Source organism: Rhipicephalus sanguineus, chromosome 2 (assembly GCF_013339695.2).
Source record: "Rhipicephalus sanguineus isolate Rsan-2018 chromosome 2, BIME_Rsan_1.4, whole genome shotgun sequence".
Classification (NCBI taxonomy): Eukaryota; Metazoa; Arthropoda; class Arachnida; order Ixodida; family Ixodidae; genus Rhipicephalus; species Rhipicephalus sanguineus.
This window is the reverse complement of record NC_051177.1, coordinates 68,315,857-68,604,214: the sequence shown is the minus strand read 5'-3', so window position 1 is coordinate 68,604,214 and position 288,358 is coordinate 68,315,857. Positions and strand designations below refer to the sequence as shown.

At 47.2% G+C, this 288,358-nt stretch overlaps 4 protein-coding genes across 5 annotated transcripts; 2 read left to right on the top strand and 2 right to left on the bottom strand.

Annotated features, from left to right (window-relative positions):
• Positions 1 to 73,302: 73,302 nt before the first annotated feature.
• On the bottom strand, positions 73,303 to 181,916 carry LOC119383124 (ankyrin repeat and sterile alpha motif domain-containing protein 1B). Its single transcript, XM_037651131.2, has 17 exons — positions 181,673 to 181,916; positions 144,716 to 145,007; positions 143,519 to 143,840; positions 127,036 to 127,137; positions 122,963 to 123,173; positions 117,718 to 117,985; positions 114,371 to 114,658; positions 104,557 to 104,820; positions 100,209 to 100,464; positions 86,552 to 86,688; positions 85,849 to 86,056; positions 85,140 to 85,258; positions 84,371 to 84,733; positions 82,553 to 82,750; positions 81,468 to 81,626; positions 81,224 to 81,361; positions 73,303 to 77,240 (listed from the first exon to the last, which is right to left on the bottom strand). The coding sequence occupies exons 1-17, from the start codon at positions 181,774 to 181,776 to the stop codon at positions 77,076 to 77,078; spliced, it is 3,594 nt and encodes a 1,197-aa protein (XP_037507059.1). The 5' UTR covers positions 181,777 to 181,916; the 3' UTR covers positions 73,303 to 77,075.
• LOC119383128 (uncharacterized) lies at positions 152,435 to 154,525 on the top strand. Its single transcript, XM_049412424.1, is given in 2 exon segments — positions 152,435 to 154,399; positions 154,401 to 154,525. Coding segments are annotated over 2 exon segments (2,034 nt in total). The 5' UTR covers positions 152,435 to 152,485; the 3' UTR covers positions 154,521 to 154,525.
• A 168-nt stretch (positions 181,917 to 182,084) lies between the features above and the next one.
• Positions 182,085 to 205,941, top strand: LOC119383125 (transmembrane 7 superfamily member 3). Its single transcript, XM_037651132.2, has 10 exons — positions 182,085 to 182,285; positions 183,657 to 184,004; positions 194,919 to 195,196; positions 197,704 to 197,890; positions 200,841 to 200,927; positions 201,011 to 201,091; positions 202,446 to 202,598; positions 202,682 to 202,779; positions 203,449 to 203,611; positions 204,702 to 205,941. Exons 1-10 carry the CDS (start codon positions 182,225 to 182,227, stop codon positions 204,935 to 204,937), a joined length of 1,692 nt encoding a protein of 563 aa, XP_037507060.1. The 5' UTR covers positions 182,085 to 182,224; the 3' UTR covers positions 204,938 to 205,941.
• Positions 205,861 to 275,864, bottom strand: LOC119383127 (paired box protein Pax-6). Of its 2 annotated transcripts, none has more exons than XM_037651134.2 (9): positions 275,569 to 275,864; positions 250,220 to 250,489; positions 248,612 to 248,792; positions 243,213 to 243,576; positions 222,003 to 222,152; positions 220,461 to 220,543; positions 214,488 to 214,669; positions 213,109 to 213,311; positions 205,861 to 207,511 (listed from the first exon to the last, which is right to left on the bottom strand). In XM_037651134.2, the coding sequence occupies exons 2-9, from the start codon at positions 250,396 to 250,398 to the stop codon at positions 207,417 to 207,419; spliced, it is 1,437 nt and encodes a 478-aa protein (XP_037507062.1). In that variant the 5' UTR covers positions 250,399 to 250,489; positions 275,569 to 275,864; the 3' UTR covers positions 205,861 to 207,416. The 2 variants fall into 2 exon arrangements, with proteins under 2 accessions (XP_037507062.1, XP_037507063.1); XM_037651135.2 differs by having other exon boundaries at positions 214,488 to 214,642.
• Positions 275,865 to 288,358: the final 12,494 nt, after the last annotated feature.

Sequence of the window (288,358 nt, the reverse complement as noted above, 5' to 3'; positions counted from 1 at the left end):
TTGAGCCAAAGGCACGCCGCGCTATCGCACAACGGCAGCAACAACAATGGGAAACACGGTCTCGAGGAGCTTTCTTCAAACAGATCGCTCGCCGCCGCCGCTACCACCACGAATCCCGCCGACGCCGTTGCGAGCGAGGTCGCATGGTATCACCCCGCAATCGCAGTCGTCATCACCGACACGAGTCTCCCTCACCCCCACACGCTCTCCTCGCCACAGCGTCGTCTGTACACGTCCGCGGAGGCGGGGGTGTAGCAATTCCTCGCTTCGCCGGACGCCAAGTTTCCTGCCATCGCGATACTGGCAACTAGAAAGAAAAAAAAACAAAAAACAAAATGCCGAAAGGAAGAAGGAACGAAAGGAACGAAGGCGGCCGGACGGAATAAAAGAAAGTTTCATCTTCGGTCCTCTAGACTTCGTCTCTGCAAACGCGTCGCCCTAATCCGATAATGGACTAGGGGACCCACTGGCAGCGTGCACGCTCGCAGGGCAGGCAAGCATCCGTAAGGCTCGTTTTCTCGGCGGCAATGCCTTTGGCCCTTGCCGTGCCGCCCGAAGGAAAGAGAGCGCCGCAACTGTATGGTATATGCCATGCCGCCAACGCGGTGGCCGTATGGTATGAAGTAACCCACTGCTACTATGTTTTCTTCGTCGCCAAGTGGGTGCTGCGCGAGTATTTGCGGCCCCCACAGACCGCCTTCTGAGGGACTTACACCGCGCATGCTTTCAATTCTTTTCGAGACGTGCCGCCGCCGCGGGAACAAAAATAGGTATGAGCCGGTGATATGTGTGCACTGGCCGTTGGGCCAAAGCACTCCATATACAAACATCGCCTCCGGGAACCAAGCCCCCCCCCCCCCTCTTTCTTTCAAATCTCTCTCCACATACACGACTTTACAGGGGTCGCCGCAATCCTCCACGCATCGGCGCCAGAGTCCATGCATAACAAGTCGATTTAACCCCATGCACATTCTTTTTCGTGTTCCTATTCTTCGCCACGGTAACGTCGCCTATGTGTACTTTCACTCGTCGAAGCTCGAGGGATAAAGGAGACGAAGGGTGCCTCGGAAGAAGACGCGCTCTCGGCACTCATGTCTCGTGTACGAGAATATTGTACGTGCACGCACGCATTTTACCAGAGCGCATTCTTCAGAAGTGCGCGCACTGCGAGCTTACGCGTGTAAAGCGCGTGCACGTTGTGTGCGCCTGTAGATAGATGAAAGCGGGTAAGGGGGGAGGGTTTAAAGTGCGTGAGCTATATACAACGTAGTCTTATATGGAGCGACGGCTTCCACGCTCTAAGTTGTTTTCCTTTGCGCGCGAGCATTGGCGCGTACACGTGCACGACATATGTAAAAGCTACGAGACTCAGCTTTTTTTTTATCCCTACGTCGCATCAGCGCAAGAATGCACGTAAGCCGTTGGTCGAAACGAGCATATTTTCGCGTGAAGGGCGGAATTTCGCAGCGACGACTCCCCATGGGGATTTATGTGCGGAGTCACTTTGTCGGGCGAGTGCGGCACGCATTTGTTGGCATACTTTTGTGTGGTTCCCGCAGAAGGTTTGTGCATATGTGCATACGGACGGAATCGTCATTTTACGTAGGAAGTCTACGGGCGTTCCAGTCAACAATGGACCACAGCTTCTCCCGCACCGACGAGTTAATCGTATACACACACGCGGAATGGGTTTGGGTACTCTCCGGTTTTGTATGCTTATAATGAGAGCCCAGTTTACCTTTCGTGCATGTACCTTGGTATTCTTGTTGTTCGTTTCCTTTGAGCGCCAGTGGTGATTTAAGTTTCTCGGTGGATGGCGAGGTTTTAATGCTGAGTGCGACACCTTAAAACGCCGTATTTGCTCTTTTCTTACTTCCTAAACGACTTTTCCTTGTGTCATCTCTAAAATGACAATACTTGGGTGGAATTCATCTGCGATAGAGGTATAAGTATGATAATGGAATTCTTTATAAATGAAAATGGAGTTATTGTACGCGCAAGGGGCGTCTGTTACGTACAAACCAGGCAATTTGTGCACTTTATTAGCAGCAGATGTTATTAAAGCAATGACAGCGCCGCTGCAATTTCTTAAGGCTACCGCACTTACTGACCGTCTGTGGCGTCAAACACGACATTGTTATTAAGTCGGCGGCAACAACGGCGAGCTTTCTCTGCTCTTAAACGTTTCTTCCACTGCCCCCTTTCCTAGTGCAGGGCAGACTACCGGGGTCAGCCAAGGTTCACCTCTCTGCCTTTCTTTTATCCTTCCTCACTCTAAGAAAAGAAACAAAGGAGTACTCTGAATCCTTTTTGGGAGTCTTGACATGCCACGTATCTATTTGACTCTCTTTAAAGAGGCCCGTGAACTCTCTTTGGAGGTCATTGTACTCACTTCGGAGAGTCGTCAGAGCCAAAAGAGAGTCACCGTGCCTCTTTAAAGACTGTCATATACGTGGCAAGTCAGCACTCCCGAAAAGGATTCAAAGTACCTTATTTTATTATTTTTTTCGTAGACTTGTTCTCCTCCTTCGCATGCCAGTCGCTATGACGTACCTTTCACAATGGTAAAAAGGATCAATGAAAGCAAAAATAAAGCGATATTGTTTCTTAGCTTACGCAATTCACATTCAATATACTAAAATATTTAGGTTCGTTATCTCTGTATGCAGAGCTTGTCAAGTGCAAATATTTAAGAGATTGAGGCCCTTTAAAATGCACGTTCATTTTTTTTTCCTTTTTCACTCTTCATTGCTCCATTTAGACATGAAGAGAGCATGAAAGAAAAAAAAACAAGATTGGTCACTCAAATGTTTTTCTATAATTATTAATTTTTGCATGAGAGGCATTAATAGCAAGGACAATGCTTGCTTTGCTCTTGGCAGTGCCAGTCGTGGTCGTTTGCAAAAGCCGAAACGTTGTCCATGTCACATTCTACAAGTCTGGCTGATATAATCTAATTTCTTGTATCAGAGGCTGCTTAACACGAAACTTTTGCATGTTCCGATATCACTAAGGTGATGACAGGTAAAAAAACTCATGACCTCTTAATTAGCGGCGAAATGACCTAGCCATTCGGTCTAAGTTAGTCCGCAAACGAACAGTCATCATCGTCACCATTACGTAAAGGGGCAGAAGCATCTACCAGCGACCTGTCTTAGGTCAGCTCGTTACGTCTCAGCTTGCAAACTTGCTGGTAATTTCATTCCACAACCAAATTTTATTCTAATCTCGACAGCGCTTCCCGTCTCTTGGCAGCCACTGTTTAATACGCCACCGCTTATCTACCCTGATTTACTCAGCTCCATTATTGCCTACATATTGTAAACTATACCAAATTGGCTACGCACGATTGTCCTCTACTTTACACCGCTGTCTTATCATCCCTTAACGTTACGCCTAACGTTTTACGATCCACCACTCGTTGCGTGGCTCTTTACTTAGTGATTTTCTGTATCGACCTCCAAGTTTCTGCCCCATGCGTCATAGCACCGGTAGAACGCAATGATTGTACACTATTTTTATCAAGAACAGCGGCATGGATAAGGTATACTATAATGTTCCAGAAAATTTGGCGGGACTCCAAGAAAGTAGGAACATTATTGCCCATGCAGAGTTTCATAACGCCCCCCCTCCCTTCCTCTTTTTTTCCCCCTCCTCCATTCACCGAGTGCCACTATACAGTTATCGATCCGCACAATTGTTGAGGACCCTTACACACGCGGGTGGCCGATATCACCAACCACCTCGCTTCATACACGATTCGCGCACACGTCAAAACGCGCACGCTTCCGCGGACGCATCATCTCCTCGGGCGACGTCGAGTGGCGGCTAGACATAAACGCACGCCGCCACCACCACCTCTTTTCCTGCTCCTTTGGCGGCGGTCGTCGTCCATCCGTGCACAGGACGCAAAACAAAGCTCGGGGCGAAAGAGAGGCGTCAACGTGGCGGCGGCACGCTTGTTCCCCTCTTTGAGAGGCAACTCGTCCGCGGCAACGCTTCCGTAAGCTTCGCGGCACGCACTCGTGAGCAGGCGCACTCGTGCGAATCCGGCTGAGGCGAGCGTGCCACGCGTCTCCTCTCTGTCTCTTTCCTTTCCTTTTCTTGTTCCTTCCATTCGTGTCTTGCAAACCCTGTGTGTACGTTTTCTTTATTACCGTCTCTCCTTTCTATATATCGTCTCGTCCTGGTCCTTTTTTCCATCTCTTCTTCGCTCGCTTCGTCGATGCTTCATCCGCGCAATCGCCTTCAGGCTTCCTCCCTGTCTTCCCTCCCCTACTGCTAAACCTCCTCCACTGAATTTCCTTCCTCGCACACGTCACGAGGCAGCGAAACGGCGGTCGCGTGGCGGCGGCGGCGAATTCGGTATGAAAGCTGAGCGAAAAAAAGTTGTCCGCCCGGATCGCGCCGTCGTTGACGCGTTCGCCTCTTGCAAGCCAGCCAGCCAACCACTCGGAAGTTGAAAAGAGGAAGCCGAAAGGGGGCGGCGGCGACGAATAACGGGGAAATAAAACGAAATCAAATGAGAGATGGAGAAAGATGGAATGGAAACCCGGCCAAAAGCTGATGGAATAAGAGGCGAGACCGCCGCGGGAGCGGGGGCTCGTTGTCGAGATGAGTGACACCGGAAGAAGGAAGAATCTCCTCGAAGAGCCTGCATGAAGAAGAATAGGAAAGAGAAATAAGAGAGAGAGAAAGAGAGTAAAAGAGAGAGAAGTGGGCATGCGAGACAACGAGTGTTCGAAACTGGGTTTTGGCATAACAGGGACAGAAAGAAAGAGACTGTTGTATGAGCGAGGAGCTCAGGGTGTCACTGTAGTTCGCTTTGAACTTCTTTTTTATTGCAGTTATCCTCAATCTATAGGTTGCAAGGAGAGCTGCGTTTTTCGGCGCGACAATCGCGACATGCAACGGCGACTGTGTCACTCCACCGCTGCCGTTGTCACCGTCTCGCTGCCGCGAACGGCGCTGATCATCGTCGCCGCTCGCGAAGGAACTAACAGCAACAACGCGTGCAAACGGCAAACCTTGTGTAAACAAGCACAACAAGAACTGCTGCCTTTGCCGGCGCCGTTCACATTGTCGAGTGGAGCCGGGGAAGTTGTCGAGCTGACGCCGAGAGCACCCGGGTAAGAAAGAGCTTCATAGGCGTGTTTTCTGAAGTACATGCCGCTGTGTGTGTGTGTGTGTGTGTGTGTGTGTGTGTGTGTGTGTGTGTGTGTGTGTGTGTGTGTGTGTGTGTGTGTGTGTGTGTGTGTGTGCGTGTGCGTGTGTGTGTGTGTGTGTGCGCGTGTGTGTGTGTGTGTGTGTGCGCGTGTGTGTGTGTGTGTGCGTGTGTGTGGTGGTGTGTGTGTGTGTGTGTGTGTGTGTGTGTGTGTGTGTGTGTACTGTACGACGCCGTCGCCATTGAAAGGGGAAGAACATAGAGAGAGAGAAGGGAGAGAAAGGCGCAGCTTCCGGCTCTGAACTATAGCATCTCTCGCGCACAAGCACACACCTAAGTCGAGAGTCGCTAAAGGAGCCAAGCGACGACCCCTGAAAAAAAGCGCTTGGATTCTCAGAGCTCGGAAGAAGCCGGGAAACAAAAGTATAAAAAGAGGAGAACCAGAAACAAAAGCAATAGGTCGACGGAGGGTTGGAGCGGCGCAAACAAAACTGAGCGCCGCGCCGCTCCACACTCGGCGTCGTGTTTGCCCGACAGCTCGACAAGGAGCCGCCGTGCCACACTTCGCTTTGCAGCAGCCAGTCGTCCCGGCGCTGTTCTAAGCCTTAGCCGCCTCATCCACTCCCCGCTTGCCTCCCCGTTCGTTCGGCCCACCTCTCTGCGCAAACACGGTAGAAGGCACCCAGGGAGCAAGCAAAACGTGCGCGGGCGAGGAGCCTTTGTTTCTCGCGAGGCAGCGGAAACAGCAGAAGCGGGCGGCGGCGGGAGCAGAACTAGAAGAAGAGGAAGAAGCTAAGCAGCAGCAGCCTGAGCCCGCCCTCGCCGAGATCCGGAGAGCACCGAAACTCGGATGGCGGTGGAAAAGAAAGAAAGATAGCACCACGTACGAGCGCTAGGCGAAAAGAAAAGACACATATATAATAATAATAAATCTGAAAACAGCTCCAACAGCATACCCTCCCACACACTGCCGCTGCAAGCAGCCAGAGCTCGTCGCGATTGAGAAAGAGAGTGAGAGAATTTCCTGCGAACGGAGCGAGATGGCGAGAAAGCCGGCCAACCCTTGTGCGATGCCGGGTTCAGCGAGGAAGGAGGAGAGAGCAGCGCGGGGAGGCGGCCAAGCGATGCGGAAGAGGCTGGCTGGCGGAGCGGCGCGGAGCAGCGCCCCGTCCTCGTCGCCGGGGCAACAGCGGGCGGCACCGCCATTGGCGGCCGCTCTGCCGGCTTCCGCGCGGCTGCCTCGCACCTTTGCCCGGCGCGGAAATTAGATTCTCTCGGCGCCCGGATCTGCAAAAAAATAAAGGAGAAGAGAAAAAAAAAAAAAGAAAGCGACGGGAACGAGCTGGCTGCCGGTCTCGCGCGCCGGGTGGATAGAGGGAACGGAAGAGCACCCAAGAAGGGAGCGGCGCTCCCGGCCAAGCCACGCTCGCTTCGGCTGTTGCCTCCCGTTTTCGGCCTGCCGCCGCTGCGGCTGCGGCTGTAGGCGCACGAGGCTCCCCACGAAGGAGACGAGAAGAACATTCCTCTTTGCTTGCGCGTGCTAGCTTCGCCACCGGAGGAGAATTAATTGCCAAAATCGGGAGCGCACCCCCCCCCCCTCCCACCCCTTTTCCACCAACCGCAACTGAGGCCGCCGCGTGTGCGGCGCCCCTTCGCGCGAGCCCTTATCAATTTAGCGGCGGCGTTTCTCGCGCCACGAGCCGGCCCCTAATTGCGCCTCCTTTAATAACCGCCGCGAGAAGATTTTTCTCCGCGCCTCTTCTTCTTGTTGGATCGCGAAAAAAACCACCGTTGCTTGAAGCCTGCTGCGGGGAGCCGTAACAGCTCGTTCGTCAACTGTGAGGACCACGCGCACGCCTAAGGGCATAGAGGCCCGAGAGAGCTCTGGGCACGCTCATCAAGCCAGTTAAGGATATAGCTGGCCCGCGAAAGATTGCGGGCGACTTCCAGTTCACGGGAGGACAGACAGTGAGTGGGGGGCGAATTTTGGTGCAGCTCGTGGCGCTTATCTTTGCGCTAACACATTGGGAGGAGCGAACAGTGGAAACGGAGATACACTTTCTTTACTTGCATTAGCTGACCCAATTGGCCTAGTTTAAAGCAGTGGTAGTAAACGTGCCCCATTCTACGAGATGTTCTAAGCGAGAATACGGCTGAAATCTGTTTTTTTTTTTTTTTTGCGTTCTGTAGAAGTCATGGCAACGCTGTCTTAGCTTGTCAAAAAGGTTGTGTGAACGCAAAAGCAAGTCCCGCAGTGTGCATTCGGTCGGAGCACAGGCGCTTCATAAAGAAGAAAGAGAGAAATACGAAAGCGAATATGAGAAGTCAGCCTGAATCAAGTTTTTGACTTGCTACAGAGCCTCACAGAAGGGTTATGGGACTGAAAAAAAGAACAAGAAGAGGAGGCGAGAGTGTTGATGATTAGAACGAGAATCGTAATGAGAGAAAGTAACAACTTACGCTCTCTAAAGTCTCCAATCTGGACAACTTTCTATCTAAAATCGAATAAAAGCCTTTAGTACACCACGCCTATCACAAGAGTCCCATAGAAATTTCAATGGAACTGTTTTAAAAGTTCATTGATAAAATTGGGCAGGTGCTCTGCCAGTGAGTATATTTCCATAACATATCGCAGGAAGGCACTCGAAACGTTTGCTGTATTATTGGATATATCGAAATCCTGGCAGTTCGCTATGCCTGCAAGTAGTTCACGTTGCAACGAAATCACGCCACACACTGTCGTAAGCATCTGCAGCGACCAAATTGCTTCCTTTTATGGCGTGCGGTAGCTGTACAATCGATTGTATTGGTCACGCTCGTCAAAAACCTGCGATAATTGTGGCCCGGCTGCCCAGTATTTTCACGGTATTGTATGGAAACAAGAACATTAGTGCGTGATCCAGAACTCCAATATGGGAAGCGCTTCTTGTTAAAAATGCCTTACGGCCCCGCTTCGCTCGCACGATTTATTTTAATATATACCCTTTTATATTTTCTATTTGGTATGCATGTAGTCACAATTCGCGAAAAGTCCCACGACATGATTTCGGCGTTATAAGAGCCGATCGAAACCAGAAAGCCTCGCCAGCAATTTATTAAAGGCCTGGTTCTGTAAAGCGTGCTTTGCCACACAAACAGTCTGCACAAGGTGAAGCTTGTGGTACAAAAGAAATGAGCAATACGTGAGGAGGAGGAAATGAAAAGGAAAGCACGAAAACAATTTTGAAGAAACTTACTGATATATCCACAGCATAGTATTCTTTTTATCCCTTTACCCTTTTCCGTTCCGGTAGGGTAACAAACTAGACGCACGTCTAGCTGACCAGCCTGCCTGTCCGTTTCTTCGTATCTATCTATCTATCTATCTATCTATCTATCTATCTATCTATCTATCTATCTATCTATCTATCTATCTATCTATCTATCTATCTATCTATCTATCTATCTATCTATCTATCTATCTATCTATCTATCTATCTATCTATCTGTCTGTCTGTCTGTCTGTCTGTCTGTCTGTCTGTCTATCTATCTATCTATCTATCTATCTATCTATCTATCTATCTATCTATCTATCTATCTATCTATCTATCTATCTATCTATCTATCTATCTATCTATCTATCTATCTATCTATCTATCTATCTATCTATCTATCTATCTATCTATCTATCTATCTATCTATCTGTCTGTCTGTCTGTCTGTCTGTCTGTCTGTCTGTCTATCTTAACAGTGAAGTGAGTATTACTTTAGCATAGTACCAAGGAAACGTTGTTCTCATCCGTCATTCGAAGAGTTGGCTCAGCATGAAGAGCTGATAGTACAGAGAGTTGAGCGAACAAGGTGGTGAATTTTACGCAGTTAAAACAAATTATAAAACTGTATGTTACAGTTCCTCCACATGTGTCTTGAAGCGTGCATTTTTTTATAGGTAAACCGTCAGCGTCGACAAGCTTTAGCAGAAGTTATCACCGAGTGATGAAGTCTAGCTTTCGAAGTTAATTCATTACCAGTCAACGTGAACGTTAGGACGAGTTGGTTGATCCTGTTAAGTACTTGTTTTTCAGCGTTGACCTAGAACCGGCATTTCTCGCGCGATATTGAATGTGGGCGCTATAAAATACACAACATTATTCGTTACTGCCGCAGTTCATCGTGCGCTAAAGATATGAACGATGTACCCTTATGCTCTCTTATTATTATTATTATTGTTATTATTATTATTATTATTATTATTATTATTATTATTATTATTATATTATTATTATTATTATTATTATTATTATTATTATTATTATTATTATTATTATTATTATTATTATTATTATTATTATTATTATTATTATTGTTGTTGTTGTTGTTGTTGTTGTTGTTGTTGTTATTATTATTATTATTACAGAAAGAACAGAGCATTCATTATAGCATAAACGGCAGCATAACTCAAGTGCTCGGGTGCTTGGTCAATGTCTCGCACGAAATAAAAAAATTAAATATAACAATGCATCATAGACCTAGTATTCCCAGTTTATGTGAGTTAACTATTTCTTACAGAGGTACTTGCTTACGCGCAATGGTTGGGCGTTGCTATACGTAATATTTGAACATAAAGATATGCGCCGATCAGCTCTAGCATGTGTGCTTACAAAGGCTCTGTCGCATGAAAAGTATAGCAATCCCGGACAGTTGGCGCATTTCGTTGTTCACCTTATTTCAGCTAAGCTTAGTTCCTGGATCCGCATAGTTCTCCAAGTCGCTGCATCGTGCTTCGTAACTCAATGGGAGCCCTCGGTGGTGTAGTGCATGGTCAAGTTTTACCCCGTAGTCCCCAACTCCCAGTGATGAGTGTTCAATCGGTGTTCAATCGACGCCACCTCCTCAAGCGTCTCGTGGGAATATACCGCTGAATTATCTTGCGCGTTCACAACACGCAGGTCACCGACACCGACGCCGTCGCCGTAACTATGAAGGTCAACGATGCGCTTAAACACCCTGGAAGAATATTTAACAATGTATTGCAGTGCTGAAATTCTCTTACTCCTTTCTTACCAATGCTTCCGGTTTCGTTTTTATGTACAATGCTTATTATCGCTATTGGCAAATGTATAGTCATGATTGTAATCGTCGCCACGCAAAAAGTTGCATGGCAATGTGTCAACGCTGCTACGTAACTCGGCAGCTGTTTCGAGAAACAAGTGCTTCTCTAAGCGTCAACCCATCAGGCACTTATCACACGTGAAAAATAAAGTATACTGAAAAAATTCGGCAGATCCCACGCCTTGTGGGAATCGGTTTCATGCGAAGCAGTCAGAGAGTAGTTCTCTATGCTGCTGCATTTTTTGGCTTTGAGCCAAGCGTTACGAGGTGGATCGACGTGTTTTTGTAAGCGTAGTAGTTGTGTGCCCATCGTGGCCTTACCAGGCACGTCGTCTACACTGGCATTAAAGGGGTCATGAACCACTTTTCCAAGTAATGATCTAATGGCCTCAGTATCGGAGTGTACTGCCTCCCGAATCGATTGCCGCAAAAATTTCTCGAATCCGTCAAGAATCAGCGGAGTTACGGGGGTTTGGCGCACGCTCCCAGCGCTTTCTCTCTTTTCTCGTGCCGACGAGCGCACTGGAAGCTAGACAGGGAGGGATGGCATGGGGGAAAGAAGTTACGCCAGCGCGCGTCATGAAACGCGATCGCTCTCCCGCTGTGATTCGCTTGCGCGAGTGCGGCTACCGTGTACTGAGGAGGGCGCCGGCAAGTGACGGCACCCCGCGGCAAGAAGCGCATCTGATCCGAACGCCGCTCTCGATTTACGTCGGCTATCGGCCAATAAGCGTGCTATGTCTCTGCGACGTACAGCGGACAGACGCCCCGCCCACCGACGAGAGTGAGAACCGGCCTCTGTTTGAAAAGAGGGTGCCTGGGGAAACGGCAACTTCGCGCTCCGCTTGTGGCCATTACGCGGCGCGCACGACTGTAATATTTGGCAGAGCAGTTCATAGCCGTGTCAGCTTTCCGCAGGATGTGTTTTTTCAATCAGCCCAAGGGGTGCTTCATGACCCCTTTAAAGGGTATACCTTATGGTCTGACGTAACGTCAGCACTCACTTTAGAGCACAGACGTATTATGTCAATGAAGTGCACTTTACGGCGCGATGATGTGAATATCATATGTAACTTTCGTTAGCGTATTCAGCCGGGGTCGAGAAACGCTTGAACACAGCTTGCTGAATTATTGGAATAAAAATGTAATCTTCATTAGACTTGTATGAAAGTGGAGCCAACACCGGAACCACAATTGACGTCAACCCGGCATGACGCCTGTATCATATAGGAGTACATACGTCGTGTTTATTGCTTTGTTACAACATTAGATAGCCAGCACTGCAACCACAATTGACGCTGCGCCGACATTACGCCTGCATTCGGTCTTTTTCCAAAGCAGTTTCAAAACGTGGCGTTGCTCTGTGGTAGAACACGTGACTGCCACACAGAATGCTTGGGTTCGATTCCTGTTGGGATCTCGATTTTTATTCTTTGCATTCGTCGGGTCAAGGCTGCAGATGTCGGTTTTCTTTTACGCTCTCGCATATAAATTAACGGTGTCTGTTCTCGGCGTTCCTGGAAAGAAATGAACTGTCAGTCTGCTGTGGCGCATACCCGCTTTCCCGCCACACGTGTTTGGAGGAAAGGGTTTGACGACGCACGCGACAAGATTTTCATGTTATTCAGGTCATGACTAGGCAGTCATATTCATGAAACCCTCTTACCCTCCCATGCCAATATTGGTCTACACCAAGCTAAGAAGGCGATCACAAGAGCACCCAGACATAGATAGATAGATAGATAGATAGATAGATAGATAGATAGATAGATAGATAGATAGATAGATAGATAGATAGATAGATAGATAGATAGATAGATAGATAGATAGATAGATAGATAGATAGATAGATAGATAGATAGATAGATAGATAGATAGATAGATAGATAGATAGATAGATAGATAGATAGATAGATAGATAGATAGATAGATAGATAGAACCGCTAAAAGGGTCTTGGGTTCGCTAAGAAATGCTTCGCATTTAAAAATTAACCTAACTGTTTGCAGAGAATGAGGAAACGCATACACGAAAGCCATTATTTATGCTGTAGCACACACACAAAAAAAGAGGAGACACAGATGTTGACAGGAAAGACGGGACGCGCTTCGCATACGGTGAGCATTGGACCTTAGCTGAAATCTTCGTTCACTTGTTGTGAACGATGCACATTCCCTTCAGTGTGCATGGTGCTCCAGCTAACGCAAGCAGCGCAGAAACTGCGATGCTTGCAGGAACACGATTCATACGGAGGGGGTACGTCCGTCTTGACCACAAGTGAACAATGTTCTCAGCCAAGTCATCACCAACAATAGCCCATCAGTCTGAGCTTCCGAAATGTGTGAAAGTCATCGCGGCATTAAAAAAAAAGCCAGATATATTTACCAAATCTGCGTTTAGTCGTACAGTTGAGCGGTTTCTCTAAGCCTCGTGTTGCGTAAACACATACACGCTCTGTCAGTTTTATAGTCCGGTCTGCCGACTGCTGCATCCCTGGGGATGGAACTAAGCACCCTTGATACATGCACCCTCAAAATTCAGCATTCAGCTATTTGGTGCTATAAGTTCTATTCCACAATCGCTTGAAGCACCGCCTCCTGCCGAAGCAGCTCACTCGAAAGCTGTCACGAATAACGAGAAAAAATGAAAAAGTACACGCGCGTTCGCGGACTTTGTTCAATATTACGCCCGGGGCAAAGCGTTTGTCGCGCATACCACAATTAAACTCTCCAAGTCAAACACTCCCGCACGGGTTTCGCTTTTCTGCCTATACGAACGAAGTGCACCACCGAGATTGCGCGGTCCTCCAGCAGAGAACTCGCAAAGCGCTCTCATCTCATGCGGAGAAGAGGAAGGTCTGTTTGACGTCCAAACTTCGACGCGAATTCACCTCTCGCCGCAGGGCAGCCTACCGAGCTTGCTGCAACCAGTGACGAGATATACTGTGCACACCTGATCATGCCGATGGCGAAAGAGGCAAAGGCGGGGATTGGACGAGTACCAAAGTTTTCTAATCTCGTATATACCCTTTCCATTTGTTCGCTGCCCTTCCTCTCTCTCACACTCTGCACGGTCACGTACGCACGCGTAGAGCGTGGCCGGAACCGCAGCTGATTCCAAATCATGTTCGCCAACTTTCTCTTTAAGCGTCGCGCAGAAAGCCCGCGAGGTAGGCCTTTTGTCGAGCGGCTTCTTCTTATTTTCTTATTTCCTACGTAGTTATCACGTTTATTTCGTCGTAGGCAGTCTATATACCTTTCATCGTCGCCGTAGCCGCGGGCGGCAAAGTCGTCGAGCCTCGTTACGCTGCAGGAGAGCTTCGCGCTGTCGGCGGCGTCGCTTGTGTGGTCGCGTAATTGGACGGGACCCGCTGAGATGGCATAGCTCCGGCTACCGCGTTTTCCGCCGTGTAACGAGCATGACCAATGGTGTGGAGCGTGCAGTGGGTTATTACGTTTCGGAAGGCCTTCATGGATTTTACAGGGCCTCGCTGATGCATGATCGCTCGACATTACCTCGCCAGTCGCTGGACCTGATTTAGATGATACTGCGAAGCTTCTAGCGCGAAAGTGTGCGTCATATTATATTTAAAATACTATTTACGTCATTTTATACCAGAAGCTTGTTCTTGGACTTGCTTCTCGCTTCATAGCGCAATCTTTTCGAGAGAGAGAGCTCAACAATATAATAAACCAACATATTACGTTACGGCAGAACTTCTAGCTAGCTTATATAATGACAGATAAGGAAGTTCAAAAGCCAATGACGACTTTGTTCACACGAGCCACAAAAGCTCGCCTTTCAAGCTATGCTTAATTCAATAGACACACAGTGTTTAATGACGGAAGGTGCTGTCCCCAGCCGGGATCAAATGTATCAGTTAAGTACACCTGAGTAGAAAGGTGCCCTTCTTTGTTTCTATTATAAATCAATGGCATTTTCCCAATGCTGGCGCGCTATGGCGTATGCAGACATACCTGAGCTCCCCCTCCCCCCCCCTCCATACTCTGCCCACCACGCCTTAAAATAGTTGTCATACACACATCAACGCAGCCAGCAATGAATAGTAGGATGCTTAATAAATAAATGATAAAGGAACAAGACTATGAAAAATGTGATAGGTTTGAACTGCACTAGAGTGCTTACTTGGGCCGATTGGTACACGTCCAAAGGAAACGAGTAGCAACGCGAACAACGGTACAAGACAAAGACAGACGAGGCGCTATGTGCTGCCACAATGTGCCGCATCTTAACAATACAAGCGTCATTTCCAAGCAGTGATAAACTGAAAGGGCTGGAGCATCCCTGCTGCATCAACCCGTATCGAACTATACAGTGCAAGTGGTATCCGTTCATAACTCTATATGTGATTAGCTTAAATGATACGCTTAAACTGAACAAATGCCGACTGAAACCAACTCCGTGTGCGGCAACGCCAGCCTCACCTATATCACTGGCGCGGTTTCTGTAAGGATCAGTGTTGTGAGAGGTTGTATAATAGGGATTTTAAGGCGACCTATCCTTCGCGGCGTCGACGGCTCGCGCTGGTGCATCTGCTGCTCGCAACACACCGACACGTGCGGTACTCCTTACAGAACCGCAGGCAGACGGGCGATCATTGCAGCATCAGCAGGAACCAGCCGGGCGGCCGCAGGCACTATGCCTCGTTCCAGCACACACGCAATGCGCGCGCGGCGAGCGCACTGCGTCGTGGCGTTGCGGACCAGCGCGAGAGCAGCAGCGCGACGTTACAGCAGCGCACTACGCGTGCCCGGTCGCATTTCGCGGCCCACTGAACGTATACTACGCTGTTTGCGAGCAAAGCCGTCGGAGAGGGAGCCCTCTTGATACGGGATAGCGCGCGCCTAGGAGCTGCTGCTCGTGCCGCAATTGCGGGATTAGGCCCTATAGGTAAGGCTCTGGCCCGCTCGCATGCACTGAGCTCTCTACACGCCCACTCTCACACGGGCACCGCACGCACGGACAGACACACAGACAGGCACGCTAATCCGACGGGCCGTCGAGAGCGGCGCACGGACACACGCAAGCGAGAGGAGGCGGGTGGCGCACGTATACATATATATCCATATAGTCCCGCGTGTTCTCTCTGTACTCGAACGCAGGCCGCCCCACCCTCTCATACCTCGTGCCTGCGCTCCCCGTACACTCCCCAGCCCCGTGTAGCTACGGCCCTGACCCTTCACTCCTAGAGAGGATTGAGGAGGCGCATCGCTCACTGGGGCAAACAAATCTCGGCCGGATTAGGGCTCAGTGGGCGGGTCGCCGATCCAGCACTGTTCCCGTGCTTTCGCTTCTGCCGTGGCTGATGCGTGCAAGGCCTGCTTTAGGCTATTCCCCTCCGCCCCGGCGTGGTATAATACTTGCACCGATACGCGGCGACTGTGCTCGGTGTATGCGTGGAAAGCGGCAGGTTGCGTCACGGTATACCTCGCAGGCACGCAATAATGCCGGGGAGAGAGCGGACTAGGACGATGTCCTGCTCGGTTGTTCGTGAGATGTTGAGCGACACTCGAGAAAATGTATACATACACTAGGCCTCCGTGGCCCTTTTCTCCCCTTCTCTCCTCTTATTCGAATACAATAGCGAGGACCTCTCGAGTACCTGAGCTTCGGCGGTGGAGCGCGTGGTTGAACGTATTATATATGTGTGCTATAGGCGCTCGAGTGTGTATACAGTACGTCGATCTGCCAGATGTGTGTGGGCTTGGCTTTTGTAAAAAGCGACGCATGGATGGTTTTTTTCTCCGTCGAAAGCCTGGAGGGCGAAGATGGAACGCGGAACGTAACTTGTTTGTGGCTGAGACGAGGGTCTAAGGGACGCGTTCAGTGTGTTAAAGGTTAACACGGTGCTTTCTTGCCTGTGGGTATCCTCGGAAATTCGTTGCAATCAAGTGTATTGAAAAAAAAAAAAAAGAGAATGACAAAACATGCACTTCCCATGACAGTATCAAACCGAATGTCTGCGTCAAATGTTTGGCTGAATTTTGAATCACGTAGTTGTGATGAAGGTATTTCGTGAAACAGGAAACTAAAAGCACAAGGCGTTATGTGTCGCGTCTATCACATCGCTTCAGGTGACTTAACGAAGAATTTGACTTAAAGGGACACTAAAGAGCAAAACGATTTTTCTCGCATTAGTAAAGTAGTCTTCCACGATACCAAAAACACCACGCTTGCTGCGAGAAGACGCTCAATAAGCGAGAAAACGCGCAAAAAGAAAATACAGGTGGCGACGCCACCTTGGAATTCCCGCACCATTTGCCGTGACGTCACATATTTTTGACGGCGCCTGCTTGGGCCTACGTCGTTCCTAATCGGTTAAATTGAAGTACATTGTCCTCTGAGGGGGCCAGAGACTTGACATAACGAGTTTGTGGACATTTCGTCGGGCCAGTGGCGCCAAAATACGTTAAATGCTTTTTGATATCTTTTACGTCACGAATTACAAAGCTCGGCGCGAAATTTAAAAATGAAACTTTGAACTTGGTTTTCTCCGCTAATAAACCTATGGTGGTGAAAATAAACTGTACAAGAGTTCTCCGAGCGCACTTTATCAATCTAAACCAATTCATTGTTTCTCTTTACTGTCCCTTTAACAATGAGTGGTTCAAGGCGGGCGAGCGAGCGAGCGAGTGAGCGAGCGAGTGAGTGAATGCATGAATGAATGAATGAATGAGTGAGTGAGTGAGTGAGTGAGTGAGTGAGTGAGTGAGTGAGTGAGTGAGTGAGTGAGTGAGTGAGTGAGTGAGTGAGTGAGTGAGTGAGTGAGTGAGTGAGTGAGTGAGTGAGTGAGTGAGTGAGTGAGTGAGTGAGTGAGTGAGTGAGTGAGTGAGTGAGTGAGTGAGTGAGTGAGTGAGTGAGTGAGTGAGTGAGTGAGTGAGTGAGTGAGTGAGTGAGTGAGTGAGTGAGTGTGGGAATGGTTACAGTTTGCTGTCTTCATAATCTGTGGTTTACGAGATCATTTTCTATCGAGATGTCAAATAGGAGACGCTACAAATAAACCTACAAATGTGGCGGTGTGGCTCGCAGTATTCAAGAGATCGAGCGCCCCATGCACATGACTGTCTACTTGGACTGCAGATGAGTCGCATCTCTGACCTGTAATAGGCCACTTCGTATCATGCTCAAGTGAAGACTGACGCCGCGCAAGTTTTCCACGACACAATCCAGCGCCATATAGTCATGAATGCCTTTCACCATACTGCCAAGAATTACCATGACCGGCTATCAAGAAGCATCAGACTCATGAGAAAACCACTGACTCGTTTGCTCACTTCATTTAAGAGCCAGTCAACAAGCCCTGAAATAAGCCGATAAGCGTTATTTTGCACCGTTGGCAATCAATGGAAATGCATTTCAACGACCAAGAATTACCATGACCGGCCACCAAGAAGCATCACAATGCATCTAAAACCAGTGCTCTTCTTCGTTTTCTCTCTTGTCCATAGCGTATACGTAGAAGAGTTGCCATCGCGACTTTTGGGACCCCTCGAACTTTTTGCAGTAGCGCTTCTCAGCTTCGTGGGTGAATGTGCGCCAGCACGCAAAACAACAACTAATACTATACGAAGAAGGATAGCAGAAAAAGATGAGATGAACAAGGTATCCGGAAAGAACGTTTGCAAAAGACAACAGAACCACAGCGTGCTTCCAAGGGTGAAGATGTGTGCATTACCAAGAACATGCGCGCATAAATTCGTTTCTGCCTCGGTAATGTCGGGCGCGTGATTGCTTATTCGCGTCACCCTATTCGCACTGCGTGCATACGTAAGTTTATAACGTGTGCTTACACAAGTTACAACTTCTCTCCGCACGCTGTCGTATTTACAGTTTTGCGTTCTCTGATGCCATGCATTTACGTACAGGTTCATTGTGACCATGGCTGTACACGCAGGAGTAATTTTATTTAGCGCTCCTGGAATTATTATATTCAGCGCAGTCGTACCAGGCGAATATTAAGCGCAACTCTGTGGCAAACTTTTCCTGTGTGGGTGTCTCTTCCTCGTTTGGAAGCCCGTCCAATACGAGAGAAGCACAGTTTTCTGATGAGAGTCGAGAATCAAAAGTTCGTCCGCGTACCTTTTATGTTTTGTTTATGTTTGAACGCGTGCGCATGTTGTCGCGTGGCGGCGAATATGATTTCACGCTTGGCCCGACCTCGCAGCTTTATGTGAGTCGGTCGAAGCTTCGCGTCATCCCCGAAGCCGCAAGATTCGCTCGTATAATTCGTGACAGAACCGAAACGGCGTGCGATGGAGTTCGCGCGCCCATGCACAAACCCACGCGGCGCAAGTTGTTTGCCCTTTGGATGTTGCGCACCGGTGAATGTATGCAAACACGCGCGGCGTGCCGCCCCACTAAAACGAAGACGCGTCAGATGCCGAGAGATGGCGCACGTGCCGGCTGGCCGCGCGCGCTGCTCGTTGCATTTTACGCGCCAACGCCGTCTTCTTTTTTTTTTGTCTTATTATCATCCTCGTCATTTGCCGCGTGTCGTCGTTGAATATGCAACGACCTCGTTTCCATATACGGTTTAATTTTTATTATTTGTTTATCCTTTTCGGCAGGATCCTTTCCGAGTCCCACGCGTGCTCTGCTGTATTACGCCGCAGGACTCAGCCGACGCGGCGCACGTGTAAAAGTGTGGAAGCGGCAAAGCGTGGGCGAAGCGCAAGCAATGCGGTGAAGCTCTGCGTACGACCCGAGAAAACTGGTGTCACAAGAAAGTTCGTAATTTCACGCCGCACGGGGCGCCGAGCATGTTTTCCCGCGCGTATCCTAGTCTGATTACGCAAAGAGTTGGAGAACGCGGAAGAATGCATCTGATCATGATGGAGTTGTACGTTCCACAGTAGTCTCTCACACATCGTCATGTTCTTGCGGATGCTCGCTTTCTGGTTTGCTTGTTTTCCGTGCACAAAGTACATAACATCATCTATGAAACCCAACTCGGCAATATTTGCGTGCTGCATTCGAGAGACGAAATGAGCGAGGAAGCGAGACACCTAGTTACAGAGTTGGCGCGAAGTTTCCGCACCGTGTGCCGATTGCGGCGAGTGACGGAATAATTTGATCTGGAGGCGGCACGGCTTCGTGACAGTGCTTGACGTTATGACATGTTTATGGTATGTATCAGTCCTATCAGCGAATGAGGCAGTTTCTCCAGTTATTAACACCTAGGACGGCTTCGCGTAGTTCGAAGGGCGTGATAAGAGCAGGTAGATCACGGATAGAGCGCGAACGTGCACTGACTCCGGTGCCCTACTGGAGGTTCCTGTATTATTAGAATAGGCTAGCATAGCTAACATGTCACTGAGTAGTTTAATTAAGTCCACCAGAACCTACATTCTGGGTCATGTATACGTCATTGCAATTGGTTACATACTTAATTGGTTATATTCTTATGTGACATTTCCATGTCTTTTTTTATCATTAAAATAAAGAATAAATGAAGGAGTCGCTGTCGCCATTACTTGGCGATGACTACCACTTCCCACTTAGTTGTTATGATAATTTTTTTTATTAGAAAAAAATATAGATATATATAAATTACATAAATAGAGCCCTGCATTTGGTGAGTTCAAAAGTTCTCGTTTTAACACAGCGCACATAAAAAAAGCACAGTGCACTCTTTCGATGTAGTTCGCTCAGTACTCATCACAAATACTAGTGCCTTCAAAAAAAAAAAAAAAAGGTTTAAGCACTTATGTTGCTTTGTGATTTATCCATGACGACTATGGGCCTAGTATTTTCGCTAATGAAAACCTTCCATCTGAGTCGAGCAAGCGGAATATAATGACTATGTCTGTGTATGCTGTGCTTGGGACAGTCGAGCACCAGTTGATTCACATCCTCGTTTTCATGGCCGCACGAACGCGTTGACAATGGCGCACGCTGATTTCGGAATAAAAAAAGTGTTTTATGTAAGCAGTTCCGCACCGTAGGCGATGCATGAATGTGTCGCCCTACTTTATATTGGCTTTTTTTTTTCAGCTTTAGCTCTGAAAATGGCGTTTATAACCATGAACGAAAAATACGGTTTAAAGAATTTCCAGCCTATACGTCCTATAAAAATGATTCGCAATAGCGCGCGCGTTAAATGTACAATTAGGCCTAACCATTTAGCATTTTCAATTGTCCGTGACTGCAGTACATTGGCAAGACGGGCCATCTTCGCATGTGTGCAGTCTCTGCCGCGCCTTCACCGGTGGTGATTAGGGCAGAGCGTATACGTATACATACGAATGCGCCCCCGAGTGCGTGGCTACCGATTCATCTCCCGCGTCTCTCATTGCGTACGCGCATAAGCACGCGCGCCCGTGATGCAGGGTCGAGCGGTAGAGTCTCCCAGGAGGAGGCCACATGTACGGCCGTCATCGGCACAGTTCTCCGAGCAGTGGTGGCTGTGGGCCCTGTTTGTCTCGCGCACACGCGCGCTCAGCGTGAAGTCGGTGTTTAGCGGTGCCCCCCCCCCCCTAAGGGGGCGTGCGCTCCCCCCGACCCCCCTTTTTTTTCCCCTCGATGGAGTCGCCAAGGCGGCAGCCGCCGCATCCGCCCTGACGGCCGTGCGCAAGCGCTCCTTCTTGCCGACGCGCCAGCGATGACGAAGAAGACGCCGCTCCCGTCTGTGCGACTGCAGAGACAGCAACTTCTTTGTGTTTTAAAATTCTTATTACTCGCTCCTTCATCTCTCTCTATCTATCTTCGTATATGAGTCCTTGTCCGCTGTGTCTCTGACCGCTCCCTGCTTGTCTCTTTTTTTTTTCTTGGTAAACCAAAAGTTCACGAACAAACAAAGGCGCATGGCGGAGATGAAGAGCACTCTGTGCCCGTGGAAGTGCGGAAGAAAAATTTGTTCAGCCTGGAGTGGAAGTACTGCAGATGTCACTTTCGCGGTTATTTGACGCTTTCAATATACCAAGCGGTAAAAGGTTTCGCTTTTGGATTTATTAAAGGGAAGCTGGAGTGGTCTTATAATTCGGTGAAACTTCGCGGGTAACAAGGACAGACATTATTGTCGACGATGTCGTAATTATTTTCGCGATTATTGCAGTAGGAGCTTTAGAATACGCGAAAGAAAAGTCTTCTTGCTCCGTTCACGCGAGCGCGCCAAAAATGTGGGCGTGGAAACGAACCAACCGGAACTACGTCATATTCGTTGCGCTGGCAGTGCCGGGCTGCACTCCGATCCGAACTAACTGCAGGAGCACTACACAGAGGACTCAAGTAAGTATAGAGACGCTGAAAGTTATTCAGTTGGATTATAATATCTACCACAATTAGAAACAGCCGAGCGCAATGAGTACAAGCATTTCTCCTATCTTAAACCATGGCCTCCGTGACCAGCTCCGGCCGCGCGCCTCCGACGGAGCTAATCGCGGAGGCCGTGCTTTAACAGTGCTGCTGTTGCAAACGAGGTGGCATATCAAAGATCACGTCACCGCGTTCGCTCAACACCTGCTGAAGGCCTGCGCGGCCTCAGACGCTGTTTCTTGCGAAAAAAAAGGCTATTTGCGTTCACATTCGAACACTCACATGTCAGTTTTAGAATCTAGCAGGGACCAAATTATGATTACACACTCCAAAGTCATTTTGTTTTAAAGTGCATGAGCTTCCCTGTTAAGGCGAAAGCCTTATGTGCCTCATCAAAAGGGAATGTGACCGCCAGCGTATCCGTCGTCCTCGTTAACACGAATGGCACCAAAAATCCTCCTCCTCCTCATCAACATCTTGATTGTTCCTCTGGGAGGACTCGAAGGCGAAAGCCACCCGGAGCGGTCATCATCATCGAAGAAGAAGAGAATGGCAATGATGACGACAGCACCTGATGGCCATCATTTGACGTCATCTTAGGCGACTGCGTAAGGGACCCTGTGAGTTTTTCACGGGCGCATTATAAGAAGGCGGGGCGTCACCTCTTACGAGAAGAGCACTGACGCGCATACGATTGTTTATCTATATTTCCGTTGACCGTATTGAACCGACAAATAAATGTTACGAAGCTATCGCTCGACTCATGACATGCCCGCATTTATTTAGCTTGCTCAGACACAATCGCCGATTTGTGAACTAACGTTGTCTATCTTTAGAACGCATGCGGCGTCGTGAACAGCAATATCACGGAAGGTGCGCGAGTATACCGTAGCTTTTAAGCTGAAACTAACGATAACTCTCGTATCAACAGCCTGTGCGTCTCTTACGTGTGGATCCAAACATTGCAAAAGTAGATGGAGGCTTGGAGAGATAAAAAATCCTTGAACAAGAGGTGTCGCTGGAGCCAGTGTTTGGACAAGTGGTCTTGTCCTCTTCAATGTTGCAACTTCAAGGTTGCAAGTGCGTGTACACGCGCGCTAAGGTAGGCAGTTGTTGGCTTGACGACGACAAGCCCACTTGTACTTTAAAAGGGTGCAAACTTGAGCTTGTTTGCTTGGCTTCATAGCAGGGAACAGCGCAGATACACGAGACAAGAGAGATGGACAGGACTTGGCGCAGTCCTGTCAACCTCTCTTGTGTCGTGTATCTGCGCTGTTCTCTGCTATGAAGCCAACTTGTACAAATGTTGACTCCAGCGACACCACGTGCTCAAGGATTTTTCACCGCTTACGTTTAGAACAGAATTCGACCACCGACGACTGTACTCGCCGATGTCTCTGTGCTTATTTTACTACTCGCGTTCGATTGGCCCAAGTTCGCCCAGTAACAAAGCTTGATACTTAACGACTTCATATTTAACGAATGCTCAGGGTACTCTACTCTTCAACGTCTCCACAATGTCGCAAAGTAAGCTCGCAATTCTTCAGTCTCTGTAATAGCATCCCATGGCAATAAGAGCCCCATCTACAATGGCGTTTAAATGATGGCATACTATTTGAACAATTTTTGGACGAACCAAGGTAAGTAGTACGTCTTTTTAAATTTTGCGTCAACGTACAGCCATAACCGCGAACATTGACTTCATAAGTCTCTAATATATGGGACGGCAAATTCGTTATATATCTACAGCCTGCCTAACGTACCTAGTACAGGTGTGGGAAATGAGATGCCTGCATGCGAAAAAGGGGTGACGCTCATTAAGGATGATTAAAAATGCTCATTAGATTACCGAATGCGTCGTGATTTCAGTGCTGAGTCGACTGCGTCTATAGGACGCTCGACAGTGGCCACGTGCATGACTGCATTTAGAATGCTCGAGCTCGGCTCCTGTATTCTCGGCTCTAATCTGCATACATTGGCGGCTCGGTCGGGACAACGTCGTTTCCTCGGCAACGTCACTCCCGCCTTCCCCCCCCCCCCCCCCCCCCCGCACCACCACCACCACACACACATATTTCGGTCCTTCCTGTTGCGGCACCCCTCTCTGCAAGAACAGCTCGAAAAGATGAGCCACAACACGATTATGATGGACGACGCGGCGCTTTAATTGTTCCGGCTTTGGAGCGAGCAGCAACAGACGGTGTCGCCGTCGGCATGCTCCTCATGCATGGGAGTGTCGCCGCCGCCTGTCCCGCCGAAAATGAGGTCCTCGCGGTTTGTAATGCTAAGCAGCCGGGCACTCTCTTAATAAAGTGGCCGCGGCCGGACCCCTAATGGATGCATCTTCCCCGGCCGGTGCATATATATATATACATATACACACACGAAGCCGCAGCGAATGCCTGTAGTTGTCAGAGTTGGATGGGAAGGAGAAACAAAGATAAATTGAATAAACGAAAGTGAGAGGCACGTGAAAAGCACCACCTCGAGAATGCCTCAGTCTCGTTGTAATCTCGCTGATTAGCGTCTCGCGGAGTCGTAAGCGTCGGAGAGGAACTAATGTGTCGACAGAAAAGAACGGCCAACTTGACGTCTTTTCTACGGGCCTATATACATGTACGCAGCGAACGACTGCGACCCCCCCCCCCCCGCATTTGCCGTCTTCTTGCACTGGCCATCCTCACCTTCGCTCATCGATCGTTCATGCGAATTGGACGACGTACGCACACACGTCACCTGAGAGTGTCGTGGGAACGAAAGCCTCGTCCGCGTCACGGCTGTCTCATGCCGAGTGATGAGGCAGTTGCATTAGCGAGTCCGAGATAAAAAAAAAAGAAGAAGAAAAGACGTGATTTCTACACATGCGCGATTACCTGCTCGGGGTTCTGCCGGTTAAATTGCGCGTGCTCGGAGGCCCGTCGCCCTATTCGTTAACGACATTCTTCGGCACCGCACAGAATTCAATGAAGAAATGTGCGCCGCTTGTGTTTTTTCTCCTGAGGTTTGGGGATCTTCTTAATTGGGAGGCTGTATTTTCCCACTCTTGACTATAAAGGTCTTGACGTTGGGCAATAAGAAATCTCGTATGAACAGCTTTTGTTTCCGAGATTATGTATACACCGCAATTCCTGTACACATCATACGCCGCTGTTTCGCGGAAAGGGAGCACATGAATAACTATTTGCGTACTCACACTTGCTATAACGCAGGCGCAGTGCCATTTCTCACGCGAATGTTGTGGGCGGCTACACACGAACACTTGAAACGATGGAGCATAACTGTGTTTCGTTTCACTCGTATACGCTTGGTATGAAGACATGAACTGAAAGCAAACCAATCAAATTAATGCCTAAACTCCCTACGTGTTTCGCCGCTGAGCTAAAATGAAAGATGTCCCAGCTCATTAGCATGAGGTGGTTGAATGGAAGGCCAGAAAGGGAGAAAGATAAAAAGAAAAAAATTATTAACCCTTACTTCACAAGTCTAGCCTCCTCATCTGTCACTACAAGTTGGCGACAGTTCTTTCACATAACCTCTATTATTCCATGGTAAAACAGCCTCTTACCAAAGGAACCAAACCATGCGCGTTCGTTCGGAAGATATACGTAGGGCCTCATTCTCGAGATATATGATGGCAATCGTTGACTCAAATCGAGTAACGTGTAAAGGTGTGAGTACGCTGGCGATGATTCTGTGAGTACTTTGGCGTCTGGTTGCTGTAGCTATCCGGGTCACCGGAACTTGGGTCACTAATCTGCCGGCTTGAAATTTAACGAATATAAATGTCTATTGTTGTGTCAATGCGCGAGCTCTCGGCTTTTGCAGACCTACCGAAAACAAGGGACAGAGAATCTACGAGGCGAGTAAGTGGCTATCGGATTTGAGAATGATACGATAAGCAGTATAATCAGCTCGCACTGCTTTATTTTCTGACGGCCGATGCCAGCTTCCTGCTGTTTAGACATCACCATTCAGAGCTACCACTAGAAAGAAAGAAGGTTACTTCTAAAGCCTCGGTTTTCTTTGTTAAACACGATATTAATGAGAACTAACACTACACTAGAAAGAAAGAAAGAAAGAAAGAAAGAAAGAAAGAAAGAAAGAAAGAAAGAAAGAAAGAAAGAAAGAAAGAAAGAAAGAAAGAAAGAAAGAAAGAAAGAAAGAAAGAAAGAAAGAAAGAAAGAAAGAAAGAAAGAAAGAAAGAAAGAAAGAAAGAATACTCCTATGCCAGCACACATCTTTCCAATGCTGCTTAAAGGTAGGCTAGACAGAGGACACGACCACGACGACACAGGCACGTGTCTCCCCCCCCCCCCCCCCAACACACACCTATACAGCTATATATACGACTGACGCGTGCGCACATTATCTATGCCTTCTCTCTATATATTTTTGGAGCTGTCCGCATAGACGGAAAGTGAGATGTGTCAACTGAAGGGAGACGACTACAAGGAGCAGGCTGTAAGACACACAGTTTCGAGTGCATATCGCCGAATGCAAAACTATAGCACAGACCTATCTCCTACGAGCGGCGCTGTCTGAACGCGCGCCAGCGGAGGCGCCACCGTCAAAAAGCCGCGCCGCGTGGCGCACGTCGGGACGGAAGGTCGCCGTGGCGGCGTCTGGGACCCCCATTCCCCTCTCACAATCCAGCCTCTATGTACCCCCCTGGTGATTTTTAAGTCCTCGACGACGTCGTCTTCGTCCTAAGACTCGGAGCCCCGGAGACTCACGCAGTCTCCTGCCAGCGCCCAATGATGGAGAGGGCGGCGGCTCTCGCGTTTAGGACTCCTAAACGGCCGCGCCCCGCGAACGTCTGCCGCCACCACCGCTGCCGTCGGTGGTACTGGCTGCCTTCCGTGCCCTGGCTTCTCGCTTCTTTTTCTCGTATAATCCCTCGGCGGCGAGCGCAGCCCGAAAGAACAACGAACTACAAGGGACTAGGTTCCTTCGCAGCGCAGTACAAGTTCGTACAGGGTAATCCTGGGCGAGCAGCGACTGCGGCACGCGGTGGCGTCGGCCGGTCTCGCGATCGTCGCGAGCAAACAAAACCACGGGAGGGGGCACAGCGGGTCGCCGGCCCCCGCAGTGGCGCCCGTTGTTGATGTCTTCGCTCCCTGCACGCATATGCATGCAGGTTTTGCGTTATGTACACAAGGGTTATACCAGGCGGGTGCGGCTATACACGGCGGCAGAGTATAGTTGAGATTTGAGCTTTATTCCTGGAATGGGGGGGGGGGGGTATCTGTCATCGCCCCCTCATCATGAGATAAAAAGGGAGGCGCTGTCTTTCTGTTGCCACCGGAGTGGCGTGATTACTGACTTAGCCGGGTCGCGTGGCCGCTTCGTACGTTTTGAAAGAGATGGAGCGGCGGATCTGGGTCTGTTTACATGCGCAAGGAATGACGGAACATTTGCCTCGACTTGAAAGCGGTGTACTGAAACGAGACACGGGGAATAGTGAAATATGTATTCGTTGCTACGTTTGCTTCCAATTTCGACTGCAGACGCCTTATGTAAACTGGGCTTCTCCGGATATGGCACCGAAGCAGCGCTAGGGCATGCAACATCGTACGGAGGCACGTGCGCACACTATTCCAGACAGCCCAAGTGCTCTGTCCAGCGCTGCTGTTACGTAAACGACAAGACGAAAGTATGTGTGGCCATCGACTCTGTTACGGCGTTACGCAATGTTCTGCCTTTCTGAGATTGTGCTTATTCGCTGCACATGTCTGAATGTCACCGGCGGTGATCTTGCAGAGGCCTGCCGGAAGCGGCTCTATTGCGATGGCTTTCCACAGACAATTGCCACCTTACGTTTCGACTCAGTGGCTTATCCCCTTTAAAATAGGCCAGCAAAAGTACCCGCCAATCAATTGGTTTCACTACTCATTGAATGTCTACTAATGTGTCAAAATTTATCGCAGCCGCTCTACCTCGTCTTGACAACAGACCGATGACGACAGTGAACATTTCAAAATGTCGTCGTGAGAAGTCATCGCGGATGAAGGCGACGAAGGCATTGCTAAGATTCTCGAATACGACAGACTTGCACCGGCGGTTATAGACTAATGACGATATTGTGAATGTGAGGAGTGTGACTCTGTGTGTGTGTGTGTGTGTGTGTGTGTGCGTGTGCGTGTGCGTGTGTGTGTGTGTGTGTGTGTGTGTGTGTGTGTGTGTGTGTGTGTGTGTGTGTGTGTGTGTGTGTGTGTGTGTGTGTGTGTGTGTGTGTGTGTGTGTGTGTGTGTGTGCTCCCTCTCTCCCTCTTTCTCGCTACCTCTAACTTTCAAACCCCCCTATCCCTTTTCCCAGTGTATAGGATAACATACCAGTTTTTCTAGACTGGCTTCGTCTTCTCTCTTCCTTGGACCTCACTCTCCAAGTGCTTGTGACAAGCTCCTCTTCATTGATCAGGTTCCCTGTTTTGTTTTGTTTTTTAAGTATTACTCTAAATGTATTTTGTTGATCTCGACCACTGACCAGTTACAGCAAAATAGTGTGATAACGAGAATGCATGGTAACGCAGCCTTTCTACAAACGTGGTCACTGCGCCTCGCTGAAAACCTATAGCTATACACTCCTGAGAAATGTGTAGCATTTCAGCTGAAGAGAGGCGCTGCATGACGCTCAACTCGGTGGAATGGAAGAACTTCGCGTCGTTGTTTGAGAAAACGAGGGACTTCTTGTCGACTTGTCCCTTCACAGCGTATGAATCGGTTGGAAGATCGACGAACCCAGCCTTGAAAGCCACGTACACAAGAAGAGAAGTTTTGACGACCACACACGCTGGGACTAGCAACAGTTTAATGAAATAACAGCCACTCGAAAGAAAACCAAGACGCATGTGCGCTATACATGATAATATAGAGGTGAGAGCGGTGGGCATGTAACAAACAAAACACAACGGAAACGCCCATGCGCATCTACGTTTATCACGTGTGGCGCATGTGCGTCTTGGTTTTCTTTCGAGTGGCTGTTATTTACCTAAACTGTTGCAAGTCCCAGCGTGTGTGGTCGTCAAAACTCTCTTCTCGTGTACGTGGCTTTCAAGGCTGGGTTCGTCGATTTTCCAAGCTACGTACCAACAGGCCCAACACCATACTCTTCTGCGATATCAGTCAGACTTTAAAGATGCACGCTTACAGTGGAACTTTCAAAACGGCGCAGACACGCGTGAAGTATTGCAATAATCAATCTCTCATGAAGAGCATAATTGTGCGACTTTCGTTTGCTTCCGCTGTATGTCACAAGCAGTCTTGAGTGCGTTCAGCATTACTGGCAATTTCGAAAGTGTTCCAGCGATTTCCTTCTGATATAATCGACACGATTGCTGAGGCGTATGTTGGACCCGCGTCATGTTACCGCATATAAGCACAGGCTGCTTTCCAAAACGATACCGAGCTGTGTAGAGGAAACAGTCGAGTTCATATAGGTTTGCAATAGCGTCATGTACAACACCTGCCGGACGCTAACAGCAAGTTTTAAGCTTATCTGTCATCTGTTCTCATATCTTGTACACGCTAATAGATAAATGCCAGCTTTGTTCTGAGAAAGACGTTGTAGATTTCAAACGCTGATAATATTATTCGCATCGCAGGCTTTATATTTCGCGGATCATCAAGCGGGAGAATCCGAAAGACAGTATACAGCTAAGTTCTTGGAAGAAGTGATCACCGTAAACAAGACTATAGCCTCTCTTTCCCAGGAATGCTTTCGACTGAGCACGTGTAGGTTCAGTTTGCAAATCTCATGTCATGTGTAGCACGGGACCGTAAGCGATATTCACGCCAAATTTAACACACGATCAATATTATACATCTGGTAACGTTTCGGCAAACAGCCTCAGCCACACTTAAGTGCAAGGTCCCGGAAAATGATTCGGTAGCGAAACAACAACAAAAAAAAAAGACATCTGTTAAACTGAGGGATGTCGGACGCAGCAGGAAACCCCTTTCTGTACAGTTTTGATTCAGACACAGCTCTATGCAAAAGCAACTCGCACTAACGTCGCCACCATCGCACTCGCTTCAATCAATCTAAGGATATTGCGGTTTTCGGAAAAACTGCATGACTGCTTTCCAGGTGTAACTTGTGTAATAGACACGTAAACGAGACAGTGGGAGTATGCATACTAAGCGAAACGTATACGGTGTGTTTCTCCGTCACGGTTAAGCGCGTCGAAAACGCACGGGACGGAGATTCGCTGTGTCGTTCGTCGGGCCGTAATAGACACAATGTACACAATCGACGACACAATCGCGTCCGCATGGCTGGACTGCAACGATTCGGTAGCAATACATCGGTACACTAAGCACACCATACTATATACGCTATCCTAATTATCATTCTCTCGTCTCGCTTCAGGTGATCACCTGAGAACGTTAAAGGATGGGGGAGTTCAAGCCAAGCGTGTTATCTTATAACGCAGATGTTGTTGCGAGCTCCCTCGATGGCGTGGGATTGTCGCGACACCTGTGGACGCGAACGCCGTCGGTCTTTCGTGTATCTGTATTAACGTGCGGGCGATTTGAACGTGTGCAGCGTTGACTAAGCTATTATAGTTTCAGTCTCCGAAAACTAAACGTTCCATCTAAATTAAGACAAGGAGCGCCGACCGACGTTCCCGCTGGAAAGAGGGAGAGGAGGATGTGACGGGCGTTCCCCTTACAGTTGTCGAAAGGCAAAGATGTTCGTTGCAGTGTACGGCAGTGGACGCGTGGTATAGAACAAGCAAAACGCAAAACATACGAAGCACGGCGAAACCAGTCCGATGGGAAGGCGGAGGCGAAAGAGAGATTGAAAATTGCGCGACCCGTATTTAGATGAGCTGCTGGCCGGTTGGTTGGGTGACTCAGAAAACGGTCACCGCGGAGCCGGTTGTCAAGCGCCGATGATTGAGCTGTACACGCTCAAAGCTGGCGCGAGCGAGCGGGCTTGCGTTTTTGTGCGTACTCGTGTATAACTCGTCGCGAGCTCAGGCTAAATTGCCGTGTGACATGTTTTCATTTCTTCGTCATTTTTTTACTTCGAGCGCCGTGGTCAAACTGTTCGAAAGAATTTTGATCCCGCCAGGCAAAAGCGAGCTCTCATTTGTACAGCATATCTGGGCAAGCTCGCGCAGGTTGTTCGTTGATGAGTTATGTTAGGAATTTTCTTTCGATACGTTTCCATCTGTCCCTCCTGCCTTCGCAGTTGCATTCAAGCTTAAAATATTGACGTTTTCGTCTGAACAGCCACGTTCTCAATTTTCTAGTGCCATGGGATATTTTTTTTCACTAACAATGACAACTTCTTCTTTCAGTGTTACCACAATAATATTTCATATCTACTCAAGAACGATTCAATTTTTTTTGACAGGTCGAAATGCTTCACCTGCTGTCGTCTAATGCAGACTTAGATGTTGAGCGCTAGCACAATTAAACAACTATCTCATCAAACGGCGGAAGCTCCAGCACAACACTGTAAGACTGTGGACTGCATATAGCGAGTTGTTATGGACACCTATTAAACCTTATCAAGACCAAAGTTCAAGTTAAGAATTGTAGTGGGATCTTTGAATATTATAATGAGCTAACGTGAGCCTAATTTGTTTTTACACATTTTACAAGCGTTAACACACAAGCAAACGCTTTCGCAAACAAAGAAACAAATAAATGTGGAATCTAACAGCTCTTCCATCCATCCATCCATCCATCCATCCATCCATCCATCCATCCATCCATCCATCCATCCATCCATCCATCCATCCATCCATCCATCCATCCATCCATCCATCCCTCCATCCATCCATCCATCCATCCATCCATCCATCCATCCATCCATCCATCCATCCATCCATCCATCCATCCATCCAGCCAGCCATCTAACAGCTAATTTCATGAAACAAAAATCGAGGTTACGTGTTGGCAAAATATAAAAAGTCCTGCGCCAGTGCGTCAAGGCTTCACAAACAATCGATTACGAAAAGACACACTTCTCTTCCTTTTTGTATTTGTTTTTGTATTTTCTTTTTGGAATTCCTGATGCACCAGTCATTTAACCAGACACCGTTTAGTTGACACCGATATAATACGCACACACTCTGAAACAGTTTCACAAGCGCAGAGCAAGATATATTGCGCCATTGTAGTGAAGAAACACAGAGACAGCACCCGTTTCTGGGCCAGCTGTTTTATATTCTGACTTCTTCTTCGTCTACCTCCTCTTCCCGTTGGCTGCCCACGCGGTCGAACCCTAGTGTCATTCTTATACATATATATATATATATATATTGGACTGAGTGTTGGGCGAGTTGGTACTCCATTACTACGACAAACTGCGCAAAATAAACAGGGACAAGTGAGACACACGCACAAGCGCAGACTAGCAACTGGAAGTTTATTGAAGGAAGCACACAAATATAAGTAACAAGAAAAACCACGTGAACGATTAGAGGTTGGCCGTTAGATAGTCTATCTCTAGTTTGTGTAACGTAAGCGAAGGCCTTGAAACGCACATGCTGCCATGCTTGTGGATGTAGAATGCCTCAGCCACTTCTCGCGCTGTCCTATCTTTATGCCTTGACAACACCTTTGTTTCCTGCAACAACGGGTGACATTTGCAAACTTTGCAATGCAAGCACAGATTTGATAAAGGCCGAGCTTTCAGCGAAGCCCTGTCATCCATTAGACGATTGTTCACACACCTCCCGGTTTGCGGAAAATGCTATATCGGGCAAACCGGGAGGTGTGTGAACAATCGTCTAATGGATGACAGGGCTTCGCTGAAAGCTCTGCCTTTATCAAATCTGTGCTTGCATTGCAAAGTTTGCAAATGTCACCCGTTGTTGCAGGAAACAAAGGTGTTGTCAAGGCATAAAGATAGGACAGCGCGAGAAGTGGCTGAGGCATTCTACATCCACAAGCATGGCAGCATGTGCGTTTCAAGGCCTTCGCTTACGTTACACAAACTAGAGATAGACTATCTAACGGCCAACCTCTAATCGTTCACGTGGTTTTTCTTGTTACTTATATTTGTGTGCTTCCTTCAATAAACTTCCAGTTGCTAGTCTGCGCTTGTGCGTGTGTCTCACTTGTCCCTGTTTATTTTGCGCAGTTTTTCGTAGTATATATATATATATATATATATATATATATATATATATGCGCCCCAGTGACGTAGCCAGGGAGTAGCACACCGGGCCTGTGCCCCCCCCCCCCCCCCCGGAAATTGACTTTTGCCAGAGCGCGTTCCGAGGGACCAAACTAAAGTTTATTCATCCATCCATTCATAGCATACCGAGCACAAAACGACACTCGACCCCACTTCAGATCAAGGAGGTGCCCGCTACCTCCCCCCCGAAAAATATTTCTGCCTATGCCCCTGCTGCGCCACAATGTTTTGCTTGCGTCTCATAACCAGAAATGTGATACACGGTGAGTGTAATCCTCGGGTACTACCGTACTTACACGATTGTAGGCCGACCCATTTTATCTAAGTTTGAAATTCGAAGTTGGGGTTACTTAATCGAAACAGAAACTAGTAGCGCCAGTTATGGCGGGACAAACTAGAAATCAATGACGCTGTGGTATGGTTACGACACTGTGTTCGCGCTCCGGCTCTACCTCTAACCTATACCGTATTTTCTCGTATATACCCTACACACTCAGCAACGATTCACGGAATTTTTTCTCAAAAATGATCCCGCCTATTGCCGTGAAACTAGCTTTTCTGCATAGCTGCGAAGCACTGCTGTGAAGCCACTTTGCGCACTGGAATTCGCGTTTTTTGTTTCGACTTTACAAAACACGTTGCGGGCCCTATAGATGGTAATATCTTCCTACGTAAAATATTCCAACGCTACTTTTTACGAGGACAGGACAGAAAAGTGCCTGACAGGACGTGCGCTGACTACAACTCTGGAGTCAGTCAACGTGTAGTCACTAGACAGTCCAGCGACCACGTAAATGAATTTCCTTTACAATATGCACTCACGCGTTTTTTTGTTTTTGTTTTGCCGTGCTATTGGATGGGTCGACCTACATTCGAGTCGACTTACAATCGTGTAAATACGGAATATTACCGTTATCTTTTATTTTGTTTTCTGTATATGCCTTTATCTATTCGTATCTACTCTTTATGTCGTCACCTTCAGTCACTAAGTAGCAATTTGGAGTCCCTGTAAACTGCTGGGGGAGGTTTTACCAAAGGCGTAATTGAGACCGATGAATTGTATTCTCCGTTAGTGACGTTCTTAATGGAATTCAAGTGAATCTTGTATACTCACCAAATCGTCCTATAAACAATACAAGTACTTGTGGGACTTATAGCTGAAAGCTGCATACCAATCTTCCCAGATTTCCCAAAATACGGCTTGGCAAATCGTCCCGATTACCATTATATTCTTTTTATTCCGGGTATGGCCTACAGATAAGGTTTCTGTTTGTCTGTTATTTTTAATAAAAAATCACCGCCCAAGCACTCCGTACAGATGGCTAAGCAGCGAAGCCAGAACGTTGGGCTGATCGCTACGGTTTAATCACTGGGTTAATCACGACGGTTAAAGTCTTTCTCAGTTATTGGTTACGTCTGTCCACAAATCTTAGTTGGTGTCTGCCGCCCGCGTGTTTCCTTCTTCATGTTTAGTGGACCAGTGGCGAATAGTGAGGCTTGCCTAATCTCTGTGCCACACACACGCTAGGAGTTACTGCGTCGAATTTTGGTTTCGCTTAGTCATATACGGCCTCGCTGCATAATAATAATAATAATAATAATAATAATAATAATAATAATAATAATAATAATAATAATAATAATAATAATAATAATATAATAATAATAATAATAATAATAATAATAATAATATAATAATAATAATAATAATAATAATAATAATAATAAAAATCACACCATCTTCCGCTAAAGGGGACCATGAGGCGATGCGAAGCAGTGTTTCGGCATGTAGAGCCCGCGTTTCAGAGGTGGAGTGGTGAGGGGGAAAGGGGGAGGGGAAAGGAGGAGAGATGGGAGGGGAAGAGTGGAGAGCGGAAGTGGAGAGGGGATGGGAAAGGAAAATGAGAGGGGGAAAGGGAAGGGGAGAGGTGATGTGGAGAGGGAAAGGGTAGAGAGGGAGTGGAGAGGGGAAGTGGAGAAGGTTTGCGCATGCGCAGTAAGGGTGGTCACGCCGCACACCACCACCACCACCGGATTGAACTCCGCTATAAGATGCTTCACATCTAATAACGCATTTCCTTTGCACGTACCTGCACTTCATTTGTACGTACGTACCTGCGTTTTCAACCAGCAAATAGCAGAGTTCTCCTTCGCGCTCGACCAAGCGCACATTCACAGACATCAAAATCCTTGCAGACTGCCATGGCTTGTCTGACAACCACGCGAGCCCTTATAAATGCGATGTTTGCTGCTTTACCAGGGATATACTAAACTTTGCGAGAAATTGGGGAATTGCTCTGTGTGACATTACGTCTCAGCGCGATATTAGCCGTGTGTATGATCACGTGTGTGTTTATGAAATTTGGGGAGAGTATACTAGGTGCTCTACTGTAGGAGAGCTAACGGTAGGCTGTACACCCCCCCCCCCCCAAAAAAAAAGTTTTAGGAGCCCTTCCTCTTTGGGAACGATGGGGAAAAGTGAATCTTGGAGCTGATACTCGACTGCTGACCCGAAGGTCAGGGGATCGAATCCTGGCCGCGGCGGCCGCACTTTCTATGGAGGCGAAAATGCTTGAGGCCCGTGCACTTAGATTTAGGTGCACGTTAAAGAACTCCAGGTGGTCGAAATTTCCGGAGCCCTCCACTACGGCGTCTTTCATAATCATATCGTGGTTTTGGGACGTTACAAACCCATACAATTATTAATTATTATTCCTCCGTGCCGGGAACTGGACATTCACACACGTGCCTATAGCGGTGCAACACTTCACTTGTGAGAAGCAACAACGACGGTCAAGCGTTCATATACAGGCAAGAGTGAAATGTGGCAACGCGAAATGACAAGTCACATGAATAAAAGCACAGATTGGCATATCATAAACGGCCTATCACCGACAAGTCCACGACCGAGACAGCATCGGTTATTGGAAAACGGCGCATACAAACCCCTATGTGACATGCGCACCTTCAGGGACCGCATTTCTGTACGCTCGCCGGCGGCGGGGTTTTCGCGTACGACGCCGCCACCGATGTGTGTGAGTTACAAAAGCTTCGCTTAAGATATGAAGTCTTAGGAACGTTAGCATTCTGATTCACGTGTAGGTGAGAGCTGGAACATTAATATTAGTGAATTTTTCGTGACCGGTGTACACCTTCACCTCGTTAACATCAATAAATTTGCATCAGTTAAATGTGGCCATGTACCTGTGGAACGTGACAGTTACCTTTACAACAGCATAAACGAACGTCGACTTGAAGCGTAAAATCCGAGTGAGAAACCATACTGTTCATGTCGGGAACGCGCAGCGCCGCGAGGCGCCGAGAAAGAGAAGGGGCCTAAACGCGCGCGTGCACGTTGGCCGCAGACCGAGCAGCGCCAGTTGGCCTCGTAGCAACAGCAATAGCAGCGGCGAACGCATCGCCAACGCCTCCAGCCGCGCCGTGTACCGCGATCTCGACCGCGCGCGGTCACCCCTTGGGGCTCGCCTCGTCGTCGATCGACGCCCGCCACCGTTGCTGCTCTGCGGCGTCCTTCCTGGCCGTCCAAATTAGCCGTCAGCTCCAGTCGGCCTCGAGCACCCCCCCTCCCTTCCCCATCAGGGACGCTGTTGCAGCGCTGGTGGTGATGAGGAAAGCGCGGGGCTCCGAGAGGGGAGGCAGCAAGGCCAGCTCCATTTGCACGCGACAGCGGGCCTCAGTTTTCCGTGCCGCTGACTCGCCAGATTAGTCCCAGAGCCGCCGCGCGGCAGCGGGGCCCGGCAACGACGACGGCGACGACAGCCGACACGCGCGCACGCGTGCTATATAAGAGAAAGCGCTACGAGCCCTCGACGCGGCACGCAAACCGGGCTCCGCTTTTCCTTGTTGCCGTTGCTTCTGCTGCAGGAGGCAGGCAGGCAGCAGCAGCTAACATCAGCTAAGCAAGCAGCAGCAGGGACAGAATAGGAGCCTCAACGCAGCCGAAAGCACGCGCGCAGCGGAGCGTGAGTGCACAGGCGCGCAGACCCAAACGTTGCCGAAGCCTTCGGAAGCATTTCCTTCGCCCTCCCTCTCATTCTCACTCTCTCTCTCTTTCGTAACCCTGTTCCACAGTGGCAACAGTGTCACGCGCAAGCCTGCTCCGAAGAGCAGAAACAAGTTGGGCGCAATTAAAGAAGGAAACAAGGCCCGCCTGTTCCAGCCAGCAGCTAAACCAACCCGCTGTATACTTCCACATCCCGCCTTTTGCAGCAGTACAGAGCGAGTGGATTTGGCCATCCCACCGCCACCGCGCGTTATTGCTTTCGCATGACTTTTTGCGCTCTTTCTTGTTTTCGCGGCTCGAAAGTGAGGAGAATGACGGAGAGGGCACCTTTCACGAAGGCAGCCACGTCCGGGGCGAAAGGGTTGACAGCGAATGGGGCATGTGCAATGACATTACGACGGTGGCAGCAGCGGATGAGCGGAATGATGCGCCCGGGAACGTGAAGCAAGAATCACAGAGTATATCCCACTCCGACTGCCCCCACCACACACCGTACTACTGTTGGAGCCAAACTTTCGAAAATTTGTCGCCACTAATGCTTTGTCGGGAAAGGGAACGACAGGTCGCTGTCAGAGGATGTCGCCAAATCGAAATGGCTTCTGCAGCGTTTTTCATCGGCCAGTCCGCATGGAGTGTCCGTTTCTTTCATAGGAAAAGAACGGCAGCAGCTACCAAAAAGAAGAAGCGAGCTTTCCCGCAGTAAGTATAATCATGCAGTGAAACACCCTTACGAAGAGAAGATAAGGGGGGGGGGGAGGTGAGAGATGGGAGAGGGAGAGGTGGTTCGCAGGTGGCGCACACATGTCCCGTTAGGGGAGTTGTTTGGGGTGGGAAGAAAAACAAGAATGAGACTAATATAGAGCGCGTTGTTTAGAGGCGAAGGGAGCGGGCAAAGTTAATTTTTCGGAAACGGCGGCAGTTATAGGCACGGCATTCAGAGCTAAGCGATCGCTGGTGCGGATGACGAAACAGATTCGCCATCTCGCGGGCTCATTTTGCTTGTTCCCCGAATCCCATAAGCGCATCGAACAGTTCGCTTCATTTGCTGTCATCATTAAAGCTTTTCCCTTTCAAAATTAATTTCAAACTTCTGATAGTGTACCTTATTTTTCTCGGATTGAAACACATATGGTGCTTAGAAGCTTTGCAATAAGCCAAGACGAAAGCAAGAACAACCGAGTGTACTATCCCAATAAACTTGTGACGACACTTCGAGAGTCTTTGGTGAGTATATAAATAAGGCTGTCATAGGTCATAGGTGTCATCATCAACACTAATGTTCATTTCGGCTGTGCGCTCGTTTTATTTCGTGCACTTGAACAAGCATGTATTATGAATTTATCATATAACGACACTTACCGACAATAATCGCTATAGCGATATAGAACACTTACCGGCAATAATCGCTATAGCGATATTGAACTAATACAATTGCGACGGTAATGGGTTGGTAGCAACTTTATTGATAGTCCTGCTGAACTTTCACCGACCGGGCCTCAGGTCTCCCACGTGGGGACGTCGAGGTCTTGCCTCTCCACCGCATCAGAAAACATTTTAAAGCTTCAAAAGTTTTGCGCCGCGCAACAGTAACAAATCATACAAAACTGTATTTGAACGGGTCATGACCCCCCCCCCCCCCTAGATCTCGTTGATAAAACACAACCTACGGATAACAGACACTGCTACGAACACCTCGGCCAAATCTCGCAATCATGGCCGAGAAAGAGAGTTTAGAAGCGGAGCACAAAGCTGCCATTTTCTCAGGCGCCCTTTTTCCATACACAGGCCTGTGTTCACTCTCTTCGGAGCTGCCGGCGCCTGCTGTTTGACGTCGAACAGCAGGTAGCACACTATTGGCCACTAACCGATATAAATCAAGAGCGGCGTTTGAATCAATTGTGCTTCTTGCTACAGGGAGCCGCCGCGTGCCGGCGCCGCGCTCCATAGTCGGCTAACGTTACACAGTGAGCCACACTCGCGCACAGAAATCACAACGGGAGAAAGCGATCGCGTTTTGTTACGCGTGCTCAAGGTCATGACGGGCGCTATCATAACTTCTTTTTCTCCCGTGTTATCCCTCCCCCTCTGTAGCGTCCATCGCGCTCGTCGGGACGAGAGAAGAGTTGGAGAAAGCTTTTAAGGTGTGCGAGAAATCACTGTAACTCCAGTTATATTGAAGGATTCGATATATTTATTTGCGGCAATCGATTCGTGACGCAATGAACTCCGATGCTGACGTCATTCGATAATTGCTTGCAGAAGTGTTTCATGACTGCTTGATGGAGGTGCGCTCATATTCCGAGATGTTCAGCCGGGTTAGCTTAAGTATACAAACTCATTGTATGAAAACGGCAAATGAAATTAATGTCCTCTTAACAGTGAAATTATTTCTAGTCGTTCGCTAATTTCTCGCACGTCAGCGCAACATGAACAGAATACATGAATGTAAATATTGAGAGCCTACGAGTAGTATGCTTGTGATTTCTAAGAACATAATCCAAGGCTTAAGAGCACACAAAAATAACAAAACGATTATTTTCAAATTCATGCTTGGTTTCTTTCTGAAAGATGAGCTTTCGAGGGTTGTGACACCGAAGTTTTCTGCGAGCTAGAAATTGACACATTTATATATTGATTGGGGGGTTTAGAGTACTTAGCTAAACAAAAAAACACAAAATATTAAGGCGCTGTTTTTGCATTAATATTTTATCGGCTGAGTTATAATTGAAGGCGTGAGCCATGTATAAAAACATCTGGAATATGTTGTCTTTGTCCAGGGAAACACGAGAAATGACACAATCACATCAGAGTTACTGCTTAGTTATAAATTAATGATTGGGCAATCTGTTATAAATGGTGTCAGACAACTAAGAGGCGTATGTGCAATATAGTAGGTACAAGGGTAAGGCGAAAAAATCTAAGAAAATATAAGAAACATCGAATCGCTTGTTAGCGAAATGACTATGAAAAATTACCGAAATTTCGATTCTCACTCGAACCGGATATTTTTATTATTTATTTTATTTGCATCTTTCTCAATTTTTTGCTCACAGACAACGTTCATTTTTCGCTCACAACTAAAGACGCTGACGCCTGAATTTTCGCGAAACGAGCTCCTTAACGCTGTCGCGTTAAAAGGAGCCAGTGGCGCCACCTACGCTTGGATTGTTGACAGCTGCTCCCTTCTTCGTCCGTATAACTTTGACCAGCCGTGAGTATCTGGCGCGGTGTCCTTGGATCGGCTGCACAGAGCGCGCGCGAAAGGGAGCCGCGGTGACAAACGGGCAATTGCCGCTCTCTCTCTCTCTTACGTATCGATCCTTCGGCAAATGCCTTACGCGTGGCTTCTTGGAGAACGCGTTTGAGACCCTCCTAGTGATCCCACGAGAGCACAAAGAAGGAGCTGCGTGCGCTCCGTCTGTTACCTCGCACTGTGGAAGACCGGCGAGAGAGGGAGAAACGTAGAATATTGCTTCCGCCCCGGTCACCAACGGAGCACACGTTGCGCCGCGGGGTCCCAAGTGCCGTTGCGAGATGGCCCCCGTGAACCTTCGACCGAAGTCGCGTTTGGTGTTGCAAACTGGGTTGCCAAATATAAAACATGAGAAGCAGCCAAACAATCTCGAAAATTAGCCAGAAACCTATGCAAGAGCGCCGCCCCGGAAAGGCGTTGGTCCCGGGTTCGAACCCCTGACCAGGGCGAATTTTTCGGCAGCTAAGAGGCTGTTTTTTTTTTCTGAAGGAAAGAAGATTACATTGAAGGGCTCGTTTTCTTTTTTTTTTTGTTTTACACAATATTAATGAGAACAAACAGACAGTAATGCCAAGAAATTGCCTTGGTATTACGGTCTGTTAGTTCTCATTAATTTTTTTTCTGAGAAATACGTATGGATTTCCTTGTGGATTCGTGCCACAAACGGATGGTTGTCTATTTTCCCTTTCTTAACCCTTCTGCCACCTTGCGAGATTCCGCAGAACTCAATTGCATTATGCGAGGCTGTATACGACTAACAATACTGTATTTTCTGGCAAACTATCTCAAGGCAAGTGAAAAAACAAAACAGCGTGAAAGAATTCCACACGGACAGAACGTGAATGAACACCACAATCGGTTCTCTTATGCGATGCGCTGGCTCTGTTATTCCTTGTGTTATCTTAATATTCTTTTTTTATTTACTCTTAATGTATATGCTGCACCCAACAATATCGCCGTCGTCGTCGTCGTCCTCGCCCTTACCATCATCATCATCATGCTTATTTTCTCAGAATTAACTATAGAGCAAGGACTCCTCGTGTAATGCTCATCGCGTTCCTCGTCGCGTAATGTGTACACCGTACAGTGTTTACTGAGGATTAAGTGATCTCCAACAGTGTTTGATTAAATGTCATCAAATTACTTCGCAACAAGGCTTGACATGTGAAGCTCCACTTCATGACATTTCGCACGTATCCCCGTAATAATGACTGAGATGAGAAACAATTTGTAGACTGCTTTGCCATCCAGGCTCATCATAGCTTTGCGAATGCCGAAGAAACGAGCAAGTATATTTGCCAGAACAAGGACCTCTAAATTAACTACGATGCGGGAGCAGACGCCAGCTTTCGCAAACTAGACAATACATGGGGAATGTGTAATGTTGAAGATGACGGCTTAGAACATGGACACCATCCGCGTCAATCACTAAACTTTGTCGTCATTGTCGCTGGTCTGCTAGTTATGGCCTCCTTTAACGCAACAATATAACAAATATTTAATTTCTGTAGATCATTAAAAAAACGTCACAGCTTCGCCGCAACGGCGAAGCAATGAATACGATAGCAACAAATTGGAAGGTAACGCGAAGAACGGCAAGCAGCTCAAAACCTCCAGCGCGCTGCTAAAGCACAAAGGACGCATGAAAAGAACACACACAAATCGAGCGCGAACTAACAGCTGTCACGTACAGCTCGACACTTCAGGCGCGCTCCTCAAACACAAAGAAGGGCACATGAAACGAACGCATATGTATACACAGGACGACCGCGAAGTAACAACTGTCACAATTGTTACAGCTTTGTGTTTGAGCAGCGTGCTCCTTTCTCAAACGCGGCCGCTGCAGCGAGCGAAGTGACCTTTGTGCGCTCTGTAACTTCAACTTTGAGGTGAAAGCATAAGACGGACAAACCACCACCATCACGAGATAAGCGCACGCACGGGCGACCACGCCCTGTAGGGAAAAGTGCAATAGAGGTAGCAGGCGCGCGCGCATCGCAACGAGCGGGGTGACGACCTTTAAAGCACACCCTTCGCGCACTTCGCGCCATCTCAGTGGTGATCAAGAGAACATGCTGAAGCGCTTCCGAGCTCGGCGTACAGCCAGCGGTAAATGGTGTATATAAATAGCTCGCCGTTACTATGCTGAATGACGTACTCCCCGAGGCCTTAGTCGTCTAACGCTGCGGAGCAAAGGGTAGGCCGTTGTAATCCGCACCTCGAAAAAACTTTTCTGAATGAGTTTTCTTTTTGGCATATATATATATATATATATATATATATATATATAATGGATATATATATATATATATATATATATATATATATATATATATATATATATATATATATATATATATATATATATCCAACGACACCCGTCGTTTAAAAACACGAAGCTTGCCTTCGACACCGCGTATACGTGTGAGCATAATTGTTTCATGGAAAAGAAAAGCAAACGCTTTTAATGCCATGGCTGCACAAGAGGCTTTTTATTGACGTTAGAGTAGCTCAAATTGTTGTTTGAAGCATCTCCCAGCAATCTCTCTCCCATTCTGGAATATTATAAGAAGAGACATAGCCGCTACCCTCCACCAGCAAGGGCGTTCAAGAAAGCAGACAAACGCATCCTATTCGGACTCCCGACCAATAGATAGCATGCACGTGACGTCATGGACGCAGCTTCTGAATGTACTGATAGGTGGTTTTGATGACAAACAAGTTGCGTCAATGAGAAAACGACGTGGCAGGAGCGTCTCTGTGCATGTATAACGAAAGAACCTGCATGTGATGTTTTTATAGCATTCATGTGACATCGCAAACGTCGCGTATCCACATGCTGGTGCTCCAATATGGTGGTTTCAGTGACGTCAATGCAAGCCATTTATATGATGCTATGTCCTGCGATTACAAAACATCTCGACCCTACGGTCACAAGACAGTGCCAGCACTGTAGGGAAGTGGCGGACACCTACCATATAGCGTGGGCCTGTCAAAACAGCAGAGCACTTATTTCTCACTCTAACCTTGTGCGAGAGGACTGGGAGGCGGCCCTGTTCGGCTGCTCAGACTTTCAGGCCTAGCAGGCCTTGGTACAGAGAGCCAGGGTGGCGGCTTCAACCAGTGGGGTCCCGGAATAGGAACTCCTCCCAGCATGTAGGGACCTCTAAAGAAGTCCCACACCTCTTTTGTTAATAAATGCTTTTCACCACCACCACCAAACCGCTACCCCCCATAAAAAAGCAAGAAATGCGCCCCTCACTGCATGGAACACATAACTCGTGAAGCCCGTAGCAGACGTTTACAAAGGGCTTGACACTGATTGACAAAGCTGCAACAGAGGTAAGCAAGTTAAGAAGGTAACTGACGACGTGGTAAAGCATTATCTCTCGCCGACCTTGATACATCGATCGACATCGACCACGTATGTAAGGCAAACTCGCAACACCACTGATGCGGTCTAACTGCGCTTCCACTCGGTTGGGTGTACAAGAAAAGAAGATATATTGCGAAGCAACGCGACATTCAGGACAAGGGAATTGGCCAGGAAGACAAGGAAGACAAATCACACCCATCGAAAACTAAGGCGCGCCGAAGAAAAATAATAGCCTGCAGAAGAGCATTTCGTGAACGGTATCAGTAATCGAACGGCGAAACACGATAAAAAAGGATAGAAATGACAACAAACTCGGGAGATGGCATATCGACGCCACCGATTGACTAAAGACAGTGTGGACGGTTGGCAAGCGTCAGTGCACTCCTCCCAGTTGGCCCAGGCGTGTCAGTCAGTGGAACCAAAAAGATGACAAGATTGGACCCGTAAAGCTACACACACACACACACACACACATATATATATATATATATATATATATATATATATATATATATATATATATATATATATACATACACAGTAAATGTGACCCTTAGAACAAACTATACATCGAGGAAAACGAACGTCTAGTTCAGGACACTTTCTTCTTATTCATTAGCAAGATGAGAGCTCGTTCTATTATTATCGCAAGAACGAAACATTTCGTGGCTACCTCTCTAAACCATTAATTGTTGTGACCTGCCACATGTTTATATCGAAAATAAGTTCAAACCTGTCACCTTGATTGAAATATTAGGCCTGTATATATGTGCTCAAAGGTACAGGATATTTTCCCGAAAACAAGTCATGACGAGGCACGAACAAACAGCCCGAATTAACGCTGGGCAACTGCAATGTACATAACATAACATAACATAACATAACATAACATAACATAACATAACATAACATAACATAACATAACATAACATAACATAACATAACATAACATAACATAACATAACATAACATAACATAGCATAAGTTTGAATCACTGTTGCAGCTCTGTGAGAGTCATCACACGCTGAAAACGGGTAAATAGGAGGGGTGAACGCCGCAGTATTCTTGGAAAACGGAGGTGAGCGGGTCGCAACCTAATAAATCGCACCAGCTCTTCCAAAGACAAGCTTCCAAAAAAAGAAGAGAAAAAGAAAAGTGAGAGGAACAAAGGAAAAGTGAAGAAACCGAGCGAGTGCCGCACACAAAAGCATGAACATCAAACACGCCGTATGGCCACGATCCACGGTGTCTGCGATGCAGATGTCGTGCCTGTGCACACAGAAACGACCACGCGGGGGCGCCGTAGACAGCTCACATTTACTCACATGCAAACCAAGAATCAACGAACCCGCGCTGCAGCTTTGAAGGTATATTACGTGCGTTTGTCTCTGCACTTTATATAGCTTGCTCAAGAGCCCGCTGCATACACGACATCCGTGTCGGCGACCATATTTGCATACTTCCGAAGAGCGGCCAGAGAGTCGGCATTAATTATTCGTCAGGAAGCTAATTAGCTGGGTGCACCTCTTCCCCCCCCCCCTCCCTTCCTCCTTACCATCTCCAATCGGAACGCATGTGCCGCACTGGAGCGGAAACTCGCCACGAACACCCAACCAGGGCGGCCGAGTTATGCCCCTGCTCAAACTCGATTCCGTGCCCAAACTTAGCACGCGGCGTTTCACCGCGCTTGCGGACATGGAGCAAACATTGCTTTGCAAGCCAGCGCTGCGCGTGCACGGAGAAGGGTCCACGCGTTTTCACCGGCTCCTTGCGTGCATTCCGCCGGGTGCCGCGCGTGTATAACTGGATCCAATTATCCCCGCTCTCCGCACACATGCCTCGCGAAAGTGGCGCCGTCCGTCGGGGGATTACGCGCGCAATCCCACGCACTCGTGACGCGGGATAACACACTGTTTTGTGTAGCGCGTTCACACATGCGTGGCCTTCGGCACGCACGCAATACTGCATGCAACGTGCGCTGCTGACACGCGCGCTTGACATTCGTGTCGTCAGAACTATAGCGCACTATAGTCGGGATGCTTTCGTTTGTCATGCGTGCAATGGCGTGACGAAACAGTCTGTACTTACAATCGTAGTTAGCAAACCCTTCCCTCCATCGGCCGAGCCTCGTGCTAATGCATGCCCACTCTGCCCGGTCCATGCTGGAACCCGATTAATTTTTGAAGAGAAATTTCAGAGATTGTTTACGAGACACTGAAGTAGCGACTGAGGAAGAGACGTAACATTAGAAGATTTAAACGACACCATTGATAATGAATTTAAAAGCTATTATGCTACGCATCGTGCGAAATAGTTTGCATGGTAGCAGCTGAGCAAGCCTACAACGACAGCAATGCCCACCTGTGCACAGGCAACTGCAGGGAACCACAGAGGTGTCGCCATGAGTGTCATCTGATGCTCGAGCTGAAAACGCAGGATCTCTTCTGTCGTGGTGGTGGTGGTGGTGATGTTGCAGCAGGTGGGGTTAGCCTGGCCTGCATGGCCGGCAATTGTTCCGCCTGAGCATCTCCTTAATTGTAGGGGTATGTCACTAAGTGTTGAACAGCCCAGTGTTTCGCAGGAAGACCAAGAAAATTCGTTGCACGCTTCTCATCGTTGCCGCTGGCCCTTCAGGAAAAATGACGTCTTCAAATGTCCGGTGCCTACCTTTTTGCAAGGTGCGGACCATCGCTGCTCTTTCCACATCAAACTGCGGGCAAAGCCAAATAAAGTGTTCAATGTCCCCGATGTCACCGCAGAAGCCACAAAACGGGGAAGCGTATCGCCCAGTATTGAATGACCAAGCCGGGGTGTATGCGGAGCCGGTTCTTATGCGGTACAACAGCGTCGCTTGTTCACGAGAAAGTCCGTGGATTACACATGCTTGGTGTGGAAACTTGTGGATCGCCTTGAAATGATTGCGTATCGCATCTTTGTTGTTCTGGTAATTTTTAGGAGTTCTTACTTTTGGAACAGATGTCCGCGCTTCGCATGCAAGGGCATCAGCCTTTTCATTGCCTTCAATGTCAACGTGGGATGGGATCCACTGAAACTTAATATTAAAGCTCTTGCCAGTAAGGTGTTTAATTAGCGCCAGAGATTGCCTGGTAAACTTTTCTTGAGGTAGGCCACGATGCAGTCTTTGTAGCGCCGACTTGGAGTCCGTCAGCACTACAACATCTCGAGCAGAAAAGGATCGCAATTTTCGCAAAGCCGCGGTGATTGCAGCGCTTTCTACCGTTGTGGACGAAACCACACGAACCAGGCGGTCCGACCATGACACGCCAAGGCAGGGTATGCAGAAAGCCGCTGCGCAGCTATCCGTTGGTGTGCACACGGATCTGTCGGTGTATACACTTGTAGGTGGCCGTGGTACATGGTACTCAAGTGGTCCAGCGCAAGAAACATTGCTTCCGCGGCTGGAATTGTTGCTGGCCGACATGCCTTGTGAGTCTGCTCCGGTATCCAAATTATGAAGTGACATTAATACACCTGATGGTACTGTATACGTGTACATGTACAGTCGAATCCGCATATATCAAACTCGCAAAAATATGGAAATTAGTTCGATATATCGGATAGGTCGATGTACAACTTTTAATGAAAGTATTACATTTGCAATGCGAATTTCAGCCCACAAGTTGGCTTCACGGCACCACTTTATGATAATGTAATTAAGACCCCTTCACGGCAATACGCTTTTTTTTTTTTGCATTTTTCAGTGATTTGTAGTTGGGGGTGCGGGGATGTATGCAGAGGCGAGCTATACGCGGCAAAATACGGTACCGATGACAATAGCGCCTCAATATCTTCATGCGCAACTGTGAATTGGTTTAGATTGATAAAGTGTGCTCGGAGAACTCTTGTGCAGTTTATTTCATCACCATATATGTTTATTATTAGAGAAGAAAACCAAGTTCAAAGTTTCATTTTTAAATGTCGCGCCAAACTTTGTAATTCGTGACGTAAAAGATTTCAAAGATCATTTAACGTATTTTGGCGCCACTGGCTCTACGAAAGTTCCACAAACTCGTTATGTCAAGTCTCTGACCCCCTAGGAGGACAATGTACTTCGATTTAACCGATTAGGAACTACGTAGGCACAAGCAGGCGCCGTCAAAAGTATGTGACGTCACGGCAAATGGTACGGGAATTCCAAGGTGGCGTCGCCACCTGTATTTTATTTTTACGCGGTTTCTCGCTTATTAAGCGTCTTCTCGTAGCAAGCATGGTGTTTTCGGTATCGTGGAAGACTACTTAACTAATGCGAGAAAGATCGTTTTGCTCTTTAGTGTCCCTTTAATGTCGGCCTTGTTTTTCAATATCTATACTTAGCGGGCTTCATGGGATGCAGTGCATATTGGCGACGCAAGACCCCAACTTCGACTGTGTTGATTGTCGCCAGCTTTACAGAGAATAGCAGGTTCTTCCGTTCTACCGCATCTATATCGCGTTAACAAACGAGCGGAGAAGCGGACGGCGACCCCGCAAGACGCGCCGGCGGCACCGACGAGAAATCATGGGGGTGGAAAGCACGTGATGCCAAGCGGTAGTTTCTACGCGCTCCGCGCAGCATCCTCCTAAGCACACCACTTGGTCTCGTGAATGCATGCGGGAAGGTCTCCTTCAGTGAGGAAAAGCCAAACGTTTGTGAAGAAAAGTCAGTTGGGGCGCTTCCCGCTGCCCGATGTACGATATATAAAGTGTTCCGGCTGTTTCTTGTCCGACGTAGCCGTAGATATTCCTATGCATTGACGTTAAAGCATTGTCGTGATCGAAAATAGTTCAAAATAAAGGACAGTTCGATTTACCCGGTTTCGATATAGTTGGGATTGTATCATTGCGTAAAACATGCTGTGGAGCGTATACAATGGGCATCCTGCGGTGCACTTGATCGAATCGAATCAGCCGCAATTTCTGAAAGTTCGAAATAGAAAGTCGCGGGATATAATTTCGATGGCAGGTCGTGGATCGAATACCCGCCGCGGCGGCCGCATTTTCGATGGAGGCGAAAATGCTCGAGGCCCGTGCACTTAGATTTAGATGCACCTTAAAGAACCCCGTGTGGTCGAAATTTCCGGAGCCCTCGGCGTCTCTCATAATCATATCGTGGTTTTGGGACGTTAAACCCCAACAATTATATTATATGTACTTCTTAGCGTGTGTGCAAGACGTCTACAGTTATATGGAATGCTGCCAACTCGCCCAAATCAGTATCCTACAGTGAACAAAGCGTGGCTGGGCGTGCTATACAGCTCACATCACCCCGCGCTATTGCGCATATATGGATGTCGCGCCGCCTGCGTATGCGTACATCGCTGTGCCGCATGTGGGAAACAAAGTCGACTGAGCAAAGTGCAGGAGGAACGCCTCACTTTCCGACGTTGACAGGACGACAAGAGGCGGCGGCGGTTCCCTCGCGGTGTCGATGTCTCCGCACGCCTGGCTGTCCGCCCAGACACGTGCCAGAACCCGCCCGCAGGCCGCGGGATCGAGGCAGCGGGGGAGCACACGCGCATTTCCTGGCTTTCGTGCAAGCTCGGGACAATATAACGAATATTGCCACGTACAACACGCCATGATTGCAACGCTATAATTCTGCGCGTAAGGTGTCATGTAGAGTAAGAATGCAACGGCTTTTTTAGGGGCGAAGCCCCTTAGGACCTAGCTTTGTCGCTGACTCTCACTGTCCGCTGTCACGGTATATTATGTGTGTATGTTACTATTACGATTACGATTATAAACTCTCAGATAAAAGTCATATGCATCACTCAAAACATTCCTGAAATGTCTTAATAAAAACGAAATCGAATAATAAATAAAGGCACTAAAATCCCGAAATCCCGAAATCAACAAATCTGCTGGCTATCAAAATTATGAAGGATGTGCACAGTGGGATGTGGAAGGTGTCGTTCCTGGTAGTTTGTCTTCAACGAGAAACCCTGAAGAAATGCTTTCGTAAGAACCTTAGTCGGAGACAACTTTGGAAGTCAGCGGCATTTCCTCCTCAAAGGCGAAACATGTTGAGATTACGATTACAAAACAAAGTAAAAGCACAAACCCTTTATACTAGTCGGCGACTTCAACGTAGACATTATGGACAGCGATCGGATTATGCAGTATACGATGTCTCGATACGCTCGACGATGCATTTCATATGACTGGAAACAACCAACAACCACCCGAAGAACATGCATAGACCTTGTCTTTGCCAACTTTAGATTAGATCAACTCGAAGAACCATTGGCTCTCCATTGCACAGACCACAAAGCAGTAATAATGAAGGGAAAACGGAATCCAGAACTCAAGACGATATACGAATTACAACAAGAGGATTAAAATAGAAGAGCAAGAGGAACCAAATAAATCGATTTGTATATATGTACTACACTTTGTGTCACTTAATTTACATTCGCAGTGGCAACGCGCGGGTGACGTACGGTGACATACCGGTACGATAGTCAGTGCTTCGCCACTCGTCATGATTCACATTAGTGAAGATGCGGTGATTTTTTTATTGCGATAGCAATTATATGGACACTCTCGGCTGATTTTTGCCGTCGCCGTCATGCCCCGGATATGTATCTATATATATATATATATATATATATATATATATATATATATATATATATATATATATATATATATATATATATATATATATATATATATATATATATATATATAAAGGTACAAAGAAAAATAAAGCAGAAGAAAATTCTGAAGTACCCGACCGCGGATTCGAACCAGCAACCCTCCCCAGCGCGCTGCGTTAGACAACTAACCGTACGCCATGTATGCGCCGGCAAAATAATGGCGAGCTATTTCTATACGCCATGTACCGCTGGTGGTAAGCAAATCTCGGTAGAGCGTGAGCGTGTTTTCTATCACGCAACGCTCCTATTTTTTTTTCTTCAATTTGGAAACTGCCCTTGAGACCAAGGAGGTTAAACAAAAAATTTTTAAAACCTCCTTGCTTGAGACACGCACGACAAAGTGGCCTTTTTCTGTACCCAAAGAACACCGGGCACACCTTGCATCAGACGCCCCCGTGTGGCTGGAGACGCAGGGGGTCACTCCACGCGCCACAGCTTAAAAGAAAAAGAAATATCTAAGAGCGTCTGATTCTTCATTTTCGATACTAGCAACGCTTTGCTCAAGCACATAGACGTAACAATTGTGACAGTTGTTAGTTCACGCTTGCCCTGTGCATGCCTTTGCGTTCTTTTAGGGCGTGCTTTTTTGTGCTTCAGCGGCACGCTGCAAGTATCGAGCTGTTTTGGGTTCTTCGTGTGACATTTCAATTTCTTGCTATCGCATTCATTGCTTCGCCCTTGCGGAGAAACTGTGACTTTTTTCTTTTCAACACGTTATCACGGTCATCAAGCTATCGCTAGGCGCGCAAAATGGGCTTACAGATCAGGGCCCGTGTTCACAAAAAATAACTTGCGCTAAATTTGTAAATTCAAATTCTAGCTAATACTGACGCTGGGCGTATAACAGAAAGCGAACAACCAATGGCTGCAGACAGCAGTTATACGAAAGAAGAGTTGCGTGAATTCAGGCCCCAAGGTTTCGTCGCTCGTATGACAGAATGAGGGAGGCAGCTATCTTTGACCGGGGGCCGGCTGTGTGTCAGGTGGAAAGAATGACCACGATATACATCAGATTATTTTACTTTAGCACCAACATTTAGAGCAAGTATGCGTAATGTCGACCCCAGTTATTATCTTTCTGCGCGGTCAGCACAGGTGCTACAGGTTTGCTGACGTCACAGTTGTTGGCGAGCGAACACTGGCGACCAGCGTGCAATAAGGACAGGTCGGACGCTGTCGTGATCGTTCGCTCCACTTGACCCGCAGCACCACGGCTAAAGATGGCTGCCTCCTACAAGCAAAGAAAATTCTTGTCTATATCATCCTGTTTACCCTTATCGCATGGCTGCCGCCAGCATTTTCTCGCCATCAGCTGTGCCGTACAGCCGAACCCGCAGTATCTCTGGCTGGCCGCACCGACAGATGACAACAGCTAGCTAGGGAGGGGTCAAAAATAATAATAATAATAATAATAATAATAATAATAATAATAATAATAATAATAATAATAATAATAATAATCGTTGGGGTTTAACGTCCCAAAAACACGATGTGATTACGAGGGACGCCGTAGTGGAGGACTCCGGAAAATTCCACGGGCTGAGGTTCTTTAACGTGCATCTAAAAGAAAGTACACGGTCATCAAGCATTTTCGCCTCCATCGAAAATGCGGCCGCCGCGGACGAGATTCGAACCCGCGACTTTCGGGTCAGCAGTCGAGCACCATAACCACTAGACCACCGTGGCGGGTAGTCAGGAGTCAAGACGACGTATATGTGCTTGCCCTAAACTCTGGTGCGAGAGTTAAGGAATCCGCACTGCTACATCCAAAAATTCTTGAGTGTGGTTTGATTCAAAAGGTTCAACGTTCCCACCCTCTCCTTCCCTCCCTCCCTCCCTCCCTCACCACGAAAAGTAATATATCACTGTGTCGAGTGACATCGCACTGTACAGTGCTCGGGTATTGAAACGCGACAGCCGGACCGCGTGGCTGTTGCTGGTGAGGGTGACGGTGAGGGCGAGAGCGTTCGCGATGCATAGTGACTGCATTCGGTAAACAGCCGTGCAGTTTGTGGTTACTGGTGGCGCGGGCGGAGCGCTGCTTGCGATGGCTTCAAGAAACTGCGCCCATGTACCACGCCGCGCGAATCGACTGGAACTGGCGCGCGTGCGCTACGAAGGATTGCAGAGAACCACCGACTGAACGACTGTCTACCGCAGTCACCATCTGTCACGAACTCTCTCACGCTCACTGTCATCCTCACCGCCAGCAGCTACGCACTTCGGGTATCGCGTTTCAGGCGCCGAGCACCATTCAAAAGAGTTGCTGCAATACACGAAGGCGCCACCACTATGCAGAAGCAGGCTTCTAATCTATTTTTTTTCCATCGGCCATATTCATATCCGCACAACGGCGGCGTATAGCATACCTGTGGCTACAAGGACCGCGCAAAAACGCGCGTTTTCTAATAGATCATCGTAATGACAACACCGGACATTTACCGCTAGGTTCCTCCCAGATTTCGGCGAGGGTCTTACACGAGAAAGCACGGTATACGTTGATCAGCTCGGAAAGCCTCGGTGAAGGTTCTGCCGCCTTTGTTGTGTACACGCGGCACCAGTCGGTGCTCGGGCACGGCGGCACCGTGCATGTTCGCAGTTCCATTATAGCATGGAAGCACGTGCACTTTAGTGCGGGCACCGCGCAGTCAGGGATCAGTGCCGTGTAGGCCATCTTTTATGCCAAAAATGATAGGTGGGAGGGCCGGCTCAGTGCGTTCGGGATTGTGAGGCAACGGCGACTGCTAAGAAGCCCAGCCATCAGCTGCCAAACATGAGCTGGATCGCTGGAGATACTCTACGCAGTATCGTCTATGTACGTATATAGCCGCAAGTGGAATGGAAGTAGGCCGATAGTAACCGTGCCCACTGTCGCTTCCCACAAAGGCGAGGCTCTACTCCATCAAGATGCACAGGTCCGAATCATCTCATAAGAAAGGTGCCTTTATAGAACTCGGCTAGTATACTTGGTTGGCAGCCATATGAAGTTGCCAACCAGACGTTCTTCCGGTAAAGCTGCCTCTCTCTATTTTCTCTTGTTTACCAGTAACAAACGAGTTTTCGAGGTTGCCTGGCCAAAACACTTGAACGGCATCAGCACAGTAATGGTCGGTGACAGCCTGCACTTTTACACCATCTCCTTACCATCGTGAGCGCTGTGCTGTGGTAGTTACGTGCACACTTGGCGAAGAATACGATTGTCTGCGTGGTTCACCCACTGCAATATACGATTACGGCCCGTATTTAACATATCCTTCCAAATATCGTCACCAACACGTCATTGTTGTTCAGTTTGAAATGCGAGACACACTACTAAAAAGGAGCTCAAGCGGCTGTGGCACGTAACGAAGCGTTAGGCAGACCACGTTTTTGAGATTCCGTAATATTTAGCTACACTTAACAATGCAGACACCATATTTTCACGTACAAAGACTTGGATTTCGAGAAATAATAGCGTAATGATCGGACAGTTCTGTCACAGTTCAAGGAAACGTTGTCAGCTTACAAATGATTAGCAGGCCGTTACGGTTATCAGCCGATGTAAACTCTACATATATACTGCGATACAAATGGGTCTTATAAAACCTACCCTGTCCCGTGATGACCGATGACTTCGATACATATTGTCATATGATACGCGTATTGCGCTTGCACGGAAGTGTATATAAAGTTGTGCCTGAAGTTGGTAGCATTGTAGATAGCCGTGAGAGTAATTAGCGTCAGAATATAAACGAGTGTAGTGCAGCATAAGTTTCATTCTTCTTTGTTTTATCTCATAATGTTTAGGACGCATATCTTAGGAGACTAGACCAAAGTGTGTAAAATTATACTTTTGGTCGGGCTGTGCGTCTCATAATTTCGCGGCTTTCAATAGGAGGTCAAACGACTCCGGTTCTTTCGTCGTCTTTTCCAGCACTATATATATCTTACACAGTTGACTACAAACCTGCTGCATACCTGCCGCTATGACACACACACACACACACACACACACATATATATATATATATATATATATATATATATATATATATATATATATATATATATATATTTGGCCATCTAGAAGGGCAAAAGGAAGTTTGATGCTACAGACAATTTCAAAGTTATACTGTAGACATGGTCCTTACGCATAATACTTTAATGCGCGCATCTCAAACTGCTGGCGCTCTATGCCTGCAAGAATTAATATCTGGTGTTTAACGTCCCCAAACTACGGTATGATTATGAGAGATGCCGTAGTGGAGGGATCCGGAAATTTCGACCACCCGGGGTTCTTTAACGTGCACCTAAATCTAAGTACACGGGCCTCAAACATTTTCGCCTCCATCGAAAATGCAGCCGCCGCGGCCGGGATTCGATCCCGCGACCTTCGGGTCAGCAGTCGAGCGCCATAACCACTAGACCACCGTGGCGGGGCCTACACCTGCCAAGTCAACTTGTAGCAACATCGGTGAACTGCGCATGTGCGCAAAGGTTTCAGCGCCAATAACCGCAAGTCAGCTGCTGCAAACCCGACTGGATACGCCCTTTGTGGAGGACACATAAACTAGCGCGTTCTCTCGTAGTCTTTCCCTTTAGCAGTGCCGGCAGTTTATACGAGAGAACTCTGGTTATATAGACCCGCGCAGTTCACAATTCCACAGATGGCGGTCGCCCCTTGTAAAGCTAGACGGGGTATATCTCCCATATACACGGACGCGTCGCCTCCTCGGTCCCCACTGAAGCGGCTGTCCCCGAGACACACACCAAGCCAAGCCAGGTCAAGCCAAGGCAAGCTGCAGGCCAGCCCTGCAAGGAGCGCAGCGATGCTTGGCATTTCGGGGATTCCGCGAAAGGTCTGCCCGGTCGAGTTTTCCGGGAGCCCGAGCACGACGGCAGCCAACGACCCTGTTCGCCGCGTCTAACGTCACCGACGTGCACAGTCAAAGAAAGAGGCTCGCGGCCTCGACCGACCGGTCGGGGGGTTTGAACCGCGAGACGCGGGGAGAAAGCGCGAATGCTCCGCGCGTGTAGGACAGCGGAGGAAGGGAGCCCAGAAATAGCCCCTCCACACGGACAGAATAAAACCGTGCGTGGCCTCCCTTGTCGAGAGGGCAGCGAGGCCTTTCCTCGGTGGGCTTGTGTGAGTATGTGTGTGTATACATATACTACTGGAGACGTGTCGAGAGACGGGTCGCGTTACCTATAGGCTCCTGTTCCCCCTTGTATCTGCGTCCTCGCAGGAGAGCCCTCGTAACTGTGTATATACATACATACGCATGCGGGTGCATACACAGCCACGCACGCGGCTTAGCGTTGGTCTGCTTTTTATATATTTCTTTTTCGTCTAAAGGGAAGGGTGTCTCACTGTATATACATGATATACAAACGCTGCCGGCGTCCCCAGCGATGAGGATCTGTCTGGCTTACGTCAGACGAGTCTAAGGAGGTTGGTGGGGCACGGTAATGCGTGTTCTATTTTTAAGGCTGATCGAAACTAGCGCGTTTATTTGGGTCCTTTTTTTTTATTATTTTCTGCCCTTCTCAACGAGCTATATATATATATATATATATATATATATATATCTATATGCGGGCACCATGACTTGCTGCGTGCGTCTCGTTTTGCGTACGTTGTCTTGTGAGTGATATACAGTCTTATGTAAACGTGATCCGCCACCGCTCGTCTTGAATGTTGAAACTGCAATGTGTGACCCGATGACAATATTTATAAGGTTGGATGCACGAGTTTAGTTGCTGAAGTTTCCTTTCTTGCTGCTACAGCTACAGCCTTTATAAAATCCCGTGCCTAAGTCACAATAACGGGAGCTGGGGCCTATTTAGAATTACCCCCTTCACACACACACACACACACACACACACACACACACACACACACACACACACACACACACACACACACACACACACACACACACACACACACACACACACACACACACACACACACACACACACACACACACACACACACACACACACACACACACACACACACACACACACACACACACACACACATATATATATATATATATATATATATATATATATATATACAGGGCTGGGCAAAGATACTTTGAAATTGTATCGCGATACGATACAAGATACTCAGGCAAGAAGTATTTGAGATACAGATACAAGCTACTGCAACACTGATTGTATCCGATACGATACATTCCAATTGTATCTTAAGATACTTCGATACGTTCTCAAATTTGTTAATATATATGTATATCTATACAATGCAGCATTAAACGCCTATGCACATAATTGTTCGCTTGAAAATTTATTAACTGCGACCAATTGTGCTTCATTTGAATGAAATCTCTCTTAGTATATCAAAAGCTTTGTAATTCTTGCTGAAGGTATAACAGTTTCATTCTGAAACAACTTATTCGCGTTATTTTAGCTGCTTAACATGAGAGCTCTTTATACATTTCGCTGATATCGGTTCTTGCTTGTAGCTTTCGTAACTGATGGGAGCTAGTCACTGCTCTGCTTGCTGACCAGCAAGCGGGTTGCCAAGTAACCATATGAACTTCTATAAGAAGCTTCAGCACGATGGTGCAAATACCGCTGTGGAGTTCTACCTTGCCTGTAAACATATTACGGTTTTCGCAATAACGGATCACCGGACAGGTGTACGTCACCAAGAACATGTGCAACCCAGAAACGTTTCAGACGCATTGTACAGGTGCGCAAAGCGCTGCAGGACACCGCCGCTATTCGCATGATTGACACTTATAGATCCGATTACCTGGCGATTGGCAACAGTAAAAGGATTGAGGGAAGCCTAACCAACGAAAACAAATATATCTAAGTAAAATAGAAGAGTGGTTCCGTATCAAACACAGCGAATAAGTAGAGAAACACGATACAGGAGACACCCCTAAGAGCTAATAATAATTGTTGCGTTTTACGTCGAAAAAACACGATATGATTATGAAAGACGCTGTATGGAGGGCTCCGGAAATGTTGACTACCTGGGGTTCTAAGACCTACATATAAGCACACGGGCCTCTACCATTTTCCCTCCATCGGAATACGGCTACCGTGACCTTCGGGCCAGCAGTCAAGCGCCATAAGCACTGGACCACCGCGGTGGGTAACCCCTAATAGCTACGATAATTGAATTCAGTGCCTATGGAAAATGGCGTAAAACGACTCTTTTGGACGCTCATGAGAAAAACGGAGCATTTGGCATAACAGTGTTTCTCGAATATCTTTGCCAACGTATTTAAGATGGCCCCTAATAATTTACGTTATTATATTGCAAACTCAAATTTGCTAATTTAGTTAGCAATAAGCAGAATTATCGTTACTGTATACTCCAGGCGCACCCAGATTATTATATATTTGTTCTCGGCATCACATTTACATAACCGTAAATTCAAGTGGAATATAAGTATATAAACTTATATTCCACTTGAAGAACAGCGGCAGAAATGACGCAGACGGTTAAAACTAGGAATAAAGCAGAGAGCTTACATTGGCAGCACGTTAAAGGCATATTGCAGTAAGCAGACCGGCAGAAAAAAAAAACAGTATGGAGACATAGGTAATGTACGGGATAGAAAAAAAGGACAGCTAAGAAATAACTTCTGCTAACACTGAAATTATGATTTTAAAAACTCTTTGAATAAAAGAAAAACAGACGTAAGCCAAGATGGCGTCTGTTAGGTGAATGCTTGTTCTGTTAAATCCAGCATCGGTACCGTTGGTGCTATGGCTGTTGCAACTGTTGTACACAATCACTGCAGTTCTCGCAAGCCATCAGAAGTCTGTTGCTTGAGAACACTAGCAGCACCACCATGACTTCACCGTGGACAAGATTTTTGGTTGCATAGGACCGCGCATACAAGTTGCATAAAGCAACGAATGCGCTGCTCTAGTTTCAGCCACGGGACTGACTCACCGCCTGTGATGTCAAGCGCAGAACTACCGTTACGATCGACTGCAACAGTGACTTTTCTCTCCTTCTCTCTCTAAGTTTTATTCCCCCCCCTTCCCCAGTGCAGGGTAGCCTACAGGGTTCAGCCCTGGTTAACCTCCCTGCCTTTCTTTCAACCTTTCTCTCTCTCTCTTTCTACATTCACGAGATCCTCCAAATCACCTAAGTGTGAAAGCCACGAGAGGGAAAGCAACCCGCCATTTTTGCGTTATTCAGACTTCGTAACGAAGGATCACACAAGAGGAACTTCGATAATGACTTTACAGCGGCATAAGCATGTGTGCGAAAGACGCCGGACGCATTGTAGTACGCGGCACACGAGAGTGGCTAAGTGCCAAGTGTCATGGCACTGACAAACTAAAAACAAAACGATTGAACAAAAGTTCGGCTGGGCGCAGACGTTCGCGCGCTTGTCTGTCGAGACGACGCCAGCACCACCTCGTAACTCTGCTCAACCAATATATAGAGACGCTCAGAGCTGATCGCCTATCCTCGCTGGAAAACTCTTGCGGAAAGATAAAATAATGTCACTGCCTTTAGTTTTATTCCGGTGACTTAGTGGCAGCAGCATCAGCTTGAGAAGCTCGAGCTCAGCCAACGTTTATTGCGTCGCACGGTGGTGGTGCGATCGCAGTATCTTGTATCTTAAGATACACGATACATTCTTCAATGTATCGGAAATACAGATACAGATACTTGTTTTGCAAGACGTATCGCGATACAGATACAAGATACCCAAAAAGTATCTAAGATAGTATCGAAGATACATGTATCTTCGATACTGCCCAGCACTGTATATATATATATATATGTATATATATATATATATATATATATATATATATATATATATATATATATATATATATATATATATATTGTGATGAGGTTTATTGGAGTAATGAAGTTGCAACGAGGTCGCAACGAAAAAGGACCGTACGGCAACGCAGTGCAAGGCTGACGGAGGCGGTACAGGCTCTCGTGCAATCCGAGCGCGGGTCGTCTTTTCGTCCTCTTTCACAGGCGCATCCTCGTTCGTGCATCTGCTCCACTACAATACCCCCGGGGTGAAGCGTAGCCATCCTGGCGACTCATGGAGTACGTAGAATGAGGGGGTCGTAGTAGGGCTTGAGACGGTCGATGTGTACAGTCTCGCGCCCTCGACAGCGCAAATCTGGCGACTGTGTGAGGGGCTCGACGATGTAGTTCACTGGCGAGGTGGCATCAATGACACGGTACGGACCATGGTACCGCGCCAGAAGTTTAGAGGAAAGGCCAGGGACGTGGGGGGGTACCCAAAGCCAAACAAGGGAGCCAGCAGGAAACGTAGGAGCTGGGTGACGAACGTCGTCATGATGCGTCTTTTGTCGACCTTGAGCTTCCGCTGTAAGGGAACGAGCCAACTGACGGCAGTCTTCGGCGTATCTGGCGACTTCAGAAACTGGAGTGCACTCAGAGGCATCAGGGCGGTACGGGAGTATGGTGTCCAGTAGGTGGGAAGGTTCGCGGCCGTACAAGAGAAAGAACGGGGAAAAGCCGGTAGTCGCTTGCGTCGCGGTGTTGTAAGCGAACGTAACAAAAGGTAGTACAGTGTCCCAGTTGGTGTGGTCGGAGGAGATATACATCCTCAACATGTCGCCGAGTGTGCGGTTGAACCGCTCGGTGAGACCATTTGTCTGTGGATGGTAGGCGGTGGATTTCCGGTGAATGACGTTGCATTCAGCGAGGAGGGCTTGGATGACCTCTGACAAGAACACGCGACCCCTGTCACTGAGTAGTTCCCGCGGAGCACCATGGCGTAGAATGAAGCTGCGGAGAATGAAAAGTGCAACTTCGCGGGCGGTCGCTGCCGGGAGAGCTGCAGTCTCAGCGTAGCGCGTGAGATGATCGACGCCGACAATAATCCACCGGTTTCCAGAGCCACTATACGGGAGGGGGCCGTAGAGGTCGATACCCACGCGGTCAAATGGGCGAGCCGGGCACGGGAGCGGCTGCAACGTGCCAGTAAGGTGTCGCGGAGGTGTCTTGCTTTGTTGGCATGTAGGGCAAGACTGAACGTATTTCTGCACAAAGCGATACATTCCTCGCCAGTAATATCGCTGACGCAGCCTTTCGTAGGTTTTCAAGACGCCGCCGTGAGCACTTTGGGGATCTGCATGGAAATTCGAGCAGATGTCAGAGCGCATATGACTAGGGACAGCAAGGAGCCACTTCCGACCACCTGGCATGTAGTTGCGGCGGTACAGAATGTTGTCTCGCACGGAAAAGTGGACTGCTTGACGGCGTAGCGCTCTCGTCGAAGGGACAGCAGACGGATCGGCAAGGTAGTCGAGCAACAAGGCAAGGTATGCGTCTTTACGCTGCTCCGAAAGCATGTCAGTGGTGTCGAGTGGTGACCAGGTGTTAGAGAGGGGTGACAGAGAAGCCACATCTGGTGTTATTGGCGAGCGGGAGAGTGCATCAGCATCCGCATGCTTGCGAACGGAACGATATACGACACGAATATCGTATTCCTGCAATCGAAGTGCCCAACGGCCCAGGCGTCCCGACGGGTCTTTCAAGGTGGAAAGCCAACAGAGAGCGTGGTGGTCTGTAACCACGTCGAAAGGACGGCCGTAAAGGTACGGGCGAAACTTCGTCAATGCCCAGATTATCGCCAAGCACTCCTTCTCTGTCACGGAGTAGTTCAATTCAGCCTTCTTGAGAGCACGACTTGCATAAGCGACAACGTATTCACCTTTGGTGCCTTTCCGTTGTGCCAAAACTGCACCAAGACCGACGCCACTTGCATCGGTGTGAATTTCTGTGGGAGCAGTGGGGTCATGGTGACGAAGGATAGGTGGTGAGGTCAACAGGCGGCGCAACTGGCGAAATGCGTCATCACATGCAGGTGACCATGCAGAGATACCTTTGCTGTTGGCAAGCAGACTCGTCAAAGGTGCGATGATGGACGCGAAGTTGCGCACGAAGCGGCGAAAATAGGAGCAGAGGACGACAAAACTTCTGAGGGCTTTCATCGATGTGGGCTTTGGGAATTCGGCGACAGCTCGAAGCTTATCGGGATCCGGAAGAACGCCGTCTTTTGAGATGACATGTCCCAAGATGGTTAGTTTCCGTGCTGCGAAGTGGCACTTCTTGGTGTTAAGTTGTAGGCCCGCAGAAGTTAGACACGTGAGAATTTCGTGCAGACGAGCAAGGTGTGTCGGGAAATCTGCTGAAAAGACTACTATGTCGTCCAGGTAACACAAGCAAGTCTTCCACTTGTGGCCTCGAAGGATGGTATCGATCATGCGCTCAAATGTTGCAGGCGCGTTGCAGAGCCCAAATGGCATGACATTGAACTCATATAGGCCATCGGGCGTTACAAAGGCTGTTTTAGGGCGATCACACTCAGCCATGGGCACCTGCCAATACCCAGAACGAAGATCCAAGGATGTAAAGTACTCGGCGCCTTGTAAACAGTCAAGAGCATCGTCTATTCGCGGTAGCGGGTAGACGTCTTTTTTCGTAATCTTGTTTAAGCGGCGATAGTCAACGCAAAATCGAATGGTGCCATCTTTTTTCTTGACCAATACCACAGGTGATGACCAAGGACTTTGAGAAGGCTGTATCACTCCACGTTGAAGCATGTCATCCACTTGCTCCGTAATGACGCGGCGCTCTTCGGCGGAAACGCGGTAAGGCCGCTGTCGCAGGGGCGAGTGGGAGCCGGTGTCGATAGTATGACTGATAGTCGTGGTGCGGCCTAACGAAGGTTGTTGACAGTCGAAAGAAGAGATAAACTTGTTAAGGAGATCAACAAGTTGGCGGCGATGAGAGGGGGAGAGGTTTGCGTCAATGGCGTTGTCGAACGCTGACGAACTTGATGGCTGAGATGCGGGAGTGATTGTGGCGATGTGACAACATGTGGTGTCATCGGGAAGATCAAGATCATCGATGTGGTCGACAGGTTGTACGGATCCTAAACTTTCACCATGGAGTAAGGCAATGGGGTAGTTGCAGTGGTTTGTAATCAGCATTACGGTTGACCCAGACGCAATTGTGAGAATGGCAAATGGGAGAACGATGCCCTTGCGTTCAGTAAACAATGGAGATGGCGTAAACACGACAGTGGCGTCAGGTTGAGCAGTGCACGAAAGGGTAACAGGGACTGAAGCTTCCGGAGGCAAGGTGGTGTCGGCATCAACGATTAGTTTGCAGGGAAGGAGAGAACGGTCGGGAGATGAAAATTCACATGTTGACACAAGGGACACTTCCGCACGTGAACAATCGATGATAGCGTCATGACGTGAAAGGAAATCCCAACCCAGGATGACGTCATGAGAGCAAGATGGCAGGACAAAAAATTCGACGATGTACATAATGTCTTGGATGACGACGCGCGCCGTACACACAGCTGAGGGATGAATGCGTTGCGCGCTAGCCGTGGACAGCACCATGCCAGAGAGAGATGTTGTCACTTTCTTGAGCCTCCGACAAAAGTTCGCGTTCATCACAGAAACGGCGGCCCCGGTATCTACAAGTGCTAGTGCGGCGACTCCCTCAACTTCGACATCAATAACGTTTTGCGGCGAAAATGGAGGCCTTGAGAATTGCGCACAAGTTGCAGTTCTTGCCTCCGGAACTGCACTGATTAGTTTCCCTCATCAGAAGGTGGGCGACGACGCATAGGCGATGGCGACCGGCGACGAGGAGAAGGGAAACGAGCACTTGCTGAGCGGCGATCCGAGTCGGAGTGCCTCTGCTCGGATGCAGATGTGGTGGCATGTTGCGGCGCGTAGGTAGGAGTGCCGAAGGAGGCGTACGCAGGTGTGGGACGGCGGCGGCAGACGCGCGCAATATGGCCAGCGATACCACACGCGAAGCAGATAGGGCGGTTGTCATGAGTGCGCCACGCATCTGATGGACGGAAGAAGTGTGGTGGGGGCCTGTAAACTGGAGGTGAGGCGGGATTGGGTGGTGCCGATAAGGAGCTTGGATGCGGTGGGGGCCGCGCGACCACAGCTGCGTAGCTGAGAGGTTGAGATGGAGCAGGCGGTGCGTAGTCGGAACTCGAGAGGCGGGACGGCATGGAAGTGCGCGGGTAAGGGGCCGGAACTGCAGGGAGGGCGCCACAAATTTCGGTGCGTATGGCCTGCTGCAGTGTCGGAGGCAGGCTTGCGGTGGATGAGTCGCTATGAGGTAGCAGGGAGAGCTGTCGGGCCACTTCCTCTCTGATGAAGTCCTTGATCTGGTTGGTAAGTGTGCCCTGGCAAACGTTGCCGTTTGCGACTGCGACGGCCGAGATCGAATCTGGTGATGGGAGACTTTGCCGGGCGATGGAACGCTGACGACGCAATTCGTCAAAACTCTGGCACAGGCTGACGAGGACTTCCACAGTGGTCGGGCTTTTCGCCAGCAACATCTGGAATGCGCCATCTTCGATACCCTTGAGGATGTGCCTGATCTTCTCGTCTTCCGGCATAGATGGGTTAACCCGCCTGCATAGGTCTAGCACATCCTCAATGTAACTGGGAAATGTCTCTCCAGGCTGCTGCGCTCGGTGGCGTAGACGCTGGTCAGCGCGGAGCTTGCGGACCTCTGGTCGGCCAAATGCTTCAGTTACGAGGGTCTTGAAGGCTGACCAGTTGGCGATGGCGGATTCGCGGTTGGTAAACCAAAGTTTAGCGACGTCAGCCAAGTAAAAGATAACGTAGCCAAGCTTAGAGGCGTCGTCCCACTTGTTGCTGGCACTTACGCGTTCGTATAAGGAGAGCCAGTCTTCGACGTCGTGCTCACCACTTCCGCTGAAGATGGGCGGGTCTCGTTGACGGGTAGAGCCGGGGCAGGGGGACGGGGCAGCCGGTGGTGCTGGCTGGGCAGTGACTGCGTCAGTCATGTTGTCCGGTGGTCTTTCGGCCAACTTGCGAGAGCGGAGCTCCAGGTCTGTTTGGGGATCTCAGCAACCTCCACCAAATGTGATGAGGTTTATTGGAGTAATGAAGTTGCAACGAGGTCGCAACGAAAAAGGACCGTATGGCAACGCAGTGCAAGGCTGACGGAGGCGGTACAGGCTCTCGTGCAATCCGAGCGCGGGTCGTCTTTTCGTCCTCTTTCACAGGCGCATCCTCGTTCGTGCATCTGCTCCACTACAATATATATATATATATATATATATATATATATATATATATATATATATATATATATATATATATATATATATATATATATATATATATATATATATATATATATAACAAAAATGTCCCAATAATGCATCGGCATTATTCCGACAATGGGGGGTTGCTGTGCATGTTTAATTAAACGCCGTACAAATGAGTTATAGCTTCAGAGAAAGTTTTGCATTTTATCATTAACAGAGGATGTCCTGTGGTGTGATGTGATGGCAGAGGCTGTACTTGTATCCAAAGATACCAGCGACCTTCATCGGGACGTCAAAAAAGTGTCGAACTACAAAATGTGCTCCCATCTCAAATTAAATGCATGCTTACAATCCTAAAAGTGCTATGAATAATGCGATGTGTGCCTCCATAGGTGTGCGTAGGGTTCCCCTTTAGGGGGGGGGGAGGCAAAGTCTCACCCCCCCAGCCCTACTCTCCTGTTGATTGTGTTGGAAAGAACAAAAATGCTTCGCAGAGGATGCAAAAATGAAAATTAAGCAATGACGCCGTTCCCTTAACGGCCTGCCTTTGGTCCCCGGCGTTCCCGGAACTATCAGTGTTCCTCGGCCGCCATTGTCGTCAAAAACCTGCTTGGCCATAACGTACCTTGCACTTTATACGATCACAAGACATGTCTGACTGAGTGAATGCATGGGGCAGACTTGGTGCCCCCCTCAGATGATTAGGGGGGGGGGGGGCTGCTTCGTGCTCACGCCTATGGATGCCTCCCTACACATTTTGTAATTGCTCAAATTGTCTTCTTCACAACCATACTCCGCGTTTGACAGTGGCCTATGGCTCTTCGCTGTCTAACCGTACATGCCATTCCCAGATCTTGTATGCAATGTTGGGTGAATTGATAATAAATTGGGTGAATTCGCGGGTATATTGAGTGTACACTCGCATATAGCGCATACGTGGAGCCATCTTGTTATCATAAATTGTAGTTCTTACTTACCTTGTTTCTCCGAGTTCCCGTCTCCTTATACCTTGCCGCGAATTACGCGCTCGATCTTCTTCGGCTGCTTTCATCGCAATTCATTGATTAGAACAGTCTATCTTGATCTCTCTCTAAAGTGATTACCCTCCTACTCACCTCTGCCGTTCATTCCCTATCTAGACGCCATATACGCAGCAAAAAAAGCAAATTAGAAGCAAATAGGGATCAAGTAACGTCTAATTGGGAACAAGAGGAGCGACCACCCATGATGAGCGACCAGGACTCGCTAACGAAGCAAGGCCGCCACCCATGCACGCCCGTCTTTCGCACCCAAACCAACGGAAGAAGTCTTCAAGACACCCTTCTCGCCTTCTGCACTCCCCAGCATTCAGCCCGCTTAATTGGGCAGCAACTCGAGAGGGAGCACGCGTGAATGGGATTACGGCGTTCGCGTGCCTCGGGCCAGTGCCCACGCGCCCTCTCTTTTCACTCGCAAGCGTGCACGGCGGCATCGGCACCGCGCCAGACGTCAACCATCCCGCCACGCTGCAGCACGCTCGCTTGACCACCGCGCAACTCCCTTTAGTGCCGGCCACCTTGCTCTTCCGCGGAAGAAACGCACAAAACCAAGGAAATCTGGACGCACGCGAGCGTGCGCGCAGGCGGCACCTGGCCAGGGGCCAGACTGGCAACGTAACACAGGGTCAGCCAACCAGGAGAGCGCGGAAAAGGCAAAGCGGCGCTCCGCTAAATGACCCGTGTCCAAATGGCGATGAAGCTGTCAAGCGTCCGCCATCTTCCTCGCTGACCCCCGCCTGCCTCTGACCCGTATACACTGCTTGCGCGCTCCTACACCCGAGGAAACCTGGTCTCTCTTTTTTTTTTCTTTCCTTTTTTTCCCGCTTCCTCGGCTGCCTTGCACAACCTTTCCTATCTTCCCTATTCTGAGCGCTCTACAACGCTATACAGCAACCGCTAGGCAGCCAGCCTTCGGTTTTCTTACGCATAGTTTTCCGAAACTTCTTTTGCTTCTTCCCTGCGCTTTGCCATTACGCCACCCAGGCTGGCGTCGGCGGTAGCAGCATGCAGCCAGCGCCGCGCTGGAGAGCAGCGCAGCGGGCGCCATGGCGGCGGCGGCGGCGGCTGCCCTGCCCGTTACATCTCTTCCCTCGAGAGTGACGGCTCTGATTGGTCGGCGGCCCCAAATCGCCTGGGGAGCCTCTCGGGTCGTTCCGCCCACGATGCGAACATCCGCAGCGTGCTCGAGCGTGCGCGAGTGCGTGTGTGTGCGCGCGCGCAGGACGAAACCCGCCTTTTCCCGCGCGCTTCTCCTTCGCCCGCCGCTTCCTTTCTTTCCCGAAAGCGGACGGGATCCGGAGAGGCGTGGTACGGCCTCGGGCCGTGCGTTTCCGCAGCCGCCATCGCCGTACGCCGACGCAGGCTGGAACTATACTGTGTAGTCTGCTTCGACGAAAGCTGCGTAGGTGTATGGGCCGCCGCCAGGCCTCCCGTGCGTCTGAAAACCTTCGAAGCGACGGTTGTGAAGAAAAGGCACAACGAAATTGGGGAGTGGGGAAAAGGGGGTGATTGCACAGTTGCCGGGGAAACGCAGAGACGCCGATGCTCTGAAGACGTCCGCGCCTGGCCGCCTTACCGGAACGTTTAGATGCGTGCAGTGCTGTCCTAAGCTAGTAAATCGGGGAAAGTGCCCATACAACACGGTTGCAAGAAATTGCACTAGATAGCAATATCCTTCCTGTACTGACTTTTCCCAATCATTTCCTCGTTATTCCTCAGCAGTGCGTCATGTTCCTCTGGGATCCTTGATGTGTGAATAAATGAATATACTGCTTACGATACCTTACCAGGAAAGGCAAACATTCGATATCATACGCCGCGATTAAAATAAACTAGTGTACGCAATACACGACAGGCACTTCGCAGGTCTAGAAAACATTGCATAGGTGAAGTCTGTACGCTGATAAAAATAGGTAAAAGTCTATCCAGGACTTCTAGGAGACAAGGAAGAGGAGCAGTTGACGGCATAAGACGGGTAGCTAGCCAGCGTCAACCTGCACGTACGTAAGTGCGTGTAAAGGCAGGGAGGCATGGATAGAGGAGTTTCAAGAGTGGCTCCTACGAAGCAGAACTATTATGCATCGACACAGTGGCAACTCAAACACACGGTAGCAACGACGATCGTCAGTTTAGTCAGTGCTGCACGGAACTATTGAAGCGCGTCGCCACGCTTACGATCGTTCGCGACACTACAAGCGTATACACCTCTCAGTGCAGCTCTTCAGCGTTGAACCGGGCATCTTGACCTGTCATGAAATGACAAAGCGAGAAAAAGGGCCGCAAACAACGTTCCACATGTTGGCACGGCCTCGGGTTCGTTTATAACGGGACTCTGCTTTCGCTCTCTCTCTCCAGGTGCAGTGAGTATAGTGCACCTCTTTCAAAGCGCGCGGCTCCTTTTTAGAAGCCATTTTATTTCCTACCGGTGAGTCATCGTGGCATTCAATGTAAAGGAGCTTTTCGTTGCCGAGCCAACGAAGGATTGTGTAGGCTATATAAAGTTCACTTTCGCTTGGCACGCGTCTTTCTTTTCGTGGAGTTGTTCGCTTCGCCGCGAGGCTTCTGTATCTGCCGAAGCACGCCATTAAAAAGAACGGGTTGTTTTCTGGGGAGTGTTTATCGACACCTTCAATGTCCCATTGCGAAGCTTCAAAGGCTGCTTTCACCTGAATTGATTAAAAAAAAAAGGGAAGCCTAACAAAAGCAGAGAAGGTAACTGGACTTTGTAAGCTCTACCTTATTACATTAAATAAAAGAAAATAGAAAAATAAAGAGGAGACAAGATTTAAGATCAATCATGTGCACTATACTATAGACAGTTAAGGTGCAGCGCCCCCACAGACACGCGCTAAAGCCTGTCCCCTTCAGTTGTAGTGCTGTTGAGCTCGTGTGGCTTTGGGTTCTCAAAAGGCGAGCTGAACGAGCTTGTGTACCGCAGGCAAATAATGCAGTCATGAGCTGGTTCGCTGCGGGTAAAGCTGACTGATTTTTTATGCTTGCTGGATAGCGTGACAACACTGAGAAGGCAGCAAAACGCCATGCCCCAACAAGCCTTCCGTAATGAACAGCACTCGGCGGGGCTTACTGAAATTACCGCATATGCTAAGCGCTCACCGATAGTTCCCTACCTTTCATAAGTGTCCCTAGAGAATACATGCACAGCATTTTCATGAGTAGGCTGTATTATTAGCCTTCTTAAGCTGACTCTTCACTGTTCCCCTTTTCCTTTCCCTCATGCCTTCGGTCATGCTCCTTTTCACCGACAAGCGTTATACAGTGACACAAACACACACACACAAACACACACACGCACACACATACACTTCTTTACCTCAAGTTTTCATTGCACATGTTGTTCTGTGCGACCGAGACGTTGACGACTCCCGTTGACGACTGCCTTCTCTGCACTGCACAGAACTCGCCCTTCCGTATCCACAACACTGTCTTCACAGCATTGCACAATGCAATGTGGTGAAGACAAAGTTGTAGCGGAAGAGTGTGTTGCGGAATTGTTTGCCCGCAACGCAAACGCACACACACACACGCACGCACACACCATGTTTATGAACAGATGAATCAAATAGCAGTAGCAAGGCATCGGTTATGCTCGAGCTAAACAGATGACGCATAGCTGCTCGAAAGATGGTGCACAGAGTCTATTCGCGCTAATTAGCGCAGAGGACAGCGTACGAATGCGAACATCTGCAGTAAAGGTATACAGCGCGCAAAAATGAAAGTTGTTAAACTGATTCGGAACCTTCGCCCGAGATAGCATAGGAACATTTTTGACAATTCAAAGTAATATGTCTACATTAGGCATCAGTGAGGTGAACGCTAATCGTCTACGCAGTGTTGAAACGGATAATTGAGGGCTTTAAATCCCAAGCCGCCATATTGCTACAGAACAGTTGTCAATATTAGTTGACACCCACACACACACAAACACAGAAGGACACAAAGAAAACAGGGATGGAGCAGGGTCCCTTACGCATTCACCTAAGATGACTGGAAGGCGAAAGCCATCATTGTTTTCTTCTCCGCCCGCCGAAAGCTTTCCGCACCTAACGTGGTTTTGGACTGCCTCCGTGATCGGCCCACGTTTGACCAAGTGATGATGTCATGTGATGAAATCATCATGTGCAGTGATGATGACGTCATGATGACGTCACAAATGTTTGCGATCTGTGACGTCATAATGACGTTATCACGTGATTTTTGGCATCACTCGTGTTGACGCCGCCGACGCGGACGCCGGTCAATTTTCGCGTTTTATGAGGCATCTTAAGGCTTTAGCCTTAATGATTAAAGACAGGAAGTCACTACTAAACAGGAACAAGCTTATAAAATGAAAAAGAGGAGGACGACGAAGTGACAGTCCCACGTGGCCTGTTCATGCTGTGCAGAACTACGTCGTGCATGTAAACGTGATTAAGATGCACGCCGTAAAGGTCTACTTCGGATTTATATTAAGGCAAAAACCTTACATGGCTAATGAGTAGAAAACTTCGGTGGCGTGAACACCCATGACACCAAAGGACAGGTGGGCGATCCCGGAGGAACACCAAGTGAGGTGACGAAAGCTCAAGAGGGGGAGGAGGAGATTGCAGAAAGGCCTTTTACGCTTTGCAGCATTTTGTTCTTGTTCGTGGTGTTGTTCTGCGTGGGTACATGCAGGCTATCCTTGAAAAATCGCAATCAATTCCCGCACGTTATCCTTGTAGTGGCGCGAGCTCCGAGTCCCACCCTCGTTTTTCTTCCAAGCACTTCCGGTTTTCCGGATATTCAGAAAAAGTCTTGCACATTATCACCGTCTCACAGTATTTCGAGAAGTCTACGAGTATAGGCAATAATTTTCATTGCGTCTCAAAGGCTTGACTGCGGCGGACTGCTTGCTGGTCAGGAACAAACGACCACGCTATATCAACCGCCCTGCGACATCAGCTGCGACGCAAACAAGCACGCATGTCCCTGTACTAAACACGCCGACAGGCGATAGGTGCTTTAAATATTGCGTATGCTTGCTGTAAATGTGGGTGCGAGAGTAGATTAATCTGTTTTAAACTACGCGCCATTGAGTTGCCCTCCTAGGATGACAATGAGATCACTCTTACCGTGAGAACAGACTTGGTAAGCCGTTTACAGATGCAAAGTCCGGGCAGCAGCTTGTGCACAAGCTCACCGAAACGCCGCAGACCGAGGGCGACAGGGGCTACGCGGGTATAGGTGAATATCTGAAGGACTATACGTTCCACTCCGAATACGGTACAGAAGGGCGCCGTCAGTTATAAGTGCACTATACGGTTACGGGGCAACTGTTATCACGCGCGCGGCGGCCGAACATTATGGTGACGCAGCATTTTTTTATGGCACCCGTAGCCTGCCTGCGTCACTTCGGTGCATGTACCATACGGTTCGACCGCTGCCCGTGTATGATGTTTTCCGTCCCTGTAGTGCGGTTAAAGCGAAGGAATGCCTCATTGCGGTCAATTCCTTTCCATTTTTTACTGCCAGAGTGACCCTTCGAGAAAATTCGTGACGCCACACTTCGTACCGGCGCTGTAAATTCGACGCAAAAATTGAAAAGAAACGTCAAGGTCCAGCCCTCACATTACAAATCCGAATAAATATTCGTGATCAATAGCAATCTGTGATAGTCTTCGTTTTTGTTTTCCTTAAACGAATGTGTCAAAGTTTCTTACAACCTTTTTTTTTTTTTTACCAACAGTAAGCTCACATCAGAAATAATCTCGCTTAAAGGGCCCCTCACCAGGCCACATAGCAAATTTTAGTTAGACGCTGGAAGTTGTTGTGTGCCGAATGAAGAGCAGTATGCCGCAAGAATTTTTCAAATCGGTTCATTACGAGCTGAGAAAAACAATAATTTGTAGCGGCGCGAAACCATGATGCGAGGAGGCGAGTTTCAAACCCTTGCCACTCGCCCCGTGTAGCCTTAGCAAGCCAAATCCCTTCGCTGCCCTCTTCACTTGACAAATGCGCATGAACACGTCATGCGCATGCATGGTCACGTGCGCATGACGTACCCGAGCCAGCCTGAGCACGCGAGCGGCGTTGCACGGCCGCTACCATTTTACAGCGAAAGCTGTTATGAGATCATTTCACCGGCAGTTTTTGGTGCCGTAGTTGTCCGCCGCCGCCGCCGCCGCCGCCGCCGGTGTCCGTAACCAGTATCGCTCGAAATAAGAAAAAAAACTAAATAAGAAAAAAATTCCACGATGGAACGAGGTTCGAACCTGGGCCCTCTGCGTGGGAGCCCAGTATTCAACCTCTGAGCCATGCCGGTGCTTGAAACTGCTTTGTAAAAAGGTCCTATACAGGCTTCATGTCGGGAAGGAACCACATTAGCATATGCAATATAGCGTGGTAAAAGAGTAGAATAAGCACCAAGCGTCGCACAACGCGAATTCTGTAACCAGGCGTCACACAATGCGAATTGCGCAACGAGTAGGTTGTTGAATGCTTCCAACCCATTACAAAGAGCTCTTCCATAATTCTTCATCGTCATCACGCACAGCATCAACAAAGTGCGCATAATGCCTTACATGCGTTTAGCAGGTACCACGGCTGTCTAGAATGACGAAAAATGGCACAGTGCCTACTGCCCTACTTCTCAAAAATTACAATGATTTATAGCGTAGTGGGTTCCTCACAAGTGCACTTCTGTTGGTTGCCAAGGAAGCCCATAAGGCTCCCATGATCCATTTCCTCAGGGTCTCAATAAAGTCAATTCTCTCTCTCTCTCTCTCTCGTTCTACGTTTCTCTGGTTAAAGTGTGTTATAAAGCGTGGTGGGACAGTTAAATAACGACCGGGCGTCACACAATATGCATTACGTAACTAGTGGGTCGTTTAAAGCTTCCAACCCATTACAAAGGGCGCAACCATAATTATTCATCGTCATCAACCGCCGCATCAACAAACTGCACATAATCGCTTACATATGGTACTTCGCTTCTCCGCAGAACAACGAAAGTGTCGTGCTGGGTGCTTCCCAACTTCCCAAAAATTACGCTTTGTTGCGTAGTGCGTACGTTGCTAATGTACCTGTATTAGTAGCCACAGGAGAGCTTATAACAGGCTCTAGAAATGCCGCTCTTCCAGCTTTCGCTGTGACTGTGCTGCGCTTTCCGCGCAGGCCTGGAGTTTTTTTTTTTTTTTATGTAGCGGCCGTGGGCGTTTTGTCGGCGTTCTCTGTGGTGTACTGCCTGTTTCTGCGGGACGGGCATGAAAGTTGAGACATTTGTACGGGCACGAGAGTGGCGGTATCATGAGCCGGTGCAGCATTAACGTTTACTTGGACGCGGTAGAATAAATGAGCATAATGAGTGCTCGAACGCGCCAGACAGGCACGTAGGCAAGGGGGGGGGGGGGCCCGGGCCCCCCCCGAAATTCGTCCATCCTTTTATATTCCCGGGCAACTTTTTTTTCTTTTTGCCATGAAAAGACTTTCTTTCGAATAATTAGGCCTTGGGCCCCCCCCCCGAAAAAAAATCCTGGCTACGTGCCTGGCGCCAGAACATTACTTTCGTTTCCAGGGCTGGCGTCTGCTCGATGCGCTAACCTCGGGGACACGAACGCATGGGAAAGGGAGGCACATTAGCCCCGCATCTCGCTTCAATTCACGAAAAAAAAAAAAATGAAAAAGACGCACACATTTCCTTTGTGTGTCTCATTATTTCTCTCAAATTTTATTAATCTATTCAAGCAACAAACTGCACAAACTAGACTGTCGTGTCAAATAATTATCGCAGTGTCACGTGCTACTGTTGGCGACGTCAGAGCACATTCGTCTACGTAGAAGAGCGACGTCACAGCACTACCATCTACGTAGGGCCATTTTCTCATGTATACGTGATCCCCTCGTTCTCTAAAGCACGCGCCCGCAAGAGGAAGGGCAAGCAGCGTTCACCTTGAAATTTGACCCATTTCCGCGGCGCGTAGCGTTGCAAATTTTGGCAGACGTGATCGTGAACGCCCAGCGTACGCACTGCGCTCGTTAGCTCAGAATTGTCAAACATGGTGAGGGGCCCTTTAAAGTATGAGCTGCGAATTTAAGGCTTCTTACAGCACTTGTTAATATCATCCATTATACTAAATTTAACACTTTCTTTTATTGCGCATACGAGACGGAAGAAGCACACACACACTCGCCGCTCAGCTGTTCAACTTCACAATTCACGTGTCACTTTATTCGTACAGTATACAAGTCTTAAAAAAAAAAAAATGACGCTATACATCACAATGCGCCAGTCCCATTGCAGCGCGCGCAAGTAGAGTTTCTTAATATGTATAATATATATATACTTTATATGTGTATGTATGTATATAGAATATGTATAAGTAGAATATCGTACACGTCGAGTAGCGACCACGTCGCCTTGTCTTTGAAACATCGAGGGGGACAAAAAAAAATCTTAACGCCGCGGGCGCCAACGGCTGACTAGGGGTGGCCGCAGATATTCTGTGAACGCCATGTATAAACATTTGTTTCACTGTGAAAATGGCGCACGGGGCTCCAATTCGGCATGTCTCCCCTAACACCGGCCCAAACCCAGCCCACGAAGAACTATACAAAGCCCGCAAAGCGGGAGAAAGGGGGTGTGTTCCTTTCTTAAGAGAACAACCTTACGTCGTTTGTTCGTCACCGGTATATAAAACCGGCGCGGCCTATTTAGTATAATCCCAAATTCAGACTAAATTATCTCAAACATCCTTCGAAACTTTAAACACTGCGGCTATAGCTTTGCACAATGAAAACAACGGAAATCTCATTTCTTCGTCGATCGATAAAAGCTGTACACCTAAAAATGACCTAAACCAGCCACGATTACACGGACTTCACTACAGGTATGCTTCCGACAAACTTTCATCCATCGTTGGCGCTGTCGGACAGGCGAGATAGCTATGCAATGACGTACCATTAATGACGTCACCGGTTCTCGACGCGTTTTTACGTGGATTACTCGTAACAGACCAGAGAGACGATGCTGCCCAGTGCGCACATAACTCGGGTGACCTTTGTGCCCGATTTGCGTAATAAACTCTAACTGATTAATCGATGGTTGAGCTAATGCGCAGGCCCGCTGATAACTTAGTGGCTGACCAGAACTACGGTTCCATACTTCCCACATCCGCTCGCCTGACATGTATATTCGTTCAACGCATTACAAAGTTCATTACATTAACGTTCAATGCATTACAAAGTTTCATCTAAACCAGCCTCGACTGCTTCGCAGGCCGGCTTTCAGTGTTACGCTAGCTGTCACGCACCATGAAGTTCAAAAAGCCGTTGCGAGAGCAACGATCACTCGCAGTATATAGAAACTCGCTTTATCGTTTACATAATCTTCCCGTCTTTTGACAGCTAAGAAATTCGGTAAAATGTATTGTATACAAACTTCTACTGCGCGACACAAATGACTTATAGCTCGAACGTAACGCGCCTCTGTGTTAAGACAACGCGGTCGTCGTGGAGGCCTTGACGTGTTATTCAGGCATAAAAAGAGGGTACACTTCAGCGGATATGAAAGAACACCGATGGCATCGTAAAGCTAGCTGCAACTTGGCACTGTTCTCGCGAGCACCAGTCCTTTCCCAATACACCTTTATACGAAGTGCGCGCAAGTCAGGCTTGGCTGTGTAAACACCAGCACGTTTTGGGGACAACAGAAAAGAAAAAAAAAACAAAGACCAGGCTTTAACGTGATTAGTACAGCGCTAAACCGTCAGTACACACCGTTACAGTAGCCCCCATGCATGAATGCCGTGGATGGAGCACCAACAGCGTGCTGTGCGCAAATAAACAGTAAACGATGATCGCGTGGCACCAGGCGGCGTTGAAGGCGCCTCTACAAAGCGACCGGTTAGCGCGGCACACCTCCGCTAGGGGACAGCTGGGCGCCATATTTGAGCTCGGGCGCCTCCAACAACGACACAGCACTAACGTCTGAAAACAAACAAAAAGAAAAAAAAAACGGCAAAGAGACACCAGTGACCATTGACGCTTCGCATACACAACCTGCTTTAAAAATACATCACAGATTCGCTGAAGCACGAAATAGAGCGTCACCGCTTCAAGCTCTCACCTAATCACTACATAAATATAAGCGCTTTCACGTATAAACATCTGGCCCGACACTGCTCAGCGGAGACTTCGTTTGTATTTAGCAAAACTGCGAGCTGGATTTGGGCCGACCGACATCGAGCGGCAGCATATGCTACCATTTTTTACTTGGCAAAACGGCCTCGGAAAACGCCAATATTTTTCTGTCTGCGCCATAATGTGCAAAGCTAGATTTCATTTTTCCCGCGCATGTGAACGCTTGTGATGGTCCGAGAAAGCACTCCCGCGTACAGGGGAGAAGCGAAATACCGGAATAAACGTCCGCAAGAATGCGCAGCTGTTTTCAACAAATATACAACCAATTGTTCCAATTATCTTTACATTGCGTGAAATGCTCGCACAAGATTAACGTCAGGGAAACGGTAAAAACGTACCGCGAGTCATTGTATGAAGAAACCGTTTCTTCCCGTTGGCAATCTGCCGCACATACTGGCGCCTATAGGCAAATCGGAGCAGCGTTGACCGGGAATTAAGACGAACTAGGCGCTTCTTGCTCAATAAGTGCGACTGCGAAATCAAGGGTTGAGTCAAGTAGTTTTCTGTCGACTCCCACTCATCCCGAGGAGCGCATGCCAAGAATGCATTTGTATTGTCGCTCCGGCGTTCGCCGTATTTCCTGATGGACCGCATCGCTTACCCTAGGTACAACGGAGAGTGCTCTACACAGACCGCAAGAGCTATAGCATATACTAAAGCAGTATACAGTTGACAGGTCCCTTGGAATGAGCCGCTGCCGTTCCAGCAGCTGTTTTCTAGAAAGTCCAAGTCATCGCCACCAACAGTCCAGACAGTGTTTCTGCGGATCTGCGCGCGTTCCAGTTACATTTAAGAAAAAAAGAAGAAGACGGTAGATGATTTCTCTTCCACCAACGAAGTTCAGCAAGTTTTCATGTCGCCGGAATTCGTCGTAGCCATGGCATATAGCCCGATGCCACGACTCCCGGCAAAGCTGCCACGCAATTTTCCCCATTTGCTTTCTCTCTCTTTTTTTTTTTTTTTTTTTTTTTGTCGAGCCGCTCGGTCCTACACTTCGTATCGAAAGCAGAACGTAGTCCACAAACCGGCGGTGCCACTGCCAAGATCGCGTGACGGCGGCAGCCTGCACACTGAAGGCGTTCGCAGATAGAGAACCGGTGTTCCACACCTATATGCCAACCACGCAGGACTGGTTCCGGTGACACAGCAGGCCGAATAAGAAGACCCAACGGTACGCAAACATGGCGTCATCTCTCGTCATTGTCAGCGCCTAGGAACAAAAAACCGATCACTAAATCTTTACACAGACAACCGACACTCCGCTTCTGCGTAGTCTGTCCGTCGCGACAACTGTAACAAAAACTCGAAATCCATCACCGGTGTGAGCATCTCCTCCAGCAGCGTTGAGGAAGGGCTCTCCACTGCCCACTAAGTCGACGTCACTGACTCTTCGAAGCACAACACGGCGTCAGTCCATCCATCCACCTAAGGAATGACCTCGTGACTGATAAGGGGCGGGGCTCCTTTGATGCATCCACTAGAGAGACGGCGTGTGAATGCGAGGCTCACACTAATCCGCGGTTTTCGTTTCTTTTACAAGCGAGCCGGCTGCTGCGATCACACAGAAGAGGGGTCTCGTCTTCATCCCTTGGTCGGTGGTAAACGCCCTGTCGGGCGTCCGAAAGTGCGGCGGTGTGGGAACAAGACGACGCGGCCGCGAACCTCGACGAACGTGTCGATATAAGGTGCAACGATGGCGTTACGATGACGTGTGACTGCAGCGTCTGGGGTGAGGTTCTGTTCCAGCTCAGAACCTCGTTGACAATTGTCATGTCCGGTGGGAGTTGGTCTGCGGTAACCGCTGGCACGACAACGTGTCCTGGTGGCCGCCGCCCGACGCTGCTGTGCCGTTGCCACTCTGACCGCGCAGGACGAGCTGGTAGGCCACCTCGAACGCCTGGCCCAGCGTCAGGATGATCTCCGTGGCCAGCTCCTGCGAGGGAGAGAATAAGAAAAGGAGGGGGGGGGGCGGTGAAACGTCAATGCGAGGGAGATAAACGCGTCATCATCGGGACAGTTTAAATGGTCATGAACTTGGTGAGATAACACATCGTGCGGATGGCAGACACTATTACGGACAGCTCAGCCAAATCTTGCAGTAGTGCGCGTTTAGAAGTTTAGAAGCGGAGCACGAAGTTGCCATTTTCTCAGATGCCTTTTTTCATACAGAGGCTTGTATTGACTCTCTTCGGAGCTGCCGGCGCCTGCTGTTTGACGTCACACAACCGATAGCATGCTATTGGTCCATAGCCAATATAAATCGAGAGCCATGTTTGGATCAGATGGGCTCCTTGCCACGGGGTGCCGCAATGCTCCACAGTCTGCTAACATTGCACAGTAGCCACACCCGCGCATATAGGAATCGCAACGGGAGAGAGCAATCGCATTTTATCACGCGCGTTCAAGATCATGATGCGCGCTGACGTGACCTCTTTCCCCCGTGCCATTCATCCCTCTGTAGCTTCCAACGCGCTCGTCGGGACGCGAGAAGAGTGAAAGCGCTTAAGGCAATTGACGCACCCCTGTGACTTCGCTCGGTTTTGACGGATTCGAGAAATTTTTGCGACAGTCATTCCATGAATAAACTCCGTTACTAAGGTCCAGGACCGTAGCCAAGGGCGGGGGGGGGGGGGGCGTGGCTAGGGGCCCGCTCCCCCCCCCCCGCCGATATTTGATGGTGGGGGGGGGGGGTGTTTCAACGAAAATAAATAATCAAAATGGGTGATTTTCTCAAATAGGCAAGGCCTTCAACCACGACTCGTCTCCGGTGATAACATTGTCGAGAAAATTTGGATCGTCACGAACACAATCAAAAAGTTATCGACAAATGATACGACGCCTTTGTTTTTGTTTATCGCTTAACACTTTTGGCACCAATTTTGCACAAACTTTTTTCAATCCAAAGTTTTCGGTCAAAATTTCGTGCGCAAAAGCTTTTGGCAAGTTTAACTGCTCTGCTATCATCCGCACACTATCTGCGGTCAGAGCTCAAAGGATTTCGAATTTTCACTAAGCTCTCATCACTTTTTGAAGGGCGTCCTGGCCGTTGCTCATCTTCAACTTTCTCTCTTCCCTCCCGAAACAATTTGTGCCACTCAAAAACGGTTGATCGATCTATGTCATCACTCCCACAGGCAGTCTTGATCATATAATGGGTTTCACGCGCAGTTTTACCCAGTTTGAAGCAAAACTTCACCGCGTAACGCTGCTGCAACAAACGATTCGTTGTGGAGATGACAAGGCACCCTGAAAGGGGTTCACCTTAAACTCCGTGGAGGCTTGGAGACGACTGGCGAGTGGCGCGCTGGTAGCAGCTAAGTCCTCACCCTCACCCCCCCCCCCCCCCCCCACCCAAAGAACGCGGCAACATCCCCCTCATTTAGCACGTTGTGGCGGGAAAAAAAAACAACAGTCCTGCTGCTTTCCGGACAAACCCATGCCTTGTAGACATGACGTCAGTCGCTGTCTTTATTTGAAAAAAAAAATTGTATATATATATATATGCTTTCCCGCACACAGTAGAGAGAACACGCTAGGATATCACTTGCGAACATTGTCCTCGTGGAAAAAAATGCTCGCGGCTGACGTTTGGTGCTAGACTTCCACATGCGACGCACGCGCTTAGATTTGTCGCCTATGCCAGTGGCCGTTCAACACAGGACCCTCCGTGGCAGCTGCGCAGGTAAGGTGTCGCAATAGTGCCTTTAGGCACTACTGTGTGGCGCGGTTAAGCTCGAGGACGCGGGTTCGACTCCCGAACACGGCGGACTCATATCAAAGGGGGGCGAAATGCGAGAATACCCGCAATAATAATAATTGTTGGGGTTTCGCGTCCCAAAACCACGGTATGTTAAGAGAGAGGCCTTAGTGGAGGGCTCCGGAACTTTCCACCACCTAAGGACAAGGACCTCGTGCACTTAGATGTAGATGCACGTTAAAGAACACCGTGTAGTCCAAATTATTCCGGAGTCCCACACTACAACGTGCCTCGTGATCATATCGCTGTTTTCGCGCATGAAAGTTCAGAAATTACTGCTACATCTTTCAATGCCCTCGAGGGGATGGGGTTATCTCGTCCAATTCTTCATAGCTTATCGGAAACACAAAATGCAATGACAAATTTGAAACCTGAGCTTTCATTCTTTTTTTTCTCGCCGCTTAACGTTCACGCCCACCAATTTTTTTTCTCAATCAATGCGCTATTAAATGTCTATCCACACGAATATTTGAAGGCAGAAAAAAAAAAAAAGAAAACTATCCATTCACGCCCTTGGCTCTCCCGATATAGATGGAATTTCTAATCTTAGGAAGCGATCTCGGAGTGCAGCCCTTCCAACGACGCCAATGACCGCCATCCAGAGTCGCATCGCTGAGGCCGGCTCCTTTCGTACCAAACGAGCTGGCAAACGACCGGAACATTTGCTCCCCCACACGCATGCAAGAAAAAAAAGAGAGAGAGAAAGCTATAAAAAAACAGCGTCTCCGGCAAAAAAAAAAAAAAAAAGTCATGCCAAAGAAAAAAATATCGCAATGGTGCGGGATATAAATCAGTTTTTATAGTTGCCCCAACTTCCTCCAGAGGGCGCCACCGGTCCCATTCGCGACACGAAATTGCCACCGATTCGCGACGGAAGTTTCGATTCGAAGTTTTCGGAGCGCTTTCGGAGCTGCCGAGGCGCATCGAATGGCCGTTGGATAATAATCTAGCGTTCCTTCTACCTTCAGATATTTACTGTATAGTGTCTTTGTATATTGCCGGTTCATGATGATGATAACTTTCTATTTACGACACACGGCAAACCTCGACCATAACAGTTCTGTAAAATTAATTACAACATGTTCTTAAATAAAAGCTACTTTCGCTTCCTACTGCACCCTGACGTCACGACACGCTAGGAGCTTTCTCATCACGAGCTCGCGCAAGATATCGTGACGTTTGCGCGGCCGCTCCGCTCCGCGGTTTCGCTGGTGACGCACAAGCGGCCATTTCGTAAGTTTTTGGTACCTGACGTCATCACAACCAGCCATACTGGAGCGTGAAGTCACCAGAATTGACACTGTAGCCTGAGGTCACGCTAGCTTCGATGTCCGTAGGTGCGCCATGCGAAAACTGACTTTCATGTCAACGTAAAATATCTTAGCATTTCCTGAGCTTCACACTAGCTCAGAGCTGCCTCTGCATACAGGGGATCTGTATGGCTCAGTAATGTCAGCTTAAAAAATTTGCTGTCATTACCCCATTAAAGTACAGAACGAAGTTACATGCAGAAAACAGCAGTAACTAGTCCTAAGTTAGGACAATAAACACAACAATCATGTCTAAATTCAAAGAGTACTGCTCTGACATAACAAACAAGTCACTGTTGTCAAGGGCAGAGCTTTCTCTGAAGCAATGGAAATCGATTGAACATGATCTATAGAGGCACTGCCAGAGCTCTACAAGTGTTGCGGAATTATAGGTGATGTTATTGGTACCCACAAGAGTTACCCTTGTCCCACAATATTTATCACTACACTCTGTATTATATTTCAGACGCACTGCACAAGAATCTGCAATAGCTGTAATAGATGCGTGCTCAAACAAGTTTCGTTCCACGTATTACGCAGAACGTTTGTTTCGTATCTGCACTGGCTTCCTACAGAATGACTACAACAGGTATTACGGCTGTCAACCTAACGTTGCAGCAAATCATGTTTTCAATTCGAATATTGTACAAGAAATAAACGGGGCTTTCAGAAGCAGTCCTTAGGTCAGCACTTAAAAAAAAAATTCCGAGCTGAAAGTGGGAATTATAGTGATGCAAAGAGAGACCTACGTATCATGCAAAAGGATGATCAGAATGAAACAAAGCATATAACATGCTTAGTTCCAATGCTGCGGGGGCATAAAATCATGTCAGCATGTCAAACACTCACCATTGTCTGAGCACAGAAGACGTGACAGTAGTGATGGTTCGTTTGGTGCTCTTTTGTGATGTAGGCGAAGTGAGTCAGGTCCTCGGCATCTTGGCAGGCACAGTGGATATTCCGAATCTCATGTTCACACACAGGGCGCTACCAAACAAACAAAAAGAACAATACACAAGTCAATCTTCGCTCACGACGTTCAAGTACCTATATTTAGTGGCACTTCCCGGCACAGGAACGAATCCCCTCTCACCTTGGTGACAGCGTCGACAAACTTGACTCCACGGTGTGACACTGACAACAGCACACAGGGCACTTTGCCCATCTTGCGTGTCGATGTCTTGAGCTTGTGGATTGATTGCCGCGTCGATTCTGTCCCCTGCAGTTCCTTCACAAGCGTCGAGCCGAGGTACTGCAAAGTCATTGCAAGCCAGCAATGATACCTCAGTGATTTACTATTTCAATAGCAACTAGTTAATGAGCACAGCCCATTAAAAGCTTAAATAATAATGTTAGATGCTTCCTTAGGTGTGGCGGGTTTTGCACACGTAAAGTGAAGTAGTGACAGATTTCCATTAGTAATACAACAGCCATGTTCCTTATGAAAATTTGGCTATCTTGTTATTTTTGTAATAACTATGAAGATTTCGAAATAACACTGAGTTCACTATTAACTCCTCATATTTCAAGTTAAGAAGCATGATTTAGTCATGTGGCTTAGGGGTAGATAAAATTAAAGACCATTCTGCTACATATCACTGAAGAAATGAACTACAAACTCGAAACATGCAGTTAACATGTGCATTTGCAAATTCATGCAGCCCGCCAAAAATTACAAATTGAAGTTGCCCCTTCACAAGGTTTCAAGATTAAAGCATGATTACATGAACAAAAATTAGAATTACTAAATGCAAAAACTGAGTACAAAAGAAAACTATGGGCCTGATCCAATAATGAGCCTGTTACACAAATTTATGGTGCTAGAATTTATTACTGTAATCAATGATCCTTTTTCTAAAATGGGTACTTGCGTAAGTGAAAAAACATACTGTCACATGCACAGGCAGCATTCTTGAATGCCGAGTTTCACAAGATTTTACGTGAGTGGCACATCAACATCTCCGTGTGACAGCGTTTCAGACACGGTGCCAGGACGGCATGCATGGCACAGTGTGAAAAGAACCATCACATGAAGATGTTGCCACATCTAGTGACGAGTCATTCGAAAGTTTGTAAATGTGACTGTAACCCAGAATGCAAGCCAGACGCAATTCCCCTTTTCCATTTTTCATCTCAAGAGTACCGCAAGTTAACGTAATAATGAAAGAAGCCTCCTACATGCGCAGTGTATTCACAGGAGCCTTTGATGAGCATTTCTGGGTCGTGCCTCCACTGGGCAGCTGCCGTGCTGGCGGTACTATGCGAAGCAGGAGATCGACCGGGATCGCTCATCAGCTGCGTTGGCGGCCGAATGCGAAGACTAGTTGGTGCCAGCCTGTCGTCATCTTCAACTCCAAGCTCCCGAAGGCCCATGTTCTGCACATAGATTATCAATGTAGCAGTCAGAGTCTTAGTATTTGATGTCGAATGGAACTAGCACTTTCATGAGCACCAAAATAAAGATACGTGATACTACACTGCGACAATCTTCTCCTGGAAACAGTGAAATATTGGCATGACACAGGCACTGCTGTTTAGTGACAAAATGTTGAAATGAGAATTTTGAAATGAATTTTGTTTAATAGTAATAAACCTTTTTCAGCAAGTTAAACGAAAGAAAAGTTTTGAATATTCTGCCTGTATGCAGTGCCAAAGGCCACAAGAGAAAACTTGCTTAGAGGTGCCGGGCCCACAAATTATAAGCAGTTAGATCATAGACAATAAGTTAAACACTGAGTTGAACGGGCCATTTATGCAGCTTCTTCATGAACTGCATGCATTTAACAATAATCTGTGTAGCACACCAAGGCATTATCGAAGGAAAAAACAAAACATAAAATAGACAGAGCTCAAGGTTAAATGGGACATTGCACCCTGAAAACATTTTTTAAAAATTCTTTATTGATTTAAATGAAACTCACTGGCTTTATGTATATTTGTGTGCTAATTTCAAATATGTAATTATTTTCCTAGTACAATATATAGTTTTTAAAATATCATTAATTTCATGTGCCATTTTGGGAGCCACAGCTTACCTAAACTGAGAGTTACAAAATAAATAGGCACCTCAGAATAACCTGGAATGAGTAGAGAATGCAAGAAAACAAGAATGAATGTTCTACGCCCATTTAGGCCAAAGTTGTAGTGTGCTGAATATTTGTGACTGAAATCCCAGCTTGACGCAGACTCGCTTGCGAATGTTCAACATACCAGAAGTTCTGTTCAAATGGGTTTAGAACATCCAATTTTATTTTCTCGCATTCAGCACTGATTTCAGGTCATTCTGATGTGCTTATTTAATTTGTAGCTCTCTCAGTTTAGGGAAACTATGGCTCCCGAAAAGCGTGTTAAATGTGTGATATTTTAAAAACTACATATAATTATACTAGAAAAATAATTGCATATTTGAAATTTGCACACAAATATACATAAATTCAGCAAGTTTCATCTGAATCGATGAAGAATTAAAAAAAAATTCAGGACCTATTTCCCCCCTTTACCTATGACACAACGAGGTTAGACAATTTTCATGTTAGCAATTTGTAATGTTCGTCAGACTGCTACATGTCCACAGTAATTTTAAGAAGCTCAATAATGATTCAGAACCATGACAAAGATACAAATCTAGGTTCGAGCATTGTATCTATATCGCTGTACTTGTGCATTGTCTTAGACTGTTTGATTCATTTCTATTTCAGTAATAAATTACCAGCTTGAATGCACCAAAACATAACTAATCTTAATTGGTTCTAGTTGTGTCTTGGGCCATTCCAAATGGTCATTGTTGAAGCGCACTGTTGAAGCGCATGTACAATGTACTCAGCCTGACCACAAAAGCCTTTTTTTAAGATTGCGGTGCCATGCTGAGTTGCAGTTCTCTTTTGACTCACTAAAATGAAAAAAACGTGGCAATAACTAGACAAAGCTGTCTGAGGAACGTGTTTTAGCATAAGGAAATTTCATACTTAAAGAAAGAAATAAACTGAAACAACTCACCAATTTAGAAAGACCAAGGTCCAGCTCATCAAGGTCAGCATAGCTGTTGTTTGCCCGTTCACCTAAGGATGCGAGTATTCGTTTCTGGTGTCCCAGTTTGCTAATTTCTAACACAGTGTTCAGTTCGAGTTCCCAAATTTGGCGGCAGCGGTCGAGAGAGCCAAGCCCATTGTCCCGGAAACGTTGTGCGTAGCAGCCAAGACCAATGGAGTCTAGCCAGGCGTCCAAGCCCGGATCAGATCCAGGCTCTAGCCGAGGAACTGGTGGAAGCTTCTGTGCCGCCGACTCTACCATAAGCTTCCGGTGCTCGGCATTGGACACACCCATGTCGAGAAGGTCTTGGTCTTCGACAAGCCCACCTCCCTGAAGGCATATAAAAAAATTGAAAAGCTTTCTTCTCTACTTTAAACCGCCTTGAAGAATACAAAACTCACTGGAGATATACAGTAAAACCCTGTAACAAAGGCACTTAAAACTTTAGTTGTAAGTCAGCTCTTGTGTACTGCTCTAATATTTATGCCAGTAATACTTATTCACTCTCTCTATTTAGATATGCATAACTAGAGTCAGTTGTGTTGCAATTACATAACTGTAGTTACAATTGACACCGTTTCGACAAAGGTTGCTTACATTAAGAAAGGTGCGCTTTCATTAAAATTTGTACATTCATTTCACTAGCAAAATGCAGTAAGCAGTCACAGATTAAGCATTACTGACACTACAGCCTTGTTGAATATGGTGCTCTTCCACTGAATAAAAGGCTTCTCACCAGAAACCGAACATCATCATATCCGTTCACCAGAAGCAAGTTGGCATACTCTGGAAGCCCGAGGTCTTGGAGCCAGTGTTCAATGCTTTCAGGGCATGATGATGTAGATCCGTTTGTTTCTAAATGTGAGAGATGAAAAACATGTTTGTGGAATTTGGCCACTTAGGATTTATAGCGTAACCGCTCGTACAGACATGTTCAAAAGTACGCGGATCATACCTTTCACCTCTCCCCCGCCCCTCCCACCCTCCAATTGTTTGACAACTATGACTTCACAAAGATAATTTCGAATAGGGTGAAAGAAACGCTTGACTTCGATGAAACCAGAGAGCTAGCTGCAGGGGCGTAGCCAGAAATTTTTTTGGGGGTGGGTTCAACCATACTTTATGTATGTTCGTGCATGCGTTTGTATGTGTGCCTGTATATTACGCAAGCAAAACTGAAAAATTTCGGGGGGGTTTGAACCCCCCAACCCCCCCTGGCTAGCTGGATTTCTGGAAGGGGTGCTCTACAATAGAACACAGCCATGTGGTCGATCAGGTAATCGACTGGTGACTTGGAACTGATGAATTTACTGCAATGTATTCAAAGCAGGGTCTGCACTGTAGCGTTCAGTTTCAGCTTACAAGCCAAGGCAACTTTTTTTTCTCTACACATTTTAGATCCCAGGTCCATATTGTTGCATTAGAATATCATTACAAGCACTTGCCTGATTTCTTCTTGTGCTGCCTTGTAAGCGTGCGGGCAAACTCCTCTTCAATGTCTCTGGCAAAAATGGACTCCCTCGCGATGCCACTCCCAAATGATGCCATGATGTCTGCAATCTCTGCCCATTCGGCATTCTCGTCAAAGGGGCTTGCTGTGTGCTCTTGTTGCCTCGGCGTCTCTTCCGCTGCCTCACCATCTTTCTGCGGCGTCTGAAACAAGATTAAATGACTTGAAGCGATAGCAGTTTGAACAAAATACAATGTTTTAGGATTGGAGCAATCAAAATGAAAGATGGTGGAAATTCGTAACATTGCCGTTAATTATAAGCAGAATAAGTTCATGCAAGACTACCTCCAGTTACCGCAGCATGACTGACTGTGCCTTCATATGGCATGGAAAGTCACTCTAAACAATGTTTATTACGTATGTAATTTATATCGTATGAGCCAAGCATCAGTGCCATTTTCGACGAAAGCCCTGAACATTGAGATTATTCTATCAATTTAGACTACTTCGGGCAGCATGTGAAGCTTCTCAACGATATGATTATGAAGCTCGCTGTAGTGAGGAATCTCTGGATTAACCTTGATGACCTCGTGTTCACTCCTTAACGTGAATTTTAATCTAAATTAAGTACATAAAGTATATCAAAGCCTATCTACTGCACTACATCTGTGGAAGGCTTAGCAGCACCGCCAACTTACAGGAGTGATGTCTAATGGAGGTCCCCGCTTGCGTGGTGGCGGCGCCGGCTTGGGGCCTGGCCGAGGTCGTCCAGGCTCGGTCGCCGCCGGGGCTGTTGGCTGGGGTTCGTCCGTCTTGCTGGAACCCCGGCACAAGCCTGCATATATACAAAGCAAGAAAGGGTCAAGCTTACCTTGATTTCACCCAAATAAATGTTTTGTGCACGAAGAAGCACTATCTAGCCTTAAAAAGAAACAGCTCTGGCCACTTGCACTGTGGTTTAGAAGGAAAGAGATATTAATGCCACCACTGAGGTGTCACCCAATTCACACAGGATGCATGTACACAGGTCAGCATGAAAATTAATATATTGCTGCTACAATAGACAAAAGTCTATTCATTCTGCAATTTATAAAATATGAAAGTAATGTGAACGGTCCTCCGGACCACTTGACTTTCTGGCTTCCCGTAGAAACCTGCCTCAAGGACTTTTTATGCCAACCAAAAATGAAACGACTTGCGACTTAATCAAACGCTATGGCACTACTTACTGGCTGTGACATGCAGGTATTATATTCTGTTCAGGTCAGAAACTAGTCGGAGGCTCGATTTGCCTCCATGGGCGCAGGTGCGCAAGGGTTGTGCCTAATTCCGAACCGCGCACACTACATTTGCCTTACAGGAAAAGAAACCGACAGAAAAGGCGTAACGAGTTACCAGTCATGTCAGCTGGCGCCGGCATCTGGCTGCGCTCGAACACAGTTCACACACGAGTGAAGCGCGAGCCTAAACTCGAATCCTCAATTACAAAACGCGAAGACAAGCACGCTTCACAGGCCGCGCACGGCACGCGCGTTCCTCACGATTTGGCCGCGCTGCTGCTGCCCAGCCTAATGCACCAAACAGGGCCGCATTTAGCCTCGCGCACGGCGCGCTGTCCTCGGGGCACTGCACTGCTGCGACCATATTAGCACAAAGACAAACAACATGAGCGGGGACGGAGCGGCATCGCCCCAGCGGGCGCCGCAGCTCACGACGACGGGCGAAACACGAGAACACAATCACCCCTGCCGATTGTCACCGCCCTGAAACTACTTCGGGCTACAGCTCCGACACGAAGGTACACGCACGCACAATCACGCATCCACACACACACACACAACACAACGCGCGCCCGTTGGGGGGAAGGTCAAGAGATGCTCCTCGTTGCAGGGCCTCCGACCAAAAAAGAAGAACGGCCTCCCTGTGAACTTGCCATCAAGCGGGGCGACGGTCACTTGCTGCGGACACTAGCGGCCCTCGCTTAGTGGCCCCGGAGGCCAACGCTAATTACGGGACTCGTTAGCCGGCCCGTGCGAGACACCGGAGGCCCCGCAAATGAACCGGGACGATTCGGCGACACCGCCGGGCGGGCTCCTTCGATGATGCGGGCCGTTAGGCCTCCGGTCGGCCGAAAGCGTGCTCTGCGAGCGTAGTATAAATCGGGGGCGAGGAGGGGCGGTCACCACGCATCGGCGGTGGCGGTCTCCGTACCCCAGCGCTGGAACACCATGCCGACGTCGTCGAAGGTGAACAGGTACACGGGCGGTTCCTCCGTGGCGGCCGGTCGCTGTCCCAGGCAGGCACTCCCGCGCAGAAGAAATGGATGCAGCCGCAACAAACTCCGCGGCGCGCCGAAGGAATGGGCGCGTCGACGGCGCGGAAAGCGGCCGTTTGCGGCGGTGACACGACGCTCCCTCGGAAGCGGCGGTGAACTGCGGCGGCGGCGGCCGAGCGACAAGCAGCAGCAGCAGCCAAGTCAGCTGCAGCAGCAGTGGATGACGCTACTTCCCGTGAGAAGCCAGCAGCGGCTCTTTCACGCACACATACACAACACACGCACGCAGTACGCCTGGCAGGACGGTTGCCAAGGTCGCCGTGACGGCCGTCCGAGGAGGCCTGTGTCGTCAGCGAGCGAGCGGCCAAGCAGGCTGCTTTTCTTGCTCCCTCCTCGCTTCTTGTGAACGGCTCCCTTCCCCGTAACCCTCCTCGCAGGAGCAGCAGCTGCTGCACCAGCTAGCAGCAACGGCGGCGGCGGAGAACGCACCGGAAGCGGCCCCCACCAGGCTGCTGCCGCCGCCGTGGAAGCCAGCAGCAGCAGCAGCAGCAGCAGCAGCAGCAGAGTGACATCGTCGCGAAGGCAACCCGCTGTAGGCGCGGATAGAGGGCCAATGGTGCATCGCGGAGAAGCTAGGTTTTATCGGAGAGCGTTCTAGCACGTTTACTTACAGGGAAGAAAAAAGAAAAGCAAGACAGCACGAGCAATGTTGGTACCTCTCACTACTGTACGCAAATATGCATCGATACCACAGCCCACTCTTCCACTGTAATATGTACCAACCATCCACAGCTCCCAATTATAGTGCTACAGCAGACTAACTACGAGGGGCGTTCAATAAAGATTTCCCCTGACCCACTTCCTGTGGACGGAGAGCAACGAAACTTTGCAGATTTATTAGTCCTTCTCTACATAGGTGCCACCCAGGGACACACACTTCCCCCATCTTTTTATGCAACTGTAAACACCTCGCTTGTAGAAGTCGACAGGTTGCTGCAAAATCTATGTTGTAACTTCAGAAATCAGAGTCATCATCTGGAAAATGCTTGCTCTTCAAATATGACTTCAATGTTGGAACGAGGTGGAAGTCCGACGGTGCGAGGTCGGGTGAATAAGGGGAATGCGGTAGAATTTCAAAGCCGCAGGAGCGTGCTTCCGTCTGGGCAACATGTGAGTTGTGAACTGGGGTATTGTCTCGCAGAAGGCGGACGCCTTTGGTGAGCATGCCACGTCGCTTGTTTTTGATGGTCTCTCGCAATTTCCGCAGCAGTGAAGCATAGTATGCCCCAGTAATTGTGGCAGCCTTTGCTAGGAAATCCATCAAGACTACTCCGTGCTGGTACCAAAAGACTGTGAGCATGACCTTGCGCGCCGAGGGCTGGGTGCGTGCCTTCTTTGGAGGCGGTGAGTCCAAGTGCTTCAATTGCATCGACTGGACTTTAGTCTCCGGATCATAGTGATGGACCCAGCATTCATCCTGTGTAATCAGTCTGTTGAAAAATTCCAGCTGGTTTCCATGGCACATGGTCAAAAGAGCCTGGGAGCAATCGACTCGTTCCTGCTTTTGGAAAGGTGTGAGCAGCCGGCGAACCCAGCGATCGGATACCTTACGCATATGAAGATGGTTCTGAATGATTTTTTCCATGGACCCCACACTAATCTTGACATGTTGGGCTAGGTCTCAAACGCTAACGCGGCTATTTTCCAAAATGGCGGCCTCCACTTGCTGGATAGTGTGTTCATCGACAGCGTAGTGGGGTCGCCCTGCAATCGGAGCCGCTTCCACGGAAATCAGACCGTATTTGAATTGGCGATGCCAGTTATTCACTGCACGATATGATAGGGAATCCTCCCCATAAACCTCTTTTATCTCATCGAACGTCTCCCTTGGAGTGCGGCCTTTCAAGTACGGGAACTTGACGGCTGCTCTGTATTCCACTGCATCCATTATCACACCTCACACCACTTCAGCACCTCTAAAAGAAAGACCGTTATTAGTTTAGAGTTGCAAATTGGCACGTGACCTACAGTGACTTATGTCATTACACATGCGCAGTTTCAGCATCCTGCAATAAATGGAAGTCAGCCAGGGGAAATCTTTATTGAACGCCCCTCGTATTTCTCTACCGCAACCTCTAAAACATGTAGTACCACTCATCGGGTCATATATGACCATCACCGGTCTTCATGCCGGTGAGCCAACAGTTGGTCGAGAAAAAAAAAAAAAAAAACTGAAGGCTTCCGGTAATGGGTCTTTCATATTACGCGTATATACGCCGACAAAATTCTCTGAGAAAAACAAAACTGCATTTACTTGTGACTCACACGCACAAAGTGAAGTCGACGAGTGCACAGTAAAGTATTGCAGTGTGAAGTTTTACAGTGCGGTGCAGTAGCTCCTCTCAGGGGCGACGTCCGTATGTTTCAACGCCCCGTTCCACAACACCCTAATATACACGTTCCCATTCACTTTTGTTGCAAGCGCCCACTGTTCTCGGCGAAAGTAGACCTGAGGCATTTTCACTTCCTAGACTCGCCGTAGGTGTGAAGAATAATTATTTGGTATGACAAATAGTTATTTGCCATTTAACTCTCACCCCCTCTCTCCTAGTGACGCCACTGACTCATGTCAGTGGAGTCACTAGGAAGAGAGTTCATGTCACATTTATGGGAGGAGAAATCACCTTCAGCTGCTGCACATAAATGCAAACATTTCGACAGAAAACCGTACGGCTGGGTGGAACACTTGAACATCAATTTGTGATTCACCATCACGTGACAGTCAACGACCCTATTTTTTTCGTCGCCCATGCTTGTTCGATCAGATTTAACCCGCCTGCGCCGTATTGTTGAAATCACATGGCCCGTGTACTTTTGTTTGTGAACACGTAAAAATCTGTATACATCAAACGTGGCAGGAGGACAGTGTAACGACGCTGAGTCACTGCCGTATAAACTACCGACCCAAAACTCGTCTAGAAAGTGCGCACTGATTTTCTTGGTTGCCATCCTCCTTTTAAAATTCCTCCTCAGCAAGTATAGTCTCCCAATATGTTTGTACTCTAACATCAAGTAGAAACACGACGTGCTCGTGTTACAAACAGCGTCACGAAAAAAATAAAAATAAAGAGAGTAAGGACGTTCACCGGCCCCAAACCAGTTGCTTCGCTTTCAAACTTGCGCATCAGCTATACCGTTGCGAATCGGGGACTGCTTGCATAAATTTACGCGAGTGAACTCCACGAAAAAAAAAAAAAAAAGCGACGCTATCAGCTCCTTTCCAACTTTCGGCTTTACAAAACTAAGCCCTTCACATTAGCCGCGTCGTAGGTTTTCTCAAAACGAGAACACGTTGCTAATCCGTGCGCCGGCGCAATCGTTAAAACTAAACGGCACTGAGTGGCGCCCTGAAGCAGCTGCAGTGCAACTTCGTCGTTGGCCTATAATGGAAAGTAATAAAGAACAACACGAGGCGATGCACTGCCGCGATCTAGCGCAAAGCAAAAAACGGGGTCGGCCTCTTGCGCGGCGTCCGCGTTTCCACGCTCCCCACAACCAACGCCAAACGTTACAAGAGGCACGCTCCAAAGTAACATCGTCGGCCGCTTCCCCTCCAGCGTTTGTTTTGGAGCCGTGCCCTTCTGACGTGAGAGCGCACGTTCCCCCCCACTTTCACTTCATCTTCTGTTGGCGCTGCAGGCGAACGCTGCCTAATCCGCAAAGGAGCGTGTCGCAACGGCGCACGCCCCGCCTTAGTTTACGTAACGTCCGCTTACAAGGCCGCTGGGAAACACGAGCGCCGCCGAAACAATGGTCAATTCGATCGTTGAACCATTACCCAGAGAATTTTCCATATACATGAATCGCAGAAGGCGATTCAGCCACTAAGTAGTGTCCGACGCACACGGAAGCCTCACGTATACCAGGCAGCGTGCGAACTAGCCGCACAGTTATAAACGTATCGTACATTAATTTTCCTCTAAACATCATCCGGCTTCAAGCGACTTTATGACTTATAACGAAAAAAAAAAAAGAACAGCGCAAAATTCTGACAGGACACATGACGAAGAAGGAACGACAACGTCTTGTGTCCTGTCAAAATTTCGCGCTGTTTTTTTTTTTCCCTGTTATAAACATGAACGAACCAGCGCAAGCCTCAAACCTATAGCATGACTTTACGACTTTGGAAGTCTATCATTCTCAATGAAGTATAAACAGGGAACAAGTTGAGGCGAAGATGGAGGCTGCAGAGATGAAAAAAAAAACGCCAGGCCTGCGCTGAAACCGCAGCACAGTCACAGCGAAAGCTGGAAGAGCGGCGTTTCTAGAGCCCGTTAAGCTCTCTTGGGGCTACAATACAAGTACACTAGAAAGGTACCCACTACGCCACAAATCAAAATTTTTGTGAAGTTGGGAAGCACCCACTAAGCCATTATTCGTCATTCTATGGAGAAGCGAGGCACCAGCTACACGTCTGTAAGGCATTATGTGCACTTTGTTGACGTGACGACTGATGACGATGAAGAATTATGGCTCAGCCCTTTGTAATGGGTTGGAATCTTTAAACGGCCCACCAGTTATGTAATTTGCATTGGGTGACGCCCGGTCGCTATTTCCCTCTCCCGTCTTGCTGTATACGTTGACGTGGAAGAGAGACGGGGGGGGGGGGGGGCGAAGAACTTTATTGAGACCCCGAGGTAATGGATCATGCGCTTATGGGCTTCCTTGGCAACCAATGCAAGTGCACTTGCGAGTAACCCACTACGCTATAAATCATTGTAATCTTACTGAGACACCGAGGAAGTGGATCATGCGCTTATGGGCTTCCTTGGCAACCAATGCAAGTGCACTTGCGAGGAACCCACTACGCTATAAATAATTGTAATTTTTTAGAAGTAGGGCAGCAAGCACTGTGCCATTTTTCGTCATTCTACAGAGAGCGTTGGTACCTGCTAAACGCATGTAAGGCATTATGCGCACTTTGTTGATTCTGCGCCTGATGACGATGAAGAATTATGGCAGAGCCCTTTTGTAATGGGTTGGAAGCATTCAACAACCTACTCGTTGCGCGATTCGCAATTGTTTGACGCCTGGTTACAGAATTCGCGTTGTGCGACGCTTGGTGCTTATTTTAATCTTCTACCACGCTATATTGCATATGCTAATGTGGTTCCTTCCCGACATGAAGCCTGTATAGGACCTTTTTGCAAAGCAGTTTCAAGCACCGGCATGGCTCAGAGGTTGAATACTGGGCTCCCACGCAGAGGGCCCAGGTTCGAACCTCGTTCCATCCTGGAATTTTTTCTTATTTAGTTTTTTTTCTTATTTCGAGCGATACTGGTTACGGACACCGGCGGCGGCGGCGGCGGCGGACAACTACGGCGCCAAAAACGGCCGGAGAAATGATCTCATAACAGCTTTCGCTGTAAAATATTTGAACAGGGATCTCTTCACCTGAAAGAAATATACCCTTATATATGCAACAATTCATAAGGTTAATCCGTATCACTGACTTGTTAACCTTAAGTCAGGTGAAAAGCGAGGGCATCAAAGACAAGCGTGCGGCTGGCCACCCTACAGAGGGTTTAACATTCGAACTAAACAATGGCGGCTGCAAGAGACGCCGTAGTGGCGGATTCGGTATCGCTTTGACCACGTGGGTTTCTTTAACACGCACCTAAAACAAGGGAGCCGCGCATATCTTCGCATTTCACCTCCATCTACATACGCTCGCATCCTTCGCGGATTCCAACCAGCGACCTAGCGCCCCAAGACGATGAAGAACGCGACAGAGCCAGCTGAGGTATATGTAATGCTTACCGATATATGCATGCTGTTATTGCACAGCTGTGTTTATGAAAACTGCGATTGCTTCGGAAATTTAGGACGGTAGCTCGTAATAAACAACGCCCAAATAACGTCTAAGATATACAATTACGAAGATAAGACAAATCCATACATACACGTTCCCATGAAAGCAGCACGATTCCACAGCCCCAGCTGCCCCTAGTAAATTTTGTTAGAAACGATACTCATGTTGCATCTGTCGAGCGCTCTGAACGCGTGTCTTGATTCGCAAGATGACGTGTCGCATGCTCATATACATCTGTATACAATTTACGCAACGCGCCCTTTGAAAGCCGATGGAAAACAAGGGCACCTCTGAAAACAATGGAGAAATCAATCGTCGACCTTCTCTCCTGCCGATCAACATACAGAACGTCTGGGACGAACTATAAGACGTGCCAGACACTGCGCAGCGCCACGACATCGTTGCAAAATCGCTGGAAACATGCGTCATTGGGGATGCAGAGGAGAGGTTGTGTACAGATGATTTCTACAAAACACAAGTACGATGTCGAAACACATAAGCAAGGAAACTTAGTTCATCACTATTCTCGCTGCGGGTGCGTTCCGGTGCACGTCAAGTTACGTGTCGTCTCCAGAAGCCGGGAACAGATTACACGTGAGATTATACAGGCTGACACGATTGAAAAAACTTGGTGATCAGCGTGTAAGCACCCCTTCAATCGTTCTTCTTCGCAAAGAAAAGGAATTTCTGCGTAAGATGTAATTCTCCGTTCCTTGTGATAGGTCAGTACTATAAATTGTGCGTTTCTGGGAAAATAAACCGGTTGGAAGACAGCGCTCGCTCGTCTCTGTGTTCGTCCGTTGTTTTTGCGCTGTTTTCTTTTGTTTTTTTACGATCATGAACAACCAACTATAGCCCAAATTACCGTCCTTGAGAACTTACCAAGGAAAACCTTAGATCTGCAACATATGATACCACGATAACGACAAGTGCGATGTAAAAAAAAAAGAAGATGATTACGCACTCTAATCTAAGGGGACGTCTTCCCAATTAATCATCTAAGGGGGCGCCAGGTCTGCCCTACATCTCTACTGGGCCGGGCCCATATATATATATATATATATATATATATATATATATATATATATATATATATAAGCCTGAAATTACGGCGAAATGGCCCTAAACACGCTTCCTCAACGAGGCTGTGTATGCTCACAGACGTGGACAGTTGCGTTCGCTGTTTTCAGCTGTACGACAAGGAAAAGTGAAACCGGAGATGATATAACTGCGTAGAAAGTCAGCGCGAACATACGCAGGTGCGCGTGAAAGGACAACGAAACAAAAATTGCACGACGAGACGCGTACGGAATACTAATCACCATTTATATAGGAGGAAAATGAACGAGTGAAATTCGTCGCGTGAAAGATCGCCTCTTGCCATGAGGCACAGTTTAATTTAAAGCTTCGCTCGAGTACTGTGGCTTGTGAGGCCGAAGCTATACATTAAGTAGGTTCGAATTTGGTTGGGATGAAGCGCCTATCTATTCAATGTGCAAGAGAACAATAGAGTGCCCAACGCCGGTCCTATTTTTTGAAAAGTGAGAATTCCCTATTGAGTGCGATGATTAAAAAAAAAAGCATAGTTGAACTAGATTATCAAATTAAATACTAAACGCGTCCACATTTCCATAAATCCTTAAGATTTAGAAACAAAACGAAATCTTTCTAATATTCTTTATTCTCTCGCACCATATCCGAATGGCGTAGTTTGCCTCTGATATCTCTACATAGCAGTGGCTTAATTGCTCAGATATAATAATTTCTGAAATTCTGCGCAGTGCCTCAATATACTCACTCCAATTATCATACGCTGTACCGTGCATTACTCATTACATTGTGGCTCAGCTTTACGTGCCGTGTTATTTTGTTTGTTCTCGCACAATTACATTGTTTTCATTGTTTATTTCATTCTGTTCTTACGCGACGACCCTCCTGCATGGGCCCTTGACAGGCCTGTAGTGTTTTTGTAAATAAATAAATAAATAAATAAATAAATAAATAAATAAATAAATAAATAAATAAATAAGCACGTATCAAATAGTCGATCCGTATTGGATTCGAGGATTCACCACTCAAGGTTGTCGACAAGTCGCTTCGCTTATGTATGCAAGGAATAACAACGCTTATCGCATGTCTACGAGGATAAGGCCACAAGCGGGTGGTCGACTAGCCGTTACAATGTTTTTCTTTAGCGACAGATAGTTGAGAAATTTGGTACGGATTTATGATAAAAGAATTAAGGCGTAGGAGAAAAGATAAGTTTTCTCGATCTTTCGTGTCCGTGTTTGCATGCCGACCTTTTCTTATCTCAAGCGTTTTTTTTGCTGCAGGGGAGAGAGCCGCGGTTAATTGCTACGGAGAGGAAGCAAGACAAACGCCTTCAGTACGTAGCGAAGCTTTTTTAACGACACTGCCCATTTGACGCATGGTATAGCATCGAATACCTGAACTGTTGAGTCTTCTAACCACCCTAAGCATTATGAACGAATTAACCCCGAAACAATTGAGCTTCACTGAGTCCCTAACCATCCATCGTACACACACTGCAAAAAAGTGGTGGTATTTAACACTGAGGTAGTAAGTGCTTGTCACAACATTCACTATCTGTGTAGTAACTGCTGGTAGTAATTTCCAAGTATACACCAGTTAGTCATCGCTTACTACTACATATGATTACCCCTGTAAATACACACCACAATGAGATCTCCAGATACATAATGTGTACATTTACGGCACGTACGATCCATAAGGGAGAACACACATACACGCACACGCGGAATATCAAGGATTCTATAGGCGACATATACTCTAACAACTTTATAAGGCTATAGTACATAGTCCTATTTTGGGGTAGCACACGTTGTACTGGTGAGCAGCCATGAACTTATATATAACCGATGTTTTGGACCCAGGCTGTTTACTGTTACACTTGCGCATGCGTGTACCATGGCAAAGCCCAAAACTGCTGTTCCAACGTTATCAAGAAAATTATAGTTCGCCTAAATTATCCATAAGACACTTACAATTACAGCATAACATACTACAGCCAGTAGAGGTAGTAACGTCTGCGAACACGTCACGTACGCAAGTAGCAAGTTTTACTAACCCTAGCACGCTGAGTAGTAATGACAACGTTTACTACTTCATATCTGCATAGCAGTAAAACGTCAGCGACACGTAAAGTTGGCATGGGCGTGTAGTAAATGCTGCAGTTACCAACTTTTTACTATTTATTTTTTCTCCTCGAGAGTGCACGGTACACGTTGTCCACTGACTCGACGCACCCTTCGGGCACATGGCCGAGTCCAATGAACTCGCGTATATATATATATATATATATATCTACAGTTATCTCGGTACGCTTTTTCACACGCCTTGAGATGTCGCATGCTGCGCGGCGGGCGCTGTGTATTGCCCACACAAGGTGACCCTGACAACAGGCGCATCATAGCAGTTTATCATCAGCGAGCCTAGCGACACCTGCTCCCGTACCATCACACGTGTATACATCCCCAAACATTTCAGAGGCCCATGCGAATAACCCACACCCTTACAATTGTTCTTTAATTATATCGCGCGAGCCTTGATCCTTGGACGTGGTATATATAACGCGATTTCCTACATTACGCGCAAGCGCACAGAGCTTACTCGTGCGCTAGCGCCGTCTGCTACCAGGGGCGTAGCCAAGGGGGGGGTTGGGGGGCTCGACCCCCCCCTCCCCGAAATTTTTCAGTTTTGCTTGCGTATATAGGCACGGACACACACAAACGCACGCACGAACACACATAAAGTATGGTTGAACCCCTCCCCGAAAAAAATTTCTGGCTACGCCCCTGTCTGCTATACGCTTTTTTTTCTTAGAGATTCATACACAATATCAGCCTTATCTGTGCGATCATGTGTTCAGAAAGCCGGCGTGACGCTGATTGTCATATCGCTGACCTCATTGTTTTTCACCAATATTAAAAACTGCCGTATGCAGGGGTCGACGCTAGCACGATATTGAAAAAAAAAAATTGCAATGGTGTGCGTAGTTAACGCGCCACGAAAGGTAATACTTGCAATGCCGCCTATACCACTGCAATGCTTTTTTTTTTTCCTCTACAGCGGCAAAGCAAATATGCCGTATACCGCGTACAGTTTTCAATGAGGATTATATAGTGTTCGCGGAGTCGTTCAGTCTGTAAATATTCACGCGACAGAATTTCCAGTGCTATAGATCTACGGTTATCGATTATTACTATTGATCAACACATTTCCGACTGGCACTTACACGGCCACTTATACATAGCTTCTAAGCATATAAAGTCCAAGACACGAACGCTCGAACGATTTTGGCTCGATCGACACGCCTATACAGCCGAACTGTTACAATTTTTATTCGAAGTCACTAGGCAAGCCATGGTATCACGGAAGAGCTTCTACAGGTAATTTGCACGTATCAAAAGTACGTGCAAATTAGCGTATGCAGATGATGCAGGCACATAGGCAAGGGGGGGGGGGGCAGACCCCCCCCCCCCCTCTCGAAATTCGTCCAGCCTTATATATTCCCGGGCGACTTTTTTTCCCCCTTTCGTCATGGAAAGACTTTCAAACAACTAGGCCTTGCCCCCCCCCCACCCCGAAAAAAAAGTCCTGGCTACGTGCCTGAGAGGATGTGTCATTGCTCGCCAAGCTCGCTTAATGATTCACCAAATTGATCCGGTAACATGTTCCAAATCCTTGTTTGTCCAATTTATTTCATCGACAGTGACATACATCACTTTCCAATCATCTTCATGTTTTTTTTTTCCTTGTATAACATTGCATTGTTTACTTACTGTTCTTTTGTTTGTGGTGAACAGGATTTTCACCGCCACCTTTATGAAGTAATGTTCTACCTTGAGGCTGCAGGTAATGTCTGGGAGTTTGGGGCTAGTCGGTTTCCCTATGAGTAACATTTTCCCTTTCTTTCCTCAACAATGCTGCGCTGATTTGCAGGCATAAATCATCATTATTGTATTATTAAACCACTGCGTTTCTGCAGTCTAGGGGCAGAACTATCGAATCAAAATGACAGTTAAGCGGGGAAAGGTACTGTAACACTCTTCACCCCCGCTCCTACTGCCTAAAATATCGTTCGTTTCAGCGTCGAGCCACACGGCTGGTTACGCTCCCATAATGCGCACTTCCCGCGTCATATCTCACTCGAGAACGCCTTTTATCGCGACCCAGATACGAAGGGTGGAAGCCACCGAGAAAAGGCAAAAGCTTAAGCTTCGGTTTCAGCGTACTACATATACACGATGGAAAGCGACACTTGCGACCGGCAGTGTATTAGGAGAAAATGAGAAATATTTACGCAGAACTATAGGAAGTGTAACCAGAATCAAGTAGCTTGCCCTATATTTAAAAACTGTAATAAAAGCACGAAAGAGGAATATTTTTTTTTCTGGGGTGCTCGTTTATTAGACACGGCCAAGGAAAGGATAGGGAGAGATTATTTGTTGTCTTAACGTGTAGTGCGATATTTACGAAGTGAAGGCGGTTAATGTAGACGAAAAATCACCCTACCCGTCATTTCGAATTACGCGTATATCAATATACAAGCATTTTAATGGAAGCGAGTCATCGCAGTGTATCCGTCACATACGCTGAAAATATGCGGTTCCCGTTAGTGTTCCTATAATTAGGCACACAATTTAGGCAGCACAACAACGCCCCGACAATACGTAAAATACTAACGCGTACGTATAACACGGCATCGACAGCCGGAATAGCGAATTGTTTATCGCCAAACAGAGACCAAAGACAAAAACACACAGAACACACCCATCGCGTCGTATATATACGTGCCTTCTTTGCATCAACTGGCTCTTTGAAGGATGAGTCACCAACCAAGCCCAGATCGCCATGCTCTCATTGAAATCGATACCCCGGCTGCAAGTATATAAAGCGATCTGTCGCCGCCTGCTAAATGCATTCAAACATTACTTCCGGTTATAACACACACACACACACACACACACACACCACACACACACACACACACACACACACACACAAGGCCTCGCACAAACACGACACAAAAACAGCCAACAACCACGTCGCGCCTAATATCCGGGATAAACCACTAAACGCGCAAGGCCACGACCCCTTGCAATCACACACAAGAAACGCCGCTGCAACTGGCACATTGGCAACGAGATCAAAGCCACGTGCTCACCGGCAAACGGGTTCTCCTCGACGATCTCTTCGACGATACCCGACGCGGGCGGCGGCGGCTGCTGCGACGACGACGTCGAGGAAGACGACACGACGAGGGTGGCTGTCGTCGACGACGGAGCGTCCCCTCCGTTCAGCTCGAGCAACAACTCGTCCTCGTCGGTCAGGGTGTCGACGTCGCGCGAGCTGCGCCGGCTACCGCTGCCGTCGCTGCCGCTTCCGAGCCGCCGGCGACGCTGCTGCTGCACCACGTACTCCTGCGTCGGACGGCGACGCGAGCGTTAACGCTTAACGTCGACGCTGACCACCGGCTGCTGCTACTCGAGCGAAGCCAGCGAGACCCTTATCCGCAAGAACAGAACAAACACTTGGCGAAGGCCACACCGCGGCTTCGACAGGCGCTCGACAGGTGCCGCAGGTGTGGACGGGACGAGCGGCGCGATATGCGCGTCGTGCGACGGAGCGCCAACAAGAAAAAGCCGAGATAGCAGGCAGCGCGAATAACCGATGTGCGAAGGCTAGTCGGGCGGGTTCCACGACGACGCCAGCGCCGGCAGCCGGGTTTATCGTGGAGTCAAGCGGCCGCCGTCGTAAGCGTAGCAATAAAAGCGTTAGCTGTTGCTGCCGTCGCCGCAGAGTATAAGTACAAGTGTGACGACGAGGAAAAAAAAAATAAAGAGTGGGGAGAGAAGGAGAGAAAATAATAATCGTAAAACCGGGCGAGGCCGGCCGCGGCGTCGCTCGGTTGCTAAGCTACGCGAAGCGTGCAAGATACGATGAGTATGTAAGTATGCGACACGGATCGGCGCACACGCACGCGCTCGCACTCCGGGTGGGACAGAAGAGGAGGCAGCAGAGAGACGCCCAGAAGCAGCAAGCGTCAGCGGCAACAGATAGATAGGGTGTGCCTCGCCCCTTTCTACAAATGACGACTGTACTATAGGCTACTATACTCTATGACGAATGCGCCGCGTCGGTAAGGATCGCAGCTCCCACGTGCAATCGGAGAAGGGCTGGAGGGGTGTTTTGCGGTCTCTACGTGGGGTCAGGACAGCCAGGAGGCGGGGAGGGGGGGGTCGAGGTGCCAAAACCTGCGAACCGAGTCCATTTCCGCGATAAAACGGCAGCGGGGGACCGCACAGCGCGTTTTAATCAACCGTCCCGCGAAGGGAAGGGACAGAACGAGAGCAGGAAATGAAAAGGACAGAAAGAGAGAAAGGAGGAGCAGGGGGTAGATGCTGCTTCTGCTAAGGAATAGGGAGAGGGAGAGACGCGCTGCATGTGGCACCGGGCCAAACGCGAAGGGATCCCATCAAAGAGTATAGCGCGAGCAAAGAAGGCGATGTTTAAACGACATCACAACACTCCGGCCCGCGGAGCTGACACATATGCCTCTCCTCGTCCCTGTGGGACACAGGGGTGGTTACACTATGCACACGGCATTGGGGGGCGCATCGTTTAATCGAGACGGCGAAGCCGTCACCGCAAACAGGGCGCCGCATGCTTACTCTTAACCAAAAACGAGGGAGACGAACGCACACAGTGCAAACGGTTTCGGACCCCGGAGAGAGACACCCCAGGGAGAGTGGGGGGAGGCACGGATCGATTGGTGCGAGGCAGAGACGGACACGCTGCAGCCGTCGCGACGACGTCGCGAGACGGCGCGACTCATCTCGTGGCGTGGGGGAAAAACCAGCGCCCCGACGGACGATGTGTACGGTTACGCGATCGGTCGGAGACGCTTCCCGTCGTCGTCATCTCCTCCGCTTCTGCTGCGCGGATCGAGCGAAAACAGCTTGACCGCGTCGTGCCGCGGCAGCACGCTTCCCTGAGCGCTTTTATCATTTCTTGCTTCTTGATCTGCTTATAGATAACGAACGTGTGTACGAGCTCTGCCTATCGCCCACTTCCCGTGTTTTCGTTATTTCCGTTACACGAAACAGAAGCGCCGACAACTACACTTCTTCCAGAGGTGTCAGTTACCAGGAGGTGGGGGGAAGTGGCGTAAGGGCGGTGTTGGCCTTACCCCCTCCCCATGCTTGTCCAGATGGGGCAAATTCCCCTTCTCTTCCCCTCAACCCTTCCCTGCCCTCCCCGGTCACCTCCTTTCCAGTGCAGGCGGCTTACCTTGGCAGCCCCAATCACCAGCTGCATTTCATAGGCATACTGCTTGAATGAATCTTGCATGAACAAGCTTCCGAAGTATGATCTCTACAACTAAGGATATTCCATTCAGTGTACTGTTATTTCGGCTTCCCATCCCATTCTTACTACGGATAGTTAATGGGAAGACAACTACGTAAGCAACAGAGGCATGCATATTACATCCGTCGACCCTATGATTGCGCTTGCGCACGGGATGAACTTTTCTTCCTAGGCGATGCTAACATTTTACGTCACCAGCACATACATACTACTTGTGAGAGATGTAGGAGAAACACCCGCCGCGGTAGTCTTGCGGTTATGGTGCTCTACTGCTGACCCCAAGGTTGTGGGATCGAATACCGGTTGCGGCGCCCGCATTTCGATGGAGGCGAAATGCGAGAGAGGGCCGTGTACCTATAGGTTTAGGCGCATGTTGAAGAAACCCCGGTGGTCAAAATTTCCGGTACCCTCCACTACGCCGCCCCTCACAATGATATCGGGGTTTTGCGACGTAAAATCCCAACATTTAGCATCATTAATGCTGGAGAAACAACGCGAGGACCGTGGCTCTGCTTCGGTAGATCCAAACTTCCACAGCACCGACCAACGTACCGTACACCAACGTTACCCCGGTAACGAGGTAGTCGCGCCCATACACGTGGCTGCCCATTGGCTCCCTCCGCATGGTTGCAGGCCTTTCGCAAACCGACTGCGTCGATGCGTGCGAGTGGACGCGCCGAACGAGTCCTGCGCCAGCAAGTTTCGTGCGCAGCAGCGGTCCACCACCACCACCGCCACGCCGGATGCAGGGCGAGTCACGCGCGGCGGCCGGCCGTCCGCCGATCCGTACCCGGAAATGACCGACTCGCAAACAAACCGCGCGGCGGCACACGGGCTGTAGAGGCATAGGCGAAAACGAGTGACGACACGCCACAACGAAGTCGAACGCATAGCGGAAATTAAACGAGCGCACTGGCGTTTCCAGTCCTCGGAATCGCCTTCGGGCCTCCCTTAATGCGAGGCGAAAAAGAGAGGTACTCCACGTCAGAAGAACGCTTCTACGTTTTCTAAGGTGTGAACAGAACTACAGCGCAGCATCGCACCCTTTTATACCCAAGGCACGTACACGGGTGTTCTTGCGTTCTGCCCTTAAGGAACGCCGCGGCCGGGAGTCGAACCAGCGACCTAGGGCTTAGTCAAGCTCTATATAGCCAGCTTTTTGCTCTAGAATTCATTTCCAAACTGTGCTTAGGAGTAAATTAAATGCCTCGGTTGTTTATGGAGTGTAACGCCCCGAAAGCGACTCAGGCTACGACAGACGCCGCAGTGAGTGGCTCCAGATAACTTGGACCACCTGGCGTTCATTGGCGTGCACTGAAATATCGCACTAGACATGGTCTCCAGCATTTCGCCTCCGTTAAAAATGCGACAGCCGCGGCCACGATCGAGCCCGCTTCTTTCAGGTCAGCAGTCGAGCACCGTAAGCACCGGGCCATAGCGGCGGCTAGTATAAACTAAATAACGATTGATTGATTGATTGATTGATTGATTGATTGATTGATTGATTGATTGATTGATTGATTGATTGATTGATTGATTGATTGATTGATTGATTGATTGACCAAGTGCTCAGCAGCCCAACACCACAGCACTGAGCTATAGCTAATAGGAAAACAGGACATAAGGCGATGGCGACGACGCATGAGGTGCATCGTGTCATGGTTGCACACACTTTACAGCGGGTGAGTGGAAACGAGAGTAGGTAAACTCCTCTTTGGGAGTAGAGAGGCATTTAGCGCGCATTCACCCGAGAGCAAAAGCACAGGGCACATGATCGCCCCACTTAGAACCTGAATACCTTCTTAATTCAGCAGAGGTGCATACTGAGACTGACGGCGGCACTGTAAAGTTCGCGACGATGACACTGTAACTGCAATCCTCAATTTTAAGTCAAGGTGGGTAAGAAAATCGCCTTTAACGCGCAACTTCTTTGATCGCGGAATGTAGGCACTTTCGTTCTGAGCATACATACATACATACACGACATGCCCTATACGCAGAACAGCCTGGCAACAACAGATACGCGGTAAACACTCGAAGCTGATGGAAGCGAGCGTGCCGAGCGTCCCACGCATAAAGCTCCCCGCGCACCCCTTATCAGCTCCCCTTCCCTCTCTCGTAATCTATACAGTATATACACGCACCCTGCTGAGGGGCCTCATCTTGCTGTGGATGCCGGACTCGGCCGTGCCCGGCGAGGGCGGCGGGAACTCGGGCGTGGGCGGCTGGTCGTAGTGGCTCGGGCTGAGCGGGATCTGAACCGTGGCCCGCTTGGAGCCCGCCGAGGACGAGTGCAGCGCCAGGCTGGCGGGCCTCTCGTCCGGCGGGGCGCCCGTGTTGTCGCTCGCCGACCGGGTGTGCTGCGGCGCCCGCCCACCGGACTGCTGCTGCAGGCACTCGCTGGCCGCCTGCGTTTTGTGCGAACTATACGCTTAGGGGCACCCATAACCGTTATAATGTTGTACATCGCGGTAAACTTTTATAGGGAACATACAAATATATTGCCCGTGCAAAACTATACGCTTAGGGTACGCATAACCGGTATACTGTTGTACAGTGCAGTACACTGTTAAAGAGAGCACGCGAATGTAGCAAAATGCACGTACAGTTACTTGCCTCGGGTGTATAACGTACATACAATGGTGCGGCTTTGCAGCCGGTACGTGACTTGTGCAGTTGATGGTACTGCCGCCATTATAGTCAAGTTCATTTCAAGAGTTGCGCTGGAGTTACATGGGGAAAGATTATTACAGCAGATGGTCCCAGAGTTTTGAAAAAAACTGAATTACACGAAGGTAACAAGCTGTTGTAAGAATATACGGACATGTGAACAATATTAAAAATAGTTAGGTACACGATATCCACACCAGGATGGCAACGTACGCGTGTTTTCTCTGAATGACCACGCTTCAAAACGAGATCATTCTTGTGTTGCTTCTCATTTTCTAAGTACGTATATTATATATACATACGATCTCACAAACACGGCGCCGCAAAGAGAAGCCGACACACGATCAAGTACTAACATTTCTGGGTACGATAAGAGCCTTATATACACGGTGGTGGTAAGCTCTTGTAGAGCTCATGTTTGCGCGCAAATGTATAGCTAAAGTAACGCAGTGACGAGCCTTATAATTTCAAGACAGTTTCCGACTGAAATAATTTCCCACACAACGCCTTCGAACATACGCCCTAAAGTGCGCGATGGCTTCTCTGACGCCATGCGTATAGACGAAATTAACAATGACAAAGAGGAAGAACGAACTGATCATGGTGGCGGTGATGACTCCGCGATGACGTCACGGATAAAATTAACAACTGCAGAGACAGACATGACAGGTGGCTATTCCGAATCGAGAGGAAATGATGGTGCGCACTCATGAGTTCGCCGGGCACACACCCATGACACTAAGTTTTGAGATATATACGCTTCTCTGAGGACGACACCCTGACCGTCTCTCTCGCTTTAAAACAGCGTATGGGGTATCTGGCGAAGAGGCGGCAAGTTCAGCGCGGTACAGTACACCAAGCTCGTTGCTTCTTCGCCGCCCTGTATACGCTATTTTAAAGCGCCACGCACCTTTCCAAAAAGCATCAGGCGTGGCACGATCCCCCGCCATCAGCGACGCTTCATGGCGCGCTCAAAGTGCTCCCCGGCGGCCGATGATCGACTGCGTATATAGGCCTCTCTGGGCGGCATATCTATCTATCTAGACACGTCCGCTGAAGAGCGAGCGGCATTCCAGCCGCCGATATGGTCGTTCGCGAGTCAGCGATTTCACCGAGGCTTATCCACGGTCATGGCCTTTCTCCTGCGCTTGATCGTTCGTTATTTCATTTTTTATTTCTCTCTGGTTCGACCATTGGAAGATGAAACGAACGTCAAGAAACAGATGCGGGGGGTGCTTATTGGCAAGCACAACAGGGGTGCGGTCGATATATATAAAAGTCGCTTCTGCGGAGCGCGTTTTAAAATACGGATAAAAACGAAACGATCACGCTGCTGACTTAAAATTTGAGGCGCCTGCGGCGCCCATTGGGCGTGATTATATAGCGCTGCACGCGCACCTACGCTGGCGGCGTTGAAAATGAACAGAGAAGGCGTGTATAGACTGCAATCTCTCATTGCCCTTTCCTTCCTCCCTTCTCCAATTGCTGGTATATTGTGCTGCGTTTTTCGTGCAATCAACAAAACAAAATACTCCTTCACACGCGGCTCTGATGCGGCACAATCGGAGAGTAATCTATATACGAGGCGGCAGCGGTATTATAAGGTCATCATCAGACCCAGAACTGTCAGAAGACAAAGAAACGACAGCACTTAAAAGAGATCAATTTGAAAGCCTACAGATATAAAGGTAGACGTGCGATTAGAAAATCCTGAAACATGGGGAGGAAAAACGAAGGTGCGCTGCTAACGATTGCGTTGCGTCTGTATATGGAGTCGGCTGTCGAATATACATATATTCGACAGCCGACTCATATATACGGAACCACGTCATAAGTCGCCCGCTGTAATGTCTTCGTTCTCCGCGAAAGCAGTTATTAACGAGCTCAACTTGAAGGCCGATACGAAGAGTGAACAACATTTACGTAAGTCAGGAACTATACAGTATCCGATCATTTCCTTTTCAAGGTCACATCTTTATAACATCCACAAATCAATAGCGAAAAGTCTTAGATAATAGCGACACCTTAAATAAGGAGCAGTCAGTTACATTATAAACGAGGCGACAGCACGCTTACTGAAGAAAAGCTATGGCATATCATATATATATATGCTCTTGCTGTATACTCAGCGTTAATTTTCTCGAGGCGTTTCAATTAAATGCACGCAATAAGCCGCATGCACCAAGCGAATGCCCTGTTATTTCGAAATGCGAGCAAAGCTATACCTTCCCTTTCTTGTGTCACAGCAAAATAGTTGCGTGCTTATGTGCGCGACGATGCGCACGCTCATTGCCTTCTGCATCGCCTTTCGCAGCGAAGTAAATACGCGCCTAACCATCCTGTGACCGCAAGATTTTGCGGATTACATTGCCTCCGTGATCGGCCCACCTTCCGTCGCACCAGGTTTCGAGGTCGGCCCTGTTTACTATTACACGGTCCCCGCGATCAGCAAGCTTTGGTCAGCAAGAAAGCAACCCAATATATAGATACGCCAATCCACGAAAAAAAGAAAAAGAAAAGACAGAGAAAGGCGTCCTCATTCTGCCTTTTTTTTTTCACGTGTTCTTAGTTTTTTAGTTAATTCCGCCTTCTCTCTGGATTAACTAGTTCAGTTGAAAACTACTCTCGCAAGGAAAGCTGCGCACGAATTGTGCAAACTGTTTGGTTGTTGTTTTATCTCTCCCGCTTTAATAACTTTTCCTCACGAAAGCCCATGCGCATGCCTTGTGCTTATTTACTTATTTATTTATTGCACGTAAAGCCAGACGATTTATGGAAGATCTAAATCGCGAGAAAGCGATTGTCCTGTGCTCAGTTCTTTACCTATAGTCCCTATCGGTTTTGCACCATATTGCTTACAATGTATCCGTCCCAACTCGCCAAGCCTCTTAAACTTCGAAGGCGCGTATTTGTTGCAGCGAGATTAAGTAGTCACAGGTCACTCCGATGTAGGTGCACCGTAGTTCCTTAGATAGCGAAACTGACCACCGCGACATTTTGCAGCATATATGGCTATGCCTAAAACGATTTGTTATGTGGCCTGCGTGCACTAAGAGATCGATCTAGAAACTAACCACAACTACTACGAAAGGAAGCCTTTCACTCTAGAAGCACTTATAATGGCTTGTATCCCAGAAAAAAGGAAATGCTTATTTATAACCTGCACTACTTTATGTAGGACTGACAGTTAATAGGGAGTTTTCGAATAGGATCCCCAAATGTTTTGGGGCCCCAAAGAAATAGCGTCGAGGACACTGCGCATGCGCGAGACCCTAACAGCGTTTGGGTTTTGCGTTGGGGACGCTATTTCACGAATTTAGCGGGAGCCCCAAAGCCTGCCCCAAAAGCTTTGGGTCAAACAAACATGACGGCACCCACTGAAGCGACGGCTCTTGGCCAAGACTAGAGTGACCTAGAATAGGGGGAGTGTCCAACGCGCCGCAGACCCTATTCGAAAACTCCTAGCTCCTGCTTGACCTAAAGCAGGGCTGGGCACAGATACTCAGAAGAGTATTCCGGAATACAGATATCGAAATACATGAACTGGAAGCCTAAAATACAGATACTGAGATACATTTGCCTTCAACATAACGGGATATTTCGGAGATACTTTTGCAATAAGACGAAAAAAGTATTCCGGAATACAGTTACAGCGATACAGATACTGGAATACTTTTTTTATTTCAAGGATGCTCATACTACGCAAAGACACTTATATAGTACAGCATAATGTTGTAATTAAAGTTACAGCGCATCGAAACGTTCAGTTCATTTACTTATTTATTACAGTACCCTCAGCGCCATTAAGACATTGAAGGGGAGGGGGGTGGACAAAGTACATAATTAGAAATAATGACATAATTACAAGTATCCATTGCAATAAAAATGCACTATTTCACAGCAACAGTAACAAGGATTGGACACCGAAGTCGACATACTTGGCGAACAAACTAAGCTATGCTAGACATAGCACACTTGAAGCCAATCCCTCGAATCACTAATGAACACCAGTGAATTGCGAAAAAGCACACATTTATTTTGAAGATCTGCTTCGCTGAGAAGGTTGCGGTGTAGGCTTCTCAAATGGGCTGTCTTCTAACAGCGTCGGTTCAGCCTCAGCACAAGACTCACGAAAGAAGAAAAGTCTGTCTACCGCTGAAGGCGAGCACAAATTCGTGTTATAGTGAATAAATAACGCCATTCCCCCATTGAAAACACGCCTCAACTCATTTCCGATACAAAAAAACAATGTAACGAAATACCCGTGTCCTGCATAGTATCGCGATACAGGCGACACATCGTAAATGTATTTCAGTACTGAGATACAAATACATTTTTCAAATGTATCTCGATACAGAAATACAGATACTCTGAAATACTATCGCGATACTCTTGTATCGCGATACTGCCCAGCCCTGACCCAAAGTGAGCACAAACAAAGGGCTTTGGGGCCCCGATTCGAAAAATCCCCAATATATAATGCTCGACGACTTTCTTGTGAAAACTTTCTTTCAGAAAGCGTACGGAAGTAGGAAGATGTGACGCACCGGATGTTGGTGATTCAAAAGAGGCAGACAGGAAGGCCGAGATACTCCGCATAATTTATTCTTGAAGTGTGACTTAACCTCGTCTATACGAATTTTTCTTACATTATTTATTGCTGCGGCACAAAAGACAACATATCTGACCACATACACATAATTTCCACGGCACCTTCGCTATTATACAGTGAACCCACAAAGCCGATCAGACGCCGTTCCCAGTAAGACATAATGGGACCGATTCGCGGACACGTCGTCGTCAGCCACTCGTTTGAGTCACGCGGAGATGCAATCCGAGCCCTACTCAAGTGTATATACAATGAGTGGACGGCGGCTCTTCTTCGATATCAAGCGGTTACACTTGGCTGAGCTGTCACGATCAAGTGTGCCTGCCATCGGAGTATAGATGCAAGCTTGACGTGTCTTCTCTTGCTCTTGCATTGTCAAGTCTGATAGGAAGTGCACACCAGGGTGTCTCAGCTAATTTGTGTCAAGTATTTTTTTTTGAAATTTCGCGCACTTTAAAGGGACCGACAACCAACTTTTGCTGTACCCGTTTTCTTGAGTGCAACGGGAAGCTTACCTGTCAGAGCTTCTAATCACGGGGTGGTAACGCGGAGAACGCCGTAAAACATTTGTAATCAGAGTTTTTCGATCTGCAGCGATTATGCAGTCTTAATATCACATGCTGCAAACAGTGAGAGGTGAGCGCGATAGCGATTATACGCCAGCAGTGGCGACAAGTTATGCCCTAAGTATAAAAAGGCAATGTTCCGTTTACAAAGCCTGCGGTGCCGCGACTACTGCTTTCTAGCCTATTAAATTATTTACAATAGTTATAGCGTTTTTCTGGGGCTTCTTGTAGAAGTACTTTGGCCGTACACAGGTCGCTTTATCACATTTTAGTCAAGCCAAGCCAAGCTAAGCCTTCGAAAACGAAACAAGTTGTAGGATACACCAGCAGTGTTGTTCATGAAGTGGTAGCAATCCTCCACAGAACAGTAAGTCGATGGCATTTTGCGAACAGCAGCGCAAACTCGCGTGCTACTCTTCAAAAGTCCGATACGACGAGAGCAGACGAGAGTCGAGCTACGCGGGAAACGCCGCCGGACGCCTCGCGCATGCGCCGCAGCCTCCGTTTCACTGGAAGCCACGAAAGCAGCGCCGCATCTCATGCTTTACTTCTTTTACCTTAGAAACAAACGGGATTCGACAATAACATACATATTCAAAATTTCAGCCCTCGTTCTGGTGCGTGTAAAAGCATTGGACTACGCACAACAAAGTGCTTAAGACTGCATACGTCTAGTTCATGGCGCTCGCGCTAGGCTCCGCGACATACCGGTTTTTGTTACTTTTAAACGCGATTTAAAAATATAAATCCTACTCAGATCGCGAAAAGTATTCTGGAATCTGTCACTATAATTCACGGTCTTTTCATTTCCACCAGGATCTAATCACCCGTTCTGGCCAGTTGTCGGTCCCTTTAAAGAAATGCTGTAAAGAAATTAAACAGGGCAGTTATCTTAGCAGAGATGAAATAATCTGATATTTTTTAACAAGCGCTAGAACTTTTGCGTTGAAGATGTTCTGCTATAGCTACTATTTTAAAAGTTAAGTCAGCAATATTTGTTAAATACCAGCGGAGCATGGCGGTTTAGTATATTAGCAGAGATGAAATAATCCGACGTTTCTGAACAAGCACTGCGACTTTTGTGTTGAAGATCTTTCGCTAGAGTTGCTTATTTTAAAAGTTAATTAGTAATCTTTGTTAATTTCCCAGCTTAGCGGATTGGAAAATATCTTACGAGCTGCATATGACTCAGAACAGCACTGAGCCACTTGGACATGCGTAGCGCGTATATATGTTTATTCTTTATTTTTAATACTTGTTTCAAGTTAGCTGAAACACCGTGTATACAGTAGAATCTCGCATGATACGTTCCCTTTTCGTACGATTTCGCGGTGCCAGCGTTTGTGATATCGTTATCAAGCGAAACTGCACGGTGTTTTAGTGAATTCGGATTGTACGTTTTTCCCGATTCTTGCCGCGTTTCTCTTTTTATTTCACAAACGTAAGAACGGGGTTCTAGTGTAGCTGGTATACGGCATATCTCATTTAAAAGCTGACTTCCCAAGCTAGAGTAAAAAAAGAAAGGGACAGGTTGGTTGTATCTACGCTGTTCGATATGTTATGAGTAAACAGCGACTTCGTTACATTCTGCCCTCTTTTTGTATAACTACGAGCGTCGCAATTTTCCATTATTTACCTGTGTAAACTCGCAGGGAACTGCACATTACATGTATAAGAATACAGTTAAAACTCCATCTAATGAAACCCGATTTTACTAATTTCCCGATCTAACCGAAGGAATTTCCATTCTCCAGCAGGTACACATACATAGGGTGCAATGATGTCGTTATCTCGAATTAACGAAGCTTTCATGGCAGTGAACTCGATTTAACGAAGTTTTTCCGGAAATGAATGGGCAAAAGTGCAGTAATTTCTTTCCCATTTTCACACAGACGGCTTTTCTTCGGACGTGCGCTGTAACGCTATCGCGTTATAGCATCTGGCCACGTAACCTATCCACGACACTAGTTTTATCTTTTGAAGAGGCTGCACGCCGCAGTCGGTAACGCTCTACATATCAAATGGCGCTGAGCAATAGTGGTTCATTGTCCCTGCAAAATACTCCCGCAAGAACACGGCGGGTGCTTACGTTATCTTAAGGTTTATGCGACAGACGGCACCCGTCTCCTTGGAACATTAGGGAGCCTACGAGTGCACGAGGCACGGAGGCGCGCACATGTAGGCTCCCTATGGAACTTTCTTCCTCTGCCTGCTCGCACATTAAATACAATCGTTCTCCCGGTCTTTAAATATCGGCAGCTTGTCGTAACCTCACGTGACCTTCTACGTCACCTGTATCGCCGAGACATGGGAGGAATCCATGCTCGGGATGCCCTCGCGAACTCTTTACACGCCTTGGTGGGCATTAGTGGCAAATAAAATGCCGCAGTAGCTTTCGGGCGACGCTACGTCGCAATTATAGATTTCAAAGGACTGAAAACTCCCTCCCTCGATTTTAGCGCCCCCATCACTTCGTTAAACCGAGTTTCAACTTATAATGCAATCAGTGTTTATTTTTATGCATAACTATAGTGTCTCATTCTTTGTAAAACCAGTCTATTTGTTTTGTTATTTAGATGGCTATGCTGAATCTGGGGTGACGTTTTGTATTTACTATACGCCGATCTGTATCGTTATGACGGTCTGGCATGTATATGTGTTCCAATGTCTCCGAGATGACGGCATAGTGAGCATTGTATAGTGACTTGTTTTGGGAATGTTCTTCTTGTAGTATCGACCGTACTGAGATGCAAGACGTCTTGGCAGACTTTTTTTTCTCTCTCTCTTTTTTTTAACAGACCCTTTTGTCTACATCTTTAAAAGACAGCAAAATTAACATTTCATTTCATAGCTTCGGTATCTCGTGTCCAAGTTCAGCTCTGAGGACGTCGTTCTATTCTATTTTTAAAGGGACACATAAAACGAAGAAAACGATCAACACATGGCGCGGTAAGACGCTTGGCGGAGAAGCACCACGCCCAGCTCGTCACATTATTCAAGTTCACGCGCGAAAACTTGCACTTAGAAAAATGAAATGAAAGACTACAAAACACAGTACAGTTAAGAGAGCAAATCATTAAAAGTAATTCGTAGAACTTAACTACAGTTGAACCGGTACATGCCTTTTCACAATAAGTATCTCACCAACCATATATACACTCTATGCAACAAGCTGGTAGCAGCAGGGCGGACGCTACGAGGCGTAAGCAAGCCACATGCTTGCGTAGCAAAACATAGCTGTGCTTGTAATTGCGTTATAATTGGCAAGGTAACGACAACTGCGTTTGTTTGGCACGTGCTATGTTACAGCGATACCTGACACTACTAATCACAATTCGCGTGTACTTCATATGTCTTTAATTATTGTATCGGTAATCGCCTGTAACTGTGGTGGCGAACCAACATGGCAGCACCCACGCAGGCGTGACTGCCAGCTTCGATGCGTACTCGCGCTTGCTACTTGCCCGCTGTCCTGGCAGCAATGAATGAACGGTGGAATCGGCTATCACTTTGTATCATCTCACGCTGAGGACAAAGTATCGGGTACGTTCTGTCCTTATTATTGAGATTAGCTGTTTGTTCAGCCACGCCTGCTTAGCCTTGACTCCCAGAATTTGAGAATGAATCATGGAAACAGAGCAAATTAATCACTAATACATAGATGCCGAAACGTCTGGACGCAAATATAACGCAAACACAAGCCTCTGTTTAGAACCTACGGGCCACACAGCGTACGGCGACAACATAAATAAATTCGAGGCGGAAGGAACCAGCTTTGACGGGTGCCGCCATGTTGTTTTTTCGCGCACTGCTGTTGCTGCCGAACGTTTACAGAGTTGGTTGCTGCCGTGTGCTCATTTCATTCTCCCAACGCGTGAGCGCAGACGCTAATGGGATGCCAAGCAGATGACGCGGCGCGGATGAATACATAGTGAAGAATTTTCGATTTTCGTATTGGCTAAGCAGCCCCGTAGCCTCCACAGTGCGGCAACCAGCTTGTGAGATGGACTACAGCAACACAGCAGCTCATTAGCTTCGTCGTCATGCGACGCGCACGTGACAGTAAAGTGGGCAGTCTAGAGGCGTCACCGAGTATATACAGAAAGCACGCACCTGGTCGTAGAGGCTGCTGAGTTCGCAGAGCCTGGACGAGGCGTCGCTATGATTGTCGAGCTGAGGCTGCTGCTGTTGCGCTTGCTGTTGTTGCTGATGTTGTTGCTGCTGCTGCTGCTGCTGCACCGCAGAGGCGTTGGGCCTCATGTCCACGTACTCGGCGGAGGAGCGTGAGTCTCCGGACGAGAGCCTTCTCCTCCTCTGCGGACCACCGGTGGTGGCCAGGCACAGCTGCTCGTACACACCCGGAGAGCAGGCCACCGAGCGACGAGGGGGTTTCGCTGGAGGCTGCGAGACGGAAGGTGCGCGCCATACTTATTGGTTTATCTGATACTACCCATCCCATTCATGGAGTCATTACAGGCAGGGTAATGTACTATCGTGAGCAATATGAGCTGGAACAGAGAAGTTGTGTTTATTCAACGGATTGTAATGTACTGATATGAATGTGACTGGTGGAATGGCAAGATATACCTTTCCGCTTGAGAATTTTGTGTCATGAACACTTCTGCGCATACTACGTTTAGCCGCTATGACCTTTAAAGGGTAATTTCAGTGTTCCAGCTTATGTTGCGCACGACTATACATATTATTCACACAGAAACCATAACATTATATGTAACATACAAATTCACTGACACTATAAGTAGCCAATAACACAAATACAACATAACAAAGCAGAGTCCTCAACCAACGAAAATCAACAAATAAATGCTCGTACCGAAATTTAGCAAATACATGCCATGCGTGCTGTAGCAGATATGGTTCGGTGTTTGCCCCAAAAATGTTTCCAAATAATGGAAGCTTGGCTGTAGTCATGGCAAAAGTGGACGGGAAAATCTGCCTTTATCAGAAAGTATATATAGACTCGTAGATGATTCGCATGCCTGTTGCACTCCGTGTGACCATCATCGCATGGGAATGTACTCTATCGTCCCACCGTTCAGGTATTTAGCTATGCCAGGCCAAACCGTGTGCAAGACAAGTACACACAGATATACAAAGTGCATTTCACTGTGGTCTGCTACCGCCAACAAAAGACGGAGCTCCTTCGACAATTTTAGGCCGCAACGAAACGTCGGAGTAACTCCGAAGCTGGGTTTCTTTCTTTTTGTAGTGTGCTGAAAATTCGACAAACACGCATCCGCGTTTTCCACAACGTTAACGGGAGAAAAAAAAGGAAAACTCGAGGCCAAGTGAATGCTTGTAGCGGGGGGTGTTGGCCTGAGTCAAGCTGTGACCGCTCCGCCGGATTCGGCAAACGTGTGCGCGAGGAAAAGGGCGTCCACCGCCGCGACGCCAATCAAAGCACGAACGGCGGGGCGAGAGCGATGCACACAATACATACAAATACGCGAGACAAAAGGCGCGAAATCGTATCGGCACACGGAGAATGGCCCTCGCAGCAAAAGACCGTGACAGGCGCCCGACACGCGGCGAAGGTGATCCGTCTTCGCTACACAACGCGTCCCGGGAAGGAAGCCGGGTCGGAACACGAGAAGGACAGCGCAGATTCGAGAGATCGAACACAAAAACATTAACACACAACACGGCGCCTGTGTTTTGTGTTAATGTTTTTGTACTTGTCTCTTGAATTTGCGCTGTTCTTCTCATACCATGTGTAACCGACTATACCTCGCCAGTACCTGTTAAGTACATACGGTTTGTAGTTAAGAGCTGTCGTGAGTAGCTGTCGATGAATGTGTGCACATTAAAAGACTACTTTCTTGCAGTAAGCGCACTAACAAAGCCTTTACTAGGCAGCCGAGACCCTATAGCTATGAAATGAACGAGAGAAGAGAATCCGTCGATTCCTTTCGATTTAAACTGTGATTCAATTAGAAACTCCAACCCCTGTGCCTTCCTCGGTTTCAGTGTACTGTAGGGTCGCGTCTGTCAAAGACGTGCCCTCGACCGATTTTAAGTTCTCCTCGATTATTACACGTGTTCGGTCTCGTATGGAGGGCCACTAAAACAAATTCCACGTTCGTCGAGAAGGCAGCAATAGCGGCGCGTGAAAAAATCGCGTCGAGGAGATGCCAGGAAGAATGACAGGAAGCCATACATCTCTTCAGCAGCAGGAGGAGGAGGAGTCACCGCGACGGCGTGACGTCGACTTCCGGGCGGAAGCGCGGCGCCGGCGACGGCATCTCGCGGGTATCCGGTGTCCAGAAAGTCGCTCAGCCACAAAAGTAGCCCACTTATCTTCAAACCGGAGCGAGCGGGGCGCTGAGAGTTAAGCAGTTGTCAGCGGCGGCGGCGGCTCGCGGAGACACGAACGGTGAGGCGATATCGGGTGTCCGTTTACTAAACACTTATACGAGGCCTCTACGCGGAAGTGCCTTCTGTCTGCGCACACATTGCTGAAATTGCGTGTGCTGTAGACATATTTCATACAGCCGCTGTCAATCGTGTGGCACCTTAAAGATGTGCAAGGGCTCACTCGACCTGGCCATTGACAGAGGCTGCGTGAATTATGTTCAGACTGGCAATCAAGAAGTGACTCTATAGGCGACAGATGTTCATCCCGGCTACAGGGCTACCTGTATATACGCCACTACATCGAAATTCCTCTCAAAATCCCCACTGAAACATTCCGTATGCCGTTCCAATAAGTCCGCGTGACTTTCGTATTATTTTAAGCAGTATATGCTGATTCCATATAAATTCTATTCAATTTTCATAACAGCATCTTACGGACAGCATACAGAAGTATTGGAATGTACACGGGCGTTAACTATGGTGCTGCTATTGTACGAGTGAATAAGGTAGGCTTCACACAAGGTACACGCTCACTTTAAAAATTAATTAACGTTGCATTGTTCATTTTGTATTGATTATATTTATATACGACACTTTGCATGTCCTACTTTACATCACCAGGAAAATAAAAACGCATTTCGTTTCATGCTGACTAACAAACGGCTTCCCAAACCCCCTTTAATTACCATTGAATTCTTCGCGTTAACAATGAAAGAAAATTAAGCCATAAAAAACTCATGTTGCGGTCTATGTATGTGCTAAATTAAGCCTGATTGGAATGGCATTGGATGAAATCAATGTTGATATTAAAACAGCAGGTAGCCTGCATCAGTCAACGCTTACCATCGCCCATCCAACACTAGCGTAAATTAGGCATCATTTAGCCCTATTCAGATGTTATTAGCCGGTGCTGGTTATATGCGAGTACATATGGTAGCACATAAAGTCACCGCTGTTCGCCGTTCACAAATCATGGGTGGGTACGATAAGATACGCTTTCGCATGTAATATTTCGTTCGCAGCACGCCCTCTGGGATATTTCAAACACGCACGTACGCGGCCCGCCAGAGAAGACCAGAACGTACCAGCGGCTTGGTGCCCTGCTGGTGGTGCAGCGCCGACATGGGCAGGTACCCCGACGAGGACGTGGTGTTGGCGTTCCAGCCGGCAGTGGTGGTGGTGCTGCTGCTGTCCTCGTCGAAGGAGCGCGCCGAGGTGAAGAAGGCCGGCGGCGGGACTTGCGCCAGCTCGGCGGGACTCAGGCTGAGGACGAGACCGCCGCCGCCGTTGCCGGTCGACCGGTGGTGGTGGTGATCGTCCAGGGGACGCAGGGACGAGGCACGCGCCACGTCGCTGCAAAGGGAGGGAACGATATTCTTATGACAGGGAAAGAATGGGGAGGAGAAATTTGCACAGTGCGGGATGGGAGATGGGAATAAGGAGAGACGAAGGAAATAGGGAGGCACGAGGGCGCGTTTACAATGTGGAGGGACGAGATAAAGGAAAGGCAAAGACGCCCCTTTGGTTTGCTACCATATGCAAGAGGAAGGTGGCTAAGAGATAAAAGGAAGGAAACAAAGGAGGAAACGCAAAGAGTGCCGCTTCGTACGAAAGCGCAAGTTGATTCCACAGTAAGTCACTAAGGTATAGAGCTCGGTTTCTGAGCCTGATCTGGTGTATTCTCGGCTTGGGGCTGAGCATCGCATAGGGAATGCATGCACGTTGGTCACCTCACGTCGAATGTGAATTTGTATTTCATATATAACTAAACAAGTGAGAGAGAGATAGATAGAGAGGGTGGGGGGCGCATAAAAGAGTGCGAATTCCGCCATGCTGATATTTTGGGCCAATATACAGACCGTATATAGTAGCCATGTGAGCGAACCAGAGCTTACAAGATGGTCACTGACAAAGTGCAGTTAGGACTTTGATAGTGTTCAGAACAGAACACGCGGTTTAAGAGAAAATGAAATGGAGGACGAAGGAGATAGACAAACAACAAGAAAGTTAAAAAAAAAACATTGAGCCGGCCGCGCGAACGAACGTCAATATTCCGGCGATTAAATCTGAATCCGTTTGTGCAGAAGTGTGTTTAAGAACTAGCTGCAGCAGCCCTTTCTTTGTGCCCTCCTCGGATGACCGGAATGGTGAGTAGCAAAAGTAATGTAGTCAAGCAACAACACAGGCAAGCGTAGCCGTAAACGATCGTCCCTGTAACACTACGTCTACTCGCCACTGCAGTCGCCATGGTCAGTTTGGTCAGTCATTCCAATACGCAAAGCTTGAGACTTCATCGAGTGTAGTTATAAACCAGAACTTACGAAACGGGGTTACCTTCTGTAGTTTGAAGCCTGTGGGTAGAGGGCGCAGTCTGTTGTGTTGAAAATCTGGCATGCGACTACCGTTGTACTCAAACTACATGTGACGGCCTCTCGGGCCAGCACGCGAAGTTTCCTGGCTGCACGCGCTCTTGACGACGCGATCGATTCGTGCGTGCCACTTTCACCTGCTGACCGGGCAGCGTCATCGACGTGCTCGTTACCCATGGTGACGCGGTAGTGGAGTAAATTTTATTGATTACTTTATTTATTTACACGATTACTGCCGGACCGTGAAGCGCCCTTGCAGGAAGGGCGTAAGTAGAGGGAGGGACATTAATAATAAGGAAATAAGGCACGAAAGGCAAGAAGGCTACACAAAGCACTTTCTTTTTTTTTGAATTCAGCGTGCACCATTGTCAACACGTTCGTGCGGCCACCACGACTAGGATGTGCACCATCTGTAGCTCGATTGTCCCAAGCACATCACACATACAGGAACTCCACTTGCTGGACTCAGAGCTAACGTTTTCATTAGCGAAAATACTACAAGGCCATGTCCATCACGGATAAATCACAGAACAGTGAAAGTGCTTCAGCGTTTTTTTTATGACGCTAATATTTGTGATGGGTATTCAGCGAACTACATCAAAAGTGTGCACCGCGCTTGTATGTGTGCTATGTTAAAAAGAGAACTTTTGAGCTCATATTATCTTAACAACCAAGTGTAAAGGGGCATCCGTCGCCAAGAAATGGCGACAGCAACTCCTTCATTTATTTTTTATTTCAATAAAGAATCGTGAAATAAACATCGAAAACTACATATAGGAGCAAGACTGAACGAAACGCGACACGTTACGTAAGCGTAGATGTCAGAATATCGAGTAATGCTATGTATAATGCTACGATAAATAAACAACGTCGTACGTAGAGTCAGCGTGAAAAGTTTACGGACCATGAGAGACAAGAAAAAGCTGAATATCCCCGCTGCTTTGGCAGGCAGCCTTGAATTTATATTTCCGGTCACTTGTACAACGCCTTAACAACACGTATACAGTGCAGCTCGACCGAATACAGTCACAAATCGCTGACAATTATAAGTTTTCTCAGAGCTAGTGGTCTCTAAACTTTTGACGCCGACTGTACTGTACGTATACAGAGGTGTGGTACAGCGTCTTCAAAAAATCTGGGATATTATCTGAGCAGCTATAGAGGCCTGACGTTTCTTATCGGCCACTGCGTGCAGAAATTCTCGGATTCGAGCTCTGGTTCGTGCGGTCAGTGCAGAAATAAAGATGGCAGTGTTGCGTTCGAGTGGCCGGGTACGACCACTTTTGAGCAATTTCTTGGCAGACGAGACGAAGTGAAAGGCGAAGAGGAGCAGGTTCCCCGGATGTGTTCGGGCGGAACATTTTGAAACCAACTGCAGTGGCTCTAGCCGAAGACAGCTGTTCCGGCCAGGCATTTGGCAGTGGCTTAGATAGGTATGTATAAACACGGGCACGAACAGCGTACTCGGTGTACACACAGATGGAGCTGATAAATCTGTTCAAGATCAGGAAATGACAGCTCAGACGTTTTACAGGTCAATCTTGCTAAGAAACGTTATTTTGCGTGTCTCTACGGCAGCTCACCGAGGTCTGCACGAGGCATGGTATTCTGTCCAGTATGGGCGACGACGAACGTCTTCCGTGGCAAAAACGAAGCTCCATGAGTCGTCACTGGCGACGAGAATGCCACACTGGATTAAAAGAAGCTTAAATTTGCCGCCATACTCGTTTTATATGATTCACCGCAGCCAGTGGTCGACACATGTGACAAGGGCGGCGCGCGACAACGTCCGAGCCAGTGACGAACGGCGAGCAAGAATAACTATGTCGAAATAATCCAGTGTTCACAACATACGGTCCCTCTGTATATATACTTCGTACCGCGAAACGAGCCAGCGTGGCTCGAGCATCGGAACTCGAAGCTGCCGCTGTTCCTTGCCCGCGCTGTCATTAACTCGTGCTGCGCCGCAGTCCAACTTCATTGTCAGACCTTGCGCTTCCTTGAGACCGAAACAGAGGCTCGCCAGCTTCCAGCCGGCGAAGCAGAAAGTGACGCGAGAACGTTCCGGCCCGATTACGTACACGACTCGCGAGTCGTACTCTGTGCATCTCTATACGGTTCCATTATAGAATATCTCAAGCGCGACTAATAGGGGCTTTCACCTCGTAAGTTGCCTAATGGGAAAGGTACAAAGTGCATAAGAGAGAAACAAAGCCCGCGCGTTCTCCTTGGAAGTTCTCACCGTATACGCTTACAGCATCACAGTTTGCGGGTTTTCTAAGACGGCGAGCGGCAGGAAACGAAAAGAGGAGAAGAAGCCATTAAGGGAAACGAAGTCCATAAAGAGGCCGCGGGCTGGGAACTGCGTAGCCGGCGGCCATTTGGAGATGGAAGAACACTCGCACGGGCGCACGGGCGTACGGGCACGCGCACGAACAGCCGGCCTCACGAAAAAGTGGTATAAGCAAGAACGTCTCAAGCAGTTATAAAGTCCTCACAGTGCACGCCTCGCACGCATTCCGTACGCTGTCGAAAGAGCTCGAGGCGGACGCTACACACCTTTGACTTGCACACCTCTGCACAATACAGAACGTGTTGCTGGTTGCTTGGTTTGCAAGCGCCCACTTCAACAGTAACTGCGTTTACATTAACGTCCTGTCCAACGTGCGAGCTTGTCGAACGTGCAACTCCTGCATCGTTTGCCTTTGACTGGATTCAGTGAAGCATTTCATTAAATAGAGAGAACTCTGGCTGCTGCATGAAGCGGAGGCTCCACAGACCAATGCATGCTCGAAGCTATCCGTGCATACGCCTGACGTTGCCCGTTTCCTTTCAACCCTGTAGCCTACACTGTGCCCAAAGGTTCCAAACATAGGCGTGCGCACAGTGCGAACAGAACCTTGTGCGTTCCTATGGTTCCGAATGCACTACCACCAGAGTTGTTTCACGCAAGCACTCGGCTGGTTGGTGCACCGCGGTAAACGTATACATTCACGGGACACCCTCGGGTTTTCCACACCGACACACGTGCTGCCTCCAGCTTAACCTCTAGGAAGGATCAGCAAGCGCAGCATCGCTCCTTCGAGACGACGGAGTCCAACACGGCCCTCGACAAAACGACCCGGGACGTGAATGTCATCGAGGTGTGACCACTCCGTCACGCTCTGCAGGTCACGCATAACGGAAGCGTTTCTCGGCCCTCCTTCCTTGTCCAACCCTGCCCACAGCATTTCTTCCAGCCGCCCTATGGCGTAGCGTGCAATCATCGAGCCAGCTAGAAGGAAGGTAAGGAACCGAAATAAGGAAAGGTTCGCGCCGGGGCGTTCACAACCGGAGGCAATTCGTGATAATTACACTCACGGCGGCGGGAGGCAGTGGTGGTGGCGGAATAAGCAAGACGCGCAACAATGGGAAGTAAACACATATCAACAACAATGCGGGCGCTGCACATGCAAGCCAGGAGGCACTCAACGCGGTCACGTTCCGTAGCCTACGCTTCTTTTGTCTTCCAGAAGCGGAACACCGTCCTTAAGACATTCAGTGACAAGCACAGAGTCCCCCGACGTCTCATTCTTAACAAGGACGCTATAGATCAGCGCTAAATCAGTTCAGACTACAGTAAACCGCGTCTTTTAAAGCACTGTTCTCGTTCATCTGGCGGGAAAATATTGGTCGTTGAAGGAGAAGGTCAGGGAGATGTTTTATCTTCGCAAACCTAGCGCCGTTACCTAAGCGGGTATACGTAAGTGTGACGTCACGAATCTACCTCCATGTATCGGGACAATGGAAGTGCTTTAAGTGCGTCGAGTGTTTTGTTTCCTTCGGAATGCAATGTCGTTCTCGTTTATTGAGAAATCACCGACTACAGAAACGACGGATCTTTACCGGCGACCGCGTCGGGAAAAGGCCTGTTCCAAGCACACACCACGAGTACGCAAGCATGAGTAAGAGAGTCGCTCACCCTAGCGAGGGCCTCTTTGCGTGTCTGGAGGCCGCTGCGGCGGCGTGCATGTCGAGCAGCATGTCCTGCGAACCGCCCAGGCCCGCCGAGTTACGCCGCGGGAGGCCCGAAGACTGCACGGGCCGCGGCGCGGGACTCGCAAACGCCGGTGGCGGGCTGATGGAGCGCGGGCTGGCGTCCGCCGAACCGCCGCTGTCCGCCTCGGCGCGTTCTGCAAGCGTAGGCACAAGCGTGATTTGTATGCAATTACTACAAATAACACCCATATATACTTTCCTTCCTTGATTGTGTGTTAGTTCTCATTAATGTTGCGCATACACGTGAGAGATAAGGTCAGAATGAGGTAAAGGTTCCTTATATATACAGTATACGCTTCCCGAAGAACTGCTGTGAGCATGATCCGCTCGGCCACGTGTCACCGTGACAACAAAGACGTGCTTTCGCTGTAAATATGTGCATATTTCTTCCCTCATGAGTACTGCAACACATGGGCTTTTTCTTTCTTTCTTTTTTTTTCTCCGGTGCTTCACTAAGCCGCCTAAGGTAGCACGGACAGTTCGTGCCACAAGAAGAGAGGCAACCCGACGATACAAAGACTGAATGCCCAACGAGACGGAATGTCCAGCCCAGGCTGTTGTCCAGCGAGACGATGCATTCACTATTCGACATTCAGTACGAAAGCGGGCAACAGGTTAACGAAGACTTTTGACAGAAGCTCTATGCGGGCGTATTGTGCAACAGCACCACTTAACGAACATATACAGCAACGCTAGCCGAGATTAACTATTACTTATAGCCAATAATGTACCAAACATTACAGCCATCATTAACTAACACTAGCCGTCATTAGCCATCATACAGCGAACATTAGTCGACATTAACCCTTGCTGGCGGCACGTGAGCCAATGCGTTAGCCCAGGTGCTCGTAGTACTCGATTAAATCCGGTAGGCCAGAACAACTGTCACCATTCACTGGTCTTTCAAAATAGAGTGGAGGGCAGCAGGGAAGAGGTACGCTAATGCATGTGTGCTTTCGCACCTCGAATAATTCCTTGTTGTGGCAACCGTAGGATCCACAAATTAACTCACTAGTGGGAGCTTTATTGTCATGTACTTGCCTGTTGAGTACTGCATATGAGCAGGACTGGCCCGCTTACTAATACGTTACAGGCGGAGGGACGTACAATATTCCAAGGCAAGCATAGCCCTATAGAATGATTACGCATTCACAGCGATACGTCGTTACTACCAAGGTATTCCATAAACGAATGCATATCTTAGCGTGGTCCAGCTGTTATCGGTCTTTAGCGCATCTTTTAGCGTGCTTTAGCTGTTATCGTGGGATCGGTCTTGAACTTGAGATCTGTAACGTACTGTATACGACCTGTTTAGGTCAAAAGCAGTATGCTACAACGTGCTCGACCTTGATGCCTTTTATCGCATTGCCTTTGCATAGGGAGTCTAGGCCATACGCGAACAAAGAAACAAGACGGGTCAGAAAGTGATACAGCCGTCGTAAACTCAGTCTACTTACGCTTATGGGTGCCTCTACGACTTACACGCAGGATACGTGAACATTTGCAGCTTCATATCATGTATGACGGTGCCCGCGCGCTTCCCTTTTTTTATCTCTCCTTTCAGCGGTTGTAAAAAATTTTCGTATTTATGTGTTATATCGTCGCTACTTGGAACCCGTGGCCCTTCATCGCACGAGACCACAGGACTGTAATGTTTGGCTGCCAGGAATCAACCTCCACCGAGCCTGTACTGATGTATATTACCGAAACTAGCCTGCATTTGTACGTGCATTTGAGTCGATGGGCAAACTTCCGAAAAAAAAAAGAAAAAGAAAAGAATTCTACGCCTTCTGCGTCATTTCTCCTAATGTAATATTTATTATTAATTAATTTATTTTTTCGGCCTCGATTTGCAAGCAGTTGCACTAGCACCATCGTCGTCAGCGTCGGTGACCAGTTCGCCCCAAAAAACCACGCTTGCCCGGTTCGTGCCAGTGCGAACCGTCTCTCTGGTGTCCGAAAAAAAAAAAAATTTCCTTGAGCAGCTTGCGACGCATATACGCAACCTCCCCGTGTGGCCACAACAATAGCCGCTCGTATACGTGCGCGCCCGCACACAGGCTCAGCTTTGAGGCAACATTTGCATCTTTAATTACCGGGCCACGGTTTCGTGAGGCGGGCCGGCGAGGCACCCGGAACAGCGATAGGAAAGGAGGAACGCAAAGACGACAAGGCTAAAGAAAACGAGGTGATCCGGCCCTGCGTAAGTGCGTGCTCGTGTATTTAGAAAAATATGTACACCCAACAGCAAAAGTTTGCGTGACGAGAAAGGATCGAGAAAGCTAAATTCTCGCTTCGTCTGCGAACATATAACCTCCAAATGAGTGCTTCGCTCAGCCTGCAGTTGGTATTGAAACCTATGAAGTCACCAGCTATATATTAGAAGCATTACGCACTAAAAGAGAAGAAATTCGCATTCGTTGTGAAGGCAACGTTGTGAAGGCAACGTTGTGAAGGCTAGACTTCAGTTGAAGTCTAGCGGTCGTCCTGTGTGCATCTTTCTCGGTCCTTGTTTTGTTCCGTTATATTATGTATTGAAGGCAACGTCCCGTAAACGTTTGCTGTTGGGAGTACATTGAGGAAGAGAAGGCACAGGAACTTTGACTGCTAACCGCACAGTAAGTGTCCAGAGTGAACTTCCGACACTTGCGGGGGGGGGGGGGGGGGGGGGCAGCGTTGGAGTAAACATACGGGATTGAGAGAAACACGGAGAATATAGGAGGGGTGTGAAATAAATCTAGGCTTCGACGACACCCGCCTGGTCGGGAAGAATCATTGAATAAAAGGAGAATACTGTGAACAAGGCTCCTGTTCTAGATGCCGAAGCATCAATACATTCTTTTTCTCTAGGGGTCGGGGTCCTCACCTTTTAGAAAAGGGGTGCCTATACAGCGACATATAAGGCAGTTTTAGAATAGGGTACACAGAGATAGCGTTCGCTGCATACGCACGCTAATTCCGTCACTTAACGTGGGTACCCAAGAGGCACAGTGTATGACGCATGGGCAGTGGCGACGAACGCTAGCGGAAATTTTGCGTACCCAATTCTGAAACGCTCGCTATTAACCTGTAGTTTGCGCGCTAAGCGACTTCCACGAGATCGTCAATCACCCGGCAAGATACACGGCACCATGAGGTCACACATGGAGCAGCCGGCTGGCGAGGTGCGACTGCTCAAAGACGTCACACTGTGTTTTATATAAGTCCACTGAGTGGACAGTTCATTTCAGCGCGCGTTCATTGGACAAAGCTCGATAGCCGGCGGACCAGAGCCAATCGTCATTGCCGGCTCTTGAGCTCCGTGCGCCCAGTCATCGCAGGATCACGTGCTGAAATGAACAGTTCGATTGGTGGACTCTTACACGGAATAGATAATTCCTCACAGTGAGTGAATGCCCTTTCAAAAGAGTTATGAATAGTAGTATTTTAATAGCGGCACGAGCAACGAGTTCCTCTTTCTCTTCCAAGTATATATTTATATATATCGAGCGCTTACTTCTGGTTTTCCGAATATTATGTAAATGTATTTCAAAACACAAAAATTGATACGAAGTCGATCGTTCTGGTTCAAATTAAGAGATCTAACGGATACATATGATATCAGAGAATAAATTTACTTAAAATAAGGGCAAATTGACTGCCAGGAAAATTAATGCAAGTTAATTGAATGAGTTCATTGAAAGAGCAGACGCTTATGTTTTGAGCGGCTAGGATCATTGCAGCACCTGGCGGAGCAGTTCGCAACCACGCGCTTCTTTCTACGTGGCCTCTGTGATCCGCTCCTTCAGCAGCGCGACGAGACACAAAGTTAACCCAAGGAATACATTCAGGATTCACGACTTCCGACGTGCGAGTGCAGCTATATACCACACGCCTAAGTCAAGGATTAGGGTTGCCTCCAACTTTTGGTGATAAAGTGCATGTATGCAGCCGTGCCTGATACCAGTGTCGCCATGCGCCTGAACACAAAGAAAGACGCTGGTTCGGGCAGCTCACCTCGGATCATGTCCCGTGCCTGTTTGGCGATTCCCGTGTTGAGCTCTTCGAGAACGTCCGTCGCCCTCCGGTTCTGGGCATCGCGGAGGTCCACGTCTACGCCTGCGCAAACAAGCAAAGACTCAATTATTGTGACTCGCACCGCATGCAGTCTCGCAGCGAAACCACGCACACACGGGTGCTGATAAAAAGGGCTACGTAGATTTTTTTTTTTTTTTTTTGCATACGAGAACGAATGTCTTCTTTGCATGGCTATAAGGAGTATCAGTACTACACAAAGCCAAAAGAAAATAATAATAAACGAAGAAAGTGCGAGGCGAAAGCGAACTGATAAAGTGGTTACTTGGGCGTGTTGGTACGGCATGTTGGAGGGAAACAGCGCAAAAGACGAAGAACCAGGCAGAGGAAGACACGTACAACAACTGACCTCGACTTTAACTTTTTTTTTCTTATAGAGAAATACGAGTAGCGTGATGTTAACGACGCGGCAATAAAATCGACAACGCACGTAAAGCGACGAATAAGCAATAACGAGGGCAATCTCAGAGCTGCAAATTATTTATTTATTTATTTATTTATTTATTTATTTATTTATTTATTTATTTATTTATTTATTTATTTATTTATTTATTTATTTATTTATTTATTTATTTATTTATTTATTTATACATACATACTGCCACCCATCATGGGCAAGAGTGGCGATATCGCATGCCAACTGCAGACAGAAAATCGGTCATAGGCGTGGGTTGTGCGAAAACGACCCACAAGCATGACGACAGGGAGGCCACGAACGCAGTTAAGCAGTAAGACACGCCTTCTGGGAGTTTTTCACGCACAACCACGATTTCGACACACCTCCATTTTAATATCCATTGGATGAAGCTTTCCAAGTCGCGAAAATAAACGCACAGTGGGATTCGAGGACAGTGCCGGACGTGGAGGGCAAGCTGCAATGTTCTTTAAAGCAAGCACGAACGCTTTCGCAGTCCGCGCCACATTATAATACACGACTAAGAAGAGAGCAGAGTGGGTCAGGGAACAAAACGAGTGTTACGGACATCTTAGTCGAAATCAAGAAGAAATTGACATGGGCAGGGCATGTAGCGCGTAGGCAAGATAACCGCTGGTCATTAAGAGTAACTGACTGGATTCCAAGAGAAGGCAAACGCGCGAGGGGGAGACAGGAAGTTAGGTGGGCAGATGAGATTAAGAAGTTTGTAGGTATAACGTGGCAGCAGAAAGCACAGGACCGGGTTGATTGGCGGAACATGGGAGAGGCTTTTGGCCTGTAGTAGGCGCAGTCAGGCTGATGATGATGACGATACGGCTTTCCGCGGTCGAGAATGGAACCCGCAATCTCGTGTACTGAACCGGAAAGCCGTTACCATTTAGCCACCGTGGTATGTGCCTCATCGTTTGAAAACCATGCTTTACGGGTTGTCTGGTTCCAGTAGCAAGGGTGACGGCAGATAAAGACCGCGAATACCACGAAGACCGCGGGAATTTGAAACTTTTCGCAAATACCCACCCGTGTTCCGTAATCCTTTGTGATCGACTGCATGCGGCATAGCATTAATTCGTCCCTTTCGCGTACGTTGCCTCCCTCGTGCCATCATTAAAAGTTCATTCGCACGTTATTAGGGTATGTTTTCGCAATGTATAAGAGGTCTGTATACTCGCTAGTGTAATACACGCTGTCAACGATCTCCCCTGTGTGAACGCCGTTAACAAATTACGGAGCAGTAGGCGTAGTAGCCCACGCGGGTGCATGACTCTGCATGAGCGGGCGTCCGACCCACGACGTGAGACGGAATACAAAATGAGAGCCACGGGAACAGCGCCAACCGTCGGCGCAGCGAATGAAGACCTTTGCCCGGCCACGTGGCTGCTTTTGTAACAAGAGCCTCCGCAAAAAGAGTTACGGCTAAAGCGTTGCTAGCTAATTATCAGCCCACATATTGAGGTTAAAAACCTTGTTGGCACTTGCGAAAACAAGTCTTTTCTTTTTTACGCAGAATTGTGGGCGAGTTGGTATATGTCATAGTGAGGCTTATAGCGCACGAAAAATACGAACAAAGGCGTGACACACACAGGCGCTAACTTACAACAATGTTTATTTCGAAAACAGGGAACCACATTTATGGGCAACATCGTTTTTACAACCATCAGCACTATGCGCAGTTTGCAATCCTCAACTATCTTTACGTAGACAGGCTCACAGGAGAGGGCAATCGATGACTTATAAACACAGTTATCCGCCAGCCTATCAATCAATTCGGACACGATTATTTCGCCAGTTTATTGACCTCTACTGGTACTAATAATTAAGCAATCTTGAAAATTTGGCATGTACGTGGTAGAGGCATCGTCACCTGCACTGCCACTTGGATTGCTTTAATACCTGCAGTGGGCATCGAGGATCTCATCCATTTTTCTTTCCCGTCGTAGCGGTGTTCCTTTGAACGCTCGTTCGTTTAGGCACCGTCCACTTTGAGCCACATAATTCTTGCCACATGTTAATGGAAGCCTGTAGACGACTTCTCTTCTTTGACTCTTCTCTTTTTATGCCAGGGTATCTTAGCGTGTATCAAAATTATTGCCGCTCTTAGCTCTTGTTGGCTTACTATTGACAATTGTCGGTTATTGCTTACATGTCTACAGAAACTCGAGCGTTCGTGTTGCTTAGTTCTCTATAGTTTTCATGTCTGCACGCTTTCCATTCTTTCTTGAGAGTGTTCATACTTATGTCCGTTTAAAGCTATCCCAGCAATACCGCTTTATTATCTTTTTTTTTTCCACCCTCCTTATCACGCTTGAACACTGCCCAGCACAGCTACGCGGCCGCTAGGTCTCGGTCACAAGAACGAGCTCGCCCACGGATACATGCATGGATCCATAGGCACGCGGGTATGCCACTATAACTATCAGGGCATTCGCAGCTTTCTAGCGAGCGAGAGAAAAAAAAAAGAAAGAGGGCAGATCTACACCAACAATGAAAGATCGCAACAGATTTCCGTTATCTTCTTAAGACTCCACAGAGCCGGAGCACCGTTCAACACTGACAAAGATAAACACAACGTGACAGCCTTTGTTTCTTACCATAAAGACTACACATTCGCACAAAAATTGACGCGACACTTATATGGCATGCTAAGTAGTTAGTAATTAGTTTGACAAGCTATTCGCAACTAGAAGCCTGCTCCGGTTTATCAAAGCTGATCTGCGTAAAGCTTTGACAGCGAAGATGTTTTAAGGTGTCGGTAACTTGTGAAAACGAACACGTGAAAAAGTCATAGAGAAAGAAAGAGATAGAAAATAGAGAAAAAGAAAGCGAAAGAAAGAAAGAGGAAGCGATATATATAGAAAGAGAGAGAGAGAGAACGATAGAAAGAGCGAGAGAAGAAAGAAATAGAAAAATAAAGAAAAACAAGGAAGGCCACCCAGCTGCGATCTTCCTTCAGGCTTGGCAGCACGACTGTGAAAGTGCCACAACTTTTTTCGTGCTTAAATCGCAATTTCGAGGTGTACAACGCGCTCGCGAGCAGAAAAAAAATCACAGCATATCCACGGAGTGAATGATGAGTGGGCGAAGCTGCGGAGATTCATCGGTAAACCGTGAATCTTCCGTGAATTCTGCCCAGTACATCATCACCGACGTGAGATCGGGCGCGTTTATACTAAAGGTTCGATGAGTTATGACGACTTGCAGCTCACTTTATTTTACATGTACGCTGTAAATTTTCAATGTTTAGAAAACCATTGCTTTTAGAAAACATCTGGCGTCTTTCGTTAAGCAGCTGGCGTCTTTTCGTTTTGCTTTAGAAACATCTGGCGTTCTTTCGTTTTGCTTTTAAAAAACATCTGGCGTCTTTCGTTGGTTTATTTCATCAATCAACGGCGTTTTGCACAAAATTTTTATTCTTTAATCACGCACAGGAGAAATCTCACCAGGCACTACCTTGGAGGTAAACAATGGCTGCTAATGGGAATGAGAGACAGAAGAAGTCGGCACCACCTTGGGGGTCAAGATCTGGTACTAGCGTTACGACTGGTTACGCACTACGACTACGACAACTACGAGGGACGAACGGGTGCCGCTTTAAGGAGCTTCGCCCCTAAAAAAGTACATTAAGCTTTGTGGGTTGACCACAGACGCAGATATACTTACAAACACGACAAGTACGGCAGCATAACTGGAGCTCCTGGCGCCAATTTTCAAACCGACCGGCCGGTATCGCTGCGCTACCTGTCAGGGGCGGCTCGAAGTGAGCCGCGTTTTCGAGCGCGCACATGCGCTATCGACCTCTCTTTAGCTGTGGTTGAGTGTGCACGGGGCCACGGAGAGCGTGATTCAAATTCAAGGGCGTCAACCCTTTTAGAGGCGTAGGTTCCGCATTTGCGCAGAAGAGGCCGGGGGAGAGGGGGGGGGGTGTTCAAGCCAGACTAACTGTGCACTGAGTGGACTTCGCAAAATAAATCTGCAATTGTGATCCAAATTTGGAAGTTTGCATATTACGCGCGGTTCAGTACAGTACTACACTGCACGTCTGGAACAAAATTACACTGTCCATTAGGGCTGGTAAGGTGTGCATCCCAGGGGCTCGGGAAGGTTCTCAAATTCTTAAACATCCTCCAATCAATTACAATTAGTCCTATGAATTACAATTCGTCATTCGCATTCGAAACTTCAAGCACTGTATTCGCGAGCCTTTCTCTTCAATGAATGAAAGCGCGGCATTGGTGCATCGCTATAATGCGTTGACGCCAATTTTATACATTATACATTATACTACTTTTCGTTACAAAGAAACAGGGTTCACATACAACTCGGCCTCAGTCACTCGGACTCGCACAACTGAGAGAAGAAAGTCAAAAGAGAGAGGAGGAGGGACTAAAACGGAAGGGCAGGAAGAGAAGGTACGCATGTATACTTCCACTGAAGTCACACTTGCACCACCAGCACGATAACGAGAGACGCTACGCGGCGAAGTCGCGAGTGCTGCCGTTCTCTCCTGTATAACTAACGAGGCTTGCGCATCTGGAACTCGGCCAGAGGCCGGTGAGGGCTCTCGAGGTTAATGACCTATACTAGCAGGCATTCGTGTGCCAACTATACCTGAGACCTAACCTCTCTGCAAAGAAAACTCGTCCGAAGAGCACCACGCTTTCAGCACGCAACCAACAGCCCAGGGGCGAAGCTGGGGGGTGGGGGTGGGGGGTTCAACCCCCCCCCCCCCCCCGAAAATGTTCAATTTCGCTTGCGTGTATATAAACGCACACATACGAAGGCACGCACCAACATACATAAAGTATGATTGAACCCCCCGCCCCCGAACAGTATTTCTGGCTACGCCCCTGCTTGCAGCCGCACCTCAGCCTAACCTCCACCTACTTTGCCTGTAACGTTACAGTGACAGAGTGAACAGTGTACAGCGATGACGACAGCAGCGCAGTTGCTTAGCGCTGTACCACAAACCTTCAAAGTGTTGTGTGAGAGTCACCCGCCGCGACAGTGCAACGGCAAACAACTGCATGGTTACGAACTTAAGATGCAATTTTACAGGGGACGACGCATGCAGGACACCGCGCATGCTATTCGAATGCACGCGTTGTAATGGGACACCTGCAGCTCTGGGGCATTGCACTCAACTGCGGTGTGATTCAAGTTATATAATAGTGCGAATTCTTGAGGCAGAGCAAAACGCCAAGAACACAGCTCTGAGTTTCAACACATGTATCAAAGGAAAGGTGTATATTGCGCAACGAAAATAAACAGCGAAGGAATAACAATAGCAGCGTACGTGACTTCCCTATCCGCGTGTCCACGCTCAACCCGCGAAACGAGAGTTCTCGTGCAGAGCTGTGCTGCCCTACTTGCGCTTTTCTTTCCTTTGCTCGTATTCGGCAAAATGTACACATCATTCGCTTTTAACAGAATTTCCCAATTGAAAGTCGGCACTTGTTTGACTCTCATCCCGCCAAAAAACCATGCTGCTAAAACTTTGAGAAATACAGAACCAACTATCTAAATTAACGACGTTATTAAGTGTACTACCGATCTCGCAAATCGCGAAGGCGTTCGTATTGCATACGCTCACATTCAGCTCAGTGGGTTCCTCGCAGCATTCCCAGCGCAATTAGTAAAATTCCAGCGACGTTGATGGAACACGCTCCCAAAAGCGCATGCGCAGGTGTGGGGCATTCATGAAATTGCGCGGATACTCCACATTCCCATCACGCGCCAACCAAGTCGTGAAATAGCCGCAAGTTAGTTTTTAGGCTTCAAACTTCAAAAGCTTTAGAAGCTAAAATTGGCGAGTGGGATGAAGTGAGACAGACAGAGAGAAGGCAAAGGAAGTAATAATAAACTGTTGGGTTGAACGTCCCAGAACCAGAACATGATTACGAGGGACAACGCAGTGGAGGGCACCGGAAATTCGACCACCTGTGGTTCTTTAAAGTGCACCTAAACCTAAGTACGCGGGCCGCAAGCCTTTTCGCCTCCACTGAAAATGCGGCCGCCCTGGCTGGGATCCGATCCCGCGACCTTCAGGTCAGTAGTCGAGCACCACAACCTCTAGACCACCGTGGCGGGTAGGAAAGGCAGGGAAATTGACTAGATTGCATCTGGTTTGCTATACCTTACACTGAAGGAGGTGAAAGCCGAGAGGAAAAGAAAGAAGGAATCAAAGAGCGCACGCACACTTATCAGCATTCATCGCGCAATCACGCGCGGTCACATAGATTGCAGGCGTCATTAAAAAGTGCAGCAGTGCTCTTACGGCCCATAGAGCAGATGAAGGTAAATAAGAGCCGTGGTCCCATACTTTTATTTGAACAGAAAACTGAACTAGCGGCATGACTCCAAGCATGGTCTGAAGGAGCACTTGGTGCGTATTTTCGTTCAGTAGTGCTACTTAAAGAGACACTAAAGAAAAACAATACAATTTATGTCAGAGTCAAACGTCAATGCTTGAAAACGTCTAAAACATCAATATTATACGCAGCAGCGCTTCAGCGAGCGATAAATTAAGGTAAACGAAGGGTATTGCGAAATGACTGGCTCCCGAACGGTAAGAGAGGGACGCTTCTTTAATCTACAATCATGGCGAACGGTACGCCGCTCAGTCCTGTCCCGAGCTCCCGCACACTTCAACATTTTCCTCTTCCCTCGGGTGCCGCACATTCTTGCTGCTCCGTTCCGGCTTATTTTCCAACATCATCCGGAGCGGGCCAGGGTGAATCAGAGGCTTCGAGCGCGCAGAGCGTTTGTACCGGGCGATTCACAACAGAACCATTGGCGAGACGAACGGAGCAAGTGCGCACTACATTGTCTCTCCCTGGCAGTAACTCAAGAACTCTGCCCAATTTCCATGATGTCGCCGGTGCAGTGTCTTCTTGCAAGAGCACTACATCACCAACTCGGAGTTTTGTTGTCGGGCATGTCGGGCGATTGTGTGCTGACCGCAGCAATAGCAGGTACGCTCGTTTTCATCTCTTCCAAAGTTCCGCTGTTACACGCTGGCGATGACGAGCCTTTCGTTGCAGATCAACCGAGGTATGAGGCTCTGATGTGCAGATCTGTTGCGGTAATGATATGCTGCGTTTACCCATCCAGAAATGCGATGGTGTTAAGGGCTGTAGCTCGTTAGGCTCACTGTCGAGATAGGTCAGCGGTCTGCTGTTGATCACTGCTTCAATCTCGCACAGTATCGTTGTGAGGGCTTCCACGTTAAGACTGGAGTGTCCAAGCGATTTCTTGAGAGCTCCCTTTGTTGTACGAATGAGACGCTCCCACCATCCGCCCCACCACGGAGCTCGTTCTGCGATAAACCTCCATTGTATCCTGAGCTCCGCGGCGTACTCTCGAAGAGCAGGTAGCGCAGATCCAAACGACTTAGCACAACTTCGGAACGTCTGGGCGTTGTCAGAGTACACTATTGAGGGTACTCCGCGGCGTGCGACGAAACGACGGAAAGCGAGCAAAGTCGTGGCGGTGCTCATGTCCGACGTGAGCTCAAGGTGAACAGCACGTGTAACGGCACACGAAAACAAAAGTATGTAAGCCTTTGTTGAACTGCTTGTTGACTTTGCGTACAGCGGCCCACAGTAGTCAAGTCCAACGACCGCGAAGGGGCTGGTTTCCGTAATTCTCTCGCGTGGAAGTGGGGCCATTGGGGCAGTCTCCACTGTCGTTTTCCATCGTTTGCATATTCTACAGTGAAAAATGATTTCCTTCACTGTTTGGCGCCCTCTTAATAACCAGAAGCGTTCTCGAAGCTCCGTGAGAGTTGCTTCAGCACCACCGTGGATCGCACGCAAATGTGCTGCTGAAACCATGATTGTAGATTAAAGAAGCGTCCCTCTCTTACCGTTCGGGAGCCAGTCGTTTCGCAATATTGTTGATCCGTTCCGGCTTATTTTTCAACAAAGGGAACGATTTGGGCCACCAGTGGGACATCGCGGAAAACAAACCCGACAGCGTAGTAATCAATCACACGTACTCAAACTACCCAGGACAGAGAAGAACATTTAAGTGGATTACAATACGGAATGAAATGCAACTAGTGCATTTGAGTCTGATTCATGTAAAAAAAGCACTCCTTGACGTTACCCTTCAGGAAGACGCAAGTTCCGTTTAAGGGCTGCACTCCGCTAAAGTACTTTGCTACATTAAAGATGCTGCATTGCGCCTCAGCACCGGCTGTCGGGCAGTAAAGCAAGTAAAGTGCGGGCATCGCTATGTAAGAAGGCCGTTCTTGGAGGTGGGCGGTTTTAATTGTGCTAACGGTATACGCGGACCACTAAAACGTCGTTTTCTTTCAAGCTAAGTATTTCCTTGGAATGAAACAAGCACTACGAGGTTTGTGATTCGCTATTTGTGATACGCCTTTAGTGTCCCTTCAACGACATGCTTGACTTCTGTATTTTTCAAACCTAAAGAATGATGACACATCGACGATGAACTCAGCTATTAAGGAACGCGTGCAATAACTCGAACCTCCGCCCCATTGCCCTCCTACAAAACTTTCGCAATCCACCCAGTTTGTTACGCTCTGAATATCCTCCCACTTGGATGCGAATCATGCGGCGCGCCTTCGGCCTCCTCCGCGCGAGGACGCCGCGATCGTTGATGTTTACGCCGCTACGCGTCGTCAGCTGCCGGCCGACCACGCGCGCTCGCCTTCACGGTCTCGGGCACGTCGGCGTTTTGTGTCGTCGGCGCCAACGCGCGCGCGTACGCACACTACACCCTGCGCAAAAACACACCGGCGATGCGGGGTGGGTGCGAGGCGCGCTGCCCGTGAAAGGATGTACGTACACAACAGCGGCGATGATTCAAGGGCGCCGACGCCGCCGGCGCTGGCGTAACTGCGTCACGCGTCACGCGTCGCCTACGCAACCGCCGATTCGCTCCTGCTGCATGGGAGTCGAGCCGGAACGACGAGCGCCACTGCCGTACTCGTGGCTTCGCCGACGGGACCGCACGCCGCGTCCGGTAGTTAAACGCAGTGACACGGCGAGTCGACACCTCGCCCGCTGCGCGCGACTGCGGAAGGAGGCACGTGTGACGTAACGACTCACCTATGGCTATAGATGACAGGTGGAGAGGCGCGCGTGCCGTCCTATAGTCACTCACACTAGAGTTACTGTATATGCTACCTTTAGGTAGCAGAGTTGCGCATCTGTCTTCCAACGCCGCCAGCAACCATGCATTGCGGAGAAGTTGCCGCTTGGGCCAATTTTTTTATTTCTCGACGCCGCCGCTGCAGCGAACTGAATTAACACTAACCATCGACAGCCAATGTTTATCGCCGGTCTTCGACACGCCAGGCAGGTTAATCGGCGTCATGGTAGACATGTCGCTTGCAAAAACGAATTGCGACTTTGCCGCATGGCTGTGGTTGCTAGCCGGACCTATGCGCAACTCTGCTACCTAAAGGTAGCATATACAGTGACTCTAACTCACACCTTGTCGCTGCGCCGCGAAGCGGCGCTATATAGAGCTATTACGTGCGGCGAATATTTAAAAGCGTCAATCGATGAATGCGAACATTTACACTTGAGCCAAGTGTCAATTTGTTTTGTGTGCCGTCTTGGACGACCGTAATGTGAAACAGCGCGCTTAACCAGACGACGCTAAAGTGCACGAATGCGCGCTAGAGCCTTTTTTTTTTTTCGGCTAAATGGAAGCTCACAGTGAGTTATTTCCTGCGTTCATGCGCGGTGTATTCGATTGAGCCGACAGTGTTATTGAGCCGCTAGGAGATTTTGTCACACATTTCGAAGCCACAGCGCGACAGAGCGCGCATCTGTCGTCGAGTCGCACCTGTTGTTAGAGGAGCGTTGTTGATACGTTGAGGGGGGCAGCGCAGTGTGCACTGATTTCAGCTTGCGCACAGACCCCACTCGTGCCCCCTTGGCGCGCGGAAACTTTGTATACGCGTGTCTTCCATACGAGTTACGATGAGACGCTGAGGACAGATTTACTGTAGCAGGCACGAATGCGTGATTTAAGTCCGGCAAAGATTACAATGGAGCAGCTTATTCGCTTGCGTATTGAAATATCTGGTCTGAATAACGTTTCCTTCATGTGCTTCTTAAGTTCAGATTACACTTTGTGCTGAGCTTCGTGCGAGTAGCTCTGCATATAAAAAAAAAACTGTACCCAATGCGTTTGCCTAATCATTGTACAACTCTTCGGTATGCATCTTACAACCTTCAAAAATCGATTCAAGCTGCACACGTCTCAGGCGCAGCTCCGTCTACAAATCTACCGCACGCCTAATTTTTCGCGGGAAGCCAGCCACTCCACAGTGTTGCTACCATCATAGGCGCACGCAAAAAAAAGAAAAAAAAAGAAATGCGGGAAGTTTGCACTAAGTCGCGCGAAGCTTGTCACAGCGAAGCAGGTCGGCCCTCAAGTCTTCTGGCTAACGTCGGTTATTTTCTCTCTCTGTCTTTAGTTTTTTTTCTCTCTCTTTGTTTGATTGTCTCTCTTTCTCTCTTTCTTTCTCTTCCTGTTTTTCTTCCCTTTCTGTATGGCGACTTCTCTCCTTCTCTCTATTTTTATTCTACATGTTTCTTTGATTCTCTGTCTTTCTCTTTCTGTCTTTCTCTCTTTCTTTTCTATTTACGTCTTTATTTGCCTTCTTCCTCTTTAGTGGACCAGCGGATTTGCCCAATTTCTGTGGCACATACCCGTTCATGATGATGATATTTTTGTGGCCATCCGCTTTACATCGAGCTTTAACGGACTCGCTGTTAAAAAAAAAGGAGGGGGGGGGGGTGCTGTCGCACCAAGTCAGCCCCATATCTTTACTCAATCGGACGTGTCCCGTCATTGTTTAATCGGTAGGGTTACGGCCACCCAGGCTAGTGACGATAATGGCGGCTAAGTACCTCTGATGTTGCTTTCCAAGAACGTTTTACTTCGCCCCTTTACGCCACAAAAAGCGCAGACCAAAGGTAGGCCGTAGCAGTGGCGTAGAGGGGGGGGGGGGCACACTGGGCCCGTGCCCCCCCCCCGAAATTTCTTTTGCTATTGCATACTGATCCCATGACACTTGACCACATCTGCCTGCCTGGCCCCCATTACAAATCAAGGAGGTGCCCCCCCCCCCCCCCGAAAAAAATTTCTGCCTACGCCCCTGGGCCGTAGTGGGAAGCCCGTCATTACTTTTTTTTCTTTTATTTTTGCATCCATTGCGATGCTTGGAGACATGGGCGTCGGCAGGGGGGTGCAAAAGGGGCACTTGCCCCCCTCAAGCCACCCAAGCACTTGCCCCCACCCAAGCTACACCAGTACTCTCCCCCTCCCCGAGCCGCCATGCAACACTGCTTTGCGCCGCCCAAGACAAAATCCTGCCGACGCTCCTGCTTGGAGAGGCGCTGAGGTGAAACTTAATTCTCCGTAATAGAGAACCCTGCGTACCCGTATGGCCTGCTATTAACGTGCAGCGCGTGCGGTGCGCACACACCTCTCCTTGTGTAAGAAGGAATTGCATTGTTTCAGCGTAGCAGGCTAGCTATATGTCCACAGCCTACACCGACTGAGCGACAGTCTTGTAATTGCGGAGTAATGCAAAGAGTAACTAATCTTACGGTGACGATGGAACCTCACGCATACGTGCAGTCCTTTTTTTTTTTTATCACTGGCTCATCATACTGGGTTTCTCTCCATTATCAAGCTGAAACGAATGGTCTCATTTGCTGACGAGCGCTGATGTCCGCCTCACTCTCTCTTGCATTGTCGCGTCGTTTACGTGAATAACCGGTAAGCATTTCACTTCGCGGAGACACGCATACATGGCCACACTCGATCGAGAACATTAGGCCTACCGCGTTCAGGTTCTTAAGTTTCATTTTATCCAGTATGTTCAAGATATTACGATGTACCGTGAGGTTAGTTAACCGGATAGCCCATTAACAGGCTACAATTAAATAGACGCAATCGCCTGTAAAACAAGAGAAGACGCAGAAGCGGTCTTCTCCTATCATCAACTCTCCCTGTGACAAAGCCAGCTTTCAGGTCATCTACTAAGTACAGACACGTCCGAGACAACGTCCAAGCTATCGTATTTTTACTACTTTGTTCCAGACGCGCTCATACAACAAGAGGTGAACAGGCAAGCCTACCAAAGAGCGCTGTTAAAAGTAACGGCCATCGCCTGCAAAATCAATGTAGACATAAAAGTGAGCTTTCTCCTCGCACAGAGTCTTAATGCGAGAAAACCAGCGTTACGGCTGTCAGCTAAATACGCGCAGACGTGTCTAAAACCGGGTCAGAGTTCGTTCGCACTTAAGTTCGAGTCTTTCTAAGCTGCCGGGCAAAACTGCATTTTCATTCCGCGCCATAAGTTAAGGCTGGAGATGACGGCGTGGAAGCGGCCTGATGAAATGAATACATCGTAGACGGCGTACCGGAAAAGGAGACAGTTAAAGCAGTTTCACGTTCCTAAGTGTTGTCGCGCTAATACCCCTCGAATCCACACGAATACGCCGCTTCCTCGTCTTGTCAATTATACCATTTTACTCTACTCCAGTCAGATTCACTGCAAATGGCGACGCGCTCTGCGAAGGCTTCCCTCGTACAATGCATGGTTCCGGCGAGTAATTTTATAGTTGTATGGCGGGTACTCGACCTCGACCAGTCGCTATTTCGGTTACTGAACAACTTAACATTGAAAACAGTCGTCGGTATTACACCGTGACGTGCTAGTTTTGTTTGAGCGCAATAACCCCGCAAGATTTGGTAATCAGGCTCCACGGAACTGACAAAGATGTCTGCTGATCACGAGCAACGACGATGACTTGCTCTATATTAGCTGCTTTTTTTGTTTGTTTGTTTCTGTACCAAACGCGCCTTTGTATCCCGACTTCCTTTAGCTTTCGGTGTTCTCCGGACACCTCAGTATGTGCATCGAAGGAGGCGGGAAGCGGAGATGCCGCGAACGAACGCTAGTGCAAGCCACAACACACTTATATTACGAGACACATGCGCGTGCATACTTAAAGTCAGCGAGACCACATAGTCACGGCTCGTGGGCGTAATATACAAGAAAATAAGCGAAGAAGCAATAACGAGATCAGAGCTCACGCGACACGCATTAAGCGCCTATCATTAAGCGCCGTAACTCCCAACGAATGGTTGTTGCCCCGCTGACAATGAGCGCGATCCTCTCCTCAATAGCCCATTGTCTTATCACGCACAAAGGAACAATGGAGCGCATTCTTACCCAGCCGCTTCACCTATTAGCACCCACGGCTGCAGGAGAAAATGCCTCAGTTTCAAGTCCCTCACAAGCACCAAATTCGGCAGAGGAAGCATTCGCGTGACGTCACGTGCTCCATATTGTGTTGTCCACGGCTTCCACTGCGCAGCGCGAGCGAATCGACATAGCGTGCAGCGTCTTCTTCTCCTTTTTCTTTATTATTTTTTTTTGCAAAGATCGACTTATGATAATTCCGCGACCTCGGTGACGTCATTGCGTTTACAAGCCCCATACTAGGGCAACGACAAATAGAAAACGATTTCCTCATCAGCGAGCGCGATTCTCCGCATTGCGCGTTCGCCCGTTTCCATCTATTAGTGGCATCGCTAATGAACAAAATTAAGACGAAGTGCTTAGATGACCTTATGAAAGGCAACGAGAATCAACAGGGTGGGGAGCTTGTTCTTGCCGTCTACCCTTCTCCCGCCCACTTGTGCTGCCCTCTGCCGGCTACCTTTGGCCAAAACATAAAGGAAGTGGAATGCTTTGCCCTGTCCCCGCAACAGTGCCCATTTCCGATCTAGCCGGCATCAAGCCCTCGTTACGTGACTTCAAACGAACAAAGCCCCCGCACCTGGTGGAACTCCCCTCTATTAGTAACCTTTGATGCGCTTGCAACAAATTGATTAATTAATTAATGCAGGCCGAGTCCGTGCAGACATACTTATTTTACTTCCCCACTCGCGTTTAGAATAAGCATCCCGACCTCAGTAATCACATGTCACCGCCGCCTGTACGGGGACTGCGGGTATGGTTACGTCACAGCTGATGACGAGCGAACACTGGTGGCACGCATGCGATAAGGACAGGCTGGACGCCATCGCGGTCTTTCGTTCCACCCGACCTGCAACCCCCTGCCAAAGATGGCTGCCCCCTGCAAGCTAAAGGCTCATTCACACCGGCGACTAGCAACGGTCGCGCGACCGTTTGCGACTGGAGGTCAAAAAGCGACTCAAGGCGACCGATGTTCACACCTGCGTGCGACCTATATGCGTCGCCATATAAAATTCACGTCTGCTCGTATACAGCTTGCATTGCCGTTGCCCCGTAAAAAAGGCTGATGCTCTGTTCCTGCGCATCTGATTGGTTCAGAGGTTTGCGACTGAAAAATCGAGCAGCGAGCGACTGAGCCAAAGCAGTCGCTTTGCGACCAAAACGGCCATTTGCGACCGTTTGCGACCGGTCGTTTTGCGACTGACTTAGACGCGCGACCGTTGCTAGTCGCCGGTGTGAACGAGCCTTAAGTAACCTTTGGCAATCTGCCTGGAGGGAAAGCCAACCTTTTCCAACATGAAAAAAGAAAAAAAAAAAAACAAGGCTGATCACTCTGTCATAGGAATCGGTAGAATACGAAAGTAAAATGTGTCTTCACAGACTTAGTTGAGCGTTTGTTGTGCATTATTTCGCCCCGAGGGCGAAGGAATGAATTCTATAGCAACAAGCTGTAATGTCACCCGAAGAACGGCAAGCAGCTCGAAACTTGCAACGCGCTGCTCAAGCAGAAAGTACGCACGAAACGAACATACACAGGATGAGCGCGAACTAACAACTGTCACAGCTCGACAGTTAAAGTGCGCTGGTCATATACAAAGGAGGACGCACGAAACGAACGCACCAGTATACACAGCATGAGCGCGAACTGTCATAGTTGTAACTTATTTGTTTGTGAGCAGCGCGCTCCTTTTGCAAAAGCGGCCGCTGCAGTGAGCGAAGTGACCTTCGTGCTCTCTGTAACTTCAACGCAAACTTGCGGTGAGAGCGCTAGACGTACAAGATAAGCGCCCGTGCACGAGCGACCACGCTCTGTAGAGGCGAACGCTCATCTCAACGAGTGGGGCGACTATACCTTTAAAGCGCGCTCTTCGAGCCCTTCGCGCCATCTCGCTAGTGATAACGAAAACACGCTGATGTACCCCGATCTCTGAGTGCCGCCACTGGCAAATGGTGTATGTAAATAGCACGCCGTTAGTATGATGAACGTGCCGTCTGTGGCGGAGTCGTTTCGTGCTGCGCGTTGGGGATCGAGGGGTCGTAAGTTCGACTCCCCGTGATGGAACTTTTTCTTCTAGCTTTTTCTTTGCCATATGTTAGTCTTTATATTTTACAACGTCATATCCGTGACGGAAATGCGTCAGTGGAGCCGTGGTGGACCCCGGCATAAAACACTTTCGTGTTAAAAAAAAAGATGAGGAGCTCATCCGTTATCGGGAAAATAGGGACAAGCGAACCTTGGCGGGTGCGTCTAACCTGTTTTTTTTCTTCTACCGTTCTTTCTTCCTATCGCATTTCACAATGCTCCCTCCTAGCTTTTTCCTTCCTCCATGCCTGGAATTGCACTTTCACCCAAAGTGCTCAGCAGCGCAACACTTCGGTTGCTATGCCGGCAACAACGATGGTCATTAGTGAAGTATAGTGAAGTGCAACAATGAAGCGTGGCAAGGTGAAGTTGCATGCGACGTCAATAAAAGATCAGATTGCCACATAGAAACGGCTGATCGCCGAGAAGCCCACAATTGAGAGAGCATCAATAAAACGGCGCATATGTGACCGGCGCAGCTTCGAGGGCCACATTTGTATACATCCGCATTTCTGCACGCTCGCTGGCGCCGGGTTTTTCGCGAACTATGCCACCGCCGCCACCTAAACCTGTAACTCACAGACGCTTCGCTTAGAAAAAAAAAAGAAAGAAAGCTTATCAAACGCACCGTAGTCGAGCAGTAGCCGGACGACGTCCAGCTTGCCGAAGGTGGCCGCCTCGTGCAACGCTGTGCCGTTGTCGGTGCGGCAGTTGACGGGGAATCCCCGGTCCAGCAGGAGGCGCACTACCTGCCGGTGACCATTGCGCGCCGCCAGGTGGAGAGGCGAGTGGTGCGCCGTGGCGAGCCGCTGAAGCGAGTGCGCCTGCGCGCTCGCCAGCAGCTCCACGCTGTCCAGCCGACCGTACTGGGCAGCAAGGTCCAGCGGGCTCTCGCCGCGCACGTTGCGAAGCCCGGGCTCGGCACCGCGCGCCAGCAGAAGGGCCACTACCTGCAAGCACGCCAAATGAATAGACGACAGTCACCAGGTGTATACGAGGGGAATTCCCCCCCGAAAGAGGTCGATTTCGTTTGGTCAGTGGGGGTTTCCGCTTGTCGATATTAAGCAGCCGGTACTCCTCTCCTCTACGTGGCCTCCTTATTCGTTTCGATCGAGATAGCGCAACAACACAGCACATTTCTCTAATCAGCTCAAGGCGGATCGATTTGAAGTCCTTCAGCTACTACTATCTCAGCATTTTGAAAGGGTTGCAGCGCAAGCACGGCAGTGCTGAAGGAAAGGCGTAAAAGCGAGGAACGGAGAGCAAAGAGGAACGACACGAGCGTGTCGTTCCTCCTTGCTTTCCGTTCCTCGCTTTTACGCCTTTCATTCAGCACTATATATATACCTGCTTTCGCTGCAACCCTTTCAAAGTACACTTCAACCAACTAGCCCAAATAGCCGTTCGTCTTCATTGCACTATCTCAGCCCAGCTACTATTTTGTTTGGACAGTCAAGTTTTTGTCAGAACCGTAATGAGACTATAGATGTCCTTCAAGCGGAACTTTCCGCTTCGATCATGGGCGTCGGTAGGATTTTGTCTCAAAGGGGACAAACCCCAGTTGGCTGGTGCGGGATGGGGGTGGGAGTGCTGGGGGAAACTGCCTCTTTTACAGTTCCCTTCCGACGCCCTTGCTTCGAACACATTTCCCAGCGCGAGAAGAAAAACTCAAACATGGAATTTTGAAGAAATGACGAGAATCTTATTTTCTGCTCCCTCTTGACGTTTTTCTCCTCGCACTGAAAGATGTGCTATAGATCAGTCCACTTAGCTATTTGTTTAGCCATTGTTTAGCCTTAAAACGGTGCCACACATATATATTTACCGCCGCATGTCCGTACTGGGCGGCGAAGTGTAGCGCCGTCTCGTGCTCTTGGTTGACGTGGTTGGGGTCTGCCACCGAGGGGCCCCTCTCGAGCAGCAGCCGCACCACGTCCATGTTTCCCGTCCAGGCGGCCAGATGCAACGGAGTGCAGCCGCGACCGTCCACCGCGTTCGCCGACGCCTCGTGGTCCAGCAGGAGGGCGACGATCTCGCGGTGCCCGTTGAGCGCAGAGTGGTGCAGCGACGTGTAGCCACTCGGGTCGTGCGCGTTGGTCCCGGGGCCACGCCGAAGGCTGCGCGACAAAAAAAGGAACCGGGGCGTCAGCCGAGCGTGCGTTACTTCGCCACGAACCAATCGTAACACCAGGAATGACCGACGCCAGTGACCAATCGCGTTTCCCTGAAGTACGGGTGAGTGACCCGGCACCAGGCCAAAAACTCATCTCCGGGCTGAGCCATTTCTTCCCTTATACTACGGGAAGGGCACACAGCAGAACCGGCTGCACCCCCCTCTCCCTCCTCCGAATAGCAGCACCATAGTGCCCAGCGGCCTCTGTGGTGCTGCTTCGGCCCTCACTGGCAACTATGGGTGCCCTGAGCTGGGGTCAGCGCACGTGAGCATCTCCATGTGCGCGGGACAATGCGAGAGCCACGAGCGGAAAAGTGGAAGGCCTTGTTTGAGACCGGGGTCAGCAGCGAGAGAGGGCACAGTCCTATCCGTGCTGGGCAGTGCTGTTCTCACCCTTCCTCTTTTTCTCTCCCTCTCATTTTTCTTCTATTGCTATTAAAACCACAGTACAAATCACTCGCGGTAGTCCGGGCTGTAACTACGCTGTGGCACAACGGTGAGCCTCCGCACTACGTGCGTCATCGCCGTGACTTGGGCTCTAACAACCAGCTCGGCGTAGAAGAGCGACGGCCTGCCCTTCGCACCCTCTGTAAGTGTAAATTACACTCTTTACGCACTCTGTAATTACTCTATGCATTCTGAATACAGTTTGTTCATATTCGTTTATCGCGTCCTGTTGGATACTTCACCCTCACCGAGCTACATCACCAGGAACCTCGTTCCTCTATAACATGGGAGGAAAGGAACCTGCCACCATTACAGTCCCGGCGACCAAGTAGCAGATACTAAACGTCGAACAAAACTTACGATAAATTCTATTTACAGGCGAAGAAGAAGAACTTTTACTGAGGGAAGGGGTCTAGGAGCTATAGATGGGGGGTGGGGCCCTATGTCCAAGGCTCCACTGTCCAAGGCCAGCCGGGCATGGTCCAGAAGCGCTAGTTGCACCTCCGGGTCCGAGCTAGCGAGGAGTGCCTCCCATTGCTCCAAAGAGTTTTCTATGCTGTACTTATGCTGTAGGCAGTTGAGGTTATTTGGCCTTTTACTGCAACCCCATGAGATATACTCGCACTGTTTGTAACTAAATAGTTCGCCTGTAAATCTTTGAAAGGCCGTCTCCCTTTAAAGATTTACAGGCGAAATATTTAGTTACAAACAGTGCGAGTAGCTTTAGTAGGCCTTCACCTCTTCCATACATTACGCACTTCCAAGGGGTCCATGACGCTAGGCAAAAAGAAACTTGGAGGACGCTTAAGCTTCGCCTTCAAGAGTAGAGCGCGATAGAGTTATTCGGGCCCCGTGCGCATCTCCTTTTCAACTGCTAACCTGGCTTCGGTTCTCGGTGGACGCCGCAACCGTGCCGCAAGGAAACAAACGTCTGTGGCGTAATACTGGCAGTTTCAAACTATCCTACAATGCCTACTGCAAGTACAGTTGCGCAGTGCCCACTACGCCATAATTCTTTCGTTTGCGAATCAGCGAAGGGCCCACGACGCGTCCGTAAGGCAACACGCGAACCTATGCAGCTGCTCACTTTGTTGATGCTTTTGTTGATGTTGATGATAAAATATGTCCTCGGCGCTTCTTAATGGGTAGGCCTTTAAAACAACCACTCGTTGCACAATTCACCTGTTTTAACGCCTGGCGCGATTCTACGCCTGTGCCACGCAATATTAAATGCATTGAGGATCGAGAGTCCTCCCACTACATGACATTATTATAGGGCTTTTTTTCTCTTTTTTTTTTCTTTGAAGCAGTTCCAAGCAATTGCGTGGCTCTGTGGCAGAATACCTGCTTGCCACGCAGAAGGCCGGGGTTCGATTTTCACTCGAACCGAATATTTGTATTATTTATTTCATTTGCATCTTTCTCGATTGCTCGCTCACGTACAACGCTAATTTTTTGCTCACAACAAAGGACGCCGACGCCGGAATTTCAGCGAAAGGAGCTATTTAACGCTATCGCGTTAATATACGCTGGCTCATTATTTTGAGGTTATAAAGGGGTACAGATGAGGGCTGGGGCCCTCTTTTACTGCTAGCGCTGGTTGTCCAACTGGTGTTCCCCTTACTTAGAACCGTGCTTTCTACAAGGGCAACAGATACAGCGTCATGGTTTCCCAATCCTGTCCGCATCTCATTTCTCTCCCTTTTATCTGACCGCGTTTCTCACCCAAGTATGTGAATACTTATGTGCGGCAATCCAATCTTTCATTGATTCACCCCTATATTCATCCCCATATAGGCCGCCCCTCCACCGGTGTAGAGTAGCAGGCTAGAGCACACTATCGCTCCAGGCCGACCTCTCTGCCTTTCTGTAAATAAACCTCTCTCTCTCTCTCTCTCTCTCTCTCTCTCAACATAGGCCGCATGAAAATCCCGCTGCGTGATCCAAAAGAGCCGTCCCGATACGGTTATCCCTGAAGCGGTGCGAAATAAATTCTCGAAAGCCGCTGACGCTTTATGCCCCGTCGAAAGCAACGTAATATTGTTCAACGCGTTCTTAAGACAGCGGAAAGCGAAAGCGACCTGCAAAAATCGACACGAATTCGAGGAAGTAGAGCACACTATAAGAAGCCAGCAGGGGGAAAATAGTTTTATCCTACAATATGCACAAAGGTAATGAAACTCCTATACAGGTGCTATGTGTATACACACTGCCTATAGGAGACGACCCAAAACAAAAGTTTGCGCAGCAGAAAGAAAAGAAAAGAAAACTTGGAGGACACTGCAGTTTCGTCTTCAAGAGTTGAACGCGATAGCGTAATCGGGCCCCATTGGTATACGTCTTCTCATAAGCCATAGGCAGCCTTCGCTTGTCGGTGGACACCAACATTCGTCGTTTTAAAAACCCACCCAGAATGCATGCCTACTGCATGCAAGTATAGTTGAGAAGTGCCCGCTACGCCTATACATTTTGCCATCTTTTTTTGCGAATTAGCGAAGTACCCACTGCTACGCGTCTATACGGCAATATGCGTACTTACGCAGCTGCAAACTTTGTTGCTGCTGTTGCTGATGACGATTATTAATTATGCCTGGGCGCTTTGTAAAGGGTGGGCCTTTAAACCACTCACTAGTTGAGCAATTCACATGGTTTGACACCTGGCGCAATTCTACAATTCTGCCACGCAATATTACATGCGTTAACGCGTCTACTCTCACTATATAACGTCTGTGTAGGTTTTTCTTTTTTTTTTCACAACGTTTTCAAGCGCAGGCGTGGATCTGTGGTAGAACCCCTGCTTGCCACGCCGAAGGCCAGGGTTCGATTCTGCCTGGGACCCACGTTCTTGTATTATTTGCATCCATCGCAATTTTTCGCTCATAGCAAACGACGCCGACATAGAAATTGCTGCGACCCGGGCTCCTTAACGCTATCGCGTTACAAGAACAAGAAGGATGCTGGAAACGTCCGCTTTCGCTGGCAACAAGCCCAGTTGAGTTATCACAAAGAAACTACGCCGTTTGTAATAGCATGCGACATCGGCGTAAACACCTCGCTCTGACCTTTCGTGCGGAAAGGTGGTATTTTTGGCGTCCATGACCTATGAACAAGTATTGTGCACGGCACTGAGTATGTTTTAAGAGCTCACTGACTTAAAGTCTCTCAGTCATTCACGCACGTGCATGTGCGAAGCATGCGTGCATCGGAAATGTCATTATAACGGAATTTGAATTTATTTATTTATTTATTTATTTATTTATTTATTTATTTATTTATTTATCTGACCTTTGACTGAATGACCTTTAGATCAACATGCACCATGTAGCAATTTCGTAACCCCACCCCTTATACAATGCCTTTTAGAGATTTTTTTTTAATGAAGAAATGTGATGTGATTAATTCGTCCGCAGCGACCAACGAAGGACGCACTTCACATGGGCTGCGCCGATTTCCTGGCTTCATCCCGGACAGTGAGACCCTAGCGCATTTTAATCGGCGTCATCGGCTTCCTAACGACGAAAGGAACTCAGAGGCACCAACCAGAAGTACGTACGACGACGAGTGACCATTCTAGGCCAATTTTTTTCCCGCGGCCACGCCGGATGCCTCGCTAGGCCTACTGCGCCGCGCCGAGGATTACGGAGCTCGGCGCCGCAGCGGCGCGTCCGCCAGCTGCGCCGCGCCGTCGGCCGAGCCTGCGCGCCGTAGTCGACCATGAAGGTCGCCGTCGAGGGAATCCCAATTTCTCGTGAAGAACTAGCCGCCACTGACTGGCTCACAAAAGTAAACAAGCTCCGGGTGGCGCGAACAGCACCAGGGTCTGCCGTACCCAATTCCCCCGGAGATAAAGCGGGACCGCATCAACCGCCCCAAGTCAACAAAGGTCATGCCTCGGGTGCACCTGTAAGGAAGACGTCAACCGAACTCACGCCTCGACAGCGAGGAGGCGTACTAGCCAAAAATTCTGTAGCTTCAAAACAGCCTCGATTACCGAGCGACGCACTCAAGCTGATCGTTCGCCCTCATGGCGGACTGCTACTTTCCAAGATTTCGACCTACAAACTGCTGGAAGCGGTGTGCAATGCTGCTCGCTTCACCAGAGACGCCGTGCGTCACGAAGACCTAATACAAGCCAACCTAATTCAGAACACTTTCGCGTACTGCACCCCAGATCTCGAAAGAGCTGAGCGGGTCCTACAAGTCAAAGAGATCACCATCGACAACAAGGACTACGAAGTGTCCGTCTACTGTGCTCCCGATGATAGCTCGGGCCGTGGTGTGATTCGCGGAGTCGACCTCCGACTGGACCGAGATACGATTCAAGCAGAATTACAAGATAACCGCAACCCGCCCATCGTGGATTTTCGGCGGCTCGGGAACACCACCGCAGTACTCATCACGTTCGCTCAGCCTCAGGTACCGGCATGGATTTACTTTTGCAACAGTCGACACAGATGTAACTTATTCAAGAAGAAGTACGAAGTGTGCTATCGCTGTGGCGAGCTCGGTCATCGAGCTGACGTCTGCGCTAGCCCAACTAAGAAATGCAGAGGCTGCGAACTACCAAATCCGCCGACTGACCACACGTGCATACCAACCTGTCGTCTGTGCGGCAAGGAGCACCTCACGGGCGATAGCCGCTGCAAGGAAATCTTCAGGATCCCCTATACCGTCAAGCGCCGACAGTGGGAAAAGCACAGACAAGCGGAGGCACACAGAAGCAAGACACAAGAGCCAGGCAAGCAACAAACGCTTCAGCACACCAGTCGATGGGACCAGCAACGCTCCGGCAGCAGGCAGAGGCAGCGGCAGGACCGCTCGAGCTCCTTTCCACCGCCCGAGTCTACCACCCCCAAAGGGCGATTTCAGACTTCCTCCCAGAACAGAAAAGAGCCGCCTGCAGTCACCCAGCAGCCTGGAGCTTCTTCTCTGCAGCATCCGCCTGCGCCACCGTCATCTTCCCCCGACCCAGAAGGACATCAACAACCGGTGAGTACGCAGGAGGGAACTCCCAGTACTTCAGACACACATAAAGCGATTGTAGAACTGACAGCAGTTATACAGCAACTCATAGTTCGAGTGGAGGCTCTCGAACATCGAGCCACGTCACACACCCTATCTCCGCCGGCCGCGCAGTCACCACCTACGGTAGAACCTATGGAAATCGCGCTTTCCAGCGGACACAAACACAAACGCAAGGCCCCGGCTGACAACGATCCTAAAGCCGAAGACTGGCAAACACGTCTCGACAGACTCGAGAAAAAATACGAACTCACCCACACTCACATCAGGGCTCTAGAAGCGCACATCGAACGTTCACTTCACACAATCGGCTCACAGGTCGCCCAACAAATTGAGAACCTGAGCAAAACCATAGAAGCCCAGGGAAAACCCCCAGCTATCGCTGAACCCGCGGCCGCTGTGCCGGCACTCCCTCCAACGCCAGAACTTTCCCAGCCTAATCATGGCATTCAGCTCGGCTAACACAACCGTCTGGCAGTGGAACTGTCGGGGGTTCGCACGAAAGCGTCCGGTCCTCCAACAGTTCCTCACCGCAAGTGATCGCCCCGAGCTGATAGCCCTCCAAGAAGGGGGAAAGAACACGCAACTTGCCGGTTTCACAACATACTTTTCAGAACGAGTAAAGCCTCAAGTAGCCACCCTCGTCAAACGTAACCTCACGGTCCTGCAGCATAATTTGGATCCTACCTTCCCCGAACACGTATTGTTAGAAGTATTACCTCGAGCCGGGCGCAATCGTCGCACTAGTTTGTTTGTGCTTAATGTCTACAGCCCTCCACGGGCCCGTAAAGACGTTTTCGGACCCCTTTTCCTCAGTGCCCAGGAGCTAGCGCGAGGGCGGCCTCTCCTTATCATCGGTGACTTCAATGCGCATCATCGCGCTTGGGGCTACCACTACGACTCGGCCAAGGGCAGACGCCTCTGGAATGACTGGCATACCCACCAGCTCACCCTTATCACAGATGTCTCCTACCCCACTAGGCTCGGTTCAGGCCTACACCGAGACACAACGCCAGATCTCGCCTTTACGAGCTACGGAGTCGAAGCTTCTTGGTGTCATACTAACGAAAATTTTGGAAGCGATCACTTCATGCTCGAGATCGTGATAAAAGAGCCCACGAGGCAACGTACACGGCCGGCTAAGGTGATAGACTGGGACCTTTTTCGCGCACACAGGAAAGAACAGGACGCGCCTCCCACCATTACGAACATCAACGCATGGACAACCGAAATTGTCAAACAAGTGGCGGACGCCACGCAAACGGTCGACGTGGAAGACGCAGTCCCTTACTGCGACCGTTACTACGCCCATCTCTGGAAGCGCAAGAAGTCGCTCGAGGCCCTGCTGTCCACTCGAAAATGGGACCGCGATATCCGCCGTCGGCTGGCACGCGCCCACACAAACATAGAGAACTATGCAATCGAACTCACCCGGCAGAGCTGGTACAACATTTGTTGCCAAATGAACAAGACCCTTAACACTCGAAAAACGTGGAGCCTACTCAGACATCTGCTGGAACCAGCTGGAGGAAAGCTCCAAGCACGCCAACAGCTAGAGCGAATCTTCCACTTGTATCCTGGCACGCCAGATGAGCTCAAACAAGAGCTGACACCTACATTCGGCCCGAACCGGCAACCAGCCTCCCCTTTTATCAGGGTTCGGACAATCCTACCTTAGACGCTCCGATCACTTTAGCTGAAGTCCGAGCAGAACTTAATCGCCTTAAGACCAACTCAGCAGCAGGCCCCGACCGCATTTCTAACACAATGCTTAGGAATCTAGACGACGCCTCTATTCATGCCCTCACCGACTACCTTCAAGAATGCTGGGCCAGCGGTACCATTCCGAAAGAATGGAAGTGCGCCGATGTAGTCTTTATTCATAAGCCGGGAAAACCACCCACCTTGGCCAACCTCCGCCCCATTTCTATCACTTCCTGTGTGGGGAAGTTGATGGAACGCGTGATCCAGACTAGACTCCTTCGCTACCTCGAAGACAACCACCTCCTACCAGACACGATGTTCGGCTTTCGCCCTCATCTAGCAGCGCCGGACGTTATGCTTCTTCTTCATCACCAGGTCGTCATGCAACGCACCCTTGACACAAAAGTCATTGTTGGTCTCGATGTTGCCAAGGCTTTCGACAACGTCCTCCACGAAGCGATTCTTCGACAACTACAGACCCTTGGCGTCGGACATCGTACGTATGCATACGTGCGAGACTTTCTCACCGACCGAAAAATAAAACTGGGCGTCGGCACGGCAAATTCCTGCATCGTCTCTCCTGGCAACCGCGGCACACCACAAGGCTCCGTTCTGTCACCGCTGCTTTTTAACGTCGCACTGATAGGACTACCTAAGCTTCTGGCTGACATCCCCAACTTACACCACAGCCTGTATGCTGACGATCTGACTCTTTGGATCACGCAGGGCAGCGACGGCCAGATCGAAGAGGCTCTCCAGACCGCCATCGATCATGTCGGTAGGTACCTCGATACAGTTGGCCTTAGCTGTTCGGCGACTAAGTCAGAGTACATCATCATCCCGTCCCCAGGACGACGTGCACCAAAGGTACTTCCTGAGATGAACCTCCAGGTCCAAGGTAACCCCATCCCTCGAACGGATCACATCAGGATTCTAGGCCTGCACTTACAGGCAAACGGCAGCAATACTATTTCGCTCCAACGCATCGACCAGTCGGTGGTACAGATCGGACGCCTTCTCAAGCGAGTCTCCAACAAACACCGAGGTATGCGAGAGTCCAACCTCCTGCGCCTCGTCCAAGCCTTCATCTGCTCCCGCATCACCTACTCTGCACCTTACCTACGTCTCACCCGCGCCGAAAGCGAACGGCTAGAGACGACACTTCGTAAAGCATACAAAACGGCCCTGAGTCTTCCCATGTCCACAGCCACTCACAAGCTTATGGCTCTCGGCATCACCAACACAGTGAGCGAGCTGATTGAAGCTACCCTCACCGCCCAATATGAGCGGCTGTCACTCACACACGCCGGCCGAGCGATACTGCAGCAAACTGGGATCTCACCAACGAGGGCGGCCCCCAACTATGCAGACCTCACACCAGAATATCGTCGAAGTCTCTGCATCCCTCCCATTCCCAAGCGGATGCATCCGGAACACCACGAGAGATGGGCCGACCGGGCACGTCAGTTCGAGAAGCGCTTCAGCGGACGTCCGGACGTCACGTATACGGACGCCTCTTACCACCCCTCAAAGCCAGCGATGGTGGCGGTGGCCCTCGCCCCCTACCGTAGCTGGCACACAGCATGCAGCATTCGCAAAACAGAAACGGTCACCGCAGCAGAAGAGGTTGCCATCGCGCTTGCGCTAGCTGACCCTACTACCAAAGTTGTCATCAGTGACTCTCAACAAGCCATCCGCAACTACGATGCCGGCCGCATCTGCCGCCAGGCATTACACATTATAATTTCTGCTCCCCTCTCTTCTACATCCCGTTTACTCCTTTGGGCTCCAGCCCACGAGTCGTTGAGCGGAAACGCCCAGGTGCACACACTCGCCCGAGATCTTAGCTGCCGAGCCGAGTGTAGGGTTCACCGCGTCGCTTCCCCTGATACAACTATGCCGCGCGACTCACTACTCACTACTTATACGGACATCCTCCAGTATTACCGACTCGGAAGATGCGTATATCCCCCTGCACACCACGATCTAACAAGACGTGAGGCCGTCCAATGGCGCAAACTACAGACAGGCAGCTTCCCACACCCCCTCTTATACAGCAGAATCTTTCCGGAACGGATAGCGCCAAGGTGCAAACATTGCTCATATCCGGCGACACTCACACATATGGGGTGGACGTGCACGCACTACAACACAGACAACACAAAACACTCCAGAGTCGTGGGAGTCCCTCTTGCGTACCTCCGAGCCAGAAGACCAACGCCGGCTCATCCAGCGCGCGGTGGAGGCTGCGGTATCCCAAGGGATCCCCGCCGACCTCCTCTGAAATAGCGCAACCAGTCTTCTTACTGGTCCCCTCTTTATTATTATTTTTTTGTTTGTTCTGGGAGCAATAAAGATACCACCACCATATAGTCCCACGTCCCAATGTAACACTTCAGTGCATGAGAAGCTCGCACGTAGCGGAGGGCTCCGGTTTAATTTTGATCCCCATATGTTCCGCGTACACTGGAGCTTCAAGAAAGAAAAAAAAGAAAAAAAAAAGAAACGTAACGTTAAGAACCTACATAATAGAAAGCAGCAGTATGTCGCGACATTAAGGCCGGGACCCGGTGAGCCAGAGCTAAGAAAAAACGAAATTTTACACCGGAATATGGAGACATTTCAGAATCGCGAAGCCGTTTCTCTCGATCCCTCGCATTAATAGTCTGCTGATGCCCGCACTGATGTCACACGCTTGCAAACTTTGCCCGCACATGGCCAATGACGTACGTAGTTTCCATTTACTGCAATATCACAAATCAGCACCACGGACACGCTTCGTTCTAAATATAAACTGACAAAAGGCCCCTTTTGCATTCGCCAAGGGCACCGTGGCCAAGGGCGACTCGAAGAAGCCATCTTATTCTTTTTCTTCTCAGTAGATGTATTGATCCCCTCCCGGCCCCCTCCGAAAGCTTTCTGCAACTAACGTCGTTTTGCACTGAATCCAGGATCGGAGGCACTGCAAGCTTTCTGCACGTCACCTGGTTTTGCACTGCCTCCGAGATCGGCCCACCTTTGACCAAGCGACGACGTCATGTGGTGACGTAATCACAAGATTACGGTTTGTTTTTACATCACTCGTGTTGGCGCCGACTCCGACGGTCAATTTTCGCGTTTGATGAGGCATCTAAGGCTCTTGCCTTAAACGGACACAAGAGAATAACGATTTTTCTCGCATTAAGAAATTACTGTTTCGGGATACCAAAATCGCCGCGCTCGCTACGAGAAGACGCTTGGTAAGCGAGAAAACGCGCAAAAAGAAAACGCGGCTGACGACACCACCTTGAAATTCTCGCAGCAGTCGTCGTGACGTCATAAATTTTGACGGCGTCTACTAGGGCCTACGTAGAATTCTCAGTCGGTAAAAATTAAGTACATTGTCCTCTGAGGGGGCCAGAGACTTAACATACTAAGTTTCAATGAATTTCGTTGATACGAAAAATTCACTTCGAAATCCGTGAAGGCAGCGCAGAGATTTCGGCGCGAAATTTAAACTTAAAACTTTCACCTTGATTTTCTCTTCTATGATGGTGAAATTAACGACATTAGTCTTTTTGGCGTTCAGTTGATCAATATATACCGATTCATTGTTTCACTTTAGTGTCCCTTTAATATCGGAAGTTTAGAACGCCTTGTGACTCTCTCGAAAGCACAAGGTGATTTACTGTAAAGGACGCGTAATTAATGCACACAGCTGCACGCTGCGAACACTTCAAACATGACATGCCTCCCAATATGCCATTCGGTATGAGGTCAGTGTCACTGACTCTTTCCCCAAGGCAGTGGGCAAACGCACTATACCTTTCACAAAATATATCCGTGTGTATAACAATCTGGGGCGCTTGTATAAACTATTTACTAAAATTACAGCGTCCTTGATTCCTTTAAATGTGGCGTCGCACTTTATTGAAAATATGTAGAGTGAGGATCACTGCAGGCGAATAATCTGCATGGTCAAGGTTTCGAAGCATTCGCGTAAGTAATTTCCTGTCCAAATATCGATCACCAACACGATCGCCAACAGACCGGTCGATTTGCACCAAATAAAAACTAGAGATCAAGCCTGCTGCGGGTAAGTGTAAAATATACAAATAACCTAGAAGAACGCTTTATTTCTACCAAATATGAACTCGGCATTGATTTCAATTCTCCCTGGACACTATATAAGAAACATAGAAGCAATAACTCTGGCACACAATTTCCTGCAAAGGCCGTAATTAACACTCGTATAGCTTAAACTTCGGTAGAACACAACATGTCCCCAACTGCCAACCCCATGCAAAGTGAATCTCTTACGCAGCAATAAACAAAGTACGTGCTTGATTGAACACACCTGAATGAGATCTAAACGAGTATTTTGCAGTCACCTCAGTCTTTATTGGGCCACAAAATTTACCTTACAGCGCAAATAACAGGACACAGGACCACGGTGTGACAAGGCAAAACAAGGTCGGTATTGACCGATCAAAAGAGCAGACGCTTCGACGTCGTCTTCCTGAGAGAAGCGGTGGTTGCTGCTCGTGCTCCTCACTTAGTTGTCCTCTGTCATCCTGCCGGCTTTTAACCGTGACATCAGTCGCGACATCATCTCCTAAAAGTACACGCGTGATTCATGCCCTTTATAACTATATATCTGTAGTCGCTGCAGGATTTCTTTCCCCCAGGACACAGGGGAAATTTTCTGCACGTTTTTCACAACCTCACTAGACAGCTACAAAAAACAAGTATTTAAAAAATCTTAAGTAGCACACAACTGAACCGTACACCCAAATATTTACACGTGCAACGAGACGCTTAATCAGGTTTGCTTTTTTTTTTTACCTTAACAGGAAACATGAGAAGGAGGGGGAAAAAAGAAATGTATGGCTGGATGGAAGGGTGGGTGTATGGACGGGATGGATGGATCACAGAGACGCAAGCACAGCCAGTCACAACCATTGAACACTATCAGCACTGAATCACTGCATGACAACGTCGTTGTTTAAGAATACATAGTGTAAGCGTTTCTGATGCGCCTCATCACTTTCATCGGTACATAATAATCGTCAGCCTATTGTTGTTTCTGGCGGGTATTCTCTGGTACACGACCGAGTAAACGCGTTCGATCTGTTTCCGTCATTCCAAGTGGTGGAGGTGCAAGGTTCATCAGCCTCTGTCCTTATTGGTCCAGCCCCCAAAACGTAGCACGAATGCAATCGGAAGCAAGGTCTTTGGCCCGCGTATTACAAGTCCTGTGATGCGTCTTACAGACGAAAACAAAGAGAGAGAGAGAGACAGTGCTAAGGAGACAAGACCCCTTTCCTCCTCCTTCTCTCCTGATCTTCTTTCGCGACAATCGTCAGGTCTTTCGTGGAAACGAGCCGTCCACAGCAGCAACGGCGGGACCTACAGCTACTCGTACAAAGCCGCTCTCCTTTTGTCGCCGTGGAAACGAGCCAGCCCGCTGCTGCCGCTGCCTCCCCTAGTGCTAGCACAGGGAGGCCGACGAGAACGCGAGCTGCTCGGAAAGCCACCGAGTGACAGCCGCTGTCACGCGCCGCGACGCTTTTACGGCTTTCGTCTGCGTTGCACGACGGCGAGGCAAGGACGCGTCGGGCACAAGCCGCCCCTGCACAACGAAAGCCGCAGTAACACAGCGTTGTTGCTGGCAGCCACTTGCAGTGCACGCCCTGTAGAGGATCTTGAGAGGTCGCTCAGGGAAAATATATATTAAAACAAACATGTAGAATGGGATGCGGCAAATATAAAAATGATTTCCGAAAGAACGCAAGTATAGTGTAACTGCTTTCACCGAAATTCCATATTGTACGTGAAATTCAGTGAAAGATTAATGCTTTATTCTTATCGAAGCTGCACTGAATCAACCATTCGCATCTTTTCTGCGCTATTACTTTTCTTTAAAGATTCCTCGATTGCTCCAATGCTCGCTTGCACACCGTAATGTGCGCTCGTACACATCCGGACCAAAGTTTCATGGTATGGAGAAGAAGCTAGGGCTAAGAAGACAAAGGCCTGGTCATTTAATGATGTTTATTTCCCCTTTCGGCATGTCAAACCGTTGCCACGAATTAATGTAGTGGACCCTCAGGCAATCGTTTTCTCCCTGGAACAAAAATAAAAGATTTTATTTATTTATTTATTTATTTATTTATTTATTTATTTATTTATTTATTTATTTATTTATTTATTTATTTATTTATTTATTTATTTATTTATTTCTAGAACGCGACAGGAGCACTTAAAACGTTTACTAAATTTCGCGCAGTTAACGGGATCTAAAAGATGCAGATATGTGTAAAACAGCCCGGAAAACTTGCGAACGCAGTTTTTTTTTTTTTTTTAATCAGAAATGGGAAAACGACTCAAGCTCAGCGCAGCGCGAAAGAACTCACACGTTCAGTGCGGCGCCCTCTATGTAAGGGCACATGCAGTACGCGTGCACGCTGACGGGTGTAGGAGCACATTAAAGCCAATCGTAGTTTAGAACATGCTCCTAACGAAGGAGGCCACCTGGAAGTAAACAGTTCTTACAAGTGAAAAATCTCTGCGAACACCGCCACTTGGCGATCATACTTCCAAAACTCTGAAGCTGCAAGCCCTATATATCTGGGGCTACTTCGTAGCTGAACGCACTGTCACATCGGATGGTGGATGGCCCATCTGAAGCCGCTTGCGCAAACCGAAGGAACATTATTTCGCATTTTACACAAGAAGGACGGACGGTGACTGAGACGACCTTTAAGTTTGGACACCGGCAGTCTCCGCGGTCCAGGCGACAATCTCACATATACGTGGGATTGCTCAACTTTGCAGCCCGCCGATTTGCAAATGCCGACTCACAGGCGAATATTTTTCCTCTTCGTTTCCACCATTATTTATTTCTTCATTTTATGGTTACGTAACGCGGTGGGCCTCAAAAGATGAGAATCTCGTGCTCCTGTTTACCAATAAAGGGGTCGTGAACCCCTTTAGTGGTAAATACCACTAAAGGGGTCGTGAACCCCTTTAGTGGTAAATACCACTAAAGAACGAGCGTAACCACTAGCGGAACGAGCGGAATACCCCTAGAACGAGCGGAGTCACAGGGGTTGCGCGTTCGCTCTTCTCTCGTCACGACGAGTGCGCTCGTCGGGACGAGAGAAGAGGGAGGGATGGCACGGGGGAAACAACAACGTCCGCGAGCGCCGTGACTTAGAGCGCGCGTGATGAAACGCGATCATTCTCTTCCCGCTGTGATTCCTGTGCGAGCCAGTGTGGCTACTGTGTATAACGTTAGTGGACTATGGAGCGGGACGCCGGCAGGCGGCGGGATCCCGTGGTAAGAAGCGCATCGGATCCCAACGCCGCTGTTGACATATGTCGGCTATTGCCCAATAGCGTGCTATCTGCTTTTTGACGTCAAACAGCAGGTACCAGCAGCTCCGAAGAGAGTGAGCACAGGCCTCTGTATGAAAAAATGGCGCTTGAGAAAATGGCGACTTCGGCAAAAATGGCAAAAGAAAGGAAGAGCGTGCGCAGAAGAAGGACCGGCTGCGTTCCAGGATCAAACGTAGGAAGAACAACCAGACCAACGCCTTGAAAAATCGAGCAAACTACAAAGGATTGTATGAGTACATATGCTCTCTATATTAGGTCCCATGGTTACATATTGCAGGTTTTGCCTGCGGCTTGTAGCCCAGCACGAGACCTACTTCTGCATATTTCACCGTATTGTGATCCCTTACAAGATTGCTTATTAAACTAATTTTTTAATTGGCCTGTCTATATTGGCGGAACACGGGCGTTGTATGAGCGTATGTTTATTCGCTCGCAACAATGTGACGAGACTGTCGCAGCTAACACTAGTCAAGCTGTTGTTTCATGATTACTTATTATTTATCTATTATAACCAAGTAATAAGCACACAAAGGACGAGTAGGTGGAGAAAGAGAATAAACGACCGAGCACGTATACCGTAGAGGCACGTATCATAACGGTATTATGTACCACTCTTTTTTTGCCTTTTTTAAGCTCGTCTAAGCGTTAGCTGCGACCCCCCGTATTATGACGCGAACTTCGCACCCGAAAACGACAACACAAACATTTCAATTTCGAGGGCAATCTAACACGTAAAGGAAAGAAAGAAAAAACGAATAGGGGAACCCGAAAGCCGCTTGACATAGCTATTTCTCCTTTCTCCCTTCTTTTCGTCCTTCCTGACGGCAACATAAACCTCAGCCCAAAATTGCATTTTGTAATACAAATCAAGGAAACAATTCAGCAGCCAGGAAAACGGAACGGCGGGAAATATAAAGCAGCGCTTTTTTTTTTTTTCTAAAGCGCGCTCGATAACACAGAAGTCGGAAGTCGTGTATCACAATTTGTCGACCAGCTAGCTACGCTCTATCTTACCACCACAGGGTTCGACGATAAAAACTAGAAAACCGTGAAAAGCAAAAACGAAAACTCTGCAAAACACGTGCGCGCGGAGGCTTTTCGCGGCATTTGTTTTTTCAGAGAAGTGCCTTCCCGCCGATTGTCTCTCCGAGCCAAACAAATCTGACCAGTAATGCTCGTTCTGTCTTTCTCAGCGTTTTAGTTTTGTTTCCTTAGCACTTTGCTTATTTTTTTTCTTCCTCTTCATGCGGAACGCGTGGAAAACTCGACACACGTGCGACTCGCAAAACGCTGCCATGGAAGCAGAACTGAAGCAACAAACAGCAGCCGCCGCAGGTCTAGCTGCAGGTGCACGGCAAAACCTTTTAAAACAAAAGCTTTTTTTTTTTTCAGCTATCTTGTCTGGCTCGTGCTGCGGTTGGCGAATCGTCCCATTTCCACGGAGGCTGCCTGCCGGCTAAAAACCTCGGCTTTCGCGAGGCGCTGCAAACGCGTGTATACAAGCGGGCATGGCAGACAGCCATTAACTGCTGGCATAGGGTCTCCCCGTTAACTACTAATGCCCCCTTTCGACCCTAAATAGCGTGCGTGGAATTCGCGAACGTAAATGGCCGAATGGCGGATGAAATCTGTCACGCACAAAGCTTTTACCGAAGCAATGGACATATGCAACGAAGCTTTTTTTTTTTTCTGTTATTCTATAAAACGAAGCGGTCGATGGTTCAGCGAGGCAAGTAGGTCAAGGATCCTGTCTGAAGACCAGTGCCTGTATTGCTGCCAATCACGCATATTTTGCAGACACGCAAGAAAATTCTTCTTCAGATGATTTTTACTGTCCTCAATATTGTAGTTATTATATGTAGTTCTTTCCTTGTTTCTGTGATCCGACGATTTTAAATATCTATGCTAATGCATATTGTTTGCTGCAACTGCTGATGATGATTATGAAGACTAAAGAGGGCGTGGCGCCCGTGAAGGCAACGTGAGTGTTGGCTCTTTGACCATGCTCCTAGCAGCCTTTCAAGTATGCCAAATAAAGTTGATTGATTGATTGATTGATTGATTGATTGATTGATTGACTGATTGATTGATTGATTGATTGATTGATTGATTGATTGATTGATTGATTGATTGATTGACCACAACATCATAGTAATACTGAACAGAAGCTTTCTGTGTTATGAAACCTAGTTACAGCGCTAAAAAATACGAAGACATAGACACAAGGTACACAGTACAGGACATTCAACGACACAACACTAACAGCAAAAACAACATCGACACCAATCTTGTGCATTCCGTGTTCTTGTATTCGTTTTCTTTGGTGCTGTAAAATAAGTTTCAGAGCGCCAATAAACGAGAAACCAACAAGAAATTGAAGGCAATGCAGCATAAAGCGGCGATAAAAAAACCTGCATATCATTATACGTATGAACGCATGAGACGCAAACGCACCGTAATGCAACAGATGCCGGGAAAACATGGCGAAAAGGCAATACCGCAGATAGATCCATAAAGTATACAAGGCACTTACAAAGAGTGAGTGAAGATAGCGATAAGGCGTAACCCCATTCTTCCTTTAAGAGCGGTTGTTGCCCCTCGTGCGAACAACTCTGCACAAAACACACCGTCGAGTGGCTGCGTCTAGAGGAGCGGCAACCGAGATGATGAGGCCTCGTAGTAGCTATCGTATAGATGGCTTGCACGTGACGTCATGGACGCAGCTTCAGAAAGGAACTGGGACTCCACGATGGCGGCTTTGACGACAAACAGGTTGCGTCTAGCGAAAACGAGGCGGCAGGAACGTCTCTGTGCTTGAATAATGAAAGAACCTGCATGTGATGTTTCGATAACATGAATGTGACACCGGAAACGTGGCATCCACACATGCTGGTGCTCCAACACGGTGCTTTCAGTGACGTCAGTGCAAACCATCTATATACAGGACAACAATGCCGCTACGTCACGGCTCCTTGCATAGATGAAAATTTCGCCTCCATGCAAGTACACAAGTTATTTGGACAGCAGTCACTTATTCAGCTGTGAGTGGAGTGGAGTGGAGAGGAGCGAGTGGAGCGGAGTGGAATGGAGTGGAGTGTAGTAGAGTACAGACTGTGGTACGTGGAGTAGAACGGAGTGCAGTAGAGTAGGGCACAGTAGAGTGAGTGAGTGAGTGAGAGAGTGAGTGAGTGAGTGAGTGAGTGGAGGGAATGAGTAGAGTGAGTGAGTGAATGGAGAGAGTGAGCGGAGTGAGTGAGTGAGTGAGTGAGTGAGTGAGTGAGTGAGTGAGTGAGTGAGTGAGTGAGTGAGTGAGTGAGTGAGTGAGTGAGTGAGTGAGTGAGTGAGTGAGTGAGTGAGTGAGTGAGTGAGTGAGTGAGTGAGTGAGTGAGTGAGTGAGTGAGTGAGTGAGTGAGTGAGTGAGTGGAGTGAGTGAGTGAGTGGAGTGAGTGATGGAGAATTCCATTGGCGGATTCGGAGTGGCCGACTAACTCTACGCCGGAACACTGCACTCCGTGGAGAGCATCCGAAGGAAATCTGCCAATGGAACACCACGGCCGGGCTAGACCGTAAGCGCGCGTGCGGTCTAGCCCGGCCGTGGGAATACAAGCGCCCTCGCCAGAGCAAACGGTAGGGGGCGCTAGTGCACATCTGCTTCGCAAGCGTCCAGCATTCCTCGCGGTTCGCGCAGTTTTCGCCTTCACGGGCGCCAGCGGAGAGAACGGGCGCGGTCGGACAGCACATTTCATCGCACACGCGGTACGCCACGCTCTGCGCACGCGCGGGCAGCTTGCGACTTCCGGTCGAATCCGCCGCTTTTCGCGGAGTAGAGAGAGCTGCTCCGTGGAGTGAATCTGGCGCCGGAGCTGCTCCAGATCTGCCAATGAAGCATACAGGGAACACTTCCAATCCACTAATGGAACGGATTTGCTCCGAATGGAGCAGAAAAACTGCTACCAGAAGTGCTCCGAATCTGCCAATGGAATCCACAATGAGTGAGTGAGTGAGTGAGTGAGTGAGTGAGTGAGTGAGTGAGTGAGTGAGTGAGTGAGTGAGTGAGTGAGTGAGTGAGTGAGTGAGTGAGTGAGTGAGTGAGTGAGTGAGTGAGTGAGTGAGTGAGTGAGTGAGTGAGTGAGTGAGTGAGTGAGTGAGTGAGTGAGTGAGTGAGTGAGTGAGTGAGTGAGTGAGTGAGTGAGTGAGTGAGTGAGTGAGTGAGTGAGTGAGTGAGTGAGTGCGCGAGCCAGTGGGTCACCCCATAAGCACTATTATACGTAAGTTAAGCGAGACGCTGACTTGTGTGAAACTGAAAACACACACACTCATCAATGACTCATAAATCCGTGCCCATCACTCAAGTTGCCCGCCACGTCCATCTATACACGCGAAAAGAAAAAAAAAACTTCAGAATTACGTCTCCCGCGAGCACGTTCTGCGTGAGACGGCCTAATTCCGCGAACAAACTCGGCGATCACACCCCAAGAACCAAACGCATCAAAAAGAAAAAAAGACGAAGACATTACACAGGGCACCACTTCGTGCTCCAGACTCATTAGGGCGCAACATCATGGCGCACGAATTCCACCGAGCCTCGTCGCATCTTCCACGCATAGCGCACGCTCGTCGGTCAATGCTTTCTTTTCCCGGTGACAGCACGAGTCATCGCGCAGCGTGCGACGACACATGACAAACGACAGGAGGCCACACTCACCTCCCAGCAAAGAGGATGTGTACACGCCGAGAAAAAGAAGATAGAAGCTGCTACACACGCCGACCGAACCACCACTTCCCGCTCGCTCCTTTCTTTCTTTCTTTCGTTCTTTCTTTTCATTTATTTTAACGGTTTCCAGGAGACATCCATGCAGACACTGCCGGCCTAATTTGTCCTCCCCGAAAGAAAGATTTCCGCGCGTCGCGAACCAAGAACGGACGCAATACATACAGAGCGTGCGGCCATGCCTCGCCTGTACGTGTACGATTACAGAGGATTTGGCAATCTAAATTCGCACCACACAGCTTTCTCCTCTCAATATATTTCGTGCTGACATCCCAGCGTTGGCAATAACGCCGCTTCTATACTTCACACGCGGCATCCTTCCATGACTCTTCTAGCCTATATCTCTCTCTCTATATATTTTTTTTCTTTTCCTTGGATGCGTAAGTTGAGCTTGCCACATCCACGCCGCGGAACGACCGTCTCGGTTACGTCGCGCCCAGATGGCGCAACAACGCGGTCTGTGAGAAACGGTCTCTCGTGCGACTACTATTAATCAAAACCGAGTTGCGCCTTTGAACTTGGCCTTCCAACCAGCGATATTATATAGCGGCAATGAGATTCTTTTGTGTAACCTAGTAATAAACGAAACCGGCCGGCTTAAATGAAATCTTAAATGATTTCGCAATCAGTTATATTTCGATTTAAAAACAATGGAGGAGCACGCCACTCCCCTAAAAAAGTGAGGCTACAGCACGTGGCTACAGGCAGCGTGGTGTATCTTCGCGCAGGTATCACTCTCGGATTTTTATTTACTTCATTTATTTATTTATTTACTGATACTGTCAGCCCTTGACGGTCTATTACAAGGGTGGATTAAAATCACATTAAGCAGAAATGCGCATGAGTGAAACATAAGAAAAGGAACCAGCACTACTGAAACACATATAATTTCACAGCCAATATCGAAACACATATAACAGATATATCATAATTACAAGGCATGTAGTTAAACAGGAGTGTGCATTAATGAAACATAAGGAAAGGAAGCATCACTGCTGAAACATATACTTTTATAGTACATATCAAAACACACAGCATAAATATAATAACAGAATTACAAAGCAAGCAATATACATATCCAGTGATGCTGCCGAGGACTTCTGATTTAGAGCAATTTTTGGAGCAGCAAAATTTCCGTTTTGGAGCACTTTGGAGCAGCAAAATTTTCATCTTGGAGCACTTTGGAGCAGATAATTTTGCATCTGGGAGCACTCTGGAGCAGCGAATTTTACATCCCGGAGTGCACTACAGAAGCATATTGCAATAACATTCAAGCACCGGAATATTACTATGGGGCTCTTATGAAGGCTAGAAATATTTCGATTCATTGCAAATCTCATGGAAAAAATCATCTCAGGTGAACTCCATACTTCACTCGCTAATGAAAAAAATAAGGGCTCATGCAGTTGAGTGTTCTGAATTAACCTCTTCGGCGATTATTTTCGACACTAGCAAATAAACAGAATACCAGATAAATAAAATTGCGCTTTATCAAATAACACTCTGAATACATCTATGTGGTTATCAGCAGACATTGTAGACAAACGCCGTGATGTACAGCAGTGCCTCAATGCCAAAGAACCACACTGTCCCTCATGAATTCCCCCCCTAAAAAGACTCCTAGGCGAAAGCCAGGTTCTTTTTCTTCTCGATCGACGGGTCGATCCTCCCCCTCCTTCTCTGCAAGCTTTCTGCACCTCACCTGGTTTTGCGCTAGCTCCATGATCGGCGCACCGATTACGGAAGCAGCGTAAAGCGACGATGTCGTGATGGCGTCATCACGTGACATCACGATATATGACGCCATGATGACGTCACAAGTTTTGACGATCTATGACGTGATGATGACGCCATCACATGATTATTTTTTGCATCAATCGATTGACGCCGCCGACGGTCAATTTTCGGGTTTGCTAAAGCATCTGATGCTTTCGCATTAATATTGCGTATTGAACGTTAACAACCTGGCCTTACATACCAAACTGTCCTCCACCATGTCACCTCCTTGCCATGCACGAAACAGCTTCGCTTATCATCCAATTCACAGAGTGAAATGGCTCCTCAACATTTTAAAATGTTTATTGCGATAACAATTATATGGACGCTCTCCGCGGATTTTTGCCGTCGCCATTGCCGTAATTTTCTGTATAAATACCAAATTAATAACATCACCACGCGCATTATAGCCGCGGGTAAAAGCTCGCGAGCGCTGGCGACGAACGCGGCTGAAGCGGAGATTAAGCTAGCCGGCCGTCTGTCTCCGTCGCACGGACAGCGCATGAGATAACATCTTCCCGCGTGCGGGCCTGCCGTCGATTGCTCATCAAACAGAGAGGAAACGCCCCGCCCGTCTTTCGTAAGGAGCATGAAAGGACGCCATGGGAGCGGGGGGGGGGGAGGGGACCGCATCGTTCGAAGGGCGCAGTCGCTTGCGCGCGCGCCATCTCGAGGCATCAGGAGACGCCTCGTAAACTTGCTGTGCTCTCAACGCTTACTTCGTGTTTAGAGAACTCAGAGCAAGAAAACGCATCGGTTCCTGGAGCGGCCATATTCCCTTAAACCAGTGTTTTGTAGAGTTACGCGAGATCGAATCCAAAAGAGTTAGCTGCTAGTCTTACTTCGTTTCACAATACAATTTTTTGGTATCGCATTCATTGCTTCTCCCTTAAGCGAAACTGAGTTTTTTTATCCGTCAGCTGTTGACCCCCGAAAGCGAGGGGCGGACGTGTAACATGGGGTAGCCGCTTCACTGTGGGCCGTCAGCGACGGGCCCGCTACTGACAGCTGCGTATTTGCGGCTGCTCCGACCAGGATATATGCTTTTATTAATGAGATGACATTTTAAAAAAACAAGCAAAACATTCGAATTGGAACCCTAGCACGTGAGCTTGAAAAGGCAGAACCTTTTAGAGGGGAATTTACCGCAGTGATTAAACTCGGACGTGCTGGTATAAGCAATTACGAAAAAGCTCTTCCTAATGAAGATCCATGGATAAAGCATATCTGAGGAAAAGTGTGAACGCGTTTCCACCGTTCGCGTGCTCTTCCATAAACGCGAAGCAAGGAAAATTCGATATTGTTCCATATATATACTGCTAGCGATCTCAGATTTCATTCCGCGATGTCCGGAAACAGAAGTGACAGACATTTTAGCAGCACACATGTAGTTATCACTGAACATTGCTTTCCTTACGTGCCGTGCGACGCTTGAAACGAGCTATCAGCAGCGTTTCTAGAACAGACGACGTCCGCCGATGAATCGCTGTCGCACTTTCTCGCTATCGAGAGGCCTAGACGTCACGAGCCTCTGCGGAGAACGCGTTTTGCTGTCGAGCCGACTTGCAGAACAGAAGCTGCGTCGGTACCGTGCATGGCATCGTGGCTTATTCGGGACGCACGCGCGAGCGCTATTTATTCAGCGCAATAATTGTTGGTCCATGGTTGCGACTTTGGCAGCCCCAAGATCAAGCTGCACATGTTCTGACGCGCCGGCCGTGCGATTGCCGGTGATAGAAGCCCCCAAACCCGAGACTTTGGCGCAGTTTGGCGCAATTTTCGTCGATATTATCAGGATGGCGCAGTAAATACAATTTCGGCGCACTTTGGCGCAGTTGGCGCAAGAGTGGAATCACTGCATATCGCATCGCAATGTTAGTGCAATGTATCAGGACCGGTACAAAATGGATCTTATTTTGTTCCGATCTGAAAGAAGAAAAAAAAACCTGGAAATGGTGGCTTGGGTGTCGCAGGTTTCTCATCACTATAATCGTTTTGCGTTTGATTTGAGACGCACCTAGAGCGCGCTTAGGCTCCCGTATGACGGCACCGTATACATGCACGTGCGCTATTATAAAGACGGTCTGCTGACTATATATTCCCTAAACAGTAGCCCGCGAAACTGTTGATTGTACTTTCCGTTTACTATGTAACCACTGCCAAATAAAACTGTAAGTGCATATCGCAATCGCTGTAGTCTAACACAAAATTATGCGGAAAAGAATGCTAATAAACTGAACTGAACTGAACTTAAATAGCACACTGCGAACTGTACACGTGCGCGTTGCACGGAAAAAAGCATCATGCACAGCTCTCATCAACTCCACCACGCCATCACCCTCCTTGCTGTTCGCATGTTGTATCTATATACTGCTTCCCCGTAGCATTTCCCCTGCGTGAAGTAGTCACATCATTCAGTACGACCTGCCCGTGGACCTGTCCGTCTACAATGTATACATTGCTATATACCCTGGTGGATAGCAACCTAGTAGATGTTTTTCTTTAAGTCACACGAGGCATTATGCAAGCACTCGACACCGGTCACATCATATATGACACCACTTACTGGGATTTAATAAAACCTGATATTTACAAACTCAACACACTCCCTCGCAAAGCCTTAAATATAGCCATCAGAGAGCTTATGGACGACGACTCCTCCGTATGGGACAGCGCAACACCAGTAAAGAAGTGGCGGAAGCCCACAAGGTCAGCCAATTAGAGCACCTCAAGCTAGCCAAAACAGGCCGGGCTACTCTGGCCATGCCGTCCAAATGGCGGCGATGGCGGGCCGTCATGCAAGGTCGCCGGGGCTCAAGGCCTTCCGGACATCTGAGTCACCATCTTTCATTCTCCGTTTTACTTCTACAAAATTTTTCATCGTCATCCCTCTTGCCCTACATAACCTGGGATAGGAGGTGGATATTAAAACAGGTGGGGAAGAAAGACAAGAACCAGCAGGACCCAATCTCGGGGAACACGCTCCCTATTAACTTACTCCTTAGGAAGAAAAAAAAACACTAACCGAGGCCATACGCAAGAAACATATGGGAACAACACAGGCGATACAGAGACGACACGGCTAAATATCCAAGAACAGGAACCTGCGTCGTGAGCGTGGCAGAGGACACGCAACTGCTGGAATACAGAATCCATATTCCAAAATATGACGCAAAACTATCGGTAAATAGACTATCGATAGCTTCGATAGTTTTTCTTTTTCTTTCCAAACTATCGATAGTGTGAAGAAATTGTCAATAGTACGACTATCGATAGTGCAACCGACAGTACCATCGGTAGTATTACTACTCCTAATACTATCGCGAACACTGAGTTCGTTTAATTTAAGAGCAATTTTTCGGCGAAAGAAAAGTTAAATTATTTCTGCATTGAAAATGCCGGTATATGTCCATCGATAAATTCATATTCAAATATAACCGGCTGCACTTTACAGTTAACAAACTTATAGTTCTTGATATATTTATTTTGAAATCACAAAATGCAATATAAGTTGGAGACACGCAGTTCCACCGTATGTAATGGCTTCCTTGACACTTCGAATGAACAATTCAACTTAATTATCATGTGTCAGCCAAGCATTCTGTTGAAGGAACACATGCAGGTAAACGTTCTTGCCCTTCGGCCTGCTCTTCCTGCTCCGCCATATACCACGCACTCGGGGAACCAAGCTGACGCTGCAATGAGTTCGCGAGGTTGATTTTGTACTATCGTATTGTTGATAGCCCCATCGAGTTTTTTTTTTTTTTCGTCGATAGTTCGGTAGTGACTCGAACTATCGATAGTATCGATAGTACTATCAATAGTTCTGCATCACTAATGTAGGCTCATGTTTCCAATATACCGCAGAAGAGGCCCCGAATCGCACTCGCCGCGATCGCATGTCGGGAAGTGGAAGGCGGGATAATTGTCACTGACTCACAGACAGCTTGCAGAAATCGCCCGACATCAGCTCGGGCAACACACATTCTACAGAGTAGAGCCAACCACATCTCTATCAGACATCCAAGTAATCTGGACTCCGGAACACAAAGCAATGGTGGGAAATGAGACAGCCATGTCAAAGGACGCGAATATGAGATACCCATGAAACAGACTCCAACGAAGAGAACGCCCGCCACCAGACCTAAAACTAACAGAATAAGAAGTATACCACTATACAAGACATACAAAGCTACAGCTTCGTAAACGGCCCCTTTATATACCAGATCTCACTGTCCCAATTCTCCTATACTTATTGCCATTCTTTAATGCGTCCAACATCCTGCGCCACATGATGTGGATATGCAGTGGAGGACAACAGCATCAGCACCCACGATCCACGCCAAGAACAGCGGGTGATCCGGCTACTCTACCCGCTCTACTCGGATCAACTGCGCTTGCTCTCTAATACACATCTCTCTCTCTCTCTCTCTGTCTGTGCGTGTGTGTGTGTGTGTGTGTGTGTGTGTGTGTGTGTGTGTGTGTGTGTGTGTGTGTGTGTGTGTGTGTGTGTGTGTGTGTGTGTGTGTGTGTGTGTGCGCGCGCGTGTGTGCGTGTGTGCGTGTGCGTGTGCGTGTGTGTGTGTGTGTGTGTGTGTGTGTGTGTGTGTGTGTTTAGGAACATTGTATCGGTTCAAGCATGGCATGCTTCAGCAAAAAAAACGTTCCAAAAACTTCAGCAAAGGCTCCGTTCATGGCCATTACTGCATGTGTTGCACCTGCTGTAACGAATCCGGCTGTGCGTATAGAAAACGGAAGTGTGCAACGTGTAATTATAAAAAGGCAACGACATAAGCCAAACACGTATCCCCCCCCCCCCATTCTTTCTCCCTGAAAACACCACTACAAAGAAGAAACACCGATTGTACTTAGTCTTAAGCAGCATATAAAGCCTCTCATCGCCCCAGTTTCTGATGCAATCCGAATTACGAAATTGGCGCACACTCTACACATTGAAACGCCCCCTGCAAACAACAGCCGTTTGGATTGATACTTTTTTTTTAGATTGTAATAACTACTTGAGCGGCAGATCGCGCCTTCACTAAAAAATATGCCTATTAGGCTATCATAGTCGGCTGGCTCGTGCCGCTGTTCTGCATGAACAGTTCAAGAACACCGATTGCTTCTCAAATGACCGACGCAGGCTCAAATTATGACCGACGTAATGCCTATAAGCGTTATCGTACCTCACGTGGTTCCACGAGTGCACAGTGGAGGCACAATAGCAGGAAGCAGATTAGATACGTGTCAAAGCCGATTAGATTCGGTTTGCAATCCTTTTGTTCTCCCTATATACACACATTTATCCCACCACAGAAATGCACGTTTGCGTTGTTCTGCACCTTATCTCCAAAAGATAACGCCGGCACAGAGAGAAGCAATATGTCGTCCCCTATCTATCGCTTCATTTAAATATTTTCAGCGGCTGCTTTCAGCTTAAAGCCATGGCAGCCGATAGATCAGACAGTTAAATTGCGTGGTTTTACGTGCGCGATAGCCACGCAACGCCTTACGGTCACTAATAATAATAATATAATATCTGGGGTTTAACGTCCCAAAACCAAGATATGATTATGAGAGACGCCGTAGTGGAGGGCTCCGGAAATTTCGACCACCTGGGGATCTTTAACGTGCACCTAAATCTAAGTACACGGGCCTCAAACATTTTCGCCTCCATCGAAAATGCAGCCGCCGCGGCCGGGATTCGATCCCGCGACCTGCGGGTCAGCAGTCGAGCGCCATAACCACTAGACCACCGTGGCGGGGTCGGTCACTAATACACCGCGGTGGGAATTACGCAGATAGCAGGAAAGTGACGACATTAATAACTATCACAAAATGCAATAAATCCTGCCCGATTATTGCGTTTCCGGCCCTTGCGATGACGACGCGTACTGTGATATCGTCCTCTATGGATGACAATATCCTTACTTCACGCTTTCACGGGTTCAAATGATCACGGAAATATACTACTCCAAGAAAAGCAATAAAAAATACAAATTAGTGATAAGCAATACGAATAAGCGAATCATAAGGAAAAACTGGAGATCGCATGCGCCGCAGAAAAGTAAAATAAGATGAAATATCTGGAATTAAGTGGTACACCGTAACGTGTGTGGGTTTGCCACAGAATTGCGTGCAGCACGGCTATGCCAGTAGATTTTTTTTTCCTTGTACCGCTCTCGATTTTTGCAGTCTGATAAACATACTGCTTGTGAGCGCTGCTAGATACTGATTGACCTTTGTTTGTTTTTCTTTATTTCAGTCTATCTTTCTTTCTCTCTGCCTCTTGTTCTTTCTGTGAAAACAGGTCGCACGGACGCAGCTTACTCTAGACTGAGTTGTTTCATGCGCGAGTACAGGAGGCGAATGAATCAACCATCCTTCGTAAAGACAGCGCTGGATGGGATGTTCCACATACTGCGGCCTTGCCTTCCGCAACGAACGAGCTCGTTTACCCTGCGTGTCTACATATTTTTGCGAATAAAACCTTGACTGAACGAATATCAGCGGAAAAGCTCTTCTTCACGAGCAGGCCTGGGCAGAGATACTCAGAAAAGTATTCCGGAATACAGATATCGAAATACATGAATTGGAAGCCTAAAATACAGATACTGAAATACATTTGCCTTTAAGTAACGGGATATTTCGGCGATACTTTTGCAATAGGACGAAAAAAGTATTGCGGAATACAGTTACAGCGATACAGATACTGGAATATTTTTTTTTTACTTCAAGGATGCTCATACTACGCAAAGACACCTATTAGTGCAGCATATTGTTGTAATTAAAGTTACAGCGCATCGAAACGTTCAGTTCGTTTATTTATTTATAACAGTACCCTCAGCGCCATCAAGACATTGCAGGGGAGGGGGGGCGGACAAATTACATAATTAGTAATAATGGCATAATTACAAGTATCAATTGCAATAAAAATACACTATTTCACAGCAACAGTAACAAGGGTTGGACACCGAAATCGACATACTTGGCGAGCAAACTAAGCTATGCTAGAAATAGCACACTTAAGCAAATCACTCGAATCACTAATCAACACCAGTGGATTGAGAAAAAGCACACATTTATTTTGAAGATCTGCTTTGCTGAGAAGGTTTCTGTGTAGGCTTCTCAAATGGGTTGTCTTCTAACAGCGTCGGTTAAGCCTCAGCACAAGACTCACGAAAGAAAGAAGGTCTGTCTACCGCTGAAGGCGAGCACAAATTAGTGTTATATAAATACCGCCTTCATAGCCGGATTGCCCTGCAGCGTGGCGATATCTCTTCTCGGGTCATCTAGATACCGAAACACTTCCGCCCTCACTTGGGTTGTTCTGACTGTTCAGAATCCGCAGTCGGTCCCCATCTTCGGAATCCTCAGTCGTCTGACCCTGTCGGCTTCAAAGAAGCTTTCACCACCACCGACGCTACCAGCACCCATTTGAGAAAGCCGCAACAGGCGAAGTCGGCTCCGGCGATGGGGGAGCCTGCTACCACAAAAGACCGTTTCACGCATGTAATCAATTAGGAACGCACCCTGACATTGGAGAGGTGGCTGAAAGCACGTCAAAGATAGCCATCTTCTAGTCACTTCCGCCGCGACTACGGGAACTACTTTTGGAAGTGCCGCTGCTTTGAAAACCGAACGCACGCGAAGCATTGCAAAGCCTGTTCCAAGGCGGTATCCGCGCGGGGGGTCGCGAAGTAACGGCTTGCTACCGGAAAAAAATTAGGCGTGCTGCACTGACCTTGAGAGGAAGCGACTTTCGTCGGCAGAGGCCGACAACACTGCCCCCGCGATCCTGCCGTCTGCGGCGTCGCGCGCTTTACCACATGGACCATTCTGTGCTTGAGGGGAAACCATCGCCGCCCTATCTGTCGGCGACCGGCGTTGCGCGTTTGCTTGTCTTGGCACAAAAAAGAAAAAAAAACGTCATTCCCCTATTGGAAACACGCCTCAACTCATTTCCGACACAAAAAAGCAATGTAACGAGATACCCGCGTCCTGCATAGTATCGCGATACAGGCGATACATCGTAAATGTATTTCACTACTGAGATACAAATACATTTTTCAAATGTATCTCGATACAGAAATACAGATACTCAAAAGTATCTCTGAAATACTATCGCGATACTCTTGTATCGCGATACTGCCCAGCCCTGTTCACGAGCTAGAGGAAGTTCTCCTGCGCAACAGAAATACGCGTTGCCTCTGTTTTAGCGTTTCTCGGGAGGCAACCTTCAATGCTTGCGCAGAGCTTCCTTATTCGCGTTCGCTGCAATCAGTTCGCTGCGCCCTCTTGTACCGCAGAGGCGAGGCGGTCACGCCATGGTCACGCTTACGCACGGCTTCATGGGCTGTGGGCTTCAGGTATACGAGCAGAGGCGAAGGTTTCCCCTTAGCCCTGAAGGCCGGAGTGTGTTTTTGTAGAAGAAAGGGGAGGGGAGGGGGGAGAGGCGGTTAAGCTGGACTAACTATGCATTGACACTGAGAGTGAGGTACACCAATTAAGTCTGTCATTGTTGTGATTTTAAAAAATGGAGGTTTGTTTGCGTAAGGTTCACTCCAGCGTTAAACTACATGTCCAGAACAAAATGCAGTCCAAATTAGGGCTGCTAAGGTGTGCGGCCCGGGGGAGGAAACGAGACTACACCCCCATCCCCCATTCCTATTGACGTTGCTGGGTATGCGAGCTATGTCTAAAGCACAGGTATTGACTATACAGCGCCCTCTATTTCCCGCGTGTTCAAGTCTTCAGTGTTACTCGTCGCCAACAAATGGCACTCTTTTTTTTCTTTCTATTCTTATTAAGTGGTATACCTATCCCAGTTAAGAAACACCCTCACATCGGAAACATAAATGATTTCACAGTAGATTCGAAATTATACATTGTGGAAAGCAAAAAAGAACATTCGGTTTTCCAAATCGGACATGATGAAATCGCTTTTCCGGGTAGAAGATTGACATTTTAGAGCAGTGACGTCAGTAACGAAAAAAAAAAAAAGGAAGGAAGGAAGAAAGGAAGAAAGAAAGAAAAGCAACGGGTGTATATGTGTGTGTGTGTGTGTGGCGGGATGGGGGGGGTGGTCTTAATTAATGTCACTGGAATCTTAGCCTTCTTACACCGTAGTCTGAACCCCGATTGAAAGGACTCGTACTCTACGTCTGAAGTGATGCGCCTTGGCATGTATTCATATTTCTTTCACCGCTTCTCTTTGCATCACTCTTCATAACAGCTACATCTATATAATCAACAGTTATTATTATTATTATTATTATTATTATTATTATTATTATTATTATTATTATTATTATTATTATTATTATTATTATTATTATTATTATTATTATTAGAGGTAAGACCGCATAGCTGGATTTCAATAAGAAATAGCGAGTGAATGACACTTTTTTTTTATTTGAAAGCGTCTCATTTGTTTATTGCACGTTTACGTCGTCGTTTGACGTGCTCACGAAGAAACGTTGTACAGGTAAAACACAAGTATGCATGAAAGTACTTTCGTGTGGGCTTTCTATAGCTGTGAAGCTCACGTTAGTGGCGACACCATGATGGATTTCCAGAACCAACTCATTGAAACGTCCAAGCTTAATCATGGCTCGTGCCCGGACAAAACTCTGTAGTAGTATACAGGGTGTCCCAGCTATCACGCAGCACTATTTAAAAAAGGAGGAACGGCGTTACGCGAAGCAAGCCTACTGAATATTGTTCCTAGTGCACTGGAGTAGACACTGCTATTTCTTTCGTTAATGAGGTTTAATTAATTGGTCATAACTATATTTGTAACTCGACAAGTACTCACCTAATTGTGAAAATGTCAATGAGGCGTATGTAGGCATGTTCAAAGGACATCTAACTGCGCAATTTTTAACAACGTACCAATTACGTGCTCATTTTTTCCAGCTGATAAAGAAAGCCCGCGAAATATGAAAAATAACACGTGACTACGCTTCCACCGGCAAAGGACACGAGCGCCCTCAAATAAGCTTACTGCAAACAACTGCTTTGCTTGTTGTCCGTTCCGCATTTTGGCAGCGTTCCGCATTTTGGCAAGGGTACAGGTCGGGCGCCAACGATATGCGCGCAATTTCGCTGGGATTCATTCCGTTCGGTAGTACGCCACACTCATCCATATCTCCCGACCGACTGTTCTCATTGATAACGCGGCAAGTGTTCTGATTACGGCCTGACTCTGTAAAACCAAGCGGTGCGTTTCTTAGGCCGGGAAGTGGCCGATAGGGCGATGCGTTTTTTTTTTCTTTCTGCATTTTTTCCTTGATTCTGTCTACCTCATAGGGAGCCTGTTTCAGGGCGCTGGTTCCCGACGCGCGCAACAGTCTAGTCACGTGTCACTTTTCATATTTCGCGGGCTTTCTTGATCAAGCGGAAAAAATGAGCGCGCAATTAGCGCGTTGTTGAAAGTAGCGCAGTTAGATGGCATTTGAAAATGCCTACATACGCCTCATTAACATTTTGACAATTAGGTGAGTACTTGTCGAGTTACAAATATAATTTGACTAATTAATGAAACCTCATTAACGAAAAGTATAGTAGTGGCTACTCCAGTGCACTAGGAACAATAGGTTTGCTTCGCGTAACGCCGTTCCTCTTTTTTTAAATCGTGCTGCGTGATAGCTGGGACACCCTGTATATAGCTGTTGTTATAAACGATCTACAGAGTACCTGAAAACAGAACAGGTAGACAAGTTAGCCTTTTTTCCGCCAGGAAAGAGCACAAGAGTATGCAAGACTTAAAATTTAGCGTAGTAATTGTACAAGCATGACAAGCTCACACGCGAAAGAGTTAGTTTTGAAAATTAAAGAATTCAGTGGTGGTGTTTAACGTGTCCAAACGACGATATGGTTATGAGGCACGCCGTGCAGTGTGGCACACTGGATTAATTTCGGCCACCTGGGGTTCTTTAACGTGCACATAAATATAAGCAAGCGGTGCTTTTGCCTTTCGACCACCATCGAAATGCGGCCGCCGGGACAGGGAATGTTACCCGGGACCTCGAGCTTAGCGGCGCTACGCCTTAGTCGCTAGGCTACTATGCCGGGTTGAAGACTGATTTGAGATCTGCCGGTGCCGAGAGCGCAGGACCACACACACATTTGCACGCTGTGGCATTGCACGACGGCGGCGGAATGCATATGGGCTCGTGTACTCCTTAAAGTGACACTAAAGTGATACAATGAATTATTCAATTGTACTCTGAAAACTATGATGACGTTAATTTCACCATCACAGGTTTATTAATAGAGGAGAAAATCAAGGTCACAGTTTCATTTTTAAATTTCACACTGAAAGCTCAGTGCGGTTTTTTTTCTGTAATATATTTTGGCGACATTGGATCAGCAAAATTTCTTGAAAGTTGGTGTGTTAAGTCGATGGCGCCATCAGAGGACAAATGTACTCCATTTTTATTGATTAGGAACTACGTAGAACCTAATAGATGCCGCCAAAATGCATGACGTCACGACGTCTTGAGCGGGAATTTCAAGGTGGCGTCGACACCCGCATTTTCTTTTTGCGCGTTTTCTCGCTTACCAGGCGTCTTCTCGCGGCAAGCGTGGTGATTTTGGTATTGTGAAAGAGTAACTTACTAGTACGAGAACAATCGTTCCCCTCCAAATCGTATCCTCTTTAAAGAACCCCGGGAAGCTAACCATTACTTCGGAACCCTCCATTACGCCTCTTACGACACGTTAAACACCATGACGACTCAGTCAACATTTCACTCAAACTGAAGCCACACACAGGTGCAGAGGGCGAGTTGCCCAGTTGGCTGCTATTTTTCGAACTACCGCAGTTTTGACAACCAGTTTTAAGTCGTCAGCATACCGCGGAGAGGCATTTGCGAAATCCGCGCAGTTGGCATCGACGTTCGCTCAAGCGCACACCGCCTCATCGCGCGCTCAACGAGGCGTTGCTTGCTGTCAAGTGTGGTCGCAGAAAGAAAAAAAAAAGAAGAAAGAAGGAGCAAAATGTGTATGTACATGTACAGAGTCGTCCACATTTAAGCTGAACACCTCACTAGTATTCAAGACCTCATTGAAGCTGTTGTTTAATACATAATTCGGAAAACCATTACTGTGTTTGTCGACACCATGATTAGACGTTCTATAACGGGCAATGCACTCGTGAAGTATAAGAAACGTACTAGTTTTACCGGTTTGAATACTAATGAGGTGTTCAGCTTAGATGTGGTCGACCCTGTACGTCTCGGCTGGGGCGAAACACACCGCAGTGTACGGAGGAAAAACTTCTACAGCTTAGTTGTATATAGCTGGCGAAACCGAAATTCGTCCGCCCTATGCAAGCACAAACTCCTAGCGCGTATGAGCCACAGAAATTGGGCAAGCCCGCACTACTCACCACTGGCCCGCTAAGGATGAAGAAGGGAGCACACGGGATGCTAACACCAATCAAGATTACTGGACAAACGGAATCAATAATTGCGAAGGACCTTAACGAACCGAAGGGATTAACCCAGTGGTAAACACAGGGGCCGCAAGCTTCAGCTTCGGTCGTTAACCATCTGTATGAGAGCTTGGGCGGTGATCTCTTACTCGAAATGTTTCTTTCGTTAGTCTGTTTCTGAAATAAAACTTATTGCTTAAATTTATCGATAAGCTTAATTTTGTACAAGGTCCTTTGCTGAAAGCTGGCTTTGCCACATAAGCGAGCCTGTGTGTTTGTTTTTGTTTGTTTTTTTCTATTGCTCGGACTCGGGAACTCTTCGTGTGCTGCCCAGTGGTTGCAATATACGGGTAAACGCGGCAGGTCAGCACATCACAGCTTACAGTTCACAAATCAAAGTTGGGAGTGGGGGAGGGGGATACGCTAAAATCTGTCGTAAAAACGAGCGTTCTTGTTTTGTCAAAAAAAAAAAAAGATCGGTTGATTCTAGCGATGGCAAGCGAAAATTTCGTACTGGTTTCACAGGATCGTTAACGTGCCTCCCTTTACAACCATTAAAAAAAAAGAAAGAAAAGGAAGATAACAGATAAGCAGATCTGCCATCTGTATAACAAATGGACCGGGCAACAAGCCAGATCAACCGGTACGTTTCCTTCTCACGAATTTTATTATCATTTATTTTAGTTTTTTTCGCCGTGTAAAGAGATACACACACCCTTCGTTCGCCAACGTGAAATAAACAGGTCTCTACAACGCACGTCATTATGTTTATTTGAGGAAGAAGGCCGCCCCCAGCATCGGAGTAGCACAAATACACATGCCGTCATTAGAACGTGACTCCCACGTCCGAGCGCAAAACGCATTCGTCAGCATACCGCGGAAGGAACAAACAACTCAACTGTACAAGGCCCCACGCGCCAGCCCCACACGACTACATGCACGGCTGATGAAGAATGAGACGTGACATCCCTCTTTTCGTTTTCTGCAGAAAGAGGCAAGAAAAAGCTCACATTTCACGTGTACGCGCGAAGCAAATTCCACCACGCGTGTAAACCTAATACTCGTCCACCAAAGAAGGCAAGCAGGCAGCCTAGCTGCGAATGTCGGCGCACAGTTTTTTAAACAGGATGTGTTGGGCCGCTTCGACAGTGGCTCCACAAACAAGACAATACAGCAGGAAAGAAGGTAGAAAAACGCGCGATCTCCACGGCAAACGCGTGAGTCAACTAACGAGAACCTGTGATTACTACGCGTCGTCAAATTGAATGGCGAACCGCATACGTCGGTCACAATAGATTTTGCAATCATACTGTTCCGCTTCCAAACCCTCCTTTTTATCCTTCGAATTACAGCAGTGCCTTCCTATGACATAATAATCACTGAACTAGGAGTTAGAGTCAGGGGGAGGTGGGCGGGGGCGCTGGGGGCGTGGCGACACTGCCTTACTTAGTGATCTGCAATGCATACATACATACATACATACATACATACATACACATAGGCGTGCGCAGGGGGGGGGGGGGGGGGTCAAGGGGGCGAGAAGGGGGGGCGCAAAGTCAGCCCTATGCATTGTAGGGGGGGGGGGGGGGGGGCGAGAAGAGGGGCGCAAGGGCAGCCGCATACATTGACATAATAGGGAGGGGGGCGCTCCGACGAACCTTCGCCCCCCCTGAAGGGGAACCCTGCGCACGCTTATGTACATACATACACACATACATACATACATACATACATACATACATACATACATACATACATACATACATACATAATTCAGGGTCTTAGGAGTCAGAAATTTATTTCGAGGACGAAGGGAGGGGGGGTCTGACCCCCCCCCCCTTATCACGCGTGTGTCTGATATGTGTGCGTGTATATATGTATATATACAATACATAATGTAAAGATTTTGGTGGGTACGGGCTGAAGCCCCCCTTTCCCCCTCCCAAACTAATACGTCAATGTTTGAACAGTGAATACATATACATACGCACGAGCAGCCCAGGTGGCCAGCTCGTATGTATGACTTAAAGTCATACATACGACAGCGCGCACTCACCAGCACAAAGTTCATGAGAAATGCCGCTTCGCATTGATTTTTAATTGCTTCAAAAAAAATTTATTCGGTAGTCTATCGACACGCTTCCAATTCCCCCAGAGACTGGAAGGTCGGGAAGGTGGTTATTTCCACGAGACCTCGGCCACAGCAAACGGGAACATTTCCTCCAGTTTACGCAAGAATCTCGCCAAAAAGCAAAGCGTCGTGCTGCTGACAGGGAAGTTGCGAGGAATAAGGTCTGTCATAAAACGAAACTCCTCGCGTACAGAGGCATTTCTTTTTTTCCATCGCAAGCACAATATTATACCACGGCGTGCGCGTGCGCGAAACCGGGAACCCCCCGCTGACATCAATAAAGGCTCGCGTGCTATATGACACGGCGCAGCGCGAAACCAACGGACGTCACCGCGTTGTGGTCCTTAGCCCCGCCAAGACAAACTCCTCTAAACAGGGGGGAGAAACGAACCGAAAGCGAACACGCTGGGTTCCTGCATGAACCGAGGCCGAGGCATTGACCTTCCCTTGGCTCGCTTCAGGCATCGATCCAATGGAAAACTGCGCCCAATTGCAACGGGATGCGATGCCGCGGGTAGCGGCGGCGGTACAGCTTCCGTGCTGCACGGCAGTGTTCTCGTCGCCGACCGTTTTTTGAAGGCGATTCTGCCACGATTCGAGGATGGCCTTTTTGAGCTCGGATACTGCCGAGATCGGCTTTTATTGCGTGCGCGAAACAGCGGTGCGGCACGGTCCAGTGATCAGTGGGAAGGCCGCCCTCCTGCCCACATCGCAATGAGTAGGAAGGGAGGCAGCACGCGACTTTTTTTCGCGGCCACAGGTGCCTATCAAAAACGGGCGAGCTGGAGGTATTCGCGCGCGCGGAGGGACGTACCCGTAAAACAAATTCACGCAGAGTTCCATACAGTTCCATACAAAATAAAGGAGCGGGGTTTCGTGAAAGCGAGATCTCTTATACTTTTTTTTTTCTCCTCCTCCACATCGCGACGGTTTCTCTCACCTCGCCAGTGGTCCCGTCTTTTTGGCCCGCTGACTGAGAATCCGCTCCACCACGGCCAGGTTCCCATTGCGAGAGGCTTCGAGAAGCTCCTGCTCTTTGCCCATGCTGCGGAGTATCCCCGAATTGCACCTATCACACACTCACATCGCGAAAACACAGCTGATTAAAGGCGACGCACGGCATCACCACGACTCGCACGGGAGGATACATCGGAGAGCGTAGCTGGCGGAGTCGGGGAAGATGGCTTCCGTTTGCACGGTGGTGGTTTGGTTTCGAACTTGTTAAACTTACTTATTTTGTAATAAAAATAAAATATTATGGTTAAATTTAATAAACAAACATTATTTATCAGGTGAATTTAAATATGTGTGGCAATTTTGTGTATACGCAACTAGAGCTAAGCTTCGGCGGCTTTTTTATTTGTTTGTTTATCGAGCGTGAGCGCGCTTGGCGCTGATGTGTGTTGTGCGCGTTGAAAGATGTGTGGATCTCGTGAAGTCTTATTGGTGATGCTAATTGCCGTGGACGATTTTTGTCTGTGAATTTCCGAAGATGAAATCCGTCGTGACTGTGTTGTGCTTTCTGTGTCTCTTCCGCGATGGAGAACTTAAAGGTAAACCGCTCTCGAGTGTGGCACAACGCCACAGGTCGGTTTCACGCGCTTGATGTTATCATTGTGCCAGTTATCGGTCCTAGAAAAAAGAACATTTCAAGAGTGCTCGCTCTCTTTCGTAATATATATATGCAGACGAAATCATCCATCGGCGAAAAAGAAAGCGACAAAAATGGATTTATTAAGTTGCTGGTTGACTTGAGGGGCGTTTTGACCATCTGACATCACAAGTCCGATATGTCGTGTGCTGTTACAGTGATCTACACTGATTCAGCAGCGCGTTTTATGTATCAGGCTTAACATGAACGCAGCAAAGCATAATCAGATGAGATAGCTGTAAACATGTTGGCGTATTAGATTGAACGTCCTTGCCTTTAACACCGCTTTCGTTTCACATCTTAGCCCACTAACGTTATCTGTGACTCATTGGCGTAGAACTGCAAAACGTTCATGTGGCAGCGATTGCCTATGTAGTCTGATAAGCTCACTGTGGATCGTGTCGAAAAAATCAACGAGAAGAACAATGATGCCTGTAATTTTCGCCTCGTCGTCAGAGTGCTCGATCGCGCAATCGAATGTGTGTCATGCGCGTTGCTTATAATGTGGTCGAGAGCAGAGGGGGTAAAAAGATGTGGGGGGCGGAGGGGGGGGGGGGAGGCGATAACCTGCGAGCTTGCCTTTGTCGATGCGATTGACGCTGTAGGGTGCCCCTAGATATGACTTTACGTTTCTACTACAGCGTTCACTGAGAAAACTATTAGAACTGACTTACCATTCCTCAGCCGTCACCGATGCGACCTGAGCACGAACGTAATAGACTTGATGGCTAGACTTTTTACCTAAGCACAGTAACTAGCTGACGAAGTATTGTCATGTGAAAACGTTGTCTTCATAAATTAATTTCGAAATTTTTTTATGTGTACGAGCAATATCGCTTTGTAGGGACCGTCATACATTGCCTTTTGTGTCGTCAAAGTACAAATATATAGATTATACTGGTGAAAGATGCATTACTGTGGGAACTTGTGCACTCAATCATAGTTACTGTTCATTCTGGTCATTGGCACACCCTGCAGTATGTAAAGTGCAGATATCTCAAGAACATAGCAAGTCATAAAGTATTATACTCTGTCATCCCAGCTCTTGATCAATAGTCTCAGTACAGGAGGAGGTCTCAGTCTTGCGACTTTGAGACCTCCATCTACATCTATATATCGCATATTTAATGTATCACTTGTACTTCGAATAAGTAAATCTTGAAGCTTGGCTTTGTTGTGTTAACATACAAAAGAAATGACGTGGCGCTTTACTTTTGCAAATGTCATCGCTGGTGTTCATCAAATAACTCTCCTCTCTTGTTTGTCGTTGCAGGTGAACAACTGAAAGTATCAAATGAAGTCAGTGTCGACGTATCCAGTGGCTTGAGGACATACCATGTGCGGACTTCAGTGCCGGGTCGAACAGTGATACCGTTTCACGCGTACGGCATACCATCAGATGCAACCTATTTGCTCTTCCAAGCGCACACGCAAAATGTGCCTGTTACTATTGCGTACAGTGCCGAGACGCCTCCCGACGCAACAGCGAGCGATACGGGAACCAACACAGGCTTGGTTGTCATGCTGAAAGCTTGGGATACAGACGGCACAACCTACGTCCACAACTCAAATGTCGACAATGTCACTGTACTTCTCGTGGTCTCCTTGCACAGCTCAAAAGGTATTCCTTTTGTCTGCGTTCCTTGTGTATTTTGTTCTTCGTGCATGAATTAGCAGATATAAAATCTGAATCAAGTAAAGTTTATTGGCAAAAGTCATGTTTGTCTTACATGGTAAGATCGTTGCAGCAGGAATTCTATACTTAAAAAGAAAATTCACCAACGATTATGATACTGCCTAATGCGAATTCTGAGCACAGCTTCGTGTTGGGGCAACGTCAACTGTGTTTCAAGTATTGGCTTTCCGCAGTCGTAGCAATGTAACATTCATTACACATTGCCACAGAAACTGTCAGTGCTTGAGTGCTGTGCGTTCACTCTCTTTCGCCCTCGTTCACTCTATCAGTTATGCTAACGCCAGTGGCGACGCAGGAGTGGACACCCTAAACGCAGGATAGGGAAGGAACGCAGGAATGGGCGCCCTAAAACGCCAGGCCTGCGCGGAGCGCGCCGCACAGCCCCATCGAAAGCTGGAAGAGCGGCCTTTCTAGAACCCGTTCTGCACTTTCTTGGGGCAACTAATACAAGTACACATGGAAGGTATCCACTACGCGATAAATCATCATTTTTGTGAAGTAGGGAAGCACCTACCATGCCACTGTTCGTCTTTCTGCGCATAAGCGAGGTACCCACTACACATCCGTAAGGCATTATGCGCGCTTTCTTGATGCTGCATGTGGCTGAAGACGATGAAGAATTATGGTTTAGCATTTTGTCGTGGGTTTGAAGCGTTAAACCACACACTCGTTGTGAAATTAGCATTATGTGATGACTGGCTGTTATTGTTACTCTTCTGCCACACTATATTATGCAGGTTAACAACATTCCTTGCCCGACGTGACGCCTGTATGGGGTCTTTTTGCAGATGAGTTTCGAGCACCAATGTGGCTCTGTGGTAGAATGCTCGACTGCCAAGCAGTGGGCCCGGGTTCAAATCCCATTCGATCCTGGTTATTTTTTTCTCATTTGATTTTCTCAGTCTATCGGTTATGCCAGCGACGGTGATGCCGCTCAACACAGGAACAGGCACCTTAGAGCTGCGCTCTAAAAGTGTGATGAATACATACATACCTTCAGCAATGACTTAAATGCAGTAATTATACAAAACCCCAAAAAGTACAGGCATGTGAACAGTGCCAATAATAATTATTTTGATTATAACAAGCAAATGTATGCTAATTTAATGGCAGTGACGACTAATGAAAATCATGTGGACGCAATAATTAAAAGTGTGTCAACAAGTAGAATAACAACAAATAGTAAAATGGTTAATCAACCTGGCACGAAAGATATATACCGATTCATTGTCAGTAATTTCACTTATTTGCCCAAAAAAGAAAAGACACACAGTAAAATGACATACTCATATTGACGAATAATTAGAAAAGTAAGACGTGTCGGTTAATTCTTCAACAGGATATATTGCTGCGTGCGGAGAATGAATGAACGTTATGTTACAGTTTTATTTGGAAATGTAACCAATTCTGTATTGCAATGCTAGAGGAGAGGATTGTAAACTTGGCATATTTCTGAGAAAAGAAGCTAAGCATTTGTGTGACATGGAATAGTCCTGCTGCATGAACTCAGTGACACCCTCCCGCTGAAATTTCTGTCTACCAGAATATCTAGTATTATTGGTCTTGATTGGGGGGGGGGGGGGGGGGGTAGCAAGCCCTCCCTTAATTTTTGCTTGTTGTATGTATATATATACAGGGACACATGCAAACATATATACAAAAATACATAAAAGGGGATTAGACCATTTCCTGAATTAAATTTCTGGCTTGACCCTTGTCTGGTATCAAACAACCTGTGACAATACGCACCTGCCCTTCCCTTTCTCCCCCCCAAATAAAATAAATAAGAGTATAAGTTCCTGGCTACACCACTAATAAGCTTATAACTCTCACAATGTAGACTTTATTTTTATTTATTTATTTATTTACAAATACTGCAGGCCCTGTTCGGGCCCAAGCAGGAGTGGGTAACAAATGTCAGTGGCAAAATCAGAATAAAAAACATAATGAAAATACAATACAAGATACGAAATTCAGAAAATTCTCAACATCAGGGAAAAATATAATTTATGTGTGCCAAGGTCACGTTTTTAAAGGGACACTAAAGGAAAATATGAAGCCATGACACAGATTGTTGAAATAGCGTTCCAAAAACCTCATAGTGCTTGTTTCGGGCCAAGAAAATGCTCAGTTTGAAAGAAAATCGTGTTTTAGGTGTCCACATACTGTTAGTACTATTCAAACTGCCCCCCTCTGCGAATGGGCTTGTGACGTACCATTCTACATGCCCACCCTTTACTGGCCGACAGCCGGTGCAGCGGAGCATAGCTTGGCGAAAACGGAACTTCTGGACTAGCTGTGCCGAAAACTTCTTTTTGCCCGTGAATAAAACTGCAATTTAGAACTTTTTCATGGAGAAAGAGACAGGCAAGCCGATCAAAATGCCAACGGGAAATGAAAATCTCTAGTTTGCTGTATTGCATGTGGGTTGAGAAAAAGCAAGTCAAAAAGAAGGGAGGACGACAGCAAAAGGTGAAGCACTTATGAAGTCCATTGGATCGCACTGTGCAAATGCTTTAACAATGTTCGGATAAAATACTGAGTCACATCTGCCTTCGAACAGTATCTTTTCCAATGGAGCTCGGTTGTGAAGTTTGTTGAGCCCAGCGGTGAATGAGTGGGGGCTCAAATAGAAAGACAGTGGGAGAAGGAAGGTGTACACACACACACCACACGCATGTGGTGTGTGCATACCTTTCTTCGTCCAGTCTATTTCTATTTGTGCTCTAAGCTTTGCCATAAATATGCAATAACAACTGGCCCACCTCTCCATTCTGTGCACAATACTGTGGACACTGGTGCTGAATATGTTCCTCTTCAGTGCAGTGATCACGTGCTGTGACGTCAGCCATTCTTATACACAATAGGCATTTGTGAATGCCACATCCAGCCATAATCTGCACTGCATGGTGGCTTCTCTTCTCGGCAGATGTGATAGTAACCAGAGCTTAACAAGGTGTGGGTTCGAGCTAGTTGATACTCCACGATAACCAGTGCTTGCGCAAGATTTCTTAGACAACGGTCGAAACAGACATGGATTGCACCCGTCCGTGTCTGTTTCGTTCGTTGTCTAAGAAATTTTGCACAAGAAGTGGTGATCAAGGTAACCAGAGGCTTAAGTTAGGTTTCAGGTAATGTAGTAGCATATGCCTAAAATTGGGCTCATTCCAATCAAGACAGCTTCCATTGGTGTACATATGTGTAACGCTTCCTTCAGTGTTCGCTGTAAACAGTGTGATTGGTAAATAACGTTGTTCTCTTTGTGTGGATTACGCAGCCTCCATTTTCTTAGCTGGCCTCCCTTGCCAGGGGGCCAGCTAAGAAAAACTCTCGTCACAGTCTGTATACAGACTACTGCCTGCAAGTCTACTATAGTGATACGGTGGTTACAATGTCCGTCTGCTGACTTGAAAGTCGTGGGTTCAATCGTTACAGTGGTCACGTTCTGATGGATGCAGAATGCTAGAGGCCCATGCACTGCACGATGTCAGTGCATACCAGATGGTTGGAACTTCCGGAGCCCTCCACTACGGCGTGCCTCATAATCATTTTGTGTTTTTGGCATGTAAAACCCCAGAAATATTGAACTGTTGCCTGTAATGGCCTTGTGTTCTGATAGATTGTCCTGCATGCTTATACAAGGTTTTTCAAAAAATGTCTCCAAAAACGCTCACAAATAAGTGAAGTGCAACGTTTGCTCGCTACCTTTATAATTACGTTATAAAAGCCGGCACATATATTAGGATGACTAGAGACATTAATTGCAGTAATAATTATATAAATAAATTAATTTCTTAATTAGAGGATATAGGTGGTCAGTTCACTTGAAAGAACTGAAGTCCTTCCTGCGAAGAGCCCATGGCCACTTTGAGATTTTCAAAAAGCGGCCACTGGTAATTTTTGCGGTGTGATGAAATTCGACCAAATTTGCCTTCTAAACCGAAACCGAAGCACCCAAGTGTGCAACTGCCACACCTTAGCAGACAATCAGAATGACATCGCTGTTTCTGACAACAATTACAGAGGTGTTTGTTCTTCTGCATTCATTAACCTACATGTGCCATGCACACTATCATGGCAGGCATAGCCCCTACATCCAAGAAGCGAGGTACATTGATGGTTAATTATAACAACGCTCGTTCATTCTGGATGTCTTGAAATGGTATGGCAATTGCACCCTTCAGCGTTTGGGCTTTGGTTTCGCCAGCCAAATTAGTTGGATTTCATCACTCAACAGAAATGGCCAGCGGGTACTTTTTGGGAATCTCAAAGTGGCAACAGGCCAGGGTTGCCACTGACTTTCGAGTAAATGTCGCCAAACGACGAGCAAAAAGTCGCCAAAAGTCGCCATTTTTTTTTTTACAAATTTCGCCAAAAAGTAGCCATTCTAGATATGTGCGGCATACCCAGTAATAAAAATTTCCACTCACGTATAGCCCCGTAGAATACAGCGGCATCCAAGACACTGAAATTATATTGACGTTTCTCAATGCCAGTCGCATCGCCCGCTTCACCATGGGAGTGCATGGTGCTGCTTCTCCGACTAGCCGCAAGATGTGCGTGGTGGCGCAAGGGTGAATGAACGAAACGCTCATGATATCCTTCCATCCCTGTCCTCTCGTTTCAAAGCTAAAAGTGGGGTATAAACCTTGGGCGAAAACCGTGAAAGCATTATTTGTAGACAGCTTTACGTACCCTTATATGAATTAAAAGTATTAAAAGGTTTATTGAAGGTAACATGACAGAATTCTTACAGGAACCGATCATTAGTGAGTCTTACACCTTTTCAGTGTGAACTAATATGATACCGGACATCACCGACCCTTTCTTATAGTTACTTATATCTACACGCGTCAACCCGATGCGTTATTGCTGTATAACAATGTAAAATGTTATATAGCAATTGTTTTTATTGCACACGCTCACCGAGAACAGTGAAAAATGCCCCAATAAATAATTTTTATTGCAGAAATAGCCGCGTATCCGCCTCTCTTCGCTATTCCAAAACAGTCTTTGCGAGCTGAACTGGGGTACTGCAACAGTGAATAAGTCGCCCAGCTATTCAGAGCAGTTGGAGCTTTGGCGGAACAAATGGTCGGAACACGTGGCCAGCCCGTCGTCTTGCCCCTTCAGATGCGAAACTTCAGATGAGCTTAAAGCACCTAAAGCCATAAACCTATAGTCAATCACTGCCCCCTCGCGGTTTGCAAGGCAGTCCGCTGACTTACATTTTGCTAGAATGTCACTGGGGGACATTCCAGTGCCTCCTGCATCTAGATGGCATCCCGAACTAAGGATCCCACTCACAGATCTTATTTTCACAGAACATCAAATAAACATTTTATTATCTCTCTAGATGAATTGAGGAGGTACACACGAGTTACAGGACGGACATACTGAATGACGCGTAATGTGCACATTCTACTCGTGGGTCTAAAACCAAGAAAAGTACTGAGAATGTTGCCATTCATTCGTTGGGAAGACACTGAGCTTAGGATTCAAAACTCGGTGGAGACCTAAGCCGAAAATCGCCAAAAGTTCGCCATGTCACCATTCATAATTTTAGGTCGCCACGGGCCTCTCAAATTCGCCAATTTAGCGAAAAGTAGCCACCATTGGCAACCTTGCAACAGGCTCTGAACAGGAAAGACTTCAAATAAGCCATTTAAACTGACCGCCTGTCTCCTCTAATTAAGGAGCTCGTTAGTTTAATTGCTGTAGTTACTGATTTAATTACTTTCTCTAGTCATATTAAAGGGCCCCTCACCAGGCCACATAGCAAATTTTAGTTAGATGCTGAACGTTGTTGTGTGCCGAATGAAGAGCAGTATGCCGCAAGAATTTTTCGAATCGGTTCATTACGAGCTGAGAAAAACAATAATTTGTATCAGCGCGAAACCATGATGCGAGGTGGCGAGTTTCAAACCCTTGCCACTTGCCCCGTGTAGCCTTCGCAAGCCAAATCCCTTCCCTGCCCTCTTCACTTGACACATACGCACGAACACGTCATGCGCATGCATGGTCACATGCACATGACGTGCCCGAGCCAGCCCGAGCACGCGAGCGGCGTTGCACGGCCGCCACCTTTTTTTTTTATGTAGCGGCCGTGGGCGTTTTGTCGCCATTCTCTGTGATGTACTGCCTGTTTCTGCGGGACGAGCATGAAAGTTGAGACATTTGTACGGGCACGAGAGTGGCGGTATCATGAGCCAGTGCCGCATTAACGTTTACTGGGACGCAGTAGAATAAATCAGCATAATGAGTGCTCGAACGCGCCAGAACATTACTTTCATTTCCAGGGCTGGCGTCTGCTCGATGCGCTAACCGCGGGGACACAAACGCATGGGAAAGGGAGGCACATTAGCCCCGCATCTCGCTGCAATTCACGAAAAAAAATGAAAAAGATGCACACATTCCCTTTGGGTGTCTCATTATTTCTCTCAAGTTTTATTAATCTATTCAAGCAACAAATTACACAAACTGCACATGTCGTGCCAAATAATTATCGCAGTATCACGTGCTACTGGCGACGTCAGAGGACAGTCGTCTACGTAGAGGAGCGACGTCACAGCACTACCGTCTACGTAGGGTCATTTTCTCATGTACGTCATCCCCTCATTCTCTAAAGCGCGTGCCCGCGAGAGGAAGGGCAAGCAGCGTTCACCTTGAAATTTGACCCATTTCCGTGGCGCGTAGCGTTGCAAATTTTGGCAGACGTGATCGTGAACGCCTAGTGTATGCATTGCACTCGTTAGCTCAAAATTGTCAAACCTGGTGAGGGGCCCTTTAAGATGACTGCCGCTGCAGAAAAAGTAATGTCAAAGGTGGCAAGAAAATTTTGCAGTTCCCTTATTCTCAGGATTTTTGGACACATTTCTTGAAACGCCCTGTATGCTGCCAAGTTCTTCGATGATCATGATCTGAAAGTCTCCATGTCCAGGCTTTCCATGGTGTTAAAGTTCAGTGCACTGAACCATTATTCCAAACTTAAAAAATAAGCAATTGTTTTAGTATTACCACTACTACTGACTCGTCACTCCACTGCAAAACTTTGTTTTGTAGGCAAGAGGTTTTGTAACCAAGCTCTGTGCGAGTGCTGCCAACTTCAAAGTCCCAACATTGATAAACAATCATTATCCCCTGCCCGATGTTCATATTCAGGGTCATTGTGGCATTGTTGTCATCATTTACTTCCTTCAGTGTGTGAGTGTGCTCGTGTGGTGTAGACGTCTTGTGAAAACGTATTTTTGACACCCTCATTATTGCTAATCTGCCTTTTGATGACAATTTCCAGCACTGGGCTTCCGCTTTTCTCTCTCAACTAATTGACTAAATAAATTTAGCATGTGCTTGTGCCCAGAGAGCTAGGTGTGGTCAGTAACATGCTACATCTGCCACATTTTGTAGTATGACATTTCGTGCTTCTTTCATTTACAAAGAATGAGTCTTCACATTTATGATAAAAAGTCACATTTCAAAAGAGCAACACTGATTTTAATGCCAGAATATTAAACAAAATTCTGCCTTAATGGTATTCTTTAAATTTGATATAAATATGTAGCTCCATTTCACACTTGAGACCGCCCATTCTCCAAAAATTAGGGTGCACAAGTTATATGGACACTTCACTAGAAAGCCCAAAAAAATCGCGCATCGGAGGAAAAGTGGCTGTTTGCACTAAAAATGTGAAGCATTGACTGCAATAGCAAAGTATTCGCCAGTAATTGACAGCTACAAGAAGTAAAGTTCATGGTTTTATTGACCTTACAAATGGCAGTAAATATTTGCTTAATAGTTAATTTGTCAAAAATGGTATCATGCACAAGCTGGTAGACATAAACAGAAAGAAATACGTCCCCTCCTCCCCTAATACACCCTTAATTACATGACCTCCAATATTCAAGACTGTGCACGTCGAACCACCATAATTCTTAGCTCACACTCACAGCTGCAGCATACAGAGTACATTGTGCAACATTACCTTACCGCATTTGGAGCTTACATACATAAATCACAGCAATGATGACAACAGCAACAAAAATTTGCCTGCAGTGTCCATAATAAAAAAAAAGGGCTGAATAGTATTCACAGAATCATGCAAGGACATGTGGTACACCTCACTCTGCAACTAGGAAATTAAATTTTCACTGACAAGTGACGTCCTTTTAAGTTTTTATTGGTGAAATTTGTCAGTGACTTTTTTTTTCTTTGTCAAACAGTGGTCAAGGTACAAACGCGGGTATCTTTTGCAACAGGTTCTCTATCGCTACTATCCTCCATCTCATGCAAATGCAGTAAAGGGCGCATTCGCACGACATGAAATTGCGGTGTGTCCTAGGACACGCCTTCTTCCTTTCTTCGACAACGTTCAGCTCAAAGACTCAAATAGCAGGCTGTCGTGTGTGACCAAATCATATTTTCATATTCAGATACACATAACTGAGAAATGGTCTTATTGGACAACTCCTCAACCAGTTTGGGCTGAATTCATTGCATTTAACAAAAATAGCTGAATTGTATTGTAAGTAGCACATTGCATATTTAATTCAGCCCCCCCTCCCCCCTAATTCACTTTGCAACAGGGCTTAAAGCCCCCCCCCCCCTTTCGCAGGTCAACTTTAGCTCTGCAGCACCCATTTAATAAGTGCTGGAGCTTATTTTTTTTACCAGTAGTAATTTGTGCGGGGAAATTAAACTCCCCAATTTTCCGAATAATGATTTAATCACAGTTATTCTGTTGACGTGGCGTCAGCAAAACAAAACAAAACATACATTGTCGTAGAGCTGAATGCAGTTCCCCGAGACACTGCACACCACAGGTTAACACCCTTGTTTGAATAAGGTCCTTCGCGCAGCATACTGTTTCACAAGGTACATGAGTGTGGAGCTACCTCATCGTGAATCAGTGAACATTGACCTTGGTCTCAATAGGTTACCAGTCAATTTTCATTCCTTTAGTTGTGCATTACGAGCCTGGTATAATGCCAAAGACACATGCATTTTGCCTACTTTTTTATGCAAGTGGGTGTGAAAGAAATATAGTGTTGTCGTGCCTGTGGTTCTCAATGCAGTGAGTCAACTAATGTATGCTCTGTGTTGCAGCTAGAGTTATCTGCTTTCAGCTCATATATCTTTAAGGTATGAGGCCATGTGTCGGAAAAAATTTTTTAAAAGCAATAAGCACGAGAGACTATTAGTCTACATTATAAAGCACACCTATTTAGCACATGTGAGCATTATAAAGCATTTTTGTTAATTTTTCGTAATTGAAAATTTCATTAAAAATGTGCCTTACATGAACACCCCTAATTCAAATTCCTCTCAACAAAAAACCTAATTTTTTGTAGGGACATTATCGAGCTGCATAGGGCATTGTTAAACATTGAAAGAAAAATCTGGCATAAAACTGGCGCCTCGCTGGACCCTATACAGATCCCGTTCTTTTGCACAAACAAGGCGTCGTGAAATTCACTAAAAGTGGACGATAAGTGCATGGCTGAAAGCTGCAGGAACGAGTCAACAGGAACACCACAGGCATTCTGGAACGAAACAGCCTCGTTTTCTTCAATAAGTTCCCAAACTACTACGAACAAATCCTCATGAAGCACTGAATAAAATAGGTCTTCAATGTCTGGGGAGAATGCGGTGTTAGCACAAGGCTGTTTATCACGTAGAAAGTCCACAACACTGTCCAATGACGTGGCGGCAAACGGATCTGAAAAGACGAGCATGTTGAGCCAACGTTGAAGATACAGTCCCATGTGTTGCTGCCACGTTCCCTTTTCCGTCACAATGGCTCTGAGCGGGCAGCCAACTTTGTGGGTCTTAGCCGCGAAGAACACGGTGAGCCTATCTGTCAAATTAAACTTTTGCACTGCCTTGTACAGAGCTTGCTTATGGAGTCCATCTTGCATGTTCTGCTTGCCTGATGATTGATTGATGGTGCTGCCGGCAGCATGCATCTTCCACATGGTGCAAAGCAGGCGAAACCGAAACTGGTGTCCACAGCTGAACTCACTTTACAGACCCACTGTAATGGTGTCTGTCTTGAAGAAGTATGATTCAGTGTCTACGTTGTGTGCAGGTAGTAACAGATGTTCAAAACAAAAACACACCTCACACAGAGAATGCCATTGGTGTTCGAACGTGGCACAGGAGTTAATTAATGTGAAAGTCTGGGATGTTTCATCAAACACAAAAATTGACTGTTGGTTTCCTTGGTGTCGCATCACATGAGTGATGCAAAAAATCACCATCACGTGCTGACGTCATCATGGCATCACAAGTCACCAAAACTTGTGATGTGATCATGAAGTCACTATGACGTCACTTGACGACGTCATTGAATGACATTGTCGCTTGGTCAAAGGTGTGCCGGTCACGGAGGCAGTGCAAAACCAGTTTAGATGCAAAAAGCTTTCGTGAGAGGGGGGATATGATCAATATATCGACTGAATAGAAAAATAAAGAGATGGCTTTCGCCTTTGAATCATCTTAGGCGAATGTATGAGGGACCCTTGTAAGTTTCTTTTTTAATTGTTTTTAATTTACCAAGGGGTTCTTTCGAATATTGGGTGTGATTCCGAAAAATATCAGTGAGTCTACGGCTTGTGGCTGCTGTTTGCAACTATCGATGGTTTGACTTATCAAAGCGCACGAAGACGAATGCAAAAAGGGAAGACCACGCATTTCAACCAACTAGCCCAGTTGTCGATTCTCTTGCAGCTATCGAGTCATGGGAATCTGAGTCACTGGAGCCTGTGTGTTTTTTCTATCTTCATTTCATGTGTTTAACTTTATTTCTAAAATTTGTCTTCTCGTGCGATGTGTTGTTACCAGACCCCGTGCCAGGCGGCTGCAACATGGAGTTCCCCGTTGAAGTGTCGCCCTTCCTACGACTCGTGATGGAAACCACAGAACTGGCCGTGGAGTTTCAACATGCCAGCGGTGGTGTACCCCGGGAGGCCCAAGCACCCAAGTGCAGTCGGAACCTTCCGTTCTTTCGTTACAATTTGTATGTCTACTACCTTGACCAGTGGGACTTGTCAGAAGAACACTACCTGGAGGCTGTCTCCAAGATGTTAGACCCTACTTCAGTGAAAAGCAATGCACAATCGGTATGCAGGTTCAAAGCTTGTTAACATAAGTATCACAAGAGCTTACTTTCATAGACTTTTAGGGTGGCAAAGGCTTCGTTCTTAGAGTTGCCACAGTGAGCTTATACATATTTTGTTTTGTGCAAACAGTTTGAATAATATGTCAGTAACACATAGTATAAGATTACAGGATTTCCCATTGTCAGGTTGCTGTGCACAATGCGACACTAGATAGCACTGCTGTCTATCCTTTGCTTATCCTCTTTTTCTGTTTGCCATTTATACCACATGAGCCAAATTTCCTTACTGCTTGAGTAAGCACGCATAGCATCATCTGTCTTGAAGAACCATTTTCGGATTACTTTATTTGTATTTATTATGCCCTGCTTTGCAGTGTCACTTATTGCTGGTAGTCGCACCAGTGAGACGAACTTTGTTTTCATGTACCTGTTACTTATTGCTTACGTGGAGGCTCAGCCACAAGTTTTATTAATAATGAGCGTATGTTCCATGCTCTTAGGAAATGGTATGAGGGCTAAGAGGAGCAGCTTTTAGCACATGGTCATCTGTTACATTCACAAAGCTTGTTATAGGTTGTTATATGGACCTTCCTGTGCCAACTCCTTACCCAGTTCATTGCCTCGTCCTGTCTACTGGCATTTGTTCAACAGAATACTATGCCACACAGGCAACACTGCACAAACAAGTTCTACAGAAGCTTTATTAAAACGAGAAGCTGTCATGTTCCACCAATACTTTCAAAGAATCTCCTCTCACCTTGTACATACTTCAGAAGTTCATTGCATTTTTTGATGTCCTCTCACAAGTCAAGCTGTCAGCCACTCTTCTCATGTCGTACATTCACTTAACATTCTGGGTAGCTTAGTTGGTATAGGGTCATTCCGTGCCAAACATCCCAGCCATTTTGGTGACCGTCTCAAATGTGATAAAAAAAAATCGTGCTGATTTCTTGCGTTGAAAACAGTACATTGCTAGAATATTTCGGAGAGAAAAGATTTTTTGGTAACGTCGGAGCCTTCTGAATTTCGCAGAATGTCGTCTAAGTGACGCTTGTTAAAAAATTATTGCTCAAAGTATCGTTTCTTGTTTCAATGCCAAATTTGGTTTGCTTAATATGGAAGGAGTCTGTGTAAGATGTTGGAGTCTCAGTTATATTACTGCAATTTTTCTGCCATATACACTTCCACATATTTTGTAAAAATGTTATATGTTTGCATTTTTCCCCTTGTAATACTGCGCCATGTATATCTGAGTAATCAATACTTACTTTGCAAAAGATATATTTTGCGATAGAAATATTTTCAGACCACTGAAGTTAGTAAATATCACTAGGAGAAATCACACATTTGTGAAAATCTTCATTTTGGGCCATATTGAGACGCGTTTTACACAACGTGGTGCTCCAGTTAAAAATCAACTTTATACATCAATTGAAAACAAATTAATAGTCCTTCTTATATGGCAACTTTTATTATTACAATTTTTGTTTTAAGGAAGAAAATAATTTTTGAAGTTTTCCGTTGACGGCAATAGGCAACTTCAATGACGAAGCTACCATATGAACAAATCGGAACATAGCCGTCAATGGCGAACTTCAAAAATTATTTTTCTTCCTTAAAACAAAAGTTGTAATGATAAAAGATGCCATATAAAAAGAACTGCTTATTTGCTTTCGATTGATGTATAAAGCTGATTTTTAATTGGAGCACCACGTGGTGTGAATTCTGTCTCAATGTGGCCCAAAATGAAGATTTTCACAAATTTGTGTTTTTTTCTCGTAAGATTTTCAAACTTCTGTGGTCTGAAAATGTTTTTATGCAAAATATACCTTCTGTAGAGTAAGTATTCATTACTGGGATATTCACACACAGCGCAGTATTACGAGGGAAGAAATGCAAACATAGAACATTTTGTCAAAATTCGTGGAGGTGTATATGGCAGCAAAATTGCAATAATATAATTGAGACTCCAACATCCTGCGCAGATGTTTTTGCTTAATATGTAAGCTAAATTTGGCACTGAGACAAAAACTATACTCTCGAAAATAATTTTTTAACAAATGTCACTCAGACAACATTCTGTGAAATTCAGAAAGCTCCCACGTGACCAAATTTTTTTTCTCTCCGAAATATTCTAGTAATTTACTGTCTTCCACGCAAGAAATCAGCACAACTTTTTTCGATCACATTTGAGATGGTCGCCAATATGGCTAGGATGTTTGGCATGGAATGACCCTATAGCAACAGCATCGGAAGGTACCGTTGGATGTTGATTCAACCCAGAGAGCACGGGCCATTTTTTCACCGATTGAGAAACATGTATTTTTTTGTTTATTTGTTTTCTTGTTTGTTTATTTGTGGCTTTAGGCTGCTCTTGAGTTGGTGGTAATTGTTGCTCTTCGTGACGATAGCATTGAAACAAAATTCACTTTCTTTTTCAAACTCTGTTTTGAAATTACTTCTTATTTTTTCATTTATTTCATGCATAATGTTTCTTTCATTTCAAAGGTGAAAGCTTACCGTGAAAACCCCAAGACCAGGGCGCTGTTCCTGACTTACCCTGGTGAAGGTGCAGTGTATTCTGTGCTCGTGGAGCAGGTGACCTGGGACGGCACAATTCATGAGGCGGCATACGTGCCAGTTGCCACGTATGGCTGCCTGTGGTACTCACAGTCCCAAACGTGTCGACGGCTTGGTGAGTGTACAGAGTGCAGCTTCTTTAAAGGCAATTTTCTTGCTGAAAGCTGGTGTGCGCTGGAAGTTCAGCATCTTGACCCTTTAATTAGTTGAGCTCAAAGTTGTGCTGACCTCTCCTACTGCCTAAACTCTTGGCAAAGACTCATTCTAAATTAAACTTGGCGGAATAGTTACCAAGGTTAGACCATTGTAGTCTATTAAGCTTATGTTTCATCAGGAGCACAGCTGTATAAATACATTTTAGTGTGCTATGCTTCTTTAGTTCTGCACTGAACTGGTATGTTGTAATTGTATAGTGTAGCTTTCAATCGCTGTTTGTTTTCATTTGCCATAAACAATTCCTTACAGTGTTCTGAACATGTAGGTGATGTGTTGCGTTTTGTCACTGGCCTGCTTGTAGATGTACTGGTTAGTCTCTATACTTAATGGCACTCCTTAATCAATCTAGTTATGCTGTCACCTTAGATGTGCTAGATGTTCATTAATTGTTTGATGACATTTTTCCCAGTGATGAAGCATGCTAGTTTGCATAATCATATCGTGGTTCTGGCGTATAAAAGCCCGGATTTGAATTTTTATTGTGATAGCAATTATATGGACAGTCTCGGCTGGATTTTGCCGTCGCTGTCGCTGTCATTCACCGTATATGTATAAGTATGTATATATATATATCAAAGTCCCAATGAAAAATAATTCAGAAAAATGCTTCTGAAGCGCGGAATTGAACCAGTGACCTGTCATTCCGCAGCGCTTGGCGCTAACCACTACGCCAGAAAGCGCAAATCCTTCAGGTAGCTAACGGCGAGCGTTATATACACACCCTTTACCGCTGGCAGGACTCAGAGATGGCAGGCGCTTATAAGCGTTTCTTCATTACCAGCGAGATGGCGCGAGGAGCACGACTGGTGGATTTAAAAATCGTCAGCTCGCTCGCTCGCTTCTTCTTATATTTGCGCAGAGAGAACTTTGCCCTTCCACTGTCTGCTCACGCGGTTTTCTCGTGGTGAGGGGAAGAGGGATGTTTCGAGCTTTCACCGTGATGTCCGCGCTCATGTTACGGAGCGTACGAAAGTCACTCGAACTCAAGGGACGCCGCTAAACGAACAAACAGAAGATGAGCGCGAACTATCAAGTGTCACAGCTCGACACTTGAAGCACGCTAGTTTCCTTCGCTGCTTCGGCCGCCTTTGCAACAGGAGCGCTGTTCAAACTGAGAGTATCGATTGGCGAGCCTCACTTCGTATAGCACTAGTTTCTTGCTATCACATTCATTGCTTCGCCCTTGCGGCGAAACTGTGACTTTTTTTTGCAAGCTAGCATGTTGAGACACTTGGCACATTCTTATTCCGCCACAGGCACATGGTCTCTGCCAGCTCAACACAGCATCTTCATCTGTTTTTCGATTCGCATACTGCTTTGCCGGTTCATAGTGCGGCCAATAGATAATGCGCTGTCACAGTTCAAGGTTATGCTTAGGCATTCCAGGTGACTTCAGTAATGACAAGCCTTTAATCTTTTATCAGCAGAGATCAAGGCCCACATACTTTGATTTAGGTTCTCATTAAAGAACCCCAGATGGTTGAAATTTCTGGAGTCCTCACTACGGTGTCCTTCATAATCATATCGTGGTTTTCGGACGTAAAACCCCCAACAATTATTATTGTATCAGCAGAACTAGGGATTAGTCGGTAGACCGAAATAAAAGCAATAATAAAGAAGGAAACTTTTGCTGTTGAAAACTACACAAGTACATTTAAAGGCTCCCTAGCTTGAATTTTGCAGTACTCCAAAACATGCTCGGTTTATACAGATGTTCAATTATCTAAAATACCCAGAGAAGAACATAAAAAAGATCTTAATTTGCCATTAGATTCTGATAAAGCAGGAGGGAAAGAAAGAAAGGAGGAAAGAAAGTGGAAAAAATTTTCAAGGTGCTGTCATTTCTTTAACAAGTGGCATTCACAATTATGCAAGCTCCATGGCTTATATCTGTTTTTGGTTTCAGTGCATTCTAGCTCCAGTTTTGGTTGGAACCACTGTTCCACACCTCGGCACATTTTCTAATCTCATTGGCCACTTCGTTACACTCCACTCACAGTTTTTTCTGAATTAATCCTTTAAAATTGTGTGACATTGCAAACACTGATTCATCTAATCAGAACCAGGTCATAAGCATAGGCCATGGCCTTGAATGTAGCTCTGTATAGTAGTTTTTTCCTGAATTAGCTGGCGCGTGGTTGAATCTTTTAAAATTGTATGACAATACAAACACTAATTTATCTAATGAGGACCAGGTCATAGGCATAGGCTATGGCCTTGAATGTAGTTATGTGTAGCAGCGCCCCACTGATAAAAATGTTCGGTGAAGGCTTTTTATGACTTGAAAATACTGTGTTATATATTCTGGCCATAAATATGTTAAATGTAGATTCCTTTGTCAAGCAATGTGACGTTCTCTCCAGTGGTAGTAACATGCATTGAGCCTTATGCTCCTGAATCTTTTTCTGTTAGGCGAATACTTTTATTTATTTGTTTTTATTATGTACTACTACATTTATTAACTTTTTTAATTTCTAACTTTTTTAGTTGTCACTGCAACCACTGATAGATTATAGATGACAGATAGTAATACCAGTTCATTTTCTTGAATATTATTCATAGGTTTACTCACTTGTACTGACCATGGTGTATGTGTCTTTTTAATGGCCCTACATCATACGATGCTTACAGAGCAGTCAAGAAAGTATCTGTGTTCATTGGTCGTAGTTAGATAGCTCTTGTATTGTCAACTGGATGAAGCTTTTCTGGTGAAACAGTTGAAATTCAATGAGACCAAATTGAAGTTCAATGAGACCAAAGTTGAAGTTCAATGAGACCAAAGTTGAAGTTCAATGAGACCAAATTTAGTCATTGTATTAACATTCTCACATATTTTTAATGACATCCAGAGAGTGCCTGGGGTCTGGTGGTGGCCCTGCTGTTGAGCATTGCAGGCCTCATCATTTGCTTCAGAGGCCATCGCTTCTTTTCATTTCGTAAGTGTGCATCCGTGTCCATGCAACAGCTGAGAAGACGGGCAAGTTTTAAGGAAATAATCGAATGTTTGATTCTCTTCCAGAGATGTTCTTCTTCGGCTTCCTCGCATTTTCTTTAATAAGCTTCATGGTTTTTATTGCCATAACGAGGGCATCTGCACGTGGTAAGCATCCGTATTACTCATTATTGATACGATAGAAGGGGCATTGTCCGAGGGGCTCGTTTCTCTGTATTATACACAACTAATGGAACCGACGGACAGTTAAGCCAAGGAAAGCGTAGGGGACAGTATTTGTGCTTTCTTAACTGTAGTGTAATGATTCTCTCTTAAACTGAAAGAAATTAAAGTGGACGAAAAATCACCCTTTCTGTTAGTGGGATCTGAACCCACAACCTTCGAATTGTCTGTCAGTTTCATTAGTTCTTATTAATAATGATTTCATATCAAGCATGATTGCTTTAACTGTTCGTTTCTGGTAGCTATCGCGGTATACATTAAAAATTGTGCTGTGCCATGTTTCATGTGTGGAGATGTCTCTCTGAAATGAATTATGCTCAGACGTGAACCAGTCACCTGCAAATAATAACGAGCTTGCTTAAGGAGCCTCTTTTGTGCGAAACGGGATATGCCGTAACTGAGCAAAGTAAAGGACACATAAAGGTGTAATGGAGGAAGCAAAGAAAGTAAAAATCAAACTACCAACTTGAAAGAGAGAAATCGTGGTCCATCTGTTTTGTAGCATGAAGCTACAGAGAAAACCCATATGGATTTCACAGAAAGAAAGCTTCCTAGTTGGTAAAAAATTTGTCATCTGGGATTCCAAATGGGGACCAATGCTTTCCTGTGGCAGTCAATCCATATTTGGCGTGGTCAAAGCTAAGAGCTGGACAATGAAATGTTGAAAAGTGAAGTAATAGTGGAACATTGTATGATAGAAGGATGACAATATGGATTCTACATAGACAGTACTCAGATGATATTCTGCTTTCAATTAAGACAGTGCTGGAAGGACATCTAAAGCATAGTGCAGACAACCTTTAATAGTCACAGAATTTGTGCAAAGGAAGAGTAAAAGCAGTCTGTGGTGGCAGGAAGTAGGCTGTATAGAATGATGAGGTTGGACTTAGCAGGCATAGAGAGCTTTTTGTTAGCGCAGGCATAGAGTAAGAATAGGCCTCCAGGAAAGGGCTTTGTTTCAAAGTGTGCTTAACTATGCAGACTGATAGTTAAGGTGGAACGAAGCTTTTAATCCAGTCTGGGTTCCTTGTTTACTGTAATGTTCTGCTTCATAGACAGAGTATGTATTCACGTAGGCACTTACTCCTGATCTTTAACCTACAAAGTTACAGACGTTTTGTCCTTTCCTTCCATGTCACAGAGCCATATAAGCCTCAGTTTAGCCATTGAGCGAAGTCATTTAAGGTTTATAAGTGCTATTCACGCTGCAACACACTCCTGACTTCGTTTTAACAGCAAAACACCAAGAGTGCGTGACTTTTCACCTGTAAATGCACAGATGGACTCCTGGCAGCTTTGCTCGGAGGGGCGCTCGGTGGAATGATGTGGATGGCCGTGTGGTGGCTGTTTGCCATCCCCGTGCTCTCTATATCTCTGTCGGGACTGACCCTTGGCTTTCTGGTCGCGGCTACCCTTCTCTTCACACCTCTAGGTTTGTCCTCCATTCATAATATAATTATGCCTATCACAGCCACTCCCATGGGTGCTAATGGGTGCCATTTGCTTTCTTTGTAGGTGAAGTAGCATTTCTTCAGAGCAGCATGAGCTACTGGGTCTTCATCAGCTGTATTATGCTGCTGCCAGCTCTGCTGTTGCTTCCACAGGCCAAGCTGGTGAGTACTCCAGCATTCTGCACAAAACGGCTTGGAGGTAACTGATGAGTGCAAAGTCAATAGGACACTGAGAATTGCTATAATGATGGCTGTGCCTAGTCTCACTGCTTAGTGTAGCAAATATTTGTTTACGGATTTGCAGCAGACGATCAGCAGCTTGTACCATGCTATTACTCTAATACATTGACCATTCTTGTACATAGTTTCGGCATCGTTGGTAGTATTTTGCATTGCCAAGGCTGTACAAGGTGGTGCTGGCATTCAAGGCATGCGACTTGGCTTCATCATAGCATTGCAACCGTTCACAGGTTTAACGCATTGTGCCAACTCAGCAGGGCATTTTTCCCTGATGCCTGTTTCATCCTTACCAGCAGCCATTTCGCTTGCTCTGTATCATTACCACCAAAATGTTGCAGAATGCTTCTACGCTTTCTTTTTCCAAATTGAATAGTTACTTGCATCATGGGCATAGAAATTATGAAATGCTTACCTTGAAAAGAACTGCTTATTATGCAGGAAGGGGTCCATAAATACTTTACAACAGCACTGCTGTAACAGACAGTGGGGGTTTCACTAACCTTTGTTTTATGCCCTGGAGGTTATCTGCAATATGTGACGGGAGTTTTTTTTTTTTTAACATCATTTTATTTTATTCTTTTTCTTTTGCAGTTGAGTGTGGTGTCTTGCTCCTTAGTTGGTGGCTACTGCACCATCCTGGCAGCAGATCAGTACCTGGGCACATCACTGTCCTACGTGGTGCTGAATGTTGTGCGACGTTCCTTGGTTCCGGGTGGCTACCAGGCCAGCAACACAGTTCCCTTCCAGCTAAATGGTGGGTCATCTTTACCATGAAGTGCATGATTTCACGTTTGAGTGGGTGTTCCTGTTTGCTCGTCTTCAAAAATGTCAGTTGTGCATTCAAAATACATGCACGACTTCTGGTGCTATCATGAAGAATATGCTCTGAGCAGCGCTTCCACATTGTAGGTGCAGCAATTACAAAATTAACTACTTCCCATAAGGTGGCATCGGTGTGATGAGATGATTTAAGCCATTCAACCAAAAATTCTTGCATTTTTAATCTATAGCATTCATCATAAACCACAGATACAGAATCTGCTATTACATTTTCATATGCTATAGCAACTTAATAGCGGGCATCTGATTGCCTTGCTCATCATTTTTACCAGCACTAGGAATAAGCCACGTGTTTACGGCACATGCAACTCTATGGCATAGTTACCCCCGAGTTGGAATGTAATGCTCGAGTGGAACTGTTCACGGCCTACCTTTGCAAGGCTGTATCTGCCTTTTGCCAGCACCATGTAGCTCCTCATCGGGTTTTCCTACTGTGAATGCCTAGTTGCCGACGCTCACACCCAGTGCAGCAAGCTGCAATGTGGTACTGCAATACGTCCACAGAAATTCCGCAAGGCACACAAAATTGGCTATATTGTATGGGCTGAGTATAAGAAATAGCACTCACCTTATATTGGAATGGTCAAGAATCTCCATATTTCTCTCCATGCGTATTTTTCAAGCTATACTGTGCAGTCAGCAGTAGTGTAGGCTTTTACTAGTTTATGAAGTTCGGCATAGTGCCTGTGTTTGTGAACGTAAAAGCCGATTCTTTCCCTACAAGTTTTGAAATGTTAGCGAATGTTTCAGTATGTGGCATTATGCCCCTTTATTTGCAATTACCTTTTGTCCAATTGGTATAATGCACTAGAGTGCAGACAGTACTTGCTGCTAGACAAAAGTTCTTGGTTTTGAATTGTGGGTGCTTCCTAAATTCTAGTGTGCCTTTTCTTGCTCCATGAAGAAAAGATGAAAGATGAGATTTTTATATGTTAGTAGTAAGTAGATCTGAGAGAGCTTGAAGAAGTCATTGTAAAGAGGGTGTATTTTGGTACGAAACGCAGACGTACTGCTGTCCATGACTTGGGCCGCACTCTTCGCACTGGGCACAGTGCTGCAGCTATGGTCCGAGCGGGGCAGGGCGCCCTTCCCCCAGTCGCCGTACCACAAGTGGATACGGGATCGCAGCTCCGCAAGCCAGCCTCTGTTGGCGACGACGCAGCTTCCTCCGCCCACATACGGAAGCATAGGTGGCAATGCACCCCCCTACGAGCCACCACCTAGCTACAACTCATTCTGATTGAGTCGAGGCTGTTCCTTGCAGTCATTGTTACCTTCGTTTGTGAAAACCCCATATCTTGAAAGCATTCCTCCACTCGACACCTGATCACAAATCATAGGATGTGGAGGGCAGCACTGCTCCTTGACTGAAGTAGTCGCCGCACTTAAGCTGATTAGCTTTTTATCGAGGCACTGTCAGCCTCGTCTTGAAGGCATCGAAGTGACACTGCGTTATGAGGCAAGTTCTTGCCATGATAATAATGTAACAGCAGTGTTGAAGCATGGTGTGTACTCCAGCAGAATACCTTGTGGAGTCGAGAAGAGCTTCGAGTCAGCTTTCTCGTTTGCAAATACGACATTTAGCCTCTCTCCAGCAGGATAAGGAGATCACACCGCGTATTACCGAGTGACAGAACACGTGGTTGTCACCTGCGTTACTATATGGCTATTTTATACTGCACTAGTCAGAACAGTTGGAAGTGGTTGTATGTTTGTAATTGAATGTGTGTAGTCAAGTGTTTACGACTCATATAAAAGTGAACTGCACCTTGCAGCTAAGAGGTGCCACCTTTTCTTATCTCTCTCTGACAAGGAGCGGGCTTACAATGTTGCGTGAAAATTTACATGCCTGATAACACCTGGAATAGGATTCTGATCACATTGTATATGAAGATCGTTATAATATACTTTGTTACTTGTTGACGCTGACGATGGGACACTCATCTTCTTTTTTTATATTTGGGCCACAGTTCTTTTTTTGTTGCACTCTTTTGTTTATTTATAATACCCAATTGGGAAGTAGGGTCGCTACACAACTTCTTGGTCAAGCACCACCAGCAGGCATGGTACCTGAAGCTGTGCAGTGTGTCCGGTGTGCAGCTGGGTCAAGCTCCGATACAAAGGTGACGACAGAAGACATCACAAAATGACGTTCACTGTTTCTTTTTATTCTTTTTTTCTTGTCTTTACCGAAAACTCTTTGGGATGAGCTATATTAAAAGTATGCCTCTTGACATTTCTAAAGTGTGCTCCTGTTCTGTTTTCCAGTACAGTTCTGTACAAGCTCTCCAAAACGTCGCTTTTGAAGGTCCACACAGATGACACAAAAGAACAAGCTGGTGACATCACGTGCGAATTAATGCTACAGTCTCGGGCCAGGTCTTGGCGACACTGTAAACGCTCTGGCATTCCAGAGGTGCGAGGGAACAGAGACAGGAAAGACGCCACAACTGCACTGCTTTAAATGCAAAAAAAAAAAAACAACTAACAAAAACTTCACTGTGGTGTCACATTGGATGATGAGGGCAGTGTAGCGAGTATTTCATTCACCCACCTACGAGAGCACGCGTATTGTCAGCTGGACTGCATTTGTGCAGCCGACACAGTGTTGTGTGCACAGGTTAGTGATGGCTGGGTTGCGTTTGCACTGCCCGAGAAACTTGTGGTCGAGAATTCGAGGCCTAGGTGGATGAGCTGTGGCTTGATTGCGATGACGACATTAACAACAGCCGACACAGCTCATTTGGATAGTAGAGGATGGAGTGGTCGATTGACACGTTAAAAACAACAAAAAGAAAGAAAGAACTGGGGCGCTCACAAAGTGTGGTCGACTAGAACAAAGGTCCTTATATTCAGTAGCAACCTTGGTGGCTCTTGCCAGCATCGACTGGTCTCATTGTCGACTGTGGCTGTGACGAGCAGCGGTCGAGGCACACGTCTTTGGAGTGTCCATGACACGCAGCGATGACTACAGGAAGCGAAAGCAGCAGGGTTGCTTTGCGATCGTTTGTGCAGTTACTTCTCCTTGGGAGCATTTACAACGCATGTTCCACTTTAACCATCTGCTTGCTTATTTGTCACATATCAGTATAGTATAGTTTTAAACCAGACATAACCTCGTCATCTGTGCATCACAGCAAAGTGTGCATTTCAGGATGATGTGTAGATCAGGGGGCTGGCTGACGGTATGTGGAGAGTCATTCAGCAATGGTGCAGCTTCATTAAAAAAATTTACGAGGTTCGTCACGGTGGCAGTAAGGTGCCCACCTGATGTGTAGCCTTGAGAAACTTTGCAATATTGAGTGTTGGTGCCAACAGTACTCACAGATTCTGAAGGACTACTTGAAAATGCTTGCATTTTACGCACCACCATGCCTGATCCACTATTATTTGCACAAAGTTGGTCACGAGTGGTCATTGAAGTGAAACAAATACGGGGGCTGCCGTTTGAGCAACTGCACAGGCCTTCACAAAACGGGACCACTGCTTCACACTTCTGCGAGAAGGAGCACGCACGTTTCCTGCACGGTTCATCAGAGTCCTGCTGGCCGGGATCCGTGCGGACTAGAAGAGTGAAGCCAAGCTTCTTTTGTGGGGCGCATGTAGCGCGACTAGTCCTTGTTGGCGCAAGTGGCCGGGAAGTGGTCCTGGAGGTTGGCGTACGACCTGCTACCCTTGGCGAGGCTCAGGTCGGTCGGGTACCCAACCATGGGCCATTGTCACTGCAGTCGGGGCCAGTAGTTGGACGGCACCGAGAGGTCGGTTGTTTGGCCAGGGACTTGCACTGGCACCGTCACGCCCGGAGAGATGACACCTGCACAAGGTGACAGACAACGATGCAGTGTGCTTGAGACCGCAGATGACCACTGGTTCTGCACTAGTACATAGGTGTGCTGACCCTCTGCGGGCCTATACCGTCTTGGTCCTCCCTGATTGGCTATTTTGAAATGGGTCAGGTCCCTCCACATGGACAGCGCCGGTGGTCTGAAGCGTGACGGCTTCGAAGAAACGGATTAGTATTCCGTGGTACGGCATAGGCCCGCTGCAGCCTTCCGCTTATGCAAGATTGTTAAATATGGCTCACAGGTGCAGACGCGTGTTACTCGACCAGTTGCTGCAGACTGGCACCGAACTGTAAGGAATGGCGTATTCACTCGAATAACGGTCGCGCTCGCGTAGTGATCGCACCCCGAACTTACCGTCGCAGCGACAGAAGTGAGGACGCCACGCGTTCTCCATTTTGTGAGGCGGCCACCGCGCTCCTTGCTTTGTGCCGTTTCGAGACGACAGCAGGTTACACGTCTGCCTGAGTATGCGCTCAAGCACGGAGGCAGCGCGGTTGCCGTGCAGTGTCCCGCATCGTTTCTCTAACGGTTACGTTAGATCACGAAACAGCCCATAGTCGACAAGAACTCGCGGCCGCACGGAAAGCGGCGGAACTAAGTGCCGGAGCGTCGCCTGGACTCTCACGTATTGTACGTACAGCACACGACTCGACGGCAGAGGGCTTTGCAACGAGATAGCACTAAAGCCCCTTGATGTTGGAAAGTAGCGACGCTCCTTTATCCATACCGCCTCACCCTCGCCGCGCCGTCAACCTCCTCTTTCTTCACCCTCTCTTTCGCGGAGCCGGCGCATCCGCAACGCTGAATGGCTGCGACGCGCGATACCTCCCAGTCAGGTGACCCTGACGTCACGAGAAGCGAGCGCAAGCAAACTTCGCGCGCTTTCAGTTGCTGACGCACACCATGAACCCTCCAGGAGTGTGTGTACGGGTGTGTGCAGGTGTATGCGTGTTTCAGGGGCGTAGCCAAGGGGGGGGGGGGTTGGGGGGGTTCAAACCCCCCCGAAATTGTTCAGTTTTGCTTGCGTATATATACACGCACATATACAAACGCACGCACGAACATACATGAAGTATGGTTGAACCCCCCCCCCCCCGAAAAATTTCTGGCTACGCCCCTGGCGTGTTTGTATGTGTGCATATGTGCGCCTGCGTTTGTATGTGCGTATGCGCACGTGTTAACGTGTGAGTGCATGTGCGCGCGTTTGTGTATGTGTATTCGCGCGTGTTTGTGCGTGTACGCACGTATGTGTGTGTGCGCCTGCGCGTGCGTGCGTCTGTGCGTATTCGCGCGCGTGTGCATGTATCGAATGTGCGTGCTCGTGCGTGCGTGTCTGTATCACTTGGGCCTGCGTGTGCGTTTCTGTATCGCTGTGTATGTGCGTGTGTCTGTATCGCGTGTGTACGTATGTGCCTGCGTGTCCGTATCGCGTGTGTATTTATGCGCGTGCGTGTCTGCATCGCGTGTGTATGTATGCGCGTGCGTGTCTGTATCGCGTCTGCGTGTATGTGCGTGCGCGTCTGTATCGCTTCTGTATGTGCGTGTATATGTATGTATGTATGTGCGTGCGTGTCTGTTCGCATATGCACGCACGCGTCTGTATCACGTGTGTACGCGCGTGTGTGTGCATGTATGTGCGTATCTATATGCGTGCCTGTATCGCGTGCGTATGATCAGGGGCGTAGCCAAGGGGGGGTTGGGGGGTTCAAACCCCCCCGAAATTTTTCAATTTTGCTTGCGTACATATACACGCACACATACAAACGCACACACGAACATACATAAAGCATGGTTGAACCCCCCCCCCCCCCGAAAAAAATTTCTGGCTACGCCGCTGCGTATGATCGTGTGTATCTATGTGCGTGCGTGTCTGTATCGCGTGTGTATGTATGTGCGTGTCTTTATCACGTGTGTATGAGCGTGTGTGTGCCTGCGTGCCTGTAGCGTGTGCGTACGTGCGCGTATGACAGCGGCATTGACACAAAAAGGTTTCGGGCCCACTCATTTGGTCCACTTCAATTTAAGTAAACCACCACATTCCTTCTTGGCTGCCTTCTTTGAGCTCATCAAGACCACAATTATGAAAAAAAATTCTCGCCTATACGTTATGCTGGTTACATTATATGCGCTTGATACACCTCCGCGTTACGGACAGCCGAGGCAGCGACGGAGAGGTAAACCACTCAACCGCCAGTTAGTATACTCATTTTTTTTTTCTAAGCGCTTATTTGTATTTATCGAAGCGTCCTAAAGAAATTATGAGTCACTTTGTTCTATCGCAAGCCCACTTTCGTCATGACTATTGCTTAAGAGACAGGTTCTCATTTAATGCTTCAAGGGGCCGATTAAACAAGCGCGCGCTGTGATTCTAATGCGGCTGCGGCGAGCCAGTGGAGGGTTCAGCGTGCCGTGCGCAGCGCGCCGACCAGGGAAGGGTAGAAATCCGAGGAGAATTGAGGAAAACGCGCGCGCGGAGGAGAGTGTCGCTACTTTCTAGATCAAGGGAAAGTCCCTATACTTCGTAAAAGTACCGCCATCTGCTCTCTCCGCCGCCGCCTCCTCTCCTGCGCGTCTTTCGCGTGCGACGGCAGCGCCTCCTCGAACGCGCCAGGTGGACGCGTGAAGCTTTCAGGCCGGTTGCGGGCTGGCGCTGCCACTTTAGCCACTTTAGCGTGCCCGTATCGCATACGGCTGCGTAATGATTCTCTTTATTTCTGCGTTCATTTTCTCAGTTGGTGTGGGTGTGCGCACCATCCAATTCCCTTATAGCGCGCCAGAAGAGCTGCTGCAAGCCACGTAGAATTTGCAGCAAATTGCACGTCGTTTACGGTTCTTTTCGGAGCGTACCGTTTCCCTGTGTACCTGGCGCGAATATCGGTAACTGGGTTTACTTAAAAAAGGTTGACATAAAATTTTGTAAACACGACGCGCTATTTATTGCATCGGTAAGAAATATTTACATGACAGCTGTGATGTCAAGCCCCGCCGTTTGGGAAGGAATAGTTCCCGTGCGTATAAACTACCTCTATCATATATAACTGCAGCAATGACTGCAATTCCCATGAAGGGCACTTCTCCTCGGCCTGCCCGCCGCGGTGATGTAGCGGTTTCGGCGCTCGCCTGCTGATCCGAAGGTCGCGTGTTCGGTCCCGGCCGCGGCGGTCGGAATTCGATAGAGGTGAAGTGATAGAGGCCCCGCGCACCAGATCGTCAAAGTTTCCGGAGCCCTACACTACGGTGTGCCTCGTAATCATATCGTGGTTTCGGCTCGTAAAACCACATGTATCATTATTTATCTCCTTTGCCTGCCCGATGACGTGTGGTCGCAGTACGCCGTTCTGGGACGTTTGGCCTGTGCGGAGCAGCTTGCACGCATTGTCGTATGCATGACGCTTGTATGTTAACTGACAATAACTGAAGTTAGTAAACCAATAAATGAAGATTTAAAACCAGTAGGCTAAAACCAACGACATTAACCCACGCGATAATTCATGAACACGCCGGCCGATGAGCCGCGGTCCGCTGAACTAAAGCCCGGCTCATGTTCCGAATTTGCAGAAAGTTCTGACTGTCACCCAGAAGTGGTTCGCCAAATTCGACAATATGATGGAGGAGCTGCACGTAAATGCACGGCTCTCGATAAATTCTGGGCGCTAGTTTTTTTTTTTTGCTATCGCACTTTCATTCTGACGCTCGCTCTGTCTTCGCCCTTGCATCCGCATATCACAGTGAAAGGTTAGTAGAATGTGTGGAACACAACCTAGTGTTGCAGTGCACGACGCTCGTTCTTTGAGAGTTAATAATATGTGAGGTTTTACGTGCCAAAACCGCAATATGATTATGAGGCACGCCGTAGTTGAGGGCTCTGGAAATTTCGACCATCTGGTGTTCAAGACGGTCACTTGCAAGTGACTGTCTTGGTCAAATTACACAAAATGACAAATTACAGAAAATTTCGCGTGACATTACGTAAGTAATACACCACATATGTCACACGGTAAAGCAAGACGCCTGTCAAGAGTAAAAACGCACGAGCACATACCTCACAAAGCCGCGCCGATCTCGGCTCGAAGTTTGCTCGACCTATTCTGTGGAGCCAGACTTTGTGACGACCTGCATTCTCTTTTCCGCGAGGAATGGCGGAAAACTTTTTCCCTTGGGTGTCACAGTTATGGCAGCCAAACGCACAGCAACCCGGCATCGCGACAAAACGAGCGAGACGCACACGTGCACTTCACACTTCGTGCACTTCACATGGGGCCAACACACAGCACATGGCACGTTGGAGCGTTCAACATGGCGCCGAGAGGGGAAGGAGACAAAATACCGGGAAAGAGAGGGCGCGCGCTACCACGTGACCGTAGCCACCCTATCAGAGGCGTGGAGAGGAGGAAGCGGCGTAGATCAAGAGAAAGCTGTACTTTTCCGAAGGTATAGGGGCTTTAGATCAAGGGGCTTTAGATAGCACAACGCGTTCAACTTTAACAGCGGAGTTTTACTAGGGCTAGGCCTGACGACAGATGGGTGTTCGCGTCGCGTGTCACGCTCCGGTCCTCCGGTTCCCAAATGCACCCATAGATTAACTGCCTCGGTCGCGTTAAGGTCCCCAGATAAGATGGCTTAGGTCGCGGACGAAGCGGTAGCTGCACAGTGAAACTGCGAAGGGGGCGGCTCGAGCGTGTATAAACACCACGAATATCGCGTACACGACGTATTTGGTCAGACCAGCCTTTGTCATTGCTCCCCCGTTTTCCAACGCGGCCATCGTATGCGAGGAGGTTGAAAAGTGAAAGGCGAAATTTTGGTCTTTTGAAACATACCAAGATGGCGGCACTGGGCGGCGAGAAAGAAAGAGATGTGAACTTCGGTGCTTATTGCGCGATTTTGATATCCTTTCTCGTCGTCCGTGCTGCATAAATTGCCTTTTCAGCTAAATCGTTTTGACACAGCGTAGGCGGGGCATTGGAGATGCCGAAACGGGCAATTTCTTTTTTCTTTCTTTAAAGTAAGTTTTGCGATCCCCTGCGTACGTGCCCTGCTTCCCGTGTAGCAATTCATCAAAGTGCAGTGAACTAGTGCACTGATTGTAAAAGAAGGCCTTCAACCCGATTCTTTGGTTGTGGTCATCAAAATTCGCACCCCCAAGACTGGGTAAACAGCCAGCGAACCGTACTAGCTTGTTCTAGTTTCGCCTTCAAACATGTAGACCATAATCACTGGCGCACATACTTTCACTGAGGAGCAACTAGAGAATTGTACCACTAAAAAAAAACTACTTTGCTAGTTCAATTGCTGAAAACCTTGACTATTTGAGAAAAACGCCTGTTTTGATTATTTATTTTTGGTAAAAACACCTACTTCACTAAAACTACGGGGGGGGGGGGGCGCTAGCTCCCCCCCCCCTCCCTGGCTACGGGCCTGACAGTAGTGCACATGGCTTCAAAACCTCGTGATGTCTGCATGCTACACACAGACCATGGATTCATCGCTCTGGTCTTACACAATGGCGCGACACGTTGAGGGCTGCGGTAAAGAAAAGCTCGGCTGCAGAATGAATAAAACTCACCTGCGGCGCCATGGGGACTGGCCCCGCTGACTGCGTACGCGGCGGGATGCCCGCCCCCGATGCTTCCCTGGCCGGCCGGGTTGGCCGAAGCCCTGGAGTAGGCGCCTAGGCCGAGGGTGTCGTGCAACATGTAAGAATACGAGGCCGCATCCCGGTGTTGTTGCTGCAGGCACGGACCCGAGCCCATGCCGGCGGCCATCGGGCTGCGTACAGAAGGAATGGCGATGTATGGCTAATATAGCACATATTGCGTATGTTTTATGAGTGTCATGCGCAGTGGGCTTGCCTAAACTTATCCTATCGAAACAACTTCGCTGTGTAACAAAATGCAATATTGCAGCAGCATCACATTGCACAAGCTGACCTGGTGAACCATTCTGGACAAGCGCAGAACCGCGGAATAGTGAAGCGACCCCCCCCCCCCCCCCCCCCACACACACACACTTACAGTCGTTCTACAATCGTTAACGTACGCGCGCCATGCGTACTATAATCCCACGTGCAGTCCCCGCACACGAAGCGAAGTCGATCGATGGTTGGTATAACGACACTCGCCTTATTTTGGACGTCTCGGCAGAATACCGCAGTTGCGCTCTTCCGTGTTTCGGTTTCGCCGGCGAAATTCGTCAGATTTCATCATTTTGCTGAAGTTACTACCAGCCGCCCTTTGGAAACCTCAAAGCGGCAAAGGGTTTCTCGCGGGAAGGGCTCTAATTCTCCCTTTTGACCCGACCGCCTGTCTCCGCTAATTAAAAAGTTAATATACTTAAATTATTTAATTACTGCTGCAATTGTTGTTTGTAGCCATTTTAACATATCTGCCGCTACAGATAATGTAATTACGAAAGCAGCGAGCAAGTATTCCATTTCCCTTATTTTTGAGGATTTTCGGACACATTTCTTGAAACACCTTGTATATGCGGATTCCTACCTCAACGCCTCCTTTATTGCCTAGCTGGTCGGGACATGTCATTCAATCAATCAATCAATCAATCAATCAATCAAAAAGGGAATTTTATTGCACAATAATGTGAAAAATGCGTACACAGATATTTGGACCCACAGCCTAAGCGTCTAGTGATGAGCCCAATACAAACAAGGTTATAATAATTAGCAGTTTTGTACAGAAAAATAAACAATAGCGAAAGTATCATACATAAGCTATAAGTATTATACATATTCAAAGAACTGCACTGAAAACAACAAACACACAATGACTACGAACACATTAACTAAACATTACGATATTGTTTTTAATAAATAAAAACTAAAAAAAATGCTTGGTAGTATCGTTTGCATGTAATGTCAAAATTTCTTACGAGTTTTATTTCAAGAGGCAAATCGTTCCACAGCTTAGCACCATGTCTAGCGTGGCTTACCTGTACGAGTCCTGCATGGCTGCGGCCATGGGCTGGCTGAGTCCCGGGTACCCCGCCAGCGGACCGGCGAGTCTTCCGTGCACGGGTCCCCCACCGACGGCGGCGCTGGACTCCGCGGCACGGCGCTGGCTGCGCAGCTTCTCCTCGCGCCGCCACTTGGCCCGCCGATTGGAAAACCAGACCTGATGCCGTCAGCTTAACGAGGACCGCTACCATGCAAACCCCCCGACAGAGCATGCACCCGTCCTCTATCTACCGGTCTTTTCATAAAGATAAACATTTCGTCAGTTTAGGCGAGTTAATAATGCGTTAAGAACTGTGTTTTTGAGTGTATCATAATAATCATCCAGCATCTGGAGTAGCATGTCAGGCGGATAGCTAGGCTAACACTTCCTGCATTTAAATAAAGCATTTCTCTCGCTCTCTCTCAATCATCCCCGTATTTTTTTTAATGCTACATATATAGGTTTAATACTAAAGGTGAAGAATTTTGGGCACCATATGTGCTCTTCTGGGACAGAGAGCACATATGGTACCCAAAACGAGCGTATGTATTTAGAGAAGAAGGTGAACGATTCAAAGTACTACGTACTCTGCTATGGCAGAGCAGTAACCTGTGCGTAGTTGGTAACGTCGCGTTAGGAAAATATGGCAAGTGAGACGATTTACAACACTATGTGGCCTAACTTCGCCAAGCGGTGCCACTATTGCGATTTGTTTAGAAAATTTTATTCCATCACATACGATTAATATCTATGCAGTTGAACACATCATTTTATTACTGGACATGCGTTTACGAGAATCAATCACAAAACAGAATTCAGTCATATAGACATAAATCGATATATGGAAAGACGTGAGGGCAACATGTACAATTGGTGTTTCGCACATTCGCACACATATACCAATAATTTGTCATGAACAGCTGGGTGTACATATATGCTTAGAAAAATGTATTGTATCATAGACGGTTAACATCGATAACAACTCAACATAACATATGTACATTTGTTTTTGTGTTTACCAAAACGTTCAAGAACCACTTGAGCGCTGCTTCTATCGAGGCGAAGTGCACGAGGGCCTCCGCATGCCACTCTAAGTACCCTTCAAAAGTGTGACAGCCACATTCTTTATGTTATTGGTACGTAATGTCTAATTATTAATCGATTTTATTTTTATGAAACTATTGCCGGAGCGTTTGCACCGCTGCGTGTCATCTTTATCTGGATTTTGCAATATTGTAGCTGGAAGGGAAGTAAATCTATCATTGGCTTATAAATTGCAGCAAACTCTTCAGAATATGGGCTAGACATTTCAGGTGCGTATGAAGCGCAAGGATGTATGACCCATCGATTCGTTGGTTCGTAAAAAACTGAATAATAAGAAAACTTAGTACAGACAACTCAACCTTATTTCATTATGCAAAATCATCCAACTACGCTGTAACGGCTTCTGCGAAGGCACGTTTCACTTTCGTGTTTTAACCCATTTCTACGAAAGATGGATCAACCATCTTTCTTTTTTAACACGAAACTGTTTCATGCCTGTGTCCACCAAGACTTCAGTGACGTCATTTCCGTCATGGAAATGACGTTGGTAAAATGCGTTCGGACAGATGACAAAGAAAAACTAGAAGAACACGTTCTGTTGACGCGGATGACCTGGGTGTCGAACCCACGACCTCTCGGTCTGCGGTGATAGGAGCCGGGCGCTCTAACCACTGCGCTACCGAAACACACACGCGAGGCTTTACAAAAGCACCTTCTCCGCGAGGGAGATGCCAGCGGGAACTGGAACTCTTCCGCGCGTTCACGGCTCATGCTACGAACTCTGCCTTTCGTGTTCCTAAAGCGATGTGTGGTATATGCATGGGCTCAGGCGTAGGCTGCCCTATTACAGGGACGAGCACACCTTGGTGTTTGACTCGTCAAATCACGACGTTTTGAATGAGTACATATCGAGCATCAGTGTTTATTATGTGCTAGTTAGTGCCATCTTTGCGCGAGACCCACCGTATGCTGTGTCCAGGTGTAAACTACTTCAGCTACAACATGGGTTAAATCTAGGGGTGTGCGTATATTCGAATGTTTCGAATATTCGTCGAATATTACATTCGAAATATTCGTATTCGATTCGAAAATCGTGTAATCGAAAAGTTTCGAATATTCGATAACTTCGAATATTCGAAAAAATCGAATATGCGATTCGATTATTATGCATAAAATAACTCGTCTTCCACATTTCTGCTGCGTTCGTATCGCTAAAAACGTTGCCGAGAGGAGCGATAAACATCCTAAGTACACGGAGGCACGATATCTGCCTGCGACGAGCGCCCCAATACGTATGATTTATTGCTGGTGCATCTCCGACGTGCAGCGCTGTTGGCGATCATGTAACCGTACATTTTCAATATTATGCGGCCGTAACGTGCCGCACTACCACTCGTTCACTATGCGGGACCACTTCTGAAGAAAGACAGTGACCCACGTGACTGGTGGCGGACTGTTCAGATACCCTAGTCTGGCAAAGCTTTGCCCCATGTAAATCCCTATACCAGCCACTTCTGTTCCAAGCGAGCGTGCCTTTTCAGTGGCGGGGGGGGGGGGGGGGGTTGTCTCTGTTGCAAGGGAGCGCCTGCTGCCTGATCATATGGAGCAACTCATATTTCTTCATGATAACATGTATTCATTACTTTAATTGTGCCGTGATATTTGCTTGTGTTGTGATGTGCACTGTGCTAGCCTGGACATTGTGTTCTGGAGATAGCAGTGTATGTTGTGTTGCCAGTCAGGCCGTTAATGTTTTTTTTTTTTCAGATAGCTACATGTTAAATAAAATATTGTTACTGTGGAGGCATTTTTCCTTTGATATTCGATATTCGATTCTATATTCGAAGGTGGATATTCGTATTCGATTCGTATTCGAAAAATTTGATATTCGCACACCCCTAGTTAAATCATGACCACGGGCGTTAGTCGTCGGGATGAAGATGTACCACTAGGCGTCAGCGTGGGTACATCCACGTGAAACGGTGCTATAGCTGCCACATACCAATAGACATTGTGCAAGCTCTCGTGCATTAATGTGCAATAAACAATCGACTATTCCTGCGAAGACAATGTCACTTTCGTATTGTACGAATTCCTATGACAGAGGGATCAGCTTTGTTTTTTTTTTCTTCTCTTTGAGCATAAAACAATCAAGTGACCACTGCATACTCTCTCTCAATTTCTCAAAATGGCACGGCGCAAGCGGAAGCTTATATCTTTTGTTCTTTTTTTTTCTGTGTGTCAGCCATTAAACCTCCCTCAGCTATTCGTAACTGATGAACGCTTCATCAAAATACCAGAAAAAAAACAAGAAAAAACAAAGAAACTGCGATCGGTTTGTTTACACCAACAGTGTAAGTGATGCCAAGGTTTGCCATATCGCGTCACACACTTGGGGTCACATCGCCGCGAATAGAAAACACGAATGTGACGAAATGCCGCAATTCTTCGAAAAGCGAACGTCGGGGGAGAAGAAACTTCATCTTTCCATTTCTCGGCACATTTTTCAACGACGAAAATTCTTTAAGAATGCGATTGTTTGGTTAATAATCTAACTGCTCCTTGTGACGACTTTACAATCGTAATGAAGTTGCGTGCCACGAGGCCTGACGAATGGCCCTGTTTAACTTGTACCCGTAGCTCAGGCATCTGCAACAACGTACGTTTTCGGTTTTTTTTTTTTTCGCTACGTCGAACCTTTAAAGAATGTCTCCAAATTACAATTTAGAACGACAACTATACTCGACAGACACGGACAATGATGGTAATGCGTCTGTATGTTGTTCCTGAAGCAGTCATTGGGTGTTTCTCTCTCTCAGCGCACACACACACACACACACACACACACACACACACACACACACACACACACACACACACACACACACACCACACACACACACACACACACACACACACACACACACACACACACACACACACACACACACACACACACACACACACACACACACACACACACACACACACACACACACACACACACACACACACCACACACACACACACACACACACACACACACACACACACACACACACACACACACACACACACACACCCACACACACACACACACACCCACACACACACACACACACACACACACACACACACACACACACACACACACACACACACACACACACACACACACACACACACACACACACACACACACACACACACACACACACACACACACACACACACACACACACACACACACACACACACACACACACCACACACACACACACACACACACACACACACACCCCCACACACACACACACACACACACACACACACACACACACACACACACACACACACACACACACACACACACACACACACACACACACACAATGCGTCAGTCTGACGGCTGCGATGGCAGCGACAAAACGACGACAGTAAACGAACGCGCGCCGTTGTCGTGACTTGTGCATTTCCTGACGGCAGATTGCCTTTTTTTTTTGCTACTCGAGCCCGTATCTTGCGGACCCGCATGCCCTCCGATGTCGCGTGGAGACCTCGCAGATGTTGCGGTTATATTGGCGTGACTTAGCTCTTCCATTGTATGACAGGAAGGTTGGACATTATGGCGTCAGCAGAAATGAGAAGGCAGGGCGAAGTGTGTCCACAGTGGTAAGAATTGATAAAAAAAAGTGAACAAATTTGAGCCGAATCAAACGGGAACGATCGAATGAAGCGTGCTGCTAATTTATACCACAGATCATCTCGTGCAGCGGCGTTAGCCTGGATTTTTGTGTTTTTGCATAACAGTCAATAATCACGCGCCGAGGTAACATAAATTGTAAGTACAAGTTATGCACTTAACAATTTAATGCCCCTGGTCGAACGTTAGAGACGGGCTTAAGTTAACAGCACTGAGCGCATTAGTCAGCACGCGTAAGTGTCTCATATGTCGCAAAAATAATTTTCCAACCTTCCCGTACTCCTCCTCTCTCTCTATTCAAGAAGTCAGAGGAGTGACGGTAAACCAAAATCAATCCTATATAAAGTTCCAACTGCAAGTTCTTTTTCTCAACATCATTGTGGTACACGCGCAGATAAACACTGAACACGTTTTTTTTTTTTTTTCAGGTGATTACATATTTGTCTTTAGGGTCACGACGAACACCGGTCATGCCACACATCCATCGTCAATGACGACCATAGCTATAATTGGCATCCCCTTCGTATGAGGGCGGCGACATGATCACCTATAAAAAGATTGCCCGCCGCGTTACCTATACCCAGCTTTTCACTGTGTCATATAGATCCCGAACACGGCGACCACAGTGGTGTCAGTGCACTGCACGTGATATATCGTTACATTCACGTCGCTTTGCGCTTGACGATGGCAGTTTTTCAAAGGATTATCACTGTCGCAGATTTTTTTTTTTTTCCTCGGCCCAAGACGGTCATGTCCCGTCCCTCGCCTACGCAGCTTCTCAACCTAGTAGTATACAAAATGTCGGCCACCATGGCGCCATTGTAAACCATCGATATAGGGATTTACGTGACGTCAACGTGCGCCGTTTTGTTGTACAATACGCAGCTTCCAGTGTGCTTCTGGAGATACTATTTGACATAAATACACAAACGCACAAAATTGTGATAAATTGTGAGATAAGCACATCAGGATAAAGCACGCTTTCCAGTATGCTGGCTGTACAACAAAATGGCGGCCAGAATGACGTCGGTACACACCACCCTGGTGCCTGCTACTCAAGTTTCACATTGTGCAACCTAGCTCCCGAGATGCCTTATGAATACTTTATTTGTTGTTGTTGTTGTTCTTTGCACCGATATTCTAACACTCTCTCGCTTATTTATACACAGACATCGCTTCCTTCATCTTTGAAGGGCGCCGCCGGGATACGAAGACACGTACCTGGATTCGCGCCTCGGGAAGCGCGATCTTCTCGGCCAACCTCTCCCGGGCGAATACGTCCGGGTAGTGGGTGCGCTCGAACTCTGCAGCGTATAACATTGCGGTTCACGCACGTGCACACGTTTTTCTGACGCATTAACCTCTTCGTTACCTGCGTCCGCGTTCGTGGACATGACTTCTCAAGCAAACTGCACTACAGCAAACTGCTCAGTGCCATTGGAAGTTTTTGGCTTTGTCACGCAGAGTGCCCGTTACAAGAGTTGAGCAGCAGAAGTCAACATTAGCGTCTAGTGTGCAAAAAAAAAAAAAAAAAACGACGGTGGGTAGATCGTGCAGCGGGCGACTGCTTAGGTTGTAATAATATTTTTTTCGTACACAAAGTTGTGTGAATACCAGTCATGTTACTGAAGGAAAGAAGATTACTTTTAAGGGCTCGTTTTTCTTTGTTAGGCACAATATTAATGAGAACTAATAGACAATAATGCCAAGAAAAGTATAGGGAATGTTATTTATAATAATTGGGATATAAATGTGAAGAAAGTAAAGTGGACGAAAAGATAACTTGTCGCCGAAGACACTCGCCGCCATGGCTGCGATCGGCGCTAACACTCCTACGTTTAAATGCACATATATACCCTATAAAAGTGGACGGGTGGATGATCACCGCCGTAGCTCAGTGGTAGAGCATCGGACGCGTTATTCGAAGGTCGCAGGTTCGGTGCCTGCCGGCAGCAAGTTATCTTTTCGTCCGCTTTACTTTTTCACATTTATACCCCAGTTATTACAAATAACATCCCTATGCTTTCCTTGGCATTATTGTCTATTAGTTCTCATAGTCATATGTTATTGGTATCTTGGGAATCATTTAAATAGATTTGAAAGCTGAAAGCCAGAATTCGCACTTAAAATGCCCACTGTATCATATAAGATACATTAAATATAATGCCTCAAAATAGGTAGAAAACCCGTCAAAGCTTCATAGAAAAGCCGTTATTGGATTTTTAACATGTTATAATTAGGTTATACTGAGATACTCATTTAATCAAAATAATTAATTAATTTTAATTAAGAGTAATCAAGTTATGTTCGAAATAAAATTTCACCATATTTTTTTTCTTAAAATGAACTCTACAAGAAGAGTATATATATGGTGAGTGTTTTCTCACAATTTTTCTCAAGGCAGAACGCCTTTTGGGCATTACAGGGCAATGTTTCTGCCATATTTGCAACTGAAGTCCCCGTTTGTTGAGACACATTAATACCCTTTGAAAATTTAATTTGTCACAATGTTTTCTGTTTTCTCTGCACTTGTGGAACCAACTGGAATAATATTTCGCATACTGCATCTCTTTATTCTTGCCTACGTCTTTATTCGGTAGTGAAGAGGTCAATAAAGAAAGCGCCGCGATTCGCACCGCGAAGAGTTTAGATCTGATAAGTCTCAGCATACATTGATGCTCACAATAGCTGCACAGGGTAATCGGAAATGCTTCGTTTTCTCATAGAATCGCGTCGGTCTATAGCATAGCCCGTAGTACACACCTTTCTCGAGTGCCTCGATCTGCTCGTTGGTGAAGGATGTCCGGTTCCGCTGCAGCTTGCGCTTCAGCCGCAGCCGCATCTGCGAGTCCTCGTCGCACGACGAGCTGTTCTCCGAGTTGCCGTCAGAGGTGCCACCGTCGCCGCCGCCTTCTGCGCGCGAGACACATAGAGGGCACATACACACGCAAGCTTGAGTCAAATATCCGTGCTGGATGTTATACGAGTAAATAACCACGCTCGCTAAAGGAATTGGCTTACGATGAGAGTACACGTCTTACAGGGAGGCATGGAAGAAAGTAAAGTAAAACGAGAGAATGAAAGAAAGTCACAGTTTTTAACTGTATGGCAACGCGGGTTTACCCGTTTGCACGACGTTCAGTCGCTCAAACGGGCGGCGCCGTGCACGGTGAGCTATCGTACCTACTTTCGCAATTTAACGCCGAGGTATCCCGAAACGAATCTCGACACGCATGCCATATACACTCTAAGTACTGTGACTCTCTTTTTATACACGTGAGAGTCATATGTGGAGCACTCCCTTTAGAGAGGCACGTTGACCCTCTTTAGGAGAGTCGTGACTCACTTTCCGAAAGAGAGTCAATGCACGACTCTCCTAAAGAGCGTCAACTCGCCTTTCTAAAGGGAGTGCTGCACATGTTACTCTTACATGTATAAAGGAGAGTCAAAGGACACCTTTTTATCAAGCTACACCAGGACCACGTGGCAAACGTACTGAGAAACTTTTTTTTTCTGGAGCTTATTACTGAGCACGTGATCTAAAAATGCGTCCTTTCACAGGCTGGCGCATGCGGGGATCCCCGCCGTTAAAGAGCAGCAACTGCTACAAAAGCGTTAAGGTCTGTTTCAGCGAACCCACTATCGAAGAACGACGCCACGAAACACTATACTTGTAACCGTTCACCGGACAAGAGAGAGCAAACACAAGCGCATTGATTCTACATCACTTGTCGGTAAGTGCCGCAGCATTCGGACCAGGACCCTATTGTTCCGGTTTCGTTCACCTGCCAACGTTAACCTTTGGGTAACAATTCCTCGGGTACGTATATTCAGGTCTGCAAGCCCATTCTCTGTGCGTATATCAAAATTCAAACTGGCGGTGGTGTAATATTGCTTCCGCAAATAGTGGCACACAACTTGCTGCTTAAAACAGCGCTTCTTCAGCAAGATGACCAAAAAAAAAAAAAAAAAGCCGGTCGGCTTTTAGCACCTGACACATACTCAGTGTTAATTTATTTTTATTTTATTGGGATCGAAATTATATAGACACTCCAGGCGCATTTTATCCGTTGCCGTGAAGTTCCGTGTAAAGTCTAAGGCCGATAACATTTCCCCGCGCGTGGTATGTCCTATGTGCGAGTGAAAGCTTGCTAGGGTAGCCGATGATCGCGGCTAAAGCGGTGAGGAAACGTGCCTGCTGTCTTCCGGAGGGTGGCGGCGTGGCTCTGGCAGGAATTGCGTACCTCCAGCGGCAAAGCGCGGTCGCGCGCTCCCTATCCTGACAGGGATCAGCGGACGGCTCATACCTTTGTACGTGCCGTGTTCGCACCATTCAGTTTTCGTTGAAGCGACAGACATCACGACGGTCGATCGCTTCGCTCGCTGCAACGGCCGCGTTTCCTTACGCCAGCGTTTTGTTCAGTTACGCCAGGTCGAATGCTAAAGGTATTAACTGCTAGCCTGACTTCGTATGACACAACACTTTGATATTGTCACATTCATGCCCTTGCGGCGAAATTGAGAATTTTTCGTTGTAATACAGCTTTTAAGAGAACTCAATGAAATGCAGCTGTGATATTTGACCTTCAGAAGCATCACGCGTAGGTGTTTGCCGTATTCCAGGTGGGTGGCACGTACTAAAAGGACACGCCGGCATTCCAAGGTCGTGCCGGCGGCTGTACAAGCACACACACTGACGCATTCTTGCGTTATCGACCTGTTTGCAGGAAGCGCTTTCTCACTTTTTTGTATAACGACTGCGCGTAGCAAAAGCGAGAGAAGCGCTAGCGCTCCCACGTGGCCACCATCGCTTCAACACCACGCCGTTCGTTACAGACACGTCGGTCCACGTTGCCCCCACCGTACACTTCTTTCATTTCGCGCTCGGCGCGATGGCAGCACCGAGCGCAGCGATGCGTGCGGAGAAGCCGACCCTCGGGCGACGCGCGCGGACGCAGCTTTTCGCCTTGCCTTCGACACTCCCGCCCTCTCCCACCAACGCCACCCAAATGTCATCACCGCGACTGCGCCCTCGATCGCCCAGGTTCCCTTTTCGCACGCGGGCTTGAATGTAGCAGCAGAGGCGACAGCAAAAGCAGAAACAATACTCAAGAAAGAGAAAAGAGGAAGCGAGAAAATACAGCAGGGCCCCGAAGACCAGGTCGCCAGGCAGATCCGGATCATCGGGCGACGGGGCGCGCCGTAATCAAGTTTGGCCTGGACCCCCTCGTCCTAACGAATCCCATTAAGCGTCGGGGCGGACCCGCCAATGAGCTGTAATTGAATCACGCGCGCCCACATACGCGCCCTCTCTTTTACAGCTTGGCGCGCATTGGCACGAACAGGGCCAGCAGCAACGTGGAAACACGCTTGTAGGTGAAAGTATGCGCGCACCTATCCCAGAAGCTCTGATCTACCCACGTTGTACGGACAGCTTGCTGAGGTGGGGGAGACCATGATTCGGGATACCCGCGTCTCTACTTCGGTACAGAGAAACTGCTAATCCAGAAACCGCCAGTGTTCTGGGCGCCGGTCAGGTGGAATGTCTATATAAATTCGCGTGTTTCAGTTTGAGAAAATGAACTGCGTTCAGACAGATAGATAGACCGTTTTCCCAAGTAACGAACACGTGGCTTTCGGCATGGATTTTGATGTGGCACACGCTACTGTAGGCAAGATCCCTGGATGCACTCGTTCGTGGCGATGTCTGATTGCGGGCGCGCAACGTGAACTCAAGTCGTTAGGCCCTGAATGTCACGCCCTGAACCTTCAAGGTCCTGAAATAGACCCAGCGGTCGAAATCCCATTAAGTACCAACGTCGTCGGAGCGGACCCGCCAATGAGCTGTAATTGAATCACGCGCGCCCACATGCCAGCCGCGCTCTCCTAACAGTCTTGATTTTGATCAGCTATAGGATACGCGGCATTGGCACGAGACAGGGCCAGTAGCAACGCAGGAAGCACGCTTGTAGCGTGAAAGTATGCGCGCACCTGGTGGCGCATTCGGTGACGATGGCATAGCAGGTCGGCGACGAAAATAGCGCCACTGTTGCCTCCATTGCGGGCCCGACGCGCGCCCCTGCGCGATGCCGTGGGTCCCTGCCGAGCGTAAATGACCATCCGCGTACCGAACCGCGGGGACGCTTCGTTCTGCAAGAGCCACGCGCGTCCGCTGACGCGTCTCTGCCCAAGTTGAGGTTCGTCCGCTGCCGACGCCGTGAGGGGTTAGGCTATGACGACTCGACAGTAGACGCGCCGCGTGGTGCCATGTTCAAAGTTCGTAAGCGTGCGCGAGTCAAAGATCGTCCTGCTCATCTCGTCCGCTCGAAGTGGATAAGCAAACCTCCAACACGGATCCGACGATTTTTGTCAACGCTAGAAAGTCTGTCCGAGGGACCGCGTTTGCGATGTTCGCTACGGTGCGGCAGCGCCATCGTAATTCCACCGAGCTTCCCTAGTAGCTCACAAACTAAAAACGTTAGTTCTTGTTCAAAGGTTATCGTCGAGCCGTTACACAGAGCGATATTGCGAACACGCAACGAAGTAGCGCGACTTGAGACAGCGTGAGCTCGAGAAGCACGAGCTGCAGGACGCGATCTCCCGGAGCGGCCTCGGACCAATGCGAGGCGCGCTGGGGCAACATGGCGGACGCGGCCAATCGGAGGGCTCGAAACCGACCTTCGAACCATTTGCTTTTTGTGCGGCTTGTTTTCGAAGAGGAGGCCAGCTGCGGTCGGGGAATTTGAAGACGGGAGAAATGCGCTTTCAGATGGCCAAGATACGGCGCCGGTGGCTCGTTGCGGAGCTATCTTTTTTGAAAACAGTGTTTTTTTGCGATTTCACCAAGAATTTTCGAATCGGTAGGCGACAACAATTTTTTTATAGCCACTTATACGCGGGTTTCGAGTGAAGATATTTTGGATCGGATATTAAAAGGGCTTACAGAAACTGAAAATGTGATTTTCAAAAAATCGATTTTTTTTGCCATTTTTCGCGATACGAAAGCCGCGTCCCCCCTTAACAAGACTAGATTATAATAATTTTTTTTTCGTCTTCAATTCATACAAAATGTATGAAAATGCCAGGAACCTAGTGTACCGATGTTCATAAAGTTCATATCATTCTTTGTTTGGGTTATTCGTATCCCCACACATTTCAATAGAATGAATGAATGAATGAATGAACTTTACACGTATATGTCTTGGTATAAGTATGTGGTGACGCTGTCAACAATAACCTTTTAGGGCATGGGGTAATCGGCCACACAAGACGTAAACATTTGATATACATTCACTTAATAAATAAAAATAAAGGAAGCGTCGTATACTAACGCTCTAGTGCATGGAGTAGCCGGGCCCGCATCAAGAAGCCAACATCTGATATGTACGAGTATTCATTTCAGAAATCGATCAATCAACCAAACACTGACCGGGACAACGAAAGTCTGTCCTGGCCCCGAGTCCAGACAACTGAAGCGAAAACACAGAGGCGCCACCAAGACACTTTACGAGGCATCTGCCCGATCGTAACAGCTGCAGGATTCACTAGACGGCGCCTGCGACTTGGTCTTTGAGTGCATTCTTCTATCTCGGCTCACAAGAATGCCGAACCCTTAGTTTGCGAAAACCTCGATTTCACGGGACAGAAATGTTCACTTTGTTCGTGTATTCGCGAACAAAGTGACCAACCTATGCGAACGTGACCTCACAAATGTGAACTGACCGCGTCTCATAATTGCAGCCAAAACTCAGTGGCCCTTGCAAGCGAGTGAAGAAGAGAGCATCTGAGCGGAACAATCGGACATGTGGCGCCATCTCTACGCAAAGCCTACAAGCATCCGCCTCTTCGCTTTTTAGGAGGTCCTCTCTCTCTCTCTCATTTGAGTGAAGTGAGAGCGAAGGTAAGGGTGTGAACAAGAAAGAAGGCTCGCGCGGGCTTTGCGAAGGCAATTAGCCGTGCTGATCGAGCAGCCGCCGTAGCCAGGCGCGCGGAAGAACATGGTCGATTCAGTGGAGAGTCGATTGGAAGGATTCCGCCGGCTTCTTACTCGACTAAGCGTGAATATGTAAAGACCATGCATGGTGCGTTAAACCGCTGCATATTATGGGCCGCGGCGATTCGCATTGCGCGTTATTCTGCTACAAGTGGTGAAAACTCGTATACAGTCAAGTAACATACCATGAACAAAGAACACGCGTGGCTTCCGGAACGTCATTTGGTTTTTGTACTGGTGAAAACATGGCCAGGATTGGACATGCAACAAGAACAGTCAGCATGTATTGCGATCCAACACAGCAAAAAAAAAAAAAAAGAGTGGGAATAGGTGATCTTGCATTACACATTTTTTTAAGTAAAGTGCCGATTTACTTATGTGATTGGAAGCTTTTTAACCAATAGTCATTAATTCATTCCTAATTTTCACTCCTACAAATGGTTGCGCACGTTGACAGCATACATACATACATACATACATACATACATACATACATACATACATACATACATACATACATACATACATACGATACATACATACATACATAATACATACATACATAGCATACATACATACCTAGACATACGATACATACATACATATCGAGATAGATAGATAGATAGATAGATAGATAGATAGATAGATAGATAGATAGATAGATAGATAGATAGATAGATAGATAGATAGATAGATAGATAGATAGATAGATAGATAGATAGATAGATAGATAGATAGATAGATAGATAGATAGATATCCAGGTGAACTTAACTTAGGTCTGTATGAATACAGTAAAAGCTCGTTAATTCAACCCTCGTTAATTCGGAAAATTGGACAAGACGTGTTCTCTGGTCCCGGCCAGCATTTGCATTGTTTAATGGCATCAAACTCTCGTTAATTTGGTCACATTTCGCCGCAATCCGGTTAATTCGGATAATCCTCGGAGCGATAAAATAGTATGGTATGGCATTAGATATTCGCTTCGGCTCGAATTTCAGCATTCGGAGTTGGCGAAGTATTCGGAACGAACAAATATGAACTAATTTTACCACGTGAAATCCGCCTGAAAAGATGGTTTCACGGCAGCGTGCGCTTGATACGCCGTAAAGCCACATTTACAAGACAAGAAAAGAAAATTGGAACTGCCGTGAAGTAACACCTCAAGGTGAGGTGGCGACGTTTACATATTACCTACATCCCGATTTAAATTTTGTGTTTCAGAGCCCTGTATACGCTTTAACTGTGATAAAGCGCAAAACATTACGTATCTTGTCGTGTGTAACACTCCCTCCCTAATAATGATGATATAATCGTAATACACACGTATTACGAAATACGTCGATCAGCCTCATCGAAAAAAAAAAAGCCTGTGTACTTCGAGAAAATTTTCCCCGACATCAGGAATTTAACACGGCACCGCGCCTGACAGCGGCATATTCGGTCCGTACACACCAACTCAACGAGCGAGGCCCACCACGGTGGCTCGGCGGTCACGGGGCTCTTCGACATCTGCTTGGTTCTGTACTCATGGACTCTACCTCGGATTTCATGTAGGCAAAAAAGACTCAAGCACGCCGCTGTGTTTAGCTTCAGATGCACATGAAAAAAATGTCGATGTTCTATATTTTCTGATGACTGCAATAGAGTGAGGACTTGGGCTAGCCGGCACATATATAAGGGGAGCCGCTCACGAAGACGAAAGACGAAGAAGAGGGACAGACTTTCCTATTATTCTAACTTATATTCGATATAACGATTAAAGTGTCTGACCTGAATGTTTCAAAGAACAATTATTGCACTCTTTCCTTTTTATGCATTTTTTCTTTCTTTTTTTTTCTTTTGGATTATCAATACTCAGTACTCAAAATACCTTAAAATTTTATATATTCAATTCTTGGCCAATCCCCCAGAGTGGGCATGGGCCATTGCAGAGGATACAACAACAACAGCACTGGGAATCATGAAAAACGGTTAGATTGTTCAGATTACGTCTCACCAAAAATATTGTTGTTGTTATGACATAATAATTCAGCAGTACTCAACGCTACAGACGGAGAGCTGGCGCGTGACGCACTGATTTTTTGTGCTCGAGGGAGTCAAAAACAGCCGCTTCAATCTTTGGAAGATCCAGCGAAATTGCGCACTCGTTTCAACAACCACGTATATACATCAGCGCTTCTACTCAGCGCGCTTCCGGTGAAAACCTGATAGCTCTCTGCAAACACATTTTGTCGCGTTTACACACGCGTAGAAAAAAAGACAGAAAACTGAAATCTAATTTGTGTTCCTTGTCGTGGAAGACCTGGGCACGCGAGAACCGACCCGTTCCACATTCCCTACACCTCGTTCCAACTCGCGCCGCGGCCCTCTCCATGGAGCTGAACCCTCTCTAGAGACTCCGGGTAAAATAGGCCGCGAGCAAAAACCACGCGGCGAACAGCCTGTCCGCAACCTCAGCACGCCCGTTCCTTGTCTACAGTTAAGAATACTCGCCACCGCAGAGGGAGTGCACCACGGGAAAGGAAAAAAAAAGGCAGGGGAGTACTACTGCTGCTGCTACTGAGAGCTATATGTGTGTAACTGCGTGTTCAAAACTAAACACACGGCTAGCGAAAAGCGATGAAGCTCGGCTCAACCAGCTCCCCAGGGGTGATGAGAGCGCCAGGGTTTCGGGGGGGGGGGGGGGGGGGGAGGAGGCGTGGAGCGTTCCGGAGGAGTTTGCACTACAGTCCAAGCCAACGCTTCCCTCTCTCTCTTTGTCAGCAGGGGGGGGGGGGGTATCGCTGCGTTTCTCAGCCGTAGAACATACACGGGTCTTTTTCCCGGTTTTTCCCTACACGAAGTACTCCCCTCCCTACTTCTCTCCCGGGTGCAAACAGGATTATCCTAATTTGGTCGTTACAAGGGGCTAAAGTGTTTGGGGAAACCCGGTCGTTAAATCGATACAGTCGCGCTGCGCGCCTCCGCGTCGCGTTCCCCGCTTCAACGTCTCCTCCCGCTCCTCCCTTGTGGCCTTGTCCTGTTCTCCAGAAAGCGCGCGCTCGCGACCCGCGCGTAGACGACGCACTATACGGCGCGCGTGTAAGGAGTGGACTCGAGCTTTTTTTCCCTACGCTCCTTTCGCTTTGTCACATTCTCCCCTTTTTTTTTGCTTTGTTTCGTTTTTCAGACGCCTACGCCTCCAATGTGTCAAAGTGAGAGGCTGGAAAACAAAAAGAAAGAAAGAAAGAAAAAATATAAAGAAAAAGAAAGTTGAGCAATACGCTGACTGTGTAATGAGGAAATACTAGCGCATCGGCTTCCTCTCCAGCCCGGCGAGCCCCCCAGAGGGCGTTCCGGTGGCAACTCTTTTACGGAGCGTCATATACCCCGCTTTTAACGCGCGCAGTCCCTCCAGTTTCGGCTGCGCTTGTTGGCCCGCGTATCTTGCAGTGGTGCATGCGGATCAGGGTGTTCCTTCCGCGGCGCTTTCGTTCCGTCCTCGCTGCGTTCTTCATTCCTGCCTGTGGCACGCGAGGAGAGACTGCGACACGATGGATTTGCTCAGCGTTGTTGTATCTAGACAGGCAGCAAAATCAAAATAGATTATATAGTGCATGTTAGTAGAGGTAGAGGGCCGAGAAACCCCAGTCGTTTTCACAGTTATTCATAACTGCGTATGTTTAAAGCTTCGTCTTTCTTTCTTTCTTTCTTTCTTTCTTTCTTTCTTTCTTTCTTTCTTTCTTTCTTTCTTTCTTTCTTTCTTTCTTTTCTTCCTTTTCCTTTTCTTTCCTTTCTTTCTTTCCTCTTTTTTTAGCTAGCTTGATCGCGAGATTTGACCAGTGCCTACTACATGGTTTCATTACGCCACTTAAAAGACACCTCTTATGTGCGGCGTGAATTATGCCCTACAGCTCGACCTGTTGCCATTTTAGCTCGCGAACTTACGCTTATAAACACGCTAGCGTCACGGAAAGTACTCGGTACATATTTTACATTCTTAACGTAACGGTCGCGTGACGATTTGCGTTGTACTCACCCCGGGGAACCTCTGTCGTCATATAAAACGCGCGAAATTGCCTCTTTCACATACATCTGTCGCTACAAATAACACCGACAGCTACGCAACAATCCACGGATACTGAATGATCGAGAAAATCACATAAATTCCCCGCGAATATGCGAAATGCGTGCATGTTATGACTACAGAGTGACCCTTCGGGTTCGTAAGGTTAACGTGTCTCTAACACCCGTGTTTTATTTATATGCCCGTCTTCAAGTTCCATCTTGATTTCCGTAGCTTCTACGGTCCTCCACATAAAAGCGCGCGCACTCGCGCGCTTAGTATGCAGAGCCTGTCGGGACTCCAAACACGGGTATTCGGAAACGGAACAACGCGAGCATGCACTTTCGGGATTTGCCGACGACACTGAAAAAAAAAAAAATCTCGCTTTGCGTCCAAGTTTTCTCTGGGGACTCCATCTCGCGCGTGGAGATGATATACTCGCGCTTTTAACAACGAACCAAACGGTCTTCCGACAGTCGACGAATTCACAGTACTGGCAGTAATAAACATACGGCTGCAGCCGCAGAAAATGCGTCGCGTTTTCTGACTTCGAATACGGCGATGTTTACGGAAGTGCCGCCATAAAATAGAATTTATGCGAACGCCTTTACGAGGCACTTATATACATACGACGTGAGAATGAGAATGCAAGACGGCGGCCGTTAACGACCCCGTGTGTGTGTTCTCGTGTATCGCGCACGCTTGTCTCAAGGGCTGCGAGTCGCCACATTTCCGCATTGTTGCGTGCAGTGCTACGTATGGCTTCCGCACGCGAGGCAGTTTTGCGGAAGCAACACAACACTGCAGCAGAATTTAACGTATACCAACACTGTGTGTAGTGCATGTGGTATCGGTTTCGGTTTGCAGTATGGGGGTCCCGGTGCAGTCTTTGACTTTTGGGACCCTTGTCTATGTTTGTACGTAACTGTTTTTCTGAATGAATGATAACATAACGCTGAAAAACGATTTTCAATCAAATTCTAATTTTCAAGCTAGAGAAGTGAAACGCGGCTCTCTGGCATTCCTAGAAAAGGCGTCATGAGCTGCCGTAAGTCACCAAGGATTTCGCCGGTTACTCGGCCAAATCACGAAACTTAATGCCTGTTCACATTCACTTCTTTTTTTTTCTTTTGTTATTGCATTAAGGTCGAGGCTAAAGCCTCAATTCGAAGGCACACGCGTCGTGTCAGTTGACCACGTAGGGCCAGCATATTTTAGGGGCGAAGCACCTTAGGGTCTCGCCTTGTCGGCGTGTCATGTCGTCGTCACGGTCCATCATAAACGGGTGTACGCCGCAAAAGCTGGGTAAATTCCACTACTCGCCTCCGGTCCATACTATGCATATTATGAGTTAAAGGTTCGTCATTACTGCCTAAAACATTATGTTTGGCTTAGCAGCGGCGTCAGAATCCCCGACGAAATTTTACCAAGGCGCTCAAGTTTCTTATCTAAAACCAGAGACACAAACGTGCATCTCTACGGTAAAGTCATCTATTTGAAACACCACTTCTTGAAACATATCTGCAAAGTGATGGTGCGTTAGTAGACCGGTGGCGAGTAAAGCAGTAAAGAATAAATGCTTTGCTGCGGGAAACACCGGCGCACACTGCATGCTTCGCCCCTCCCCAGGTTTCACGTTAGTGGAGCTGAAACACCCTTCCCTACATGCTTCGCCCCTCCCTAGTTTTTTATTCGCCTAGGGAATAATTTATAATTTTTTTGCCATGACAGCAGTCTTTGTATTAAACACTATCAAAGCCTTCAAAGAGTGAAATTATCGCCCCGTGACAATCCCAGAAGAGCGCAAGGGTCACTCGTCTCACGTGCGGTCAAGATCACTGGGAGGTAGTTTTCGCCGCAGAAAGGTAAGCGCGTTGGTGAAGCGCACTTGCAGGCTACGTCTGTAAACGTTTCCCAGCAGATGTCCGTTGAAAGCTTGCTGGTTTAAACGCTATGACATTTTGCCGTCAACTCAATGCACATATATTCCTGTACACCGGACCGAGTAACAAAGAACGCGTCAGATGAATGAGAAAGAAACTCATTCATAGCTTGTGTTTCTCTAGTTCCTGCCTTCTTTTGGTTGAGGCTGAGATTTTAGGACATTGGCAGTCGCACATAACAACCTCCACTAAGATTGCCCAAGGGAGTTCGGAAATATTCCACGAATTAAGTAAAACGGGGTGGTTTTTATGATTTCTGTGGCGTAGTCGAAGTCAGACTGTCTCGCATTAAATGTTGCTTTTAATGGATTAAGAATCAGTTACGGAGCTTGTAGAGGTGGGATTGTGAGGTATATTTATAGGCGCACATGCTCCTGCCAGTTTGTCGCAACAAATGCAAGACAAAAGTGAGAGTAATGTGGCATTTACAAAGACGTGTAATTACAGCCTGTGGCGCGCAGTCGGCGACAACGTAAACAAAGAAATATCATAGCGTTCGCATAGAGTTCTGCGTGCAGGGTGATAGCGAAATGGGCTACATAAACGAGAAAAAAAATTACATATGGTTCAAATCTGGGCAATGAATTCTGAAAGTCGTAAGACAGTTTTTTTTATAGGGAACACTTTCTTTTCCTTCACTTGGCCATGATCAGGCTCATATAAGCCATACCTCTGGGAGGCATTAAGTTCGACAGGAAAGGGAAATTGATATACACATCCGCTACCAGCAGTAACTTAAATTAGCCACAAATCTCGTTAATTAGGGAGCAATCGAGTTTTTGCAACTCGCGATTAAAACCAGAAAAGAATGCCCGAGTCTCGAAAACGTTTGGATGCGAAGTATAAGACGCAAATATAACTTTGAAGGAAAAAAAATATAAAGGTAGATAACTCATTCATTATACTAATATTGAATGAAGACAATGTTTCTGTGAAAACGACTGATAACATACATTAGCCAAGATTACACAACAATAATTTAGCCTATATTAGCCGGGGTTCAGCAACCCCAGCAAATATTGTCCAAAAGTTACCGAACATTAGCGACCATTGAGCCATATTCAGCCAACATGTAGCCAATACAAGAAAACATTAGCGAACGTTAAGCTAATCAGGGCTGTAATACTCGAGTAAATACGGCAGCTGGATTCTGTCAGAAATGCTCATCGCAGCGCGTTACAGAAAAGTGACATGGTCCCTTACACAATCGCCTAAGACGACTCGAGGGCGAAAGCCGCCTTCTCTCCTTTTTTTTTTCTCCTCACTCGATTGTCTTGATTCCCCCGCCCCCCCCCTCCCTTAACTCTCGAAAGAACTGCCTCCGAGATCGGGGACGTTCCAAGCTTTCTGCACTCCACATGGTTTCGCAGTGCCTCCGGGATCACCCCACCTTTGAACAAGTGACGAGATCATTTGAGCACGTCATCACATGACGTCATAATTGACGCCACAAATTTTGGTGATCTGGGACGCCACGACGACGTCGTATGATGACCTCGTCACATGATGATGATGAGTTTTTGCATCACTTCGTGCTGACGCCGACGGTCTCCTTCCGCGTGTTATGAGGCATATAAAGCTTTCGCCTTAACATGGTTGGGAGGGGCTCAAGAATGCGTATCGTTGGGAAGGGTGAAAAAAAAGATATCGCTCGTGCGTTCATGTTCACCTTAGATGTTTAGTTTAAGCTTTCCGGTGTTGTATAACCTCGCGGAAGCTATACACGGCCGATCGCGACAAAAAAAGAAAAGAGAGGGAAAGGAGGTGACGAAGGCCAGCCAGCCAGCCAGCCAGCCAGGCAAGGCGAGCGCATGCCTGCAGGGCTCGACACCGCGTTCGCGTCTCGGCGAGCGCCAACAACCCCGGCGTTGCTTCCGCTTGGCAGAGCACGAGCGGCTTTACGCGCGCTTCTATACACGGCGTTTCCCCGTTTCTTTTTTTTCCGCCTTGTTCGATCACTGCCGCCGCGCGTTTCTCGTCTCCATTGCTCCGAGGGAAAAACTGAAAAAAGAAAAAGAATCGGAAAAAGAAGAAAAGCGACGCAGCCAGACAGACTCGCGTGGCGGATTATATCGCGCCACTCTCTCGGCGTTCCTCCATTTAATCCCGCGGGTCGCTCCAATGTTGCCGCATCTTCTTACCTCCCTGTACGCTCGTATATTGCGCAGCCGGCTTGGTCTCGCTTATCTTCCTGTATACGTGACCTTCTATAGCGCTTTCGTACGCAGATATATTTACACTGTTTCCATATTGAGATACTTGCGACGTGTGTTCAGAGGAGTTATACGCGAACCATGTGAAAGTAAGCCACGGCATTGGAGTGCATACTGTAGTAACACATGTTCGCCAATGAACCAATTTCAAGAGAGAGAGAGAGAGAGAGATGAAGGCCGGTAGGTTAGCCAGATATTAGCATGCGGTTTGCTACCCTGCAATGGGGTGGGAAAATAGGGATCGGAAAGAAGTTGCAGAGAGAGAAACACGCACACACACACACACACACACACACACACACACACACACACACACACACACACACACACACACACACACACGCACACACACATACATACACACACACGCACGCACGCACGCGCGCACACGCTCGCACACGCAGGAAAAAAAGAACGATACACACAGGAAGGGCGATCGACCAGCCTTTCTGGACCAATTTCATTGCTCAATAGCCGTGCGTTAACCGCTTTTGCCTAATTAAAGGGAGCGCTCGCGTTGAGATTGTTTCAAGACTGTCGACGAAGGTTTGTAAACGTAGAGTATAGTTCGATTAGACATTTTGCGGGTGTGGGTCAGCGGACCAGTGGTGAATATATGGGGTTCGCCCGCCCAATTCCTGCGGAAAATACCTGAGCTAGACTTTTTTTTTCCCACACACACACACAAAAAAAAACGGACAAATCTCCTAGCCGTATTGTAATATACCATCTTCAGTGATAATTAAAAGCACCCACGAACTCAGTTCGCACCAGGATTGCAGCGGCAATGACCTTAATTATTCATGACGCGCCTATTTCACGACTCGCCGCGAGATTGCGGTAGCCAGAACGTGCGGTTAGGAGAAATTTGATTGGCACCGACGGGAAATACATATCGGCCGTGATATCAGCATAGTATAATTGCGCCTGATATGCCTGCAACGCAGCGTGCGAAAGATGCTTTAATTACACGCGACTGCCAAGAGCACATTCGCTGATAATTTTTTTTTACTATATAATAAACAAACGTATAAAAACTTCCCCTATATAGCTCAATGAGTATACTGAAAAGACAATACACACTCGTATACAAGTACTGAATACTATACTGAATACAGTACTGAATTCTCCTGTATACACAGTACTCAGTAACCGTTATTAGCTCCCCGAAAAGTTGCAACAGCCCTATGCAAAAATTGCTTGCCTTATGTTTCTTTCTGCATAGCACAAAAAGAGAAGCATCACCGTTACTTACATGCGGTAGATGTATTGACGCTCGGGCAGGGTTATTCACAATAATACCAATGTACAACAAATCAACTTTTGACGAACAAGAAATGTCGCTGAAGTCAACTTTCGATCTTCCTATTATCATTAGTCTATAAGATGGTCTATGTGGCCACCATGCAGGGGACTGTGCCTGTATGTATGTACGTATACCTGCAGCAGCTATTTCTATAGGTACTGCGCTTCTTCTTCTTCTTCTTCTTCTTCTTCTTCTTCTTCTTCTTCTCCGTTATTTCCTTTTTTCTTCGTCAACCGGCGAAATCGACCGACTGACTATTCTGCACAAACAGGCAAATGTGATTCAGACGTTATACAAGGAACGTTTTCGTACACGCTCCTAATGAAATCAATCGGTTAACGTCCTGACGAAGGCAAGCTCACTTGCCGAAACGTCGTCTCCATCGGCATTTCTTGTCAGACCACTGCTGAGTACGTCGAGCCTCCAGTTTTATGCAATCATCGATCTATCGTGTTTGAGTACGTATGCTTCGAGCAATATAACGATACACGCATGCCTGCGTATCTCTTGTATCGCACGCGAAACGCGCTTATGTACGACAGAACGTGCACGGTACTCGTCCCTTTCTCAGCTCCATGGAGTGGAGCGAGAGAGAGAGAAGGTACGAAGAAAGACAGCCTTGGGGGAGGAGGAACGCTTATATTCGCTCCGGAAATCGATCGTCTCGAGGTGGATGCCTCGCAGCGATCCGCATAGAGAACGGCGAATTTGCTGAGGAGGATCAGAAGAAGGGGAAGGTCTGATCTGACGACGCCTCTATCTATGCATGACGCCGCCGCGCACAATGCGCCCGCCTCGATCCGCTCTCAAGCACTTCGTATAGGCATCACCGTGGCGCGCATAAATGTATGCAGGTCCTTTGCATGTTTCCAGGGAGGTGCGTGGGCGAGCGCGTATTTTCCGCACCGAGGATTTTGCGCGGAGTTCGCTCTGAGCAGGTCGGAGTCGTCCATGCGTGCGCCGCCATTATTATTGAGCCTTCGAACACGAAGGACGCCTTGAAAAAAAAAAAAAAAAGATGTGCGCGCCGCGGCACAGCGATGGCGCGCATGCGCATGTATATATAAGCATGTGTAAGACAGCGAGAACGTGCAAGCCGCCAGGTGTTGCGGAATCTCCGCAGTGTGCCGCCGTCGCTCGCTGTGCGAATGTGTGAGCGGAAGCCTTTGCAGAGTTCACGAAGAGGTCGAAGGGGAAGCGGAGAAAGGCGATCGAAAGATGAGCACGAGGGCATCTGTTCTGCTTTGAAAATGGCTGTTGGAGCGTGCGCTGCGTGTCTGCATGTGCACGTCTCCGGCTCGGTTAAGGAAATGAACTTTGGATGGTTGCATGGATGAACGTGAGCATGGATGGATGGATGGATGGATCGATCGATGGATCGATGGATGGATGGATGGATGGATGGATGGATGGATGGATGGATGGATGGATGGATGGATGGATGGATGGATGGATGGATGGATAGATAGATAGATAGATAGATAGATAGATAGATAGATAGATAGATAGATAGATAGATAGATAGATAGATAGATAGATAGATAGATAGATAGATAGATAGATAGATAGATAGATAGATAGATAGATAGATAGATAGATAGATAGATAGATAGATTTTTCTCGTCATCTTTTCTGCGCGAAGCTTCTTTGTAAAAAGCAAACTTGCTCTCTAAGCTAAAGCGATAAGGAACCGAGTGTCGCACTACACTCTAAGAAAAAAAAGAGTCAAAAGAGGGTCACGGCCGCGTGACTCTCTTCGGGTGTCCATTTGACCCCTTTTGGAAGGTACAGGCAGAGAAAGAGAGTTCGCAATTCGACTGGAGTCACGGGACTCTCCTGAAGCGCGTTTCGATTGGCGGCGCCACCGTATACGCCATACATATCGCGCGCTTGCCCTTTGGCGCCGTTGTGGCGCGTTGGCTCGACGACGGAGGCGAGGCAACGCGCCACAACGGCGCCGGGGTGCCGCCGTGCCGCTTCTGTTTTCCTCTCTGTCTCCTCGTCTATTGGAATGCGTTGCGTGTTGGTTGCGCGGGTTGTGTGTCTGTTCATGCGCGTCTTCGGTGGTGTTGGTGTGCACGAAGTGACGCGGTGACGCTTGGAGGACGGAATATTCCTGGAGCTGCGGACAGGAACAACGGGCGCCAGTTAACGGTGAGTGTACTGCTTTCGTAGGTACTAATTATACAGCTTTAGCTGGGCGTCTGCAGCAGCTCTGCGGAAGTTATCTGCCAGCCATTTCCAACAGCAGCCTGTGTCCGCAGGGCTGTTGCGGATGCCCAACTAAAGCTGTCAGTTAACGAGTTGCCACCGCTATGCGCGTTGCTGTGCAAGCTCCCTTATAGTGAGCGATGCAAACAATTATCAAGGGTCATTTTTTGCTGATCGCACGTTGTGTCTGCGCTACTGAATGTGCAAGATGTCGTTTTGAGATGCACTTTAGTCTACTTCATAACATTTCCATCGACCTTGAGTGTGTAGCTAGATGATAGATAGATAGATAGATAGATAGATAGATAGATAGATAGATAGATAGATAGATAGATAGATAGATAGATAGATAGATAGATAGATAGATAGATAGATAGATAGATAGATAGATAGATAGATAGATAGATAGATAGATAGATGTGCTTCTCAATATAATATCGGGCGCAATTGAAGCGTTGTCTTTATTAAAAAAAGGACTTGCTCTCTAAGCTATATATCGATAAGAAACCGAGTTTCGCACTATAGCTTTCTTCGTAACATGGAATATATAAGGCAATGGCAGCACTCCGATATCGTCTTGTTCTTGCAGGCATCCAAAGAGAGACAACAGGCCTGAGGGTTTGTAGGCAGCATTACAGGACCATTGATCGCAGCATTCGACTTCCCGCAGGGTTCGCTAACCACTTAAAGAGCGCGCCTTCAACTTTATACGAGACCTGACGTAACCGCTTTTGCAGTCGCCGTTCTCGCTTATTACTAATACAGCCCTCTCCTTTCCCTCCGAGCATGTTCGAGATCGCCGACTTTCCTAAGCGCCTATTAGCATGTTGTTATTGGTCGGGCAGCGTGATCTCGTTCCCATCTATAGATATGCATATACAGTTCACCTCCCCGCCGTCTGCTTGCAGTGTTGCAATAATGCGCAGCCACCGCAAGAGAAGCCATTATGCCTGCGTGGAACGTCGCGGCGCTATTTTCTGACCAGAGCTAAGAGGCGGCAAGTCACCCGCGAGAAAGAAGACAACGTAGTTAAAAGAATAACGAACGAAAGAGAGGGGGAAAAAGAGAGAGAGCATCGAAGCAGCCATCTGCACGCCGTTCAAGCAGGCGTTCGAGCGTTCAGCTAATTGGCGTACGCTTCGGCTGCGCCCAATTAGGCTTGGCTGCGCACCGTCGAAATATATATATATATATATATATATATATATACACGACGCCCGCGCTAGCGCGCAGGAACATTCGACTCTCGAGCCGCCGTGCCTCGGCGTCTGTAGCGCATAGGCGCAACGCTGGCGGCAGCGCCTCCCGAAATTCCGCGAACCGGACCGAACTGGTCGCTTCGATCGCGGCTGCCCAGGTCACCTGGACGGTGCGCCGCGATCCCTTTCGATTGATTGGCTCGGTTAGGTAGAGGGAATGGGAAAGGTGTAAAAATTAAATTAAGTCGTGAGGTTTGGCGTCCCGAGAGAGAGAACACGGTGGGTAATAAGAGACACCACCTATGTAGGTGTGAAAAGGCTGGCGATCGATTTCGACGTTCTTCACCGTGCATATACGAATACATACGCATGTCCGCGAACATTTTTGGATTTCGTCTTAAGTCAAAGTCAAAGTGAAAGTCATTTATTATTCTATTATACACAAAAATGGGGATACAGAAAAATATACAGACGAGAGTCCCATAGTCGAAGACTGCAGCGGGACCCTCGGTTAATAATAGTCAACAAGAAGTAAAAACAGTGAGCAGGTGAACACCAACAACAAAAAAGGAAACGCAATAAACACAAATAATATCCAATAAAGTACACATATTGAAACACAGTGGCAAAGTACAATAACTGAAAAAGAACTAACAAAAGTAATTATAATACAAATGACCCATTGTGATGATCAAAAAGAAAAAGCTATACAAGTAGCGATATGCTGAACTGTTTTAAATTTACATATGCAAGTAGAAAAGTATAATGGCATATTTGAAATCATGAAAAGATGAAGTTTTGACAGTCAGGGGTAAATGGTTCCACAATTTTATGGCGGTGAATGTCGAGGTCATTTTGCCGTAGTTAGTATGTATAATAGGCAAAAGAAAGTTTGGGCTATGCGCAAACGTGGTAATGTTTGTATTAGTAAGATGTCTGGAATCAATAAAATCGTATGAGAGCTGTTTATTAAGTAGCTTATGAAACATAATAGTGAGATTATACCTAAACAAGCCTTTTATATGTAATATGTTGTGGTCACGAAGTAATGGAGACGCATTGGTGAAGGAGTTGCTGTTAGTGATGATGCGAATGGCTGTGCTGAATAGACGATAAATGGCAGTGATACGTATTGCCCCATGAGACAATGCCGTAGATGATGTGACTGTGAATGAAGGCAAAATATAATGATAATAACGCACCTTTAGAGAAATATGATTTTTACCTAATTAGTGCTCTTATACCGAATCTACATTTATGTTTAATGAAAGCGATGTGATCAGATAACTTAAGGTTACAATCTAGTTTAATGCCCAAGAAAGGCACACAGTTGGAGTCCGGGATGATATGACCATCTAAAATTAAATCAGGTCTGTTTGGTAGTATTGTGTGCACATTTCTGGAGATCATAAACGTAGTTTTGTTAGGATTGATGATTAATTGGTTTGAAACACACCACTCAACAATTCGTTCACGTTCACTGTTTAGTTTAGAAACTAAGGTGGGTAGAGATTTATTATACAGTGAGATGGTAGTGTCATCCGCATACAGCACACACTGTGCAGAGTTAAGACGTGATGGTAGATCGTTAATATAAATGAAAAAAAAGTAAGGGACCCAGTATAGATCCCTGCGGTACACCTTGATTAGTGATTTTGTTATTAGAATAAACACCACCAGTAAATACTGTTTGCTCTCTGCTAAGCAAGTAACATTTTATAAGGTTTAACGGGCCAGTAATGCCAAGTGACTCCAACTTTACAAAAAGGATGTTATGATTAATTGTATCAAAAGCTTTAGTAAAGTCCAAAAAGACCGATGCAACGAAATTTCCATTGTCAAGTGAGTGACGAATGTAGTCTGTTAGGGATAATAAAGCTAAGTTAGTCGAACTGCCCGTACGAAAACCAAATTGACAGGGATTTAACAAATTGAACTTTTTTATATAAGCATTTAACCGTTTAAAAAATAATTTTTCGACAATTTTGCTAATTGATGATAGAATAGAAATATCGGAATACGTCCTCGCCACAGCCGCCAATCGAAACGGTGCTCTCGTGTTCACCAGTATTGTACTAGTCACTGCTTGACGGAGGCGCCTATAGAGTAAAGTTTGCTGGGTAAGGGGGGAGGGAAGCGGTAAGGTTAGGGCAAACGCATCTTACGTACTGGAAAACTCCTACGGCTTAAGACGAATGAGGAAAAAAAAAAAAGCGCATTAAAACGATGGGCACTTGAATGCGAGCTGCATACAGTCTGTATGTGCATATACGTATACAGTCAATTCTCGCAGGAAAGCGGGAATTAATTCGATATACTGTATAATTCGATGTAAGAAGAAGAAGAAGAAGAATTTATCATATCTTCGTTGCAAATTTCGGTGCGTGAGTTGGCTTCATGGCATTGCTTCATGCTAAGAAAGGTGGCTTCACACCAATACACGTGATTTTTTTTTTAGTTTTTAGTTTTCCACGGTTTGTAGTTGGAGGTGCGTTATAGGCGAGGAAATACGGTATCAATGTAAAAAGCGTCTGAACATTTACATATGCAGCTGTGCGTATACTCGCCGGGCGCCGTGAGACTATACAGTCCGTATTAACCGTAATGTCGGCCTTGTTCTGCAATGTCAGATTCAGCGTGCTTCTGGAATGCTGTTCGCAGCGGTGACGTCAAACTTATTAAGACGAAAGGCTTAGATGCCTCATCAAACGCGAAATGTGTCCGTCAGCGTCAGCACGAATGATGCAAGAAATCATCACCTCATGACGTCATCATGACGTCAGTATGACGTGAGAATAGTTGTAACAGGACTGCATGGTTCTTGTGCAGCCCAAAAGGCAGCGTGGCGCCGCGCCACAGGAAAGGTAGTAATGAAGAGACAGAAGAGGTAGGAGACGGCCGCTATCAACAAACGTGCGCACTTGCAAGCGTCCGCACGATTTCGACCTCCATCGACCAGGCGACGAAGGCCGCATCCCCTAATTACGTGTACTATGGAGGGACTCCTGGACGCTGCCAGTGGAAGGAGTTGCATGCATGCGATATTCTCGTCCATGGCTCACCCTTCTTGGCGTCGTGCGCCGTGGGGCTGGCGGCTGCCGCGAGCGCCGACGGGGTGAGCGCCCCGGCCAGGGGACTCGGCGGCGCCAGGGCCGGGCCCCCCGCGGCAGCCGCTGCGGACAGGGGCGGCGGCGGCGCGGCGCTGGCGGGGTACCAGGGCCACGGCTGTCCGTTGAGCATGCGCAGCTTGTCGTACACGGACTCCGGACATCCGCCGCCGTGCACGGCCGCGGCCGCGGCAGCCGCCGCTGCAGCCGCTGCGGCAGCCTGGTGGTGATGGTGCTGCGTCTGCTGCTGGTGCTGGTGGTGCTGCTGCTGCTCCTTCTGGGCGGCGAGGTTTCGCAGGACCCGGTTGATGGACGACACCTGCATGTTGCAGTGTAAGGTGCGCGTCGGTCAAACGGCGCTTATACATTATGTGTGTACAGTTATCTATATAGTACTCGCGGGGGCTAGTTGGTACTACAGTAGAACTGAAGTAAAACTGCGCCGGGGACTCAACACAAGAAGCAGACAGTATGAGCACAAACTAACAACTGTTAGTTGTTAGTCTAGGCAGTACTAGGCAGTACGAGCGCAAACAAACAACAGTTGTGCGCTCGTACTGTCTGCTTCTTCTTGTGTTCCCCTGCACAGTTTTACTTCACTTTCAGTTATGTGTAGTTACGTGTCGCTATGGGTCGTTCCACATGGCCATGTACGATTGCGTACAGTCATGCGTGGTCATATATAGTTATGTGTGGTTATGTATGGTTATTCGCGGTTATGTAGATTTACCTATGATCATGCGTCGTTTACAAATAGGTTAGTGCGGTTGTGTGTTATACGCACTGTTATGTATGGCTATATATGATTTTATATGGTTTTCTGTGTGGTTACATATGGTTATATGCGGCTATCTATCTATCTATCTATCTATCTATCTATCTATCTATCTATCTATCTATCTATCTATCTATCTATCTATCTATCTATCTATCTATCTATCTATCTATCTATCTATCTATCTATCTATCTATCTAAAGTTTGCAACTGTAGGCTTTACACTAGCCAGCTGCAGCGATAACCCCCGTTAGAACACATCATACTTCTGACCCCTGTATCCAACGCGAGAGCTAATCATATTGAACTGATAATTGTTGGGGCTTTACGTGCCAAAATCACGGTATGATGATGAGGCACGCTAATCATATTCGAGTCCAATTTCGAATATCATTGACAACCGTGGTGGATATAGAGTAAACGGTGATTGCTTTTCGCATTCCTATTCGGAAACCTCTCTTTCGAAACAGCAGCACTATGCGCGCTAAGTGAATATATGTACGTGCTTACGAAGCCTCATTTGAATGAAGGACCTGTCAGACTGTATATATTTTTTTATTCAAAATGCCTTACAGGCCCATTTAAGGGCATTGGGTAAGGGGGGCATGTATCCAATGTGTCACTGTTTACCGATATATGCACTCACAGGTGCATATAATTACGCGACAGTTCACATTACGTATACAGGATGAAGGACAATGCTTTAAAAAAAAGCAGGTTTCTTTCTATCGCGTCGCAATCTTCTTTTTGGCTTATATGTTAATGCAGACACCTGTGCAAGGTAAGCGGCCTGCACATTGCTTCTTTGTTTTCTTAAGCTTTCTTATTTTTTTTTCTTTAATTCTCTCTCATTCGCGTCGTTACTATACGTCCATATGGGCTGTTCGAAGGACACCGCACGTCGCTTCCGCCGCCGAATGCAAAGAGGTCGCTCCGAACCGCGCGCGTTACAATCCGAGTCGCAACGGAAAGAAAACGGCCGGACCATTGTTTCCGCGAGAACCGTTTGCCTTATACGCGCCACTACCACTCCCCACTACATCAATTGTACCACCGCTCGAGCTGCCAAGGGCCGCGCAAGAACAGAGCGTATATACTGTCGACAAGGCTTTGCTCTCCGGCGCGCGCGCGGCCGTGGCATTTCGGAAACACAGTCGCGCGCACGCGTAACAAAACTGTGGCAGCAAACAAACGCTGCGCCGTGTGGTCACCACCGAGTCGGAGAAGAACACGGCTCCCCCGCAGCTTCTCGCTGGCTTCGATCGACGCCGGTTAGCGAGATCGCTGCGCGGCCGACGAACAGCTCGCAACGCGTGCAGTTCGTGTAGTAATATATACGCTTGTAGCGCGCCGCACGCAATCGAGTTTTACAGCAGAGCTCTTGTGCTCGAGGTTGGCCGTGTGTCGTAGATAGAAAATCATCATCATCATGAAGAGGCACGCGCTCTCTTCTTCATCGTCATCTTCTGCTTCGCTCCCAGAACACTTTCACCCATTTCTCCGGCGTGGGATGCAATAACTCTGATGGGCGAGAGAACGAGCATATAGCCATGTATAGTATAGTATAGTATAGTATAGTATAGTATAGTATAGTATAGTATAGTATAGTATAGTACAGTATAGTATAGAGTAGTGTAGTATAGTGTAGTATAGTGTAGTATAGTATAGTATAGTATAGTATAGTATAGTATAGTATAGTATAGTATAGTATAGTATAGTATAGTAAGGGGTGGGAAAGAGAGAGGTGTGAGGATAAAATCCAAGCCAAGCCAGGACCAGCTAGACCAGCTCAGCTCTGACACAGCCTTGCGCGACTTAGTGCAAGCTGCGCAATTTTTTTTAGCGAAATTCGTTAGAACAAATAATTGTTGGGGTTTCACGCCCCAAAACCACTATATGATTATGAGAGACGCCTTAGTGGAGGGCTTCAGAAATAACGGCCACGTTCTTTAATTGCACCTAAATCTATGCACACAGGTCTCTAGCATTTTGCCTCCATCCAAATACGATCGCCGCGGCCGGGATTCGAGCCCGCGACCCGCGAGTCAGCGGTCGAGCACCATATATGCCACCGCGGAGGGTCAAGTTAGGAGAAACTATGGCGGTTCATTTTTAACTGGAGCTGTAAGTATGATGGTTCAGTCAGCACAGCCATTACGTGTAGTACATACCTAATTTCTGCCTGAACTTCGTTCTTCTCACTTCAAACGGTTTTGTGACTATACGCGAAAATTCATCATCTTTCAACAATACATGACGTCGCAAATACATTGCAATCAGTACGGGTGTGAGTAAAAAAATTGTAGCCTTCATTCACTTAGGGTGAAAGAAAATTCGTGGAATATTATAAAATTCAATGGCGATTTTCGGTAAATATCAGAAAAAAGTGTTACCACTAATTACTTTCAATTATCTCAACGGCGAACATTAGCTAACACATAGCCAATGGCGTTGGTGTTATACGATAACACGAGTATAATAACAGATCAGCCACAAACGATCACTCGGCTTCACACAAGTTTGAACACTCATGCGTTAAACTTATAAGAATGATAAACGATGAGCTAAAGGTAAACAATACGGCAATACAAAAGCGTGCGGAGCCACGAGTATGGAAATCATATATGGAGAGATACACGTATACACTGCCCGCCGATAATGGACAGATGAACGTTCACCGAGTTGCCGAAGCATGACTGTTAAATGTTATGAAGTGCTTCGTGCTTTAGTTAAGCATGCACTTAAGCATCGTCCGAGATAGAAAGTTGACGCTATATGTCCTTTACATGCTCGCGATTGGCTTTAGCGCACACCTATTTATATAGCCTGTACTGCCACGGATCTCGACGTTGCCGCGCGCTCTGTCGAGCATGCGTCGAAATGGGCGCGACGGCGATCGCCACACCCCGAATTCCACGATTAACGTGTTCAGCAGAACGGGTTCTTGCGCGCGCTTGTAAACTGCGTTTTTCCTTTGTGAGCTACATTGCGTAACTCAAAGAATATGACGACACCCAGCAGTCGTTGCGAAGCTCTCTCGCGACTCTTCTCGCGCCCCGTGTCGTTTCAATTGTAGTAAGTACATTAGACGCTTCGCCGCTTTCGCGCGGTGTGACTAAACGATCATTCTGACATCCGCGCTCCCACGAAACAACCTGTGTCTCGTCATACCTAAAACGGGCACGATACCAATTAAGGTCTTTTCGATCCTACCCGGTCGTCGAAGGGTTTGAGAGCCATGGGGTGACAGCTTATGACCGTTTCGGTGTGCCTGTACTGTATCGACGTTTCAAACCCGCGTTTCAAGTTCTTCTTCCTCGACACGAATGATGTGCCGCGTGTATACATATTTCGAGCCTCGTTCGCAAATAATATTGTACTTCTCTTTATAGACACGAATGTTGCATCGCGATCAAGTTAAATGCTCGCGGCCGCCGCATCCGTCAAGCTGAATTGATGATGGGTGCATCGATCACGTATTTTTCAAGGCTTTCGTTACATCACATAATATGAATGCGTGTAACTGTTTTGTGTGTGTGTGTGTGTGTGTGTGTGTGTGTGTGTGTGTGTGTGTGTGTGTGTGTGTGTGTGTGTGTGTGTGTGTGTGTGTGTGTGTGTGTGTGTGTGTGTGTGTGTGTGTGTGTGTGTGTGTGTGTGTGTGTGTGTATTACGCGCTAGTCCTTATAATAATTTTAATTAACGCAGCACCAAGACACCCAAGGAATCTGCGCTAGAGCTTCCGATATTGAGATGTGCCCCTCGCCTACACCCTTCACTGCTTTGAAGGTTCACTATGGGTGTTTTCGTGAGATTTATACGCTCTCTATATATGCCTGTGCTTATTTTGATACATACAAGTTAGGAAACAGCCGCTAGAGCACCAAATAAGACATGTGCAGATAGATAGATAGATAGATAGATAGATAGATAGATAGATAGATAGATAGATAGATAGATAGATAGATAGATAGATAGATAGATAGATAGATAGATAGATAGATAGATAGATAGATAGATAGATAGATAGATAGATAGATAGATAGATAGATAGATAGATAGATAGATAGATAGATAGATAGATAGATAGATAGATAGATTTGAAAACGGTTACATTTAGCTTCACGCACCGAGTTCCTGCTCTTCCATGCGCGTGGCGCGACACAGGGCGCCAGACAACTCCTGCAGGGCAGAATTAAGGAACGGGGCCTTATATAACTTGATGTTTAATGCCCGTCCAGCTCTAATCAGTGCATAAGCATATATAACAGCTCAGCAGCGACGCAAGCGTAAAGCGACCCGCTATACTCTGGCAACAACATGGCGGCGGTTGACTTTATACACCGATGACGGTGCGTCCACTACGCATCGCCTTTCTTTTTTCGGCCAAAGGCACTGCACGTTATGGCAACTGTCTAAGCACTACAACGCGCGTGCCTCACATACGCCGCAAACAGTGAACGCACGACAACGGCAGTGCCAACGGTGCCGATCACGCTCCTCTATAGCGTCTATATGCATACTTGCAATAAAGGAAAGGAAAACGTGGTGGTCTTTATGGGGCGTGAAACGAGAGACTCACGCTTGGTATGTTGTCGTTGTTGCAGACTCCTTCGGAGAGAAGCCGGTCTCGTATCTCCCAGGCGAAGATGGAAGGGCATTCGCGCTTGTACTCGGCGATCTTGCCCACCACCGGCGGAGTGGCCACGCGAGGCTTGCTGCCCCCGATCGCCCGGGGACGGATCGAGCCCGTCTCGTAGTACCTGCGTCGTGGCAATTACATAAGGCACACATCCTGTATAAGGACTGGTTTCTTTCACGTGACTTTATACGTAACTTCCCCCTACTGTGGACGTGAAAGTAAACCGACGTTCATGCGAGCGGCTGAAGAGTGAGCTCCCAACTCGCAGGAGGGGTCTCGTTGCATATTCAAGATATACGTTTGTACAACACTACGGACCTGGTTGGTATACGTTTCGTAACGAACTACAAAATGAGGATGACCCGGGAAAACGTATCATCCGACAACTCTTACGGTACGGGTGAGGTAAAAAAGCTATTCTAAAGCAAAATTCTATATGTAACCTCAATAGATGACCGACCAACTATTGAAGATCACCCAAATAAGGTTCACTGTATCGCTGCTTGGCTTCCAGGTTGAACACGGTAAGAACATTTTAGTGGCCCAAGCAACGAGTGACATTCTTGTTTATCTTCCAAGCACATCCGGTGGAGCACTTACTTCCGGTTTTCCATATAATCATAAAATGCGTTTTAAAGACTCAAACTTGTGCGAAATCGATAGTTCTGGATCAACTTAGAAGTTATATTGGATACATAAGACATCGGAGCATAATATTACGTAAGGCAAGGGCCAATTAATTGTATACATAGTTCACAAAAATAATTTTGAATGAGTTCGTTGAAAGAGCAGACGGTTTGCTTGTGACTGCAGCTACGATCTTTGCGGCACCATGGCGGAGCAGATCTCAACCACGCCCTTCCTTCTACCTGGCCTCCGAGATCCGATTCGGTAGAGCGACTAAACATAATTTTAACCCAAGGAATACGCCAGGGCACACCAACGCCGACGTGCGAGCGCCACTGGCAGACAGCTGAGTCAAGGACAATAGGGTCGCCTCTAATTTTTAAGGCGAAATCCTTAGATGCCTCTTCAAACGTGAACTGAGCCGTCGGCGTCAACACGAGTGATGCAAAAGATCATCATCACGTGATGACGTCACCCTATGAAGTCATTATGACGTCACAGGTCACCATAGTTTGTGACGTAATCATGACATTACTATGACGTAATCACATTACAACGTCGCTTGGTCAAAGGTGGGCCGATTCCGGAGGCACTGAAAAACCACATGACATTCAGAGAGCTTCCAAAGCCTCCGATCCCGGAGGCAGCGCAAAATTACTTTGGGTTCTGAAAGCTTTCGGGGGTGGAGGGGGATCGACAGAATCGACTGAGAAAAGAAAAAGAAGATGGTTTCCGCATTCGACTCGTCTTACGCAAATGCATAAGGGGCCGTGTCATTTTTTTGTTTGTTTGACATTTCATGTAGCCAAACGAAACGAATGCGTACTAATTCCAATGGTACACGTTATCGAACATTTGTTGCACATATAGCCACGGAAGATTGGATGGCCACAGTGGGTTCCCACTGAAGAGTATACTGACCTTCCGAGTATCTTGGAGACGCATCCGTTGGAGACCTGCAGGATGCGCGAGATGTCGCACGGCCGGGCCCCGGAGTGCGCCAGCTCGACAATCTTCTGCCGCGTGGAATCCGGCAGAGGCCTCCCGTTGACATACACGCCCCCGAGCTGGTTGACGCCGCTGTGTCCCTTGTGGGGCATGTGGTCCCCAGCGGCGGACAGCGCTCCCCGAACCAGCGGCTGCAGCTCCACGGTGGACAGCCGCGCCGGCGGGCTCAAGGCCCGCGTCACCCTGTAGATAGATAGATAGATAGATAGATAGATAGATAGATAGATAGATAGATAGATAGATAGATAGATAGATAGATAGATAGATAGATAGATAGATAGATAGATAGATAGATAGATAGATAGATAGATAGATAGATAGATAGATAGATAGATAGATAGATATGGTAACACAGCAAACAAACAAGCAAACAAAGTCCCTCAGTGTGTAGCGTATCATGCCGAATTTATAGTTCTGCTTAACCTTCCTACCTTTCCACTGTTAAATATATATATATATATATATCTCAGTGCCCTGAACAATGCATTATATTAATTTTCTCGCGCCTCTGGTGAACGTCATTATGTGCTGTGTTCACATCGCAATGCTTGCATATCTGTGTGTGCGCTGTATGTAAACATAGCAACAGGTGAATCACACAAATACAGGCGACACTGAGCCGTAAAGAAGCAAGAAACAGATTAATTCCAGAAAGAAAAAGAAAATGAAAATAATTACTTCAGGAATCATCTATATCGACGTTGGTCACAACCAATGTGTACAGTACTCACGAATGGAAGCGCGACATCATATTTTTTTTTTTTTATCTATATATAGCATAACGACTGCTATGAGCTCGTGAAGCCGCCTCATGTTGCTTGAATGCAGCTGCCAAAGGTAATAATGTCGGCTACGACGATATATATGACCCGAACTGAAGATGTTGGAAACGAAAGTACGTGCATTACTTAGCCCTAAATTTTCGCTCTTCAATCCGTGAGCACTGTACGACATTTAAGCACATTCGGGGTGCATGTGTCTGACGCGGATGAGGACCATTCACACGACAGTCCAGACTCGTCGTCGATTATGTGTTTCTTATGTAAGGTACTTATCTGCACCAACATTAATTTGAACGGTCGCTCGAGGACGCTCGATTAGCGTTGTGAAAACGGGCTGGCTTGCGCAATAGAATGTCTTCAGGGGAAACCAATCAGCGTTGTGGAAAGCGCATAAAGCCGCTCAAGCGCGCTGGCTTGAGCTCGGTGTCCGGTGTCCCGTCCCATGAGGCGTGTACCCGTGCCGTGGCGCTTAGAGCGTCGGGCTTCGGTGTGTACTATAGAAGACCAGAGTTCACATCCATTCGTCGGAACGTTGTTTATCATTTTTATTTGCGTTTATACGGTGTATGCGCTGACGTCACTCTCTCTCTCTCGTGTATGCGACGTCACTATAGTGGGTGGATGACCGTGTACGCGACGGTATGCTGTTTTTAAATACGTGGTGCTGACGTCACTCGAAACTGCTTCATGCGTCGGCGAACCGAATTGACTGAGGGTAGCTGAAAAAATCGTGTACTTGTTTAAATATAACGCCGTCAAGCGACCATATACGGTGCCGGCACCAGAAACAAAACACAGCTCGTCGTCTCTTACCCAAGGGCTTCGCTTTAACAATGGGCTCACGCCATCGCACGGCGCGTGCAAACTAATGAGGCGGGAAATGTTCCTCGCGTCAAGTAGTTCGTCTCAAACTCAAACACTCATTTTATGTGTAGTTACTCTTTGCTTTCTTTTTTTTCGAATGTACAATATTATTTTCCACTTATTTTTCCCCGTTCTGCCTTTCGTTTGCTTTCTATACTTTTAATTTTCCCCTCCCTCTTCTATCTGCCTAACGAACTGTTTTTTTACAACCTTTTTTTAATCGCTTCATTAATACCATCTTTACTTATCAATCGCGAAAATGATTAAACGTTCGCGCGTGTATAAGCGCATATGCAGCATGCCCGCATGATCGCGCCTCCGGCGAACCGTTAAAAAAAGAAAAGAAAATCCCCCGGAAAATCGAAACTTTCGCGCATGTCCGAACCAGCTGCAGGAGGCAGCCAATCAGGAGACGCGAGCTCCGCACGCGTTAATAAGTGGCCGGTGAGGCTCATATCATATTGGGCGCTGCTGCATGAGCCATCCATCAATCCAGCGCCGAGTGTGGCATGCCCGGGCCGCCCTGCAGCGTCGTGCGTCGCATCGCCATCCCGTTATAATTGAGTGATTTTTAATGCGCGGGTACTCTCAATATTGCGACCGCGTTTTTTTTTCTTTTTTTTTTTGCACTTCTAATTACGCACAGTTGCAGAGACATTTCGTTGCGTCTGTACATCGTTCGTTCTTCTCTTCCTTTTTTTTTTGTTCTTACCTTCATGGGACACGTGTGTGTGTTATAAATATGTGAATATTGATGTCAAATAATGTTAATTTGATTTTTAGTGGCACGAGCGGCAATTGACACCCTTGGTTTTTCTTCCAAGCGTATCTGTTTTACATCCCACTCTCCCCCTTCCACAAAGGCGCTTGGACGTGCCTGTAGTGAACTATAGAATATATTCTAGAACTAGTATATTTTAGTTCACTATAGACGTGCCCGATGCAGACGGGAGCATCGTTCGCTGCCCGTGCCGTTCGTACTGGTTATATATGAACTGCAGTGGTAGCAGGGATGGTTAAATTGAAAGACGCGGGCGACGGCTGGCATGATTGGCACGCCCGTTTCCAGATACCTTCACCTCCTCTATAGTTGACGGCGCGGCCGCTAGGCGCGGCAGTTTGTGAAAAAAAAAACGCATTAAATTCGTTATCTTCTGCTAGTTTCTGCCTGAAATGAAGGTTGTGCTTACCAATTTCAGCACCCAATCTTTCAGTTGGGCTGAAAATCTCGGCGGCAAAAGTTTTCTTCGGTATCCATTTAAAAGAAAGAAGCAAAATGGGACAGGCATACAGCCTACATATACGAAGACAAAACGAATAGCATATATAGCCCTGTAGGGGAGACGATAATGAGTGCACGCGCGTGAAAGCTACGGCATATATGAGCAGCGGTTCGACTCGCAGAGAGCGGCACTTCAAAAACAATGTCGGGCATAGTCACCGCCGCGCCTTGGAGACCTCTGAAAGTCAAACACACATGGGCCAGACGGCGACGGAGCCCGCACGACTTCCGAGCGCTCAATCAAAAACGAGTAGTAGAGAGTGAGAAGGAGAGATGTTTAAGGCGCAGCGGGTGGGTGGGGGCTCTCACATAACCCGCAGAAATGGGAAAGGGGGGAGAGGGGGAAAGGTAAGGGCAAATGCATAACAACTTTGGCCCCCTGGAGAGAGTAGACATGAGAGAGGTAACGTTACAAGTGCTGTGTTCACTCGATTATAACACGCACTTCTTTTCCTTTCCCCCCTTTTTTTTTTTCTCCGAAATATTTATGGCTAAAACACTGGACACGTGTTAGAATACGAGAGTAAAAAAAAAAAAAAAAATGATGCCCACCTCTATATCTTGCCCGACACGAAATAAAGTGTTTTCTCTCTCTCTCTCTCTTTAACAGTTATCACGACATTATACCAAGTCGTATTCACTGTAGCCGCCATGCTTCTAGTTGTCGATTAATTCGTCCTCACGCTGCTATCTGCGAGCCTCCTGGTGAGCTGAGATGGTATATAGGGCGACTGCCCCGAGAAATGCGTTGGTCCAGGGTTCAAATCCCGCACCATGACGACTTTCTTCTTGAACCCCCAGCATTTCTCTCTATGCAGCCGTATAAGGGGCTTGCTATGCGTATAGTTTCGCAAATTGCCGGAAAACAACTATTTCCCTTTCTGTAACCTTCGTTCACATACCCGCCCGGTGTTCTAGTGCTATAGTGGTTAAGGAACTCGACTGCTGACCCCAAGGTCACGGGAACGAATCCCGGCCGCGGCGGCCGCATTTAGATGGAGGCGGAATGCTGGAGGCCCGTGTGCTTAGATTTAGGTGCATGGTAAAGAACCTCAGTTGGTCGAAATTTCCGGAACCCTCCAATACGCCGTCCTTCATATCATATCGTGGTTTAGGGACGCAAAACAGCAACAATTATTATTATTATTATTATTATTATTATTATTATTATTATTATTATTATTATTATTATTATTATTATTATTATTATTATTATTATTATTATTATTATTATTATTATAGCTTCATTCATCCTGTGGGCTTCCGCAGAACTTATTTGACCCACGAGAAAAAAAAAATGGTGCGTGTTACTGTCGAGTAAATACGGTAAGCAGGTAAACATGCCAAAAGAAAAAGAAAAGGCGGGCTTAGGGCACAGAACACGGTCGCGACAGCGTTACGGCTCTATGTGTATACAGTACTATATGCATGCATGCATGCATGCAGGTCGACCGGCGCGGCCCGCTGCCGCCTTGACGGATTAGGCAGGGCTTTGAGTGCACGTGGCGCGCTATATGGTGTGTAGTGTATATAATATATACACGCGAGGAAGCACGTACGGGGCGCAGTCCTCGTTGCTTTTGAAATCGGCTCGAGTCGAGCCGTGTCTCTGCAGCATTACACACAAACGAGAGCATGACCGCGGTTGTCCAGGCAACATAACGTATGCACTCGGCTATAAGACTGACCACTACCCCATTTTGACTTTATACTCCAAGGGCAGTATAGACAACGGCTGATTAAAAGCGCTGAGCAGAAAACTTATTCGTGACCCCATAATGATCAGATTCAATACGCTGTCGTAGGAGAATCCGCTGGTAGGCTAGATGGTACATGTCTTGATATACAGGCTGCCCCAGCTAAATCTTGCCAGAGTTTAAAAATATGCCGACGCACTATGGCGAAGCGACCAAAAGCAGGTTGCTGACTATTGCATGGAGTAAGTCACACTAACTTTTGCGCTCTGCTTAATTGCTTATTAGGATATATAAATTAACCAAGTCCTGAAGCACCGAATTTAGGCAAAAAAAATTTCCATTGATGAAATTGTATATCGGTTTGCAAAATGTCCGGTTAGACTGTTTCTAACTTTCTATCTATTAAGTATTGGTGTTTTTCTGCTTACTAGAGGTGCCCGCGAAATACAAAAAATATAGCACTGGTCATGCCCGCTTGCGCACCATGATTGCGGTACTTCACGCTCCGCTCACCAACATTCCTAGCATTTGCCGTAACTCTGGTTAGAGTTAGCTGGGGCATCCTGTATATTAACCATAATTCCTTTGCTACGCAGGAATTCATTACTCTGCGAAGTATATATCTTAGCGGCTCGATCATCCTTTGGGACACTCGTGGAATTAGGCGTGAATGAAGGAATGAATCGATAGAATTCATTCTATTCGTTTCAGCGTTTCCCGTTTCATCTGTTTGTTAAATGCCACGAATAAAGGAATAAAACAATGAGTCGTACGTAATACACGTATATACGACGACACGTCTCATTTCGCCCCTCGTTTTACGGCGTGACTTGTAGTACAGGAAGTGACGTCATCAATAAAGGAATTAAGTGTGTGAAGTGAGCACGAACTAAACTAAGTCAATTCATTAAGTAATAAGCACTAATTTAGGCACGGCAAGTTAACGTTGTTCGGGTATATCTTAAGTTCCGCATTCTTCCACTCCATGGCGTAGCTAGAAAATTCTTCAACGGAGCTTCATAAATCGCTATAGCTATATGAGAAGTGGCTGCTCCGCAACAGAAAAACTCGCAGCTGGGAGCAATTACACATCAATTTATGAAAATCCATGCGGCATAAAGCAAACGCTTACCGGGATATATATAGTTTAACAAAATTGCGATCTTGACAAATTCCTTATTTGCATTCCTGAAATTTTCTGCGCGTTCAACATGCGTGTGAACCACGAATTTCGTTCATTATTAACAGTATGTATAGTATACGCTACAGTCCTGGGTAAATAACGCACGTGTAGAATGGCTGTCATCGTTGTCATCTGTCCTGAAGTTGTTCACCATATTTAATAGTCAATGAATGAATGAAGCACTGACCCACTCCGCAAGAAGACGTCGCGTAATCATGCGTCCATGTCATAAACCCGTGCCACGTGTCAGTGTCCGTGGATGCCCTGTAAATGTATCTGGAACAGAGCGATTCACGCAACAGATGGTATACTATATCAGCTCCTGCGTACGCTCGTCCAATCCTTAGCCACCACTAGAACTTCCCGCAAAAATGAGATTCGCTTTGTGCGTTTATGTGCATTTTCGTCCGTATTTTTTTACGTGGCGCTATTTGTGTACGCTTCCCCATCTTATACCACGTCTTGCTCTTATCTTTAACGATTTTATCTTTCTCTACCCATAGAGTCTCTACCGTTCTCTCTTCGTTACAGCGGTTTCTCAGCCAATCGTGTGTTAGTACATATAGGCTTATTTGAGTAACAGTCGATCAAACGGTGTTGCACGTGTGCATACACTCCTTGTTTTTCTCGTTCACTTCGAGTGTAACGACTCACGTTCCTTCTCTGGCAGATGGGCTCAAGCCTTCATGCGTATGTCACTCTCACGTATACGTTACTCGTCGCGTGCTTGGCGCGTGCGCAAGCGTGCGTCACGCCTTGCGTAAGCCGCGCGCGGTCGACCTGACATCTCCGTCCGCCATAGACAGGCCGTGGATTATATGAGGGTGCGGTCGCACGCGTCTGCATCGCTGTTCGTTGCGTGCATTACGGTGTGCACGGAGTGACAGACAAGACGACGGCGGGCCTCTTCTCTGGGCAAGGACGGGCACCTTGGGCACCCACATGTCAACCAAAGTATTTTGTATACCGAGAAAACACTGGCAGGCCAATGGCTTCTGGAAAGGCCCTGCTCTTGGTGCAAATACGTACACAAGTGAAAAGAAACGAAATGCCTAGGCGAGGCGTAGGAAGTCAGCCGAGTCAAGCCAAGAACAGAGAGCTCGCGCCAGTATATACAGTCAAGCCCGCATATATCGAGCTCGCGAAAAAATGGCAGTTATTTCGATATATCGTGTACTTTGATACAAAGCTTTTAAAGAATTTACAGTATTCTTGATGAGAATTTTGGTGCGCAAGTTGGCTCCACGGCATTGATTTACGATAATGCAAGGAAACCGGCTTCCCGGCAATACGTGGTTTGTTGTTGTTTCTGTTCTTATTTTTCCGCGGTCTGCAGTTGGGGATGCGGGTTATACGCAAGAAAGCACGGTATTTTCCAGACTGACGTCACATATGACGTGTATCGGTGCGATAGAGAGGATAGACAGGGTGGTGGTGTATTGATAGCCGTATCGCAAACAATTTCCTCTTTTCAAGTAGAAGTTGTGTCCTCTCTGGAAACAGTCTGGGTTGGTATTTCAAGTAAGCACACAAAGATTATATTAGGCGTATGCTATCGTCCTCCAAACTATACATCGTCATTCGTCGATGAATTGCATGACGTTCTCGGCTATGTCGTCACTCGGTATCCTTCGTCACCAATTTTTCTTTTTGGTGACATGAATTTTCCTAACATCACCTGGCACACTGGTGTTCCTCTGCTCGACCCCTTTTCAACACAATCCCAACAGTTCCTAGATTTTTGTAATTGTTTTAACTTCACCCAGGTTGTAACGAAACCAACAAGGGTAACTAATGAATCGTCTAATACATTAGACCTAGTTTTGTCAACACATCCAGACTTCATATCCCCAATTATCTATCTTCCTGGTCTGAGCGACCATTTGGTGTTACATTTCGACATCACCATGTCTTTTTCACGTGGAACTGAAGAAGACAAGTACATCCGGGACTACCGCAATGCAGATTTTGACGCCATTAACCAAGATATGTGCGCGTACTTAGACACATTTTGTTGCAATTTTGAAGAGAGAAGTGTACAAGAGAACTGGGATCTTTTCAAAAACTTAGTTACTAATCTCACCAATGCGCACATTCCCCTTCGACGCATACGGAACAACACAAAAAGACCGTGGTATAACACGCATCTCAAACGTTTGTCTAATAGAAAAAAGCGCCTTTTCCGCACAGCCAAGTTGCAAAATACTAGAGATTGCTGGGTAGCGTATCAAAATGCTGAGGCAGAATACGTGGAAGCTGTGCGTGCTGCTAAGAATCGTTTCCAAACGCATACGTTGCCTGAATTGTTATCAAGGAACCCCCGGCAATTTTGGAACGTTATCAATTCTAACCAAAATGCGGATTTATCAATCAACGATGACTCTGGTGAGCCGCTACCAGCATCTGAATGTGCCGCGTTATTTAACAATAATTTTTCAGCCAATTTCTCGGGAAACACTGCTGCACCTGTTGACGCAGTTGTGTGCCGTGACTACCGCTCAATGTTTCCTATCACTTTTGATACTGCAGGAATTTCGAAGTTAATTGACACCTTAAAAACATCCTCATCATGTGGGACTGACGGTATCAACTCAAAGTTTCTCAAACAAACAAGCGCATATTCGTCTCTCTTCTTGTGTAAGATTTTCCAGCAGTCACTTGACCAAGCAACCTTGCCGCTGGACTGGAAGGTCGGTAAGGTTGTGCCGATACACAAGTCTGGTAATAAACACTCCGCTCTTAACTATCGGCCCATTTCACTAACGAGCATTCCGTGTAAACTAATGGAACATGTACTGCACTCGCATATTGCGAAATTTTTAGAATCGAATTCATTTTTTACATCGGCCCAACACGGTTTTAGGCGTACGTTTTCCTGTGAAACCCAGTTGCTTCTTTTCACTCATCACCTGCATACCATTCTTGATAAACAATCTCTAATTGACTGCATTTTCCTGGATTTTGCAAAAGCATTTGAAAAAGTCAATCACGCTTTACTAATGCATAAGCTCTCCTCTCTCAACCTTGACTCGAATGTACTGGCATGGCTCGACTACTTTCTAACAAACCGTCTTCAGTACGTCACTGTTAACGGTCATGACTCGCCGGAAATAAGTGTAACATCGGGTGTGCCGCAGGGCTCAGTTCTGGGACCTCTGCTGTTTTTAATATATATTAATGACCTCCCTGACTGCGTTTCTTCATCCGTTCATTTATATGCCGACGACTGTGTGCTTTACAGAGAAATACGTACCGATGATGATAGGAACATCTTGCAGACAGACTTAAATAACATTAGGAATTGGTGCGATAAATGGCTTATGAAATTAAATCCCAAAAAATGCAAGCTAATGACCGTCTCCCGCCAGTTTAATAACTCCTCAACATACAAACTGGGTGATGTTTATCTTGACCACGTGTCGTCATACCGGTACTTAGGCGTTACCATTTCTTTCAATCTAACATGGAATGCCCATATTAACGTCATCACGAACAGTGCTAACCGTACATTGGGATACATACGTCGAAATTTTAGCAACGCCCCACTTTCCTTGAAGATGCTTCTTTATAAAACCCTCGTGCGCTCGAAATTGGAGTACGCTGCCGCAATCTGGAACCCTCACCACGAAAACTTGATTAGGCACCTTGAGCTAATTCAAAATAACGCTGCACGTTTTATTCTATCGGATTATCACCGTACATCAAGCGTAACAGCAATGAAGCACCATTTGTCACTGCCACCTCTATCACTGCGTCGCAAGTACTTCCGCCTTTGCCTTTTCCATAAGACCTACCATCATCCATCACTGCGTAACGAGCTCATTACGCCTCCCACATATCACTCCTCTCGGATCGACCACGAACACAAGGTTAAAGGTACTTTCTGCTACACAAACACATTTTCTTGCTCCTTCATACCGGTCACATCAAACGATTGGAATCAGCTACCAGGTGACATCGTTTCCATCTCTGATCACTCCCTCTTTCGTCATTCTTTATCAGTTCACCTATTTCGTGATAGCTCTCCCTAGTTATCCGATCTATTCCCCCTCCCTACGAATTTGTCTCCACGTGTCAAGATGCCAGCGTTTTCCAGTGGATTCTTGATTTTTTCTGTGTGTGTGTTATTTCTCTTACTTTTACACTTTCTTGCTAGTACTGTATAATTTTACCACATTCACTATTTGCTTCTTGTGATTTGCTTATTTTTACGTTTCACTTTTGTTGCGTTTCATTGAGTAGAGATGTTTTTTGCTTTAGTCTTGTTCATGTATAAAATAGCACGTTTTTTTTCTCATTGTTTGTATTTTTCATGTTGTAACCCACTCCCCTCTGTAAAGCTTCGGCGATTGAGGGTAACAAAATAAATAAATAAATAAATAAATTGATGTACACTGCACCTCAACGTCTTCATGCGCAGCAGCGCGTACTCGTCGGACGTCGGAATGCCTCTAGTCCGGCTTGGATATATGTACTGCCGGTCTTGTTCTTCAGTATCGTCCTCAGCGTGCTTAGGATGTTGTACGCAGCGGCGACGCCAGTCTTCTGTTCTCCACGTGCGACTGTGTTGATTGTCGCGAGTTCGAAATATTCGTGTTTGGCTGCACATATAGTATACCAGGACAACGGGGTCTATACAATATCCCTTTGTTCGTCGCGATTCGCCAGTGATCCGGGCGTTGCGCTGTCACGTTATCGACAAGGTCAGCTCTCACGAATGGCGATGACAACAAGGGGATAGATTACATATAACGAATTCGCTTTTGAAGGTTTGCCACAAGTTATAGCTGACATGCGTACCTTCTACATACTATACACGTTAAGGTTCAAACTTTCGATAGGATGAGTCTTTTTTCTTTTATAGCAAGCATAATCTGTATCGACAATCGCTTATGACCGATTGATGGAAGTGTTTATTAAGCTTGTAATGAAATTCGAAAAAGAAGGGGCCACAATTTCGCCTATCATATCAGAAACATAAGGTATTTTAATTTTCTTAATCTGCATGGTTTTTTTGCTGTGGTCATTCTTGTGATCGTCGTCGCCACGCTCAGGGGCGTAGCCAGAAATTTTTTTTTCGGGGATTTGGGGGGGGGGGGGCGGAGGGGTTGAGGAAGGGGGTTGAACCACTCTGTATGTATTTTCGAGCATGTGTTCGTATGTGTGCGGGTGTTGGCATCTGTGCTTTATATATACACACGAAAAATTGAAAAAAAAAAAAAAACTTCGGGGATATGAAACCCTCAACCCCCCCTCACCCACTGGCTGCGTCAATAATCGCGCTGACGTATTGCAGCGTACTGAAGTGTCAATTCGTTTCTCTTCATGCGTCATGCACCATGACACTGCAGCACCATGCAGTGTACTTTCGTGCAAAGCAGATGAACCGATAACAGCGTACAACTTGTATACGGACTGATATACCACGTTCATGTATCTACACTTTAACACACAGTGTAAGAGAGAGAGAAGGGAGAGAGAAAGTTTGCCACCGGAAGGCGGAGTCAAGGACTCGCAACGCCGGTAAACAGAGCAATAAATTGCTGAAGCATTGACAGTTGAGCTTGTTGGTACATTTCACTGTTAAAACGGTGTTCCGTTTTAACAACAAAGCAAGCTGCGACTGATATTTCCTTTTTTTTCCCCTTCAAGTGTCCCTTTGCAAGAGAGCAGTGGAGTACATTTGTCTAAGCTGCAGCCCTCATGGAGTATACTATCTTCTCGAATAACTGTAATAGTTTGCGAACGTGGCCCAAAACAACCGTGACGACACTCTGTAGGAGCAATTGGTGTCTTCGGCTTGTTTTGCTTCCTCAATCGAGTTGATCACCAAACGTCGGAAAATAAGCTTTTTTTTTTTTTGAGCCTTCTGAAAGCCTTAGTGCAAGACACTGCATGCAGCATGCATGAAACTCCGTGGGGCTCCGAGATGAGTTTAAGCGAAGGGAAAGCTTCGCAGGGCACACATCTTTTCGCATTGAGCCCATTAGGTATACCATTCGGTGGCTATGGCATGCAACATGTACCTTCATTTTACCGATTTACGACTCTGCGTGCAAGGAAAGTTTCAACGAGTTTGTGATCCAAGTCCCTATATATAACATTATAACATAGCGCTGTAAATTTACATGCAGTTACAATCGGTTTCAAACTCTCTATCTTTCGTCTTTCATTAATTCTAATCATTGGTAATATATACACACCAGTGAAGTTTGTCTCGACTATCCTCTCGAGCTCTAGCTAAAATCTGCATGTCACCTAAACAGATTGAATGTTTCTAGTTTTAAGAAACTTTCGTGTGATATGATCAGCCTTCACGATATGTTGTTTAAGACGATGCCTTCCTCGCCTTCTTCTAATCACATTCCGAAGCGGAGTATATAAAAATAACTATTCATTCTAAACGACACTGTTATAACCTCAATTAGCACTTAAAAATTTTCAGACTCTATGATCCGCCCGACACTTGGCCCATCCCCCTGAGTGGGTAGGCGCCGATCATCCCAGGATCATCATCATCATTATGTGCCCTATTGTTGACCGACTTTACTATAGCGTTTACTCGCGTGCGATACCAACACAGGCAAATGTTGGCTGCTGTTTGTTAATGTCGGTTAATATGTGTGCTGTTATATATACAATAGCAACATTGCCTAGCACACAGTCCCTATTTAGAACGACTGAATTGTCTGTCGATTTTTACAGCAGAGCTGTTGTGCTCGAGGTCTGCCGTGTGTCGTAGGTAGAAAATTATCGTCATCATGAACCGGCACGCGCTCAATCACCGGCCAAGTATTCTGGGTAACAAGAGACGCTGAAACGTTTCCACCAGCTCTGCCGTGATCCAGCCTTGCAAGTGCGACTTAATGCAGGCTGAGCTTTTTTTTTCTTTATTTCGCACTTTATTTCGTAACGCATGCAGGTATTTCCTGCATGCGTTACCGAGCGAAGACGACGACGACGTGCACTGGGGCATCTGCCCGCCTAGTTTTCTATACATTACAAAAGACATCTCTAGAAACGCCGTTACGCATCATGGGATTAGAGTTGAGAACCTCAAATTTACTATCTCTAGGTGCACTTATCCTTGGGCACAGCAGCGGGAAAGTATGCGAGGCCATGCAAGATTTCAAGAACAGTCAAAGAGATTTACACAATAACCACAGCTCCAATGTTCCATAGTTAACCAAAAGCAAAGTACAGCAAGATTCATTTCTATATTTATGTATTTCTTATTTGATGAAAATTAATTCTACCCACCTTTTCCTTTTTTTAATTATTATTCTCACAAAATTAACTTGTAAAAAATCTTTTTGTTATACAATATAAGAAATTATTCTCATTTCTAGTTTTTAATTATTTGTTTCTAAGCTACCCGATTCTTGGCCAATCCCCCTGAGTGGGTGTGAGCCAGCAGTAAAGGATCTACATCTACATCTACATCTACATCTTTCCCGCTCGGCTTGTCGAGAGCGCTCGATGACCGATGGGCCGAGCTCGCTGACATCTTCGCTGAACCGACTCGCTCTCGCAGAGACAGGCGTATATCATGGTTCAGAAGTGCACTGGCGGCGCCGGTTTGGCCTCGCATGGTGCGTATGTGTGTGTGCGTGTGTGTTTGCGCGCGCACAATTGTACAGCGCCATTGCTGCCTGCAAGCCGAGCTTTCTCCATAGGTCGTCGTATTTAGCAACCTATCGTGCTCGCGGAGTCGAGTGACACGGTGAAAATGCTGTAAAGGAAAGCTTAAAGGAACTCTAATAAAAATAACACTCCTCTAATTAGGTCGATGACGGCAGAGTGATTAGCGGTGTGAAGAAATTAAGAGGTTTGCAGGCACGAAGTGGAATCGGTGCGCATAGAGAGAGGCGTTCGTCCTGGAGTGGACACGAAAGAGGATGATGGTGAATTTGTTAAAATTAAGGTAACTCTATTCAAAAAGCTACTGTCTTGAATATCCTTGCAGCAGGTTGATGTTGCAACAGGCGGTGCTAGCCTGGCCGGCAATCGCCTGAGCGACTCTTTACATGCGGTATATATGTCTCACCGCACATCACTTATAAACCGGTCTCTTGCAGAAAATGTAAAAGAATAGCAGACACTTCCTTGCGAATCATCGGCACACCTGCCGGAAACACGATGTCTTCCCAGCATCCGTGGGGAATATCTATTTTCTTTATATTTTCCACTAGTCTAAAGGATCAAGGTGCCCTAACTTTTAAATTGTTTTAAAAATGGAATTGGTATAACTTTATAGACTTTCCAAAAAGAATCGGCAGCGAACTGTCAAATGAATCAAGAAAGACTTTCGGACGTGTAACTTGCCGCTGAGAAACTTATCTGTAATTTTCCTTTCTAATGCCTCAGGCGTACAAAGACACACCCCGAACGTTCAGGCCCCACGTGTTGCGAAAGGTAATATAATCTGTCCTGTTTCCATACAACATGTCAGTGACAGACTGGCACAATCATGAGACAGCACAATGTGGGGCGCTTTCTGTTATACCATGGGTTAAGTGAGGCGCACGTTTTGAATTCCAGGTGACTGATATTCTATTAATAATTTATCTCTCTTTTCATTTGAAATGTAAGAGAATGGAATGGAATACGTGTCTTTAGAACCGGCAATCCGGAATCCCGATTAGGGGTGTGCACGGGCTCCGGGTAGCCCGAAAGCCCGACCCGGCCCGCGGGCCGGGCTCGGGCGGGCCGACGTATTTTCACCTCGGGCCCGGGCCGGGCTACTTGGAGTTTTATCGGGCCGGGCTCGGGCCCGGCGCAAAGCCCGACTCAAGCCCGAAATATAGAGAATGAGCGGGAATTGTTTTCCAGCACGCATACAGCGCCTTTTCCGCGACCGCCCTTTACCGCTTTTCCTTTCCATTCGCTACTTTAAACGAAAGGGGAGCAGGTAAAGCACTGCCTCTGTTGCACTCCGACAAACAGAGAAGTAACACCACCTGAGCTAGTGACGGCGCCAAGCGACTGTTCCGCGTTAGATTTAAGGCCAAATCCCATATGAGTGAAAATGCACGCGACAGCGACGAGCGACCCGACGTAGATCGCCTTCGTGCAAGCTGACGCTTGCATGTCCCACCGCGGTGGGGCTTTGGCGAGCGAACTCCATTGTTGCTGGCATGTCTACTTGTATAGCAAAAGTGCCGCGAACACTCTCTATTAGAGACTGTTCGTCGTGTGTCGTTTGATCATATTTGATAGGCTCAATAAAATGCCAAATTGCCGGAAATGGATGTTTTGTTTTCGCACCGAACCTTCAAAAGGCCGGGCCGGGCCGGACCGGGCCCGGGATTGTGTTTTCGTACGTCGGGCCGGGCCGGGCGGGCGCGCAGCCCTTTGCCGTCGGGCTCGGGCGGGCCTTCGACAAAGTCAGCGGGCCCGGGCCGGGCTCGGGCTCGGAAATACGGCCCGTGCACAGCTCTAATCCCGATTACACTACTCAGGCCACACACACACACACACACACACACACACACACACACACACACACACACACACACACACACACACACACACACACACACACACACACACACACGCACGCACGCACGCACACACTTTTTCACTTTTCTTCCACACGAAAATGGAGCACCATTCCTAACGCCAACTTAATTACCGGCATTTCTCGTTTCAATGCGGTCATTAAAGACATGGTATTACAAATCACGCCACCAAACCTGACTTACATTTTTTTCTTTTCTTTTTTTTTGTGCTCGCCCTTCACGCAGTGTGCGGTTCCTTGGGACCTTTGAGGTATTATAAAAGAGTAAACACACACACACAAACAAACAAACAAACATAAATCGGCAGCCCCCTTTGATTAATTGGAAGCGCCACACAAACAGAGGCGAAGGAAGAATAAACGCGCAAGGACAAGCGCCTATCTGTAATTTACTGTTTTCCTTTCAATAAATTTCAGTCGCGAATATGCGCTCGTCCTTTTCTTTCTTCGTCGCTGTTAGTGTTGCGTTACCAAATTATGAAAAAGGGACCATACCTTACTCGCCCAAATGTATACCCTTCTACAGTACACTCTTAATCAGGTACCGCTTAAAGTGCTAGATATAGCCAGGAAACCGGACATTTTTCGTGTGGTTTCCTGGATATAGCCAGCATTTAAACAAGACCTGATGAAGAGTGTGGCCCTTTATTACTGCCTGCATCCTTCAATCACTCCCAGTGCACGACACGGAATTCATGTATGTAAAGGTTATTGTTGTTGTTGCTCTTTCTGTCGTATATAGTAGCATTCTATGCACTTATTTACACTGCCTGTTGCTCACGCGTACTCATGATGGACACACTGACCGCTTTACAGCAGGCAACGCGTCGCCACGCGTACCTGTTTTCTCGTGAAGACGCGCGCCGCGCAGACGGGCGCCGTGTGACAACTGTCGGAGAATCGTGCCTTGTGTGTGTGTGTGTGTGTGTGTGTGTGTGTTCGGGGAGAGGACCACCCTCTTGAGATCCTGACTCGAGTACGTGGACGCCTCACGAGAATACCGCTTGCCAGGACAGCAGCCCCACAGAAGCGACACAAAGGAAATGCCGGCGTGCAGTTGTATACGCATATATACGCTAAAAGCGGGCCGCGGCTTTAGAAAATAGCAGCGGCATGCAGCGCGGGGACGCAGGCCGCCTTGGTTATCGCCCATCTGTCAAGAGATGATCGGCGACGCATTCCGAAGCCGATATGCACTGCTAAAGAAACGCAGCGGGAAGGAGGAAAGAAAAATTCAAACAAACAAACAAAAAGTATATTCACGGAAGCCACAGAGCGGCGGTGCCTTGTACGAATGCTTCGCGAAGAATGCGACCGAGGCCGCGATGTGGCCCGCCGCCCACTGTAAACAACAGAAATAAGACAGAAAGCTTCAGCAAAAGTTATGTCTATACCGTTATACTGTATGCATATCCCCCACCTGTCAGCTTAGCTATATATGTGCAATACGATGCACAGCAGGTGTACTAGCAGCGCGGTTTAGCTCGTGCAAATCCATACATACAGCCACATGCTAACATCTTAGCTGAAACAGTGGCCGTTTCACACCTCTCTGCAGAGAGGGCAGAGAGAAAGACGTTTTATGAGAGCTAAAAATGTTATCTTACGATATGTATACAACCGTAACTTTTCAGATGATTTCGGTGTCCAGATCAAGCATCTGTGCAACAGTGAAATATACTGTGTTCTGAATGTTCGAGTGCAGCTCGAGCAACGTAGAAATTGTGCCAGCTTTAAAAACCTTTTGACGTTTGTTTTGCTTAAAGGTTGCTGTTGGACGTGCAAATCAGTGACGTGTACCCATATAGCCACCTCGCGTTTTAGTGGTATTTTATACCGTAATAATTATGTTTTTTACTGACATCAAATTGCTGCTTTTCGGATATATGTTTACGTCACAAGTAAATTTATGCCAACTCGTACGGGGCATGCACTGTAGACGCACACTATATACCTTACGAAGGTCTGCGTTCTTCAAAAGGAAAGACCTCTGCGCTTTATATAAAACTTAGCCAGTGATCATCCCTCCGCGCAGCGTCACCAAACTGTCGATATTACGGAGGTCTTTGGAGTGTGTAACTAACGCTGTACTTCGATGAAAATGTAAAATAAGTTCTTGGATGAAAATAATATATCAATTGACCATTTCATAAATAGCATAGAATACGCTTCTTCTGCGGCTCATCATAAAAATCGAAACAAGAACACCACGCATAAATTACCACGCTCGAATTATTAGATTAATTCCACGGTGTATCATAAACACTTTAGCACGAAACGGTGCTGATAACTCGTGTTGCAGGTCTGAGCTTCATGTTTTATCCTCATGAGTCTCATTTCTGGAATCTCAAATATGAAAATTGATTTGATATTGTATTTTTAAAGATAAATCTTTAAACAGCCATGCTCTATAGATTTTGCTCCCCCTCATGTTCTCTGCTGTTTGAAGTGACAAATAAATAAATAAATTGATTGTATATATCTCACACAGTACCACAAGAAACTATTGAATGTCACACATTTTGTTATTATTTTTCAAATATTTTTTTATTGCTACGGTGATGGGCTCCTTCGATTTTCGTTTTATCCACCCATGCGGCACGGTACTTTCCCCATTTCAACATATCACATCTCTCGCTGACTGGGCTCCAAATGACAATGCGATAAGGTGAAGCCCATAAGCGCTGTGCTATAGTATATATCACTTTATCTACTCCTTTGCGCGTGTTTTTCATGCAGTGATAGGATCCGTGAGGAAGCCACGTTTCACATTATCCTTATCCTGTCGTTTTCACCCGGTTCGCGTATCTTCGCTATATGCGTTATTTGATAACACACACGTTGAAGCAAGCCGCTGACAGGCAGCTTTTGTCACCCCCTGCTTTCTCAGCCCCAGATATGGCAAAATTACTTCTAAAAAAGCAAATAGATTACATTACCAGGCCCGTAGCCAGAGGGGAGGGGGGGGGGGGCTCGGGCCGAAATTTTATGATACATGGTGTTTTACCGAAAATAAATAATGAAAACAGGCGTTTTTCTCAAATAGTCAAGGCTTTCAGCAAGTGCCCCCCCCCCCCCCGAAAAAAATTCCTGGCTACGGGCCTGTACATTACTAATTGCTTTTCTACAAATTTTAGAACTGTTATTAAATTACGTTACAAATTGCAGCTGGCCGGAAGTAATGACATTAAATTACTTTTAATTTTGAGAAGCAATTTCAGATATATTTGTTCAACTTCCCACGCCTGAGTTTTGGTATTCAGATTAACTTGTCTTTGTTATCTTTCTTTCATCTTTCAATTTTTATACCACAAGGGAAGCAATTACTTTAGTCAAGAGTAATTGAGAAAGTAATTAGCAATTTTCTTGACATTAAATTACGAGCTCACAGAAGTAATTCATTACGTTACTCATTGCAGCAAAAAGGTAATTCAAGTAATGTAATTCCATTATTTAAATTTCATTACTCTCAAGCCTGCTCAGCACAAACGAGTTTGTGTAAGCGCTCGGTAATAGGTAATTCGTGAACTTTACGATACCACATCGAGTGCAAATAGACGTGTGCGGCAGGAGTCACGTGACGTCCTCCCTGCAGGACGACCGTCTAGCCGGGGTGTGCGCGATAAGCGATCCGCCAGACACACCCACACGAGAAACGCACGCTGCGCGCAGAGAGCACGGCGCAATTAGCGCACGTCATCCGGTGACAGCTACCTCCTCTGTGTAAAGACCCCCCCTCCTCCCCCCTCAGCCCTCCCCCTCCCCCGATCTTTCTACGTTCATGTGAACCGGATGGAAGCGCCTCGCTTGTCGGCGCGGCTCCCTTATACCGGCCGACGACACAAGCTTGCCGCAGAACCGAATGCACTTCTTGCGAACGCCGTCTCACAGTTGCGTGCACTATAGTGGAAGCCACGGGCATCACAGTGGAGGCCGCCTTAGCACTGCCGATCCCTAAATGTGGGCCATCTATATGCACCGAAACGTAGAGGAACGTGGCTTGCCAAAATCTGTTCACACTATAATTAGTTGCCGTGCCGGACGACGGAACAAGCTTGCCGCATGCGCAGCCGCACGTTGGTTTGTGAACAATACGTATATATAGACAGCGTAAAGACAGGTCCTGCGAACTTTTGAATATGTATTCAAGACGCCACTCTCGGAAGGTGCACTCCTTGTGTGGTATTCAAGTACGTGACCTTGAATGACAATACCGTTTTTTAAAAAAAGTAAGTCACACACCAGGAAGCCAATTCAGATGGATCTTTGCCAAATGAGCCAAATACAAAAGGCCGAACAACGCGGCGTCAAATAGGTACAGTATTTTCTATCTTACCGTCGTTTGCCAAACGTTAGTAAATGACCGCATTTTCACTTGCCGCGCTCATTTTCTTCTAAGGAAACCCAATCGGAAATCTATAACGAGCCGAAAGAGGTATACGGCGAGATTATTCGGTCCAAGAAGATCGCGTCCTGTTCCGGTGTACGGCGCAACTCCCGAGTGCGCGATTCAGTGAAGAAAGACTCGCAGCACTGCACGCAACTGTTCGACGAGCAGCCTAGACGACGCGCGCGCTATTACCCTCCCTCCTTGCGCAGCGGAGTGCTTCGATGCGGTCGCGATAAGAGGAGCGATTTCGCGACTGACCAACTGTCGCCTCCGTCCCATCGCCGGCGCATGTTCTCTTCACGCAGCCGTGTGTCGGCGAGATAAGAGAGAGAGAGAGAGAAAAGGAAAAGAACGTCCCGCAGTTCTGCATACACCTGACAAGTTGTCGCAAAGAGCGGTGGCAAAAGGAAAGTAAAGATAAGGATAGAAAAAAAGAGTGACCTCCACGATTCCAATGATCGTGAAAACTACAAGGGCGAAGTCCGCGGCTGCGAGGAGATCAGTGTTCGCTCCTTAAGTGAAGCATCGCTTCTTGGTATTCACAGATGACTGTTCTTGAAACCATGGACATTGCAAAATCCATTTGGTATGCGAATGATCGCGAAACCGTAGTAGGCTCACACGCGTGCGTACTTACGCACTGCATTCAATGAAAAAGTTGGCGTTGTGTGGACACTTGCAGGAAGCTGCTTGTCACAGTTGTTAGTTCACGCTCGCCCTGTGCATGCCTGTGCGTTCTTTTCGGGCTTCCTTCCTTGTGCTTCAGCGGCGCGCTGCAAATATCGAGCTGCTTCTCGTTCTTCGTGTGATATCCAATTTCTTGCTATCGCATTCATTGCTTCGCCCTTGCGGCGAAATTGTCATTTTTTTTTTATTTTCCCACCGAAATATACATGATGAAGTAACCATCAAAGTGTTTTTTTCTTTTTTTTCGTATTTTGGCCTCATTGGCTCAACCAAGCTCCCCTAAATTCGGTATGTTAAATTTCTGGCTCCCTCACAACACAATGTACTTCTTTTTTACCGATTATGAACTATACGTAAGCCCAAGTAGACGACCTCAAAATCTATGACGTCACGGCGACTTGTGTGGGAAATTCAAGGTGGCTTCACCACCGCATTTTCCTTTTGCGCGTTTGCTCGCTTACCAAGCGTCGTCTCTTATGAAGCGTGGTGTTTCTGGCACCATGAAAGAGTAAATTACTAATACTAAAGGAAAAAAAAAAAACATTTTTCTCTTTAGTGCTCCTGCAACTGTATAGTGTATTAATTATGACGTAAATCGAGATGAATTTAAGTAGCCGAGGAATCGCCCTATCCGTCGGTGGGATCCGAACCAACAATGACGATGGTATACAGACATAACGTTAACGATACAGGCACGGTGAAATCAATGGAGGCAAAAACACGGCGCAATACATTATAGCACGTATATACCACGTCACTTATCTCTCCTTTGCCCGTGTTCCCTCCTCCTCTTACTTGCCCCCTATACTGGTGTGATCTTCCTCTCCCCCGATCCCCCCTCCCAAAAAAATGGACGCTGTGTGTGTGTGCGGGGGGGGGGGGGGCAATCGCCCCGCGTCGCGTTCAACCCCTCGGCAAGCCTTTCTCATCTCAGATCCCCCTGTGTGTGTGTATATATATATACACACCGTCATGCACGTGTGAGTGAGCTAGCTACAGCTCGTGCATCCATGGCTCACCCGCATGCGCCGATGGCAACCGATGGTTTTCGGAGGTTGCGGGAACGGATCCCGTTCAAGGGGTGTCACACTGAGGCATCGAATTGCAGAGGCTGCGGTGGCAGCAACAGACACCCGACCCTTTCCCCTTCGCGCCCGCCCCCTCCCTTCATATCTATGTATACATGTTTTTCTATAGTGCATGTATGCGCGAGTGACGACTGTTGAGTTTCCCATGGAAGGCGTCCCCCTTCACGCCGCTATTAATCTTCGCTTTTCAGCGATGCTTATAAGAGCTATATCGGTCGTACTGCCGCAGGCGCACGCGCCGCAAATTCATATATTTCATCGCTGTGCATGTGGCCCGATCGGTGGCATCGATTGAGGCCGCGTCGCGGTGGTGTAAGAGGGGAAAGGTTCGGTTTTTCTTATCTCCCCTTTGTACCTTTATACACAAACACGGTTCCTTTATATATACCTCCCCATCTCAAGGCCTCGCGATGTTGTTCGCGTTGCCTAAATATCTATTTTTTTTATATTGCAATGAGAGTCAACAGAAGGCTCTTTGAAGATACATCCTAACCGCAAACGTAAGCAGAACAGACGGTTTTAATTCGTCCGTGTAACGTGATGCCACGCGTTAAACGGAAGTATATATGTATACAAGGTTGCCGTGAGACGTGGATGGCAGATCGACGCATGTTGTCCACATATCTCGTCACACCTATAGTTGAGCAAGGATATTACAAACTCTCGTGCGTTCATGTGCACGTTCTTAAAGAAGGAGAACAAAAGACATAATGTCTGAATTGGTATACGTCACTGACGACGCTTTACGCAAGCAGCAAGGTGTAAAAAATGTGTCGTAGTGCATTATATATCCCTGTACAACAACCCAACAGTTGCGAACCCGGTATTCTTTGAACGGTATAATGGGTATATACACAGACAAGCTTTCCGAATATGCCGCAAACACGAAAGCGCGCGATGGAAGCACAACGACGCTATCTGATGACAGACACTGACGTTAACAACTGCGTCACAATTTTTTGTTGCTTGCTAAAGAAATGTTCCGCATATTTATCTGCTACTCCAAAGGTGTCATAGCAGTAATCAACGCAGTATATTAGATTACTCCTTTTTTGTCGTCATTTTAAGCGAGAATAATGACGCAAGGAAGAAGCAATAGGTTGCTGTGCGTTGAGGTGATATAAATGCTATAACCTTGGCTCCTGATTTTACTGTATTCAAGTAACTATATGTATCATCTATTTAATCAACCTCCGCTTCTCAATCGGTGTGTGTCCTATACAGGAAGTGTCGTGCGTTATGTATAGACAGCTTGAAAACGCATATCCACATCGGGGACAGGCCAGGACTATGTCTTGTGGTGGAAAGATGGCACAAGTAAAAGTGGAAGGGGAAAGAGAGGGACAGCACCGAGAGCAATGATGACAATGGTACTTGTATCATTATTGATAATACTATTATATACATTAATATAAACATTTGCCTATGAATATAGGTCTAAGAAGGCAAGCACTCAGTCTATCATATCTATATAAAAAAGTTCATTTTGATCACATCGCAATTTCATTATGATGACAATATGCTCCTTCTAAAGGCGCATGCGCAAAGTATCTCTCTCTCTCTATCTATCTATCTATCTATCTATCTATCTATCTATCTATCTATCTATCTATCTATCTATCTATCTATCTATCTATCTATCTATATATATATATATATATATATATATATATATATATATATATATATATATATATATATATATATATATATATATATATATATATATATATATATATATATATATATCCACTCATGCTTCAAAGTGCAAGTCCGGTATAGTTATACTAACCTTATACTTTATATACAGAGAAGAACAAAAAGAAAACGATAGTGGCGATATTACGTGACGTAGTGTTGACGCAAAGTGCGCAGAATGTTATTGCAGCTGATGGCTGTTCATTGAACGCTTTGCCGACGTGAGGGATTTGGGAACGTATACAGGGCAACTTGCACTTCCTTGAACCCTCTTGGTTTGTGCATCAGCGACGTTAAACGCGTTGTTATTTATTCCAATGCAAGCATATATATGTATAACGCGGTGACATAATACGATCCGTTTGTAAATGAACCGTAAACTTTAATAAGCGTCTATTAAAAGAGACACCAAAAAGACAACAGAGAAAAGTACATTATAAGTGTGGCAACCATGCTCAAAAAGAGAGAGTGTTTGCGATAAAAAGAGAGATCAAATAAATAATTTTAAACGTGAACCGATCCAACGAAGCGTTGCGTCAACTCTATAATTGCAGGCTGCAAGCTTCGGTCTCGATGTGGTTCACAAAGAAGAAAGTTTTATATAAATGTCGCGTTTACACAACGGAGACAAATCGTGCGCGATTTAGTATTGCTGACGCAACAATCATTACGCGTACATCGCAGGGTGGGTACACATCCATCATCAAGAGATGAAGACCTCAAGCGTGTACTTAAAACACGCCTTTGTCTCTGTATGCGTAGCTGCCCATTTACATTTTTTCGCTACCGCCGCAACCACGGCGACACCCCGCGGCAAAGACAGGCGCATGACAGTCGTAAAAGGAGTTCGCATCAAGACATGTACAGGTGTGAGTGCAGAAAGCCAGCGAGCGCTCACTACACATAAAGTATATATACGCTGCGGGGTGCTCGATTCACAAACCGCGGGCCATTCATTCAGCGGTCTTGTATGTGCGCACTTGGCAGAATGTAAATATGACGTACGAGCGCACAGTTTAAAGTCAGGCGACGTTAGACGAATGAGCTTTTGAACGCGTCATCGCTTTTCGTATCTCTGCCCTCCCTCCCCCTTTCCTTTTTTTTACTATGTTCTAATTCACCGAGGGTTTGCGCCGACGGATGAAGCTGTCCGCAAGAGTAAAGAAAATATACAGATCTCAGCCTGGGCCTCACGCAAGTTGTCTTTTACAAGCACACCACACACGCGCGTTGGAACTTGCGGCGTGACAGCTCAGTTCCAGGTTTTGATGGAGTGCGCGCCGTGAGGAAACAATTTCTGCCCGCCGCGCGCCCATTAGCAAATGGAACGCAATCCTATATAAGCATCCAATGTGGTCGTCGAGAGAAAGACAGACGGGGGGTGAGGGCGAGCGATGAGCGAGGCTTATATAGTTCGCGCAGGGCACCCTTTTACTGGAATGAGGGAATTATAACAGGGGGCTTCAGGCTGGGAAACGCGCGCGTCTCTATTTAGATGCGTGACGAGTCACCCTCTCAACACCTCACTCTTTCATTAAGCGGGAACGTGCCTATGTTGATAAGTGCGGCGAGTCAAGCCACCGTCAGGACATAGCACATATAGATTCACGTCGGTGGTATCAGTATGTCATGTGTATATCACACCAACGGAGAGCGTTCACGTCTTGTAGGAAATATTTTAGGTCATGAATGGGAAGGATCTAGGACTGAGATTGTGGCCTATATTCGTGCATAATGGTGTTTGCTTATGTGTTTGTCTTATTTAAGCTCGATCGATGTTTCCGCCTTTGTAGTGAGATCTGAATGATGAGACGGCATAAAGAACGGAGTTGTTAACAAGAGAGGTGAGCTTTTAGCAACGAGCGATCGTCCATGAAGCGTGTGACGTGAAATGAAATTTGAAAATTAGTGACGCGCGAACAGGTGTAAACGTGTCAATAAAGTGCGACCGACATCGGAACGAAGATCGGAGTTGAAAGGGAAAAGAAGTACAAAACGGGTAAACAGTTTCGTGTAGACACAAAAAGGAAAGGGTCACGCCATCGCGCACAAAGAGAAGTCGCCTGCTCACCTGGCGTACAGCAGTGGGGGCGTAGCAGAGGACGACGTCGACAGGAGGCGAGCCGCCACCGCAAGGGCCCCTCACTTCAAGGCGCGCCCATGGTCGGCTGGCTGGCCGGCGTCGCGCTTCGGACCCCCTCTTCCGGTCGGCGGCCGCGAATTTTCCGGGGCCGTGGGAAGAGCGGTGTCGCACGCTTGGCCAGAGACGGCGGGCCCCGCGCCCAACGGCTTTCACGCCCGAACTCGCCGACCCGAACTCTCCGGTCGCCCCGCTCTGTCGCGCTCGGCCGCCGACGCTGTCGGCTCAGATAATCGCCGCCTCGGACCAATGGAGCGCTGCGTGCGGGCGTGACGTCACCCCTCGCCCTCTCCACGGGGGTCCGCGGACACGCCCCGCGAACGGCGCATCTCATTAGCTCTGCGGGCCAATGGAGGCCGCGTCGGTTCTGCCGCGGGCACCGCCTTCGCGAAACCGCCTCTTCGTTGCGGTATGGGGGGTCGGCGACGGTTTTCCAAAGGGGGCCGAAGTGGCTCGCGGGAAGGTGGGGGGTTCGGGTCCCTCTCTCGTAGCGGGGGTCTACGCAAAACCCTCTTTCTCTCGTCCTCACCCGTGGGACCACGGCGGTTGACTGTGCGTCGCCGGCGGGGGGTTTCCGTGGCGGACCGGAGTCGTCGAGGGTTGCGGGGGCAAAAACGCGCCCGCTTCCGCAGCTGGCCACTTGCCTCCCGCACCGTGGATAAACGCCGTGTTTTCCGGAGGGTTTCGGCGTGGAGCCCGCATGTGTGTGAGCGCGAGGGTGTGTGCGTGTACGGCCTCGTGCGAGGGCCCCGCGGGCGTTCGGCCCCCATCGCAACCTGCCCGGGATCGGGCTTGGAGACGACGACGCCGGCGAAGTGACCACCGGGAGCGAAGACCACGGCCGCTGCAGGACACCACTTCTGCCATGTTTGGACTCCGACGAGTGGGCGCATGTTGGACAACACGCAAGGCGCATTATATTTTTGAGCGCTTGCTGTGGTGGCAGCGTGTCGTATGACAACGTGATCATCCCGTGCCATACGTCGCGGCGTAGCAGTAGATTCGGTTGCGCGTTAATATTCGTAGCGTTGACTGGCGATTGGGGAATTAATTTTAGGCACGTTATCCATAATAGTCAAATCAGCACCTCATTTGCGACATTAAAACGCTACCAAGCAGATTCCCAAAATTTTTCTCTTAGTTTAGTTTTCGGGCCAGAAACCATATGCGTCGATTATGAAACAACATAAAAAATAATCTTGGGTGACCTAACTCGAGAAAAGATAAAATAATCAACGTTGCCGAACTAAAGTATAGTCGCTTAACAGGTCTCAGCAACCTACGCAAGATAACTTGACTAGGCATGTTCCTCACAGAAGCCCACAAACCTTACACTTTGAAATTCAAGCGAATATTTTATATCGTGTAGCATCAAAAACGGCCCGATGTTATCGAAATTCAGTCAATCGGCCACTTATGAAGCACGTCACACGAACGGTTGCCACTCGGTAAGCGATAACCACGCCTGTGAGCTGTATATAGGGCTATCCTCAGTAAGTAATTCGTAGCAGTTAAAAGGTTTTTCTGATTTTTTACCCTCTCTCATCGATAAGCAATGGAAGTTAACGAAGTTAAATAATCCCCGAATGGTGGAGCCCAGTGTACAGTACGGTCCACTGTTAAAGGGAACACGCGAATGAGCAACTCTAATTTTGTTGGCCCCCTAACGGCTAGTGGATGCGGAAGTATTGTTCGTGCACGTTACTATAGTCTATCATAAGGGTTCGTAACTGTCAGCCATCAGTAGTGTTATCCAAATGTAAGTTTTGCAGGAGAGCGAAATACGGACATACCCGAAACGCAAGTGTTCCCTTTAACAGTGGACCCGTCTGTACATGCTTCATTGAGAATAGATAATTGAAACGAAGCACGCGGCTTAGTGATGCGAATCACGCGTAGTCACCGTCGCAATCATCACCAGTCACATCCACATCTACCGCAAGACGAAGGCCTCCCCCAGTTATGTCCAATAACCAAGGTCTCGCGGTGTCAGTTGACTGCTTCCGGGCAACTCGCGGTGTCAGTTGACTGGTATCCGGGCAACTGAATAGCACACGAATCCGTGTAGGCGACTGCTGAATCCGTCTATTAGATTAAACAACTAAACGACAGCATTGAGGATGACTGGTGCAGTTAAACGATAGTTTAACCGCAAACACACAGAGCTAACGTTTACAGCAAATCCATAATGCGAATTTCCGTGACAAAATCAGGAAGCACCTATGGCATCGGCTTCACCGCTGAACTGAACGGCCTGATGTGAAGCCCTTCTTTATTTTATATATAATGATGCCTGGCTTCTTTCTTTTTTTTTTTTCACGAAATACGGCATTTCACCTTATGGTAATTTTTATTAGTCGACTTTATGCTATTCATATTTTAGTTTTTTGTCACTAATTGCGACAATATGTTTTTTTTTTTTTCCCTCGATCTGTGCAGAAAGCCTGATACTATCCCGTATTTGTAATACTCAAAATCCTCCGCTGCAATACTCATTTTACATCACGGACTGCTCCGACCGCCGTACTTCTTGCGGCATCGCGCAACCGAACGCGAAAATTGACTTGATTAATAAAGAAATGTAAAAAAAAGAAACGCGAAGAGGTCTTCACTGCATCAAGTGTGTGCGTGCAGTGAAGAACACTTTAGAGAGAAAAGAAAATCGACGACAGTAAATTTTGGCATTCTGGGGTCGGAAAAGTCGGACGGTTGCACTGTGATGGAAGGGTGTAACAGCAGACTCTTAGAGCAACTGATTAATTAATAACGTTGTAGAAACGACAGCTGTTGTACTGTGGCAAACAGACACGCCTTCCATAGCAATGGAGACGCGCACCGCTGGCATCTACACACGTGCCCACGTCGATATTTAAAACGAAAAGCTATTCCAGGATAGGCAAGCGCGCGAAGGGTATTCGGAAAGTTAGGTGGCCAGACGAGATTAAGAAGTTTGCTGAGATAACGCGGCCGCAGAAAGCACAGGACCGAACGTGGAAGAGGCCTTTGCCCAGCAATCTCCTAAGTATACTACGCGTTTGGAGGACGTTGTATAACGCACGAAAAACACATTGCGAATAGTCATTGTTGCTATTGCAGGCATGTGAAAAAAAAAGTTTTTTTTTCTACTTTAATGTAAACCTGAGCTCGCTTTATGACCATATCCGATTGGCCTGGATATCTTTACTTTCCTTACACGCGAAGCGAAGTCGCGGCAAATATAGTGAACACGCGCCATAAGGAAACAAGACAACCAGAGGAGACTCCCATGGCGATGTTGTCGAGTGTTGCGGACAGTGTGCAGTGCGGGCTCCTCGTCCTCCTTTTATCGTACAGTCCTATCTCTAAGCGGCATCGTATCACGCAATGGCATGTGGTGGCTTCGTGTAGAAAATCATTTTTAGCGTCATGATCAGCCTACATACTGTGGCGGATATTACAGGGCGACATAAGGCCTAACCCCAGCGATACGCGTTCTCGCATCATATGGCATAATCATATTCCTGAAATCGCTTTGGTTCTTTTACCGAGTAAACAGAGCCAATTCCAGAGGCAGTGTAATCGAAGGTTGTGACCTGGTTGGCTGATTGTGATGCCAGCCCACCCGATGAGTGTCTTCACAGAGGTGTTAACGTGCACCTGTAACGCGGGTAAATCCTGCAGAGTATATAACTCAAACGTCACGGCACTTACAATGCAACAAATCCCGTGACCAATTCAGTTAACCAATGAACGTCCTCAGCAGCACATCTCGGCAGGCCTCTCTGGAAACTATGTCGTTTAATTGAGTTTGAATTTATCATGCCCCGATAGTTTCTGCCCATTATTTTTCTAATCGCCTAATCGCTAAATGAGGTCACAAGCCATACTTTAACTCCTCAAGTGCTCTATACACGGAATCTGCGAACCGTGCCTAGAAATAGTTTAAATTCCGCTTGCTTTCCGGACCTCGACTTCAGCACCAACTCTCCTGTCTGAATTCCTGCATACAAACTGCTTACCAGATTTTCGCAGTTGGCCTAGCGCAACCCGCGAAGTCTCAGTGAAATGCGCCCGCTGGAATACTTACTTCGACGCATTCCATTGCCTAATGTGGTTGCAAGAGTACAGAGGCTAGAGCTTATAAGATTTGCGCAATTTGTGTGCATGTCGCATAACGTGCAGTGGTCACGAAGCGCGATCAGTTAGTTACTAGGCAACTCAGCAGCGATTTTCTTTTTTTTTTTCTTCATGCGCTCACGAAGTTGCCCTACATATTTCCTCATATCCGTCCAGCTGCGGTGACGCAACAGATGCGATGCTTACGCTATATGAGAGCTGTCCCGACCTGACAGAAGACGCATCTGAACGATCCGCCTTTTTCACAACGCCCCGGCGCATGCATGCGCCCCCTTCCCCTAGCGGAAAAGTCGCGAAACGTCTCTTTATCTCGGAGGCTTTGCTTCTGGTAATACCGGTTGTCCCGGCCCCTATACCAAACCCTTACCAAAACGGCAGAGGGCAGCAAAGGAAAATGAAAGAGGCGGACTGTTCATGCCAAGTGCCTACGATGTGTATCACAGAAGAGCCGCCACGCCGATGTATATCTTCCGGACAGCCAACTTCCCGGTGAAGCATGTGGAGACAAATTGCGCTCTCAGCGACCAATTTATAAGCAGTTGACATAAAAGTGATCCTCGATCGAAAATTAAAAGTGTAGCGCATTTGCGCGAAGCCGTCGTTTTAACACCCGACATATATTACAGCGACAGCTGTTATGAGATCACAACAACAGCCGTTTTTGGTGCCGTAGTTGTCCGCCGCCGCCGCCGGTGTCCGTAACCGCTATCGCGCGAAATATTAACAAAAACGAAATAAGAAAAAATATCCACGATGGAACGGGGTTCAAATCTGCGCCCTCTGCATGGGAGCGCAGCATTCTACCACAGAGCCATGCCGGTGCTTGAAACTCCTTTGCAAAAAGACCCTACAGGCTTCATGTCGGGAAGGAACCAAATTAACACATGTAATATTGCGTGGTAGAAGAGTAAAATAACAACCATGCGTCACAAAACGCGAATTCTGTAACAAGGCGCCACACAATGCGAATTGCGCAACGAGTAAGTTGCTGAATGCTTCCAACCTATTACAAAGGGCTCATCCATAATTCTTCGTCGTCATCAGGCACAACATCAACAAAGTACACATAATGCTTACAGTTGTGTAGCGGATACCAGGGTTCTCCGCAGAATGGCGAAAAATGACATATATAGTGGGTGCATCCCTACTTCACAAAAATTATGATGATTATTAGTGAAGTGGGTACCTCGCAAGTGCACTTCTATTGGTTGCCGAGGAAGCCCATTAGGCCCCCTGATCCATTTTCTCAGGGTCTCAATAAAGTTATTTCCCCCTCTCTCTCTCTTTCTCACGTTAACGTATTTTATATAGCTTCGTGGGAGAGTGAAACAACGACTAGGCGCCACACAATGCGAATTACGGGACTAGTCGGTCGTTTAAAGCTTCCAACCCATTACAAAGGGCTCAGCCATAACTCTTCACCATCAGCCGCCGCATCAGCAAAGTGCACATAATGCCTTAAAGATTATTAGCGGGTACCTCGCTTCTTCGCAGAATGACGAATAATGACGTAGTGGGTGTTTCATCACAAAAATTATGGCTTATAGCGCAGTGATTACCTCGCAAGTGTACTTGTATTAGTAGTATTATGGCGTAGTGGGTACCTTGCAAGTTTATTTGTATTAGTATAGCTTCAAGAGAGTTTACAACGGGCTCTATGCCGCTCTTCCAGCTTTCGCTGTGACTGTGCTGCGCTTTCTGCACAGGCCTGGCGTTTTCTAACCAGGAGGCGACATGTCAGATCGCAGAACAACGTAGAATTTATTCGTCAACTCGAAGCACAACGATCACATATGTTGGAAGTAAGCTCTGAGAAAAAAAAATCGCAAGGTTTAGGAAGGTTAGTAAAAGGGAATATCATTTATTCGAGATTCGCAATGCTGCCGCGAAGATTTACTTTTTTCAGAATACCGCACGGGCTTCATTCGTATATATATCAATAGCTTCGAAACTGTCGGAAGGATATGGCATAGATTACCTTTTCAGGTTTATACTCCTGTGGCCACGCGTATACCGCCTGCCCACACTGGTCTCATTCATGTGTAACTTATCGATGGCATATAGTACTCCGAAGCAATGCCTGCCAAATTACAGTCTTAGTCAAATGGTTCGCTGACCATCAGTGTTTCCCTGGCATCACTGGCATTTACTGACCTAAAATTCGGTGAGACAACGTATGCGATTGGTGAAAGACGCAATGTATACACAATGCACTGTCTTTCGAAAATTCAGAGCACCGTTCATTATATATACATGGCCCCAGGTTACAGCGTCGTCGACCTTTCTGCTGGGACATATTCCGCGGCCTGCTTTACGTCCTTCCTGACTGTATCGCTGATGTGACCCTCCACAAAATGACTCTCTGCCACGTGACGTGAAATTGAATTACGCCGTGTGAACGAAACCTCGCGGCACGTGACCTCACCCACCGGATGAGGGGATGTCCCCCATGCTTTGCGAATGGACACACTCTCATAGTGATGCGGTGACGTTCGCCTATAGCCACACACCGTTCTCGGAAAATTTTGCCATTTTTGCGAACGTTTCTCAGGTTATTCTATCCAGTGCCTTCCAATAAAAAAACACCTCTGGTCAGAAAATGCTCTGAAAGATGCATACTTGTGGCACTGATATAACTATGTAACAACAGTCCACCGCACAAACCCGCGGGTCTGCGATGTGGTCCTTCATGATATCCGTACTGAAAGCAGCACAAACGGCAAAGACAAGTGTGATGGTTACATGGCTTTGCACATATTTCGGATCAACTGTAACGGAAACCAACGCCTTTACCTGTCTCCATGGACCCCGCAATCATGAATCTCTCATTTGTGTACATCGTACGTGTGCAGCTACGCCAGCACCACCTAACCAATTCGCACGGCGCAGACACTTCACGAACAGAAATGAGATAGTGACGTCACAGAATATAACCATGGCACAGTGGCAGTGTTGTACGCGCAGCAGAGAGAGTGAGAGAGACACAACTGAGGGAAATGAAGGAGGTTAAGGGGAGGGAAAACTTCTGGTTTGTTACCCCATGCCAGTGAAAAGAGTAAGAACGTAAGCCGCGACAAAAAAGAAAAAGAAAACAAAACAGGTGTGTGAAAATAAAGTAGAGACACACAGCGGCCGTGGTAGAGATGAGGAACGGTAGATCACCGTGGCCGCGAAGAAAAGAAAAATTAAACACGCTCTTGGCCGCTATATACAGCCCGTCGTGTTGGCCCCTCTTGGCGACGGGCTGCTTTCGGTGTTGACAATATAAAATGCCAACCTAAACAGTCATTATTGTGCATTATTTCAAGGCATTAATTTTTTTAACGTGGTAGTGACCTATAAGGTAGATACACGCCACATAACTCGCACAATGAGTCATGCATGTGATAATTTAATAATAATAATAATAATAATAATAATAATAATAATAATAATAATAATAATAATAATAATAATAATAATAATAATAATAATAATAATAATAATGTTTATTTGCCATCAGTACAAAAATAATGATGGAGGGGGCGGGAATAAAAGCGACAATCCGCTTGACGAAGTTCCCACTCCCGTACAGGTAACAGCAGCGAGGCACATAAAAAAAATACAGTTCTATATATGTATTGAATAATATTGGTCTGCATTTAAACAAGCGCAGAAAGAAAAAAAAAAGAAAAAAAAGCATACACACACAGAGCACTACCATTTGCTCCTATAAAAGGAAAATTATACATACACTTATATATATACATATATACACATATATATACATGTCTGCACACATAAACATGCAGTTACATACAAAATACCCAATATACATAATCGCGTACATATCAGTTCAGTCATTCTAATAAAGGAAAAATAGAATGAAATGTCATCTTCTGTACGAGGATGTTAGTGAGTATGGGTCGTTATTCGTTACTCATTATTCAATAAAACATAAAAATGTTTTATTCAGTATGCACGGGTACGATCCCCTCCTTTTCTTGGGAGATGGCATTCAGGTGAGTCAAGGCAAATGGGTTTTTATGGAGGGCGTGTGTTAAGTGCACATCAACAGCTCTGCCACTCGTATGTAGAGATGTGCTCTATGAGCAGGTGCAAGATGCGTTTCCTTATGTACATATATGTCCGGTCCACTGTTTGAACCGAATCATAGGTCACAACAGCGATGTCCCATAGATCATACTTCATCTTGAACGAGTCAGTGACATAAAGAGGGGGTATAAGTTTCATTTCAGCGGCATGTACTGCGTTCATGCAAGCGCCATCACCTACCACACAAATATCACGAACGCGCGCAAAAAAAAAAAAAAAAAAAATTTCATCATGTAGTGGCGCTATGCCACATTTACAGGGTTCAGAACATTTTGGCATTATTTACAATGTATATCCCTCTCTATCAGACCCACGTGTAAAGGTTTTGCAAACAATAAATATTTTGATTGATTGATTCGTTAATTGATTGAGTGAGCAATTTAATGATTGACTAATTGGTTGAATTAGAATGACATCGACGTACATTGTCAGCGCGTATTCCCCCACCCCAAGACCCTGTCGCACTAACAAGCGTAAGAACTGAGACAACATGCAATAACTGCAGCTGTAACAAATATATCTATGAAAAATAGTACTAGTAGTTTTATGCTTAAAGGGACACTAAAGAGAAAAAACGATTTTTCTCGTATTAGTAAATTACTCTTTCACGATACCAAGTACACCACGCTTGCCGCGAGAAGACGCTTGGTAAGCGAGAAAACACACAAAAAGAAAATGCTGGTGGCGACGCCACATTGAAGTTCCCGCGCCAGTCGCCATGATGTCATAAATTTTGACGGCGTCTACTAGGGCCTACGTAGTTCCTAATAGGTCAAAATGAAGTGCGTTGTCTTCTGAGTTGGCCAGAGACTTAACATACTAAGTTTCAGGAAATTTCGTTGAGCCAATGTGGCCGAAATACGAGAAAACACTTTGAAATCCGTGACGTCACCATCGGAGATTTCGGCAGGAAATTTAAACGTGACACTTTCGGCATTGATTTTCTCATCTATTAATAAACCTCTGATGGTGGAATTAACGTCATTAGAGTTTTCAGAGTACAATTTATCAATATAAACCAATTCATTGTTTCAATTTAGTGTCCCTTTAAGTTTAGAAGTCTTTTGGGGTTGTATGTTAAGCGTAGGTCTGTGAACCGATCGGCTTTGAGGTCTGACATTAAATCCACCTATAAGACAGTGCAGGATGGTATAGGTGGGGATTCTCTTGAGAACAGTGAACCACAGAGCAAGATTAATTTTAGAGGAGACTCGGATACATCTACGAATCAAAAGGAAGGGGTAGGAGGGTGTCATTTCGGGAACGCAATGGCAATTCAAAAGGAAACGGCCATCTTTGCGGGCCCAAGGACGCAGAAAAGGACTTCCGAGTGCAGCCAGAAAAAGCGTAGCCTTCGAGATCTAACTCCATAGACCAGACAGAGACGTCCCCATGGCGCGGCCTGGATCAGCCTGGGTCATCCGTGTTTGGATGTGTTGCTAAAAGAAGGCCCAACGAGGCACGCTTCATTAAATAGTTAGGGGAGCCCAAATGTTCCATAATTTCGAATAACGAGTCGAATAGTGTTCGATTCGATTCGGTACTCGAATCGAATAATGCGCATTCGAAATAACGAATATTTTTTCGAATACCATCACCGAAAGGAAAACCCCGAAGGAAGAAAACGTGAGGACAGCGAGTGATCATTTTTCTTATTTAATTACCAAGGTACATGCAGTTCAAGCTTTTCCTGGACTATCAAACTATATTGATGAACGAATGAAGGCGTTTTTGCTGTATCAACCCACTGTTTTCAACCCCCTATCATCATCATCATCATCATGAGATTCATGACGATGATGATACATGAAATATCGTAACCATCACAACCCTGAATATTGAAGCAAGTGCTGTATTCAACCTACCATAGGCGGAGAGTACGGGGGGGCTGGGGGGCTTGGGCCCCCCCCGGACTGCCTCATGAGGGGGCAGAGCCCCCCCTGGCGCCGGCCCAGGGTATTTTTAAGAGCTTGGCTTAGGTCCCCGGGTCGTTCTGTCTGGCAGCTATTTCACAGGAGGCTGTTTATGCCCGCTTCTTTTTCATTTCAGCCATTTAAAGTTCGGCACGTCCAGTGACAAGTCCAACATTCAATGGAAAAGTGCCCCTCAAACAGCCTCGTGTTCGGGCAACGCCAGCTGTATTTGAAGTTTTGACTATCCGCAGTTGTAGCAATGTAACATTCCTACATATTGCCACAGAAACTGCCAGCGCTCGAATGCTACGCACACTATATACTCTGTACATTGCGGCTGTCACGAACCAAGTGAAACGCCCACAGCCCCGTTACGACAAGCGAAGCCAGCCGCAGTGCACGTGCCAGCCCTGCATGCGCACGAGCTCCGCGAGGGGCCAGCGCGCGCGACAGAGGAAGAAAGCGAGGTTAGAGGCAAGTATCTCGTGATATCGACAGACTCCGCGTTCGCGCTATCGGTTACGCCGCCGACGCCAACGCCGATGTGCGCTCAACGCAGGAACGGGCTAAGAGCTGCGCTCTAATTGTCTTGAACCTCGTAGTGAATGGTTTTGAGAACACAAAAATGATACTGAGAATACAAAGCAATCCCTACACAGTCAGTCAGTGAACGCTTTCGCATGCGCTTTCGCACAAACTTATCACTAGGGGCATGGGGACCTTTGAAACACAATTTTCTCAAGACTAAGCAGTTGTTGCCTACATATTGGTACCCTTCGACATGCCTGCTTATAACAGTGCCGAGAAAAGTACGCAGTTTTGATTTATCAGTAAGAGGTTTTACTAAAAGTTCGGCCCCCAATGAGCAACTCCATTACTCGTCCAGATTCATAACCGCAGCTTCGCACAAGGTGTAGTGGTAGCAAATGGTATTTGCTACCATCTCTGAATTACTTTCGGCCATCTTGAATTGAACTCACTGGTATATAATGAAAGCTTCCCGTGATAGCGTTAGCCTACTGTCTCCTGTGTGGTGCATGTTTTAACAAAGGAAAGCCTAACCCCACGCATTGAGTGAATCGATTTTACGCGACGCAGTCAACGAGTCAACGAAAAAGGTCGCCTACGCGACCTTTTTCGCTTCGAGCCAAAAGTTACGAGGTGGATAGATGTCTTTGTGTAAATAGAAAAATAAATCTAGGGTCTTCCACTTACAGATCTTCATTATGATATCGCGGGCACCTAAGAGACTAAAGTTACATTAAATTATTTAATTTGGAAGTTGGACTCCTCTCTCTCTCTCTCTCTCTCTCTCTCTATATATATATATATATATATATATATATATATATATTGTAGCGAAGCGTTCCTACTGAGTAATGGGTCGTCCTCTCGAGCGCCTTCCAGTGGGTCGTTCTCTTCTCTGAGAGCACGCTCCTCGTGCAGAGAGTCGGCCCCGCTTTGACTGTCGCTGCCGTGCGCCGTCGCTGAGTCCCCGTTAATAAACGTCTTGACAATTTGGTGGAGAGTGCTGTGCCCTTTAAACAACTACGGTCCGCATTCGATGCCCTTGGAGCTTCGATCCCGTACCGTGCCTGCTACCATGACTCAAGACGCCGCCCAGCAAACGCCTCCTCTTGCACCGACGCCATGTCCGGGTGTCCCCCGCATCCGCGACCCTCCTATCTTCACCGGCGCGGATGGCACCGACGTCGAAGACTGGCTCGCGATCTACGAGCGTGTGAGCGTCCCCAATAAATGGGACGAGGCAGGCAAACTGAGCAACCTCGTTTTCTACCTGGCGGGTGTGGCAAGTCTATGGTACAACAACCACGCATCCGATTTCGCTACGTGGTCCGCTTTCAAGACCGCGATCATCGACGTGTTTGGCCGCCCTGCCGTTCGCAAGCTGCAAGCCGAACAGCGGTTACGTGAACGAGCCCAGCAGTCCGGCGAGTCTTTCACGAGCTATATTGAAGACGTGCTCGACTTGTGCAAGAAAGCCAACGCAACTATGTCTGAGGCCGACAAGATCCGGAACGTCATGAAAGGCATCGACGACGATGCCTTCACCATGCTACTCGCCAAAAACCCTCGCACTTGTCAAGACGTTTATTAACGGGGACTCAGCGACGGCGCACGGCAGCGACAGTCAAAGCGGGGCCGATTCTCTGCACGAGGAGCGTGCTCTCAGAGAAGAGAACGACCCACTGGAAGGCGCTCGAGAGGACGACCCATTACTCAGTAGGAACGCTTCGCTGCAATATATATATATATATATATATATATATATATATATATATATATATATATATATATAGAGAGAGAGAGAGAGAGAGAGAGAGAGAGAGAGAGAGGAGAGAGAGAGAGGGGGGGGGGAGTGAGAGAGAAATGTGGAAGAGCAAGTCGGGCCCCCGCCCCCTCCGGTAAAATGAAAACTCTCCGCCTATGAAACCTACGGTGGTGATTCAACCTACATTTGCAATCTATCTCGAAGGATTTAGTCACTGATCAGCTTTTGTGAAGTTTACGAATATTTGTTGGCATGCCATATTTGTTTCAAATGTAATGTTACGGTTACGTATGTCTTGAGAATG

Coding starts and splice junctions, on each gene's coding strand:
- LOC119383124 (XM_037651131.2), bottom strand. CDS start 181,776: ATGGGCAAAGAGCAGGAGCTTCTCGAAGCCTCTCGCAATGGGAACCTG. Junction 114,659..117,717: donor AGCAGGGCACCAAGCCGCTG/GTACGTTCTGGT, acceptor TCCGTCTCGCAG/CCTCCAGCGAAACCCCCTCG. Junction 81,362..81,467: donor TTGTCGACGCTGTCACCAAG/GTGAGAGGGGAT, acceptor TTTGTTTGGTAG/CGCCCTGTGTGTGAACATGA.
- LOC119383125 (XM_037651132.2), top strand. CDS start 182,225: ATGAAATCCGTCGTGACTGTGTTGTGCTTTCTGTGTCTCTTCCGCGAT. Junction 182,286..183,656: donor CCGCGATGGAGAACTTAAAG/GTAAACCGCTCT, acceptor TTGTCGTTGCAG/GTGAACAACTGAAAGTATCA. Junction 200,928..201,010: donor CCATCGCTTCTTTTCATTTC/GTAAGTGTGCAT, acceptor ATTCTCTTCCAG/AGATGTTCTTCTTCGGCTTC.
- LOC119383127 (XM_037651134.2), bottom strand. CDS start 250,398: ATGCCCCACAAGGGACACAGCGGCGTCAACCAGCTCGGGGGCGTGTAT. Junction 220,544..222,002: donor GATCGAGGCACTCGAGAAAG/GTGTGTACTACG, acceptor TATACGCTGCAG/AGTTCGAGCGCACCCACTAC. Junction 214,670..220,460: donor TTCCCGAGGCGCGAATCCAG/GTACGTGTCTTC, acceptor TGACGGCATCAG/GTCTGGTTTTCCAATCGGCG.